Source organism: Zalophus californianus, chromosome 4 (genome assembly GCF_009762305.2).
Source record: "Zalophus californianus isolate mZalCal1 chromosome 4, mZalCal1.pri.v2, whole genome shotgun sequence".
Taxonomy (NCBI): Eukaryota; Metazoa; Chordata; class Mammalia; order Carnivora; family Otariidae; genus Zalophus; species Zalophus californianus.
Window position 1 is genome coordinate 139,031,637 of NC_045598.1, and position 288,358 is coordinate 139,319,994.

The 288,358-nt window shown below is 38.6% G+C and overlaps 6 protein-coding genes, 1 long non-coding RNA gene and 1 pseudogene across 16 annotated transcripts; 2 read left to right on the forward strand and 6 right to left on the reverse strand.

Moving 5' to 3' along the window:
* Positions 1-5,008: 5,008 nt before the first annotated feature.
* On the reverse strand, positions 5,009-5,323 carry LOC113925718 (annotated as a pseudogene).
* Positions 5,324-23,005: 17,682 nt separating this feature from the next.
* On the reverse strand, positions 23,006-30,865 carry FABP12 (fatty acid binding protein 12). Of its 8 annotated transcripts, none has more exons than XM_027567695.1 (6): positions 30,760-30,843; positions 29,201-29,366; positions 28,233-28,320; positions 25,960-26,132; positions 24,740-24,841; positions 23,006-23,143 (listed from the first exon to the last, which is right to left on the reverse strand). In XM_027567695.1, exons 3-6 carry the CDS (start codon positions 28,303-28,305, stop codon positions 23,033-23,035), a joined length of 459 nt encoding a protein of 152 aa, XP_027423496.1. In that variant the 5' UTR covers positions 28,306-28,320; positions 29,201-29,366; positions 30,760-30,843; the 3' UTR covers positions 23,006-23,032. The 8 variants fall into 8 exon arrangements, with proteins under 8 accessions (XP_027423496.1, XP_027423504.1, XP_027423486.1 ...); XM_027567703.1 differs by having other exon boundaries at positions 30,661-30,825; XM_027567685.1 differs by having other exon boundaries at positions 30,466-30,825.
* A 52,416-nt stretch (positions 30,866-83,281) lies between these two features.
* On the forward strand, positions 83,282-138,857 carry LOC113912923. The gene is made up of 3 exons (XR_003517038.1): positions 83,282-83,530; positions 83,631-83,773; positions 138,127-138,857. It is a non-coding gene; the product is annotated as an uncharacterized LOC113912923 (long non-coding RNA).
* On the reverse strand, positions 105,136-143,473 carry IMPA1 (inositol monophosphatase 1). The gene is made up of 9 exons (XM_027576784.1): positions 143,380-143,473; positions 140,091-140,153; positions 139,576-139,709; positions 137,495-137,599; positions 135,921-135,966; positions 133,567-133,675; positions 132,065-132,173; positions 107,498-107,649; positions 105,136-106,614 (listed from the first exon to the last, which is right to left on the reverse strand). The coding sequence occupies exons 2-9, from the start codon at positions 140,151-140,153 to the stop codon at positions 106,499-106,501; spliced, it is 834 nt and encodes a 277-aa protein (XP_027432585.1). The 5' UTR covers positions 143,380-143,473; the 3' UTR covers positions 105,136-106,498.
* A 5,495-nt stretch (positions 143,474-148,968) lies between these two features.
* Positions 148,969-151,401, reverse strand: SLC10A5 (solute carrier family 10 member 5). The gene is given in 14 exon segments (XM_027600297.2): positions 148,969-149,070; positions 149,072-149,360; positions 149,362-149,418; positions 149,420-149,509; positions 149,702-149,762; positions 149,765-149,803; positions 149,806-149,842; positions 149,845-149,919; positions 149,922-149,953; positions 149,956-150,003; positions 150,006-150,051; positions 150,054-150,157; positions 150,160-150,389; positions 151,298-151,401. Coding segments are annotated over 14 exon segments (1,314 nt in total).
* A 1,738-nt stretch (positions 151,402-153,139) lies between these two features.
* On the reverse strand, positions 153,140-179,239 carry ZFAND1 (zinc finger AN1-type containing 1). The gene is made up of 8 exons (XM_027574686.2): positions 179,156-179,239; positions 169,674-169,716; positions 168,530-168,569; positions 166,585-166,712; positions 166,406-166,497; positions 165,318-165,439; positions 154,335-154,490; positions 153,140-154,242 (listed from the first exon to the last, which is right to left on the reverse strand). Exons 1-8 carry the CDS (start codon positions 179,208-179,210, stop codon positions 154,072-154,074), a joined length of 807 nt encoding a protein of 268 aa, XP_027430487.1. The 5' UTR covers positions 179,211-179,239; the 3' UTR covers positions 153,140-154,071.
* Positions 179,240-190,254: 11,015 nt separating this feature from the next.
* CHMP4C (charged multivesicular body protein 4C) lies at positions 190,255-217,062 on the forward strand. Its single transcript, XM_027574699.2, has 5 exons — positions 190,255-190,703; positions 207,823-208,000; positions 210,817-210,931; positions 213,893-214,058; positions 214,234-217,062. Exons 1-5 carry the CDS (start codon positions 190,514-190,516, stop codon positions 214,293-214,295), a joined length of 711 nt encoding a protein of 236 aa, XP_027430500.1. The 5' UTR covers positions 190,255-190,513; the 3' UTR covers positions 214,296-217,062.
* Positions 217,063-230,738: 13,676 nt separating this feature from the next.
* On the reverse strand, positions 230,739-271,380 carry SNX16 (sorting nexin 16). 3 transcript variants are annotated; one of them, XM_027579691.2, is made up of 9 exons: positions 271,173-271,368; positions 269,196-269,443; positions 268,969-269,108; positions 260,606-260,692; positions 257,078-257,226; positions 244,750-244,819; positions 234,897-235,033; positions 234,257-234,376; positions 230,739-233,121 (listed from the first exon to the last, which is right to left on the reverse strand). In XM_027579691.2, the coding sequence occupies exons 2-9, from the start codon at positions 269,341-269,343 to the stop codon at positions 233,028-233,030; spliced, it is 945 nt and encodes a 314-aa protein (XP_027435492.1). In that variant the 5' UTR covers positions 269,344-269,443; positions 271,173-271,368; the 3' UTR covers positions 230,739-233,027. The 3 variants fall into 3 exon arrangements, with proteins under 3 accessions (XP_027435492.1, XP_027435501.1, XP_027435482.1); XM_027579681.2 differs by having other exon boundaries at positions 230,741-233,121; positions 268,969-269,443; positions 271,173-271,380; XM_027579700.2 differs by lacking the exon at positions 260,606-260,692 and having other exon boundaries at positions 268,969-269,443.
* Positions 271,381-288,358: the final 16,978 nt, after the last annotated feature.

Sequence of the window (288,358 nt, forward strand, 5' to 3'; positions counted from 1 at the left end):
ATTCATGAGAGACAGAGCGAGAGAGAGAGAGGCAGAGGGAGAAGCAGGCTCCCAAGGAGCAGGGAGCCCGATGCGGGACTCGATCCCAGGACTCTGGGATCATGACCTGAGCCGAAGGCAGTCGCTTAACCGTCTGAGCCACCCAGGCGCACAATCGCTACAATTTTACAATAACATCAAAAAGTAATTAGGAAAGTCATAGAATCCCGCTGCTATCGTGACCTCTAAGGCATCCGTTTTATCTTATGGATGAGGAAATAGGTCCCCAGTATGGTTTGTCCAAAATTATATAGATAACAGCTCAACCAGAAACAAAATGGGGTTCACTTTGTTTTATATGAATGCTCTTTTCCATATGGAAATTATATTTCCTCAGTGTTATTCTATTTCCCTAAATTATAGTCCAACATCTACCATGTTAGAAGTTACAATATTCACTGTCTGTATCGGACACCTTTAAGCAACTCCTTAGATTTTCTTGATGGGGTCATCTCTTGGATCCTCTGCCCCAGCCTTCCCAGCAACCAAGACAGTAAGTCATAAATAATACTGCATTCCCAGAAGGATTGTAGATACTAGCGTCAGCATCAAAGACTTGGAGGATAAAGAGGTTGCGTTCCCTATCGTATCCCTATTCAGTGTACCTACATGTGTAGCCCCTGCAAGGACTAGATGGATGGCAGCCATCCCTACGGAGCAGCATCTCCTTCAGCAGACGACCGCTCTGAGCCAAGCAGGCACGCCAGCTGTGGTATTTTGACTGCAGCCAACAAGCACATTCGGAGCTCCAGGCAAGCAGCTACTGTCAGCAGGTAGCAGGGTCCCAGGCACGTAGCACGGTCCTGAGGTCAGGCCATTACTCGGGACTTGACCAGGAGGCTGATTAGCAATAACTAAGCCCAGCCTTCCGGGTAAGACAGCAATCTGATCATCGGAACTAGTCGACAGAGTAGGCCTTGGGTCGCAGAAACAAGAAGGAAGCCTGATTGCCAGAACAAAGACACTGATGCTCTGGAGCCTGGGCTGCAAGATCAGAGGATGAGGTGAGGCTGTCTCTAAGTGAGCACCCAGAGGAAGCGGACAGCACAGCTGGGGAAAGGATCCAGGAAAGGATGCAGTGGCCTGAACCACAGGGAAGGGTATCATGACTGACCAGGGCCTAACAGGTCACAGATAACCATGAACTGCTCCCACCTTCCCTCCTCCAACTTGGCTTTTGAGATCTTCTTTTCCTTTTTTTTTTTTTCCCCCCATTTTATTTTAATGTCTGGCTTCTAGCTTCTTTTTGAGGCTTGCTATTGAAGAAGCAATTTTCAGAGAATAAAAGCCATTTCTGGTGCCTCCTTTTTGATCTCTCCTCAAATACAAATACTGTCCAAGAAATCCTTGCAGATCATTTTGTAATTAGCAACAAACAGCCATAACTTAGTAATCAGCAAACTTTCTGAAAAGTTGGCACATTTATTCATTCATTCATTTACCATCAATGATATGCTCATTTGACAAGTATTTGCTAAGTGCCTACTGAATGCAAAATGCCTACTCTCCAGGCAGACAGACCCGTGTTCTAACGCTAGCTTGCTGTTTCCTATAGGCAAGGCCTATTTCTTCAGGTGTTAAAAGGATTGAGTGAGATAATTCATAAAACATAAAGCACAGAACCTTTGCAATAGTAATTAATGTATAGTAGCTACTACTATTGCTTTTACTTTTATTAATATCAATGATAATAACATTAAAACACGGTTAGAGTCTACTGAAAGGACTAGACTTTAAAATAAACGTAATGCAGAGTAATAGGTGCTATGGTACAGGTATGTATAAGTTCTGGAGGGAATAATAATTCTACTTGGAAAGGTCAGAGAAGCGTTGACAGGATGAATCATGTTTCAGCCTAAGGCTGAAAGTTGAAGAGTTCACCACACAGCCATGGAAAGGATGTTACTGGCAGAGGAGTTTCTTCACACTGTGTGAATCGGGTGACAGGCAAAGATGGAAATGCACGAAGGGGCTACGCGACAAAGAGCGTTGGAGCCTTTGCAGCCAAGTCTGGATTTCGTACGGGTGAATTACCGAGAAGACTTTTAAGCCATGCAGAAGCAATTTACCTTTTACAAAGATCATTGTAGCAGCACTATGGAAGCTGGAGCTGGAATCATACTGGGGGAAAGGAGGCAGGCAGGACAGGGAGACCCCACAGGCAGGGAGGCCCGCGAGGAGCTGTTGAAATAGATCAGAAGGGAGGATATTAGCGTCTGTCTGGTTCCTGTTTTTAAACTGGGATTCTCCCCGCCTAATCCTAAGCAGGATACGGTAGGGATCCCAGCCCTGTCCCTGACCGTCATCCTCTCCGTCCTCACTCTCTCTCGCTGGCTGGCACTGGTGTGGTCCAAAGGCAGACAGACACAGCATTGGGAAGACCTTTGGAACTGACTCTATACAGGCAAATTCTGAGCCTCTCGAGTGTATCACAATCTATGCCCTTCTTCCTTTTTGCTAAACCCTGAACAGAGCAGTGTTTCCTCAAGTGAGGCACACTGGTCACATGTGTCAGAAGCACCCTGGGGGCTCGTTAAAAATGCCTATTTCTAGACCCCTCCCAGCAATCAGAATCCCTTGCAGTTGAAAATCAGATCTGTGCTTTTTGCCAGCTCCCCAAGGGATACTGGCTTTGAGAGCCCCTGCAAGAGACCACTAGACAAGTAGTTCTTGAACTTGACCAATCATGTAACTGGCTTGGGGAGCTTTTTAAAAAATAGTCTTCGAGACCCCATCCATCCAGAAATCTGAAGGTGTAGGGTTGAATAGGGACACTAATCCTACCTGGGACCCGTTGCCTAATATCACCTTCCTGGTAACTTAACCTTCTGCTGCTAGAATAAATGAAATAATTGGTCTCAAATCCTTCCTGGTGTAATTACAAAGGGATAGCTGAGTTGCCATTCTATTGAATTGAAATACCGCAGAAAGCTTTCGAAAACAGAGACTGAGATGAAAGAGGAACGGTCCCTCTCACAAGTTACTGCTAATAAGAGATGGCCTTGAGAAGGGGTGGCTAACGATGACCACAGCACTTCTTAACTTGATGCTTTACGAAGTGCATGCTATGCAGAAAGCTGCCTGATTCGGGACAAAGAATTACCTTTGATCTAATCACTCGCGTCAGAGCCTTTTCTAGCTCCTCTCTCATTTACCTCGGAAACCTAGGGAACTCCCTTTAACCATGTAATACTTGTGTTTCCAGTTCAGAAAGCAAGGATCATCATTTTTCCACTTGTTCAACGGCCAGGATGTGTGAGGTTTATCAGGCCTGAAAAAGACCTAACCCAATAAAGGATCTTTTGGGGGTGGGAGGAGATCTGGGGTGGAATAAGAACTTTGGAGTAATTAAATAATAAATAATAAATAGAAATTTTAAAATAGCAATGAGAAAATGGATCCTGGACCTTGTCCACCATACCAGAGCCAGGTCCAATGACTACAGTAGAGATAGTTTATGTGACTTAAAATGAGATTTAAAGAGGCAAAGGGGAAAGAAAGTCCTACAGAAACAGAACGTTGTGCCATTAATTATCGCTAAAAGTGAGTCCGGCTCCACCACTGATTTCTTCTCAGTTTAATGAATGCCCCCTGGGGTTACCTGTTAAAGCTCATTGTTCTGTCAGAAACTCTGTTGCACATTGGAGGGAGATTTTACTGGTTTCCACATGATGAAAGGATGCTCTTGGAGCATTTTTCAAAGGAGTAATGGTAGCCTCTGAAAAGTTTTGCTTTAATTTACCATGGTTGAACAATTGGGCAGTCTTCCAGCAAGAGATCTTTTAAGAACTTACAAGTACAAAAGAGAGTGACCTTTTTGCCTGTAGTAAAATGTAAGCCTTTTTATAATTCCTATTGTTTAAGCATTCATGCGAAGAGAATAGTCCAAGAACACACATGAACTATCCTTTCTACCTCCAGGAAGATAAAGAGGAGAATTCATTTTGAAGCATAAACCTGCCAATAATAGGGCTGCCAACCCACTTGGCCTGGAAATTCCAGAAAAGGCTTCAAATGAAAAATCTGCAATCTAGAAATATTTAGTCCATTATTAATAGGGAAGGACCAGTTCATCCAGAGAGTCAAGAAAGAATTCACTGAGAACATGTCACTCCAGCTGAGTATTGCAGGATAACACGGGTTTGCCAGCTAGAGGAAGAGGGAAAGAAAGAGCATTCTAGGGAGTGATACATGCAGCGATTTAAAATAAAATAAAATAAAATAAAATAAAATAAAATAAAATAAAACAAAAAGCACATGTTTTAGTGCCAAAAGTCGGGGTTGGGGGTGGAGATGAGTTCATAAGGTGTCTGTGTTGGCGGGGGGAGGTCAGCTGAGGGGAGATCTGGAGCCGAAGATCAGGTGAAGGCATTTGTCACCAAAAGGAAAGTCATAAACTCTCTCTTTCCAATAAGAGAGTTAGTTGTGAAATCAGATTCGAGTTTTAACGAGGTAATTCTAGTTGCAAAGTGACCTGGTTTAAGGAGTGACTGGCAATTGTGACTAGAAGACCATTAGAAGGCTAATGCAGTTAATACTAATTACAGAAGGATGAAGGGAAAGTGAAGTAAGATGGGGATAAAGGGCCCCCAGAAGTACGATTTGGCTAGGATCACATGGAGAGGTTTCTTGATCTGTAGTCTTGTGGTTTTCCACACCTCACTCTCTTTACTGCTGTATCATTGTTTTACTGTCATTTGCTTTTTCCAAAAGTACATGTCCTATTATCTTCTGTTCCCACATGGCTGACAGCAGTCTCCCTTCTCTGAAATACCATTGCACTAATCACATCCTGACTTATACTGTTTGTAAACTTGTTTTATTATTATTATATTATTATTATTATTATTATTTAGTTTGGATACCATTAGTTTGTTATAAAACAGAGACATGGAAATTATTTACATGATGAAAGATTTCACAACTTTAGTGGAATGGGCAGCTTCACGTGATGCCGTTTCAATAATGATTAATTCCACTCTACATACTTTCCAAGAATGTCACCATCCCTAAATAAGAAAGAATCCTTGTCATCTAGAACTACTTCGGTGCTTCCATATTCTGGGAGAAGAACTTTATCTCCAACTTTCACACTAACTGGTTGCCTCTCTCCACCCTTTCCTTTAGACCCCAATCCAACGGCTGCTACTGTTGCTTGCAATACTTTTCCTTGAGATTTTTCTGGAAACATAATGCCTCCTCTGGTTGCAGTTTCAGTTGCACTCCTTTCAACTAAAACTCAGTCAAAGAGGGGAAGAAACTTTCTAAACACCTGTCCTGTCATGACTTCAGCAGCCACAGCTCATTGTAAACTTGTTTTAGATAGGATTCCTTCATTGCTTCAAATCTAGCTTTGGATGTAGCTGTCTATCCCTCTGCTTAGGGTCCATATTAAGTGGAGCCAAACATACATTCTCCCGTCCACCACCACTATTATGATTTTAGCCCTAATGAGATAAGCCACAAAATGTAGAAACTTCAAAAAGACCCTTTACTTCTCCTAAAGAGCCTGATCTTAAAAGAGATATGCTAGCAACTCTGCTTTTCCTTTCCCAGGCCCCTACTATGGCCTTTTTAAAACTTTCCCAGTGTCGTATTTCCCAAGAATACACACAAGTCCCCAGACCTCTTCGGCCTACAGAGGAAGAGGAAAAAAAGAGGTAGCAAAAGGAATAAAACTTTTATAATTTTTTTCAACCTCCCATTAATTGTTCCATGTCTTAACCTTGGAGAAGGGGACAGTCAAGGCATTGCTTTCTGGTGGCTGCACACTCTGATCAATGTCAGGGACCACAAAATGATAGAAATAGCAAACTGGGAAGGGTATAACTCATCTATGGGATTTTGGCGGGCTTGAGAGCAGGGCTGAGGATTCTACTTCCCTGTAACTGCTACAATGGCTTACTCATGGTAGGAATATGATAGTAATTACATAAAGTAATTGATCCTTATTATAACTTTTCAAAAACTTGTGTTGGTCTTCATAGTTTTAGAGAATTGCCACACAATCTCCTTTTGTCCTTTCTGGAATCTTGGCACATAATCGGTGGAAGTCTTATTGGCCCAATTATATAGATGATGATCTAAAATATGGGTTAAGGGGCGCCTGGGTGGCTCAGTTGGTTAAGCGACTGCCTTTGGCTCAGGTCATGATCCCGGAGTCCCAGGATTGAGTCTCGCATCGGGCTCCCTGCTCAGCAGTGAGTCTGCTTCTCCCTCGGACCCTCCCCCCTCTCATGCTCTCTCTCTCTATTTCATTCTCTCTCTCAAATAAATAAATAAAATCTTTAAAAAAATAATAAAATAAAATAAAATATGGGTTAAAATACTTAAACAAGCACCAATAGCAGTAAGTGGCAAACCAGGACTCAAACCTAGGGTTTTAACCTAGTACTCTATTGTCTTCTACATTCTTGGGTCTTCCGCTGGACCCTTATCATGACAGTTGTATTGAGGAGCCTGGACCTACATATTTGTCCATCTTTTCAAATTCCTGAGCAGTGATGGCAGGCCTCCATCTTCTGGTTGTGAAAAAAATATTTGAGGACTAGGAAAATGGTTACGAATTCCAGTGATGGAATAAACCCTATTTGTCCATCTACCCAGAGTTAATGAAAACTTATTAGAATTAATCTTAAAATATGAATATGGCAAAGGGTTTTCCCTGAGTACCTATTATATCAAAGCACCATCTCCCAAGTAAGGTTCTCCCATCAGGAGACCATCTGAGGGTAACACAAAAAATGGACATCCCAGGTTCCACCCCCCAATTGAGCCAGACTCCTTAGTGTTTGAGCCCCAAAATCTACATTTAAATAAAAATCTCTTCTGAAAGTTTGGAAAAATCACTGGACTAAGGACTTAGTCCCCTTATTTGACCTCTCCAGATGTTTTGGCCTCAGATGTTTTATCTGTAAAATGGGATAATAAGACCTTACCTTCCTAAAGCTAGGAGGCTAGATCTGATTATCTCTTCCTGTCCTTTATGTTTGTAAAATTTGCCATTCAATTACTTACCTTTCTCATCAATCATTACTGATGATTCATTCCTGCTTCCTTGTGGTTACACCATCGCTTTCGCCCCTGTTCCCTCCTTCAACCCCTTCTCTCATTTACAATCCATCTCGTCCTTGAAACTGTTCCCATCGGCTCCCACCCTGGGTTTATTCCCTTCTCTTCTCGGAACTCTTGAAGGACTTGTGGTCCCAGCACTGATTGGGCCCGAGGAGGCCATTGCTTTGTGGTGACAACCTTTCCTAATTCTATGTTATGACTCCCAGCTGGGTCTCGATTGTCCTTGTCGATGATAGTGATGTTGACCAACACTATGTAAACTATCATTTTAAAACAGCTTTATAATCATGTTAGTAGGCATGTTCAATAATCGTGAAATAGATCCTCTGAAAAGTCTGCTAGGCACAGATTTCAAACTCTGTCTCTAATAGATAGGAACTCAGGAATTTGGCTTTTATTACCTAAATGCAGTTAACTCTCCTCCAGTGTCTAGAACTTTAGGCTCTTCAATTCAGAAAGAGTATAAAGCATTTCCTAAAAACAAGAAGTTTTAATTAAACTACAAAAGAATTTTTAAAAAGCTAGGCTGAAATAACCAGTCTCTGGCTTACAAGGGAAATCAACATGCTGGAAAGATAACTTGGAGCAGGAAAAGATGGATGTAATCAGCAAATCAGCTCTTGCCAAGCTGCCCAAAGACGGACAGGAATGTAGTAAGTTATATTTTTGACATTGAAGCAGGTAGTATTCAGCTCCCCGCCCCCTCAAAACCCTGCCTTCTATTTAAATCAGGTCTATCTGCTACATTATATCCAAAGCCCCTTGTCAAAACTCCTCCTAATGCAGAATTGCAATAATTAGCTCCTAGTCTTAAAGTTGGTACAAGATAATGCTTAATTATTATCTAATTGCCAGCTTCTAAGATCTTTGTTTTTTGTTTTTTTTTTTTAGTGTGTTCTTTTATTTTAACTCAAACTTTTCAACTTTGTGGCATTAAGGTTTGAAATTAGAAAGAGAAAACTAATCTTCTGAATAGGTAATTGCGTAAAGAAATTCACTGGAGATGGGTGATGTCCAGGGAGGGCCTAAACTTGAGCACTAGCACTTTCAGAATGAGTCCGGGTGTCTCTCCAGCATTCTCTACACATTGCTCTACTTCTCACTCAAGGTACACAGGTGTGACAGGCAGAAAGGAATCTCATAAATCTCCCTAAAAGATCATTGCTGTTAAACAGTGCACCATTAACTTCACTTTCGTCTTTTGAATGACTAAATATTAATGAAATTTGCAACTGCAAATTTTCATTATTTGATCCCATGACAGGTTTCCTTGGCCATCTATCTATTTGGTATTGTTTGAGTGTTCTAGAGTGCACTCTGTAGGAAAGAAAACCAGGAAAAGGTGGGGACTGGGGAACAAATCGGTAGCTAAGAGAGCAAGTGACATTAGAAATATTCCATTGGCCACAATTTAGCAAGTAACTAGAAAACCATCAAAAGTTTACATCCAGCAGCATTGTTCTTTAGGGAGTTTACTAGAATTCACCATCCTAAAAAAGTACTGGAACCAAAGTTTAGCAATGGATAAATCCATCAAGCAATGGCAAATATATTGAAAGTCAATGGATCAATGCAGGGCAGCATTATGACCTGAATGGGCTGCTTTTTGTTTTCATAGGTCCCTCCTACCATAATATTCATATTAATACTATTTTATATTATTTTAAATAATTCAATATTTAAGTTTTTCTGTTTTAGTCAAAATGTAATAGATTTTCATGGGGCCTAAAAATGGGTTTTTTTTGTAATATGAGAAACAAAACATATATATGACCCTAAAAGTTCTTCTTTTTCTAAAAAAAAAAAAGTTCTTCTTTCTCTTATAATTTTAAAAGAAATTAAAAGACTTTCATCGATCTCTAAAAGTATCATGGGCATGTACTCTGTGCTATTGTACCTAATAGATAATTTGGCCCTGAATCAATAAAGGCAATAATTGGTTGGAGGTGAAGCAGGTCTTTTCCATTCTCAACTTTCACTTGTCAGATTTTACGTGGTGCTAAAACCCCTTCCAGGGTAGATGCGTAATGGTATAGCTCTAGTCAAGAGAAGTCTGAGAAAATATCTTCTCAGTACATCTTGCTTCTCTTACAGGGTTAGTCCTACCTAGTAGAAAGTCTCAGATCCATTTGCTAACTTTTATATAATTGCCTGAACTGGGAAAGTGTATTTATGGCACTAGACTGAAGCTCTTTTCCAATGTCCTCTGACTCAACTAACTTGCATGTGTTCTTATGATATTTGATCAGCAATTGTATCTTTACAGGTCTTAGAAGACCTGCTAAAACTTTCAAGGATTGATATTACTTAATTAAATTTAATGACTGAACTGACCATCGGTGATAACGCTGATGATGGCCAAGACGATGATTATAATGATTGTGATGTTTTCTTATATATGTTTATTTATCCAAGAAAGGAACACAACTATGTGAATTTTAGTTCAGTTTCTTCCCCAGAATCAATACACTTAATTGGCTCTGCTTGTCACTCAACAGTGTTTTTCCTATCCCCCAAAGAGAGAAGAATCATAACACAAAGATATTAAATTTTTTTGCCAAATACATTGATTTAACAATAAAGAAATTAACCTCAAAATTAAATTGAAATTGCAAGAAGAATACAATGTATTGGAAAGAGCACAGGGAACCAAGAAGTTTTAACACTATTTCTGCCCTTTACACTGTGAGAATTTGAGAAATTGAGATGTCTTCTCTGGATTAGAGAAAGTGAGAACTAGAGATTTCCCAACACTTCTTCCAATGCTAAAATTCTGTGAAAACAACAAAAAGTTCATGATTCCTAATTCATAAAAGCATTTATTTCAATACTGTGCTTATTTATATCTACCTGAGTTGTAAACTCAAAAATGCAAGTTGCTAGACCCCTATACATGCCTTTACCCACTGCAGATGTTCTGATTTTTAACAGGCACCTGGAGTTGGGAAACTTTAATCTAGATAATAGAATTATAGAAGTTTCCATTTTGTGAAAGTTCTAGCCTATGTCCTAATTAACAAAGATCTATGTTGAAAGAATCTCATTAAGAGGTCAGGAGGAAACCAAGATATCTAATTATAGTAACATTGTAGGGGCTAAGGGAATGAATCAAGAGCAACACTAAAGAGAGGCAATATTTTTGGAATTCCAGCTCCTTGATAAAAATTACGGCCAATACTATTGTGCCCACAATGTGAAAAGCAACATTCTAAGAACTTTTTGTAGAATAAATAAGCTTAATCTTCACAACAACCCTATGTTTTGGGCGCAATCATTGTCCCATTTTTGCAGTTGAAGAGACTAAGGCATAGAAACTTGTGGTAACTTGATCATGGTAACTCATTAAGGTGGCATGATACCCCTTGCTAAACTCTATCAAATTCTTGATTCCCACCTTGCTAACTTTAAAATACTATGTAGTTCATTTTAAATAATTAGCTTTTCATGTAAACCCCACGCCTGCCAACACCACATGCCAGGCATTGAGAAAAGGGAGAATGCAAGAAGGGGGATAGAAAAGATAAATTAGAATGTATTTTCTGTGCTCATGTAGTTTATAAATATTGGCTTACATTTGTTACGATTAATTTAGATGTTTCCTATTTGCATTAATTTGCGCTTGGAATACATGTCTTGCATAAACACTGTGGAAGAAGTCACAACATCTATGCTAAGTCCGTAAATTCTCAGGAGTGGTGTAGGCATGGGGCACTTCTGTGCTCCCCAGAGCTCAGCCAGTGTTTGCACATATGAGAAACCTGAAATCTTTAAAGAGGATAAGACTCCCCTGCGGGTGCGAGGTAACTCGGTAGCTGCAGCCCCAGACAACTCTGCTCCCTCTCTGACCTGTACATTCCATCCCTACAGGACCTTGCAAAACTTGAACTCATCCAGTGTTAGGAGACAGCTAGGATTAAAAGTAGTCCTTTTCTGGGCGCCTCGGTGGCCCAGCTGGTTAAGCGACTGCCTTCAGCTCAGGTCATGATCCGGGAGTCCCTGGATCGAGTCCCGCATTGGGCTCCCTGCTGAGCAGGGAGTCTGCTTCTCCCTCTGACCCTCCTCCCTCTCATGCTCTCTCTCTATCATTCTCTCTCTCTCAATAAATAAATAAAAATCTTTAAAAAAAATAAAGTAGTCCTTTTCCAAGCAATATTTGGTCTTAAGACGGGGCTGTTGAAGTCAGAGAAACTTTGAAGAGCCAAACAGGGGAAATGTTATCATTTGAGGTCTCCTGAGAGAAGGAGATAGCAGAAGGTGGAAGGGGAATGAGGAAAGGGTTGCATGATACCTCTCGTATTATTTCTCCTAGATCTATACTAGTCCCTTATATATTCAAGGCTAATACTTAATACATGGGTCTTATTTTATCCAGGGTCAACCATTTTAAGAATAACTAACTCCTTCCATTTTTTAAAAAACACATTTTTTCTTCATTCATATATTTTGTCCTTTGTGTGTGATAATTCAGGTCAACATATATAAAATTCTATGGAAATCATGAAAAGCTGAATGTATCTAAACATAAGACACTGAAAATAAAAAGAGGCCAGTCACCACTATACACATCTATAGAACAGCCAAATGAAAACCATACCAACTGTTGGCAAGGATGTGAAGAAACTGAAACTCTCATACACTGTTGGTGGTAATGTTAAATAGTACATCCACTTGGGAAAGCAGTTTAACGGTTTCTTTAAAAGTTAAACATGCATTTACCATTAGATTGAGCCATTCCACCCCTAGATGTTTACCCAAGAGAAACAAAAGCATCCGTGCAAAAGTCTATGCACAAATGTTCATAGCAATTTTATTTGTAATAGCCAAAAACTCAGAAGAACCCCAGAGTCATCAATAAGTGAATAGATAAGCAAGTTGTGGTATATTCATGCAATGAAACACTAGACAGTAATAAAAAGAAATGAATGATTGATACACACAATTATGATGAGTGAAAGAAGCCAGAATAAAAAGAGTGAATAGTGTATGATCCCATTTACATAAAACTCTAGAAAATAAAAACTAATCTATAGTGACAGAAAGTGTATCAGGGGTTGGCTTCAGATGGTGGGGTAGGGAAAGGGAGGGATGGAGTGGGGGGGATTACTAAGGGAAATGAAGAAACTTTTTGAAAGTAAGGATATGCTCATTATCTTGATTATAGTGATAGTTTCAAAGGTAAATGCATATGTTAAACACTAAATTGTATAATTTAAATACCACTTTATTGGGGTACCTGGGTGGCTCAGTCAGTTAAGTGTCTGACTTTTGATTTTGGCTCAGGTCATAATCTCAGGGTTGTGAGATCAAGCCCCGCATGGGGCTCCACACCCTGCTTAAGAGTCTCTCTCCCGGGACGCCTGGGTGGCTCAGTCATTAAGCGTCTGCCTTGGGCTCAGGTCGTGATCCCGGGGTCCTGGGATCCAGTCCCACGTCGGGCTCCCTGCTCCTTGGGAGCCTGCTTCTCCCTCTGCTTCTCTCTCTCTCTCTCTCTCTCCCTGTCTCTCATGAATAAATAAATAAAATCTTTAAAAAAAAAAAAAAGAGTCTCTCTCCCTCTTGCTCTGCCTCTTCCCTCCTTCTCTCAAAAAATAAACAAATAAATGTCAGTTTATTTTATGCCAATATATCTGAATAAAGTTATTATTTTTTGGAAAAAAAAGACTAGTTGGTTTAAAATTCAAAGTTGGAAAAATACTAGACAAACATCTAGAAAAAATAAGAAACAGAAAAATGGAAAATTTAACATTAAATGTATCAAAGGCTGTCAGATAAATCCTGCTATAATAAATGATAGACATAGTAGGTGGAAATGAGACAATATATGTAATATCTTTCGAGAAGCATTCAAAGGAAGGTTTGCCTCTACAATTAGGTGGAGATAAATGGTGGGAGGAAAAGATAAGAAAGCCAACACCCCTGACAATCTTGTAAGCCTCTTCCCAGTATAGATCAGGAGGTCAGAAAGATGGAAGGTTAAACTAAAAAAAAAAAAAAAAAAAAAAGTATAATGAAAGGAAATTTATTAGATATCAAGGCTATATTAGGAAAAAAATGACATTGTTTAAGTGACCCTTTATACTGTACACAGCACCACCTTGAGGAAAACAATAGGAAATACTATTTCATGCGTAATAGAGCCCAATCCATTCAGAGTTGTTCATTCAGCATTTACTTAGGTATACACAGCACTCTTCTAGATACTTGCAATACAACAATGAACAACAACAACAAAAATTTCTACCTTCTTAGAGCTTATTTATCATGAAAAAAACCAACTTTGTTTCCAAGTAATGTATAGTTACATGTAAACTCACTTTATAAACTTTTTAAAAATATAGAAAGAATTTAGAGGAAGTCTATGTATCAAAAGTAAACGTAAAAGACCATTGTGAATTTTCCTTCTTAAATGGGTTTTTATGGAAGGATTTGCATAAATCAGGGTTTTGTTTTTGTAAAACTTCATAGTCAATTCTAGATTATTAAAAAAAAAAAGCAGTATAGTGATGCTGAGGTATAGTTTCTAATCCCTTTTTCAAGACTAAGCTATGCATCCCCACCCAACTGCCAGGAGTATAGGCTTCTGGAGGCTCCCAGCTGTGACCCCATCCTGGGATGATTGTACCCACATCAAACAGTCATTGGGTTGTGGCTGCCCCTCCCACCTGGGAGGTGTTTAAACGTGGAGGAGGGAGTTCTCTTAGCCAAAAGCAGTTTCCAGTCTTTGTTTCTGTCTGTGCTTCAGTGGAAATAGAGTCTATTGTTATGTCTTCAGGTTCACTAATCTTTTCTTCTGATTTCTAATCTGTTCTTAATCCTATCCAGCAGATGTTCATTTCAGATACTGTGTTCCTCATTTCTAGAAGTTTTCTCTTCCATTTATCTCTTGATTATGCTCAGATTTTCATTAAATCCTTGAGCATTTCAGCATACTTATATGTTTTAAGTAATCTTAAAGTCTATGTTTGCTAATTCCACCATCTGTCATTTCTCAGTCTGTTTATTGACAGATTTTTTTCTTAGTTATGGATTCCATTCTTGCTTCTTGTCATGTTTAATCATTTTTAATTGGCTGCGTGGACATTATGAATGTAATACTGTTGAGCACCTAAATTTTGTCTTCCTTTAAAGAGTATTGGTCCTAGTTCTTATAGAAATTTAAGTTACTGGCGGATCGGCTTGATCCTCCTAAAGACTTTTTTTTGAGCTTTGTTAAGATGCATCTCCCACCTCACCTTTATGCTAGGGATAGTATAGCCCTAGTTCCAAGATAGAACGCTTCTGGGGTCTCTTCTAAATGCCCTAGTTGAGGATCAAGGATCCCCACTCTGGCTGGCAAGAGCTAAACAACTCCCAGCCCTGTATAAACTCTGAATTGTTCAGCTTACAGCCCTCTGGCTATTCTTTCCCTGGCCTCTGAAGTTTCACTCCACACATGTGCAGCTAAGGACTTTGCCAAAATAAAAGGGACCCTTAGTACAGATTTCTAGAGCTCTTTTTTCTGTAGATCCTTCCTGTCTAGAACCCTGCCCCATATCCTCCAACTGTCTCAAACTCCCTGCCTCAACTCAGTGAGGCCACTGTGCCCTTCCTGTAATCCCTCCCTCTGCAAGTCAATGGGGGAAGTGGCCCTGGGTAGAAAATGGAAACAATGGTGGGAACTCACCTGAAGTGTTTCCCTTCTCTAAGGCATTACGGCATCATGTCTTTCTTGTACTCCAATACCTGGAAATAGCTACTTCATATACTTTGCCCGTTTTTTTAGCCATTTATTTTTCAAGGGCAAGTACAATTCTTGTCACCATATCATGGCTAGAAATGAGGTCCCCAAATTCCTTATTATCTCATCTGTACATATAGTGTGGATTCAAGTTCATTTCAATAATGCATACCCTCCATTTTTATAACATCACTCTTTAAGAATATTTATTTGGGGGGCGCCTGGGTGGCTCAGTCGTTAAGCGTCTGCCTTCGGTTCAGGTCATGATCCCAGGGTCTTGGGATCGAGCCCCGCATTGGGCTCCCTGCTCAGCGGGAAGCCTGCTTCTTCCTCTCCCACTCCCCCGCTTGTGTTCACTCTCTCGCTGTGTCTCTCTCTGTCAAATAAATAAATAAAATCTTTAAAAAAAAAAAGAATATTTATTTGGGGTCCTAATGTGGAAGAGGACATAGTTTTTCCCGTTTGCCAGTCCTTAGGTAGTGAGAATGGGGGTAGGTGCTGGGAATAGAGAATTGAGAAGAGATGTTGATACCTATCCATACCACAAAATGATAACTCTCTATATTTCTATGTTTGTACAGGAAATAGTAACGCTCTAGGAAACAAAGAAAAAACCCAACAACAAATGAAGTATACTATTGCAAGGGAAGAAAGAAGCTAGAACCAGAATTCAAAATTATGCCTACCTGAGCTGTTCTGAGTCCGCCAAGTGTTTGCAAGTTGGAGCCTACCAAGAATTTACTATTTTGAAACACGTTTTAGACTTTCCTCAAGGGACTAGGCAAAATAAAGATTGGCAAACCCCAGACGTTACAGCTCTCACGTAAGAGCTGCTGTGGTCCACATTTGATAAACTTGGGTACGGTATTCAAAGGTCACCACGAGCACCACTACCAAAAACCACAGGAAGTTCCAATATTTTATTATCGGCATTGAAATAATATTTATAAACTTCCTGAGATCAAATTATTCTCCTATCCCTTCTCTAGCCTTCTAGTCTTCAATATCTTTAAAAACAAAAAGTAACACATAAATAGAAATAATCCTGGCTTTAGCCATAATCCCAGGAGTAATGCTGAAAGCCTTTCTTTTCTTTCAAAAGCCCTTTATCCAACTATGGTGTTACTTCTTAACTGGGAGCAAAGCCTTTATGGTGAGATATACTTGGATCCTAGGTGTACCATTAGCATTTCCATAACCTCAGGGGAAATTACATAACTTCTCTAAGGCTTAAGTGGAAAGGACCTAGTACATGGCTTGACACATAGTAGGAACTTTATACCGGTCAGAAGGAGTAGAAACCGCACAGCAGAGAGAATTTAGCATAAGGAACTGTGAAGCTGGTATCAGAAAACTAAAAGAGTTGCACAGAGGTATTAGAGATAGGAAACTGCAGGATTCAGCTACTCTCCCTGCAGCTGCAGGAGCAAAGGGAAAGAGATGGGGCTTTAGCATTTAAAAGTTTGGTGGAGGCATCCCGTGAGGCTGGGACTCAGACTTCTGAAGAAGGGGCAGGCTGCTGAGCTGGTGTCAGTATTCCTCTGAGTACAATGGGGCAATGGCCAAGTTCACTTCATGTGTTTCATTCCGCTTATGGATCACTGTTCTTGTCCCTGAACTTCTGGGTCTTGAAAACCATTGTTTCATATAATTTGTCCTTTTGTTGTTGTTTCAGGGAGAGGTAAATCTGGCCCCTGCTACTCTGTGACTGCCAGAAAGGGAAGTCTCTAATGTTTTCTGAATAAATAAATTAGCCAATTTTTTTTGGATCACTTCTGTTGGTTCTGTCTCCCTCTCTTAAGTTTTTCAGTGAATTTATAAAATCAAACAATTACTTTGGCATAGTTTAGATGTAATGTCACTTAATGACTTGTATCTTTCTAATGTCTAAGACCAAAACGTTTTAAATCATCCTTAACTCTCTCCTTCTTTCAAATTCAGTCTATCAGTAAATTCTGTTAACCCTAAATAAGAAATATATCCTACTATTACTTGCCATCTACTGCTTCTTCCTATCCCTGGAGCCATCCCAGTGCAAGTCACCATCATCACATGCATGGAATATTGTTACAACTTCCTAATTGATCTGCTTATATACCTATCTCCTTCCCTAACTGCTTTCATATCTTTACTCAAGTGCCATATTTTTCGTGTCTATCAGCATGACCCCGGTAATATTTCTTCAGACTGCCAGTAGCAGTAGGTTCTAGTAGCTGAAGTTGATTTTGGTTTACAGTTTTCCAACCCTCTCAGAAGCAACCTCATGGTACCACATCAGAGAAACCAGCATCCATCTAGAGACTCTTTCTCAGAGATCTGGGTCCCAACTCCCCAACATCTCTCACAAACATAGCTCTCAGCAATAGGAAGTGAATTAAAGGTGTCCTCTAGAATATGGGTAAGGGAGACAAAATCATGGGTGGGGTTCTGGGACCTCCTACACAAACAGAAGAGTTCTGCATTCATCTGTTTTACACATCTGCATATCATTTATTTGGCAAAAAGTTCCATTAATTGAAAAAAAAAATGTTCAAAAACTGCTGGTAACCAAAGTTAAATCAGTAAGTTTTGCAGAATTTAGCAAAGTGCGCATTTCACGAACTAAGGAAGGTATAATTCTTTGCCATAAAGCTTAGATGAGCTTTTCTGTCAGCAATGTCTCCTCTGGCATTGGACTGGATCCAGTATATTCACTCAATTAAATGTTGTATCTCATCAACAATTCTGGTCAAAGTAGTTCTAGGATTGTGACTTCAGTCTTCCTTTGATTTTGTCTACAGGATTCCACATAGTCTATAGCAATTGCTAAGAGCAAACCCACATGACACACCAGTAGTCAGTTTGAACTGGGAAGACCACACACAAGACCTTGTCACCTTCCTCATTAATGGTGCCTCCATTCTCTAGTCTCTCAAATGAGAAATTCTATTTTATGATCCTCATAGCCCCACCTGGTACTAAATGCATATTTCCATGACATCTCCATACTGTATAAATATGAAAATTTCCCAAAATTCAAAATGTGTAACAGTATTCTCAACTTTAATTCTTAAACAGAATTCTCATCTATCAATGCTAAACTAAAACTTACTAGACCTTCTGTGTGTCTTAGTCCAACTTCTCTGGTCTCAGATTCTTAGTTTTTATTTCTTTTGTTTAGAACATTGAGCAAGAATTTCCTTGATTCTTGTAAATCTCTTTTATATGTAAAATCTAAAAAAAAATCTAAAAACAAACAAACAAAAAATCCACAAAAAAAATGAAGCTCATAGATATGAAGAATAGACTGGCAGTTGCCTGAGGTGAGGATAGAAGGTAGAAAAAATGGGTTAAAGGGGAGTCAAAGGTTTAAAAAAAAAATGCCTAGTGTCTTAGTCTGTTCTGACTGCTATAATAAACTACCATAGACTGAGTGACTTATAAACAACAGAAATTTATCTCTCATAGTTCTGAAGCCTGGGAAGTCCATGATCAAGCACCTGCAGATTTGGTGTCTGGTCACGGCCTCTAGCAGTTCTACGCTCTCCCCTTTCAGTGGCAAAGGGGTTGCAGCAGCTCTGATCCTTACTTCATCTCAGATTCAAGTTCACACAAAAACATCACCTGTACTAGTAGAAATATTTTTCTTTTAATAATTACTTAAGTTTAATTTGAAAAGAAAAAAGGGAAACAGAGAGAGGAAAAAGGAATTAATGAGTATATAGAAATATATAAATACACATATAAATATAAAATAAAATACAAATAAGGAAGAAAATATGTGTAATTGCCACAGGTCTTATTTCCGTAAGTTATGGCATGATAGCACATTGGGGCATTTAGATACCAATTTGGAAGGCATAATACATTAGATGTATACTTTATATTTACATCAAAATAAATTCCAGATGGATTAAAAATTTTAATGTAAAATATAAAACCATATGAGTAGTAGAAGAAGAGAGGCATGACTATTTGTATATCTTGGGGAGTGGGGGGATTATTGAGCATGACATCTGAAGTGGGCGTCCATTGACTTGTCTGCCCAGTCTCTTCTGAGGTCCATTGACTTGTCTGCCCAGCAGCCCGTCTCTTCTGAGGACCCTCCCTGACCCTCCCACTGCCCCCTCCCTTCCTTCCACTTCCCACATAAACCTGTGGTTTGAATAGGTGTCTTCTTCCCTGAAGCCATCTTCCTGGCCGCAGGGGCTTGTCTAGAGATGAGCTCCTCATCCAAGCTGAGCAAGTCACTTCCCTGGCCACCCATCTGGGTCACCTTGAGATTCTTTGAATTCCCTCTCTGTTCGTGAAACTGAGGAGATTGTCTGTTCTAGCACTGCCTTTGGAGGCATAATAAAAAATAAAGTAAAAAGAATCTCCTGATAAATCTGTCTCATATAGGTGATACATTAGTCGCGGTTTGGCTATTTTCTGCTTTGTAAATCTTCGGCTCCAAGAGGTAATCTTTCTAATCATTTAGGGAATGAGAGTTTAGGTTGGGGTCAGGTTAGTTGTATTAATTATGCATTTAGCATAGAAAGACTCTAAAAGAAACTTTCATAACTTCTTGATTTCCAGGGAAGCACTGTGGCTCAATGGTTAAAGAACATGGGCTTGGGGTCCCAAAGACCCACATTTGAACTCAAACTCTGGTATTGATCAGCTGAGGAAACTGAGCCTCCCTGACTCTTAGTTTATGCTTTTGTAAATACTTCACAGAAAATAAAACGAGGCATGCATCAAAAGAGCTAGACAGTGTCTGGCACTTAATAATGATTCAAAAACCAGTGCATCATGATTGTTGTTGTCCTATTTTTTTCATCTCGGATTTTTGTCAGCTGAATTATTCAAATAGAACATTATTTTTCCAAATTTGTCTACTTAGAAAATATTCAGCTATTCAACATTGTTAACTTTACTGTTTAAATAAAACCAAAATATCCTCCCTTTCTGTAGTAGGTTTTCTGATTTCTATTCTAATATTTTGGCCAAATCTAAATCAAAGAATATGATATTTAAGAACCCAAACTTGGGACACCTGAGTGGCTCAGTCAGTTAAGCATATGACTCTTGATTTCATTTCAGGTCATGATCTCAGGGTGGTGAGATCCAGCCCTGTGTCAGGCTCTGTGCTGGGCATGGAGCCTGCTTCAGATTCTCTTTCTCCTTTTCCCTCTGCCCCCCACCCCCCACTCATGTGCGCTCACTCTTTCTCTCTCTCTCTCTCTCAAAAAAAAAAAAAGAAAGAAAAAAATGCAAAAAACTTCTCCTGGCTTAGGATGAACAGGCTATGCCTCTCTAGGAATAAGTTCACACTCCCTATATATCCTGAATAGTGATTACTAACTTGAACTGAAAGGGTACAAAGTGCATGGAGGCTGCAGCATGGAGGGATGCACTCCCTAAGACAGGCGTCCTGATAAGGTGTGCACTAGAGCCCATGTGTGCCTCCCTCGCCAGGCTGTTGTCCTTACTCTTGCTGCTTCTGCCACCCTTGTTGCTGGTTTTCTTCTCACCTGGGCAAGGCAATTATCTATCCACCAAGAAAGTGGTATTAGATCTTTCTCTCTAGGTGAAAGCATTTGGTTTTTAATCTGTTATTTATAAATTCCTGAGATGAACGTCTAGTGTAATACTTTTTTAACAGATCTTTTCTCTTTTGAGTCAGTCAAGAGCAGGGAACACGACTTAGCTCTCCTTTGATCACCATTCTCATGCTGTGCCAGGTACACGGTGAATGTGCAGTAAATCCTGAATTACAACATCATACCAAAGCCAAGAGCACTGTGTGTGAAGCTCCCATATCCACTGACCCTTCAGGTATGAGAGGAGCGCTGGGTTCCATTTCAGGGGGGAGAATGCGTCTTTCCAATTTCTGTGCAACATGCTATCCCCGGGGCCCCTGCAGCAGGCTGCTCGGGTGCACAGCTATCCACTGGGTGGTGGGAAAATAGCACCCTCGGACTCAGCCTGTGATCCTCTCTATCCAGTCCAAGCAGCCAGAGGATGTTTTTCTATGCCTTCCATTGTCTTCTTCACCATTTCAGTAACTGAAAAATAAGCACTTCTCACACTTCTACTGGAGCTCCAAGATCCCCTAGTATATCAATTGAGACAAATAAGCAGTGAACGGGTCACGAATCCAAACAGTCAAACTCTATGTCATTGCCTGGACCAAGCTGGGCATCCTGCCACACGTTTTAACATAAAGGGTAGTGGCCCCTGGGTGGCTTAGTTGGTGAAGCGTCAGCCTTCGGCTCAGGGTCCTGGGTTCAAGCCCCCCTATCGGGTTCCCTGCTCCGCAGGGAATCTGCTTCTCCCCCTCTCTCTGTCCCTCCCCCCTGCTTGTGCTCTGTCTCTCTCTCTCTCTCTCAAATAAATAAATAAATGAAAGCTTTAAAAAAATAAATAAAAGGGGCGCCTGGGTGGCTCAGATGGTTAAGCGTCTGCCTTCGGCTCAGGTCATGATCCCAGGGTCCTGGGATCGAGTCCCGCATCGGGCTCCCTGCTCCTTGGGAGCCTGCTTCTCCCTCTGCCTCTCTCTCTCTCTCTCTCTGTCTCTCATGAATAAATAAATAAAATCTTTAAAAAAAAAAAAAAAAAATAAATAAATAAATAAATAAATAAAGGGAGGCTCATTTCTTCATTAGTTCAGTGTAGTGTTACATTGATCTGTAATTGTACACTGTGAACCTCTTTCTATCTTGATTCCCTTTGTTAACAGCTTTGAGGTGAATTATCCAGAAACATGGGTTCTGGTTCCAGGTCCTCCTAAAACCATCAGGGTGCTATGGAAATGTACAGTTTATCCCTCTGGGCCTGTCTCTCCATCTACACAATAAAGTGATCAGTCCACGCAGTTCCTGAAATTCCTCCCTGTCCTAAACTGCATAAGGTTCGGTGCTAATAAAACAGAATATTCTCCTTTGCATTGGCTTTTAGTGTGATGGTAGTGTATGTGTTTTCTATAAAAATAGCTTGCTAATATATTAGATTGTCAGTTATTGCTCTAGTTCCAGACCTGTGCATTATTCGTTCACGTACAGTGGAGGTATAATCTGTGAGACAAACAGTATCCCAGCTAGTTTATTAAAAAATTAATATTTTACCTTTTGACCCCCTTCACCCATTTCTCCCAGTGGATGAAGGGGGTTAAAAGGTAAAAAAGGAACTGCGAACTATGATCCAATGAAGCTTCTTTGTTAATTATAAGTTTGATCTAAGCATAAATTTTTATCAATAAGACAGAAAATAGTTTCTTACATACCAATTCTTTTAAGATGGGTAAGTGCTTAAGTTAGTACTTCCAATGGTCCTCATCCTATTAATTTTAAATTGTTGCACACTACTAATTTTAGATAATTGCCCTGGTGTGCAAGGAATTAAAAAACACTGAGAGGCTCACAAAATAAATGGTTATGTTAGAAAATGCTCAGTGAAATTAGCATAGAAGTTTATAACAAAGTTTTTCTTTATAGAGTTCTATTTATATCAGTGGGTGATGTAATAATTTCGACATTAAACTAAAAATTCTGAGCATTTAAGACAAAATTCTTTCTAAATACAAATCATCATATACTATAATAAGTTAAATCTGAAATATGAATCATTCCGAACAGCCTCCAATGCCATTTGATTGTAAACTCTCTCAGGGCATGGATTCTTCTGTTTTGTTTTCTGATGTATCTCCAGCACCTATAAAAAGATTTTTTTGTTGTTGTTTTTAAAGATTTATTTATTTATTTGAGAGAGAGAGCATGCACACGAGCATGGTGGGGAGGGGCAGAGGGAGAGAGAATCTCAAGCCGACTCCACGCTGAGCACAGAGCCCAACGTGGGGCTCAACTCCATGACCCAGAAATCACGAGCCCAAGATTACGACCTGAGCAGAAACCAAGAGTCAGATGCTCAACGAACTGCATCACCCAGGCACCCCAAAAAGATTTTTTTAATTAATACTATTTTCCCAACATAGTGCAGATCATGTTGAATATAAAGGATTGACATAATATGCCTAATGAGAAAAAAATCAACATGAAGTGCCTTTCTGAGTGAATTATAGCAGCCTTGAGTTGAACAGGATATATCACGTGGTTTCCCAGAGCTCCCAATACCAAGGTACTATATAATACAGCCATATAAAGTAAGCAAACCAAAATTCCCGATGCTTGTGCACAGGCTCTCTCATATTAACTGTTGTAACATTTTACTTTGGAGTTTTATTTAAACGACCTCAGCAGTTTGGATCACAGTTTGGGGGTGCTTAAGAGTTTCAGACTGAGTTTGTACTCTCTCGTACGTCCGAGTGCAGATAACATTGTTCACGGCACTTTCCTAGAAGACAAATGAAGGATGAGACAATTCAGTATTGTTGGTGAAACTGACTTTTAGAACAATGCAAACTAAGTACTATCCATACACACATTCTTTAAAAATCTCGAAAAGAGATCTATGTAGACAACTATAGATACCAACTATTTGTTAGCTGATTTTGCTAACAAAATGGCAAATCATGTTACATATGATATATGTGGGTATACATATATATGGTATATATGTAATGTGTGTGTATATACAAAAAAACAAGGCAAATAGTATAAAATTTGAAGTCTGTTAAAACATTTTAAATGCCTATGGTGAAGCATTTTTGCTCATTTATATAACTTACATTTTTCAAATAACATTAAGTTACATTGATGTAGTATTTTATGGTTTTTAGAGCACTAATATATACATGATGGTATTTAATTCTCTCAAAAAAACCATGAAGACAGTCCTACATTTTTGAAGGCAAGTAAACTCCATCTTGGAGAGGATAAATGACTCATCCAGAGTCACAGAAGTACTGAATGGCAGAGATGGAAATGCACATTTTGAATTCTGAATCTGTATTCTTCCTAGTGAATTAAAAACATATCTGTTTGGTGATTGATGTCATTATAAGTAGAAATAAAATCAAGTATCCTTAGTCTTCCACTTATTACTTTATAAGTAAATGTGCTCTTCATTGTTGAAAGAAAAAAAATTCTTACATTAAGAAATGAGGATAGGTTTTTTTATTTTTTACTTCCACATAATTCTTACATATTCCCTTAGAACTATTTGACATTATGTCCAAAATTGTCATTTTACTCATTTCAGTGGAACTGGGGGTTTGGGAAGAAGAAGAATCATTGGCATATTTCCCTCCATTGTGTAGAAGGGAGAAAGATGACCTGAGAAGCCATCCTCAAAGGGAGCAGAATGGACTCAAAAAAGTATACTTTGAAATTAAGCCAGCCTGGGTTTTAATCCCAGCAGCACCATGTTTTTCTTAGGTAATGTCCTTAGGTAAGTCAGTGGCTGAATCTCAGTTTTCTCAACTATTTAATAGGCTAATTAGTCTTGCCTCACAGAATTATTGTGAGGATTAGGTAAATAATATATGAAAACATGCAAACCCGGTAGCCACAGAAATGTTAGTTTTTAATTGTGTCAACTCATCCATACACCAAGGAGACACCACTTAAGCTTTGTATTAGTTTAAATTTCCTTTTCATGTGTTTGTTTGGTGTTAAGCTGGAAAACAGTGAGAAATTAATCTTTGTATAGAGCAAAGGATTAGCAACAACCCACAATCCCTGCTGAAATCTTCATTGCACAAATACGTGCTTGTTTTGGCTTATGTGCAAGTCAAAGAATTAGGCAACACAACTTTTTAATTTTCTTTAGCGTTTTAGTTCCTCAACCCATGTGCATTTTATAATATTTATGATCATGCATAAATATTATATCTATTATATTTATCCGCCAATGTCTTCCCCCATTCTTATAAAGCAAAGAAAAAAGAAAATTACATTGACTTCTATTATTTTATAACAAGCTATTTGAATGATTTTATATACAGGTGTTAGAGCAGGTGCAAAAAATAATGACAAACAGCTCACTTACCACCACCATTTTCCCATCCACCAACTTTCTCCTTATGGTGTTCTCTTTGCCATCCCAGTCTTGAACTTGAATCAAAGAGTCCTTATCGAAGGTTACCACACTCTGAAAACGGACAAAACGGAATTCAGCTCAGACTGTCACATTTGAATACTAACGTTTTATCAAGGACCAAATCCTTTTCAGCGGTTGTGATGTTCTCAGGTAGTTTTAGAATGGTGTTTACAGTTTTATTTATATTTTAAGACTTTGTCAACACTAAATTTGTTGGCTGATTCTTCTGAGGGAGGAAAAGTTTTATAAGAATAAAAATATAATATTATCTTGAAGAATAAATAAAACTCTCTTTTCCCTGAGAAATGAAGAGGGCTAGATATCCTATGCCCTCATTTCCTGCCCGCTCTCCTCCGCACGCACAGAAACTTCTCCAAACCCACCACAATGCTGAATATGTATCCTAAGTTAGAAAGCAACTCCCATTGTGTTAAGCCACTGGGGCCTGTGGTTAATGTGGTACTGAGGCACAACCTTACCTGTACTGGTTAATATAAGTTTTATTCATTGTAACTTTATCCATAGAAAACTACAAAGTAGGAAGGCAGAACTTTTGTTTCTGAGAGAAGAATCTAAGGAAATGATTCTCAAAATGCGTCTGCTAAGCATCTGCATCAGAAATATTAGAAATACATAAACCTGAAAATTAAGAGATGTTAAAAAAAAACTCTGCATATACATAGTCTAGTATTAGACTGGACTGGAAGACTTATCCTATTGCTGAGTGTCATCTCTTTTTTTTTTCACTCTAATCAGCTGTTAAAATAACCCTTAACCGGGAAGAAAGACTAATACCCCATTTATCTAGCATGTATGATGTAATTATGTATTCTTTTAAAATTTTACCTCGAGAATATGAAAAAAAATAAAAATAAAATTTTAACTAAAAAAAAAAGAAAAAAGAAATGTTAGAAACACATAGAAATACTTCGGGTGCCTACCCCAGACATCAGAGCCTGTGAGGATGGGACCTACAAATAGGCACTTTTCACAAGCATCACAGGAGATGTGTATGTATATTAAAATTTAAGATCCTCAGATTTAGGTTTTAGCCCAATGTTTATCTAATACAGACTTTAGATGTGTTTGCTATAATTGTTTACTTACTTAGAATGATTTCAAATTGACATTCTTATGAAATGTATCTGAAAGAGTTTTGAAGGCCTCACCTTGGTTTTATAGCCCCCTGGTGTGGTTTCCTCAAATTCTTCTCCGAGTTTAAAGGAGATCTCATTATTTTTAAAGATGCTTTTGGTTTTTATAGTGATCAGATCTTCCTGTGTACTGATGGTCACAGTGGGTCTTGCCAGACAGGCAAGTTTCCTGCTGGCTCGTCCCATTCCTGGAAGCCAGATGAAAGGACACCATAGTTAAATCTGTTGCTGGTTTTAGAAACCCATGTTCACTGCGTGATTCTTTACTAACTAACTAGGAGGTCTGTGAGTTAAGCAGATTTAATGCTGCATGAATTCAAATATCTGAAGCTAGTAGCACCACCATTATAAGTTAAAATAGGTTATATTTTGCAGAAAAAATAATTAATCTCTAGTTTTGGCTACTGGTTGTCGTGTTTCTTTAGCCCAGTAGTTATTGATCTTGTTGGTTCATGAACCTCTTTGAAAATTTTATTAAAGCTCCTATTTTGATAAAATATTTCCCTCTTTGCACATGTTGTGATGAGCACTGGGTGTTATATGCAACCAATGAATCGTTGAACACTACATCAAAAACTAATGATGTACTGTATGTTGGCCAACTGAACATAATAAAAAAAAATCTCTCTCTTTTAAAATGCACTCATTTATACAGATGAAATACTTTGACATGGATTATTTAAGATCTTTATCTCTTCACTTATATTCTTATATGTACATATATAGTTTGTTTTTTCCATCATGTATTTTTTTATTGTGCTAAAATATAGATAACATAAAATTTATCATTTTAACCATTTTAAAGCATACAATTAAGTGGCAATAGGTATGGGGTGCCTGGGTGGCTCAGTTGTTAAGCATCTGCCTTCGGCTCAGGTCATGATCCCATGGTCCTGGGATCGAGCCCCGCATCGAGCTCCCTGCTCGGCAGGAAGCCTGCTTCTCCCTCTCCCACTCCCCCTGCTTGTGCTCCTCTCTCACTGTGTCTCTCTCTGTCAAATAAATAAAATCTTAAAAAAAAAAGTGGCATTAGGTACATTCACAATATTATACAACCATCATCACTATATATAGAATTTTTAAAAATATAAATGTTCTATTATAACAATTGTTATTCAACTTACTTTTCCCCATCTCTGTATCTTAAAGATTTTCTGTGTCAGTACACATAGATATAAATTTTTGTCATTGCTACATAATATTTTATAGAGTGTATATATTAATATTTATTTCATCTCTCTCCCTGTTGATGGACATGTTGTTTCCATGTTTTCTAATTACAAGCAATGCTATAGTGAACATTATTACACACACAGCTTTATGCAGTATATGTAGGACTATTTTCTAAAGAAATAGCATCACATGTACAATACTTAAGTTAAATTTCTAAGAGAAGATAAGTGGGAGAAACCCTCTAATATGGTTCATGAATTCATATTGTGAAACATGATAACAAGTTGTGATGTATTAGATGATGATTCCCAAAGATATTTACACCCTAATCCCTAGAACCTGTGAATGTCACTCTATATGCCTAAGGGGATTTTGTAGATATGGTTAACTCAAGGATCTTGAAATAGGGAGCTAATCAGCCATGTGGACCCTAAATGTAATCACAATTTCATTATAAGAAACTTCCCTTATAAGAAAAGGAAGAGGGAGATTAGACTACAGAAGAGAAGGCAATGTGACAATAGGGGCAGAGATTGGAGTGTGGTGCCCAGACACCAAGGAAGGCCAGCAGCCATCTCAGCTGGAAAACAAGATCTATTCTGGGGCGCCTGGGTGGCTCAGTCGTTAAGCGTCTGCCTTCGGCTCAGGTCGTGATCCCAGCGTCTTGGGATCGAGTCCCATATCGGGCTCCCTGCTTGGCGGGAAGCCTGCTTCTCCCTCTCCCACTCCCCCTGCTTGTGTTCCCTCTCTCACTGTGTCTCTCTCTGTCAGATAAATAAAATCTTTAAAAAAATAAATAAATAAAAATAATTATGACTTTTTGCTTTAAATTATTTATGGAAATAATTTGCCATTTAGTATATGTTGCTTATGTGTTTTATCGATGTAAACCCATGGTAAATTACATGAGGGCAAGAATTCTGTCAATTACAAACTAATTTTGCATAGAACTATATCTAGGTCCTGAACCAATGTTGATCATTTCTATGTGATTGTTTCTATGTTTCTGTTGCAGGGAGAGGCCCAAGATTAATCTGAGATCATACAGACCAAGTTTCTGTGCTATCAAATCTCCCCTTTTTACTGGCTATGATATGCAGGTAAAAATGGCTCACCCAGCTCTTTCATATATTTTTCAAAATTTTCACAAGAAATGGATTTCCATGTTCCTTGGAGTCGATCAACCATTCTGTCTAAATTGATCTTAAAGAAAAATAGCATCATTAGGATGAGTATGTTATTGTTGCCTGAAATAGTGTTTTTAATACAATTTTTGTGGATAGTACAGAAAAGTCAGGGGGAAAAGTTAGGAACTCTAATCCTTGTCATCTTTTCTTAATACCATCTAGAGCAGGAAAACTCTCAAATGTAAGCTGGTCAAGATGAAAATGGAAACAGTTTTTGGGAGGACCAGATATAATTTTTCCATCTCTAGTTTAGGATCAAAACTAGGTTTATAAATTCTAGTTCCTTCCCTAAGAACGGCAACACACACACACACACACACACACACACACACACACACACACGCGCGCGCGCACACACACACAGAGCAATGTTTAAGGGGAACTAGGCAGCTATGTTTATGCCCTAGGACACCTATACTCCAGGTCTTTGTTTCTCTTTCTCTGACCAAGGGTGATCTAGAATAAGCCAATTTATCAGCTGTTTAGAGATCTTATCACACTCTCATTCTTGGTAATTTGAGCTAAAAACCAGAAAGATTTCGTAGATGGTATTTGGCATTTGAACTAAAAAGTTAAATTTAGTGAGGGCTAGAACAATCATTTTAAGCCAGGTACATATTGAGCAAGAGAATGAAACATAGAAAAAAAAAGGAAGGAAAGAGATTGTGTTCACACACACACACACACACACCCTTGTTTTTTTTTTAATTTTATTTATTTATTTGAGAGAGAGAATGAGAGATAGAAAGCACGAGAGGGAAGAGGGTCGGAGGGAGAGGCAGACTCCCTGCTGAGCAGGGAGCCCGATGTGGGACTCGATCCCGGGACTTCAGGATCATGACCTGAGCCGAAGGCAATCGCTTAACCAACTGAGCCACCCAGGTGCCCCCACACACAGCCTTGTTACTGATGCTTTTCCAGATGTCAGCTCAATTTCCCATAAGCTTAGAGAGTCATCACTGCCATGAGAACACCAAATATCTTCTTAGTAAATCCCCCTTAATTTAGGCTAGGTTCTGTTCCTTTCAATCTTGACCGAAACACTCTGATGTCCACTGATATCTGTAAGGAATCAGAACAGAGGATAAGGAGTATAATAGGAAATACACCAACTAGAGAAGAGGAGATTTCCAAGGTTAAAAGACAAGCACAGCCTTATACATGCCATCAGCTCTGAGAACATCACTGTTAATTTTAGGCAATGCTTGATGTCCATATGCTAACACAGAGTTACTAAGAAAAACTGAAATTATAAAATTATTTTAAGACAGAAAAGAATAGCATTTTATTAACAATTCCCATTAAAATGTTAAATTTCCAATATCTATAAATATCTATAAAAGCATTTATCCAAGCCAATGGTCCTACTGATAATTATTCAACTAACACATATGGAGGGAGCACTTAGTATTTTATGCCCAGTACGAGACTAAGCAATTTTGCATACACCATTGATTTAATGTTCCAACTATGGTTGAAAAAGATACCATAGCTTGTTTGATTCTTTCCTTTCATGTGTTAGGAGGTTTACCATTATGATTTTTTTTACATTAATGTGTACAATTTATAGTTATCCCCACTCAATTGAATAGCATGAGGCTGAAGCCAGTAAATGACTCATCACTGAAGGTACAAAGATACTAAAATTAGGCACTGAAGTTACTAAAATTCCTAGGATTTTTTTTAAGAAAATGTCAAATGTGTCAGATGTACACTGATCCTCCAACATAAGGAAATCAACTATTGGAAATCACCTCCTTGAAGAAGATGTCATATTGGGAGCTCAGTATTGGTCTCTATTGCTGGCAGGTCAGACTTTCAGAAAAGTATCAGTAAAATAGAGACCAGGCATAGCCTCTATCTCTGCCCCTGTGGTTCCTCCGTTCATGTGCTCATCATGTCAATTCAAAGACTGGCTGATGTGCACTGGCCTAGTCATGTGTCTGCTTAGTTGCTCACTGCCTATTCTGTGAGGGATGCTTTCTGGTGTCCGTTACTATGTGAGTCAAAAGTCTTCACACACATGCCCATTCCCTCGAGTACATCCACATTCCTCGATGCCAAACCTCCTTGTCTTCAATTTTTCAGTCCTTTTCCTTCCAGACCCCTGACCAGCCCATCAGAATATTCCCTCTACCCGTGTGTGTGTCTTCTTTCTCACCTCAGCCCACTGCTTCCTCCACACAAAATGAGTAACAGGTGCACCACTCTGAGCTTTGTCCATTGGGACGATTTTTCCACACCACTGTTTTCAAACCCCCTCCCACCCTGAGGGTAATTAAACCACTGCCTGTTTTTAACTTGCGTCCACACACTAAGCTGACCTGCCCATAAAACATGTTCAAGCTCTTCTTACTCCTTCAGCTGGTTACATGAGCCCCCCACAAAGTCGAAGAATGATCTGAGGGAGGGGTGCTGGTACACCCATGGTGGGTGACATGAGGAGCTGGGCTACCTGCTCATGCAGTTACTTCATATATTCTGGTCCTGCTTAGCTTTAATCCCAGATGCACAATTTTGATCTTATTTTGGAATGCTGGGCCTGCCTGAGTCTATGACTCTGTGGGTCTGACAGAACCCAGATCATAATGGACAGTTCCAGACACATGGTTACTTGGTGTCTTATAATCAAGAATTCTGTCTCTACTAGTCCCCAGTGACACACCAGGAGCTCTTTTCAAAAGCGTATAAGTTTCTGTTGCAGGTGTCATGGTCTTGCTCTGAAACCCCAGGAATCTGTGTTATGATGCTTCCACTGTGGCTTCATCTCTCCGCCACACTGCATATTTTCCCATCACTAATACCTCCGGTGGCTTAGGGTTTGCCAGATCATATGGCCCAAGAGGCAGGGCTGCTTGTACTGTAATTCTGACTTTCTGCTCCAGGCCTCATTCAAAGCAGGGAGCTATTCCTGTCACCCAGTATATGGGCTGGAGCACATTTCCTAGATGTGGAATATGTTGCCACCATAAACCAAAGGATCCTACCAGGAATTGTATTTCCTTCTTTCTGGTACAAAGGCAAGATGCAGCAATTTGTCTTTAGGAAGAGATGTCCTCACTTGCCCTTGACCCAGCTGGATCCCTAAATACAACAGTGGAAGTTCACTGAATTGCCACCAACTTAAACTCCCATACTCTGCAGTGCCTATGTCTTGCCAGTGCCTCCAGTATGCTAGCCATTCGTGCTCATCCTCCTGATCAACATGATATGTAGGATATCCAGACAGCTCAGATCTCATCTGATCATATTATAACAGCAGAAGCTAATGTAGGCCCCTAACCTGTAAATGTATATTGTACCATGTAAATGCAGTTTCTATTCCTTTTTCTGATCTTTTCTTATTGGGATAGACAAGAATGCCATAACATGTACTTGAAGCCATATTAATCTGCTCCAGCAAAGATAACATAACTGGCACAGCAGCCATGTTTGGGGTGATTATTTGAGTTTGTAGTAGCCTACATTCATTCTCCGAGATTCAGCTGGTTTCTGCAATGGTCAGACTGGTGAATTAAATGGAGCTGTGATGTGGACCACCCCCCTCCCGCCCCCACCATTCTTAAGATCCTTTAGAGTAGCATTCATTCCTCCCCATCATCACCACCAAATACAGTGGAGTTTGATGTACCATCTTAGCCAGGACTGGCAAAGGAATAGTGAATAGAGGGGATTGGGGTGTAGAGGTGCCATTTTAGAAGCTCTCACTTCACCTTCCCCACTGTGATAGCTCCCATTTGGTTTGAATGAGAAGAAGTCAAGGTGGGGTTCCCTCAACAGTCAAACATGTCAATTCCAATCATATATTTGGAGACCAGAGAGTTGACCACTGGATGGGTCCACAGACTTACTGGACCTTCTGAGAGCCAGACTTAGGCCGGGATTCTGTTTATTTCAGAGCCTGGCCCCTGGATGCCTCCACTCTACCATGATGATTTGAAATCCTATAAGTCAATATAGGATTTTGAGGGTATTTGGTATTTGGATATTCCAAATATCCAAATACCAAATATTTGGATATTCCTCTTTCCATAGTGTGTATTTTCTCAAGTAAGTATCATAAGTCTCTTTTGAGGAAACTTGGGGAAATTAACACAGTATATTTTGCCATGGTATTTCAAAATTCTTCCTCCTGTGGACCTAGCCACCGCTTCAGCCAGTGGTTTCTGGGTCTGAAAACTGGCTGAGTTCTGGTATGTGGGCGAAAGATCAAGACTTTCTATGGAGATTACCACCCTTAATCTGCTGTTCATATATATATATTCTTGCCTTCTTCTGGTTAATATATTAAGTAACACCTTCACTGGCTAGTCATCTAGGGATTTTTTTTTTTTTTTTTTTTTTTTTTTAGGGATATAATGTTCTCTTAATCATCTCCACATCTCCCTCCAGGTCAAGTCCACTTGGGTGCCCTTCAACTTTCCCTGGTGGTATGGCAATTGTAACCCCCTGGCTTCTGCCAATAAAATGCTGCTGTTTGGTCCCTGTTGCTTCAGCAATTGCCATTGCTATCAATGAGCCAGCTAATAGAGATAGAGATAGGTATGGATGATGCATATAGATCTCTATTCTGTATTCTCTTTCTACAGAAAGGTATTTTGGCTATATTGAGCCATAGCAGAAGTACAGATCTCATAAATTTCCTACAGAAAAAGACAGAGGAGAGCCCCACCATATAAGAGCTTCATACAGTGTTGTGGCATATTGGACTTGGGTTATTTTAACTAAAAATTTGAAGCGTACTGGAGCTGGACAAGGCATAGTGGGCACCCTGCAGAGGCTGGCATGCTAGGAAAACGCAAGCCTTACTCATTTGCTATTCATTCAATAAACTTTGAGTATCTACTAAACAAAAGACCCCCATGCTAGGCTCTGGTATCTAATGGGGAATGAAAGAGACTTCCAAAATGTTTCCAACATTATGAAAGAAAATCTGAAATTGTGCTAAATTCCCTAGTATTTCCATATGGTATCTATCGATCTATCGATAGATAGACCCCTGCCGGCACCTGTAGATGAAGTATTATTGGAACACAGCCACACTTATTTCTTTGAATATTCTCTAAGGCTGTTTTCACATTACAGTAGCAGAGCTGAGTAGTTGTGACAGATATCCCATGGCTCACAAAGCCTAAGATGTTCACTATTAGGCCCTTTACAGAAAAATGTTTGCTGGCCCCCATTTTAGAGTCTCATGTTTGATTATTTAAAACTCAGGATCCTAACAGCTACTGTGTTTGTAGGCTTTCTGTGTTGAGGATAGAAAAGTGGTGGATAGGGTGCCTGGGTGGCTCAGTTGGTTAAGCGACTGCCTTCGGCTCAGGTCATGATCCTGGAGTCCCGGGATCGAGTCCCGCATCAGGCTCCCTGCTCAGCGGGGAGTCTGCTTCTCCCTCTGACCCTCTTCCCTCTCATGTTGTCTATCTCTCATTCTCTCTCTCTCTCTCAAATAAATAAATAAAATCTTAAAAAAAAAAAGAAAAGTGGTGGATAACATTTTTTCTTCCATAGCTTTTTTATCAAGAAAAGACATTTTTATAATTATGTCATGGGCAAGGCCAACAGAAAATGTAATTTAAGAAGCTAAGCTCTGGCATTTCATAAAAGTTACATGACAGAGAGATGGCTATCAGTCAAATATAGATGAAATATTTTTAAAAATTGCTCTGAGTGCTGCAAGGCAGAAAGTCACAAGAATTAAATTGATTTAGGAAAGAAGCAGGGTAAAAAAAGCTGTCCTGCTGCCTGCCTCATCCTGAGTTTAATCTCCAGGGTCTAATGATCCTGTTAAACTCCAAAGCTTTCTTCAGAAGTGGCCCTGACTCTCCCACCCTTTTAGTCACCCTAGTGATGTTAAGCTCTCAGGGTTTTCATGCACTTCTAATGCACTTAGATTAAAACCATGCTGGGAGAAAAGTATCTTTAATGACTTTTTAAAGGAAAATGTCCTGGAAATAGGGGAAATCCACCACAAAACTTTCAGCGTGGTGGTAAATAGAACACAGTACTCCAGAGCAGCTTCTCTTTTTATATTGGTTGGGCTTTGTAGGGCATTAACAAGACTTGGGAAGAGTGCAGCCTTTCCTGGTCATCCCTCAGTAGGTGCTCGTTGAGGACAATGGGAAAAGGCTGCACCTTGGCCATCCGCGAGACTCAGGGTGTTTCTGCATCGCCCCCACTGTTCACAAGAGCAGCTGGAAGTGAGCAGCCAACAGGAAGCTGGGCCCAATGGCTGGATGAGACACGTGGCCACCCAAGCAAGCAACCACGTGGCATACGTTCCTTCCCAGTGTTCTTCACACATTTGTTTAATATTTTTTAGTAGGAAGGATAGCAGGTTGAGTTGTGTCCCCCAAAAAGATATATCCAAGTCCTAACGCCTGGTACTTATGAATGTGACCTTGTTTGGAACTAGGGTCTTTGCAGAAATAATGAAATTAAGGATCTCAAAATGAGATCATTCTGGATTTAAGGTGTTCCCTAAATCCAATGACACATGAAAGAATGTGAGAGAGATTTGAGACACAGAGACAGAGGCAAAGGCCAAGAGAAGACTGACCAAGACAGAAACTGGAGGGCAGCCATAAGCTAAGGAATAAATACCAAGTACAGCCAGCAGGCACCAAAAGCTAGGAGAGAGGAAAGGAGAGGCGCCTGGGTGGCTCAGTCGTTAAGTGTCTGCCCTCGGCTCAGGTCATGATCCCAGGGTCCTGGGATCGAGCCCCGCATCGGGCTCCCTGCTCGGTGGGAACCCTGAATCTCCCTCTCCTACTCCCCCTGCTTGTATTCCTGCTCTCGCTGTCTCTCTCTCTCTGTCAAAAAAAAAAAAAAAGAGAGGCATGGAAGAGAGTCCTCCTCAGAGCCTCCAGAAGGTTTCTAACACCTTAATTTCACACTCTGGCCTTCAAAACTATAAGACAATAAATCATAAAAATAAATCATAAATTTCTGTCATTTGAAACTACCAAGTTAACGATAATTTGTAATGGCAGCCCTGTGAAACTACTAAAGGGAGAAACTAATTTTTAAAAATCTTAGATCATTTTATGTTTAAAAGAAGGAGCTTATTTTATTATGTAAAATACCATTTAAACTTATGAAGAATTGTCTATTTCACTGGATTTTTTTTCTTAGTCAAAAATTGTCATATTTACCAAGGATAGAGGTAACTTTTATAGATAATAATAACAGTAATTATGATAATATAATAAAAGACTGAGTAATAATAGTAATAGTATAATTATATAATAAAATTATATAAATTAAATTTTTTTCTGAAATTCGTGTAAGAAAAACGCTTTCCCTATTTCTCTAGTTTCTCATCATCTCCTCTTTCCCTGCCGGTTTTCTTTTGAAATATTCAGAATCATACAACTTCTTTGGGGTGAATATTGAAGGATTTAAGATTTACATGACAAAATAAATTACTTGATAGTGGTAAATAGTACAGTGTTATGCTTTATTCTGTTTCAGAATTTCAGCAGATTGCTAACTTTAGGCTGTTCTTGGAGTTGAGTGCTGTCTGCTGCTGAGCGGTCATGTGATTCAGACCAATCAGAATAAGAGGAAGACTTCCTGGAGGGATGAGTAAGACTGCAAGGTCAGGGCCAGGCAGGTGGAGGGCCTGTGATTCAGATCCTGCTGGGTTCCCAGGCTCTCATGGCCTTCTCTTCCCACAGTTAGAGCTGTTTGAACCCCACCTGTTGCCTTAACATTGTCCTGAGGCCGCCAAAGTTACACATTCACCAGGTTATTATAAATCAGCACTAACTCCAGTGGTTCCCAAGCTTGACTTGCATTTGTAAAAATGCCAACTCATGTGTGCACCCTAGATTTCTCAATCAGAATTGCCAAGGACCAGACTTGGCAATATGAATTTTTAGAATGTCTCCCAGGTGATTCTTCATCTAAGGCTCAGTAACGAAGGGTAAATGCAGTGGACCAGTGGTTCTCAAAGTGTGATTCCTGGACCAGCAACATCACCATCATTTGGGAACTGATTAGAAATGCAGATTCTTCTTTTTTTTTAAGATTTGATTTATTTATTTGACAGAGAGAGACACAGTGAGAGAGGGAACACAAGCAGGGGGAGTGGGAGAGGGAGAAGCAGGCTTCCCGCTGAGCAGGGAGCCCAATGTGGGACTTGAAACCAGGACCCTGGGATCATGACCTGAGCCGAATGCAGACACTTAACGACTGAGCCACCCAGGCGCCCCAGAAATGCAAATTCTTGACTCCCTCCTCCGCGCTGGCAAAGCTTAGTGAATCAGAAACTCTGGGAAAGGAGCCTAATAACCTGTGTTTTAACAAGCCCTTCAAGTTTGAGAACCACAGCCCACGCTTAGATTCACTTCCAAAGAAGAGAGTATGGAACAGTAGAAATAGTAATTTTAGAAACTTGGTGGCCATCATCTTAATCAAGTGATCAAGTTTAAATCACCTGTGTTAAGTCATACTGATGTCATGTGCCCCTTGATATGATGCAGTCAGAAGGCACTTCATCTCTGTGGTTTTCTTCCTAAACACCCATAATCCAAATCTAGTCATGAGAAAGCATGAGACATGTGAAGACAAAATTGAGGGACATTCTTCAAAACTGTAAGGTCTTGAATAACAAGGAAAAACGGAAACTCTCACAGATTGAAGGAAACTAAGGAGATATGATGACTAAAAGCAATGTGGGATTCTGACTCGGATCCTAGAACAGGAAAGGACATTAGTGGAAAAACGGGAGGAGTTTGAATCGCCTATAGTTTAGTAGCTAGTATCATACCAACTTCCATTTCTTAATTTTGGCAAATGTACACCATAATGTAAGAACCTAACACTCACGGGAGTTAGAGGAATGGTATATAGCAACTCTCTGTACTATATTTGTAGCTTCTCTATAAATCTAAAATTATTCCTGGGATGCCTGGGTGGCTCACTTGGTTAAGTGACTTGCCTTCGGCTCAGGTCATGATCTCAAGGTCCTGGTATCGAGCCCTGCATTGGGCTCCTTGCTCGGCGGGAAGCCTGCTTCTCCCTCTCCCACTCCCCCTGCTTGTGTTCCCTCTCTCACTGTCTCTCTCTCTCTGTCAAATAAATAAATAAAATCTTAAATAAATAAATAAATAAATAAATAAATAAATAAATAAATAAAATTATTTCCAAAACTGTTAAATGTAAAAATAAATTTAAAAAATAAGACCAAAAATATTGTCCACGGATCAGTAGCATCTGACTCACCTGAAAGCTTGTTAGTAATGCAGGTTATTAGAACTCACTCCAAATCTGCTGAATCAGAATCTGCATTTTTCAAAAGATCCTTAGATGAATTGTTTAATGTACAATAACGTTTGAAAAATCCTTCTCTTTACCACAAGCCTGGGATTTAGCATCAGCTCAATGTTGTCCGGGCCGGAAACGTGAACTAGTTTTGTTTAAACATACCTTCTTCTTAAGACCTCAGGCTCCGTTTTCAACCTAATTCAGATGGCTAAGCTTCTGTGCCCCTCCTTAGGGCTCAGTCCTTATACAGTAACACCTTCAAAAAGGCTCAAAACCTATCTTGTATTTGTGAGACATTTTCTCCCTTAAAAGACAGGAGTCATGTCTTTGATCTCTAACTCTGGGATCCCTGCCTGGGTCCCGGCTACCTGCCACAAACTTCCCTCTTGCTGAAAGTCAACTTGCCTGCCATTTTAAGTGCTGCCTCCTAGGAGCCTCCTGTCACATCTTTCAAGGCACCTCCCAATGCTGTTGTCACTATAAACTCAGATGTTGTAGTCTATTTGCCAGATTCAACCATGCCTGGAAATATCTAGAGATAGGATGGCATGTGGTGAATTTGCTTTTCTATCAAACAACTCTACAAAAAGGACAGGACTTCCAGAGACCCCAGTGTTTATCAAAAAAGAAAAAAAATTCAGTAGGATGTATGATCAGAGGTAATAGGTAGGAGCCACTAAAGGCCTAGGAATAAAACTAGAAAGGTAAACAATTTCCTCTGCACCCAAGATTTTTACTTTTGTGTCATTGAAGTCTCCGAAACAAGAACTTAACTGATTCTATAAAGACAGTTTCTTGATGGGGTATTATTTATAAAATCCAGTTAGGATGGTGAAAATGGACCATTCCACAGATATATTGGCATTGACCTTCTCCTCTTGAGGAGAAGGATTAGAGTGAATTGCTGAAGGTATAAAGTCAGGAGAGAGGCGCGTGGGTGGCTCATTTGGTTAAGCATCTGACTCTTGATCTCAGCTCAGGTCTTGATCCCAGGGTAATGAGTTCAAGCCCCATGTTGGATTCCATGCTGGGTGTGGAGCCAACTTAAAAAAAAAAAAAAGTCAGGAGAAATTACTCTTTGAAAACCGGACTGGCTCAGTCTTCCAAGGGAGACCAGAGCTTCTTGCTTTTTGTAGGGAAACACTGGGCATCATGGCAAATGTCATCCTCGGGAAACATTGTCTGAATTGAACCATGGCACTTGGATTTGTCAGGGAAGAGTTGCACCAGCACCCAAATGATTTGAGAGCAGCTGAGATAAGCCCACAATGATTTAGAAGTTAGAACCAACCTGGTGAGTGGGGCGTGGGGAGAAGTTTATGGGATTCTATGCCTCACTGAGCCATAAGAGAGCTCTGGATGGGGCTGGATGTTCCCACAAGTCTACAGGTGGCAGGTAAGTTATGGATCACCAATACGCAACTCTCTGGGCATGCTGACCGTGCCCAAGTTGTGATAACCTGGAGACGTGCATTTGAACCAACACACCATACTCTACAAATGCACCCATTTCTAGCCTTTTTGTGTCTTATTTCTTTTAATCTTCACTTTTGAAAAACTCTAATCTTGTTGCTGATGAAGTAGAAAGTAGATCACATTATGATCAGGATAGACAGGATTACTATCTTTCACAACATCAGTGACTAAAGAAGTTGCACAACCAGGGGAGGGAGGGAGCAGGGCTACCTGAGAGCACTGACCCCTTGCTTGCAGTGGAGAAGCCCAATTGCACCCTAAGGTGGGCACAGTTGACTTTAGTATCAACTGTAGGAAGAAAGTTTACTATTCTATCAAAATAATTGATGGGATAATCTAATATCATCTCCAATTAAGATATTCACCTTCAAAATTTTGACACTTTAGAGTCTAAGATTGCAATGAAATATTCAGTAATAAAAAAAACATTGTCATAGAAGGCAGGACATTTATGTCTTTGGCTTTGCAATCCTAAGTGTGCATTATGAAACTAGCTCTAGGCTAGGCAGTATGTGAGTAATTTATTCTTCTTATATTAACATCAACTGTGAATTCTAAAGTGAGTGATGACATTCCAGGAACAATTGCATGTAATAATTTTTTAGCAGGTTTGGGCAATGTGGAGTAGCTGTCATAAGGGAAAATGTCAGCTCACGCTATTTTAATGACAATGATGCTCCATGGAAAAGGAACTTAGGGGAGAATGAGTTTAGTGTCTGGGTTCCGGTTCAAGTCAAAGTGAAAATGAAAAGCAAACACTCTTTTGAAATTAATTTAGGGGATTATTGGTAACAGATGAGAAATTATGTTTCAAGGTTGTCTAGAAACAAATACCAACAATTTTGAAAAGCGGTGAGATTTGTTCATTTATCTATGGGTATACAAAATTATTTACACTCTGATCAAAAATATGAAAAAATTGCATAATAAAATGAGTGGAATTAAATGCGATAAACTCGTGGTATGTCCAAATAACCACAATACAATATATAAACTCTTAATGCAGAGATAAAATTTTAAAAATAAAATATATTCATCAAGGGCTTGTGAGACTGACCAGATATGGGAGTTAAAGTCAGAAATTAGTCTCAAGTGCGCTCCTGGTGCACATCATGCAAAATATAGAGTATACAGGAGGGGAAGCAGTTTTGTAAAGAAAAAGGAGATATGGATTCAACTTAAATAGCCAGTGTCTGTAGGAAAGCCACTTTAAAGTGTGCATTGGCAAGTTGGATACAGAGTTGGAGCACAGGAAAGAAAGATGGGGATCGGGGGGGAAAAATGAGAGACTCAGTGATCTGATGAGGAAGAGGTCACTCAAGATTAGAGTGTAAAGTAAGAGGAACAGGTGCAGAGCTCTATGAAAAACTAACATACAAACACAACCAGTGGGGTGAGTAAGAAAGGGGGACTGTCTGAGTTTCCCAAGGCTGCTATCACAAATCACCACAAATTGGGTGACTTATAACCACGGAAATGTATTCTTTCACAGTTCTGGAGGCCAGAAGTCTGAAATCAAGGTGTCAGCAAGACCATCTCCCTCCACAGGCTCTAGCAGAGAATACTTCCTTGCCTCTTTAAGTTCCTGGTGGCTCTAGGCATTCCTAGGCTTGTGGCCGCAGCACTCCCATCTCTTACTCCATCTTCGCATGGCCTCTTCCCCTATGTGCATGTCTTTCCTCTTCTATCTCTTATAAGGAAATTTTTCACTGGATCTAGAGCTCACCTTGGTAATCTAGGGTGATATCTCAAAATCCCTAGCTACATCTGCAAAACCCTTTTCCCAATAAGATCACATTCCCAGGCTCCAGGGACTAGGATGTGAATGTATCTTTTGCGGGGGGCCACCATTCAACCTACTGTAGAGAGAAGGTCTGAAAATTGTAAGGACTGTGGGAGAAAGGATCTCTGTATGGGTCAGGCAATGAGAAGACATACGCTGGGGAAAAAAAAAAAAAAGACCTGCTTAATTCTGTGTAACATACCTTTCCCCAAATGCATTTGGCACTCTTTTTTAGTGTGAATACAAAGATGGATAAGATCCAATCCCAGGCTTCGTGAAGTCCAGTGGGGGGAGAAAAGCATATAATCAAAATAATTGTAATGCACTGTTTAAGTGCTACAACGGAAAAATGTTCAGAGTATTATAGAAGCCCAGTGAGAGGTAAAAGTAATTTTCTGCAGGATCAAAGAAGAGCTTACTAAGTGGAAACTGGCGCATGCGCGCGCGCACGTGCGCGCACACACACACACACACACACACACACACACATATAAGTGGTGGTGGGGGGGATTATTCTGGGAAAAGATTTCATGATCAATGGTTTAGAGGCCAGGAAATGTTTATGGATTATCTAGGGAAGAGTGGAAAGTTGGGTAAACCCTGGAGGGTAAGGTCTAGGGCAAAAGCGAGTAAGAGGTTATGTAGCAGCCCGAACTGTGGACAGAAAACCTTTAGCTTTACCTTTGTGCCCCGTTCTAATCAAGATCTGGAAAATGAAAGGGAGGCCCTGATGTGGGGAAAGAAAGAAGACTGCTAGTTACCATAGAGCTTACGGAGTCACTTGGGGCTCTATGAGTTGAGACTGATTCACTTCACAGTGAATCACAGCACAGACAGGCTGTCAAATGATGTCTGAAAGAACAGCTGGGCTCCAGTGGGCAGACTAGAAACAGGGAGCACCATCAGAGGGAAGGCTGGTGCAGTAAATCAGAGAGGAAGTGCTGAAGAGCCGGGTAAAGTCATGGAGATGAACTACACCTTGGATATAGGAAGGGGCCTCTAGCAGACAGAGGCAAGAGACAAAGATCGCCTCTGGACTGGACCGCTCAGGAGAATGGATGAAGAGAAAAACAACTGAGAGAGGAAATGGAGGAATGGAGTTCACAGTCCCTCACCCAAGATCTCAAATCTAAACAGCGCTGAAACGCTAACATTTAAGAAATAAGTCTGGTGTAGCTCACTTGTTGGTAAGCCTGACCTGAATTAACATGAGGCCATTTATAACCTTTACATATCTTCTTTAGAGTGAATATGCACAGTTTGCTAAAGAAATATTTCATTTAGCCCCGTAATATATGGCATATGCCTCATGTTGCCTTTCTCAGATCTGATAAATGTCTGAAACCAGATATTTTTTATTTCAAGGCCCAGGGGTTTTAGATAAGTAATTCTACACCTATAACGAGTCCAGTTTGAAAGCTGCATTTGAGGTGTTCAAAGTGAAAAGTCCTGTCAAGAGCAACTCTACATGAATGAATACAGGTGTGGGAAAACAAAACAAAACATTTTCCAGCAAACTAGAATAAGATTTCAACATAGTGGGAATTTTCAATAAAATGCCAAAATAATCTGGAAAAAAAGTTCTCCCAGAAGAGTTCTTAGTTAACTTTAACATATTGAAACAAATCCCACAGTAAGGCTAAAATTTAAAATCTAATGTCTGGGGATGCCTGGGTGGCTCAGTCGGCTAAGCGTCTGCCTTTGGCTCAGGTCATGATCCCAGGGTCCTGTCAAGCCCCGCATTGGGCTCCTCGCTCAGTGGGGAGCCTGCTTCTCCCTCTGCCCCTCCTTCCCCCTCCCTGCTTGTGCTCTCTCTCTCTCTTTCTGACAAATAAATAAAATCTTTAAAAATAAAATAAAATAAAATCTAATGTATGTACAACCAGCACTGCATACAGATTTTTCTGTATCATTCTTATCCGAGCCGACTTCTATGAGAGACTGTCAGTAGGTAAGCTACGTACTTTGTTATCTGTGCTTTCTCTTTCCGCTTCTTAGCTATTCTTGAATGGAATCAGCCTCACTCGGATGGCTACCTGTCTTCACACATCCTCCTGGCATCCCTGAACACTCAGGTTTCTTTTGAAGCCAGGCCCTTGGCGTACAACATTTTTCCTCAGGACGTTTTACTTATCCAAACACACTTACAAGGGTTACTCGCAAAAACTCCCTCGTTCCCTTTACGTTTATTTTCTGAGTAACGTGAAGGAGTAAGGAGAAAAAGAAATCAGAATTCCCAAGCTCAGTATCTAGAGAGAACAACAGTAGAAGCTGAGACACTGCCAAGTTTGAAGTAAAAACAGTCTTTGTCCAGCTCACAAACTCCTGACGCCTGGATCAGATTTAATTGCGTCCTGTGTGGAAGAATGTGGTTCCCAAGCACCTGTGTGTGTGTTTGTGTGTGTGTGTGTGTGTGTGTGTGTGTGTGTACATGCCACCGACAACTGAAGGGACCATTGGAAGTGTGTTTCTCCTGGTTTAGAGGCCAGGAAATGTTAATGGATTATCTCCCCCTCCCCCTGGCATTTCTTCCCTGCCCCATCCAGTCTTAGCACTACACAATGGCCAACAAGGTCTCTGGGATTCAGTGAAAATCAAACGTGTAAGCAAGTTTTGGGAGAAGATGAGCTCATCTGATCATATTCCAGTTTCTTAATTATTACGCATTCATTTTAATGAGAGAGAATGCACTTGAATTAAAACTGCCCTTCTCTTTCATTCAGCACATACTGGCGGAAATATTCTAAATAAATAATTGCAACACGTCCTGTGATTCACATTTACTGTTTTATCTCTGCACCAGAGTGCAGCAGTAGAATCTACAAAGCCAACAATTAAAATGAGACATCACTTTTTAGGCCTAGTTTAAATCACTCATTAACGTCTCCATAGTTTAATTCTCCATATGGCATTCATTCACTCAATACACACCTCACATACACTTCATTTTCGTGCTCACAGCATCCCTCCAGTGTCAGAAATAGGGTAAGAACACAAAATTTTGAAGGGAAGGGAGTTGATGTTTGATGAGCACCTACTATGTGCCAAAGAACTTACTTTATCATCTGACTTATTCTCCAAAGCCACCCCCATCAATATAGGTATTGTTAAACCAATCTTATAAATATGGGGAACAGGGTTAAAGAAGTGAAAGAAGTTTCACAGAGCTCATACAGCTCAAAAACAGTGAAAAGATTCATTCCCTCAAATATTTACTGACCACTTACCCTGTGTCTGACACTGCCCTGGGATACACCATGATACAGAGCAGACAGAGGTCCTTCCTTCTCATCTCTCTCTACCCTAACTGTGGTCCTCGACCCTGGTGATTCAACTAGAATCACCTAGAGAGCTTCTAAAACATGCTGGTGCCGATATTCGCTCCTGATAACTAAGTCAGAATCTCTAGAAGTGAAGCCTGTGCTTACGGATTTTTTTAAAAGTTCAACCAAGTGATTCTAAGGATTGAGAATCTTTTCATTTATTAGATTGTGCTATATACAAGGCTATCACCCTCAAAAAACTTACATTGTATAGAAGTTAGAGAGAAATGCATACAAATATAAGGTACTTGGAAAAAAATTTTGGGGTCATGCATCAGGGTCATGCATCAGGAAATTTGAAATTATGTAGTATACATTTAAAGTATTGGAATTCACAAAAGGAAAATTTACTTTTGGAATTGTAATGGTGCCATGGGCTAAACTCTGTCCCCCCAGAATTCACTCTAACCATCAGTATCTCAGGATATAACTGTATGTGGAGAGAGGGCCCTTTAAGAAGGTAATGAAATTAAAATGAAGCCATGAGGGTGGACCCTGAGTCCACCTGACTAGTGTCCTTATAGAAAGAGGAAACTTGGCACACAAAGCAACACCAGGGATGCATACACATGGAGGAGAGATCATGTGAGCACACAGCAAGATGGCAGCCACCTACAAACCACGAAGAGAGGCCTCAGGGGAAACCAACCCTGCTGACAGGGTTGATCTTGGACTTCTGGCCTCCGGTACTAGGGGAAAATGAATTTCTGCTGTTTAAGCCACCCAGCCTGTGGAATTTTTTATGGCAGTCCTAGCAAACTAATACAGGTGGGTTCATGGAAGCCTAATCTCACAAATGAAGATAATATAGGGAAACCACTTGAAGACAGGGCATACTTTTGACCAGAGTCATGATTCTCAAAGTTTGGTGTGTATCAGAATCATCTGCAGAATTTGGCAAAATGCAGATACCCAGGTCCTGTGCTACCTCCACAAGATTCTTTGCTTCTGGTGATTCTGATACCACAGTTTGGGAATCATTAGACTAGAGAGTGGAGGACATCATTAGCAGGTGAAAAAGTGCTTGTTACTGGGGACAAAGAGGGGCTAGAATGAGTGTGATTCCTATGGATGGGAGTGATGATGTTAAGGAAATCTGCATAATTAGGATAAAAGGCATGATGGTTAATTTTATGTGTCAGCATGGCTGGGTCTTGGTGCCCAGATATTTGGTCAAACATTCTGGATGTGTCTGAAGGTATTGTTTTGGTTGAGATTGACATTTCAATTGGACTTTGAGTAAAATAGACAATGTTGGTGACCTCATCCAATTGGTTGAAGGCCTGAATAGAACACTTTGACCTCCTCCAAGCATAAAGGAGTTCTGCCAGCAGGTGCCCTTTGGGATGATAGACAGATAGATAGATAGATATAGAAACATACACGCACACACCCACACACGCATCCTATTCATTCTTTCTCTTTGGAGAACCCTAATACAAGAGTTAGATGACAGAATACACTGACGGAAGGCCTTGATAAGCAAGCTAAAGAGTTTGGTTCTTATCTGATTGTGACTATAGAAGTTTTCAGATAAACCAGGTGTGCCTGCAGACTACAGGTTTTGCCTTTGACACTTGCCAAAAGGACAAACACCAGTATAGAGTGTGAGTCAATCCCTATTGTCCTTTCCTCTTTGACACCACAGAAAGGGTAGCAGCTATCCAGAAACATGAAACTTGCTACAGCAGGATTATAAAGGTTGCCAAACTGAATTTTTCTCATTGTTGTGACAAGGAATCACCAATATACCACAGGGATAAAGTGGAAGAAGACGTGCAACAGGGTGATGAAAAATGCAGCTGTGGGCTTCAAATCCTTGATGTAGGCGCCAAGGCCATGTTCTGCTGTCATTTGCTGAGGTTTGTTGAAACTGTTCTCGTTTGATGTCGTAACCATGAAAAATATCCCAGAATAAAACAAATCAGGTTAGATTTCAAAGGAGTCAAATGAAGAACCACTAGGAATTTTACATCCTGCAGTTCTAAGTTGGTTTTCAAAGACTTCTGCTGACATACATCTTGTGTCCTTATTGCTGTTGGAAGGAAGGGAATAGAGCTGCATGTATTTGCTTTTAAAAGTGTTGTTGAAGTCATCTATGCCTCTCATAACTTTGTTGTCGCTATGTAGTCTTCTCAGTTCTAGACCAGTCTAGATACTCTTCTTCTTAATTTGTCTAGACTCTGTCAATTCCCTCTCCAGTTTTTACACCAGTCTGTGTTGAGATGCCACATCATTCTTTCATATATTCTTTCGTTCCATTCAATATTGGTTAAATAAATATGTATTGAGTACCTACCCTAAGCTCCACACTGGATAGCTATTTCAAATTCAGTGTTCAACAAGACAAAAGACACAATCTTATTCTCATTATAATCTTTTGATAGCTTATAAAATTTATATCTTCAAAGGCAAAAAATAAGGAGAAATGTTCCAAAGGATAACTGATCCAGACATCTGATGGGACTGCATTGGCTTAGCAAATGTGTTGGGGGTTTTCCTTGTGCATGCTTGATTTCTAGAAAATTCATGGAGCAGAACGTTCATGAGTGGAGACTCCAAAAGACATAGAATACTTTTCCAGGAGACATGTAATGTGCAGCAGTTTAAAGCTTCCCTCCTTCCTCCCTCCCCACCCTCTCCTCTCTCTCATTGAACAAGTATGTTTGAATCTATACTATGGACACGGTTGGGTGAGGATATGATGAGTGAAAGCAGTCTTTGCACCCTTAGAGCTTACAGTGTAGTAGGGAGTAAAGCAGGAATAAAAACTCATACAGATCGGGGCGCCTGGGTGGCTCAGTTGTTGGGCGTCTTCCTTCGGCTCAGGTCATGATCTCAGGGTCCTGGGATCGAGCCCCGCATCGGGCTCCCTGCTCAGCGGGGAGCCTGCTTCTCCCTCTCCCACTCCCCCTGCTTGTGTTCCCTCTCTCGCTGTGTCTCTCTCTGTCAGATAAATAAATAAAATCTTTAAAAAAAAAAGTCATACAGATCAATGCAAACTCTAGCAATAAATACAATGAATGAAAGGCACACAGAAATGAAAGGGGACCTCACTTAGTCTGAAGACTAGAGAAGGCACCAAACGTAAGTACCTTTATTCTTATTTACAGGAAATTATCAAGTACCGTGCATGCAGTTGCTCAGTTCAGTCTCAACCATTGTTGGGAATGATTCCTTTCTCTGAAATGCTATATAAAATATCTGTATTAAAAACCCCTAAGAGGTACTTTTTTATTTATGTGGCCACACAACTCTATTATCTGATTATGAGGATGGATATCTTCCCTTTGAGTAGGTATATAGTGTCTGAGTTGAACATGGATCCCCCACTGGGCAAAAATAAACACAACCAAGACGTTCTCGGTTATCATAACATTAAATATCCCTTTCTGGGTGAAGTCCCAGCTAGCGCTGAACCCATTCCACACATTTATCACGTGGGCTATAGCAGTGGTTCGCATTAGAAGCACCTCAAATACTGCTGCCTAAGTCCCACCCCCCAGAGACTCATATTGGTCTGATATAACTGGGTTGCCAAAAGCTCTCCAACTGATGCTGTTGTGAAGCTATGATTAAGAACCACCAGGCAACTATGATCTCTAACCACAAATGACCGTTACTACAAAAATGGCCTACATTCTCTGATGTTTGAAAGGTCTTGCCTGCATTCTCAAAGTTTTGCACTCTCCAAGTATTGGACTCAAGGAAGAGAATTGCCAGCATTCTCAGAATTCAAGAAGCCTTTGATGACAGTCAAGTGCCAGTGATCATAGTTGCTTAAAACACTTCAGAGATGAAAAACTCGTTTTAGAAAAGGTCTTGAGGTGGAGAATATTTGGGGTACGCTGCAAAATACTGTGTTTGGGTTTGAAATTTCTTTAAAGACTGACCTTCTGACCGAAAGTCTATTGGGGACTTTAGACTTTCTAAGTATTCAAAATATTGAAGCTTATTTTGCTCAGGCACTTAGAGCAAAATAAAAATTTGCAATTATGGTGACTATAAATTTTGGACTAAAATGCTGAGAACTTACCTACCAGACGGGATGGGGGGGGGGGTGAGTTAAATAGGTGATGGGGATTATGCAGTGCACTTGTGATGGGCACCAGGTGTTGTATGGAAGTGTCAAATCACTATATTGTTCACCTGAAACTAATACTACACTGTTGGTTAACTAACTGGAATTGAAATAAAAACCCTAAAAAAAATAAAATTAAAAATGCCAAGAACTTAAATGAGCAATTCAAATTCTATAATGTATGGGAATTGATCTGAGAGAGACATGAATGCGACGATCAGGAAAGCTTCCTGGAGATGGAAGCCAGCTAGGCCTTAACTGGTATGTCAGGTAGAGAGGAGAGGAGGCAGGGAGTGTGGGAAATATTACATAAAGAGGCAAGAGCACGGAGGAATGGCGTGGAGTTGGAAATAAGCATCAGCTTCCAGAAACAGTGAGGAAACTGGCCAGCTGACGAGTAGGTGTGCAGTTATATAATCCTGGGAAAGAAAAATGCCTTAGTACAATGGGACCAGACCAGGGAGTTCTTTTAATTCCAGGTACAAGAGTTTATACTTTAATTTCTAACACTGAGGTGACACTGAAGTACCTCAGCAGGCACTGGTAAGAGAGCATTTTCTGAATACCCACTTGTTGGCAGTTGCAGAGTGGAAGGGAAAGATTAGAGAAAGGCAATGCCTTATCTGTAAGGTCAAGAGAGTTTGGGTTTTCCCGATGACTGTGCAAACAAAAACAATGGGATGTATGAAAGAGGCATTTTGGAATAAGACTCAGTAAAAATTAGTCATTGACTACATGTAGGTGGTAAAGAAAAAAAAAATGAGTCAAAATTATTCTGAGCTTTTAAGCCTGGAGGATTTTGAAAATCCTTAGGAAACTTTGTAGATGCTGGGATCTTTGGGCCCATGTTATAACAGGAACAGAATAACCAATCTTGGCAGTTGTCTCTGTGGGGGGATAAACACACACACAGTGTATTTCATCCATTGCAGAGTGAGTTTTTGTACACCTCCTTAGAACTAACACTGCAAATATTTTTATCAGGCCAAATATCTCATGGCAAGAATGGTGTGATGCTCCAATCCCATAGTCAAGGTGGAGAACTGAACTTATGGAGCAGGTTTTCCCTAAAACCTATAAATTAAGAGGTACTGTATTAGTTTGCTAAGGGCTTCCACAACAAAATGTCAGAATGAGTGGCTTAAACAACAGAAATTTATTTTGTCACGGTTCTGGGAGCTGGAAGTCCAAGATAAAGATGTGGACAGTTTGGTTTAGACTTCCCACCGTGTCTTCATGTAACCATCTCTCTGTGTGTAAGCATCTTCTTTGGTGTCACTTCCTCTTATAAGGATACCAGTCTATTCAATCAGGGCTCATCCATATGACTTCATTTAACTTTAACCACCTCTTCAAAGGCCCTATCTCTAAATGAAGTCATTCTGAGGTTTGCTGGGGGTAAGGATTTCAGCATATAAATGCTGGGGTGCAGGGAACAGAATTTAGTCCATAAAAGACAGCATCTTCTCTAACTAGTATTCTTTTGGAGATACCCAATATTCAGGACTCAGAAAGTTAGGTATTTCTGAGAGGGATGTTCAAAGTTAAGGGAACAGCTCACCTCTTCCAAAAAGCAGATGAAATTAATCTATCACTTAAATTTTAAGAATGTTACAAAATAAAAATAGAAAATGCATTATGCAACTAAATTATTCTTTTTTGTCTCCCTATGATTGTTCTAAATATTTTGGATAAGGCCAGGGGGAGCATTTCCCATCTCACCAAATCAGTTCTCTCTATGTCCATAAAGTTTTCCACCTGCTGTTCTTCGTATGGTCTCAGTATCTGGGTTGCTGCCCCTCTCCAAAAATCCATTCCATTCACTTATTTATATTTTTATTCATTCATTCGTGTAACAAATAAATATTTGAGCGTCTACTCTGGACCCCTCAGGTGCTAGATCCTAGGATACAAGAGAGAACAAGGCAATCAAGGGTCCTGGGATACCGCTCTTTGAAGGCAGTACGGAGCAGACAAGCAAAGAAACATTAGCAGTAATCTGTGGTAAATGCAAGGAGAGATCTGAAGTGGGTGCTAGGGAAGCTCAACACAGAGGCACTTAACCAATCCATGGGATTATTCAGAAGAGGCTTCCCTGAGAAAATGACTTCTAAGCAGCACCTGAAGGGTGAATAGCAAGAAGAGCAAGAACAAAAGAAAGCAAGGAGGCAGACTTCAGATAAAGAGAATGAGGAGAACAAAGGCGCTAGTGTGAGGAAGAGAGCAAGGCCCCTGAGGGGAGCTGGAAGAGGTTGATGACAGGAGCAGGGAGTGCCGCTCTTCCAGACCAGCAGAGAAGGGGTCTTTAAGAAGGGGTGGGGCACCTGGGTGGAGCCGTCGGTTAAGCGTCCGACTCTTGATTTCAGCTCGGGTCGTGATCTCAGGGTCTCAGGGTCATGAGTGAGATGGAGTCCCAAGTGGGCTCTGCGCTCCCTAGGGAGCTCTCCCTCTGAGGCCCAAGTGGGCCCTCCCTCTCCTTCTGCCCCTCCCTCACTGCATGTGCTCTGGCATGCACATGCACTCTCACTCTCTCTCCCTCCCTCTCTCTGTAATAAGTGAATCTTTAAAAAAAAAAAAAAAAGGTAACAAGGTGTGGTCTTAAGGGGATTAGGAGGTATCCTAGGGCAATTGGAAGCTGTGGAAGGGGTTTAAATTGAGGAGTGATTTGATCAGATTAGGATTTTAATGAATTCACTCAGGCTTCTACGTGGGGTGGAGTTGGAAGCAGGATGAAAGGAGATGTGTTGGAAGGCTGTTGAAGGAATTTAAAGTAGACAATGCTTGGAACTAGGAAAATGATCGTCTGGTAAAAAAAGAAACAAAAAACTGTGATTTGTGAAAAAATTAAGAATGTTTTCTTATGCTTTCTGATGCTTCATTTAAGTTCCATAGAGAACGGTGATTTTTTTTTTTTTTTTTTTTTTTTGTCTGTTTTATTCACTGATGTATCCCAAATGCATCCTTTAAGCTTCTGGAGAACAGCAAAGATAATGACCCGGGAATGTTGGGTTATCCAGACAGCGCTGATGGTATTCTCTGACTGGATGTTACAATAACAATAGAATCCATTTTGAAAGCTTAATGTGGGCAAAGTGCTGTACCGGATGCCTTGCATACACCGTGAACAATGTAAAGAAGAGAAGCCAAGAATCAGAGATTTGGGGCATATGTCCATAAATGGTAGAGTGAAGATTTGAACTCAAACCTGTCTGACCCCAAAGCCCATTCTCTTCCCCTATGCTCCACCGAAATCCAACCTTATGCTCCTCTCTCAACAATAGGATGGAACATCACTTTTTCTAAGGGGGTACTTCCTATTTGTTCAAGGGCTGGCAAAGTAATCCACTGGCCTTTCCTCCCTCCTGATTTGCCATCTTCAGGCACTGAGCCTCGCCAAGTCCCCAAAGGCTGAGGGGAAGAATGAGTCTTGAGCGAAGATCTCACGTAAAGTGCTCCTGGCCCACAGCCTATTTCTCCCACAGAGTTTGAGGCGGAACGAGATCAGGGCAAACACTTACATATTTTCTTTCTATGAATTGCTTGGGTAACAAATTTCTCTCTCAAAATATTTTAAAAGTAATGAGAAAAACTGGTTCTTGAGGCTTAATTCTGACTAAGAGAAAATTGTGGGCTAAAGAGGGAGTCACGTGTTCCGTGGGTAGCAAAAACCACGTGGTCTTCATTTTTTAAATACCCAGAGAATATAACTGTGACTTAGTTAGTTGAAATGTATTTATTTGTCCTGTTCTTTATCTGGACCCTGGGTGCACAGGACAAGACAGAAAAAGTGCCATCCCCTTAGAGAGCTGATATGGGGGACAAAAGACAATAAACATAAAAGCTGGGCAATTCTCGTAAGATTTAGAAAACCGAATTTTAATACCTTTGGGAAGTTTTTAAAATCCAAACTACTAATACCAGATAAATGGTCCCAAATTTTCTCATCTCTTCTTTTAATTAACAATATAATACTTGGAATTGGAAGCCTAGTTTTAAAGTGAAAATGTATTCAGTGACTGATAAAACTTCCATGGGAATGATGGAAAGAAGATAGTGGCATAGGGTAGTTCTCCATCTTTTAATGACTTTGTAAAGTCTTTCATATGCCTAGGGAATTTATCACCTTTTTATTTTTTTATTTCTGTAAGTATTATTTCCTAGTATCAATTAAATTCAAGCAACATCTTATACCATAGTTAAAATATAGCTCTTCTGTTAAATACAGCTTGGAAGAAATTTTTAAAGTATATTCTTAATAGAAATTTTTTAATAAAAGGACATGAATAAAATAAAAAATATTCAGGAAAAAGTATTCAGGAAATAATTCCATACGTAGAGACACTAAAGGAGAAAGTTAGCTTGGGTGACCAAAGACTCTAGATATTCTAATTAAAAAAAAAAAAATTCAGATTGTGGGAAGTTGCTGAATTCTTGAATATAGCTCGTGAACATGCAGAAAATGAAATGGTGACCTACAGAAGATCAAGGCATTTTGATAACAAAGCATAATTTTTTAATGACAGAACAAAATGTGCAAAAACACAGTGTTTTGGTATTTATGGCATTTCTCAAGATCTTTCACAATATCTATGTTAATAAGAGTTTTTTAATTGCATATGTAACTACAGTTAGCAAGTTGGATTCCCTTCTTTGAAAAGAAAGGTTAGATTAAAGACATACTGATTGGCTAGAACAGTGGGAAGGGCAGACTGTTGGGGTACTGATAGAAAACTCATTATCATTGCTGCCTTCCTCCTGGGTTTGCTAATTGAGCACCTGGGTTTTTGTTGTTGTTGTTGTTTTAAGATTTATTTATTTATTTGACAGAGAGAGAGAGCATGCACGAGTGAGGGGAGGGGCAGAGGGAGAGAACCTTCAAGCTGACTCCCCACTTAGCACGGAGCCTGGCTCGGGGCTTAATCTCAAGACCCTGAGATCATGACCTGAGCCAAAACCAAGAGTCTGGTGCTTAACCAACTGAGCCACCAAGGCACTCCCAGTACCAATTTTTATTCAATGAAAAGCAATTCATTAGCCCTGGGGAAAAATAAGAGACAATAATTACTGTCCTGAAAGGACTAATTTTAATGGTAAGTGATAAATAGGCTTAGTGTTGTTGTTTTCTTCAAATGAATGAATAGAAAAAAAATCCCATAGAAATAACATAATTTAGCTTTCCTCTTCAGATAAGAAGATCTCCTATCACATACCAGGCATATGGCTAACAGGCCTTTTCTGGAGTTTATTCATGACTACATCTCAGTGTTAAAAAGGGTGCCTGGAACTTAGTCACAAAAAATATTTGTTGATTGAATGACTTTAGGGTAGGGAAATTCACTCCTTTCTTTGACACTGCCTTTCTAGGGGTTACGAATTGCTGGAATGGTCTTCCTTATACTGAGTCAAACTCATTTCTCTATAACTCCCTATTTATTAGATATAATTATGCTTTCCTGATATGGACAAAATGAACCTAGTGTCTTTCAAATATTTTAAGATAACTAACATTTCCCTTTGAAGTACTTGTTACTTTTTCCAAGATGAAGGTAACTAATTCCTGAAACTTCTTTATATAACATGGCTTCCTATCCCTTAAATCATTCTTATCATTCTCTTCTGTATGTACCTCAGATCATCAGAGTTTCTTATAACATGGTGCCCTGGGTTAAATGTATCTCCATCAGGAAGTTGATCTGAACACGATACCACAGTACTGTCAGACTGGATTAGCTGTCTGAAAGAAAGCTATATAAGTAGCAATTATTTTCGTTCAATCTGAAATCACTTAAAATCTGTAAGTGTTTTCTCAAACTATAGGTAGGTCTGAGCTGACATCCGGGTTACACATCTTAATTTTTTTTTCAAGAGTTAAGATTCTATTTTCCCTTTTGTTTTCTGTAGCAAGTGTTTTTAATTAGCCAAAGGATAAAAAGAAGACATTGGTTATATGAAAGAGGGTGTATTCTACAATAATTTAAATTTTGTTTCAAAAATCTCAGATAGGTCTAATCAGATAAACACTTATTGTTCTCTGCACTCAGTCCTAAGACCTGAAAACAATACCTGGTGCTCATGCCTTAGCCTCTGCGTGGGCGGGAAGCACAGGGCCCTCAGTGAGAGGAGTCTGGGAAGCCATCTAGGTAAGAAGCTCCTGGAGTGCAGCACGATTGCCCGAGCTCCCCTCTAGGCCAAATGGACATGAGGATTGCATGAACAGTACTATTGGCAAATAGAGAAACAGTTCCTATGACATACTCTGTGCTACTCTACCCTGTGCTCTGAAAGGAGGGAGAATGCTAGAATTCTTCCTCAGCGGGGAGGAAGAGAGGAAATGGCCATAAAGGCAAACAAGGACACGGCCCTCTCAGCCCTTCTCACACACTGTGAATGGATGAGCTATGTGTCACAAGGGAGTCACTCCGGTGTCTACCAATACAGAGGGCACAGACGGATTCAAGTAAGAATTCTGGCAATTCATCATTCAGTAACTCGAATTTTGAGCCACTTGCAGCTCTATGAAGGGTAACAGAGGAAGTTGGGCAGATCCAGTCCACATTTCCCTAAGCCCCCCTTCCTTCATTTTTTCTACGGCATGGAGGGCCGGCCTGCCCACCTTCCCTTCCAGGCTGCCTCAGGCCGGGGGCTGCTCCCCACAGGAAGGCAACCAAGGCCAACCGAGATTCATCTGCCCACAGGGGGTCATGTGGCCAAGGTACTCTTGGCATTTAAGTGGATGGGTGAGTACTTCCAAGGGAAAGGGCAGAGAAGTAGGACGCCTGGTGGCGCAGGGAGCCTCTCTAATGTCCTCACGATTCTGTTCTGGCTCCAAACTAGCATACTCCACTCAGCAAAACACAGGCTTGGCTTAAGCAGAACCTCTCCTCTTGGAAGGTAGTTTAGTGACAATATTTTGTTCCTTGGGCTTTTACTTCCCTTTGGAATCTTATCTCAACCCACCACCCACCATGCCAAGCAACTTCTCAAAGTATTCCTCTCAATAGTTAACAATTTTCTCTCTGAAAGGAATTCCAGGGATGAGATTTTCTCCATCCTGAAACATTCTCAGTGATGTTTTATGCCCCCTATAGAGTGACATCCTGGGAAGTGCCCTTGCTAGCCTACTGACCCAAATATGGGATCAGCAAAGAGCAGACTTTGTCTTCTCTTCATTAATGGGTCTAGGACCCACTTCTCTTGTCTCAGCCAGGATGATAAGAGGTCTGGTTCCAATGCAGTCAATAGTAATGTAGTGAAAAGGAGTTCTTTCCACATCAGCCTCACTAGGTACCATCTCTCTTTGGCCACGTGCCTTCTCTCTGAAAGTATATATATATATATAAAGGTAGGATGGGAGGACTGTTGACCTACCCTTTTCTGAGGCCCTAAAAACATATGTCTTATATGGTAATATAGACTATACTCTTTATAGAAAATTCAGCATCTGATGCTCTGTTCCTGGAAGTTCAAGAAAGGCCTGGGTGAGCTTTGCAACACCACTGCTACCTGTTAGGGAGAAAAACTCTAAAAGGTTATAATTTGTCCGCATCATGAGGTGATCAACTTCTATAGTCTGGTCCAAGACAAAGCAATTTGATTTCTGAACTTGAACCATAATTCATGAGCAGAAAGGACTCCTGGGTGGTACAAACAATTCTTTGTAGGAACGTAAGTGTCAGCCATCATTACATGGAAAAACGATAAGCTCTGTTCATATATTTGTTCTTTCTCTCCCTCCATTCTCATCCCCAGCCAAGCCACAATCTTTTTTCTTGAATTCATTTTGAAAAAAAAAATCATGAAAAAATTTTACAACAAAATCCTTTCTCACCCTTGGCTATATTTATATACAGCTGCAGCAATGGTCTCGCAGCACAATGAGATAAAGACTTACAAGAAAGAATGCCAACCGAAGAAATAACTAATTTGGCACAAATGCCCCACTCTCTTCCCCTCTGGCAGACAATCACTCTTATTGTCTATCTCCCTCATACTTGTGCTAAGGATTTTCTTAGGAGCTGTCCACCATACCTCTAAACTTAAGAGAAGATGCTGGAATGAAGCCCCAAACTAACTAAGTTGAAAGAAAAAATTCAAATGCACATCACCTTTCAGTCACAGTCAGGGCATTCCTGGCCTTATTTTGTTTGCCTCAGAAAAGTTGTTTGACATCCTAGGTATTAGGTGGGCCATCCCTCTGTCAGCCAAACAGAACTCATCTGTGGGATTGTACTCAGACAAGGGGGATGCAAACTCAAACCATCAGCTGTATATGCAGAATGTTACAGATTCCTTCCATCCCATCTTGATGTTCCTCAAGATCTCTATGGCAGACCCTGTGCCAGGTTTTATTAATATCATTATCTCATTTAATCTTCTTGGCATTTTACAGAAACACACACTTTGAAAGATTAGGGGACTTTCCCCAGAGCATACAAGCTACTAGGCAATAGAGCAAGGGCAGGGACGCTGTGACATTAAAGTCCATGCTTTGAATCTTATGTTGTGCTGCTTTCCCCACAGTAAGTGGGGAAAGCAATGGTAATCCTCCTTGATGAGCTGACACTCAGCTGCTATGTCTTCAGGGTGCTATTGTGACCTGGAAGAGCCAAGGGAAGTGGGGAGTCCTGGTTACCTTTCCCAGCACAAGTCTTCTCTTCCCATCCATGAGTGGATCATGTGCCTTTTTTGAGAACTTGTCATTATCCTTCCCCAAACCCCAGAAGCAATGAAGTTTGATGGAAAATTGGCAGAATTTTTTCTTTCTAGTCCCAGTCTACCTTTAGTGGCTGTGAGATCTTAAGGAAGTAACACTTATTCTCAGTTCCAAATTTCTAAAATAGAGCAATCATCTCCCATTCTTCGTGAAAGAATCAAATGATAATAGTGTGTATGAAAGTACTTCATAAATGGAAAAATATTCTATGTGATATTCCAGATCAAGTTTAAATTCCAAAAGTTGGGTCAATGTATTCGTTAGCACACACCCTCTGGTGAAAAAAAAATTAAATTGCATAAACTAATTTTGTTCCTTTGCTAATATTGTAGCTAGTGTTCTAAAACGTATTGGTGGTTAAAATACTGATTTAAGAAAAGATGCGAGTTTTGGTAGAAGCTAAGATGTTGTCAAATGGGTTTTGACCATTGTGGTTTATTATGTGGTTCTGAATTGAAGCCAGATTAAATTGTGATGAGGTCAAGTGGAGATGCACAGCATTAAACCCTGAGGCTGCAAGAGCTGACATCTAGAATAAGAAACAGTTTGATTCCACAGTGTTCTGAAGGGAGCAGGTGACTTAGCAATTCTGTCTTCATTTCCTCTTGGTGTGGACTTAGCACTAAAAGAGAGCACAAGCTGGACCTCTGCCTCCTTTAATCTGGGTCTCCATCAGAATAAGGAGATTAAACTGGAGACTGCAGACACAGGGAAGGGCTTACTTCAACACCAAGTAAGCAATTGCAAGCTATCACAGCTCACTCAGAGCCCAATTTATCCCTAGGAGTTTTTAGAATGAAATATGTTCCTTTAACTCTTAACTTAAAAAAAAAAAAAAAAAAGGCAGCCCTTTACTAGTTACAGAAATCTTCCATCTGGGTGATAACCAGAATTTTCTTTACTGTTACCAAGTGCTTTCAAATATCGTATCTTACATGAGGAAGGATTATTCTCTTTTTATAGATGAAAATACTAAATTTCAGAGAGACTAAGCCACATAGATAGTAACTGGTCGAGGTCAAATGTGAACCCAAATCTTCTTTTTCAAAATATCTTAAGTGTTTTTCTATGTGTTAGTTCTTTTAAATTTCATCAGTGAAATTCTGGGGTCATTTAAAACCATGGATTTGAAATCGGTGAAACAACTAACAAACCCAAGGCAAATGCTCAATTTTCATAAACCACTTATTGTGGGTTTTACAGGATAAAACCAATGTGAAAGTTTATTTCCTGTTATTCTCCCAACAGTTATTGAACTTGTCACAGCACACATCCAAAACTTTTCTTATTGTTTTGTAAAAAAATTCCATATGACTCTAACATCGTCTTTTAAATGCTGAAGCTAACTTCCCTGTGTATGTGCTGTCTCTTGACTCAGAACATAAGGTTTTTTTAAGAACAGGGCTATTTTGCGTTGGTGCCAGAGTTGGGGAGTGGAAGGGATGGGAGGCAGAGGATTTGGGGCTGAGCTCTGGTCAGGTTAACTCAGGTATCCAGAAGAGGGCGCCGGAATGTCCATAGGAAACCTTTAATCTCAGATGTGCGGAATGTTTTTGATAATAATTAAAATTGTACCGTGTTTTAAACTTGCATATGCCTAGGATGATGTTTATAAAACATTAGGTGACTCCAATTATATTTTACCATTATCCACACCAGGCACTTACTTCTGAGAGGTAAGAAATATTCCCAAGTTACCATGTCAAACAAACAAGAAAAGGAGCAGGGAAGGTTTGATGAGGAATTATAGACAAACTAGCCAACTGTGCCTTGACCCACAAAACTGCACGTAGCCCGTTAGGAGCTGAATCTGGGAACTGTCTGATATTAATGAGCAGAGAATCAAGAACATGAACTTCCTGCCAAGTCAGGCAGGTGGGGCCATTACAATTATTATCTCCTGATCAGCCTGCTCACAAGTTCAGACCTGCCCCTGCTCTTCCAGGGAGGGGGTCCCCGGGACAGGCAATCACAGACTTGGTTCTCTGACCCCATCCAAACCCAAGATCTACTAGAGAAGACCTTTCATCTCTGCTGTGGATTTCCTCATTGAGAGACCTGAAGAGTCCTCGGTATAAGACATTCTACCCTAGACCAAGAGTTAGGTAAAAACCAGGAGGGCCACAATCTGTTTTCTAAATGAATACTTTCCCCTCGGTCAGTAGGTGTCTGCAGGAGTGGCTAAGATTCAGGTGCTCAAATTGATCAACCCCAAGGGGGTTCAGTTTAACTTTATTTTAAAATAATATCCTGATTTCTATTTCTATCTACTGGAGTGTACAGGAGGAGAAAGCACAGGCAAATACCAATAAAAAAAAACATTAAGTAAAACAAATCATATATCCAGAATAAGAAAACAAACAAGCCAATTAAAAAGTACGTATTGCAATGAGCACTGGATGTTATACACAATAATGAATCATGGAACACTACATCAAAAACTAATGAAATACTGTAATGTGACTAACATAACATAATAAAAATAAAACAAAATAAAAGCAAAAAAAAATAGTACACACACACACACACACAAAAAGGATATTTAACCAAGAAGTGTGAGGAGGTGCCTGGGTGACATAGTTAAGCATCCGACTCTTGATTTCAGCTCAGGTCATGATATTAGGTCGTGAGATCAAGCCCTGTGTCAGGCTCAGCTCAGCATGGAGTCTGCTTGAGATTCTTTCCCTCTGCCCCTCCCCCTGTTTGCATGTGGGCTCTCTCTCTCTCTCAAAATAAATAAATAAATCTTTAAAATATAAATAAATAAATAAAACCACAGTGAGATACCACTACATACCTGTTAGAATGGCTAAAACTAAAACAACTCACCATTCAGCAAATAGGCAAAATGTAGAACAATTGAACTTCTTAAGCATGCTGATGGTGATATAAAATGGTACAGCCACTTTGGAAAACACTTGGGCAATTTCTTTAAAAAGCAAAAAAATACCAAAAAGAAAAAATACACCTACTATGTAATCTAGCCATTCCATTCCTAAGTATTTCTAAGAAAAATGAAAGCATCATGTCCATATAAAAACTTGTTCATTAATATCTAGTATTCGTAATTGTCAAAAACTGAAAACAATCCTAATGGCCATCAATTAGGTGAATGAACAAACGATGATATATCTATACAATGGACTACTACTCAGCAATAAAAAAGGAATGGGGCACCTGGGTGGCTCAGTTGGTTAAGTGTCTGCCTTTGGTTCAGGTCATGATCCCAGGGTTTTGGGATCAAGTCCTGCATTGGGCTGCCTGCTCAGCGGGGAGTCTGCTTCTGCCTCTCCCTCTACCCTTTCCCCCTGCTAATGCTCTCTCTCCCTAATAAATAAATAAAATCTTAAAAAAAAGAATGAATATTAATATACACAACAACATAGATAAATCACAATGTAATTAACCTTAGTGAAATAAGCCAGACAAAGAAAGTGTATATACCACATGAGTCCATTTATATAACATTCTAGGAAATGAAAACTAATGTGACATGACAGAAAGTAGATTGGTGGCTGCCTGGGTATAGTTGGTAGGGATGGGAGGAGAAGGGAAGGATAACAAAGGGGCAGGAGGAAACTTTTGTAGATGATGGATATGTTCATTATCTTTATTAGAGTGATGGTTCCATGAGGGTATATAGAAGTCAACTTTTCAAATTGTATACTTTAAATATTTGCATTGTTTTTAAATATCAATGATACCTCAATAAAGCTGTTTTAAAAATACCATGAACAGTGAAATGTTTCCTTTTCTTCTTTATTTCATGCAACAAAGTAATATGTATGTGTGGAAAAACTAATACTAAAGGCCTCATAGTGAACAATAGCAATACATTATGTACAAATGTCTCTTCAATCTACTTTTTAAAGTAAACTGTTTTTCAGAGTATTTTTCTTTTTTCCAAATTTTTATTTAAGTTCTATTTAGTTAACATGCAGTGCAATATTGGTTTCAGGAGTAGAATTTAGTGATTCATCACTTACATACAACACCCAGTACCCATCACAAGTGCCCTCCTAATGCCCATCTAGCCCACCCTCCACCCTCCACCCACCTCCCTCAGTCAACCCTGTTTGTTCTCTATTGTTAAGAATCTCTTATGGCACGTACTGAATGGAGCACTGTGTGTTATATGCAAACAATGAATCATGGAACACTACATCAAAAACTAATGATGTAATGTATGGTGATTAACATAACATAATAAAATAAAATTAAAAAAAAAAAGAATCCTTATGGCTTGTTTCCCTCTCTCTTTTTTTTCTCTCCTTTCCCATATGTTCATCTCTTTTGTTTCCTAAATTCCACATATGAGTGAAATCATATGATAATTGTCTTTCTCTGACTGACTTATTTCACTTAGCATAATACAGTCTAGCTCCATCTATATCATTCCAAATGGCAAGATTTCATTCTTGTTGACAGCTGAGTAATATATATTATTATATATTATATATATTTTATATATATATATATTCCATTACATATATAAGATGTATGCCACATCTTCTTTATCTTTCCATAGTTTGGCTATTGTTGATAATGCTGCTATAAACATCAGAGTGCATGTACCCCCTTGAATCTGTATTTTTGTATCTTTCGGGTAAATACCTAATAGTACAATTGCTGGATCATAGGGTAGCTCTATTTTCAACTTTTTGAGGCATCTCCATACTGTTTTCCTGTATGGAAAGAGTGGCTGCCCGATTTGCCTTCCCACCAACAGTGTAGGAGGGTTCCCCTTTCTCCGCATCCTCACCAACATCTGTCGTTTCCTGACTTGTTAATTTTAGCCATTCTGACTGGTGTGAGGTGGTATCTCATTGTGGTTTTGATTTGTATTTCCCTGATGATGAGTGATATTGAGCATCTTTTCATGTGTCTGTCAGCCATCTGATGTCTTCTTTGGAAAAATGTCTGTTCACGTCTTCTGCCCATTTCTTAACTGGATTACTTGTTTTTTGGGTGTTGAGTTTGATAAGTTCTTTATAGATTTTGTATACTAATCCTTTATCAGATATGTCATCTGCAAATATCTTGTCCCATTCCATAGGCCACCCTCTAGTTTTGTTGATTGTTTCCTTCACTGTGCAGAAGATTTTTATATTGATGAAGTCCCAATAGTTCATTTTTACTTTTGTTTCCCTTGCCTCCAGCAACATATCTAGTAAGAAGTTGCTCTGGCCAAGGTCAAAGAGGTTGCTGCCTTTGTTCTTCTCCAGGACTGTCATCCATTTTTGAATTTCTTTTTGTGTATGCTCTAAGAAAGTGGTCCAGTTTCATTCTGCATGTTGCTGTTCACTTTTCCCAATACCATTCATTGAAGCGACTGTCCTCTTTCCATTGGATAGTCTTTCCTGCTTTGTCAAAGATTAGTTGACCATATAGTTGTGGGTCCATTTCTAGGTTTTCTATTCTGTTCCATTGGTCTATGTGTCTGTCTTTGTGCCAGTACCATACTGTCTTGACAACCACAGCGCTGTAAGATAGCTTGAAGTCTGGAATCATGATGCCTCCAGCCTTGTTTTTCTTTTTCAGAATTGCTTTGGCTATCAGGGTCTTTTGTGGTTCCATACAAATTTTAGGATTGTTTGCTCTAGCTCTGTGAAAAATGCTGTTGGTATTTGGATAGGTATTGCATTAAATGTGTCGATTGCTTTGGGTTGAATGGACATTTTTAAAATGTTTGTTCTTCCTATCCAGGAGCATGGAATTTCAGAGTCTTAACTATAGAGAACAAGCTGATGGTTACCAGAGGGGAGGTGGATGGAAGATGAGTGAAAAAGGTGATGGAGATTAAGGAGGGCACTTGTGATGAGTACCAGGTGTTGTATGGAAGTGTTGAATCACTATATTGTACACCTAAAACTAATATTATACGGTATGTTAAGTAACTGGAATTTAAATAAAAACTTAACAAATAAAATAAAACTTTTAATCTTTCCTCAGTAAAAAAATAAATAACATAAACTGGTTTTACTACCTTTGATTTTAATTCTTTGGTATTATTTTTCTAACTTTAAATAACAGACTTAAACTGTTACTCTTTTCAATTTTCCAACTTAAGATTCTCTAGGAGTCATATCACCTCTCCCTTTTCTCAACTTCCTTTTATTATGTTATTTCTTAGATTTCCTCAGTTTCTCAAAATCTTTTTTTTAAGATTTTTATTTTATTTACTCATGAAAGACAGAGAGAGAGGCAGAGGGAGAAGCAGGCTCCCAAGGAGCAGGGAGCCCGATGTGGGGCTCCATCCCAGGACTCTGGGATCATGACCTGAGCTGAAGGCAGATGCTTAACCATCTGAGCCACCCAGGCGCCCTGGTTTCTCAAAATCTTGACATATTTTATTTTTCTTCATGGTCAAACATATTTTTCCATACAGTTTTTTGTTTGTCTTCACCATGTCTTTACTACTGTCTTCCAATGTATAGTCACAATACCTAATGCTTGGAAACCACTTCTTTCTTCTTCTTAAGACAGTCTTCCTAGAGTCTACTTACTTGATTTACTGGCTTGCTATTCAATTATCATGCAAAGATTTCTCTTTGCCTCACTAACTACAGGGATAGTTCCCAATTCTTTCTAACCCATTTCTTTTTCATGGTTTCTACTACTATCTTGCTGGATTATGTCCTCAAGTAACTTATGAAAATGATGCCTGGCACCTAAAATTTCTGAGTCCTTCCATATTGAAAATGGCCTTTATGCTCTTCCTAGACTTAATTAAATTGACTAGAGGAGAGAATGCTAGGCTAAAATTATTTTTCTATGAACATTTTACTTTTGAGAAGTCTAATGCACCAGTCTGATTTCTTCTTCTATGCAGGTGATCTGTATTTTTTTTTTTAATCTTGGAAGAAGTTTCTATTTTATGCCTTATCTTTAAAAGTACTGAATTTTCATGAAGTTATATCTTGATGAGGGTCTTTTTTATTCAATCTGCTCATCAATTGGTGGATTTCTTCCATAGGAAGTTTCTTTAGCTCTGGGAAATTCTCTTAGTTCTTTCATTATTTCTTCTCCCTTGATTTTCCCCCCTTCCCCACCCTTTTAGTTTAGTTTTAATTTTTTTCTTTCTGGAATTCTTATTATACAACTTGTTGATATTTTGGCTTAAACTTCTGGGTTTTTTTAAGATTTTATTTATTTATTTGACAGAGAGAGAGAGAGCTCAAGCAGAGGGAGTGGCAGGCAAAAGGAGAGGGAAAAGCAGACTCCCCGCTGAGCAAGGAGCCCAACAGGGGGCTCCATCACAGGACCCCGGGATCATGACCCGAGCCAAAGGCAGACGCTTAACCAACTGAGGAACCCAGGTGCTCCCTTTTTTTGTTTTCTGATTGCTCAACTCTTATTTTATGAATACGACATCCATACTTCTCTTTTTTTTGACCATAAAAATTTAAAACTTAATTAAAAAATATATATCTTCTTACTTCTAATTTTCTTACTTTATTAAGTGGATTTTAGCCACCTGTAAATTTTATATGTAGTTTTCTTGATGTTCATCTTTTTTCTTAATGTTCAGTTAGGCACTGCATAGTACATAATTAAGTTTTTGATGTAGTGTTCAATGATTCATTAGTTAAGTATAACACCCAGTGCTCATTACAGCATATGCCCTCCTCAATACCCATCACCCTGTCACCGCCTCCCCCCACCCCCACCTCCTCTGAAACCCTGAGATTTTTTCCCCCGGGGTCCATAGTCTCTCATGGTTCATCTCCCTCTCTGATTTCACTTCTCTTTAAGGACAAGAAATAGAGTTCACAGATTCAAATTTTTCTTTTGTTCTCTAAATTACCAGTTACCTTCCAATTCTTTTTCTTGGTCTTTTAAACTGTGGATTTTCTTTATATATATATGTGTGTACATATATATATATATATATATATATATATATATATATATATAGTGATGTTTGGTTGTTCTTTTATATTTATATTTTATGTTAGTATACTATTTCAGCGTAACTGGTGTAGGTTTTCTTTTCTGCTGCATATGTATTTCACTTTCCCACTAGGGAAAGCTCCATGTTAGACTGAATAGGCAGAAGGCTCCTAAATGGAGAGAGTTTAATAATATCCACCATAGGAGCCTTGATTCACCCCAGACAGTTCTTTAATTCTTTCCTAGAGAAGAATTCTAAGGTCAGAGGAAGGTATGTAGGAGAAGAGTGTGGGAACCAATTGACAAAGTCATTTTGTAACCAGATTTTGAATTAACTCCTGGGTTTTTTTTTTTTCAACTTTTTATTTTGAAACAATTTTAGATTTACAAGAAATTTCAAAAAATAATACAGATAATTCCCATGTGCACTTCACCCAGATTTCCCCAATGATAACATCTTACATAACATTATAAAAGCCAAGAAACTGATATTGGTACAATACTATTGATAATCTAGACAGTCAGATTTTAACAATTTTGCACTATTCTTTTTCATGTGGCATAGTTCTGTGAAATTTTATGATATGTATAGATTAATGTAAACACACTAACAGGATATGGAGCTGTTCTGTCACCACCAGAAATATGCTTCATGCTACCCTTTTATAATTGCCTTCCCATCCCATCCCCAATCCTAATCCCTAGCAACTACTGCTTTATTCTTCACAATTATAACTTTGTCACTTCCAGAATGTTATATGAATGGAATCATACAGAATGTAGTTTTCTGAGATTGGCTTTTTTAACTCATTACAGTGCCCCTGAGACTCACCCAGTTATTTGCTTATTAATAATTTGTTCTTTTTTATTGCTAAATAGTGTTCTATTGTATGGATTACCACAGTTTGTTTATGCAGCCACCCACTGAAAGACATTTAGGTTGTTTCTATTTTGGGGCTCTTGCAAATAAAGATGCTATGAACATTTATCTACAGGTTTTCATATGAACATAAATTTTCATTTCTCTAGGATAAATATCCAGGAATGTGATTATACAGTCAGATGGTAACTCCATGTTTAACTTTTAAAGAAACTGCCAAACTTTTTCAGAGTGGGACTACCATCTACATTTTCACAAGTAGTGTATGAGAGATTCAGTTGTGCTGCATCTTGTCAGTACTTAGTATTATCAGCATTTTTTATTTTAATCATTCTGATAGGTATATGGTACTTTAATTTACATTTCCCTAATGCCTAATAATATAAAGCATCTTTTCTTGTGCGTATTCACCATACGTGTATCCTCTTTAGCAATATCTTTGGTCCAATCTGTGCTTGGATTGATTGCCTTTTTTCTATTGTTTAAATAGTTCTCTCTATATTCTGGATATATATCCTATTGTTTAAAAAACTGAGGACTCGTTTCTAAAAGGGGGAAAAAGAAATAATCTCTAGGAAGGATTTTCAAATTAAAAATGTGTTTTTCATTTGTTTCCTAATTTTCTCAGCCAAGACACAAAATATTTAGATTGACAAATATGCCCTGAGAAAATCATCAAATAAAAATCACTTTGAAAGCAAATGTCATTTATGATGCAATTAATTCTTGATTCTCATTTGTCTTGCAACTGTTAAGCATTTTTCAGGTGAAATATTATACTCTTATTGGCATGTTACTAATTATCTTTAAACACTTTAATATTATTAATGGCCATGTTCATAAATACATTTTGATTGAGTTATCTTCAATTAGGATAAAAATGAGACGACTTTGACAAATGAACGGAAGTGGAATTTCTTGAGAAATTTCTTTGATAATATGAAGTCAAAGCTTTGAATATATTTCAACAATAATCTAAAGATGGGCTTCTAACCCTAAAGAAAAATATAGAAATGCCTATTTTATTTCTATTTATTCTCTTTAATATGCTGAAAAATCTGGAATAACAGTTGTTTCCTAGAAGCTATTTCACAAAAGGAAATTGCCCTTCTGAAACAAGGCTGAGATATAAACACACTGATTTAAAATTTATTAAAAAAGAAGAAGAAGAAGAAGAAGAAGAAGAAGAAGAAGAGGAGGAGGAGGAGGAATGCAGGGCTCAGACTACAATTTCCTTCAGAAATTTCCCAGCTTTCAAAACAAGAGGCCAGCAACCCTAAGGTCCCAAGAAAACAAGTGCATCTTGCTTGGGTTCTGGTCAATAATTTGGACTCTATACATTCCCTCAAACACCCATCAACAGAATGACTAGGAGGAGGAGCCCCCAAAATAGAAAAGACTCAGAGATTATGACTTATGCTGCAGATTTACAAATGGATGCAGATATAACCAAGATGTCGGAGATGGAATTCAGGCTAGCAATTGTGAAGACAATGGCTAGAATGGAGAAATCAATTAATGGCAACATAGAGTCTCTAAGGGCAGAAATGAAAGCTGAATTGGCAGAACTTAAAAATGCTATCAATGAGATCCAATCCAATCTAGATAATCTAACAGCTAGGGTAAGTGAGGCAGAAGAACGAATAAGCGACCTGGAAGACAATATGATAGACAAAAAGGGAAAAGAGGAGGCCAGGGAAAAACAACTCAGAATCCATGAAAATAGAATCAGAGAAATAAGTGACACCATAAAGCGTTCCAATGTCAGAATAATTGGAATCCCAGAGGGAGCGGAGAGAGAGAGGACTAGAAGATGTATTTGAGCAAATCATAGCTGAGAACTTCCCTAATCTGGGGAATGAAACAAACATTCGCATCCTAGAGGCAGAGAGGACCCCTCCCAAGATCAAGGAAAACAGGCCAACACCCCAGCATGTAATAGTAAAACTTGCCAATCTTAGAACCAAGGAAACCATCTTTTTTATTGTTATGTTAATCACCACACATTACATCATTAGTTTTTGATGTAGTGTTCCATGATTCATTGTTTGTGCATAACACCCAGTGCTCCACGCAGAATGTGCCCTCTTTAATACCCATCAGCAGAACGTGCCCTCTTTAATACCCATCACCAGGCTAACCCATCCCCCCACCCCCCTTCCCTCTAGAACCCTCAGTTTGTTTTTCAGAGTCCATCATCTCTCATGGTTCGTCTCCCCTTCCGATTTACTCCCCTTCATTCTTCCCCTCCTGCTATCTCCTTCTTCTTTTTTTTTCTTAACATATATTGCATTATTTGTTTCAGAGGTACAGACCTGTGATTCAACAGTCTTGCACAATTCCCAAGGAAACCATCTTAAGGGGAGTTAGGGGGAAGAGATTCCTTACGTACAGAGGGAGGAACATCAGAATAACATCAGACCTATCCACAGAGACCTGGCAAGCCAGAAAGGCCTGGCAAGACATATTCAGGGTACTAAATGAGAAGAACATGCAGCCAAGAATACTTTATCCAGCAAGGCTTTCATTTAGAATGGATGGAGAGATGCAGAGCTTCCACGACCAGCAGAAACTGAAAGAATATGTGACCACTAAGCCAGCCCTGCAAGAAATATTAAGGGGGGTTCTATAAAAGGAGAAAGACCCCAAGAGTGATATACAACAGAAATTTACAGGGACAATCTATAAAAACAACATCTTCACAGGCAACATGACAGTTAATTCATATTTTTCAATAATCACTCTCAACGTGAATGGCCTAAATACTCCCATAAAACGGCACAGGGTTGCAGATTGGATAAAAAAACAGGACCCATCCATATGCTGCCTAAAAGAGACTCATTTTGAACCTAAAGATACATCCAGACTGAAAGTGAAGGGATGGAGATCCATCTTCCATGCCAGCGGACCTCAAAAGAAAGCTGGGGTAGCAATTCTTATATCAGACAAATTAGATTTTAAACTAAAGTCTGTAATTAGAGACACAGAAGGACACTATATCATTCTTAAAGGGTCTATCCAACAAGAAGATCTAACAATTGTAAATATCTATGCCCCCAACATGGGAGCAGCCATCTACATAAGCGAACTGTTAACCAAAATAAAAGAGTCCTATTGATAACAATACGTTAATTGTAGGAGACCACAATACTCCACTCTCAGCAATGGACAGATCATCTAAGAAGAAAATCAACAAGGAAACAAGAACTTTGAATGATACAGTGGATCAGACGGACCTCATAGATATTTACAGAACATTCCACCCTAAAACAACAGAATACTCATTCTTCTCGAGCGCACATGGAACTTTCTCCAGAACAGAACACATACTGGGTCACAAATCAGGTCTCAGCAGATACCAAAAGATTGAGATTATTCCCTGCATATTCTCAGACCACAATGCTTTAAACCTGGAACTTAATCACAAGAAAAAATTTGGCAGAAATTCAAACACTTGGAAGCTAAAGACCACTCTGCTCAAGAATGTTTGGGTCAACCAGGAAATCAAAGAAGAACTTAAACAATTCATGGAAATCAATGATAATGAAAACACATTGGTCCAAAACCTATGGCATACTGCAAAGGCGGTGCTAAGGGGGAAATACATAACCATCCAAGCCTCATTCAAAAAAATAGAAAAATCTAAAATTCACCAACTAACTCTACACCTTAAGAACTAGAGAAAAAGCAACAAACGATGCCCAAACCATGCATTAGAAGAGAAATAATTAAAATTAAAGCAGAGATCAATGAATTAGAAACCAGAAACACAGTAGATCAGATCAATGAAACTAGAAGTTGGTTCTTTGAAAGAATTAATAAGATCGATAAACCACTGGCCAGATTTATCCAAAACAAAAGAGAAAGGACGCAAATTAATAAAATTATGAATGAAAGGGGAGAGATCACGACTAACACCAAAGAAATAGAAACAATTATTAGAAATTATTATCAACAACTATATGCCAATAAACTGAGCAATCTGGATGAAATGGAGGCCTTCCTGGAAACCTATAAGCTGCCAAGACTGAAACAGGAAGAAATTGACAACCTGAATAGGCCAATAACCAGTAATGAGATTGAAGCAGTGATCAAAAACCTTCCAAAAAACAAGAGTCCAGGGCCTGATGGATTCCCTGGGGAATTCTACCAAACAGTCAAAGAAGAAATAATACCTATTCTACTGAAGCTGTTTAAAAAAATAGAAACAGAAGGAAAACTTCCAAACTCATTCTACGAGGCCAGCATTACCTTAATCCCCAAACCGGGCAAAGATCCCATCAAAAAGGAGAATTTCAGACTGATATCCCTGATGAATATGGATTCCAAAATCCTCAACAAAATCCTAGCTAATAAGATCCAACAATACATTAAAAGGATCACCCACCACGACCAAGTGGGATTTATCCCCGGGATGCAAGGGTGGTTCAACATTCCCAAATCAATCAATGTGATAGAACACATTAATAAGAGGAGGGAGAAGAACCATATGGTCCTCTCAATTGATGCAGAAAAAGCATTTGACAAAATACAACATCCTTTCCTGATTAAAACTCTTCAGAGTATAGGGATAGAGGGAACATTCCTCAAGTTCATAAAATCCATCTATGAAAAACCCACAGCGAATGTCATCCTCAATGGGGAAAAGCTGAGAGCCTTTCCCTTAAGATCAGGAACACATCAAGGATGCCCACTCTCGCCACTATCGTTCAACATAGTACTAGAAGTCCTAGCAACAACAATCAGACAACAAAAAGAAATAAAAGGTATTCAAATTGGCAAAGAAGAAGTCGAACTCTCTCTTTTCACAGACGACATGATACTTTATGTGGAAAACCCAAAAGACTCGACCCCCAAATTACTAGAACTCATACAGCAATTCAGTAATGTGGCAGGATACAGAATCAATGCACAGAAATCAGTTGCTTTCTTATACACTAACAACGCAACTGTAGAAAGAGAAATTAGAGAAACAGTTCCATTTACAATAGCACCAAAAACCATAAGATACCTCGGAATAAACCTAACCAAAGAGGTAACGGATCTATACTCTAGGAACTATAGAACACTCATGAAAGAAATTGAAGAAGACACAAAAAGATGGAAAAATATTCCATGCTCATGGATCGGAAGAATAAACATTATTAAAATGTCTATGCTACCCAGAGCAATCTATACCTTCAATGCCATCCCAATCAAAATTTCAATGACATTTTTCAAAGTGCTGGAACAAACAATCCTAAAATTTGTATGGAATCAGAAAAGACCCTGAATCGCCAAGGTAATTTTGAAAAAGAAAAACAAATCTGGGGGCATCACATTGCCCGATTTCAAGCTATATTACAAAGCTGTGATCACCAAGACAGCGTGGTATTGGCACAAAAACAGACATATAGACCAATGGAACAGAATAGAGAACCCAGATATGGACCCTCAACTCTATGGTCAAATAATCTTTGACAAAGCAGGAAAAAACATGCAATGGAAAAAAGACAGTCTCTTCAATAAATGGTGCTGGGAAAATTGGACAGCCACATGTAGAAGAATGAAACTCGACCATTCTCTAACACCATTCACAAAGAGAAACTCAAAGTGGATGAAAGACCTCAACGTGAGACAGGAATCCATCAAAATCCTAGAGGAGAACATAGGCAGTAACCTCTTTGACATCACCCACAGCAACTTCTTTCAAGATACATCTCTAAAAGCTAGTGAAACAGAAGCAAAAATTAACTTTTGGGACTTCATCAAGATAAAAATCTTCTGCACAGCAAAGGAAACAGTCAACAAAACAAAGAGGCAACCCACAGAATGGGAGAAGATATTTGCAAATGACACTATAGATAAAGGGCTGGTATCTAAGATCTATAAAGAACTTCTCAAACTAATACCCAAAAAACATATAATCAAGTCAAAAAGTGGGCAGAAGATATGAAAAGACACTTCTCTGAAGAAGACATACAAATGGCTAACAGACACATGAAAAATTGTTCATCATTAGCCATCAGGGAAATTCAAATCAAAACCACATTGAGATACCACCTTACACTGGTTAGAATGGCAAAAATGGACAGAGAAAGAAACAACAAATGTTGGAGAGGTTGTGGAGAAAAGGGAACCCTCTTACACTGTTGGTGGGAATGCAAGTTGGTACAGCCACTTTGGAAAAGTGTGGAGGTTCCTCAAAAATTTAAAAATAGAGCTACCCTATGACCCAGCAATTGCACTCCTGGGTATTTACCCCAAAGACACATATGTAGTGAAAAGAAGGGCCATGGGCACCCCAATGTTCATAGCAGCAATGTCCACAATAGCCAAACTGTGGAAAGAGCCGAGATGACCTTCAACAGATGAATGGATAAAGAAGATGTGGTCCATATATACAATGGAATATTACTCAGCCATCAGAAAGGATGAAGACCCAACTTTTACAGCAACATGGATGGGACTGGAGGGGATGATGCTAAGTGAAATAAGTCAAGCAGAGAAAGTCAATTATCATATGGTTTCACTTATTTGTGGAACATAAGGAATAACATGGAGGACATTACGAGAAGGAAGGGAAAAATGAGGGGCGGGGACTGGAGGGAGAGACGAACCATGAGAGACTCTGGACTCTGAGAAACAAACAGGGTTTTAGAGGGGAGTGGGGAGGGGGAATTAGTTAGCCCAGTGATGGGTATTAAGGAGGGCACGTACTGCATGGAGCACTGCGTGTTATACAAAAACAGTGCATCGTGGATCACTACATCAAAAACTAATGATGTACTGCATGGTGACTAACATAACATAATAAAAATTTAAAAAAAAGAAAGAAAAGAAATTTCCCAGCTTTCTCCCCAGGTGTTCTCAAAAGGCTATGACCATCTCACATTTCCATTCCTCCACCTGCAGTCCCTCCCATGTCCTCACATCAAGGCACTGAGGTCAGTTTTCTAGCCATAGAGGTGCTTCTGTTGGCATCTGCTGACATCAGTCTCCCTGGGGTTGTCATAGCCACACAAATGCTCTGTTCTGGCAACTGCTGTTTTAAAGTCAAGGAAATAAATTTGTCTGGCTTGGATCAAACCCTAGCATTGGTAAATACCAGGAGTTCTCAGCAACAGAGCTATTGACATTTGGGCAGGATAATTCTCTGTTGTGGGGGCTGTCTTGTACAGTCTTGGGAAAGAAGAAAATCCTGCCATTTGTGACAACAGGGATAGAACTTGAGGGCATTATGCTAAGTGAGATAAGTCAGACAGAGACAGACAAATATCATATGATATCACTTATATGTGGAGTCTAAAAAAGCCAAACTCACAGAAACAGAGCAAAATGGTGGCTGCCAAGGGCTAGGGGGTGGAGGAATTGAGGAGATGTTGCTCACAGGGTACAAACTTATAGTTAGGAGATAAGTAAGTTCTGGAGATCTAACACACAGCATTGTGATCATAATCAACAATACTGTATTATATACTCCAAAGTTGCCAAGAGACTAGATTGTAAACGTTCTCACCACAAAAAAAGAAACGCTAATTATGTGACATGATGGAGGTGTCAGATAATGTTACAGTGGTAATCATACTGCAATATATAAATGTATCAAATCAACACACCATACATCTTAAACCCACATATTATATGTTAATTAAACCTCAATTTTTTTAAAAAAAATAAAACATAAAAAAAGTGCCATACCCTGAAAAAAAAAGAAGTATATTTGAGCATAGCTTGATTGACCCAAATTCCCAGTTATACTCAAATTAAGTCCTAATTCTTAGAATTAATATATTTGCAAATTCTCAGATTCTGATTATAAGTCTGCTTAATTTTTTAAATTTAAATTCAATTAGCCAACACATAGTACATCATTAATTTCAGACGTAGTGTTCAACAATTCATCAGTTGTGTATAACACCCAGGGCTCCTAGCATGCTTAATTTTTAAAAGAAAAATTTTAAGAACCTGAATTTGGTGCCACTTTATTAGTTCAATGTATTAATGCTTAAAATTGAAACTAATACAATTATATATCTTTAGATAATTTCTAGTTTACTTTTTTAATTTATGGCAACTCCTAAACATTAGCCAAAATAGTAATGACTTGACTTTAAAACTTAACATCTTTGCTCTGAATATATTATCAACAAAATGAGCCCATTAAATAAAACTGTTCCTTGGATTCCAAGGGCACTGGTCTATTCAAGAACTGCTTTGTTGTGCCCTATATGAGTAGACAAACATTTAATGTTGGCCAAAATATAGGCTTATCACAAAAAAGACAAGAAAGACAAGAATCTAGTCTCCCTTCGTTGTTTTAGGACTCACCCCATGGAAGAAGTTCTATTTCCCCATTGAGAGTCCAGATATTGGTCACAGTCTAGTCCCTTGGAGGTTTCTATTGTCCCAGAAAAGCAAGATTCTGTCAACTGCCCCAGATGCACGCTGGATACGAATCCTGCTTATGCTGACCCTGCCCCACTGTCTCCTTGCAACGGGCCTTTGTGCCCAGATTTCTGAGTTTGGCTTGAAAGAGAATATGTAGTAAGGCAAGGGACTTTAGTAAAACACACAGCAGAATAATTTATAGAGATATTAGATTCGATCTTATTTTTCCTATTTGTGTAAGACTCAGGACAGAGTACGAATTCTTTTCTCTCTTCCTTATGCTTTTTATCTAAGCAGTTTCATCTCGGAGGCTTCTGGTGTTTACAGGGAAGAAACAGTAGGACCCTTTTTTGACAGCTTGGCCTGGAAGATGCCCTAGAGCAAACCTCTAGGACTAGAGCAAGAGGAGGTTGATGGGAGCAGACAGACTGAGAAGGGATAGGTTTTCAAGAGTGGTGGAGACCCAAAGTCTCTTCTTGAGTAGGAATGCTGAACTCTAATGGAGAAAGCCAACAAAAATACATGAAGGCTGGGTTGGACACCAGGAATGAGGGAGGTGCCAACTTAGATGGGCTCTTATGCCTCTACTCAGCCTAAGGGGGCTGGAGCTGCCCACCTGCAGAACTTGGATGGGGGGGAAGGGGAGCATTAACTGGGATCAAAAACACCTATTCCCTAATGCCCTTAATCGTGAAAATACCCTCCTGCTTGACCCTCAGGAAGGGGAAAGAATTCCCCAAACCTGACTAGGATCAAAAAAATAAAGCTCACAACCGGACCAGATATAACTTGATTTTGAACAAATAAGGGAATGTGACATTTCTTAGACCCAAGTATTATGCAGCAAATCCATTGTTACTACAATGCCTCACCCGCTCCAGTTGCTTAGGGGTTTCAACAAGATGCCTCCAGAGAACATTAAAAAAAAAAATCTCTTAGCAAATATTACTGCTTAAAGTGGGTAACCAGAAGGGCTTTCAAACTCATTTAACAGAATTACACAATTTATTATTTATTTATGTGATCAGTAGAATTAGACTCATGGGAGTTAAACCTTACAAATCCCATTTCACATGAGACAGAAACTGGGTCCTAAGAGAGCTTGGAGGTCATAACTGTTGAGTTCTAAGAACCGAAGTGCAGGACTGGTGTGGAACACTCCACACATTCTGCAGGAAGACATGATTTGGTGTAAGCCTCTCGGGGAGAATCAGCTCTGGTGTTGTGAGTGGTACAGGATGGGCTGACAGGCAATGTCTAGAGACCAAAGTACAAACAACAGATGAGTGAAGCCTGATTTAAGATTGAGCCTGAGGACAGCAAGAGGGAGAAATGATTCAAGTGTAGTCTTTTAAGGTGATATTTTCCCCTTTAAAATAGGGTTTTGCAATATACTGGATTTCTGATACTTCATTTGAAACTTCATAGGATTTTGTGCATAGATTTTCCAAATGCTTGAGATAATTCAATTCTACAAATGTTTACCAGGTATCTACCATGTATAATGCGTTATAGTAAACACATGGGAGAGAGAAAAAGGTGAAGAAGACACAGTCCCCTCTTACAACTTAGTGGGAGAGATGGAAACAAACTTAAATCAGTCTAACACAAGAAACAGTAGGTCATATATTAAAAGAAAGTAATATTAGTAGCTAAGATTTGTTGAGCGCTAAGATCCGAGCACTAATATGCACTGCAACATTCTAAGGGATGTACTATTATTATCCCCACTTTATAGATGAAGGAACTGAAGTCCAGAAGGGTTAAGAAACTTGCCCAAGGTCATATAACTGAGAAGAGTAGATCTGGAATTTGAACCCAGAGATACTGACCCCAGAACTCAAGCTGTTAAACTCTGCTGTGAAATACAAGTTATATGTGATAGTAGAATGGGGCAAGAAAAGGCTAAGTCATTCATAGAGAGGAAATCAGGAACCAATAAAGACTTCTCAATCCTTCTTTTAAAAAAATTTTATTTATTTTTGTCAGAGAGAGAGAGAGAGAGAGAACACACAAGCAGGGGGAGTGGCAGGCAGAGAGAGAAGCAGGCTTCCTGCTAAGCAGGGAGCCTGATGTAGGACCCGATCTCAGGACCGTGGGATCATGACCCAGTCTGAAAGCAGACGCTTAACTGACTGAGCCACCCAGGTGCCCCTTGATCCTTCTACTTGTTAGGAGAAGCAGCAAAACGGGCAAGCTCTGATTAATATCATTTTCAAAAGCAAATGCATTCTTTTTGCTTCTTTATACTCCCTATATAAGCCAAAATGTTATTAGATGTAAGAGTCCTTGAAAGCGAAAAAAATCTGTCATTTAATTATTTTGGAAACCCCAATATTTTTCACATATTTTTCCCCATAAATATACATTTTTCCTTATCCCTGCAGTGAAAGTATAATGTTCTTTTTACTGTTTTATTTTTTTCCAATATGCTTCTTTTTGTTTGTTTTTATTTAAATTACAGTTAGTTAACTACAGTTAGTTAACATTACAGTTAGTTAACAGGGTAATATTAGTTTCAGGTATAGAATTTAGAGATTCAGCACTTCCACACAACACGCAGTGCTCATCACAACAAGTGCCCTCCTTAATCCCCATCACCTATTTCTCCCATCACCCTTACTGGGTTTTATTTAGAATAATATAATTTTATTAGTCATTCTTTATGTCTACAATTAATATGATGTCTTTGAATACAAGTAATATCTTGCATTACATTGCTCTCAAACAATCTAAACCCTTCACGGAGCCCCGATCTCTTCCATTTTCCATTTTCAGGAAACCTGTATCAATAATTTACTATAATGTGTATTTAATGGAGGGAAGGACTAAACATAAAAGAGTCTGTGACTTTTCTAGCAGTGTAGATCACTCTCTAAAGGAGATTGGAATAGAACATGTAACTTCACTCCCAGTCTTGGGCTCAAGCAACCTGCCACACCAAGTGGCAAAGTAAATGAGGTTTGGCAGAGCTGATGGAATAAAACAGGAACAATGCAAACAGTCCCCCCCAAAAATCAGTGTACTCTCTCTGAAATCCTCCCTAAGAGATTTGTCATGTGGAGATTATTCACACCCACAGTAGCCACTTTGTAGGTTTTCTCATTATAAAACGTACACTTCTTCATCTTCAACTCAGTTGTACGTTACACCACAATGTTGTGTCATTTGTACCATGATAGACTTTGCTAGAATGTGAGCAAGCAAGGAAGGGAATGAAAAAAATGAAGACCTTTAGTAACAGAAGTCTGGGAAATCGATCTCAAAGTGTCTGTTTTAGTCAGATCAACTCTCATTTTGGAGCTGCAGAAGCTGGGCATGTCCAGGCTCACCAGAGAAAGACATGTTGGTGTAAGCTTGCCTTTTCTGATGGCAGGCCCAGATTGCTTATGATTGAACTCATTCCACAATTGTTTTCAATGAGGCTGAGCCTTTAGTCTCAATAATAATTCTGAAGCCAAGCAGCAGAGCTCCTGGCCACTGATTTTGCAGCCTTAATACAGCTGGGTGATTTTCCTAGGGCCTGGCAGATGAGCAGTCGTTTCCCTGAGTGGGGTCAGTGAATGTCCTGCCTGATAAGGGGCCATCCCAGTGTCTAAGATAAGAACGATTGTTTACCAGAGGAGCATGAGCAGCTCCGGGCCGGAGGCTCCTAAAATCCTGTCACCACAGACTTTCTGGCACCAGAGAGCCTCAGAGGTCAAGGGTCCAGCACCCAGAGAAAGCCACTCATCATATTAAGGGAGCCTTGGGGCTGGGCTCTGTGTTGCTGTGTACTTTGGGATTCGAGCAACTAAGAATTAGAGAAGTTTCCTGTTTGGAGAGTAGGGAGTGAGTGAGCTGTGACTTCTCAGGCCCCACCCAAGTGACGGCACCACAGGGCAGGAGACACGAGAAACAGGCCTGAGGTGCTGGGCTGAGGCACATAGAGGGACAGCGGGCATCAAACAGTAGTTAACAGCTGAGGGCCATGCTTCTCCACTTCTGAGAAGGACATCTAGACCCTTAAGGACAGTTAGCTGGACGCTAACTGACTAGCAAAAGATATTTATCTACATCCACACATGCACACACACACTTTGCAGATGTGATTTCAGGATCTTGAGATAGGAGGCTATTCTGGATTAACCGAGGGAGTGCTACATGCCATCACAAGTGTCCTTGTTCTAAGAGAGGCAATAGGAGATACTCACACACATACACGGGAGAAGGTGACGTGAAGACAGAGATTCAAGTGATGGGGCCACAAGGCCCTGAGCACCAGCAGAAGCTGCCAGAATTCCAGCAGAAGCTGGAAGAGGCAAGGAAGGGGTTCTCCCCTAGAGCCACCAGAAGGAGCATACACCTGCTGACACTGTGGTGTTGGTCCAGTGACACTGATTTCAGACTGTGGCCTCCAGAACTGAGAGAACAAATTCCTCTTGCTCTAAGTCACCCAGTTTGGGGGAGTTTGCTCTAGCAGCCACAGAAAAGGAATACAGATTATTATCTAATACAACTTTATTTATCTACACCTACAAAGCCCCCCACACAGTCAGGATTCAGATAGCAATAGCCCAATGATCCACAGCGGGGACTAGAATAACACTGACAGAGATGGTTCAGAGTATCTGAAAAACATGCTCCTCATGCTCTGAAATAAAGATGGACGTTCTGAAGGAGTGACAGTGAGTTGTGTGTCATGTAAATTCTGCTAATACAGCCCTCTCCATACACATGAAGGCATACTGTGCTTGCTGTTAGCTTGTTATCCCCAGCCCCCAGCCCCCAGGAAAACTCTGTTGGGTGTTTTCTATCAATGCCTTTGAAACACTTGGTGCTTACCCTAACAGAACTTCAGTGTGTGTGTGAGTTGTATGTTTTTAATTATTTCTCCTTGTCCTATGTATTGTATTTAAGATTACCAAGAGCTTTAGGAGAGGGAAGGAAAATTGTGTTTTGCAAGCTCAGCGTATCAGTTTTAACGTCCTCTTCATTGGACATATGAACCAAGTTTCGAGACCTGACCCCGACCTTGGCCTCTGACCCCTTCTTTGGGCCCCCTCTTTGGGTCTGTTGAAGGCAGTTTGAGGACCATATTAGAATGGTTTGTAATCCCTAAATTGCTATAGCAGTTGTTGATTTTATTGCGTTTCCAGCTGTTTTCAGGAGACCCTCTCTACTTGAATGCTAATCTTATCAAACCATGTGAATGCTCTTTCTGTCTCACTCCTAAACTATCAATCTCATTTTGCTACTTAGTTCCCAAGCTTGGAAACTATTTCTCTCTCTCCTGAGCCTCCCTGCCAGCTTTTTCTTCTCAGAGCTCAAAGGCATTGTTTTCTAATATAGTTATAAAATCTCAGATTGTAAAGCCCTTAGCCCCCATTACCTAATTGCCTTCCTACCCTTAACTTCATTACAACGTGTCTCTCCTCAAAAGGTCCTGAAACTTGCTCACTTCCAAACCAGATTTTTGCATATGCTTCTCTTCTCTTTCTATCTATATTACTCTTTACGCTCCCATCTGGTAGCCATGACTGTACTTAAACACATTTTGAACTTTTTTAAAATTCTACCTTGCTCTACATCTCAGGATAATGCGTCCTATAAAACTTTTCCTTACTAAGTAGAAGAGTCAAAAGGCTCTAGAGTCATCCCTGAATTTTGTCAATGAGAAAACGAGGTTACATCATTGGCCCAAGTGTTACAGCAAGTGGCTAAACACAGATCCAAACATCTGGATTTTAGATAGGTCATCTATCTGACTTGCGTTCGGAGAGAAAGATTTGAGAGAGCACGTTTATCGTATCGGTGAATAGACTAGAATGCAAAGGGAGGCTCACTCAGAGCTCTTAGCCTCCATGACGCCATAACTCATGGGAACCCAACAAAATGCAGTTGGCAAGGTAATAACGGGAGGCGCCAAGGTTGGGGGCACAAGAAGCCAGGTGTGTATCTTAGCATGCCAGTACTTGATTCCTAACTGAACCAGAGTTGAATGCCATCTTCTTTTGTTTTCCTAAAATGTGTTTAAAGTAGACAGTTTTAGGAAAAAATGTTGGGGTTTGAACATAAAGTGATTTTGATTTCTTCTAGTAGCTGCCTCCATACACATGGTATGTGTACTGGTTATTGGGTCCCTTCATGATTATGGGCCATAGTTTATAACTTCCAACAAATTTTGGTTATCACAGAAATCTTGTTTCATCTTCTAAAGACTCATTTCTAAAAATTAAATTACACATTTAAAAAAGCCTTCCCCCGTGACCCCAGCACTGGCTAGATCCAAATGCGCAGTTCCTGTGTTTTTCTTTGGGGGAGGGAGCATGGTCTGCTTTTTGGGAAGCTTTCCCTTTACCCTCATCTAGCTGCCGGCTCCCCCCAGGGTCCTGCGAAGACTAGCCATCTCCTTACTTAACTGGGAGGCTGCAGTTGTTCCCCTGGTCCGCCACAGCTGCTAAGCTGGACTGCGGTCATTAGGGGTGGACAGTGGCTCCAACCTGCCCTCCAAACTTTCCTGGGCATTGCTGGTTCATTCTTCAGTGTGGCCACCTCCGCTGCTGACCCCTAGCTGACACATTCACGTCCCCTTCCTCTGCCTATGCCTCTTTGCGGCTTTTGCTTGATTTCCTGGCAATTCGATAGCCCTGAATCCCCTCTTCTCTCAGCAGCCGTCTGCAGGCAGGACCTGTGGAACCCATCGTCCTCACCTCCCAGAAACCCCAACAGCCCTGACTCCCCTCCTTACCTGGCAACCCTGTGATGCCAAGTCACTCCAGTTAACTTTCCCCCTGCTTAAGGAGAATGGGACAAGTGAACAAGTCCCTGACTAAGCAGACATCCAATTAAGTGGGAAAGTGTCCATTTTCTTTCAGGCAAAGCCAAGCCTTATGAGGATTCTCTTGGCACCTCTGCTTCTCTGGGTTTGGAGGAGCAAAGCATCTGACTTTCTGCAAACTGCACTTCCTAAGATGGCTGCCTTCTCCCGTCTAAGCAGCATCGTACTCGATGAGAGAGCCAGATCCTACAGGTATGTCTCTAGTTAACCTTTGGGGAGGTAGCTGGCTCGCACACAGATGCCTCCTTGAGTTTGGAAGTTGAATCATAGAATGACTTCTGTTCATAGCTTTGAGTCACTGAAATTTTAACCAACAGGAAAAACTCCACACAACATTGTTGTTTATACATATATAATAAAATAAAGGCATTTCTAAAACTGTTCTTACTGTGATAAGGTAATTTTCATTTAAGTAGTACCGTGTCATACCTGAGAGTTCCAGGAAGACCCATAATTGCCACCTGAGGAAGGAACCTGGGATTCATCCGTGCAGCATGCATCGGCCACATTTACCAACAATCCCTCGAGTTTAGAGGATTACCGGGCTCTGTGGGAGATTACTGCTCTATTTATGCTTCTTGTCTCATCATTTCAACATACGTTCCACACTGGTTTAACAGTGACCATTTACACTTTACAAACTCCACCCATGAATATGAGGTAGAAGGAACTTTTAATGAAAAGCAAAATATTCCAGCAACCCTCAGTTTGTTTCCTGAGATTAAGAATTCCTCATATCAGTGAGGTCATATGATACATGTCTTTCTCTGATTGACTTATTTCGTGGAGTGGGGGGGTGGGGTGGGAGGGATGGAGTAGCTGGGTGATAGACATTGGGGGGGGTATGTGCTATGGTGAGCACTGTAAATTGTGTAAGACTGTTGAATCACCTGTACCTCTGAAACAAATAATACATTATATGTTAAAAAAAAAAGGAGATAGCAGGAGGGGAAGAATGAAGGGGGGGAAATTGGAGGGCGAGATGAACCATGAGACTATGGACTCTGAGAAACAAACTGAGGGTTCTAGAGGGGAGCACTGCACGGAGCACTGTGTGTTATATGCAAACAATGAATCATGGAACACTACATCAAAAACTAATGATCTATGATGATTAACATAATAATAAAAAAAGAAAAGCAAAATATTATAATTCACAAATTATCTGGATCAAGTATGCAAGAAAATGTGCAAAGGGGTGCCTGGCTAGCTCAGTCGGTAAAGCATGCAACTCTTGATCTTGGGGTTGTGCGTTCAAGCACCACATCGGGTGTAGAGATTATTCAAAAATAAAATCATAAAAAGTATATGCAAAAAAATGAATATTGGCAAACTTTGATTTCTAAACTAATCAAGGAATGATATATCCATAGTGATTTTTAGAGCATCATAATTTGAATACCCAAAGATTAAGAAATGAGCAGATACACACCCTTTCAAAGTTTAAAAGACTATCTGAATCACATTTTTTTAAATTTTATTTTATTACATTATGTTAATCACCATACATTACATCATTAGTTTTTGATGAGGTGTTCCATGATTCATTGTTTGCATATAACACCCAGTGCTCCTGAATCACATTTTGATCGTTCTGGCTACCACTTGATTTGGTCTGAGACTTTTTAACTATTTGCTTAAATTGAAACAGGCTGTGGCCTCAGGCTCTACTTGTTCCATTAACTCATTACCGTTTTAAAAGAGCTTCACATTCAGAGGGGTTAGAAAGGCTGACTTGTGTGGGTAGTATACTCCCCCTGGTGGACAAACAGAGAGAAGAAAGTATCTGATTCCTTCAGTTGAGGATTGCAATTTTTGAGCACTCTGTTTTGGGGCTTCGTTTCTCCCTAAAAAGCTCCATTTTGTTACATTCAAGTTACCAAGCCTCCATCAAGCAGTCTATGAATCTTTTTACTGTTTAATTTTATCTTCACTGGTGTCTTTTTTTCCCCATTATGATTCTCTTCCTCATTAAAGTTATTCAGCCGAAAAATATTATCAAATGCCTGCCATGCATCAGGCACAGCTCTAGGCACTGGGGATACAGCGGTGAGTGAACAAAATGATTCAAAATCCTGCCACTGGGGAGCTTAAAATAATATCAGATAGTGTTCATTGTGTTTCCTACACACCAGACTATGTACTTAGTGATTTGTGTTACTTAACTGAATCCTCCCAACAACTCTATGAGGAAACTGAGGAGCTAAGAAATTTGCCCAAGACCTCACATAGATAGGGAGAGGTACGCAACAGCTCTGACCCCACAAGAACTCTGAACCTCGTGGCCCTCCTTCGATTTTCATTGCAGCATTTTATTTTAATTGCCTGTCTCCTCCAGCTAACAGATAAGCTCCAGAGAGTAGAGACTGTGTCTGTTCACAATAACCCAGAGCCTAAAGCCTGCCACAGCTCTTCTCCAGAATACTGTGGGTAGATGGCTTCATGGTAATGGAATCAATGAGTTGAAAACTGAACTGGGGACTAATTGACTCCAAAGCCTTTCTCACCAAGGGACTCTACTACTTCCATGAGAATCCAGAATACAGACAGCAACTCCGTACTGGTTGGCTGATTTGAATTAGTTTGGAATTAGATGCCCTCTCCATTTCCTTAAAGAGTAGGTGAAGACGGAGTCTAAAATGAACAAGATCTGGTTCTTTAGAAGACTTAAAATCTTTAAGCAGATTTTCATTTGCCTCCCCTCCTGAATTTTACAGCTAGTGGAGACAGGAGGAAACCAAAGCAACATCCACCCTGGGCCCAGTGGATTCCCCTTTACAAGCCATGGATGCTTTGCGGTGAAGAGCAGAGGGTGGAGAGAGATGGTGGAGCAGCCCTTTCAGGAGCTACTGAACCTGTGGTGAGTACAACCTATGCCTGTAATAAACAGGTCAGTTTCCATGGTATTAGTTATTTATTTTATAGTAGTTATTCCCACAATGGCTGTATGTCCTACACCATTATTTGCCACTTTGCCAAGTGACTTAAGAGCATGATATCCATCATTCAAATCTATTAACCTTTCTTTCTGTGTTTGAAAATAATCAGCAGCGTTCTGGTCTCAGTTGCCCAGGGCAGAATGGTAAATATTGAAAGAGTAATCTTGCCATTTGAAGCGCTTCTGGCTTGAATAAATGTTTCCTCAGGTTGCAGCAATGCCCAGGTAATCCCTTGGTAATGAAGCAGGGATCACCTTCCAGCGCTAAGGAGAGCAAGAAAAATTACTAGATGCAGGAACAGCTTGTAGGGTGGATCTCTCGCTCAGCCTACACTTTAGGCTTGTATTTTAAAAGAGGAATTGCTGGTGTCTGCTCCTATTATACAAGAGCTAGTAAATAAACCAAAAGGAGAAAACTGAAAAGTTATTTCAGGCTGACAGTTAGTACACAACCACAAGAAACAATCCAAGGGAACCCCGAATATCACAAGTCAGGAGGCCTAGCTTGTCATCCAACCTTTATTAAGATCATAGGGATGGCTCGTCCCTGTTTAAGTCTTTTGTGTATGGGAAGTCAGTTCTGTAAAGGTAAGTTTGCCAGTGAATTCTATACAGCAGTTTCTTCATTGCACATCCTCCCCAGCCAGATTGTGTTTACAGTTGATGAACCACCATCTACTCTCTCCAATCTCTTCCTTCTGCCTTTCTGCAACCTCATCTTCTTGTATAGTGAAAAAATTCTCCTATAGACCTCATTGCAAAAATCTCTCACATTTTACTAAATCTCCCTTTCCTAACTTTAGGGGGCTATCCCAACTACCCTCCGGGCATCTCTACGTGAATTTCCTACCCTTGCTTGAAGCTCAACGTGTCCCAAACTGAACTTATTCCCAAATCTGCTCCTACTCTTTCTAATCATTGCCAAAGTCCTAAGTTGGGGTGTTGGATCTGTTCCCCTCCCATGAGTTCCTGCTGCCCACAGTCGAGCTGCCCTCACTCTTTCTCCGACTTCTTTGAAATTCTTTTAATTGGCCTCCATGCTTTTCAAATACCATTCCTGTACGCAATCCGCCCATTCCTCTTTTTAAGCACAACTGCTGTCAATCTCTCTGCTGCCCAATAACCGTGAGTAGTCCATTAGCAAATTAGAGATGCTCCCTGGCCCAGCTGCACCTCCAGAGCTCTCCACAGTGGGCCTTTGGACTTACCCTGAATGCCCACTAAACAGAACTCCCCCTCTCCTAAACCAGCCAGTCCTGTCCTGTCTCCAGGTGTTTTCTCACACAGTTCTTCTTCATGATATGCCAGTCTCAATTCCATCTTTCCCGATCCCACCCATTTCTTATGGCCTTCAACTCAATTCAAAAGCCAGTTTCCAATTCCTCCTGAGTCTTTCCCTCCGTCTCTTCATAGCGCCATGTTGGTGTTTCTCTCATCATACATCCCTTATTTTCTTCCTCTTGGTATTGTAGTTATTGATTTACATACCTTATTACACACGCACACACCACATGCTCCCCCCCACACACAACCACACGCCCCACAAACACACACCACACCCCCCACAAACACACACCACACATCCGCCCCCCCCCCCCCCACCCACACACCCACACACCATGCTGGAGGTGGTGCCTTCCATTAGGGGAAAATAGCAGCTTTGGATCCTATCTCTAACACTTACCTACATGGCTTTGGGCAAGTTTCTTATCCATTCTGGACTTAGTTCTCTTATGGTAAAAAGTGAGTAATGCTCAGCTTTTTCAAATTAAAGTATGTATTAATTGCCAGATACTCCCTAAATGCTGGCTAATGCTGGCTCTTGTTATTAACTCTATCAGCCTTCTTGTCTGCAGATCACCTTACTTAGCCCATACCTTATACAAAGTATATTCTCAGAATGTTGGTTGTATTGAAGGATATTGTCTTCAGGTGGACCTTTTGCTTATTACTTACCTCAAAATTTAGTAGCAGTTTGACAAACATTGTATTGGCCTACAGAGCACTGAAGAATATTTCCCAATTAGATTTATCAGACTCTAGGGTTTTCAGCTGGACCACACTGACTCAGTTCTTACCCAATTCTTATAAAGTTGATCTTGGTATGGTGAAGACTAGCCATCACTTATGTTTCAGAACAGATGGAGCTGTATGACAAATAGATATCCAAAAAGTGAAAAACCAGCAAATGCACTGGAGCCTAACAGCATCAAGCCTGGTTTCTAGGACAGAGAGCTGGTGTCAGGCTACATCAACCCAGTTTGATGTCTCAAACTGTGGTCTCACAGAGTCTCCTCCTGGAAATGACTGAGGAGAATAAAACAGGAGACAAAAATCTGGTTCTCCCAGCCACAGACACATGATCACTCAGATAAATAAAGCAAACAGTTACCCATATGTTACAATTTCCAGGCTTAGCCCCATTTACAGTGATTCTCAAAGACTGGTGGTTGTAATAAAGACAAGTTTGTACTAAAGACAGAAGGGCAGAGAGTGCATTTCACTCATTGAAACATATCAAAACAACCTACGGTCCCCCTCCCTTCCAGTAATTCTGAGAATCACTCTCTAAAGCTCCTATAAATGTATGCCTTCTTTGGGGATTCAGTAAAAGAAGACAAGGCAGGGATTAAGATGGAAAGGGTTGGGGGGCGCCTGGGTGGCTCAATCGTTAAGCATCTGCGTCTCCCTCTCCCACTCCCCCTGCTTGTGTTTCCTCTTTCGCTGTGTCTCTCTTTGTCAAATAAATAAACAAAATCTTAAAAAAAAAAAAAAAAGGAAAGGGTTGGGGCCAACCCAGAAAGGGCCCAACAGAGAGAAGGGCAGTCTCATCAAAACATCCATCCACATTACTGTTTCAGACGTGAGTTTTCTAGCTGGTACATGTACCACAAGTTTAATGAGGAGCAGCAAAGAAGTACAGTTGCTTTTTGATAGAAAAATTTAAAAATCATTCACTGAAAAGTAGAAGTACAATAGTTCTTTAATTCCCACGCATGGCCTCCTCTCCCCTTTCCCCCAGCATGAGCAAGCGTGTGTGTGCGCATGAGCACACACATGCACAGGGCTTTCTCCAGGTCAGCCAAGGAGGCTTACTCTGCACCAGTTGCCAAGAACATTTTTTTCTCTACAGAAATGAGTGTAATAATTATTTACATATTCGTCTGGCTCTCTGCCTATCTGCTTCTTGTCATGTTCCAAAAAGAATTTAAGATGGCTTATGTGGTTATGTACTATGACAAGAATTTAAATTGGAAGTGAGGTGAAAGAAGAAATAAATACAAACCAAAGATGCAAACACGGGGAGACAGGAAAATAATTAAGAAGTATAATAAAATGATCCATACACCTGCTACCAGTGAACTATAAATTTTCTAAGCTTTCCAGTGGCTGAATTTGAAGAGAAAACTTATCAATTACATAATTCTCATCTATAAGAGGGATTCCCAAACTTTTGTGTGCAACTAAATCACCTGATGAGCTTATAAAACTATAATCACTCAGGCCCCAACAATAGAACTTAAAATTTTGCATGTCTGGGGTGAGATCCTGAGGTTTATACTTTTAATGAATTCTTACTGATTTCTCAGATAAAAGGAAACCAGCTTCTCAGGACGAGAACAATTATTCTTGATATTAAGATCTACAGGACTTTTGGGACACCTGGGTGGCTCATTCGGTGGGGTTAAGCATCTGCCTTTGGCTCAGGTCATGATCTCAGGGTCCTGGATGGGGTCCCATGTTCGGCTCGGCACTCAGCAGGGAGTCTGCTTGTCTCTCTCCCTCTCCCCCTTTCCCTCCAACCCTAGGGCTTTCTCTGTCTCTCTCAAATAAGTAAATAAATAAGGTATTTAAAATAAAAAAAAGATCTACAGGACTTTCTTCTAGGGAGTGACAAACCTTGGGTTTTACAATGAGCATTCTTACAGAGATTCAGGATGAGTTTCGGAGGTCCACGGACTGCTGCCCATAGTAACTTTCAAAATGGGCTTTTACATAGCTATGCGAGAGTAATGATGTTGAGAGTTGGTAAAGAGGGACAAGAAACCTAATAATATTCTCCAAGAACTTAATTTTTGCTAGTTTTCCTTGGCCCAGAATAGGAACTGAAAGGATTTTAAATCTCCTCAATCCCATTTTCTTTATATGGAGTCAAAAATTAAGAACTCCTTAGTAAATATGGCAGTATGCAAGCTACAGGGCTATGTCAGCACTGAGGTCTCTCTACAAACTATAATATGAGTCTGAAGAAATGTAATCTAGTGAATCTTATCTTTTAAATTTATTCTTGAGGAACTGTTTTGTTTCCTGGCTTGAACTGTAGTAGAGGGGGAGGCAAACAGCAGCGTGGGGTGGGGGGGGGTGTAGGGGGTGGAAGGAAGTGAGCTCATCCTTAGTATGGAAATTCTTCTTTGTAAGACCTAAGTCTGTTTTTAGTGAACCCAAATCATTGAAAGTTCTCGATGTGGTGAAGTTCTTGATACACGTGAACTTTGCCTGATCTTGTAGAGTTTCCTTCATTTCAATTTTGTAGCAAAAATGACTTAAATTTTATTGTATTTTTCCTCACATCTTGTCATCTTGAATCTGAAATGATTCAAGATTTTGGGGTGTTTCATACATGTTCTGTTTTTTAAATGAATTCGTTGGGATGCTTTTGTTTTTCTAGGAAAGGGACAGTTTGGGCTGGTTTTAGACAATTTATTTGCAGGTGTGCATAAAGTTCCTGCTCTCAAACCTGAGACATAAGAAGGGGGCTATTAGATGTTGAGACCTCCCTCACTTGTTCAATAAATATCTATAGAGAACTTGGTATTTGCCAAGCACCGAGCTAGATGTTAAGAATACAAGAATAACTAAGAATGCCTCCATGGTGTTTGCAGACATGAAAAGAAGTGATTATAGCATAGTTTGGTAAATAGTCTGAAGGGGAAAATGCAGAATACTCAGGAAACAAAGCTATAATTCAGTGGTCAGGGAAGGCTTTCTGGAGAAAGTTACATGTAAGCTAAGACCTAGTGTGTAGGTAGAAATTAAATACGTGAAGGTGGGGTAAGCATGGGTTGGATGAAGTTCAAAATGGAAGGTAGGAGAGAAAAACCAAAAAAACCCTCCCAGCTCATTGTGAACATTCATGAGACAGAAGAAGGTATGTTGCTGAAGCTGAAATAAATCTAGTCTGACCTCTACATGGCATATGTGGAATTGGGGGTGAAAAGATTGGGGGATGAAAAGGGGGGGGCTAGATCTTGATAACCTTATAATCCATATTAAGGAATCCAGACCATATCCAAGAGAACTGGGGAGCCATTACGCTGGTGATCATTTATTTGTATTTAGGAAGATTGCTTGAATTAAATCTCTCCAGTCCTATCTTTCATCGTGTATAAATTCAGATGAAGGATATTAATTGTTTAACACTTGAAAACCTAAGGTAGTAGAATGGAGAACCCCACTGCACCTTGAAAAAGTCCAAGACAGGTGTACCCTGTCTTGGATGCCCTTGGGTATTCTAACTTGGAGGTGGCTGGGCCCCTTTGAATTCAGGAATGTGAAGGTATTTTGCTGGTTGTGAGATCCTAATAAATGATCGCGTTAATACACTCTTATATTGAGTCTCACATACCCCACCTCTGTAGCTCCATGAGCCAAGCAAACACAGTCTCTAAGGAGAAGGGAAAATGGGCATATAGAACTAAGCACCCTCTGCCTTGCAGGTTGGAGATGTGACAAGATCCCTAAGAAAGGTAAGCAGAATATTTGTAAATGTTTTTATAATGGGCCAATTATTTAGCAGGGACATTGAAATCTATTGGTGGAAAAGTGTTCTCAAGTATAATAAGAAAGGACAGATATTTCATTTTACATATGTTTATGATGAACAAAACCCTTTCTAAAGCTAAAGCTGAAGAGGACTAAAATCCAGGCCATATGCAGGGTATTCATGGCTCTGCTTAATGTAATACAAATTGACCCACAATACAGAGTAATTCAATTTATGAAAAAATAACCCCGGTTTTAATACTATATTGTTAAACTCGAATATTGGCTAGTGAGGTTATTTAAAGGAAAAAATGTTTCTGAAATGAAAATGCTTAATGGGATTCCCTATGTGTAGTCTGCCATCTAGTGTTGATTTGTGGAAATAAAAAAGGCTGGTACAGTAATTTTCAAATCAGGCTCACCAGGTGACAAAGGGATGACTCAAAACATTTCAATGTTAAGACATCAGATTGTACTATGAGACCCTCTGAGGTGTGTGGAAGGGAGGGAGTGGATGGGTGGTTGGGAGAGTTGGCTACTTGTAAGACCTGTTACTTCTGGGAAGCAGTAATGTGTAGCTAATGGCTCTCAAATCTGTCTGCCCAATAGAATCACCTGGGAAAGTTTTACAAAAATACAGATGGCTAAGCTACACTGCAGACCTAGAAAATCAGATTCACTCAAGTAGGACCCAGCAATGGCATAGTTTTAAAACTCCCAGGTTATTCTAGGGGCGCCTGGGTGGCTCAGTCATTAAGCGTCTGTCTTCGGTTCAGGTCATGATCTTAGGGTCCTGGGATCAAGCCCTACATCAGGCTCCCTGCTCAGTGGGGAGTCTGCTTCTCCCTCTCCCCCTACCACCCCCCGACCTGTGCTCTCTCACGCGTGCTCTCTCTCTCAAATAAATAAAATCTTAAAACAAAAAACAAAAAACAAAACACCCCTCTCAGATTCAATTCTGCTGTACAACCAGGGTAAGCAGCACAAGGTAATGGGTTAAGACTGTGGAATCTAGCTCTGTCTTTACATGAGTTTCACTGCTTAGTTGTGTAACTTTGAGCAGGGAAATTAGGCTAATTGATATCTATGTGCCTCAGTAAAATGATGACAATACCCTCTCCTTGGGTTATTCTGAGGATTAAATATAAATGTTAAGTGCTTAGCATAATGCCTGGTAAACTGTTCAATAAATGCTAATATTAATAGCAATTTTATCAAGGAAAATATTTTGAATTATTTAAGGGAATAAACAACCTAAGGGATATGAACACCTAACATGGAGCATATTAGAAATTAGAACATATTACATGTGGCATATTTCTATTCTTCTTAAACTGGAAGACTTGTGGGATTGAATGCTGATACCCAGCTCAGCCATCCCCTGAGAAGCACGTGACTTCTTTTGTGCCAACCTAAAGTGCTTTATGGCACAGTAAATTATTCTCAGTCATTCCCAGTCTTTATCACTGGGTCCAAGATGCCTGATTCCCTAGCACATTTCATTTGTCCTGCTTGGGTCAGATGTCCTTTCCTAAATTAACCAGGGGGCAGAACCACATCTCTACATACGTTGCAACAGTAGTCACAGTCCTAGGTGTTGGTGGTAGTTCCTAAGGAATGGGAAATCACTCTGACTTAGAGTATCTTTACAATCAAAAAAGTTCTATTATTACTATTTTTACTAAAAGATCTATTACTGTGGACAATTTGGGGCAGAAAGAACATCATCTGAAAAGACTTGGAGTCCAGTGAAGAACAAGAGTTTATTTGGCTGGGTATTTGATGGGAATATTAGGTGGGACCATATAAAAAAACTTTGGTTATGATAAATTGGATGTCAGGGACTAGGGTAAAGGAAACATCAAATGTAACTGGTTCTAAAAATAAATAAAATAAGTAACAAATATTACCAGTTCTAATTTGAGAGTGGCAGGACGTGGGGGTGGGGAGGAAATGCATACCTTACAGGAAAGTAGCAGAACATTCTGCACAGAAATTAATTAGTTTGGTTAGAGACATGCTGAGCTGATAAAAGGAGAAGACATTCAGAAGGGAATGTCCAACAAGGAGCTGGAGAACCGGGGTGAGGACTCAGAAGGGAAATGTGGGCCTTGCATCCAGATTTGGGCATCAGTGGAATAGGTGTGAGTTGAAGTCATGAGCATGCATGCGTTTCCTCAATGACTTGAGAGAAGAGTAGACACGTTAGAGAGCAATGTCATTACCACAGAAAGAGAAGGTAGCAAAGGGGCTGAGAAGCAGTGCACAGGGAGGAGAATTTTAAGTGTGATTTTTAAAAACAGAACAAGCAAAGGGAAAGAACTGCAGAGAGGTCAAGTTAAAGGCAGGAAAGATTTGGCTTCTGTCAATTAGGACCTCACTGCCAACTTCAAAAAGGGCGGGGCCACTGGAGTGGTAATAGGCAGCCAATTGCTTCACATCCTTATCAGTTCTTGGTATCACTGAGGGTTTATTTGGTTTGTTTTTGATGTTGCTGGGTTTGTTTTGTTTTAATCATTTTTTGGTGCAATTGTAAGTGGAATTGTTTTCTTAATTTCTCTTTCTGCTAGTTCATTATCAGTGTATCAAAATGAAACCAACTTCTATATGTTAATTTTGTATCCCGTGAGTTGACTGAATGCATTTATCAGTTCTAATAGTTTTTTTGGTGCAGTCTTTAGGGTGTTCTATGTTTAGTATCAGGGCAGCTGCAAGTAGTGACAGTTTTACTTCTTCCTTACTACTTTGGATGCCTTTTATTCCTTAATCTTGTGTGATTGCTGCAGCTAGGACTTCCAGTGTTATGTTGAAGAGAAGTGGTGGAAGTGGACATCCTTGTCTTGTTACTGCTCTTAGAGAAAAAGCTATCAGTCAGTATTTTACCTTTGAGTATAATGTTAGCTGTGGGTTTTTCATATATGGCCTTTATTAAGTTGAGGTATGTTCCCTATAAACCCCTTCATTGAGGATTTTTAGCAAAAATGGAAATTGAAATTTGTCATATATTTTTTCTGCATCTATTGGGATGATCATGAAATTTTTATCCTTCATTTTGTTGATGTGGTATGTCATGGTGATTGATTTGCAAATATTAAACCATCCTTGCATCCTAAGAATAAATCCCACTTGATCATGGTGAATGATTCTTTCAATGTACTATTGAACGCAGCTTGCTAATATTTGTTGAGGATTTTTGCATCTGTGTTCATCGGACATATTGGCCTATAGTTTTCTTTTTTTGTAGTCTTTGGTATCAGGGTAATGCTGGCCTCATAAAATGAATTTGGAAGCTCTCCTTCCTCTTCTATTTTTTTTTTTTTTTTGGAGTAGATTGAGAAGAGTAGGTATTAACTGGTATTAACTCTTCTTTAAATATTTGGTACACTTCACCTGTGAATCCATCTGGTCCTGTACTTTTTTTATTGTAATTCTTTTGGTTGTTGTTTTTAATTCCAGTATAGGTAACATACAGTGTTTTATTAGTTTCAGGTGTACAATATAGTGATTCAGCAATTGCACACAACACCCAGTGCTCATCACAAGTGCCCTCCTTAATCTCCATCACCTATTTCACCCATCTCCCCTCCTAACTCCCCTCTGGTAACCATCAGTATATCCTCTATAGTTAAGAGTCTGTTTCTTCATTTCTCTCTCCACCCCAACTCTCCTTTTTTCCCTTTATTTGTTTTGTTTCTTAAATTCTACATATGAGTGAAATCATATATTTGTCTTTCTCTGACTGACCTATTTCACTAGGCATTATACTCTAGCTCTGTCCATGGTGTTGCAAATGGCAACATTTCATTTTTTAATGGCTGAATAATATTCCATTGTGTGTGTGTGTGACACACTACATCTTTATCCATTTATCTATCAGTGAACATTTGGGCTGTTTCCATAACTTGGCTATTGTAAATAATTGCTATAAACATCAGGGTCTGTGTATCCCTTTGAATTAGTGTTTTTATATATTTCAGGTAGATATCAAGTAGTGTGATTACTGGATCATATGGTAATCACTATTTTTATCTATTTTATCTATTTAATCTATTTTTAACTTTTTGAGAAACGGCCCCCCCCCATACTATTTTCCACAGTGGCTGCACCACTTTGCATTCTCACCAACAGTGTCCAAGGATTCCTTTTTCTCCACATCCTCACCAACACTTGTTTCTTGTGTTTTTTTATTTTAGCCATTCTGACAGGTGTGAGGTGATATCTCATTGTAGTTTTGATGTGCATTTCCCTGATGATGAGTGATGTTGAGCATCTTTTCATGTGTCTGTTGGCCATCTGCATGTCTTCTTTGGAAAAATGTCTGTTCGTGTCTTCTGCCCATTTTTTAATTGGCTTATTTGTTTTTTGGGTGTGGAGTTGTATTCTTTATGTATTTTGGATACTAACCCCTTATTTGATATATCATTTGCAAATATCTTCTCCCATTCAGTAGGCTGTCTTTTATTTTTGTTGATTGTTCCCATTGCTGTGCAGAAGCTTTTTATTTTGATGTAGTCCCAATAGTTCATTTTTGCTTTTATGTCCCTTGCTTTAGGAGACCTTTCTAGAAAAATGTTGCTACTATCAGTGTCAGAGACATTGCTGCCTTTGTTCTTTTCCAGGATTTTTATGGTTTCAGGTCTCCCATTTAGGTCTTTAATCCATTTTGAGTTTGTTTTTGTGTATGGTTTAAGAAAGTGGTCCAGTTTCATTCTTTTGCATGTAGTTGACCAGTTTTGCCAGCACCATTTCCCATTGGATATTCTTTCCTGCTTCATCAAAGAGTAATTGACCATATAATTGTGGGCTTATTTCTGGGTTTTCTATTCTGTTCCATTGACCTATGTGTCTATTTTTGTGCCAGTACCACACTATTTTGATTACTATAGCTTTGTAATATAACTTGAAGTTTGGACTTGTGATACCTCCAGCTTTGCTTTTCTTCTTCAAAATTATGTTGGCTTATCCAGGTCTTTTATGGTTCCATAAAAATTTTAGGCTTGTTCATTCTAGTCTGTGAAAAAATGATGTTGGTATTTTGATAGGGATCGCATTAAATCTGTAGATTGCTTTGGGTAGTATAGACATTTTAACGATATGCTTCCAATCCATAAGAATGGAATGTCTTTCCATTTGTTTGTGTCATCTTCAATTTCTTTCATCAATGTTTTATAGTTTTCAGAGTACAGTTCTTTTACCTCGTTGGTTAAGTTTATTCCTAGGTATCTTAGTATTTTTGGTGTAGTTATAAAGGTATTGTTTTCTTGATTTCTCTTTCTGCTGCTTCATTATTAGTGTACAGAAATGCAACAGATTTCTGCACATTGATTGTATCCTGTGACTTTACTGAATTCATTTATCAGTTCTAGTATTTTATTTTTAGTGGCATATTTAGGGTTTTCTATATATAGTATCATGTCATCTGCAAATTGTGAAAGCCTTACTGCTTCCTTAGCAATTTGGATCACTTTTATTTCTTTTGTTGTCTGACTGCTGTGGCTAGGACTTCTAGTACTATGTTGAATAAAAGTGGTGAGTGGGAAGCCTGGGTGGCTCAGTTGGTTGAGCATCCGACTCTTGGTTTCAGGTCAGGTCATGATCTCAGGGTCAAGAGATCAAGCCCTGAATCTTGCTCTGCACTCAGCAGGGAGTCTGCTCGGGATTCTCTCCCTCTCCTTCCACCCCCCAACTTGTGTGTGCTCTCTCCCTCTAAAATAAATAAATCTTAAAAAAAAAAAAGATGGTGAGAGTAGACCTCTTTCTTGTTCCTGATCCTAAGGGAAAATCTGTTTTTCCCCATTGAGTATTATGTTCACTGTGGGTTTTTCATATATGGTCTTATTATGCTGAGCTATGTTCCCCCTAAACCTACTTTGTTGGGGGCTTTTATTTTGATGTTGTGCTTTGACAGATGCATTTTCTGCATCTATTGTAATGATCATATGGTTTTTATCCTTTCTCTTATTAATGTTATGTAATACATTGATTTGTGAATATTGACCATCTTTGCATCCTGGGAATAAATCCCACTTGATTGTGGTGAATGATTTTTTTAATGTATTGTTGGATTCAGTTTGCTAGTAGGTTGTTAAGGATTTTTGCATCTATGTTCATCAGAGATATTGGCCTGTAGTTCTCTTTTTTGGTGATGTCTGTGTCTGGTTTTGGTATCAGGCTGATACTGGCCTCAAGAATGATTTCAGAAGTTTTTGTTCCTTTTTTTTTTTTTTGTAATATTTTGAGAATAGGTATTAACTCTTCTTTAAATGCTTGGTAGTATTTGCTTGTGAAGCTGTTTGGTCCTGGACTTTTTTTTGATTACTGATTCAGTCTCCTTGCTGGTAATCAGTCTGCTCAAATTTTCTATTTCTTCCTGCTTCAGTTTTGGTAGGTTATATGTTTCTAGGAACTTATCCATTTCTTCTAGGTTGTCCAATTTGTTGGCATATAGTTTTTCATAACATTCTCTTACAATTGTTTATATTTCTGTGATGTTGGTTATTTCTTCTCTTTCAATTATGATTTTGAGTGCTTTCTGTGTCTCTATTTTTCTTTTCCCCTGATGAGTCTGGCTAAAGGTTTATCAGTTTTGTTGGTTTTACGAAGAACCAGCTCCTGGTTTCATTTATCTACTCTCTTGGGTTCTTTTTTTTTTAAGTTTCTATATCATTTATTTCTGTTTTAATCTTTATTATTTCATTTCTTCTGTTGGTTTTGGGTTTTGCTTGTTGTTCTTTTCCTGGCTCCTTTAGGTGTAAGCTTAGGTTGTTTGAGATTTTTCTTGCTTCTTGAGTTAGGCCTGTATTACTATAAATTTCCCTCTTAGAACAGCTTTTGCTGCATCCCATTGTGTTTTCATTTTTATTTGTTTCCATGTACTTTTTGATTCCTTCTGTGACTTCTTGGTTGATCCACTCATTGTTTGGTAGCATGTTATTTAACCTCCATATATTTGTGCTCTTTACAGATTTTTTTCTTGTGGTTGGTTCCTAGTTTCATAGCATTGTGGTTGGAAAAGATGCATGGTATCACTTCAGTCTTCTTGAATTTGTTGAAGCTTGTTTTGTGGCCTAATATGTGATCTATTCTGGAGAATGTTCCGTGTACCCTTGAAAAGAATGGGTATTCTGCTGTTTTAGGATGGAATGTTCTGAATATATCTGTTAAATCCATCTGATCCAGTGTGTCCATTCAAAGCCAGTTTCCTTGTTGATTTTCTGTTTGGATGATCTGTCCATCGATGTAAGTGGGGGGTTAAAGTCCCCTACTATTATTGTATTACTATTGATTAGTTCCTTTATGTTACTGTTTTATGTATTTGGGTGCGCCTATGTTGGGTTCATAAATATTTACAGTTGTTATATCTTCTTGTTAGACTATCCCCTTTATTATTTTATAATGTCCTTCTTTGTCTCTTTTTATAGACTTTGTTTTAAAGTCTATCTTGTCCAATATGAGTATTTCTACTCCTGTTCTCTTTTGACATTCATTTGTATGATAAATATTTCTCCATCCCCTCACTTTCAATCTGTAGGTATCTTTAGGTCTGAAATTAGTCTCTTGTAGACAGCATATGGATGGCTCTTGTGTTTTTTTGTTTTTGGTTTGTTTGTTTTTTATCCACTCTGTCATACTGTCTTTTGATTGGAGAATGTAGTCCATTGACATTCAAAGTAATTATTGGTAGATATGTATTTGCCATTTTTTTTAACTTGTTTTGTGGTGGTTTTGCAGTTTTTACCTTTTTTTTTTTTTTTTAAGTAGGCTCTATGCCCAATGTGGGGCTTGAACTCAAGACCCTGAGATCAAGACCTGAGTTGAGATCAAGAGTTGGATGCTTAACTGAGCCACCCAGGTGCTCCATTTGTATTTTTCCAGTCCTTTCTTCTCTCTCTCTTTTGTAGTTTGTTGATTTTCTCTAGTCATGTACTTGGATTCCTTACTCTTTATTTTTTGCATATTTATTACTCTTTCCAGATTTGTAGTCACCACTGGGTTTATATATAACATCATCTGTGTATAGCAGTTTATATTAAGCTGATGGTCATTTAGTTTTGAACTCATTCTTTATTCCTCTCCCCCACATTTCAGATATTTGGTATCCTTTTTACATCGTTTTATTTTTATGAATCCCTTGACTTATTTTTACAGAAATACTTATTTTTACTGTTTTTGTGTTTATTTTTTATACTCCTATTGTCTTTCCACTCAAAGAGCCCCCTCTAATATTTATTATAGGACTTGTTTAGTGGCCATAAATTCCTTTAGTTTTTGTTTGAGAAACTCTTTAACTCTCCTATTCTGAGTGATAGCCTTGCTGAATAGAGTATCCTTGGCTTCAGATTTTTTCCATTTCAGCACTTTAAATATAATGTGCCACTTTCTTCTGACATGCAAAGTTTCTGCTGAAATCAGCTAAGGGGATTTCCTTTGCATGTAACTGTCTTCACTTGCAATCTTTAAAATTCTTTATCACTATTTTTTGCGATTTTAGTTACTATGTGTCTTGGTGAGGACCTCCTTGGGTTTAATTTGTTGGGAAATCTCTGTGTCTTCTGAATCTGGATCTCTCTTTCCCTCCCCAGATTTGGGAAGTTTTCAGCTATTATTTCTTCAAATATATTTTCTGCCCCCCTTTCTCTCTCTTCTTTGGGGATCCCTATAATGTGAATGTTATTACACTTAATAGAGTCACTGGATTCTCTATTCTCATTATGCAGTATTTGTTTGTCTCTCATTTATTCAGCTTCTTTTCCATTACTCCATCCTCCAGGTCACTTGGCCTCTGTAGCCTACTGTTTAGTGCATCTGTGGTATTTTTAATTTCATTTATTGAGTTCTTCATCTCTCATATTTTTTAAAAAAGATTTTATTTATTTATTTGACAGAGAGAGACACAGCAAGAGAGGGAACACAAGCAGGGGGAGTGGGAGAGGGAGAAGCAGGCTCCCCACTGAGCAGGGAGCCCAGTGCAGGGCTCGATCCCAGGACCCTGGGATCATGACCTGAGCCGAAGGCAGACGCTCAGTGACTGAGCCACCCAGGTGCCCCCATCTCTCATATTTTTTTAATCCCTTTGTCCAGGGTCTCACTGGTGTCCTCCACCCTTTTCTGAGGTCCAGTGAGTATCTTTATGATCATCATTTTAAATTCTGTATCAGGCATACTACTTATTTCTGTTTTGCTCAGATCTCCTACTGTAATTTTGTCATGTTCTTTCATTTGGGACATATTTCTCTGTCTCATTTAGTATTCCCCTCTGTGTCTGTTTCTTTGGGTTAGGAAAGTTAGCTATGTCTTCTGCTCTTAAGAGTGGTGGCTTTATGAAGAAGAGGTTCTGTAGGGCCCTTCAGTGCAGTGTCCTCTGTTCACCAGAACCTGGCCCTTCAAGGGAGTCTCCTATGGGTGTTGCCTGCATTTTACTATTGAGTCTGAGTCCCTTCCATTCAGTCGAGACCTCTGCATTAACTCTCTGCCTATTGTGGGCTGTGCTTACACTCTGTGATGTTAGTGAGACCTAAGCAGGCTGGTGGGGTGAACCACAGAAGGGCTCAGGGGTGGGCTGGCTGTGTTAGCAAAATCTGTGCTGAGCCACTAGTCCTAGGCCAGATGCCCCAGATTTCAGTGGCCTCCAGGGGTGTAGAGCATGAAGGGAGTGGCAGGGTGATGTGCACTTGGTGTTAAAAAACTTTGCACTGAGCCCAAGGCCGAGGCCAGCAGGCTTGAAGTGGAGGAGTCCTCAAGAGAACTCATGGGTGGGGTGCACTACCAGCAGGTTAGGTAGAAAGTATTTGTGCATTGTCACCTCTCACAGTTGGCTCTGTGTTTATGCGAGGGGAGGGGGAAGGAAAATGGCACCTGCCAGCTCCTTGTTCTACAGAAGTCCCCCAACATGCTCTGAAATCCTTATAAACAGGTCTTTCTCCCATTTGCCCCCAAATGTTGATTCTATGTTGCCTCTCTGTGGGCTGTTGTCTCTTTAAGAGTAGTAACCCCGCTATCACTTGCCCTCCTAGCTCTCCCAGTGCTGAGTCAGCTGACTTTTAAAGCTCCAGGCTCTATGTCCTGCTGGTTATACAGACTCACAGAATTTAGCTTCTCTGGTTTTCAAGGTCAGATGTCATGGGGATTGATTTTCCCCACATGGGCTCCCTGGTGCTTTCCCCTCTCCATGCCCACAGCTTCTTCCCTCTTGCAGGCAGCTCCCAACTACCATTTCTTCCCTTCCTAACCTTTCCTCTTCTCTACATTTAGTTTGTTCTTCCAGTCTTTGGATTACTTTCTAGTTTATTGACTCAGATGTCAGCGATATCTAGTTGTAAATGTGGGACAGGGTGAGCTTAGGGTCCTCCTACTCTGCCATCTTCCCTCCATTCTGGTCCTGGACTTTTGTCTGTTGGGAGTTTTTTGATTACTGGTTCAATTTCATTACTAGTAATTGGCCTGTTCAGGTTTTGTTTATTCCCTGTTTTGGAAGATTGCATATTTCTAGGAATTTGTCCATTTCTTCTGGGTTGTCCAATTTGTTGGCACATAATTATTTATCAGTCTCATAATCCTTTGTATTTCTGTGATGTTGGTTGTTACTTCTCCTTCATTTTTGATTTTACTTGTCCTATCCCTTTATTTCTTAACGAGTCTGGCCAAAGGTTTATCAACTTTGTTTATCTTTTCAAAGAACCAACTCTTGGTTTTATTGATTTCTTCTGTTTTGGATTTTTTTTTTTAAGTCTCTATTTCATTTATTTCTGCTCTGATCCTTATTTCCTTTCTTCTGTTAACCTTGGGTTTTCTTTGTTCTTTTTCTAGTTCCTTTAGGTGTAAGATTAGATTGAGATTTTTGTTTCGTGAGGTAGGCCTGTATCACAATAAGTTTCCCTCTTACAACTGTTTCTCTGTATCCCAAAGATTTTGGACTATTTTTATTTTCATTTGTCTCCATGTATTTTATTTCCTGTAAGATTTCTTTGACCCATTTCCTGTTTGGTAGTATGTTGCTTAGCCTCCATCTGTGTGTTTTCTAGTTTTTTTGATTTCTAGTTGCATACCATCGTGGTCAGAAAAGATGCATAATATGATTTCACAATATGATTTCTGTATTCTTGAACTTATTGAGATTTGTTTTGTGGCCTAACATGTGATCTATTCTGGGGAATGTTCTATGTGCACTTGAGAAGAACTTGCATTATTGTTTTTGATGGAATGTTCTGTATGTTAATTCCATCAGTGTCATTCAAAGACACTGTTTCCTTTGATTTTCTGCCTGTTTTATGTATCCACTGATGTAAGTGGGGTGTTAGAGTCCCATACTATATTAATGTCTAATTCTCCCTTTGTTAATAACTACTTTGTGTATTTAGGTGTTCCAATATTGAGTGCATAGATACTTAAAACTTATCTTGTACAACTGACTGCTTTATCATTATGTAATGCCCTTCCTTTGTCTCTTTCTTTCAAATAAGTTTTCTGCCCCTTTCTCTCTCTCTCTCTCTCTCTCTCCTCCTTCTGGGACGCCCATAATGTAAATGTTTGTTCACTTGATGTTGTCCAAAACCTCCCCTATCATTTTTAAAAATTCTTTTTGCTCTTCAGCTTGGGTGCTTTCCATTACTCTGTCTTCCAAATGGCTGATCCATTCTTCTGCATCCACTAATACTGTTGATTCCCTCTAGTGTATTTTTCATTTCAGTTATTGTATTCTTCAACCCTGGTTCTTTTTTTATATTTATCTCCTTGTCAAAGCTCTCATTTTGTTCTTACATTCTTCTCCAGTCTGATGAGCATCTTTACAATCATTAAACTCTTTAGCAGGCTTATTGATTATCCCTGTTTCATTTAATTTTCTGGGTTTTATCTTGTTCTTTCATTTGAAGCATATTCTTCTGTCTCCCCATTTTGCTTGACTTTGTTTCTATGAATTAGGTAGAACAGCTGCTTCTCCTAATCTTGAAGGAATGGTCTTGTGTGTGGTCATCCCCTGTGCAGATTGTGTGCCTGGTAACTTTGGCTGGTTGCCTGGAGCTGTGACTGGCTTGGGGATCCCTGGACACTCTGCTGGGGCAATCCTGGGGCTCTCTGCACAGAGAGTGCCCTGGTCAGCTGAAGCTGAAGTGGGCATGGGCTGGGGCAGTCTCTGGGTTCTCTGTGTAGAAGCCATCTTGACAAGATAGCTGAAGCTGAAGTGGGTGCAGCTCAGGTTGTCACAGGGTTTTCCACACACCCGGCACCCTGGCAGGTGTGTTCTTCCTTCTACAAGGAAGAATCCTGGGAGTACAGCTGAAGCTGAAGTGGGTATAAGCCAGAGTGTGCTCAGCACAGGGGGGTGCCCTAGTAGAGTGACTGGAGCCAAGGCCGGTATCAAGCAGGGTGTCCCAAGACAAGGTGCATAGGGCGCACCTTAGTGGGGTGGCTGAAGCAGGTGTGAGCCAGGAGGCCACCTGGAACCAAAGTGGTATGGGCCTGGAAAGTTCTGGGGTGGCTTATACCTGTTGCACCTTGGTGCAACCACTGGGGCTATACATAGTGAGCACTTAACTAGGAGAGTCCCAGTGTTTGTCAAGCTGGGGCTACCTTGGTGAGACAGCTAGGGCTGGAATGGGCTAGGGATTGGGGGCTCACTGAGGGGGTAAGGCCAGCTATGGCACCTGAACATTGCTCCCATCCACACTATCAAGGTGGAAGGGGAATGTAAACCGTGGTGCTCACCAGCTCCTCTGACTTGGAGAGTTCCAGCAGCTCCCTTGCCATATGATAGGATTCTAGGGCTAGTTCCTTTATATCTATTTGCTCTTTTAAACCGTTGCTTTTTTTCTGTGCTCCAGAGCCCACAAATCTGCTCATAGTCCTTCAGTACTACCCCTCCCCACTCCAGTGTGTGTCCTGGGTGGGGGTTCCCTTCATTACTGTCTCTATCCTTCTTGCCATTCTTTATGTGGTCTTTTGTGCAGAAGCTGTTTAGTCCTCAGTTTTTCAGGAGGAATTGCTTTACAAATTAGTATAGATTTGGTGTGTGAAGATGAGTTCAGGATCTTCCTACATAGCCATCTTGGACCAGAGTCCCAATTATCTTTTTCATTGATAAGGAGTTATTTAAATAATCTGGATAGAATTTGTCAGTATTGCAAACTTTGGGGGTTGCCTTCTGACTCTCCTACTCATATATTTAGATGATAAAAGTAACCTGATCAATCAGTCTTCCTTTATGATTAGTGGGTTTTTGTTTTTTTGGTCCTATTTACCAAATCGTTGTTTACCACAAAGACAGGAAGCTATTTTCCTATGCTATCTTCTAGAAGCTTTATCTTCCATATTTAAGTTTATAATCCATCTGGAATTGATTTTGGTGCATGTGGATCAAGATTTTTCCCCCTTCGGATGTTCATATTGATTCCACACGTTTACTAAAAATAATTTTTCCTTATTGCATTAATTATCATAAACTAGATAGCTCTATGTTGGTCTATTTCTGAACACTATTCCATTGGTCTATTTGAATATCCTTGTGCTAGTAGTATCACTGTTTTAATTATGGTACCTCTATAACGAGTCTTGATAACTAGTGGTGTAGTCTTCTAACTTCACTATTGTGCTTTAAGATGGTCTTTGCTATTTTTGGCTCTCTGTATTTCCATGTAAGTTGTTAGCCCTCCCACCTTACGTCCTCACCCAAAGGTAGGATTTTGATGGATTGCATTCAATCTACATCAATTTGACAGGAATTAACATCTGAAAAAGTTCTAAACAATAAACATGTATATTACTATTCAGATCTTTTAAAAATTTCTCAGTAATGTTTTATGCTTTTTCTGTATAGAGCTCTTTAACATCTTTCATTAGACAAATTAATTCCTAGTTATCTGACAGCTTTTTAAATACTATATATATATATCTTCATTAAATGCTAACTTATGTGTTGGTAGCTTATACAAATGATTTTGTATATTGAGCTTACCTCTAGTACCACCACTAAAGACACTAATTAGAAAGAAAAGCCAAAAGGATCTGTAAAAACCCCAAGTGGGAAATCAGTGAATTAGTTTTATTTCTCCAATCAATCCTTGTACTATTTGGGTTTTTTGTTGTTTTTTACCTTGCATTTAAGGCTATAGATTTCCCTGTAAGCAGTGCTTGACCTGTACCCACAAATTTTAATATTTTCATACAAAAACCTTGAAAACTGAAGAACTTGCAAGGAATAATGCCAGGGATAGAATCAAGGGATAGCATAACATTAAAAAAGTGAATAAAAGGGTTGGAAGATAAAGTTAAGGAAGTCCCTTATGAACAAATGGGAAGAGATGTTAAGCAGAGGAAATAAGAGGATAAATCTAGGAAGTCCAACACCTGAATAAGAAAAATTCCAGAAAGAGGACAGAGAATGAGGAAGGGAGGAAACTATGAAAGAGGAAAAACACTAAAGGACTTGAACTTTCCAGAATGAAAGGATGAGAATTAGCACAATGGATTGGGGGGGGGGGGGGGACATCACCAGGAAATTTAGGATTTTCTTTTTATTTCTGGAGTTTTCTAAAATCTTCAAAAAAAAAAAAAAAGACTACTTGTTAATGGATTGAAAATTAAAAGACTTCTCATCCTAAATTCTGAGGGAAAACTGTTTTCAAGCTAGCATTCTAGAACTAGACAAACTATTAATGGAGGAATAGACATTTTCTTGTGAGATTTCAAAATTTTACCTCTAAGTACCTGGAAGATGGGCTCACCAAAATGAGGGAATGAGCAGGAAGATCAAGGACACAGATGACTGAACATAAGAGAAGCTCCAGGACTGCTATGCAGCACACTTAGCCAGTAACCAATTCACACTGGAAGAAAAGGAAAAGGGCACCAAAAAGTCTATCTATAGGAGGAAAAGAAAACAGTGCTATTAGAACAGGATACCTGATTAGGGCTAGACAAGTAGAAAATAAAGAGGTTTTATAATCTTGGGGAAAATGTGTTAATTTCAGGAAGAACAAAAGTTGCACAGGAAATATAATCATAACATACTAGTTAACCAGTGAATAAAAGTCCTAAGTTAAACACTGAATATAAATTTAACAAGAAAGATATTACTATACTAGGAGGATGAAAAGGAAGAGGTAAAGGTAACTCATGGGTGAGTTAAAAGTACAAAATTCTCATCTTCTATAACAGCAAGTTAACAGATAATGAATAAAGCCAATAAATATGTAACAATATATCCATCTTTAAAAAGATGGAGGTAAAGACTAGAAGAAACTGCTAACAGTTGGCGAGATGGACTTCTATTACTCAAATTTTCAAACTATTATTGGATAACTTACTTGTCAATCCTTTTTCAATGTCCAAAGAAATTTCGGCCACAAATTATCTACCTAATTGCATTTAGAATAAAAAAATCAAATCTTTTAGAAAAGCTGGGAAAACTGCAGGCAAAAAAACCCCCAAGAACATATATTCAATCACAACTGCAAATGTCGTATACAACTCAACACAAAATCTCTAGAAGTACTTTAAATTATAAACTTCAACAAGGTTCAATCATACTTATTTAAAATTTTATTCATCAGTCTTAATTAAAATAAATTTACCATAGAGGAATATAGTACAAGTTATTTTTACTGCACATGACCAACAGTACAAATACAATACTCAAATCTTAGTATATTTTTAAATATATTAGATGTGCACAACAATAAAATAACCTACTTTAGAGATGCACTTTTCATTCTATCAAATATAAGGCTCACATGAGACCATAACAAAACTTATTCTGTTCAAGTGCCCAGGGACAAGGCGAAGCAGTCAATTAACCTTTTAAAATATCTATGAACCAAAACAGTTTTCTTTGAGTTTCATAAGCCAAAGACTATTGAGGAATATTTTAAGACTGAGTAGAATCTGGTGGCAAAGAAATTAAGGAGTTTGGGGGAAAAAACATAGTTCAATATTAATAGTACAGTATATCTGCCAGGTTATAGGTTTCCTGTGCACAACCAGGTTAATATGAACATCTTTAAAACATGAATATTGAATTTAGTACAATTTTATAGTGTACCTAATTATAGTAGAAAAGTAGATACCTGATGAGAATGCTTTTTTGAAACAGCTTTTTTTAAATAAAATAGGGTCTTTAAAAGAATCCAAACAAATACTGTAATGCAGAGTCTTGGAAAATATATTAACTGCAGAAATGCCCACAATTAGAAATGGTATCTGGCAATATGGTAATTGAAATGGTATGGCAATGTGAAATGTTAAAAGGAATGATAATGTAAAATATGAAAACGATGATAAGATCATTTTTACATCAAAACCTAAAGTAAAAATAAAGGGTGGTGAGCTCATTACTTTATATATGTTATAACTAGGAATTGCTACCTACAAAATATTCTCTCAATGCTTGTTTTTGAATTGCCCATATTTGACACATGCTATGTGTAGAATAAAACTAGGTTCTCTGAAAAGAAAAAAACCTTGGTCTAGGAAGTACCCATTATCTACTTACGAATTTAATTAAATATGGCTTCGGAAACTAAAGAAATTTTTTTCCAAAAAGTTAATTAAGAATGCCTAAAGTACAATCAAAATTTCAGAGGCTCATATACACTTAGAAATTGCTAACTATTTCAGTTGATGTGATTGATACCTTGTCTCAACTACCTGTGTATTTTTCCACAAAGTATACTCTTACACACAGAATTTTTAAAACAATGAAATATTTCAGCTATTCTTTCATACCCTATCTTAGTAAAATATACAACAAATTTTTTAATCTGGATATCAAAGACAATTTAAACGAACCGTATTATACATCTGAAATAAATGTCCTAAATTTTATGACACCATCAGTGTGTCAGCAAATATGGGGAAATGCAGCTGTGAACTGAATATGTGGGGCGGTTGCGATTACTCTTCATCGTCTCTTTGAAGTGGTATCACCTGAATTTCTTTGGCTATCCTTTCTGCTAATGTTTTACTATTTGCAGCAATTATTCTTCGTGACATCAAGTCAAATGGCCCACCTAAAATCAAACCAAACATAATTCCTGTAAAACTAGTACAGCAATATGTACTATGTCAATCATAACATTTTAATACTTTCAGTTTTCTTTAAAAAAAAAACTGATAACCATAATGCTTAAGCTTTGGCAATACATGAATGAGTTTTAAGAATCTTTTAGAGAATACCAGGGTTTTTTGGGGGGTGGGGGGTGTCTCAATCATACCAGTCTGAAAAATGCCATCTTTTTAAATTTTTCTTTATATTCGTTAGTTAACATGCAGTGTAATATTAGCTTCATCTACTTCTTTCCTGTGTTCTTTTTCTAATCTTTTTGTTACTTTTATTACATCTTTCATGTTTGGGAATCTATGGACAGGAAATTTGACTCCACAGCACAGCATTTTCGTATCTCTCCTTCCCATTTCCTTATTTCTTCATTGCCTTTCTCCCAGATCACAGGTGAATACCTTTTGGCCCAGGTTCACTCTTCACTTTAAAAAATTTCACCATCAGTTCAGAGCAAGAAGTTAACCTCTCTAGGCCCAAGGCAGAAAGTGATGGTAGGGGACGTTCATTGTCAACCACCCCAGTCACCAAAAAGCTCTTGGTACAAACCTCAGATTCAGTGCCCTTCTCTAATTTTCCAAAAGCGTCTCAAGAGTTCCTGATACTCACAGGTTTGAAGAGGCTTAGTCATTTATCATTATTATTCCCACATTACAATTAGCTTCTTATCCTTGCCTCACTCAATTTGTTATTCTGATTTTGCAGAAAATTACATGGCTTGTTTTTGTTTGGCCTTTATAAGTTTAAGTGTAACATATATTAAACATTAAAAGAAAAAAGCCACATATAAAGGAAAGTACCAGAGAGAAAAATGCTTTACTGTCCCATAATTTTACCTGTCACATCCATTAGTACTCCACCAGCTTCAGTAACAATAATGCCAGCTCCTGCCATATCCCAGCAGTGAATTCCCATTTCATAATATGCATCTGCAACTCCAGTTGCCACAAGGCACATATTAACAGCTGCTGTCCCAACACCTCGGATCCTAACAAATAACATTTAAAAATAAGATTAAAAAAATCCTTCAAAAAGGCTCAAGTGTTGAGAGAATTTACAAGTAAAAACAAAAAAACTTACTTAATTTTAAAATAAAGATACATAAAATCTAATTATGATACACTATACAGATGACGAAATTAATCCCCACAGAGCAATCATTTAGTAAGATAAACACTAAAAGATATTTTCGGGGAAAAAAAAAGAAAATGCCATCATTCTTCTATATTGGCATGCATGTATATTCATATTTGTCTTAACTTGAACTACAGACCAATACAAGCAGTCTCTAGAAGTAAAATATGTTATTGGTCATTGCCACGTGTGTACACATCAGTATGTGTGACTAAAGGGTAACAGTACACCTGGGCTCTGGTGAGACAGAGGCCTACCTGAAAAGAGTATTTCAGGTTTGCACCTCTTCCCTGGAAATGTATCAAATTAAGGTAAGTATGGACACTACTCTGATGAGCCATTACAATAATAACTGATTCAAGAAAGAATCACCAATAAATGCCAAAATGAGCAAGAGCAAGATTGGTATTTACATAATGTCAAAGTATCTCTCCCTAAGATACATAATACATGCATATATCATTTTATTGTGCTTTGTTTTATCACACATCACAGATTTTTTTTTTTTTTTTTTTTTTTTTTTTTTTTACAAACTGAAGGTTTGTGGCAACCCTGCATCAAGCAAATCTACTGGTACTTTGTGTCTCTGTCACATTTTGGTAATTCTTGTAATATTTCAAATTTTTTCACTATTTGTCATGTTGATCAATAACTCACTGAAAGCTCAGATGATTAGCTTTTAGTAATAAAATGTTAAAGTATGTACATTGCTTTTTTAGACATAATCCTATTTTACATTTCATATATCGTGATATAATATAAACATAACTTATATGGACTAGAAAACCAAAAAATTCATTTTACTTGCTTTGAGATAGTTGCTTTATTGCTGTAGTCTAGAACCAAACCTGCCATATCACTGAGGTATGCCTGTACCTATAATGGGAAAGCATCCTTATAATGGTCTACCCCTATCAAGTGATCTAACTTATCATCACCAATAATGGGACAAAAAGGCATCAAGTGCCCCCTCCTCTGATGCACTGAGAAGACACAACATTGCTTCTCTGGCATTCCTGCCAAAAATGTGTAACTCTAATCTTGAGGAAACTAGACAAACCCGAATCAAGAGACTTACTATAAAATAATTAGCCTACATTTTTCAAAAAAAAAAAAAAAAAAAAAAGACCAAGACCAAGCAACTGTTCTAGATTAAAGAAAATTGATGAGAAATGATAATTAAATGCAATGTTTGATCCTGGATTGAATCTTGGATCTGATTTTTTTTTCAAAATTTGAATAAAGTCACTATATCACTGTTAACTTCCTGATTTTTACAACTGTATTATGTTAGGGAGCATCCCCTTTATTAAAGGAACACAAACTGAAATATTTAAGAAAAAGCATTCATCATGTCTGCAAGTAATTTTCCAATGATTTTTACTCAAACTCCTTTTGTAATTATTTAAACCGCTGCATATAAGACAGTGAGATCTGTTCACTGAAAAGGAAATAACATGAGTTGGGGGAGAGCAGGAAGATGGAGTGGTAGGAAGATCCTGCGCTCAACTCCTTCCACAGACACACCAAGATAACGGCTCTATTTGTGCAAATCACTCTGAAAAATGACCCAAAGTCTGGCAAAACAGACCTTCCAAAGTTAATTGTGGAGAGACCACATCAAAAAGGGCAGAAGGGGACAGAGATGCAGTTGGGAATCAAACCCTCCTGGTGAGACTAACCACAAACAGGAGGGACATCCAAGCGTGGAGAAGTGAGCTGATCAGACTCCATGCCAGGTACCCCAGACACTAGGGAAACACACTGGGAAGATGAGCTCCCATAATATTTGGCTCTGATAATCAGTGGGGCTTAACTTCAAAAGCTGTTAAAATTACGGTTTAACTCCAGGTACTTTAAAAAATTAGCAGGCTTAGCTCTGGAAGAGCTGGAGGGCAATGGGAAACCGTCCCTGCCCTAAAATAAGCCAAAATAACCTATAATAAATAGCCCATCCTAGACACAGCATAGAAGCAGCTATTTGAAAAGTGCCTGTGGTATACACAGAAAGAAATTTATTTACTAATCACCGAACAAGTGCTGGAGGGGCAGGAATCTTCAGGAAACTTCCCCAAGAACAAAAGTGTAGCCATGCACCACTTCGCTTCATATCCCCTGGCCTAAATAGCCTGACACATGTGGGAACCCATGTAAATCCTCTCCACCTATTTTGCTAGCACTGCATAACTCACCCTCACATTCACCTTCAGACCCACCCATACAACCCCCCACCCCACAACTTGGTAGGGGTTCCTGAAAAGGATCTCCTGCCAACCACATCCTGCAAGCAGCCCCAGCAAGGATCAGCGCCACTCTAAAGTGACTCTTCCTTGGGTAGAGGGGGGATAACCCCACAGACCAGCACACCCACAGTTCCAGCAGCCAAACCTTTTAGCTGGCCACCCAGGGAGAATGCCCCACACTTGGTGTGCCTACAGCTATAGCAGACAGACTGGGTATAGATATCTAGTCTGACTGCCCACTCCTCCCACCAAAGATAGCCTCCCAGGGAGACCTGCAGGGAAAGTGCCCTGATCTCTTGCCCTGCCATAGCTAGCGCAAACTAGATGCAGACACCTCCCACATACAAGCATGCAGTGGTTTCAAGCCCCTCAATGGTGCAGGACCAAACCTGGCATGTGCCTGCAGCAGGCAAATTAAGATAGGTCATTGTAGCCAACTGGACTGAAGGCAAATGTGACTGAGCCACAACAGTAGGGTGCCCAGAGCCCATAGAGAAGATACCCCTGGAATGCCTGGTTCTGATGACATTGGGCTACAGGGCACCAGAGAACCTTTTCTTCACAAGGCCACTACTTTTTTTTTTTTTTTAAGATTTTATTTATTTGACAGAGACAGAGACAGCAAGAGCAGGAACACAAGCAGGGGGAGTGGGAGTGGGAGAGGGAGAAGCAGGCCTCTCGTGGAGCAGGGAGTCTGATGTGGGACTCAATCCCAGAACCCTGAGACCATGACCTGAGCCGAAGGCAGATGCTTAATGACTGAGCCACCCAGGAGCCCAAGGCCACTACTTTCAAGACCAGGAGACAGAGTTGACCTTCCTAATATACAGAAACAGTGAGTTAGACAAAATGAGGAAAGAAAGGAATATGTTCCAAATGAAAGAACAAAAAAATCACAGCAAAAAAGCTAAATGATATGGAGATAAGCACTATGCCTGATAAAGAAATCAAAGTAATGGTAATAAAGATACTGACTTGGGGGCGGGGGGAGATCTCAGATCTTCAACAAAGAGACAAGAAATATAAAAAAGAACCAATCAGAGATGAAGAACTCAATAATGGGGGAAACAGACACACACATACACACACACACACACACACAAACACACACACACACACACTAGAGGGAATCAACAACAGAACAAAGGATGCACAAGAACAGATTGGTGATCTGGAAGACAGGATACTGTCCAGCAACCAAGCTTAAGAGCAAAAAAGAAAAAAAAGATAAGGAAACTCCATGATTTCATCAAGCATAACAACATTAGTGTTCTAGGGATCTCAGAAGGAGAAGAGAGAAAAGAGCAGAAAACTTATTTGAAGAAATGATAGCTGAAAACTTCCCTAACCTGGAGAAAGAAATAGACATCCATATCAAGGAGGCAGAGACACTCCAACAAGATGAACCCAAGGAGATCCATATCTCCCTACATTGTCATTACTTTCTGCCATGTTAATTATGAAAAATTTTAAAAGCAGCAAGAGCAAAAAGTTACATATAAGGGAAATCCCAAACAGCTACAAGCTGATTTCTTGGCAGAAACTTTGCAGGCCAGAAGACAATGTCATGATATATTCAAAGTGCTTAAAGGAAAAAACCTGCAACTGGAATACTCTATCCAGCAAGATAATCATTCAGAATAGGACAGACAGAGTTTCGCAGACAAACAAAAGTTGAAGGAGTTCATTACCACTAACCGATCCTTACACAAAATGTTGAAAGCAATTCTGAGTGCAAAGAAAAGGCCCTAACAGTAAGACAATTATGAAAGGAAGAAATTTCACAAATAAATGTAAACATGTAATAAAGGTAGGTAAATCTCTTATAAAACCAGTACAGAGATGAAAACACAAAAGCAGTAAAATGAAATCTATGTACAAAAATGAGTCAAGGATACACAAAATAAAACATATATACATTTATAGGGGGTGGAGCAAGATGGCGGAGGAGTAGGAGACCTGGATTTCGTCTGGTCTCAGGAATTCAGCTGAATAGGGATCAAACCATTCTGAACACCTACGAACTCCACAGATCAAAGAAGAGAGTAGCAACAACCCTCTGAACAGAGAAGCGACCACTTACTGGAAGGTAGGACGTGAGGAGAAGTGAATCCGAGGTGATATTCGGGAGGATAGACGGGGGGGAGGGGGCCTCCGTTGGCCGTTTCTGGCAAGTGATAGAGCCGCGGAGCACAAAATCGGAACTTATAGAAGTCGGCTCCACTGAGGGACGTCGCGCCAGTGGCTAAGTGGGGGGTGGAATCCTCGCGGGACAGTGTGGTCTCAGGACCCTTGGGGTCACAGAAAGACTGGGGGTGCCTGAGTGCAGCAGAGCTCCCAGGTATTGGAGTGGGGAAGCCGGCTGCAAGGATGGAGCCCAGGCGTGGTTCTCAGCTCGGGATTGCCATAAATTGTGATCCGCGGCCCAGTAGGGCCACTGCTCCTCCAGCAGAGACCCAACAAGCAGCAGAGCCGGGGAGACTCCCCTTCCTCCCCCCGGGAGGAGTGGCGCGGGAGCGCACTGCAGGAATCTGCTGGGTTTGGAGACTCCACACGGGGTCGGGTGCCAGAGATAGAAACGCTCGGTCACAGGCCGGGTGAGCACGGAGTGCGGCTGGAGACCGGGGACACGGGAGTGACTGCTTTTCTCTGGGGGCGCACTGAGGAGAGGGGCCCTGAGAACTCAGCTCCTCCGGGCGGAGATTGGGAGGCCACCATTTTCACCCTGGTCCTCCAAAGCTGTGCCGAGAGCTTGCAGGGAACAAAAGCTCCTGAGAGCAAACCCGAGCAGCTTGCTTAGCCCAGACCGACAAGGGCGGGGCAATTCCGCCTCGAGCAAAGACATTTGGGAACCACAGCAACAGGCCCCTCCCCCAGAAGATCAGCATGAAAAGCCAGCAAGCCAAGACCAAGTTTACCGATCAAGGAGAACGGGAGAACTCCAGTGCTAGGGGAATACTGCACATAGAATTCATGGCTTTTTTTACCATGATTCATTAGTTTTTCAAAGTTAATTTTTTTAACTGTTTTTTTTTAATTTTTTTCCCTTTTTCAACCAACATCAATCCCTTTTTTAAAAAAACATTTTTTATTTTTCATTTTTAGAGTCATATTTTATCCCTTCATAGTAGTTACCCTTATTTTTGGCACATATATATATATGTTGTTCTCTTTAAAATTTTGAGATACAGTTTCTTCTAACAGATCAAAATATACCCTAAATCACTAGTGTATGGCATTGTTCTAGTCTCCTGCCTGATCACATTTTTTCTTTTTTTAAAATCATCTTCTTTCTTTTTCCAAACATCTTATCAATTCCTTTTATAAAATCTTTTATAATTTTCATCTTTACAGTCATCTTCCATCCTTTCACTGTATCAACCCTCATTTTGTACATATATGTCTTTCTTTCTTTAAAATTTTAGGAGGCACGTTCTTCTAAAAGACCAAAATACACCCAAAATCTAATGTGTGGCACTGATCTATGCACTAGTCTGATCATATTTGATCATATTCTGTTTTTTTTTGTTTTGTTCCGTTTTTGTTTGTTTTTATCTTTTCTTTTTCTTTTTTTTCCCCCTCTTTCTTTTTTCTTTCTTTCCCTTTCTTTTCCCCTGGTTTCAGATCTTTTCTGATTTGTATAGAGTATATTTGCTGGGGATGTTGTTAACCTGTTAGCATTTTGTTCTCTCATTCATCTATTCTCCTCTGGACAAAAATGACAAGACGAAAAAAATCACCTCAGCAAAAAGAACGAGAGGTAGTACCGTCTGCCAGGGACCTACTCAATACGGACATTAGTACAATGTCAGACCTAGAGCTCAGAATCATGACTTTAAAGATACTAGCTGGGCTTGAAAAAAGCATGGAAGTTATTAGAGAAACCCTTTCTGGAGAAATAAAAGAACTAAAATCTAACCAAGTCAAAATCAAAAAGGCTATTAATGAGGTGCAATAAAAAATGGGGGCACTAACTGCTAGGATAAATGAGGCAGAAGAGAGAATCAGCGATATAGAAGAACAAATGATGGAAAATAAAGAGGCTGAGAAAAAGAGATAAACAACTACAGGATCACGAGGGCAGAATTCGAGAGATAAGCGATACGATGAGATGAAACAACATTAGAATAATTGGGATCCCAGAAGAAGAGGAAAGAGAGAGAGGGGCAGAAGGTATATTGGAGCAAATTATAGCAGAGAACTTCCCTAATGTAGGGAAGGAAACAGGCATCAAAATCTAGGAGGCACAGAGAACCACTCTCAAAATCAATAAAAATAGGTCAACACCCCGACATCTAATAGTAAAACTTATGAGTCTCAGAGACAAAGAGAAAATCCTGAAAGCAGCTCAGGAGAAGAGGTATGTAACCTACAATGGTAGAAACATTAGATTGGCAACAGACCTATCCACAGAGACCTGGCAGGCCAGAAAGGACTGGCATGATATCTTCAGAGCACTAAACGAGAAAAATATGCAGCCAAGAATACTATATCCAGCTAGGCTGTCATTGAAAATAGAAGGAGAGATAAAAAGCTTCCAGGACAAACAAAAACTAAAGGAATTTGCAAACATAAAACCAGCCCTACAAGAAATATTGAAAGGGCTCCTCTAAGCAAAGAGGAGCCTAAAAGCGGCATAGATCAGAAAGGAACACAGACAATATACAGTAACAGTCACCTTACAGGCAATACAATGGCACTAAATTCATACCTTTCAATAGTTACGCTAATGTAAATGCGCTCAATGCCCCAATCAAAAGACACAGGCTATCAGATTGGATTAAAAAGACAAGATCCATCGATATGCTGTCTGCAAGAGACTCATTTTAGACCCAAAGACACCCCCAGATTGAAAGTGAGGGGGTGGAAAACGATTTACCATGCTAATGGACACCAGAAGAAAGCTGGGGTGGCAATCGTTATATCAGACAAATTAGACTTTAAAACAAAGACTGTAATAAGAGATGAAGAAGGACACTATATCCTACGTAAAGGGTCTATCCAACAAGAAGAACTAACAATTGGGGGCGCCTGGGTGGCTCAATCGTTAAGCATCTGCCACCGGCTCAGGTCGTGATCCGACGGTCCTGGGATCGAGCCCTGCATCGGGCTCCTTGCTCCACGGGAAGCCTGCTTCTCCTTCTCCCACTCTCCCTGCTTGTGTTCCTGCTCTTGCTATCTCTCTGTCAAATAAATAAAAAAAATATTTAAAAAAGATCTAACAGTTGTAAGTATCTATGCCCCTAACACGGGAGCAGCCAATTATATAAGGCAATTAATAACAAAAGCAAAGAAACACATTGACAACAATACAATAATAGTGGGGGACTTTAACACCCCCCTCACTGAAATGGACAGATCATCTAAGCAAAAGATCAACAAGGAAATAAAGACTTTAAATGACACACTGGACCACATGGACTTCACAGACATATTCAGAACATTCCATCCCAAAGCAACAGAATACACATTCTTCTCTAGTGCCCATGGAACATTCTCCAGAACTGATCACATCCTAGGTCACAACTCAGGTCTCAACTGGTATCAAAAGATTGGGATTATTCCCTGCATATTTTCAGACCACAATGCTTTGAAACTAGAACTCAATCACAAGAGGAAAGTCACAAAGAACTCAAACACATGGAGCCTAAAGAGCATCCTACTAAAGAATGAATGGGTCAACCAGGAAATTAAAGAATTTAAAAAATTCATAGAAACCAATGAAAATGAAAACACAACTGTTCAAAATCTTTGGGATACAGCAAAGGCGGTCCTAAGAGGAAAGTATACAGCAATACAAGCCTTCCTCAAGAAACAAGAAAGGTCTCAAATACACAACCTAAGCCTACACCTAAAGGAACTAGAGAAAAAAACAGCAAATAAAGCCTAAACCCAGCAGGAGAAGAGAAATAATAAAGATCAGAGCAGAAATCAATGAAATAGAAACCAAAAAAACAGTAGAACAGATCAATGAAACTAGGAGCTGGTTCTTTGAAAGAATTAACAAGATTGATAAACCCCTGGCCAGACTTATCAAAAAGAAAAATGACCCAAATCAACAAAATCATGAATGAGAGAGGAGAGATCACAACCAACACCAAAGAAATACAATTATAAAAACATATTATGAGCAACTCTATGCCAGCAAATTAGATAACTTGGAAGAAATGGGTGCATTCCTAGAGATGTATCAACTACCAAAATTGAACCAGGAAGAAACAGAAAACCTGAACAGACCTATAACCACTAAGGAAATTGAAGCAGTCATCAAAAATCTCCCAACAAACAAAAGCCCAGGGCCAGATGGCTTCCCAGGGGAATTCTATCAAACATTTAAAGAAGAATTAATACCTATTCTCCTGAAACTGTTCCAAAAAATAGAAATGGAAGGAAAACTTCTAAACTCATTTTATGAGGCCACCATCACCTTGATCCCAAAACCAGACAAAGACCCCATCAAAAAGGAGAATTACAGACCAATATCTTGATGAACATGGATGCAAAAATTCCCACCAAAATATTAGCTAATAGGATCCAACAGCACATTAAAAGGATTATTCACCACGACCAAGTGGGATTTATCCCTGGGCTGCAAGGTTGGTTCAACATCCGCAAATCAATCAACGTGATACAATACATTAACAAAAGAAAGAACAATAATCATATGATCCTCTCAAGAGATGCAGAAAAAGCACTTGACAAAGTACAGCATCCTTTCTTGATCAAAACTCTTCAGAGTATAGGGATAGAGGGTACATACCTCAATATCATAAAAGCCATCTATGAAAAACCTACAGCGAATATCATTCTCAATGGGGAAAAGCTGAAAGCTTTCCCCCTAAGGTCAGGAACGCGGCAGGGATGTCCACTATCACCACTGCTATTCAACATAGTATTAGAAGTCCTAGCCACAGCAATCAGACAACAAAAAGAAATCAAAGGCACCCAAATCGGGAAAGAGGACGTCAAACTCTCACTCTTTGCAGATGATAGGATACTGTATGTGGAAAACCCAAAAGACTCCACCCCAAAACTGCTAGAACTCATACAGGAATTCAGTAAAGTGGCAGTAGATAAAATCAATGCACAGAAATCAGTGGCATTCCTATACACCAACAACAAGAAGGAAGAGAGACAAATCAAGGAGTCAATCCCATTTACAATTGCACCCAATACCGTAAGATACCTAGGAATAAATGTAACCAAAGAGACAAAGGATCTGTACTCAGAAAAGTATAAAATACTCATGAAAGAAATTGAGGAAGACACAAAGAAATGGAAAAACGTTCCATACTCATGGATTGGAAGAACAAACATTGTGAAGATGTCAATGCTACCTAGAGCAATCTACACATTCAATGCAATCCCCATCAAAATACCATCCACTTTTTTCAAAGAAATGGAACAAATAATCCTAAATTTGTATGGAACCAGAAGAGACCCCGAATAGCCAGAGGAATATTGAAAAAGAAAAGCAAAGCTGGCGGCATCACAATTCCGGACTTCCAGCTCTATTCCAAAGCTATAATCATCAAGACAGTATGGTACTGGCACAAAAACAGACACATAGATCAATGGAACAGAATAGAGACCCCAGAAATGGACCCTCAACTCTATGGTCAACTCATCTTCGACAAAGCAGGAAAGAATGTCCAATGGAAAAAAGACAGTCTCTTCAACAAATGGTGTTGGGAAAATTGGACAGCCACATGCAGAAGAATGAAACTGGACCATTTCCTTACACCACACACAAAAATAGACTCCAAATGGTTGAAAGACCTAAACGTGAGACAGGAGTCCATCAAAATCCTAAAGGAGAACATAGGCAGCAACCTCTTTGACCTCAGCCGCAGCAACTTCTTCCTAGAAACATCGCCAAAGGCAAGGGAAGCCAGGGTAAAAATGAACTCTTGGGATTTCGTCAAGATAAAAAGCTTTTGCATAGCAAAAGAAACAGTCCACAAAACCAAAAGACAACCGACAGAATGGGAGAAAATATTTGCAAATGACATCTCAGATAAAGGGCTAGTATCCAAAATCTATAAAGAACTTATCAAACTCAACACCCAAAGAACAAATAATCCAATCAAGAAATGGGCAAAAGACACAAACAGACATTTTTCCAAAGAAGACATCCAAATGGCCAACAGACACATGAAAAAGTGTTCAACATCGCTCGGCATCAGGGAAATCCAAATCAAAACCTCAATTAGATACCACCTCACACCAGTCAGAATGGCTAAAATGAATAAGTCAGGAAACCACAGATGTTGGCGGGGATGCAGAGAAAGGGGAACCCTCTTACACTGTTGGTGGGAATGCAAGCTGGTGCAACCACTCTGGAAAACAGTATGGAGGTTCCTCAAACAGTTGAAAATAGAGCTACCATAGGATCCAGCAATTGCACTACTGGGTATTTACCCCAAAGATACAAATGTAGGGATCCGAAGGGGTACGTGCACCCCAATGTTTATAGCAGCAATGTCCACAATAGCCAAACTGTGGAAAGAGTCAAGATGTCCATCGACTGATGAATGGATGAAGATGATGTGGTATATATATACAATGGAATATTATGCAGCCATCAAAAGGAATGAGATCTTGCCATTTGCAACGACATGGATGGAACTGGAGGGTGTTACACTGAGTGAAATAAGTCAATCAGAGAAAGACATGTATCATATGACCTCACTGATATGAGGAATTCGTAATCTCAGGAAACCAACTGAGGGCTGCTGGAGTGGTGGGGGGTGGGAGGGATGGGGTGGCTGGGTGATAGACATTGGGGAGGGTACGTGCTAGGGTGAGCACTGTGAATTGTGCAAGACTGTTGAATCACAGATCTGTACTTCTGAAACAAATAATGCAATATATGTCAAGGAAAAAAAAAAGAAGGTAGCAGGAGGGGAAGAATGAAGGGGAGTAAGTCAGAGGGGGAGACGAACCATGAGAGACGATGGACTCTGAAAAACAAACTGAGCATTCTAGAGGGGAGGGGGGGGTTGGGTTAGCCTGGTGATGTGTATTAAAGAGGGCACATTCTGCGTGAAGCACTGGGTGTCATGCACAAACAATGAATCATGGAACACTACATCATAAACTAATGATGTAATGTATGGTGATTAACATAATAAAAAATAAAAAAACATACATTTATATACATAAAATATGACATTCATAAAACGTGGGTAGGGGAGTAAATATTTAGTGCTTTTAGAATTTGTTTTAACTTAAGCAAACATCAACTTAATATAGACTGCTATACCCATAAGATGTTAAATATGAACCTAATGGTAACTGCAAATCAAAAACCTGTAATATACTTTTGATTCCTTTCTCTTTTTTTTGTGTTTAACACTAAAAAGCCATCAAACCACAAGAGAAGAGAACAAGAGAAGGAACAGAGAAAAACAACCAGAAAATAAGTCACAAAATGGAAGTAATACCTATGAATAATTACTTTAAAGGTTAAGAGGACAAAATGCTACAATCAAAAGCTATATGGTGACCAAAAAGATTTAAAAAAACAAAACCTATCCATTTGCTGCCTGTAAGAGGTTTACTTTAGACCTAAAGACATGTATATACTTAATGGATGGAAAAAGATTCCATGAAAACAGAAGTGAAACAAAAAGCCACACTAGCAATATTTAGATCACAAGAAATTGTCTTTTGTTACAGTCTTTGTTTTAAAGTCTAAGAAGGGCATTATATAATGATAAAGGGAACATTCTAAAAAGAGAGTATAACAATTGTAAATATCTATACACCCAACACTGGACAATCAAATATATAAAGCAACTACTAACAGACATAAAGGGAGAAACTGACAATAGTACAATAATGGTAGGTGACTTTAACACAACACTTACATCAATGTATAGACCATCTGGAGAGAAAAAACAGGAAACAGTATCTTTGAGCAACACATTAGACTAGTGGACCTAATAGATATATACAAAACATTTCATCTGAAAACAGCAGAATATACGTTCTTCTCAAGTGCACATAGAAAATTCTCCAGGAGAGATCACATGCTAAGCCACAAAACAAATCTCAATAAAATCAAGACTGAAATCCTATCAAGTATCTTTTCTGACCACAATCGTATAACACTAGAAATCAATTATAAGAGGAAATCCGGAAAGGAACACAAATACAGAGGCTAAACAACATGCTGCTAAACAACCAGTGGGTCAACCAAGAAATCAAAGGAGGAATAAAATCTATGAAGATAAAAGAAAATACCACTGTCCAAAATCTTTGAGATGCAGCAAAAAGCAGTCCTAAGAGGGAAGTTTATAGCAATACAAGCCTAACTCAAGAAACAAGAAAAATCTCAAACACCTAACCTTACATCTAGGAGATCTATAAAAAGAACAAAGTCCAAAGCTAATAGAAGGAAATATTAAGGCTAGAGCAGAAATAGAGACAAAAAAAAAAAAAAAGTCAATGAAACTAGGAGCTGGTTCTCTGAAAAGACAAAGCTGATCAACCTTTAGCCAGATTCATCAACAAAAACAAAGATTCAATCAGAATTGAAGGAGGATAAATAACTGATAGCACAGAAATGCAAAGGATTATAATATTATGAAAATTATATTGGGCAACCTAGAAGAAATGAATAAATTCCTAGAAACATATAAACATCCATACCTGAATCAGGAAGAAATAGAAAATTTGAACAAACTAATTGCTAGCAATGAAACTGAATCAGTAGTCAAACTCCCAACAAACAACAGTCTAGGACCAGATGGATTCACAGGTGAATTGTACCAAACATTTTAGGAAAAGTTAATACTAAAATTTTAAACAAAATTAAAGAATATTCTTCTCCAACTACTCCAAAAAGATAGAAGGAAAGCTTCCAAATTCATTCTATGAGGCCAGCATTACTCTGACACCAAAACCAAAGACACTACAAAAGAAGAGAACTACAGGTTAATATCGCTGATGAACACAGATGCAAAAATCCTCAACAAAATATTAACAAGCCACATTTAACAATGAATTAAAATGATCATTCACCATGATCAAGTGGGATTTATTCCGAAGATGCAGGGATGGTTCAATATTTACAAATCAATGTCCTACACCACATCAACAAAATGAAAAATAAAAATCACATGATCAACCCACTAGATGCAGAAAACGTGACAAATTTCAACACCTGTTTATGTTAAAAACCCTCAACATAATAAAGGCCATATATGAAAAACCCATAGCTAACATTATACACAATGGTAAAATACTGACTTACAGCTTTTCCTCTAAGAGCAGTAACAAGACAAGGATGTCCACTCCCATCACTTTTCTTCAACATACTACTGGGAGTCCTAGCTGCAGCAATCACACAAGATAAAGGAATAAAAGGCATCCAAAGTAGTAAGGAAGAAGTAAAACTGTCACTACTTGCAGCTGCCCTGATACCATACACAGAACACCCTAAAGACTCCACCAAAAAACTTAAAAATGATACACCTTTACATCAAAGCAATTAAAAAAAAAATAGATTAAAATTATGTGATGCCTTTGGTTTCAAATATGCTTTACTGCTTATTTCTTACTACATATCAAATTTAGGAGAGAACTGTTTAACAAATGTTAAACAGATGTTTGACTGCTTTCCAAATAGATAAAACCAAATTAAAGTAAGTGGCTTTTGATAGTCTACATAAAGAATAGCATACAAAATTTTCCCCTTTTCTCATGGGATATGCAATAGTTCATAGCTCATGTCCTAGAAAGCAAATATCAAGATCTTTCATGAATAACCTCTTGGTATTTCTATTCAGAGACAGAACTGTAGGCTGGAAGAACAATAATGATACTTACTGGCAATGCTTCTGTCCATTTCTAATAAATATCATGGGCTCTCAGGGAAGGAGACTTATAGTCAGAAAGTAAGATATTCTTTTATGAATAAATATTACCAGAGAGAATACTTAATCACCAAATGATCAAGGCTGTGGTCTAGATTTTACAGATGTCTTCTGAATCCTATTTTAGTCTGATCCTTCTACAGAATATGGCATAAAGTAAAAGACAATTTTTGGTATCACAGAGCTTTGAGTTTGCACCTCTACTTAGCTGCTTAAAACTGCAATCTTGAGAAAGTTTTCTCTTCAAGTTTTACTTTTCTTGTCATCAAAATGGGGAGACCAACTTATTTTGGACCACTGTTGTAATGGTTATAATAAATATCTGCAAAGCACCTAGGAGAGTGCCTGACATCTAAAAGGGCCTCAAAGATATGTTTAAGATGAAATTATTCCCTAAATCATGATGCCAGAAAACATCATAGAAGTAAATGGAGAGGAGCAAGATGGCAGTGGTGGAGTAGGAGATTTAAATTTCGTCTGGTCCCAGGAATTCAACTAGATAGGGATCAAACCATTCTGAACACCTACGAACTCAACAGGACATCGAAGAAAAGAAGAGCAGCAACCCTCTGAACAGAAAAGCGACCACCTTCTGGAAGGTAGGACCTGCAGAGAAGTGAATCCGAGGCAATATACGGGAAGATAGATGGCGGGGGAGGGGGCCTCCATCCCAGCCAGTGATTGAGCAGCTGAGCACAAAATTGGAACTTTTAGAAGTCTGCTCTGCTGAGGAACATTGCTCCAGTGGCTAAGCGGGGGTGGGGGGGTGGGGGTGGAACCCTCGCTGGGACAGTGTGGTCTCAGGACCCTCGGGGTCACAGAAAGACCGGGAGTGCCTGAGTGTGGCAGAGCTCCCAGGTAACGGAGCTCGGAAGCCGGCTGCAGAGACGGAGCCAAGGCATGGGCTCTCAGCTCGGGGTTGCCATAAAATGTGATCCACAGCACAGTCGGCCACTGCTTTTCCAGCAGGGACCCAACAAGCGGCAGATCTGGGGAGCTTCCCCTTCCTCCTCCTGGGAGGAGTGGCATGCGAGCGCACTGCAGGGATCTGCTGAGTTTGGAGGGTCCAAATGGGCTCGTGTGCCAGAGAAAAACGCTCGGTCACAGGCTGGTGAGCATGGAGTGCGGCTGGAGACAGGGGAGATGGGAGGGATTGACTGCTTTTCTCTGGGGGCTCACTGAGGAGTGTGGCCCCGAGTTCTTGGCTCCTCCAGGGCAGAGACTGGGAGGCTGCCACTTTCACTCTCATCCTCCAAAGCTGTAAGGAAAGCTTGCAGGGAACAAAAGCTGCCGAGAGCAAACCCAAGCACATTACTTAGCCCGGCCCCTGGCAAGGGCAGGGCAATTCCGCCTCGCAAAGACATTTGAGAATCACTGCAACAGGCCCCTCCCCCAGAAGATCAGCAAGGACAGCCAGCCAAGACCAAGTTTACCGATCAATGAGAATGGCAGAACGCGCAGCGCTAGGGGAATACTGCACATAGAATCCATGGCTTTTCCCCCCCTATTCTTTAGTCTTTCAAAGTTAATTTTTTTAACTTTCTTTTTCTATTTTTTGTTTGAATTTTTCTTTCTCCCTTTTTCAACCATCTTATCAATCCCTTCTTAAAAATATTTTTTATTTTTCATTTTTACAGTCATATTCTATCCCTTCATTGTAGTTAACCTTATTTTTGGTATATATATAAGTTGTACTCACTTTAAAATTTTGGGATACAGTTTTTTCTAACAGACCAAAATATACCCTAAATCTCTAGTGTATGGCTTTGTTTTAGTCTCCTGCCTGATTACATTATCTTTTAAAAATTTTTCTTCTTTTTTCAACAAACTTCTTATCAATTCCTTTTATGAAATCTTTTATAATTTTCATCTTTGCGGTCATATTGCATCCCTTCATTGTATTTACCCTTATTTTTGTACATATATAAGTTTTTCTATTTTGAGAGGCAGTTTCTTTTCTAACAGACCAAAATCCGCCCAAAATCTAGTGTGTGGCACTGATGTATTCACCAGCCTGATCATATTTGAATTTTTTTTTTCTTTCTTTCCCCCCAGTTTCTGGTCTCTTCTGATTTGTTTAATGATATTTTTCTGGGGTCGTTGTTACCCGTCTAGCATTTTGTTCTCTCATCTATTCTCCTCTAGAAAAAAATGACAAGATGGAAAAACTCACCTCAAAAAACAGAACAAGAGGCAGTACCAACTGCCAAGGACCTACTCGATACGGACATTAGAAAGATGTTGGAACTCGAGTTCAGAATGACAATTATAAAGATACTAGCTGGGCTTGAAAAAAAGCATGGAAGATACTAGAGAAACCCTTTCTGGAGAAATAAAAACTAAAATCTAACCAAGTTGAAATCAAAAAGGCTATTAATGAGGTGCAATCAAAAATGGAGGCTCTAACTGGTAGGATAGATGAGGCAGAAGAGAGAATCAGCGATATAGAAGACCAAATGATGGAGAATAAAGAAGCTGGGAAAAAGAGATAACTACTGGATCACGAGGGCAGAATTCAAGAGATAAGTGATACCATGAGACATAACAATATTAGAATAATTGGGATCCCAGAAGAAGAAAGAGAGAGGGGGCAGAAGGTATACTGGAGCAAATTATAGCAGAGAACTTCCCTAATGTAGGGAAGGAAACAGGCATCAAAATCCAGGAGGCACAGACAACTCCCCTCAAAATCAATAAAAATAGGTCAACACCCTGACATCTAATAGTAAAACTTACAAGTCTCAGAGACAAAGAGAAAATCCTGAAAGCAGCTTGGGACAAGCAGTCTGTATCCTACAATGGTAGAAACATTAGATTGGCAGCAGACCTATCCACAGAGACCTGGCAGGCCAGAAAGGACTGGCATGATATATTTAGAGTGCTAAATGAGAAAAATATGCAGCCAAGAATACTTTATCCATTTAGGATGTCATTTAAAATAGAAGGAGTAATAAAAAGCTTCTAGGACAAACAGAAACTAAAAGAATTTGTGATCACCACTCCAATCCTACCAGCAATATTAAAAGGGGTCCCCTAAGCAAAGAGAGAGCCTAAAAGTAACATAGACCAGAAAGGAACAAAGACAATATACAGTAACAGTCACCTTACAGGCAATACAATGGCACTAAATTCATATCTTTCAGTAGTTACTCTGAATGTAAATGGGCTAAATGTCCCAATCTAAAGACACAGGCTATCAGACTGGATAAAAAAACAAGACCCATCGATATGCTGTCTGCAAGAGACTCATTTTAGACCCAGACACCCCCAGCTTGGAAGTGACGGGGTAGAAAACGATTTACCATGCTAATGGACATCAAAAGAAAGCTGGGGTGGCAATCCTTATATGAGACATATTAGATTTTAAACCAAAGACTGTAATAAGAGATGAGGAAGGACACTATATCCTACTTAAAGGGTCTATCCAACAAGAAGATCTAACAATTGTAAATATGTGTGCCCCTAACATGGGAGCAGCCAATTATATAAGCCAATTAATAACAAAAGCAAAGAAACACATCGACAACAATACATTAATAGTAGGGGACTTTAACACCTCCCTCACTGAAATGGACAGATCATCTAAACAAAAGATCAGCAAGGAAATAGACTTTAAATGACACACTGGACCAAATGGACTTCACAGACATATTCAGGACATTCCATCCAATAGCAATAGAAAACACATTCTTCTCTAGTGCCCGTGGAACATTGTCCAGAATAAATCACATCCTAGGTCACAACTCAGGTCTCAAACGGTACCAAAAGATTGGGATCATTCCCTGCATATTTTCAGACCACAATTCTTTGAAACTAGAACTCAATCACAAGAGGAAAGTCGGAAAGAACTCAAATACATGTAAGCTAAAGAGCATCCTACTAAAGAACGGGTCAACCAGGAAATTAAAGAAGAATTTAAAAAATTCATGGAAACCAATGAAAATGAAAACACAACTGTTCAAAATCTTTGGGACGCAGCAAAGGCATCCCAAGAGGAAAGTATATAGCAATACAAGCCTTTCTCAAGAAACAAGAAAGGTCTCAAATACACAACCTAACCCTACACCTAAAGGAGCTGGAGAAAGAACAGCAAATAAAGCCTAAACGCAGCAGAAGAGAAATAATAAAGATCAGAGCAGAAATCAATGAAATAGAAACCAAAAGAACAGCAGAACTGATCAATGAAACTAGGAGCTGGTTCTTTGAAAGAATTAATAAGATTGATAAACCCCTGGCCAGACTTATCAAAAAGAAAAGAGAAATGACCCAAATAAATAAATTCATGAATGAAAGAGGAGAGATCACAACACCAAAGAAATACAAACAATTATAAGAACATATTACGAGCAACTATATGCCAGCAAATTAGGTAATCTGGGAGAAATGGATGCATTCCTAGAGATGTATCAACTACCAAAAATGAACCAGAAAGAAACAGAAAACCTGAGCAGACCTATAACCACTAAGGAAATTGAAGCAGTCATCAAAAATCTCCCAACAAACGCACGCCCAGGGCCAGATGGCTTCCCAGGGGACCTTACCAAACATTTCAACAAGAATGAACACCTATTCTTCTGAAACTGTTCCAAAAAAAAAAAAAAAAAAGAAATGGAAGGAAAATTTCCAAACTCATTTTATGAGGCCAGCATTACCCTGATCCCAAAATCAGACAAAGACCCCATCAAAAAGGAGAATTACAGACCAATATCCTTGATGAACACGGATGCAAAAATTCTCACCAAAATACTAGCCAGTAGGATCCAACAGTACATTAAAAGGATTATTCATCACTACCAAGTGGGATTTATTCCTGGGCTGCAAGGTTGGTTCAACATCTGCAAATCAATCAATGTGATACAATACATTAATAAAAGAAAGAATAATCATATGATCCTCTCAAGAGATGCAGAAAAAGCATTTGACAAAGTACAGCATCCTTTCTTGATCAAAACTCTTCCGAGTATAGAGAGAGAGGGTACATACCTCAATATCATAAAAGCCATCTATGAAAAACCTACAGCGAATATCATTCTCAATGGGGAAAAGCTGAAAGCTTTCCCCCTAAGGTCAGGAACGCAGCAGGGATGTCCACTATCACCACTGCTATTCAACATAGTATTAGAAGTCCTAGCCACAGCAATCAGACAACAAAAAGAAATCAAAGGCACCCAAATCGGGAAAGAGGACGTCAAACTCTCACTCTTTGCAGATGATAGGATACTGTATGTGGAAAACCCAAAAGACTCCACCCCAAAACTGCTAGAACTCACACAGGAATTCAGTAAAGTGGCAGTATATAAAATCAATGCACAGAAATCAGTGACATTCCTATACACCAACAACAAGACAGAAGAAAGAGAAATTAAGGAGTCAATCCCATTTACAATTGCACCCAAAACCCTAAGATACATAGTAATAAATCTAAACAAAGACACAAAGGATCTGTACTCAGAAAAGTATAAAATACTCATGAAAGAAATTGAGGAAGACACAAAGAAATGGAAAAACGTTCCATGCTCATGGATTGGAAGAACAAATACTGTGAAGATGTCAATGCTACCTAGAGCAATCTACACATTTAATGCAATCCCTATCAAAATACCATCAACTTTTCTCAAAGAAATGGAAATAATCCTAAAATTTGTATGGAACCAGAAAAGACCCCAAATAGCCAAAGGAATGTTGAAAAAGAAAAGCAAAGCTGGTGGCATCACAATTCCGGACTTCAGCTCTATTACAAAGCTGTAGTCAAGACAGTATGGTACTGACACAAAAACAGACACAGAGATCAATGGGACCGAACAGGAAGCCCAGAAATGGACCCTCAACTCTATGGTCAACTAACCTTCGACAAAGCAGGAAAGAATGTCCAATGAAAAAAGGACAGTCTCTTCAACAAATGGTGTTGGGAAAATTGGACAGCCACATGCAGAAGAATGAAACTGGACCTTTTCCTTACACCACACGCAAAAATAGACTCAAAATGGTTGAAAGACCTAAATGTGAGACAGGAGTCCATCAAAATCCTAAAGGAGAACACAGGCAGCAACCTCTTCGACCTCAGCCGTAGCAACTTCTTCCTAGAAATATCGCCAAAGGCAAGGGAAGCAAAGGCAAAAATGAACTATTGGGACATCATCAAGATAAAAAGTTTTTGCACAGCAAAGGAAACCGTCAACAAAACCAAAAGACAACCGACAGAATAGGAGAAGATATTTGCAAATAACATCTCAGATAAAGGGCTAGTATCCAAAATCTATAAAGAACTTACCAACTCAACACCCAAAGAACAAATAATCCAATCAAGAAATGGGCAGATGACATGAACAGACATTTTTCCAAAGACATCCAAATGGCCAACAGACACATGAAAAAGTGCTCAACATTGCTCGGCATCAGGGAAATCCAAATCAAAACCTCAATTAGATACCACCTCACACCAGTCAGAATGGCTAAAATGAACAAGTCAGGAAACGACAGATGTTGGTGAGGATGCGGAGAAAGGGGAACCCTCCTACACTGTTGGTGGGAATGCAAGCTGGTGCAACCACTCTGGAAAACAGTATGGAGGTTCCTCAAACAGTTGAAAATAGAGCTACCATAGGATCCAGCAATTGCACTACTGGGTATTTACCCCAAAAAAGATACAAATGTAGGGATCCAAAGGAGTACGTGCACCCCGATGTTTATAGCAGCAATGTCCACAATAGCCAAACTGTGGAAAGAGCCAAGATGTCCATCAATAGATGAATGGATAAAGAAGATGTGGTATATATATACAATGGAATATTATGCAGCCATCACAAGGAATGATATCTTGCCGTTTGCAACAATGTGGCTGGAACTGGAGGATGTTATGCTGAGCGAAATAAGTCAATCAAGAAAGACATGTATCATATGACCTCACTGATATGAGGAATTCTTAATCTCAGGAAACAAAGTGAGGGTTGCTGGAGTGGGGGGCGGGTAGGAGGGATGGGGTGGCTGGGTGATAGACATTGGGGAGGGTATGTGCTATGGTGAGTGCTGTGAATTGTGCAAGACTGTTGAATCACAGATTTGTACCTCTGAAACAAACAATGCAATACATGTTGAGAAAAAGAAAAGATAGCAGGAGGAGAAGAATGAAGGGGGAGAAATCGGAGGGGGAGACGAACCATGAGAGAAGATGGACTCCGAAAAACAAACTGAGGGTTCTAGAGGGGAGGGGGGTGGGGGGATGGGTTAGCCTGGTGATGGGTATTAAAGAGGGCACGTATTGCACGGAGCACTGGGTGTTATGCACAAGCAATGAATCATGGAACACTACATCAAAAACTAATCATGTAATGTATGTTGATTAACATAAGAAAAAATTTAAAAAAAAAACGTAATCAAAGGCAATGAGGAGGGGCGCCTGGGTGGCTCAGTTGTTTGAGTGACTGCCTTCGGCTCAGGTCATGATCCCAGGGGTCCTGGGATTGAGTCCCACATCGGGCTCCCTGCTCCTCAGGGAGCTTGCTTCTCCCGGAGCCTGCTTCTCCCTCTCCCTCTGCCTGCCACTCCCCATGCTTGTGCTCTCTCTGTCAAATAAATAAATAAAATCTTTAAAAAAAAAAAAAAAAGGCAATGAGGAAAAGCAATATAGGAAGGAAGTAAAAAGGGTCAGAGAGAAAGTGGCTGAAAAAGAAGACCCAAAGGAAACTGAACATTCCTACTAGTGTCCTGAAGAAAATGAAAAAAGAGAAAATGAAAATGAAAATTGAACTAGTATTTAAAACTCAAAAAAATTTTTCTGAATGAAGAAAGATCTGAGTATACATGTTAAAGGATAAAATTCTGCCAGAATGAGCAATTCCAAGATCTATCCTTGTAAAGCTATTAGCCGTGGAAGATTACAAGAAAAAAACAAAAATTCTCAGAGCCTCCAAGTAAGACATAATTTTTTTTTTTTTTTTTTTAAGATTTTGTCAGAGAGAGAGAGAGAGCACACGTGAGCACATGCAAGCAAGCATGCACAAGCAGGGGGAACAGCAGAAGTAGAGGGAAAAGCAGGCTCCCTGTTGAGCAAGGAGCACGATGGGGGACTTGATCCCAGGATCCTGGGATCATGACCTGAGCCAAAGGCAGATGCTTAACCAACTGAGCCACCCAGGCATCCCAAAACATGAATTTAAAAGCCAAGAAAATTAGAATGGTATCAGATTTCTCAAAAGCAATATACAAAGCAAGGCAACAGTAAAATAGCAGTTTCAAGACATTTAGTTTATACTGTTTCTTAAGGATATTATATCCAGCCAGGCTGTTCAACATTCAAGGTCATAGAAAAACAGTACAGAATGTGCTAGAAGTCATGGAGTCATACACATGTGCTCTTCTCAAGGAATCTGTAGAGGATGAGCTCATACAATCTAAGGGTGACCTGGAAAACTTTATAAAATGCTTGCCCCATCCTTTCCTAAAGTCAAGCAAAAAACTAAGACCAAAGGGTAGAATTGAGACTAAACAAAACAGTCATATTAATAAATGAAGAGGCCTGTTTTATTAAAAGAAAAAAATACTTAAATTCATTTGCATTCTTAAGCAAAACTCCATTCCACGCTGTATTCAAGAGATACACTTAAAAGGGCTAAAAGTTAGAGTGGACCAAAAGTTATCAGGCAAATAGCAATGAGGTAGAGTTTGCAATTTTGATATCAAAGCAGACTTTAAGTCTAAAAGCATGAAAGAAGGCAAAGGATACTATATAAAGTTAAAATTATACAAGAAGTTATAACAGTATGTATAGGCATCAAATAATGCATCTTCCACCTTACGTAAAATAAAAGCTCTAAGAGTTGCAAGGAGAAATATAGAGAAACATACCAATAATGGAAGAGTTTAACATATCACTCAGTATGAGACAGGTGAAGTAGACAAAAAACAAAACAAACAACATAATAAGGTTCATCTTTAGGCTATATATCAAAGATTATACCCTAATAACGGAGAATATACTTTTCAGTGTGTACAGAACCATCCCCCCAATTAATCACATACTAGGCACAAATATTAGTCACTCCATAGCAGATTCATTATGATGTAATTAAAAATGAAATTTAAAAAATTTCTTTATAGAAATTTAAGAACACAACTCTTAGGTGAAAGGGAAAATACAAATTACAGATTTTGTGAAAAATAATTATAATGAAAACCCTACATATTAGAATCTATGATATACGTTTAAAACAGTAAAATAAAAATTCATAACCTAACACATTAATAAAAAAATCAAAGAATAAAAATAAATTCAAGACAGGGAGGAAAAAAGCTGTAGATCAGAAAAATAAATCATAATCCTGGTTCTCGGGGGGGTGGGGGGTGGAGACAAACCACTAAGTAATTTAACCAAGATTTACAACAAGAAGCACAAATATAAAAAATAAAAAATGACACGGAAGAAGTAACTATTGATACAGAGAAACCAGAAATAAGTTATAAGAGTCTACTACCTTGTATTCCTTTATGCAAATAATTTGAAAACTAAGAGGAGGTGGGAATTTCTTAGGCTGTGGAAATATTCCAGATCAAAAGCGGCTGAAGAGACATGACAACTATATTCACGCTTGACCCTAGACTGACTCTTGCACTGGAGGAAGAAAATGCTACAAAGGACATTGTTAGGTCAACTGTCAAAATTATATACGGATGGTAGATTAGATAAAGCGTAAATTTATGAGGTCAACAATTGTACTGTGGTCATGGAAGAAAATATCCCTAATTTCTTAAAATAAATTGTAGTAGTTAGGAGTAAAGAGCCATAATATATGTAATTTACCCTTAAATAGTCCAGTGGGATAAAAGGTATGTATACACTTGTGTATGCACACATTCATTTATGTACACACAACACACACACACACAGAGGGAATGATAAAATGATAAAGCAAATGGGGTAAAATGTTAACAACAGGTGACTATAAGTAAAGGGTGTACTTTCCCCCTCATTATTTCTGCAAATTTTTTAAGTTTGAAATTGTTCTCAAAAAGTTTTTTTAATTACATTACAAAATTATAATTATGGTACTGATCCCAAGCCTATTAAAAAACTTCATTTTTATGGAAAATTCATTCTTGAAAATGTTAAATTCTCTGGAACTTCAGGGAAGAAAAGAAAAGAGCTTACCCATGAATAGGAATGCACAAAAGCTTTTCCAGATTAGAAAGAACAATTCTTACAGTCTCTGGTGTTCTGGAAGAGCCAAACTCTGTCACCAAAAGTGATTTGGTAATATCTAAAAGAGAATGTTTTAAATAATCACTAGAGTTTAACAATAAGAACTCTGATTTAAAAATGTGGTAACTTGTAATTCAGAATAAAATAGGACCATTTTTATCCCTCACCCTAGTTGTACTGTATTTCTTTCATTCTAAGCCTTGAAGTATTAAAATTCTGATAAATTTATTATCCTTAAGTGGTTGTTTTTATAATCAAGGAGTCTGCTTCTTAGATCATCCCCAAAAAGTGTAGAATATAACCAAGTTGCTTACATTCATGATACCTTTAGTGGGAAACAAGCAAATACCTCAAATATTTAAAAAGTAGAATTTAGAAATTAAATAATTTAAATATAGATTTGAAATAAAACAAGTTTGAGTGGTGGCTGACCTCCATTTACTAAATTGATGGATTACCCAATGCTTTCCATTCTGTCTTTGAAACAACATGACTGAAGCTCATGAAACACTCAACACTCTCGGCTAATAGGCTCCCTGTGTAGCATACCCTACACTTCATCTCCTCCCACCAGTGTATGCTTACCAGCTTGTTCTGAACATGTTTATAATTACTGTTTCTTCTAATAATCACATAATCTAATTTAAAAAGTATAAAAAGCAAAAAAATTATAAAAAGGGAAAGGTTTAGTTTCTACAAAAGCTACCACATTACTTTGATTATAAGATGACATGTTTTTTCACATTATCACCTTAAAAATGATGCATGTCCCAATCTTTGGGGCTCAGTTCTATAAAAAGAAAATGAACTAAAAATCTGCTCTCAAATTAAGTGTTCAAGGAGAAAAGTTATAAAAGTGTAGGCGGATTCTGAATTTAGATTGATTTGCAAGTATCTTTAAGTTCTTGATGCACTTAAAGGAATCTGAAATACAAACTGTGGGAAATGTTGGACACGGTTTATGGAAAAAAGGTGACTCAAAACTTCAATGAGCTGTCACATAGAAGACAAAATACCAATCATCAAGGTCATAAAAAATGTAGAGACCTCATTTTTAATGATTCCCGACATTAACAAACTTGCCCCCCCCTCAGATTTACAGTCTAACAACTGGTCCCAGCAACATCAGATTAGAGCAATTTGACAAAGAATTTGAGATGTAGTGGCTTAAATAAACCATGAACTCCATGGGGGCAGGAAGCCATTCTTATTCATCTTTCTATCCCCAGCACTTAGCAAGCTGCTGAGTCTGAAGTGGTGTTTGCTGGACTATACTTGCCTTCTTGGCTCCCACTACCACATTCAAAACTGTGGTGGAAATAAAAACATAAAGGGAAAATACACACAATTTATGAATCTTTTAACAACTGGGACAACTCCATTGGTTAACTCAAAAACAATAAAACACATGTATATAATATCGACCACACCAAAGAAGAGGATAAACCTACCTTCCTGTTGTGAAACCTGTAGTTTTTGACCATTACAAAAAGCTCCCTTTCCTTTCCTGCCAGTATACATCTTATCCTCCAGGCAACTGTATACAACTCCAAATTCCATCTGCAGAAGGAAAAGTTTCCTTTACCAAACCTGAGTATTTTCCACCATTAAATCAATACTTTTTTTAAAGGCAGTAACAAAAAAATCCACTATATTGAGAATGTTTTCAAAAAACTACTATGGGATACTTAAAAATGATAATTTCCAGCTTACACAGAGAAAGGAGGTCATCAGACTTGAATCCTTGACTCTTGTCCCATCCATTTCTCAACTTAAGAGCACCCACCTTGACCTCTCACGCTCCTGCCCCAGATAGGTAAATATTTCCTACTTCCTTCCGTATTATAATTCCTACCCTCTCAAATGTCTCTGAAAAACTCCTCTATCAACTGATCCTTCTTCTCTCAGATTTTCATTCTGGTACTTTCACACCAAATTTCTACCTCCCCCACAAAATTTTCAAGATGTTATCTTCTCCTTTTCCCTTCCCTGCCAAAGGGTAGTCTACACTTCACCTCTCCCATTCTCCTCTTAATAAAAATTACAATTTGACTTCTGCCCTGATCACACACACTTCTGAAACTTCCCCAAAAGAGATTACCCAGGAACTCCTACTAACCAAATGCCATCTCCAAAGCTTTGGAGACTGCTGACCATCACCCACACTTCATTACTTAATCCAGTACCCTCATGTTTCTGGCAGGACTTTTAGTCCTACCTCACTCACTAATCCATCTTTGTGTCACTTTTTCTAAAGACCTTGTTCTCTGTCCAACCCTTAAAAGTTGTGTAGGTCAGGATTTGTTCACTCTTCCGTATCTTCCATTCCCCTCTTGGATGTCTATATTCTTAGAGGTTTGTTCTTTCTAGTCCATAAATTCAACTACCACCTTTAACTGTGGCCTGTTCCACCTGTAATCCCATTGTCACAGGTAAGAACCTATGCTTCAGCTCATCTTGCAGAAACCTCAACCAAAGAGGTCAAAGATCATTCATTACCTCATCACACCTCATTCCTTCCCCACGTGTCGTCTTCAAATTTCATCTTGAAAGCACTTCTTGATTTTGGCATTTCCTCAGCCACCCTCACTGCCCCATCTTAGTTCAGAATCACCCAGCCTGCCCCTCTGGTATGATCTCTGTATTGCTAGAATTATCTGTCCCTGTACTTGAAAAACCTCTACTGGTTTTCTACAGCCTAAAAAAATCTAAATGTTCTGACACAGGCCACAGTGCCTCACAATAAAACCACAACTAACTCACCTCATCAATTCTGCTCCTGCCACTTTCAGAGTTTCACTCACAATGAACATCTCGTTCCCCACACACATCATGCTCTTCTCCAAGCTGTTCTGATTAAAATGCTTTCCTCCTTTTCTTCTTTAATCTGAAAAACTCCTACGTTTCTAAAACCCAACTCACATGACCAAATTCTAAAGACCCCTTCTGTATGAAGATTTCCCCAAACCACTCGGGCAGAATCGGATACACCCCTCTTCATGTTCCCACAGCATTTGTTTCATAGTTGCTCTATGTATTTACCTATTCGCACATCTAACTTGTGCCTGAACCACGAGTTAATTCAGTGGCAGGGACAGCACATAGCCCAAGGCTGATTATTTGCTAAAGGCTCCTTTAGCTTCTTTCAGATGTTCTCACTAATGAGCGCAACCCTGTGCCTAAGATGTTTTATTTTCATAGATTTTTTTTAACTCTCTTGTGTACATGCTGATCAAATATATCACAAGCTCCTTGAACACAGGTGTGTAAGATGTTAGTAAACATCATTCATTGTTTGATCGATCAAATAGCCAAACAGCAAGGAAATGCAATTGCTACAGATTGTATTCTACTGGGTTTTAGATATAGCAAGTATTTGGGCTCCTGAACATACTCAGCATTTCCCAACCATGTTCTGGCCCCTACCACTTTCTGGTCTTTCAAAGTCTCCCTTCACTGACCCCTATTAAGACATTCCTAGCTCAAATCCCACCTCTTTCATTTAGCATTTTAGATCACACATCAACTCCTATCACATCTGACTCTATCACATATATAATGGTGATTAAATACTGAATTGTATTTCAGTTACTTGCATGTATGTTTTCCTTTTAATTATTGCTTCTCAGACATTAAATTTTCTTTAATGGAAAAAGTATTATGCCAATTTTAACAGTTCTGCAGCTTACTCTGAAATAATGCAGCCATATAAATTGAATAGAGACAAACCTAAATTTATTACAGACACATGTACTTTCTCAGAAAATGAGAGCAAGGCATTTTACCATAAATTTAAACAGCATACCTTTTTATTTACAGTAAAGCCAATCGAAACAGCTACAAAAGGAAACCTTTAAAAAAACATACACACATATATACAAATTTACCAAGATAAAATTATTTTCAATAAACATGTTTTTTCATAATGTAATTGACTATATAACTTTTCATATAAATAGTCTCATCCCTCCTCCCACAGAACAGTGTGTATAGTATGCAGCCCTCTGTGTAAATAGGGGAAATATGGGGAGAGGTGGTGCATATACATACATACATACAGGATGCTTCTAGCTTCTACAGGCATGAAACATCTCTGAAAGAATTCACAAGAAACTGGTAACAGTGGCCACCTCCAGAGATAGGTCCTGAGAAACTGCAGTCAGAAGTGGGAAGGACACTTTGCACTGTATGACATTTTACATCTTTGGAATGTCAAATGCCACGAATATAGTAACTAATTTTTTTTTCAAAAAATAAAAAAATTAAAAAAAATTTTTAATTGTTCATGGTTAAAAAGTCTCTTTTCTTTGGTCATTTCTCCCATAGTCAGGACCTATAAACACAGATATCAAATTGTACAGAACAAACTGTTACTTGTCTTTAATACCAAACTTGGGAGTTTCACACGTGAAAAGTAAACTGTTAGCCACAGCTATTGCTATGGCTGCATGACAGTCTGAACACCCAGGTTGTAATTTCTGACTCCAGAGTCAAGATAAACAAAATAAGAAAATGTGTTCAACTACTGAAAATAAAACGTTTAATATTTAATAGTTTTCATTTTAACAAAAATGGGATCATAGTATACACTCTGTATTAGAATCTTCTCTATGTTATGTCATGAGCATCTTTCCACATTAACACTCCACATATAGATTCTAGATCTTAGCTTTACAGACTTTAACAATTCTGTACTAGTAAAGATATGTATAGCTACACGGCAACTTCAAATATAACATTTATGTGTAATCCCAACAAACTAGGCTACCCATTTTAAGTGTCACGGGCAATTCCCTCAGGCTTTCCTTTAGTGCTAATATACTGAGTTACATACTTTGTGCCAGGCACTACACTAAGTTCTTATATAAAAGTATTACTCACTGAATCCCATGAACAAACAGTTCTAGGAGGCAGGTACAAGTAAGATGCCCACTTTACACATTAAAAAACAACGGAGGCTTACAAAGATTAAGTAACTTGCCTAAGGTCACAAAGCCTATAAAAGCATCTGGAATCAAGCCCAAATCTGTTGATCCTAAACCCCATGCTCTTTTTGATAGTTTTTTCTCCCAGACTGAACCTACTCTATATAGACAACATTCTACGTGACCCCCAAAATTGACTCCATTAGTTCCTTAATCTCAAAGCAGCAATGTTGCTTGCTTACATTTTTGTATGGTTCCACCAGTCAGAAAAAAAATGAACAGGACCCCTTGCTGTACAAGTCCACAGCATGAATATTTCATCATCTCTTCCATATCTGATGAAAATTCTGCATGATACATTTCACTCTACAAATTATACAATTCTCTAAAGTATCTAGGTCCATTCAGTTAGTATACAAACAAGTTATTACAATATTAACATTTTAAAACATACCTATGTACAAAATTCGTTGTTCCATCAATAGGGTCAATGATCCATGTAGGGCTGTCAGTTAAGACACTTTTTTCCCCAGCTGCCACAGATTCCTCACCAATGAAACTAAAAGCAAGAAGGACAAATTCCAAATCTTCACACTGCTTTCAATAATTTTCAAACCTAAACATTTCCTTAGATTCAGAGTCTACTTTAATACATAACAAAAGTCCATATGCCCTTTCCTATTGTTGTTCCTTCTTCCTTCAGACTGATAAAGTGAGAAAACTTTATTTCCCCCAGAGCAAAGTTATGTGAAAAATAAAATTCAAAATTCTCAAATCCAATACCAGGGTAAATAAAGGCACTCACATGTGTGTATGTACACACATTTGTTGCAGATGAGAACTTACTAAAGAAATGTGGTTTTTAAAAATAACTCCACAAATTCTCTCATGCTCTTCTCTTTAAGAGGTAGAACCTAACACCCCTTGCCTTGAGTGTGAATTTGAACTGAGTGACTCTCTTCTAACCAAGAGTCAAAGCAGAAGTTACAATATGCAACTGTGAAGACTCGTTCACAAAAATGGTACTGTGGTTTCCATCTTATTTACTCTATTTCTCCCTCTGTCCCTTTCCTTCTCTTGCCCCAGGGGAAGCCAGCCACCATGTTAAGAGCTGCTCTATGGAGGCCCAAATGGCGAAGAAATGAGGGGAGCTACTAGCAGAAAACCCATGAGGAACTGAAGTCACCAACAATCACATAAGTGAACTTATCCTTCAGCTCTAAAATGCTACAGCCCTGACCAGCAGTTTGACTATAACTTTATGAGACCCCGACCAGAACCATGCAGCCAAGCTACTCTCATATTCCTGACCCTTGAAAACTCTGAGATAATAAATGTTTGTTGTCTAGAGCTGCAAAATTTTTAGGATAATTAGCTATGCAGCAAAGGACATCATAGAGAACATTAAATAAGTCGATGAGAAAGCAAATTACCCACCAAAATTACTGTGTCTACATGCCTTCCTAAAACATGCTATGTTTGAAATCTCAGGTGAATTTTGTAAATGGTGTCTGAGTTCATTGGTTTTCTTTTTATTTCTTTTATTCATTTTCTTTCTTTTATTCAATACTGAACTATCCTATAATCATTATGATTTTCTTTCATCCCCTTTTCACTTAGCTGTAAGCCTTTTTACTAAGAGGATGTATATTTAGCCACAGCTTTAAACATTTTTTCTTTTCAGTGGCTAAAATATCAGGAACAGATAATGGCATGACCAAGAAGGAGAAAATCAGGGGCACCTGGGTGGCTCAGTTGGTTAAGCATCCAACTCTTGATTTCAGCCCAGGTTATGATCTCAGGGTCGTGAGCTTGAGCCCTGTGTCAGGCTTTGTGCTTAGCGGGGAGTCTGCTTGAGATTCTCTCTCCCTCTCCCTCCGCCCACCCATACCGTGTACACTTGCTCTAAAATAAATAAATCTTCAAAAAAAAAAAAAAAGTAGAGAATGACAATGTTAAAACTTTAAAAGGATGACAATGTTTCTGCTACATGTCTCTGTAAGAGAGCCCTGATTTTAGTGTTTTCTCTCAAACTCGTTAAAGTCACCAACACTCTAATACATAAAAAAGTTTGCAATATAGAGAATAAAACTTCTAAATCATAACTGTGGCAGGTTTGTCATATTAGCTTCCCAGCATCCAAACACTCCTCTTACTACGAAGGAATCCAAATACCTCCTGTTTGCTCCTTCCTGGCAGCTTGAGCTTGGGCAAGCAACTGGAGTTCAGCAAGACATTCCTGCTCAGGATCTGTAATCTTGAGATAATGAGGCAAAGATATCCAAAGCCAGCAGTCATGAAGGTAACACCGGTGGCATCTGAAGCAATGGCTCCTGGGCACCTGTAGCACTGCCTTCCTGACTTCTGCCTATGCCCTGCTCTCAGGGCTCCTGAGCTGCCCAACACTCTCTAAATAAATTCCTTTTCAGCTTAAGTTAACTAAAGTCAATTTCTGTGTCTAGAATCAAAATCTGTCTAGTACATTGACTCTAACCTAAGTTTCAATTCATCATGTGAAACTAAAATAAAAAATACCTGTGAGATGGATACTTTTCCTTTATGGACGATATAAGCATTTTTTCAATTTTTTGGTCAGTAGCAGTTACCAAATCAGCTGGAGAACTTTTAATCATGACATTCATTTCATTTTTTATAGCTTCACGAACCACCTAAAAAGATTTTTTGATAAGCAAATAGAAAAGGCATGTATCATTTTAAATCAAACTAAAAGATGAAATATAGAAGCGGTTTAAACATTCAATCTGTCTGAAATGATGTTCTTAAAAATGTCTTACCACAATGTATATAAAATAAACTTTTAGTGGTTATGACATTCTAGGTACAAAATCATACAATTTTACATCCTATTTTAAATTCACATTTGTCATTAAAAAGGTTTAACGACATAAAATCAGAGTATTGACTCCATTGAAAATGTTTAGTAAAATGAAAACAAATACAAATTAATCAAAATGCATGTGTTATTTCACAGGACAACCACATGCTGTCCACATTCATCACATTATGGCTGACAAGATTTCAGTTCATACCTCTCCAGCTTGTCTTGCTAGGGTTACTGCATAATCCATGCATTCCTGCCAAGGATCAGCCATCTTCCGAATAGATTTAACACAAGTCAGGACAAAGCAATTAAAAATCTATAAGTCTTAATTACAGAATAGTTAGTTCAGAAAAACATCTCAATTAGCACAATACTTTCATTCAGGAAATGAATCACATGTACAAAATCACAAATGTAATTGCCCTCTTCCTGGTGTTAGAGTTCAATGGTTTTCAAGATTCACTCATAGGTCCATTAAAAAATATTCTTACCTAAACCACTTCTATTGTAGAAACATTAACATAAAAAAAACACTGTATAAAAGTGTTTCCCAAAGTGCCCATAACATAATGTTAAAAAAAAAAAAAAACCAACACACTTGGGGCACCTAGGTGGCTCAGCTGTTAAGCGTCTGCCTTCGGCTCAGGTCACGATCCCAGGGTCCTGGGATTCAGCCCCGCATCGGGCTCCCTGCTCAGCGGAAAGCCTGCTTCTCCCTCTCCCACTCCCCCTGCTTGTGTTCCCTCTCTTGCTGTGTCTCTGTCAAATAAAATCTTTAAAAACAACAACAACAACAACACTCGATTGGGGGATGGAGAAGAAAGGATACAGAAGTATTTTAAAAGATAGGTGCATGTTTGGGTAGAGAATAAAGTGAAAATAAAAGAACACTGGGAATGCTGAAATTAAAGAAGCTTTGAAAGGAAGGCACAGAAGGTATATACTCAATTCCGATGTTAAAATCCTCTGATCTTTCTATTACAACCTGTGAGGAAAAGAATATTCCAGGACAAAAAAAAAATAAATTTCCCAGAAAAAATAACATATTTTTGTCTTTTGAACTGTCCAGCTTTCCACTGACTTCTGAAGAGAATACCAAAAAAACTCACCATTGGCTTGACCACACTCTAAAATCGGAACCTAGGACAGTGAAGCTTTGCAAGTGGCCAGAAAAATGTGGCATCATTTATAAAGCAACCCGAAGGATGCCTGGGTGGCTCAGCTGGTTAAGTGTCTGCCCTCGGCTCAGGTCATGATCCCAGAGTCCTGGGATCCAGTATCGGGCTCCTTGCTCAGCAGGGAGCTTGCTTCTCCCTCTGCCTGCCACTTCTCTCTGTTAGTGCTCTCTCCCTCTCTGACAAATAAATAAAATCTTTAAAAAATAAAATATAAAGCAACCCCAATTTTGTCACTTTTATAATTGAGAATAACTGACACAGTTTCACCTTAAAGACTACTCAGAATTCCCTACCATGGTGCTCACAGTATAGGAAAGAGGAAAGGAGGGGAGGGCAAAGGGCAGAAACAGTGAGGTGTTTCTGCTGGCAGTTGCCTTTTTTTTTCTAAGGTTTTTTTTTTTTTTTTTAATGTAAAAGGGAAGCCACTTTTCAAGTTACAGAAGCCACTGCTTAGAGTGTCTCAAGAATTGTTTCCACATTCTTTTTTCTTTTTCCATTCTTACTCCATTCCTCTCTTCCAGGCTTAACAGAACAGTGCATCTGCTTTGTTGCCAGAAACTTTGCTCAAGCCTCTCATATCTCTGCCTTCTAACAGTACCCACACAGATATAACTCCTACCAATTCTTCAATGCCCATTTCAAAAGCTACCCCTTCTAGGGATTCTCCATTCAGAATTCATTATTTGTTTAATCATCTGACAGCTATCTACTGAATACCTATGATACACTGGGCACTGCATCATAGTGAGGAAAACAGGCCCAGTTCACTTACTTGCTAGTGGGGAGTCAGATATTAATAAAATCAGACTACATGCAAAATCGCAAGTGTAATAAAGCCTAAGTAGAAGTACAATGAGAGAACCATGTAACAGAAGAGCTTTAACCTGGCCTTAGGTATAAGATAAGGTTGCCTTGACAACATGATTAAACCAAGATCTGAAGGACAAGTGAATAGGCATTAACTAACTCAACTGCAGGATGTTAAGTGAAGAGTAACTAAAAGGCCTAAGTGTGACAGCTAGGAGATCAAGGGATGAGACTGGGGAGATAGTAGGCATCATCCCAGGCAGGGCCTTAAAGGTAAGATTCTGACAGAGCCATGAAGAATCATTTCACCACCGCTATAGAAGATAACGGATTGGAGGGTGGAGGGAGGAGTGGAGAGTGGGTGCTGGGTAGACTGGACTGGAGGTTTAGATTTAGGATGCAGTAGTCCAGAGGAGACCCGAACGTTGGCTTAGACATAGGAGAGTGGAGGGAGAGGTGTTTATAGAGAAGTTTAGAGAATGCAGAGATACTTGCTTTAGGAGGTAAAGTTGGGGGCATTTAGCAATAATTTGGATATGGATATGAAAGGAAGAGTTCAATGATGCCCAGATTTCCCACTTTCAGCAACTTAATGGATAATAGTGACATTCACTGAAACAGGCAGTAACAGAAAAGAGTCAGTTTGGAGATCTGGATAGGTGGTGGAGAGATCAAAAGTTTAGTTAGTAGAAGATGAGAAGCCTTTGTGAAACCAAAAGGAGATGTCAATTAGGCAGCTCAACTATGGATCCCGAGCTCACAGAAGAGATATGACCTGCAGATATAAATACTATGTAAGTCACCTGAGTAGGCAACGACTGAGTCCTGAGCCTGAATAACATTCCTAAGGAAGGTACACACAGTGAAAAGCTGGGAGGATGCCTTGACCTGGAAGAGCCCATAAAGCTCCTGCATCACACTTAGGGCACTCAGGAATGTCTTCCTTACGTTTTGATCATTTGCGTAGGTGCCTTATATTCACAACTACTTTGAGCATATTTCTTGATGGAAATGAGCATATTCCATTCACCTTCACTTTCCTAAAGACAAACGCCTGAAACATTCCCAACTGTTTCTGTCCCGGTCACAGCCTTCCTGACAGTGGGAACCATGCCACCTTCCTGTCACCTGTCCCCAGCAGGGCGACTGCAGACAGCATGACATGAGGGGCTCACACTGGGACTGCATGACCCTGGATATATGCCAGGTCTGAGCTTCCTTGGAATCAGTAAAAATGAAAAAGAACATTATTCTACGTCAGCTGCCACAAAGGTTCAGAGAGAACGCGTGGGCGAAACCGCTACACGACGTGGGGCCTGTTCCCGGTGTCACTCGGCGGCCGGGGCTAAGGATAACACCGCAGGGATAAAGGGGCCCCGGCTGCGGCCTCGGACCCTGCGCTCCCACCCACTCCGGCCGCGGGCGCGGAGGGCCGCCCGCAGCACCCAGGCCCGCACCTCCGACCCAGACGGCCCGACGGCCCATATGAAGTCGCAGGAATGCAGGACTTACCTTAACTTGGGGTCCGTCAGACTCACCAGGCTTCCAGCGGGATCTGTGGCTGGGTTCTTCCTGAGAGAGCGAGAAATCTCCCCGACAGGAAGTCCCACCCCTGCGGCCCCGCCCACGTGGGCGTGACTCCTTGGGGCCGACCGCCCTGAGCGCGCGGGTGTGAGGCTCCTGCCCCACCCGGCTCCGCTGGCCTGAGTAGGCATTGGAGATTTGGCCTCTCCTTAGTTCTGGTTCCAACTTCCTTTCTGCAGCCTGCGCAAAAACTTGAGAAATTAGCTTTTTGGTTTTTCATTGTCAGTTATCTTAAAATAATCTTGCCAGGGCGCCTGAGGGGCTCAGTCGGTTAAACATCTGCCTTCAGCTCCTGATCCCCAGAGTCCTGGGATCGAGTCCCGCCTCAGGCTCCCTACTCCTTGGGGAGCCTGCTTCTCCCTCTGCCTCCCTCCCTCTCTCTCATGAATAAAGAAAATCTTTAAAAAATAATCTTGCCAACTGTATAGCGACTAGTGTTGATCTAACCAAATAAAATTTTCCAGGCATTTGCAGAAATGTCACCAGAGTCCTCTTTAAGTCTCCTTTAAATGAACACGGTCCCACTACTTTGGCAAAGCTGCTATGACTAAAATCAACATAAGCAATGTTAAATCAGAAGATCAAATCTTATTCCTTATTCAAATTAAAATCACTTAACACTTCCCACCTCAAATGAGCAGGAAGTCCTTTTTCCATGGGCCTCAGCTGCTACCTCACAATTGTTCTCAAGTAACTGGAGGGTTTGCAGTCCAAAGAGACTGTTGGACTTCCAAATGCCTGAAAATGAAATGAGAAATCCTGTAGTGTACAGGAAAGTCTAGCGCGAAGATCCGGTTTTGGCAGTGTTGCAAACTGGTCCCACACAATCCAAAATATTTTTATTCAGTGCTGTGAGTTTAGAGGGCTGCAGAGGTCTCGGTACCTGGTATATTGCTCTTGGCTTCCCAAAGGGACAATTTTTAAAGCTACATCATATCTACAGCCATTGTTCCCAGTACCAAAGATTATCTGTTGTTCCAAGGTGATTAGGGGTTAGGGAGGGGTCAGATTCCAGCATCAGCCACATACCAAGCCAGGACAAAATCTGCTTCCTGATGTGGCATCCAGGTCACCATTCCAGACTTCCCTAAAGGAACACTCCTCTTCTGAGTCTGAGATATCCTTTCCTACCAGCTGACTTCCATCCGTGAGAAAGGTTCTAATTATGCTAAACTTCAAAATAGGAAAAGAGGTGAGATCCAATGCCCTTGATACTTTCCCAGACACCTGACTATACAAAGAGGGGCTGGTTTGGGGGAAGAAGGTCCCTTATCAAGCCACAAAGTGCTTAGGTCACATATCTGCAAGAGCAATAAGTGCCCAATTGTCCTGTATTTGAATAAAGAGGGACCACCGTGGTGATTCCTTTCCCAGGAATCTTGGGTATCTTGTTAACTCTACTTAAATGTCTGGAGCTGATTTCTTTTAGATGGCAACTCTTTTCACTGGAAAAAAAAATTCCACATACCAAGACTTTTTTAGTGGACTTTGATTTTAAAATAAAAATTTAACACAATGTGCGGGTCCTCAGGAATGGAGTCTCCAGGATACCTAACAAGATTTCATGTTTTGACATAACAGATTAGAATTGCAGATAGAATTTTTATTCTTGGAACAATGTATCAACCCCCCCTTCTTTTTTTAAAGATTTATTTGAGAGAGAGAGAACGAGAGATAGAGAACACGAGAGGGAAGAGGGTCAGAGGGAGAAGCAGACTCCCTGCCGAGCAGGGAGCCCGATGTGGGACTCAATCCCAGGACTCCAGGATCATGACCTGAGCCGAAGGCAGTTGCTTAACCAACTGAGCCACCCAGGTGCCCTGTATCAAACCCCTCTTGAGGGTTGGAAAGAAACTATTAAAAAGTGTCTTACCTCTTGTCTAACCAATCCTGGCTATATAAAATGATTGGTGTGAACTCAAGCAATCAGACAACATGCTTTATGCCTCATTCTTAAAAAAACAATAACTTGAGAGGCGCCTGGGTGGCTCCGTCGTTAAGCATCTGCCTTCGGCTCAGGTCATGATCCCAGGGTCCTGGGATCAAGCCTCGCATCGGGCCCCTTGCTTAGCGGGAAGCCTGCTTCTCCCTCTCCCACTCCCCCTGCTTGTGTTCCATCTCTCACTGTCTCTGTCAAATAAAATCTTTAAAACAAAACAAAACAAAACATAATGAGTAACTTCATCCCCAACCAAATTAGACAAATTTTACCATGTAAAAATCCGTCTTCCATGATACATCTATAAGAGAAAATATATTCCTACTTCCATCGTGCACATTCAGCTGCTCTTAAGGTTACAGATCATCCAAATATGTATAGAGTAAGAACAGAGTTTACTATGTGTTCAGCATTGCTCTGAGGGCCTTAATATTAGCTCATTTAACCTTCACAACTATCATCATACTATCATGATCCCCACTTTCCATATCAATTTAGGCCTAGAGAGGTTAGGTAACTTGACCAATGTACCCCAGCTGGTGACAGAACTAGAAGTGCAGACCCAAGCATTATCTGGTTCTAGAGTATATGATCTTGACCTTTACAGATATTGGTGATTAATCCAGTGTTTAGTAAGAACCAACTTTATTCAAGGCACTGAGGTAAACACTGTAGGGAACTAAAAATAGTATTTGGTCCCTCCTCTCAAGAAGCCCTTATTTTTTTTTTGTTGCAGCTGTGGGCTATTATTCCCCATCAACCTGAACCTTCTTCACTTTGTCCCATCACACTGCCTATGATGTTAGGTTCTAGCGTTTTATGCCAGAACCACACACTTAAAGAATGAGCAAGATCTTAAACCTCAGTTGAGTATCCTCATTTTACAGATTTGAAAAATGAAATGCAGAGAAAGGTCTTATTCGAAGTCACAAGGTTAATGATAAAATGTAACTAGAAAGGCAATTTGTCTCCTAATCAATAACGTTCAGGGGCACCTGGGTGGTTCTGTTGTTCAGCGTCTGCCTTCAGCTCAGGTCATGATCCCAGGGTCCTGGGATTGAGCCCCGCGTTGGGGTCCTTCCTCAGCGGGGAGCCTGCTTCTCCCTCTCCTCCCCACTTGTGCTCTCTCTCGCCATCTGACTCTCTTTCAAATAAATAAAATCTTAAAAAATAAAGTATGTTCATGAAAATGTATGTAAGTTACATTTGTATAAGCTTAACTATAAACTCTTAAGTGGAGATTTCTGTTTAAAGGAGTCAGTAAAATATTCCATGTAGGCAATTATTTTATAAAGTGAATAACAACCATTTACCACCATGCCGACCAGGTCTTTTATAAATCTTGACATTCATATACTGGGTTTGGTGAAATTAGAAAAAAAAAAAACTCTGGTTGTCCTATTAGCTGGAAAATTAAAAATTCCCTAATACTATGGGTAAGACAGTGAATATCACTAAGAGGAAAATGTTCAAAGTCTTAGGCTCCATACAGAGTTACCAGATTCATACTTCAATAGATATTTCAGGGTCAAAAGTTTAACCTATGATAAAATAGCAGCAGCTAACACTCAGTATGGACTATGTGCCAGGGACTGTTCTAAGTAAGTACACTGAAGTATGATCTCATTTAATTCTGTGGAATTCTGAACATGAGAGACTCCATTTTGAAGCTTCATTTTCCTTTCTAACTAGTGAATTCTTGAACTGGGCCAAAAGTGGCAACTTTTTTTTACAATGAGTTGCTAAACAGAACAACTGCATTAGGACCATAAAACTGTTGGTATGAGCTTTATGAAGACAGAATAGTTAACTAAAACATACTAAGATTAGTTTTGTTTGATAGCACCAATTAAAGTCAGAGTAATCAAAAGCAGCTCAACTAAAAGGGTTTTATTTTTCTCTATCAAAATAATGTTATTACCCCAATTCTTTCTCAGAATAACCTCTTGTCTTCCCCACATGAGTGGGACACTTTTCCAGTTGCTAACACAATCTGTGCTCTCTGAATTGCAATTCGGAGACCCCAAATAAAAGGCCTTTCTTATTCGTTTTCCGCCTACTTTTCTTGGTTGACAATTCCCACAACAATGTGACAGAGTTCACATTACCTCCATTTTTTTAGACAGGGAAACTGGACTATAGGAAGATTCATTTGCCTACAACTACAGGGTAAGAAAATGTCGGAAGCAGAATTAGAGAGATATTTCTCATTACTGATGCCCATACTATCTTTGGAGAAGAGTGCAAACTCAAACTAGATACTAAAATTGCCACTGATCATTCAAAAGTGGTATAAAACAAGCACACTATTCCTTTGGGGCCTAAGTTAGTGCTTTAGCCCTTTGAGTAAGCACGTAGGAAATGTGCTAGACATGGGGAGTATCAAAATGAATATTGTTTATACTAATATATTGTTTATATATTATAATTGTAGTTCTCATGTTCAAGGATTTAGAGCAAAACAGAATATGACAGGAACACGCATAGTTGTAAAACAAGCCAAGCTGGCTAAATATGAAATATAAAAAAATTGAGAATTTAGAGAAAATTTCACTTACAAGTTGCTAAGTGGGATTAGCAAAAGCTTCATGGCAAGGCTGACACTTGAGCCAGGCCTGCAGAAGTAGTCAGAATTTAGATGAGGTCCGCCCCTCAGGTTGTAAGAACAGTGTGAACAAAGGCATATTCACTCATGAATATGAATATACCAAGTCATCCGGCTTGAATGGAGCATGGGCTGTGTGTAAAGAAGTGGGAGTGGAGATACAACTGGAAAGTGAGAATGAAGTCAGAGAGTAATAAAGAAATGGCTCGCTAAGGAATACAGACTTTATTCAAAAGGCTAAAAAGCTTGTAGCAGGGAAGATACATAATCAAAGTTAGATTTTAGGAAGATTAATCTGACAGTGATTGGAGAGTGGACAGAGGGGACAAAAGCCAGTTAAAGGTTTAGGGAAGCAATGATACAGGGCAGAAAAAAGTGGCATTACTGGAAATGAAGAGGAGATTGATGAAAAGCTATTATAGGAAATTTTCTGTAGGAAATAACTGGACTATAAAGAAGAGAATGAAGGAAGAAAGGAGAAAAGGGGGAAAAGATGACCCTGTGTTTCAGTATAAATGGTAATGTCTTTAGTGACACATGTGCAAGACAAGTTATGAGAGCAGAGGCTACATTTAAGACCAAAAAAAAAAAAAGACATTCTGATGAGCCAGTGAGAGATCCAAGTAGGAATTTACATATTCATTCACTGTGTGAGCATTTACTGACTGCCTATTACATGGAGAGCCCTTCCATAAATACTTGGGATATATCACAGTCACTAAAGGATTATTTATTGCTCTTTCTTGTTTATGAAACCATAATAAAGTGTCATATTTAAATTCAACTCTATAAAACATTTCCAAACCAACACAGTTGAAAAGTGATTTCCTTCCTCTGAATGTCTGCACATTTAACTGTCTGTACTACTCATGGGGTGTTTTAGCACTCCCTGAGTATCAGGTTTTCAATCAGATCATAAGTATATTGAAAACAGGCATCATTTTAGATATTCTTTGAAATCTCCCACAGTACCTCATTCAGAGTAGGAATTCAGGAGTGCTTTAATTGTTAGGGATTTCTTTCTCCTTTTATCTTCTATGATAAGGATACATCTTTTCTTAGCCTTGTAGAACAGAAAGGAACAGTAACATTTCACAACAAAAACACATGACCACTGTAAAAGGAGCCACAGAAGCTAAGTCGGTCTTGGACCTTGAAAAAGAGCTGAATAATGGCAAGGGCTAAGAAACTAGCGTCCCATTTTTGGTAGCAACTTTACAAACAGAAAGAGACAGCACAGAAATGTTAGCAAAGGAGTACCCAAACAACAAACCCAGAGCAGGAACTAAGACACCCAATAAAGGCATCTCTAGGTTAACTATTTTTAGAAACACTCTGAAAGTCAAAGAAATCCCTACAGACATTAAAACTCAGAGTTCTAATTATTCTCTCCGAGTAGTTTGCTTTTTCAGGTATCAAATGATAAGTATAAAAAGGTATATATAGTTTTAGAAACAGGAATATGAAATGTGAAATGAAATGATAACCCTAACATTCTACTGTATATATAAGAACTGGCAAACATCGGGGCACCTGGGTGGCTCAGTTGGTTAAGCGTTTGCCTTCAGCTTGAGTCATGATCTCAGGGTCTGGGATTGAACCCCATTTTGGGTTCCCTGCTCAGCGGGGAGCCTGCTTCTCCCTCTCCCTCTGCCACTTCCCCCTGCTTGTATTCTCTGTCAAATAAAAATCTTAAAAAAAAAAAATTGGCAAACATCAATATCAAGGCCAATAACACTAACGTGCAAGTTACCTAAATGACCAAATGATATCTCTTTCTAGAAGCAGAACAAAGAAATAGACCTCACTCCTCCTGGGCATGTGCAGGTCATTACAAATCCAAAAGCCTATGTTGTGCCTCCTGTGATGCCAAAAGCTGTGTCAAAAGAAATCCATAAAATGGCATAAGAAAAAAATTGTGTAACTGCCCCCAAGAATTACTGGCAAAGGTCTCTTTCACACTGCAATTCAATATTGCAACCAAATGCACATCAGTAGAATAAGCATTTAGGACATTTGAATCAATATGCATTGACACCTTGAAAAGACAATCTTTTCTTCTTTAAGCACTTTAAGGTTATTTCTTGAGTCTTGCCTACCTTCAGAATCCCATAGTTGAATAGTCAAATTTGTCATTCCATCTTCATCTGTCGCAAGGTTTCTGATAAGGTTTTTGTCACATTCACCACTTGCAGCAGTTTAAGATCTTCTAATTGCAAGAAGAGATAGCTGGAGTTTGGCCAATTTTCTCCATAACTGGATCTTACAATGACAGTTTCTTCAGTCTTTATGAAAAATAGCATTTCAGTCTTTTATATATTCAGAACACTGAGAAATGACTTCCTTGCTTCTCCCAGAGTCACAAATGACAAAAGCAGGGCAATAACAAGTTTGCTAATCGTTTTGAAAGTTTAAATAAATCACATATGCAAAACCATTAAAAAAACTAAAGAACATTCTTCAGACAGGTTCAAGTGACAGTCTGAAGTTGTTAGGTTAAGTTGTTTTTAGCTGTACCAAAGTCTAGTAGGAGGGACCATCATGTTTTTCAAAATACGAAGCTATTTAGTGAGTAACAACTTATTTAACCCATAGTTATGAGAACGTAAAAGCCATAGCAGAAACCTCCACTCTTTCCTCTGGACTTCTCATTTCTGCTAATGAAGAAACAGCCTCCCGTTCACCAGAATTTAAAACCTTAGTGTCAGTTTTTAAATTCTCTTTCTTCCTAAGGAAAACCCACACTAAAAGCAGTCACATCCAAAAATCTAAAAGATATTGGGGAGGCCTATAAATAAGTATTACTATTTTATTCATTCAAGTCAAAATCAAAATATTTACTGAACATGTTTGCTGAGGCACTGAGCTAGGAGCTGGGTATACAATGGTAATCAATTCAGATGCGGTCTCTGCCCTCTTGGAGCTTAGTCAGTAACCGCTTATTGTCTCTTAGAAAACTACAGTGCTCAGGGGTACCTGGGTGGCTCAGTCAGTTAAGCAAGGGACCTCAGCTCAGGTCTTGATCTTGTGGTTGTGAGTTCGAGCCCCTACTTAGAACAAACAAACAAAAACTGCAGTTCTCAAAGATCAGCCTCGTAGCATCCTTAGGCTGATAAGTTTTCCTACAACTCTAAAGAGTGATTGTTACCAGGCAAAAACTGAAACTGTTTTTTGATGTCCTTAAGTAGTAAAAAAAAAAAAAAAAAAAAAAAAAAAAAAATTTCTGGATGATTACCGGATAAGCTTGGAAACCTAGGGAAAGGAGATGGCTGGATCCACGGCCAAAGGTACAACCTAGTTACAGGGCCAACACTCCTGGACATTTGGATGGCAACACAGTGGGGCATAGGAAGGCCACCGGCACTAATTCTAATCTCTTACTCCTTCCTGAAACACTATTCCCCATTCACGTTCAATTAACCCACCTTAGGTCATATGCCTGTGTATTATGAGAAGTAAGGAAAATATCAGGCTTTTTTGGATTTCAAGCCAGACTCACAAACCCTCTTGTATTTCCCAAACAAGATGCTAGGCCAAAAAAATAAAATTTTGAAAAGAAAAGAAAACTGAGCCTATACATCTAGTAGTCTCCAAACATACAACCATTTCAGCGGATCCTTCATGTAATCATGACACAATCTTCATCAAATGCAACTCTGATGGTTATGTATTAAGTATTTTAGATTATAAAATATTTGCCCCCTTTTTGACAAATTGTCAAACCAATTTCTATTGGACATTTTTATAGGTTTTTAAATATTCCATTTATATAGGCTAATCTTTCAAATGCAATAGATTCTGTATTTCGTACCTCTTGTTTCCTCGTACCACATTAGGAAAAACATGACACACTGTATCAATATTGATAACAGGGAATGGAACTAATGTTTCTGCAGTACCTCAGTTAAATTCCCAGGGAACTTGCCTCATTTACAATGACAAAACAAAACAGACATAAAACAAGAATTTTATGGACCCCAAACTATTTTTACACTTGATTGACTAAATATCTTAATTCGTAATTTTTGTTGCCCAGGTCAAGGGTATGAAGTATATAAATTTTGGCCCCTTTCTATCAACAACCTTTCCTTTTCCTCACGTTCTCCAAGCCTTCTCTCCTTACTTGAAAACAGCCAGGAATAAAACCTGACAAATCTAGGAAAAAGTTGATACTCCTATCACTTGCACGTATTTACTGGCTGATTACATTTAAACTGAGGTTTATATCATAGTGGTATTACAAATACTTACCTAAATGTAACACATCCTCCCCCCACCCTATTTTTTGGGTTTCTACTTAGAATTCTAATTGTCTGTAAGCAGGTGGAAAGATACTAGGGTTGGGTGGGGACAGTCAAACCCTAAAATTTCATCAAGCACCCTCAACTGAAAGCCCTAAAAGAAAGCCTGAGAAAACTGTCTGATTTCAAAGTAGTTTAGAAATGAGACGCTAGAGAGACTTTCTTACCCACGATCTTGTTCTGTAGGTGACCGCTCATGCTGGAACCCCTGGTCCCTGCAGTCTGAGGATGTTCGTACCTGTGTCTCTTCGAGACTAGTTTGCTACATTATCTGGGACCTGATCGAACTTACCATTGCTTTGCCTGTTGACATGAGTCTGTCCCTCCATGCTGCTTTGTCTTTTCTCTAACCACTGACAACCCCTCTTCTTCATTCTCCCTGGGTGTAACTCAATTTCTGCCTGTCTTATCTCCCCTCTTCTCAACCCTCATTGCAGTTTTTCCTGGTATATTTAACTTTAGTTCAATTCATGAGGCATGTGTTCATCACCTACTTTATGTAAGTATTTATGACAGATGCTAAGGTCTGTATTAAAACTTTCTGGCATCTAGGAATATATTTAAGGATTATTTCTACTTCCGGCCTTGTAGTTTCTAATAAAAGAACTACCGGAACATCTGTATTCACTGTCTGTCTACTCATTTGGCACTTCCTACACAGCTTTGTATTATAGTTATAAGTACGCATATATCTCATATCCACCATGGCAATTACAATCAAATTCTTATATTCAGTAGGTACTCAAATAATTACCTTAATAAATGAACATATAAGTAGCTGACAGAAGTCAGAAGTTACCTCCATTCCTTGAATGAAAATATGAAGAGATGAACATTCTGAGTTTAATTCCTTTATTTAATTATATGTAAAGCTACTATATATGTCTATGACAAATAAGAGAAAAGGGACAAAGCCTTCCCCAAAAGAACAAAAAGGGAAAAAGAACAAATTATTTCTATTTCTTCTATATGGTAGTACTTTGTTGAGTACTGATGGAATAGATCAATCAGAAGCATTCATTTTAATGTGTAGGTAAAATACAATTCCTTTCGGTACATATTTTGCTTTGATATATATACAAAGATACTGTAATGAAGTTGTGCTACCTCATCTTACTCTCATTTGTAATACATTTACATAAACAAAAAAAGGTAAGTCCTACTGGAGGAGGACCTTTATCAGAGACATGCCCCAATGCAGTTAGAGAACACCAAGAAAAATCATTTCCTCTTCCTAGGCCTGAGATTCCTCATCTAAAAACTTAGAAGAGTGAATGAGATGGTCTCCAAGTTTCTACGACTCATGTATACACATTAATTTAAGGCTATATATCCTGGCTTCATGATGCAAGGCTTGGCCAGGATACTTGCTTAAAGCAAAAGTAATACATGTATCTTCTAAAAGCCATCTTTCTTCCTCTGCCTAAAAGTGGCAATGTCCCAAACAGGAGCCATTCCTTCAGCTTAGATCCTAGAGTAAAGATGATATGCAGCAGAGTCACAACAGCTGACATTAACTAAATGAAATACACCTTTTCTGTTGTTACTAAGCACAACCTAATAAAAGCTAAAGGTAAGAATTTGCTAATAATTGAATGTCCATTCATAGTTTAACACACAAAATTTGAATTTAACAGAAAACTGATGAATTACGACATAATGGAAATAAGTTAAAAAGCAACTTTTAAAAAATAAATATATATAGTATTTGTAGTAAAAGAAATTGACTTTACATAAAATTTTCCTCATCATTTCTGGCTTGAATCCTTACAAGACTATTCCAAATAAGAATCAACATTTTTTAGAAATTGTTCTTCATCATTAAGATATTCCAAGATAATATTTCCACCATTATATAAAGGACAATCCTCCTTAGCAATCCAGGTTTCCAAAGTATGATCCAAGGGTAAGGCTTCTCCTGAAGTAATGTGACATAACCTTAATTTCTGTTAAGGGAAATAAATCATACTGTAATAAACAAACATGCAGGTATACAGTATCCTAAAGCTTTTAGAGAAAAATTATAACCGGTTGTTACCTTAGCTGTTAATTTGTTATTATCATTTTTAAGACTGGTTAAAGAAGCTGCAAAGTCTATGACCTTTCCAATGCTCCATCGGTGGCAAAAGAACATTGGTTTGCTCTTCTCTTTGCTCCCCTTAGGTAAGAAAACCCGAAAGTAAACTCTTTCTTTCTGTAAAGATAAAAAGTTAAAATACAGATTACACATTACATACATACCTATATATTTATTTATATATATAAAAATATAGAGAGAGCATCTGTTTTTGTTTGGTGACCTGTCTTCCTCTCTTCTCCTGGTTAGAGGATTACCCTCTAATGATGGATCTTTTAGTGGGAATACCAATCACAGTACCCAAGAATCCACCTAAATGCATTCGCATAGGACCTAAGGCCCTAGGCTAGGGTGGTCTGTGCAAAGACAAGCATGTGACATAAAATTAGGCCAATCAAGTCTTTTCCTGGAATTTTATGTTCAAGAACTAGGAGAAGGGAGGAGGTTTTTTTGTTTTGTTTTGTTTTTAAGAGTTTGGTTTTTTTGGGACACCTAGGTGGCTCAGTCAGTTAAGCATCTGCCTTCAACTCAGGTCATGATCCCAGGGTCCTGGGATTGAGCCCCACATCGGGCTCCAGGAAGCACGCTTCTCCCTCCCCCTCTGCCTGCCACTCCCCCTGCTTGTGTTCTGTCAAATAAATAAAATCTTAAAAAAAAAAAAAAGAAAAAATTTAAAAGCTATAGCCTCACCAAAAAAACAAAAAACAAGCACCTTGAGGATCAAAAATGAAGCAAACAAAGAAGTGAAAGGTAGGGAGACTGAGCCACAGACTTTCAAAGTCTGAGAAGAGGAAGTAGCAGTCAAGAGTTCAGCTGTGGGTTAGTGGGAAACAATATTACCACATGGAGATGAAGCACAGGGATCGGGCTCACTGCCTGGAAGCAGAGGCTAGAATGGGGCTTATGCTGCAGTAAAGGACGCTGAAGAAGGTACTGCTGAATGCTGACTTAAGCTACTGCTTACAAGAAATAATATTCAGGAAGGCAGAGAAGCACAGATAGAACCTCTTGACAGTGAGGAAGCCAAGGTCTTCCAACTCACTAAGTGGATCCACAATAATCTGAAAATCTCTGTTGAGCAAAAGCACAAACTGCCAATCTCAAACCTGAATTGTAATGGAAATCCTGAGCAAATGGGCCAGTGGAAGAAAATGCAAAATTGCCAGAGAGGGAGAGATGAGTGACCACAGTGAGCAATATAGTAAGAACCTCCTACTTAAGACAGACATGTGGAATCTATAAATGGAAATTCAAAACAAAGGTTAACTTTATGGGCAGATGAACTAACTGAACTTGAAAGATACTTTTATGGACATATCCATAAAAAAAGGAACAAGAAGGTACGAATCAAAAATAGGCAGAAATGAAACAAGGCAAGCTATGAAGATCCAGTGAGAAATTTAAAAATTTTTAAATACAGTTTCTGAAATATACTCAAACAGGAGAAATTTCAATAATATTCAATAAAAAGGTTTAACTGATTGGAAGACGTATTTGAGAAAGTCCTCTAGAATGCAGCACAAATAGACCAAGATAGAAATTATAAATCCCAAAAATATGTGTAACAAAAGTTAAGAGAAGGAAGCAATACAGAAATAATGACTAATTTTCCAAAAGTAAAAAAAATAAGTCAAATTAAAAATGTACTTCCAGGGCCAAGCTAAACAATCAAAACAAATCCATATGTAGAAACATTGTATTGAAATTGTAAAACATTACAGATAAACTCTTAACTACCAAAAAAAGACAGATTACCCATAAAGCAACAAGACTGACAGATGTTTCCTCAATAATAAACAGGGGCCAATGAATAGTATATTGAGAGTTGAGAGACTCTAATGGACAATCCAGTTCAAGTGAGGGCAAAATAAGGGCATTTTCAGAAGGCTGAAAGTTTACCAGTGAAGACTCTTAATGAATGAACTTAGCCAAAATAAAAGTGAGTCCTAAGGAAGGAGAAATTCAAAAAATATGTTGGTAAATTTGAACAGCTACTGACTTAAAAAGAATGTGTGAACAAAGATGGGATGGGACACACTCAACTGGAGAAAGCATGTTAAGCTCTGTCTTATTCAAGAGGATACAATACTAAGTAACTTTAGACTCTGAAAGAAAAAGTGGTAATTATATATTTTAAAAATTAACAATGTAAGCACATGCCTATTATCACATTATAAAACATTACAATGAAGATTCTAGATAATACAGTACAAAAAAACGAATTAGGTAGTATAATTATTGAAAAATTAAAATTAAAACTATCCTTATTTGTTAATGGGGTATGATTTACCTAGGAAATGAAGGTAAAGAAAAAAAAAATCAAAGAATTTGGTGATGTGACTGAATAAGATGAACAAACAGAAAACACCCTTTTTTCTCTATATTAGAAGTACCTGGATATAGAGGTAGGTGGAAATATTCTGTTCACAACAGAAACAAAACCCATGAGATAATTAGGGATGAAAATAAGGAATAAAATTTAAATGAAGAAAAACAAAATGTTACAGAAGACAAAACAGGAGCTAAATAAATGAAAAGACTTCTAGGATTCTTAGACAGGAAGACAATGTTTTGTATCATACAGTGCGAATCCAAAGGAATGATTTCAGTCAGAACTTGCTAATAGTCTGAACTTGCTGGGAAAGGGAGTTTTACTTTACCTAACTTCACAGAAATCACTAGATAACGTATTGATGGACCTTTTACATCAGTTGCTTACACCTAGTGAGCAGGGAGGAAGCCAGAATCTCCACTACAAAGAGGAAGAGTTCAAGAGGGTATGAAATCCTCCTGAGAATAGCAAAGGGGGCTTCTCAAGAATGGCCAAATTTTTACATCCTGTGGGCACTATTACTTACAGCTTATATTCTTGTAGGAAACTGGGGGACATGGGAAGCCACGTATCTAAGATCATGCTGTGTTCTCTCTTGCTATTTATGATTTCTGTCAGTTTCTCCATTTCTCCTTCAAAGAGCCTAAAATCTTTAAAGTTACCTACTGGAGTCTGTCACTCAAAAACCCTGTCCCATCAAGACAACCATGAAAATCCTAAGAGGTTTTGGTTTTGTTTGTTTTAGTATAGTTGACATACAACGTTACATTAGTGTAGGTGTACAGCATAGTGATTTGTCAAGTTTATACATTATGCTATGTTCACCACAAGTATAGCTCCCATCTGTCCCCATACAACGCTTTTACCATATCATTGACTATATTCCCTCTGCTGTGCCTTTCATTCCCATGACTTATTCATTCCATAACTGGAAGCCTTTATCTCTCACTCCCCTTTACGCATTTTGGCCAAACCCCCAAACAGAAAGTTTTTTAAATTTGAATATAATAAGGATGAATAATATGGGTGAATAAAGAATAAAACTGCTAAGAAAAAATATAGATGGGACTTACATTATCATTTTAGAACATTCTATAAAGCTATTGCATCAAATCAATTTGGCACAGAAAAATTAGTAAAAAATGAGTGGAATAAATAGGAAATCCAAAAAGAGATCCAATAAAAATAAACCTTAAACTTATTATGAATTGAAATACCAAATATCACCTTCAATAGGAGAAATGATTTAATAATTGGTGATGACAAAACTAGCTAAAAAACTGGAAGAAAATAAAACTGGGTCCTTAGCTCAAAGTATATGCTAAAAACAAATTCCAGATGGATTAAAGACAAACGCAAGATGCAAAAAAAGTAAAAATCCTAAAGAAAGCCAAAGCAGGTGAAAAAAAAAAAAAGCAGACCTTAGAAAAAAGGTTGAAAAGTCAATGAGATACATAAGTGAAATATATTTGATAGATTTTGAAAAAAAATTTCAGATTATAGATTTAAAAAAAATTAACATCTATTATATTCCAAGAATTTCCATAAGTTGACCAAACAAAATAAAGACATGAGACTGGGTAAACGGACAACCAAAGAGAAAAATGATCAAAGGATATGCATGGGTGATTAAAAGAAGAGCAATTATACATGGCCAACATATTAAAAGACGCTCAAGGGACGCCTGGGTGGCTCAGTCGGTTAAGCGTCCGCCTTCGGCTCACGTCATGATCCCGGGGTTCTGGGATGGAGCCCCGCATCAGGCTCCCTGCTCAGCGGGGAGTGTGCTTCTCCCTCTCCCTCTACCTGCTACTCGCCCTGCTTGTGCTCTCTAACAAATAGATAAAATCTTTTAAAAATAAAACCAAAACCAAAAAAAACCAAAAACGCTCAAACTGAACAGTAGTCAAGGACATGCAAATTAAAGCAATTAGATCTTTTTATAGCCATTAGACTGGAAAACATTCAAAAGGATGGTAACAGCTACTGCAAACCAGGGGAAGAGGAAAGGGTACTCTCATTCTGGCCACAAGAGGCAGCATATTAAACTGGGTAGGTCGGCAGCCTCATCCCTTGAGTGATCTTCAGATTATTCATCTGTGAAATGAGGATATAGGATATAGATTATTCCAATACTTCCAGTTATGGAATATACCAGGAGAGTTGTGAGTATTGAGAGATAAAAAATTTAAAGGTAAGGAAATTGGGCTTTATTGGATATGTAAAAGAAGATCTAAGAATTTTAAGCAGAGCAATAACATGACCTAATTTATACTTTTAAGACTTCTCTGGCTGCTGCATCAAAGCTAGATTGTGGGAAAGCAAATACGGACACAGGTAGAACAATTAGAAGATCATGTTAATCTAAGCATGCAAGAGATTGTATTGTGCCTATCTTTTTATTTTCTGTATTTATGATGCTTTGACATCTGAGACCTGCTGAGGAGGCCTCCACTGTCCCTCTCAGGATCAGCTCATTCCTAGAGGTAGCACCTGTGAGTGTTCCCTTCATATGCAATCAAACCAATCAGAAGTCCATACCCCCAACTGCCTCCAGGGCCACTATTTCCCTAACCTCATCAACCCAGAGCCAAATACCAGACAACGAGGCACTGCCCTACACCCGAGAGCCCACTGAAATCATTCAAACTAACCAATCCTAAACCTGTTTAGACTATCACATCCATTCCTTCCCACAGAACCACAATAAAGGCTCTTCCCCATGTTTTCTCTCTCTCCCTCTGCCTCCTAACTGATCCTGGTGCTTCCCTGTATAAGTCTTCCCTCACCTTCACCCGATCTTGCATGGCAGGCTTGCATCTCTTGGGATCTGTAAGTATAATAATTTATTTCACCATACCTAAATAATAAAACCTACATTTTTAAAAAGAGATGTGGTGAATTGGGAGTGGGACTAAAAGAAACAGAAAAGAACAAATTCAAGAGATATTTGGAAGGTATCTTATCAACAGAATTTGATAATGATATAGACTGGCAAGCTAGAAGGCAGTAAGCAAGTCTTCTTAAAAAAAAAAATTTAAAGCCACAAAACAATGCTTGGCATAGTGTATTCAGTCAATAAAGGCTGACTATAATAACTGCTGCTAGTAGAAATGTAAATTGTTGCAACTTTTTTATAAAGCAGTTTGGCAACAAAAAATTCAGATTTAAAATACACATACCCTTTGACCAAGCAAACACATTCCTGGGAATTTAGCTCACATAAATAAGAAACCAGATTGAGACTACTTAGCACAGTAGCCGAAACTGGAAACAAACTGAATGTTCATTAAGAGAAAAATGGCAAAATAAGACCTGTACATCTACACTGGAATTATTTACCCAGTTTTTAAAGAAGGATTTAAAGCCACACCAGCTCCTTTGAGGGAATTTCTGCTGGGCATGAATGAGAAGGATATATAGAGAGAAGGATATATAGAAAGAAGGATATATAGCCTACCTAAAACCTGCCTTATTTTTATTTATAGCCGTAATCACTATTGGACATGGTAGTATATATAATATTTAATAGCTATCTCGCCCCTTGGAATATAAACCCCATGTCGGCAAGGACTCTTATTTACTCTTGTATCTCCCTCCAGGGTCTGATATATAGTAGGTATTAAAAAAAAAAAAAAAAAGTGGTGACTAAATGATATGATGCCGTCTTTATAAAATAATGAAATAAGGACCAAAAGATACTTTGTGTTTGCATACATATACAAGTAAATATTTCCATTTATGTAAAATTATACTCATGTATACACACATATACACGGGTATATATTATATATGTAAGTACATATGTTTCTAAATACAAACACACATTAATGCAAGGGGAAAAGTTATAGCTACAGACCTGTGGCATGCCCCATAATAAACTATTACCTGTGTTAAGGACATGGTTTCTGAAGCCAGCCCACCTGGTTTCAATTGGTAGTTCTCCACTTAGTAGCTATGGTACTAGCAAATTACTTGATCTTTTTGGTGCCTGAATTTTCTCCCTGTTAGGCAGAAATAATAGTGCCTATCTCACAAGCTTCTTGTGAGGATTAAATGTGTTAGAAGAGGGCCTGGAACAAAGTAAGTGCTATACAAGTTTTTACTATTATGTTTAAGTAATGAAACAACTGCAAAGTAATTTGAACAATGTATTATTGGATACCTTAGGGCAGCCCTTCTCAACCTTGTCACTATTGACATTTTGGACTTTTTTTTAAGCTGTTATTTATTTGAGAGAGAGAGAGAGAGAGAGAGAGAGAGAGAGAGAGAGAGAGAGAGAGAGAGAGAGAGAGGCAGCGAGAGAGGGAACACAAGCAGGGGGAGGGGGAGAGGGAGAAGCAGGCTTCCCGCTGAGCAGGGAGCCCGATGTGGGGCTGGATCCTGGGATCATGATCTGAGCCGAAGGCAGTCGCTTAATCAACTGAGCTACCCAGGAGCCCCTGGACCAGAAAATTCTTTACTGTGGGCATTGTCCTATGCATAGTAGGAGGTTTAGCAGCATCTCTGGCCATACCCACTAAATACCATAGGATCCCCATGTCCAATTGTGACAAAGCAATCCTAGGAGACAAAAATCACCCTCAGTTGAGAACCACTGCTTTAGTGGGAAGGACATGGGCAGAGGAGAGTGTGTTGGTTTTTCCCTTTATACAATCTTTTAAAAGTTACACTTGTGAAAGCATGTACTACGCTTGTAATTTTAAAACCATCAAATCAAGATTTCAAAAAAAGGAAAATAATCACTAAAAAATGACTAATCAATGGTTTTAAACCAGCAGAATAAAAGGGAATATAGAAAATGTAATCAAAAGACGTGAGGAGAGAGGAAATAATCAAAGGAAAAGGTTGATGAGCAAAAAGCATAAGGTGGAGGAAATATGTTCAAATGTATCAGTGATCACAATATAAATGGATTCAACTCACCTATAAAAGAGATACTATCAAACGGGATTAAAGAAAACAAAGTCCAGCTATATGCTGCTTACAAAAGAAACCCTAAAACAAAACAGAGAAGTTAAATATAAAGGGATTTTAAAAAGCAAGTTAAGCAGTCACTAAAAGAAAGCTAGTGAAACAGTATTAGCATTCAAAATAGGATTTAAGGCAATTCATAAAGATAAGAAATCCATGTACCTGATAATATGTTTAGAAAAACCATTAGAATTATAAGAAAGAAATCTGACAAAACCAGTTATAGTGGGAGATTTTAAAACCCTCAGTCTCAAACTGATAGATCAAGCAGACCAAAAATTAGTATGCACACACACACAGACATGCATATGGATACATATAAATGGAGAGGTGATGGCAGGAGAAAGACTGCAAATGACAAAGCAAAAAGTGCAAAATGTAAATAATTGGTACATCTGGATAAAGAATATGGAAAAAATTTTAAAACTACCAAGTTACCAAATAAAAAAACCCACACCCAAACAAGTACGTTGAAAATAAATTCACTGCAAGAAAATGGAAAAAGATCAGAAAATCTAAGCAAAGCAGGTAAGAGGAAATTTTAAAAGCAGAATTTAGTGACACATAAAGCTAAAGAAAAAAAAAGGCAAAAACAAAACAGTAGAGGTCAATAAAACCAAAATATGGTTCTCTAAAACAACTAAAATATAAATTAAAACACATACACAAACCTCTAGCAAGATTGTTCAAGGAGTAAACAAAATACAAATGAAAAATATTAACAATGAAATGGAATGACTACTAAAGACAATAGAGATTTTGGAACATAAGAATAACTTGAACAACTTTATAACAATAAACTGGAAAATCTACATCAAATGGTAAATTTTAAGACAAATTAATATTTACTAAAATTTGGGGTGCCTGGGTGGCTCAGTTGGTTAAGTGTCTAACTCTTGACTTCACCTCAGGTCATGATCTCAAGGTCATGAGATCCGAGCCCGTCTGGCTCTGCGCTCAGTAAGGAGTCTGCTTGAGATTCTCTCTCCCTCAGCCTCTCCCCCTGCTCGGGTGCTCCAATTCTCGCTTTAATAAAATCCTTAAAAAAAATTTACCAAAATTTAAGAAAGGACTATCCAAATAAACCAAGAACTTTTAACACATTGAAATAGTATTCAAAATATTCCCCTCAAAAAAGGCAACAGATTCAAAGGTTGTAACACCCTTTAAAACAACACTTCAGGAACAAATAATCCCCACTCACGACAAAAACTTCAAAGAATAAAAAAAGTAAGCTACTCAATTTTAGGTGTATAATATTGGTGCTAATATCAAACACTAAATACATTAGCTAATCACTTAGCAGTGCATTTTAAAAGAATTACATACTGGCATCAAGGAGTATATTCTGGAATATGTGGGTGATTCAACAAAAAAATTGATTAATGTAATTTAAAACATTTGTAAGGAAAGAAAAGACACCTGTTATCCTGCTGGATGTAGGGAAAAAAACTTACAGTAAGAATTCATAGCTATTCATGATATAGATTCCTAGCAAACTAGGAATAGAGAAAAATACTGCTAACCTGAAAAAGCTACTACCAAAGATTTACAGCAAATATAGTATTTAATGATGAAACTTTAAAGTCATTTGCATTAAAGTCAGAAAAATGATGACGATGCTTACCATCACCCACATTATTCAAGACTGTTCTGGAGATCTCAGCCAATGCACTAAGATAAATAAGGAGAAGAAAAGAAAATTGGGGAGAAAAAACCCCACAAAACTGTCATTCACAGAAGATATGGCTGCACAGAAAACATCCCAGAAAATCTACAAACTATGGGAAGTATTAGATTACTTGCTAGATAGAAGGACAACATACAACAACGAGAAATAACCAGTTAGGAAAATATAATTTTTTTTTAAAAAGCTATCCCTTACAATGGCAAAAAAAAAATGACCAGGAGCCTAAGATATATAAATATGTATAAGCATTATAAAATGTTAAAGACCTAAAAAAAAAAAAAAAAAGACCTAAAGAAAAATTGGAAATCATAGATGTGGATGGGAAGATTCAAAACTCTAAAGATGTCAACTACCTCTAATCTAAAATTTAACAATTTCTATCAAAATTGCAATTTCAAAGAACAGGACAAAGTGATCCTAAAATTTTTACAAATGAATAAATTGCCAAGAATAGATGTGGTTGAAAGCAAAGAATAAGGTGGAATGACTTATCCTACTTATTATAAAGCTATGATAATTAAGACAGTTTGCTATTAATGCAAAGATAGACAAACAGACCAAAGGAACTGAATTGAGATCCATAAATTTGTCAGATTGTTCTATACATGTAGGACTAAGTTTGAACAAAGTATGACAAAGGTTTCATTATAAGGATGAACTTGTCAATATCTTATGTTACGACAATAGGAAATCCCTGGGGGGGGGGGGTGCTAATCTCTACTTCACTTACAACTAAATTCCAAATGGAACAAAGAGTTAATTTTTTTTTAACTTTTAAAGGAAAGTATAAGAAAATAACTTATTTCAAAAAGTACAAATCTTAAGGAAATTAAATTTGGGTACATTAGAATTCTAAAGTCTGAACCACTAAAGAGATCAAAAACAAAGTGAAGACAAGCCAGACTAAGAAGATATGTGAAATCCATTTACTCAAGAAAGCATTAGAATTCAGAATATATAAAAAATTCTATAACTTTTTTTAAAGTGCAAAAAAAAAAAAAAAGGAAAACAAAACCCAACACCCAACAGAAAAAATGTGCAAAGCACATGAATAGTTCACAGACAAAATGGTTAATAAATCAATGTAAAAGTAGCTGAACCTTATCAGTCACAAAAGAAATTCAACTTTAAACTTCAGTAAGTTTAGAAACAAAAAACCACAAACTCTCAGACACTACAGGAAGGAGATAAATCAGTACAACCACTGACAATAGAAAGTTGATATCTAGTAAAGCTGAAAGATGAGCAAACCCCATGACCCAGCTTTTCTATTTCTAGATATATTGCCTAAAGTAGCATTTTTCAATCTGATTGATGGTCTCAATCCTTTAAGGGTTATAAAATCAACAATCTTTAAAATAAAACAGAACAAAAAACATCAGAGTATGTAACACATAAGGCTAATATATAACAAAACTAGGTATTACTTACTAAAACTGTGTTAAGGTATGTATATATATATGTATGCATGAATGTACATACGTACTGGGAGATTATATATAATTGATATTATGGAGTCTTAAAGGGACCACCCTAGAAAAATGTTCCCATACATACACAAGGATTTTCACTATTAGAACAGTTTATAATAGCAAAAAAATTGGAAAAAATCTGAATCTTGTTCATTAGGAAAATGGATAAAACTGTGGTATATTCATACTATGGAATAATGTGCACCTACCAAAATGAATGAACTAGACTAAATGTATCAGCATGGATAAGTGTTAAGAACATGATGCCGACTGAAAAGTTGAAAAAGAATACATACGGTTCACTGACACCTCTGTAAAGTGAAAAAAAAAAAAAACCCTTAAAACTATATACCATGTAATACTAGTAACAATACATATCATGTTCAGATTAGTTGTTACTTGATGGGTGGGAAGAGTAAAAAGGGAGCTTCAACCATATTTGGAACATTTGTTTTTCAAAAATCTTTGAAACCAACCTGTGGCAATGACTTATCTCCATCAGCATGCATTTTTAATTTCATCAATGCTACCTTTGCAGCCGTTTCACTATTTTTTGCACCTTTACGTCGTTTACTTGCTGTCTCTCTGGTCTTAGAATCTAAGAAGTAAGTATAAGCATATAATCACATAGAATTTTTACATTACATTTTCTAGAGTTCTATTACTATTTATTAGTTATGGCCTTGAAATGTACACAAATTACACACCATGGAGCTATATAGAGACCACATTCATTTTTGCTGGTATTATATTTATATGACCATTATAAAAATACCATTGAGGTTGATGATCTAAGCCATCTCCATATCAAAAATTCACTGTTATGTGCTTTCTAATTTAAGCCTATTTAATCCAAAACAATCACTAACACTTCTGCAGAAAACTAAGAGTTGGTTACAGAAAATTTTAAATAAAGGTACTATCCTTAATACAGAATGAAAATTCTGAACATATTGGCAAAGAGACTGGTCTAAGTCACAGATACATTCTTCCTGGCAGCTCAGATTATCAGCAGCATTCGCAGGACAGCTGATGAGACTTAAGATTAGTATTTAGGGGTGCCTGGGTGGCTCAGTTGGTTAAGCGACTGCCTTTGGCTCAGGTCATGATCCTGGAGTCCCGGGATCGAGTCCCACATCGGGCTCCCTGCTCAGCGGGGAGTCTGCTTCTCCCTCTGGCCCTCCCCCCCCTCGTGTGCTCTCTCTCTCATTCTCTCTCTCAAATAAAATCTTAAAAAAAAAAAAAATTAGTATTTAAAGAAAGCAAACCACTACATTGGCTTTATGAATACCATGTCTAGCCATGATAGTTAACCAGGTGATCTGGCCCAGTAAAAGAACATCTGGTAGGGTACTTCCATAGAATTTCCAATTTTTCACTGGTCAGGTAGGCCTTGTGAGAAATACGGTCACAAAAATGTCATCAAGATCTATACCAAGTTACAAACATTGAGGCCATGAAAAACACCTTCCATAACGTGCAAGCTGAAATAAGAAGCAGGACTCCGTAACTAACAGATATACAGCAGTAATGAAACAACAAAACAAGTTTTCTAGATACTTGCCAATAATGTCTTTAACAAGTTTCTGAGTGGCAGCCATACGAGGCTTAGGAATTTCCAGTTTTTCACATTCATGATCCGACTGATGACGGTGCCTATGAGCAACAGAAGAGTGACACTAGTTCATGTATTTGCATAGGACTTACACAAATACACAGAATTTGAATGGTCTCAGTGATCACCTCAGGCAAAAATTCTTCTCACAATAAGGACATTTAACTGGCACAAGCTCTCTTTCAGCACAGTCCTTGAATGAGCATGGGTAAGAGGTAGGCTTATCTGACTTCAGGCTCTCATTGATTACAGTCACCTGAAAATGTACAAAGAGGGAAATGGCATTATATCTTTCACATTTAAAGAAAATCAACATCTATTTTGGAAGGCAACATTCATACCATTTTTGCTTAAACTTGTCAGAACAACCTACATACTCTCACATAACAGATTATAATAAGTGTGTAAGAAATGATTACTCTGCTGACTGTTCTACATTTTCATAACTTTCTTCCTGTGGTATATTTATCTTCTAAGTCAAGTTAAAATTACTATTCAGTTACTCTTCATAATTTTAGTCTTCTATTCTGTATCAGTCCTAAACAAAGATGCCCACATAATAATATGCTTAGGTGATCATTTCATCAACCCTCAAATGGCAAGTCATAACTACTTTCTATGCTGATTTTAGCAAGTTAAAATATATATATATTTGAGAGAACTTAGAAGTATGTTTATCCATGATATAGATGGTTAAAGATGGTTTTTACAACGATACATTCTCTATTCTGCATTTATTCTTATATTGAGGAAGAGATTTTACAAGATTAAAAAAAAAAAATCCAAGTCAGGCTAGTTTAAGTAACTAGGTTTCTAGAGTTGAATGTATTTAGTGAAATAATTTCTTAAAAATCTACAACTAAAGGGCATTCCTCTATATATATGGTAGTTATATCCTGTTGGAATTGACTATTTTTCCAGATTTGGTCTAATGGTAAAATTGTTTTCATTTCATTATTTAAGGAGATCTAATTGACATTCTATGAGACATTCATAGAACTCAAATGATATCATAAGAAAAAGGAAAGCACAGAGAAGATTTACAAGCTGTAGAACATTAATATGTTTACTATATGACTATTTCTCTCCAATTAATCCTGCATAATACCAAAATATTAATTCTTATTTTCCTCACATAAATCACCTAAACCTTAAAGGACCAGATTTAGACTGACGTTCATTTAACCTTAATTTTCTACAGTTGAGAAAACAGATATAAAAATCCTTAGTAAAGTGCTTGGTAAATGCTGGGCAGGAATATCAACTGAAAAATGTGAGGCACATGCTTTCTGCCAAATCGAGTGGATTCAGTTTAACTTCCTGCCGTTCTCTGACCAAAGGCGATTAAGCAACTTATAAATTTGCTAAAATTACATTTGACATGGTGGGCCCAGCCTTCTCTTCTTCCCTCTTGGAACTGAGCTGCCCTCAAGGAGGAGGCCTAACCTGGGGAAGCACGGCTGTGAATAGTGGGAAAATCCACGTATTTCTGGATTTCCTTTGCAGCCTACACTACACTACACTAAGCTTCATCACTCAGTTATCCTTTTTGAGTAGTAACAATGATATTTTTGCTTCTATCTAACAGCTCTTATTAATCTCTCAATTTGATCGGAATTGGGGTGAGGATTTTATTGGACTACAGGTTTGTTCCTGGTGATCTAAGGTCGACCGAGTCAGAAGAATTTGTAACCACCAAATCCTAACACTAGGAAGTAGGGAAAATGAACAAAACAGTGAAGGAAAACTTGAAGGAATATATGATGAGAATGTTAACTCCACTGTATATTTATAAATATAGAGCCTAAAGCTGTAAGTGGGCTACCTAAACATAACTGCAATGTACAGGATTTATAGCAATTTATAAATACCAAGAAGACCAATTTTTCTTTAAAACTGAGAAAAATAACAGAAAATGAACCTCTTTTGAGGTTCATGAACAGAAAAGAGCCTCTTTACATAATTAGTATGTCAAATTTTAATCTGTGGTACCTTGACTAGTTTTAAATTCAATCAAATTCTGAATGAAAGTACATAAATACAAACATTTTATTAGGACAACTAATAACATACCTCAGGACAGCTGTGTGACTCCCTGGTTCTGTGTTCAAGGCTTAATTAAAAAAAAAGTTTAAATGCAATCAAATAATGGACTTAAAGATAACTGCAGTAATTAGAGATATTTTAATGGTTAGTATCCTTAAGATTACTCACACTACATTAACTCTGCATATAAGAATAAACTGAAATGCCAGATAAATTAAAGATAGAACATCTATAGTCTCAAAAGTTTCAAAACCCAACTGTTCAACTTCATTATGAATAAAAACAATTCACCACTCTAAACTACCTCTGACAGTCGGTTAAGCGTCTGCCTTGGGCTCAGGTCATGATCTCAGGGGTCCTGGGATCTAGTCCCACATGGGGCTCCCTGCTCAGCAGGGAGTCTGCTTCTCCCTCTCCTCCTGCCCCTCCCCTTGCTCATGCTTTCTCTCAAATAAAATCTTAAAAAAAAAAAGCCTAAAACGCAAAAGTTTAATTACAAAGAAAAGACATTTTCCAAAATCTTTGCTTAGTTCCCAGGTTTTACTTCGCATGTGATGTGTGTGCAAAGGACATGTGATATCCAATTTAAGAAATGTATAGGTTGGGCTCTTCATTTTAATTAATAAAGTACCTGGATTGTTTTCTGCCCCCCCCTTTTTTTTTTTTTTTTAAGATTTTATTTGTCAGAGAGAGAGAGAGAGAACATAAGCACAAGCGGCGGGGTGGGGGGGGGGGGGGAGGGAGGAGAGTGGCAGGCAAAGGGAGAAGCAGGCTCCCCGCTGAGCAAGAAGCCAGATGCCAGACTGAATCCCAGGACCCTGGGATCATGACCTGAGCCAAAGGCAGATGTTCAACTGACTGAGCCACCCAGGCATCTCTTCTATCATATTCTTTATACTGTGGATATGTTCTCTTCTTGTGATTTCAAGACACAAATGTTAAATTTTAGGTAAAAAAATCACACACAAATTCATTTCTGAAAGTTTAAAGTTTACCCACATAGATACACAAGTAATTAGAGCCTAGGACTATATTTTCTAAGTAATTACTATAATATAAAATATTAATGGCCTAAGTAAAAACTATTTTAAATCATTCTGCTTTTCAGAAATAAATTTCTTATTAAAAACACTAAAATTACTTCCAAATCCTGTATAAAAATTTAACTTACCAAAATACTCCTGAACAACCATCACATACAAATGGAAGAAAATCTAAAATCGAGGGGAAAATGTTATATGCACTGGTCAGTATCTGATTTTGATTTAGTTTTCTTAAAAAGATTCTTAAAGTACTGAACTACATCTATAGGAGAACTCTTCTTTTTGACCAATATCCTAGTGTAGGAATTCGTGGTTAAACCAAAGCTATCACAACCTCAAGCACTCTGGGAATGACTGGATTATCAGGAGAAATGTTCCTTGTAGTAGTGTGCTAGATCAGGAAAAAAAAGTACTGGGATTTTTTGGATGCCCAGATTTATTATGTGTTGTTTCTGAGTACTGTATGCTGCAAAAATCTTGTATTTGAAGTGAAAATCCTGGGTTTCAATTCTGATTCCACAGTTACTAATCTAGCAATGCTAAGCAAACTGTTTAATAGTAAAGTTTTGTGGGGGATAAGAGGAAGATATCAGCATAGGAGGATCCTGAGCTCATCTCCTCCCACAGACACACTAAGATAACAGCTACATCTGAAAAACACCTGAAAACATGAAACAGACCTTCCAACGCTTAATCCTACAGAGGGAGAACACACTGGAAGAGCAGGAGGGGTGGAGACACAGTTGGGAACCAAGCCTGTGGTAAGACTAACCACAAACAGGAGGAACACAAGCACAGAAAACCTAGAGAGGATCAGAGCCCAAACCAGGCACCCCAGCTACTGGGAACCTGCACTGGGAAGAGGAGTCCTCATAATATCGGGCTGTGAAAATCAGTGAGGCTAAACTTCAAACTTTTAAAATCAGTGGGGCTCACCTCCAGGTATTTTAAAAATCTGAGAGCTGGAGGCAATAGTAAACTGAGTCCCCACCCTTACAAAGCTAGAATAAATAACTGCTGGCAACCAGCACAGAAACAGCAGTTTGAAAAACACCTGGGATATTCATGAAGGCAATTTATTTACTAATCTCAGAATGTGCGCCAGAGGGACAGGATCTTCAGACTTCTCCAAGAACAGAAGTGCTAAAGGGCACCATTTTTCTTTTCCTCTCCCAGGTTAGATAGCTGGACACTTGGAGAAACCAGCACTAACACTTGCCAACTACCTTGCTAGCATGGTGTGTCTGCCTATGCATTCACCTGCATTCCCACCCCATCCAATCTGCTCACCTCAGCAGACTCCCTCCAAAGTGGCTCCACTCCTGCCATACCTGCAAGCAGTCCCAGCAGGGACCAGTGCCACTCCAAAGTGACTCCTGCCGTGGGGAGAGGGGGATAACCCCACACACCAGCACACCCAAAGTTCCAGCAACTTTTAGCAGGCCACACAGGGAGAAAGCCCTGCCATTCAGAGGCTGACTGCACATACCTAGTCTGATTGCTTGCTCACCCACTTACAAGCCCGCCAAGGCCTCTCAACAGTGCAGGAGCCAAACTCTGCCCAGTGTGCCCATAGCAAGCAAAGTAGGTCACTGCAGCCAATGGGGCTGAAGGCAAATGGGGCTCAGCAACAACAGTAGTGTGCATGCAGCCCATAGAGAAGACACCCCTGGAGCACCTGGCTCTGGTGACCAAGTGGCATTGTACTACAAGGCACCACAGGACCTCTTCAACACAAGAACACTAACTTTCAAGACCAAGATAGATAACTGATCTCCCAAATTCATGGAAGCAGAGTTACACAATATGAGACAGAGGAATATGTCCCAAATTAAAGAAGAGGACAAAAATCATAGCAAAAGAGTTAAAAGAAACTGCGATAAGCAATATGCTCAATAAAGAAAACAAGTAATAGTCACAAAGATACTCACTGGACCTGAGAAAAGAGTGGATGAATTCAGTGAGAACTTCAACGTTGATAGAGAAAATGTAAAACAGAACCAGTCAGAGATGAAGAATTCAATAGATGAAATAACACACTAAAGAGAACAGATAAGGGGAGGCAGAGGAACAGACTAACACTCTAGAAGACAGGATAATGAAAAGCAACCAAGATGAAGAGTAAAAAAAAAAAAAAAAATAGGATAAGGGAACTCAGCATCATCAAGTGTACTAACATTCATATTACAGGGATCCCAGAAGGGAGAAGGGGGCAGAAAACTTATCTCAGGAAGGAAACAGACATCCATATCCAAGAAGCAAAGAGAACCTCCAACAAGATGAGCCCAAGGAGGTCCATACCAAGACACATAATAATAAACATGACAAAAAGTAATAATAGAGAGATAATTTTAGGGGCACCTGGGTGGCTCAGTTAAGCATCTGACTCTTGATTTCTGCTCAGATCATGATCTCAGGGTTGTGAGATCGAGCTCTGCATCAGGATCTGTGCTGGGCATGGAGGCTGCTTAATATTCTCTCTCTTCTTCTCCCTTTCCCCCTTCCACCCGTCCCCTCTAAAAAGGGTAATTTTAAAAGCAGAAAAAACAAACAAAAAAAACGGGTGTATACAAGGAAAACCCCATAAGGCTATTAGCTGACTTTTCAGGAGAAACTTTATAGGCCACAAGATAGTGGCATGATGGGGCGTCTGGGTGGCTCAGTCATTAAGTGTCTGCCTTCAGCTCAGGTCATGATCCCAGGGTCCTGGGATCAAGCCCCACATCGAGCTCTCTGCTTGGCGGGAAGCCTGCTTCTCCCTCTCCCACTCCCCCTGCTTGTGTTCCCTTTCTCGCTGTTTCTCTGTCAAATAAATAAATAAAATCTTAAAAAAAAAAAAAAAGATAGTGGCATGATATATTCGAAGTACTGAAAAGAAAAAACCTGCACCCAAAAATACTCTACCCAGCAAGGTTATCAGAGTAGAAGGAGGGATCAAGTCTCCCAGATAAATAAAACTTAAAGGAGTTCATCACCACTACATGAGCTTTACACAAAACACTGACGAGAATTGTGAGTAGAAAGAAAAGGCCCTAACTAGAAGAAACTTAGGAAAATATTTCACAGGTAAGAGTAAACATATAATAAAGTAGTAGATAAATCACTTACAAAACCAGCATGGAGGTTAAAAAGCAGTAAAATGAATTATATCTACAAAAGTCAAGATACACACAAAATGATGTAAGATAGGAAATATACATAAAATGTGGGTGGGGGAGTAAAAATATAATGCTTTTAGAATGTGTTCAAGCGTAAGCAACCACATCAACTTAATATAAACTGTCATATGTATGTTATATATGAACCTCATATTAACCACGAATCAAAAACCTATTAAGAGATACACAAATACATAATAAAGAGAAAGGAATCCAAGCCTAACACTAAAGAAAGTCATCAAACCACAAGAGGGCAAGAGAAGAGGAAAAGAACAGGAGAACTACAAAAACAACCATAAAATAAGTAACAAAATGGCAATAAGTACATACTTATCAACAATTACTTTAAATGTAAATGGACTACATGCTCCAATCAAAAGATATAGGGTGACCAAATGGATTAAAAACAAGACCCACCTATATGCTGCCTACAAGGGACTCTCTTCAGACCTAAGAGACACACATACAAACTGAGAGTGAAGGCTGGAAAAACATACCATGCAAATGGAAGCCAAAATACTTAGAACAAACAAAATAGACTTCAAAACAAGCACTGTAACAAGAGATAAAGAATGGCACTACATAATGATAAAAGGAACAATCCAACAAGAGGATATAACAAGTATCTATATACCCAACATAGGAGCACTCAAATACATAAAGCAGTTACTAACAAAGGGGGAAATTGACAGCAATACAATACCAGTGGGGCATCTTAACAACTCACTTGTATCAATGGGTAGAACATCCAAACAGAAAATCAATATAGAAACAGTGACTTTGAACAAAGCATTAGACCAGAGGATAGATAGATAGAATATTCTATCCAAAAACAGCAGATACATTCTTTTCAAGTGCACATGCATCTATATATCTCTAAGATAGATAACCTCTTAGGCCACAAGACTAGTCTCAATAAATTTAGGAAGACTGAAATCATTATCAAGAATCTTTTTTAACCACAAAGGTATGAAACTAGAAATCAATTACAAGAAAAAATCTGGAAAGAACATAAATACCTGGAGGCTACATAACATGCTACCAACAATGAATAGGTAACCAAGAAATCAAGAAGGAAATAAAAAAATACATGGAGACAAATGAAAATGAAAACACAGTGGTCTAAAATCTTATATGGTCAAGTAACCTACAACAAAGGAGGCAAGAATATACAATGGAAAAAGACAGTCTCTTCAACAAATGGTGTTGGGGAAAACTAGACAACTACCTGTAAAATAATGAAACCAAAAAAATTTCTTATGCCAGACACAAAAATAAACTGAAAATGTATTAAGACCTACATGTGAGACCTAAAACCATAAAACTCCTAGGAGAAAATATTGGCAGTAATTTCTTTGACTTCCATCAGCATTAGCAACATTTTCTAGGTAGGTCTCCTAAGGCAAGGGTAACAAAAAATAAACTTGGAATTATAACAAAAAGTTTTTGTGAATTGAAGGAAACCATTAGCAAAACAAAAAGGCAACCTACTGAATGGGAGAAGATATTTGCAAATGATACATCTGATAAGGAGTTAATATCCAAGATATATAGAGCTTATACAACTCAAAAAAACAAACAAACAAACTGATTTTAAAAAAATGGGCAGAGGCCCTGAACAGACCTTTCTCCAAAGAAGACACAGAAATGGCCAACAGACACATGAAAAGATGCTTAAGTCACTAAGCCTCAGGAAAACGCAAATGAGATATCACCTTATACTCGTTACAAAGGCTCTTTAAAAAATTTGAAGTAGAAATACTACATGATCCAATCATTCCACTACTGGCTATGGACCTAAAAAAAGATAAAAACACTAATTAGAATAGATATATGCACCCCTATGTTTACTGCAGCATTATTTTCGATAGCCAAGATATGGAAGCAGCCCAAATGTCCAATGACAGATGAATGGATAAAGAAGATGCGGTCAAAATACCATCCACTTTTTTCAAAGAAATGGAACAAATAATCCTAAAATTTGTATGGAACCAGAAGAGACCCCGAATAGCCAGAGGAATATTGAAAAAGAAAAGCAAAGCTGGTGGCATCACAATTCCGGACTTCCAGCTCTATTACAAAGCTGTCATCATCAAGACAGTATGGTACTGGCACAAAAACAGACACATAGATCAATGGAACAGAATAGAGACCCCAGAAATGGACCCTCAACTCTATGGTCAACTCATCTTCAACAAAGCAGGAAAGAATGTCCAGTGGAAAAAAGACAGTCTCTTCAACAAATGGTGTTGGGAAAATTGGACAGCCACATGCAGAAGAATGAAACTGGACCATTTCCTTACACCACACGCAAAAATAGACTCCAAATGGTTGAAAGACCTAAATGTGAGACAGGAGTCCATCAACATCCTAAAGGAGAACATAGGCAGCAACCTCTTCGACCTCAGCCGCAGCAACTTCTTCCTAGAAACATCACCAAAGGCAAGGGAAGCCAGGGCAAAAATGAACTATTGGGATTTCATCAAGATCAAAAGCTTTTGCACAGCAAAAGAAACAGTCCACAAAACCAAAAGACAACCGACAGAATGGGAGAAAATATTTGCAAATGACATCTCAGATAAAGGGCTAGTATCCAAAATCTATAAAGAACTTATCAAACAACACCCAAAGAATAATCCAATCAAGAAATGGGCAAAAGACACGAACAGACATTTTTCCAAAGAAGACATCCAAATGGCCAAACAGACACATGAAAAAGTGTTCAACATCACTCGGCATCAGGGAAATCCAAATCAAAACCTCAATGAGATACCACCTCACACCAGTCAGAATGGCTAAAATGAACAAGTCAGGAAACGAGAGATGTTGGCAGGGATGCAGAGAAAGGGGAACCCTCCTACACTGTTGGTGGGAATGCAAGCTGGTGCAACCACTCTGGAAAACAGTAGGGAGGTTTCTCAAACAGTTGAAAATAGAGCTACCCTACGATCCAGCAATTGCACTACTGGGTATTTACCCCAAAGATACAAATGTAGGGATCCGAAGGGGTACGTGCACCCCAATGTTTATAGCAGCAATGTCCACCATAGCCAAACTGTGGAAAGAGCCAAGATGTCCATCGACAGATGAATGGATAAAGAAGATGTGGTATATATACAGAATGGAATATTATGCAGCCGTCAAAAGGAATGAGATCTTGCCATTTGCAACGACATGGATGGAACTGGAGGGTGTTATGCTGAGTGAAATAAGTCAGAGAAAAACATGTATCATATGACCTCACTGATATGAGGAATTCTTAATCTCAGGAAACTGAGGGTTGCTGGAGTGGTGGGGGTGGGAGGGATGGGGTGGCTGGGTGATAGGCACTGGGGAGGGTATGTGCTATGGTGAGCGCTGTGAATTGTGCAAGACTGTTGAATCACAGATCTGTACCTCTGAGACAAATAATGCAACATTTTAAGAAAAAAAAAAAGAAGACAGCAGGAGGGGAAGAATGAAGGGGAGTAAGTTGGAGGGGGAGCAGAACCATGAGAGACTATGGACTCTGAAAAACAAACTGAGGGTTCTAGAGGGGAGGGGTGTGGGGGGATGGGTTAGCCTGGTGATGGGTATTAAAGAGGGCACGTGCTGCATGGAGCACTGGGTGTTATGCACAAACAATGAATCATGGACCACTACATCGAAAACTAATGATGGAATGTATGGTGATGAACATAACAATAAAAAATTAAAAAAAGAAGATGCGGTATGTAAATATACTATGGAATAGCAGTCAACCATAAAAACAGATCTTGCCATTTGTGACAACATGCATGGACTAGAGGGTATCATGCTAAATGAAGTAAGACAGAACAGACCATATGATTTCACTTACACGTGGAACTTAACAAACAAATCAAAAAACTGATTCTTAAATACACAAACTGCTGGTTACCACAGGAATTCCCCAGTGGGTTGGGGAATTGGGCGAAATGGATAAAGGGGATTAAGAGGTACAAACTTCTAGTTATAAAATAATTAAGTCACAGAAATGAAAAGCATAGGGAATATAGTCAGTAATATAATAACATTGGATGACGACAACGGTGAATTGCTGAATCTATAGATTATGCACCTGAAACTAATATAACATTGTATGTTAATTATGTCAATTAAAAAGTTACAGAAAAATAAGATGAATCATCTATATTACTCAGTAAAAAATTTAGTAGAGCTTTGGGTATATATATATTTGATATAGAATGTAGTGTAGTATGTTATGTCTGTGTATGCATACAAAACCAAAGCTCTATTAGGTAATAGATATAGATATAAGCATATCAGGTCTGTGTGTACATATATATGTGTGTATATATATTTCTAGACTGTATGTCACACCTACTTCATAGAGTCACTGCAAAAACCAAACGAGATATATGTAAAAGATAAGAATAGTAAGTAACTAATTAATAAGAATCATTGCAACAATTAACTTGTTTTGAATACAGTGAACTCTGAGAAAAATCCTGTGGTGACTTGGGGGAAATGTGTTGAAAGAATTTCAGAAATTCAATAGATAAATTGATTGATACTGCCAAATTTAATCCTGAGTTGTTTCCTTCCTCTCTGTTGAGGAACAGCAGGTAGTTGTTAGGAAATGGATTTTTGAAAAGCACACCAAAAGTATCCACTCTTCCACTAGATATAATCACTCTCTAAATTGTTTTGCTTGTACCTCATACTACAGTATACAGTCAAGTGAAGCTGGATGTGTCCAATTGTGCAACTTTTACAAAGTGAAAACAAAAGGCACTGCACTTTAAAGAGTACAATTGCCCCCCAAAAGGTCTCATGCTACAGGGGACCTTAACCAAAACAGAAAGAAGTCCTATCATAACCCAAAGGGATCCCTGGATAATTGTGCTTGTGGGACAAGGGGGGCTAAATACAGTTCTTCCTCTACTGCAGAAGGAGGCCAAGTGAATTGACACTGTTGTTCTGAAGGTATGATACTGTGAGCATGTTTCATACCAAAAAACTATGTATTCATTTGTAAGCAGGAGGAAACTGAAGCATATAATGCTCTTTTATGTCTCTTTCAAATTAGAAAAAATGTACATGCTTGCTATTTTGAGACTTCTGGTGATTAGATATTAAATACAAACCAAGAGGACCTAGAGGGAAGAGTTAAGATCAAGATAGTCTTCTATCTTTGTAACCATCCAGAAGATAAACGAAATTTAGGATACTCAATACCCCCTAAATCCTAACCCCCCTCTCCACTACTCCAAAAGAGCTAAGCCCTGGCCTCATTTCATATGTATTTGTATTTTAAGAGATCCCTGAAGTTGGCAGATACCATGGATGTAGTAATCAGGTATACCAGAGATAAACATTACAGTCAAAACCCAATTGGCTAAGCTTCTCTATGAAAGATCTACAAGGAAATATGGGTTTCCTGAACGGCTAGCCATGACAGCGGGTGGTAAAATATACACATACAGACTGTAAGTGACAAGAACCTAGAAGGGATTGTGCCCTTTTGCCCACAGCAGATATCACTAATCAGTTGTGGCATTTTCACTAAAACTGGGCTAAATCTCGAGAGTTCTCCTTTCACCGGGTACCTACAACCAATAACTGAAGCTGCAGTGAGAGATGAAACCTATTTGCCACCCTATGTAGTAACAGTCAACTGTGACAGCACACATTTGGAGCAAAACCCAGGTACCAAAGACAGCATTCTGTATCGCTCTAATGCTTTGGAAACTTGCCTGTCCAGATGTAGGACATCCTAAAGCTTGTGCCACACTACCACTGGCTATTAGATTGGGCAAGGTGTATCACAGTCTCTCAGTTCACTGTAGAGAGAAGATCGCCTTATTAATGCTCCAAAATACAGATTATTCTCAAAGCTCTTCTATGGAAAAGACTGTATTTTATACCCTCCTATGTAGTTCCAGCACCAAAATTGATGCTTGGTAAATATTTGTTGAGTCAGTAATATTCAAAGAATGACAGTACTGAGTGAGCATAATGATCATCTAGCAGAATAGTCTGAGGATGAGAATCTGCTAAAAGCTAAGGGCATTCGCACGAGAAGCCGCGAAGACCAGGTGAAAAAGTAATCTCGCCCAACTCCATCTGACAGGTAACAGAAAGTTTGGAAAGAAAAGTGGCTTGCCCAAGGTCGTAGTGGCGGGATCAGAGGGGAACACGTCTCCTGACATCAGAAAGGAGTGGGAGGGACAAAAGTTCTTAGCCAGGCATGCAAGGCATGTTTTCGGAAATTGCATGGTTCGCTTCTAAAGAGACCAAACTCTCTTCCAAAGACCCAGGGGCAAGAAAAAATACCAACACATCTCACTGCAGACCCAGGAGGGACGAACCCACCCTGCCTCCTCAGACTTCACCGCGCCCCACCACCTCCCCTCACCCGCCACCACTCTCCATGAAGGCATAGTGGGATCCAAGTCTACCATGCCCGTGGCTAAGGACTGCTAGATCACCTCGCTGCCGGCAATGCTCCACCTGACAGTGCTGACCTACGTCCAACTCCGCCATCACAGCGCCGCAAGAGGCGGGGCTACGGCGCACGCGCGGCGCTTCCTGGGAGTGTGGCCGACCTCTGGGCGGAGCCTGCCGCCTAGCTGACGCGTCCACCGGAAGAAGTCAAGCTATTGTGAGTGCGGTGAGTTGTGAGTGTATATGCGATTTAGGCGTCTAGCTAGGCGGCGTGAAGAAAAGGGAGTTGGTCTGTTTGTCTTTTTCCTGGGCGGAAGTCTTCGCGGCCAGTCCTTAAGGAAATACCCAGTTACCCTTCTGGAAGGCTGCGTGCTGAAGTTCCCTCCGTGCTGCAACCCAAACTGGGGACGACTTCACAAAGATGGTCTTTTTTTAATTGATGTAAATCTCCGATCCGGCACAGTGCTTGGCACAAGCATTTGCAATAATCAAGTGAAGGACCTTATTCAATTCCGTATTTGTCCTGCACCAGTGTTAGTTACTTAATATGGTTTACAGTAGATCCCTCTTGCAAGGGATTCATTAGGCTTGTTGAAAAGTAAAGGTTTTTTATTTGTTTTTTTAATGGGGGAGGGGGGAGTCTGTAGCTCTTGAGGTCCCAAGTGTGTACTGAACCGCATTGAGTTCCTCAGTTTAGAGAGCCCCGTCTCATTTAACACAACTGAAGAAAGCTTTTGATTCCATTGGGAAGAAGGGCAATCTCATGTATTTGATGAGCCACTTCAAAGGCACCAAGGAAGTAAAGGCTCTTCTAGGTGGGGTACAAATGGATGCCATTCCATTGATGTGACACCAGACATGACTCAGAGTGGGATGAGCGGCAATCAAAAATGTACTCATGACAGGAACTGGAAAAAATATTCAATGCCTTGTATATAACAGGGTCTATCCAAATCAATATTCATTGAGAAGGGGAAAGGGTGAGATTGGGAAATAGTTATTACTTCAAGATTTGCTCTTGCATAAATCTGTTTAAGATTTCCATCAAAGACTTGCTTGGGTCTCTGGAGAAACTAGATTTTAGAACTAGAAGCAACCGATCATTTAGTTATCCCAGCATCAGTTTTGTTTTTGTTTTAAGATGAGAAAACATGTTCATAGCATTCAAATGATTTGCCCAAATTAGTGGAAAAGCCAGGACTAAAATTCAAGTATCAAAGACTTCTGGTATTCTTGAATTTAAGAATCAGCAGCTTACCTGATTTTTATGTTTCTTTTAGCTGGTTGGGTCAACCAATAGCAGGTTTTCTAGAGTTTTACTAAGTGTTTAGAATGTCCTAAATAGGTGGCAAATATTTTATCAGTCCAATCATAAAATTAAAATACTCTTATTTTTTCAGTTCACTTACCCTGGGAGTATAAGGAGCATCAGATAGAGTAGCCAAGGTTGCAGTTGCTAGCTCTTTCATCTCTAGTCTCCTTTGCCAGTGTCTCCTCTAGGTGCTACTTCAACATGTGTTTCCCCTTAATTTTGTGCTTGGTCCATTTATCAATTTACATACTCATAAAAGTGAAATTCCTCTGGTTCCAAATGACTCCCATAACCATATTCTTTATCTTGAGAACTTTCTCCCAGACTGAAAGGTCTCTATTTCTGTCTGTAGGCATATTCACTTAGTGTTGTCTGTCATATAAAACTTAAACCAGGGCCTCCTGGGTGGCTCAGCGGTTAAGCGTCTACCATCCGGCTCAGGTCATGATCCCAGGGTCCCGGGATAGAGTCCTGCATCGGGCTCCCTGCTCAGCGGGAAGCCTGCTTCTCCCTCTCCCACTCCCCCTGCTTGTGTTCCCTCTCCCACTCCCCCTGCTTGTGTTCCCTGTCTCTGTCAAATAAATAAAATCTTTAAGCAAAAACAAACAAAACTTAAAATGGGATGCTTTCTCACCCCTCCCTAACAAAGGCAGTCTACCACATTGGAAACCCTGAATTTATTCTTCGCCACTCTGTTCTTATTTCTCTCATGGAAGTAGCCATTAAACTCTATCAATTATGCCTTAGAAAGTTCTCAAATGTATACTCTTCAACTGTTCAGGTTATTTCCTCCCCAAAAAACTCACTCCCTTACCTAAGATCTTCTGATGGTTCTCCATTATTCACAAGAGATTAATTTAGTAAGGAAAAGCTTTATTGGTAAAGCTTTTCACAATCTCAGCCTCAGCAATAACTACTTCCCCTCAAGCGCCCTACTCTCCAATAATTTCCTAAATGTATCTTCTGCTTCTTTCATATGTACATGCCTTTCCTTGTCCCTTGAATGTACTCTATACCAGTCTTCCAAACTTTGAGAATAAGAATCAGGTGGGGTGCTTGTTAGTAAGTACAGCTGTCCATACCCCTCCCTGGGTCTAATTTAGAGGGTCTGGGTTGGGTCTTGGGAAGCTAGATCTTTAACAAGTGCTCTCACATTCATTCTTATCAGTTTAAAAAAAAAAAGGTTTCTCTTTTACTCCACCTTCAGAATATAATTGTTATCCTTTCAACTGGGAAAGCTTTGAGTGCTCAAACAAAATTCAGCCCTCCAACACCTGCTATGGTAGCAATCGCTATGTACTAGCCAGCAATATTGTAATTCACCTGACCAAAAACAAAAACAAAAACCTTCAGTGGATTCTATTAGCTAGCAAATAAAATCGGCACTCAATTTAGCAAACCTATCCTAGATTTGATACAAAATTGAATAAGACATGGTCTCTGACCTCAAGGAGCTCACAAAGTCTAGGGAAGAATATCTCTGCTTGGCATTTAAAGTCTTTCAAATTTTTTGCCCAACCTACCTTTCTAATTATCGCTCAAAGGCCTCTCCATAGTCTGTGCTCACCATAGCCTCAGACCCCTAAAGGTGCTGTTCCTTCTATTTGGAATGCTCTTTCACTTTCCCATTTGAGCTGGTTTGTTTCTACTTTTCCTTTAGCGGTTACCTCAAGTATCTTTTCCTTAGGAAATTCTTTGTTCTCCTGACTAGGACAAATCCTGCTGTTACTACATTCTGTATCTCCTTCAAAGCATTTGTCCCAGATTTGATTTTGTATTTGTATGATTATTTGATTAGCATTTGTCTCCCCATCTAAGCTGTAAGCTCCATGAGGAGAGGGGCCTGGTTTTGTGATTATATATTCACTGTAGCACTCTTTGTTACTCTGTCTCCCTATGTTTATGCAGTCTTCTGCAGATTTCTTATATCTCTGAATAAGTTTATTTTGCATACCATATTCTACATTAAATCTTTGAACATCCTAAGTTCAAACCTTAACAGTTATAACAGCTAAAATTCTTTGAGTACTTTATTATGTACCAGGCACTTAAATTGATCATTTAATCTTAACACTTTCAGATATTATTGTTCCCATTTCATAGAATTTCCTTATAAAAATTATTCACCTCCTGCCTCCTTGTCTCCAGCATCAGAAACTACTCTCCCTCTTCATCTCCTCACTGACTTAATCGATTATATTTACCAGCTATCTTCCTGGTGAACCTCATAAACTAATCTCTTAGTCTGGAATTCTTTCTCCTTTCCCCAATTTACCTGGTTATCTCCTCCTCATCTTTCAGCTCTCAAAAGAGGCTTTTAAGACCTGCCCCCTGCCCCCCGCCGGTTTCCTATTGTTGCTGTAACAAATTACCACAAATTTAGTAGCTTTAAACACTAAATTTTTTACCTTACCTTACTGGAGGTCAGAAGTCATAAAACCCGTGTGTTGGCACGGCTGTGTTCCTTATGAAAGTTCAAAGGGAGGATCCAATTTCTTGTCTTTTTCAGCTTCTAAAAACTACCTGTGTTCCTTGGCTCATAACAATCCCTTCCTCTATCTTCGAGGACAAAATGGCATCCTTGAATGTCTCTCTTCCTGCCCTTCATGCTTCCCCACTTCCATCAGTCTCCTCTCGCTCTGACCCTTCTGCCTTCCTCTCTTAAGAAGCCTTGTGGTTACATTGGGCCCACCTGGATATTTCAGGCTACTCTCCCCATCTCAAGAGCCTTAACTCAATCACATCTGCAAAGTCCTTTTTGATATATAAAGAAACAGTTACAGGTTTCAGGCAATGATGTTGGCTAATTGAATTTAAATAAAAAAATAAATAAAATAAAATGCTTTTGGAGGGGTTGTATGTCCATGTTGACTTGTTCATTCACTGATTCAGTAGACATTTTTTGAGGCCTTACCATGTTTCAATTCTGGGAAGTATGAGAACGTATATTGGAGTAGGTAAAATAATGGTCCCATAAAGTTGTCCACACTCTAATCCCTGAAATCTGTAACTGTTTTTTCACCCTGCTCACTTGTTCTCTCTCTCTTACTCTCAAATAAATAGGTAAATCTTTTTTTTTTTTTTAAAAAAAGGAAGGCAAAAAGATAGTGAAGAATGAGAAACAGTATTATGTAAAAGGGCTAACGCTTAGGGCTTAATCAGCAGAATTGAGGAAAGATGTGAAGCAAAGAAAACCACCCCCATCATCAAGACTACCATGACCACTATTATTATAGCAGCCAATGTGCATGTGTGTTTTGGAAAGCATCATCTTTTTTAGCAACAGTTTGTTCCAGAAGGAAACTTTGTAACATTTTCATAAGTGATTACTTTTTAGAGGGGTAATTTAGTTGTCCTGATAAACATACATAAAATTATTTTGAAATGATGACTTAAATTGTGTTTGGGCACAAATTGGATATTCACATTAATTAACTGTAAAGTTTTCTTTGTTTTTTTACATTCATGAAGCTTTATTTTTCCCCCAAAACAAGTCTGGGCTTCCAAGACTGGCACATCAACATCTTTCCCCCTCAGACCCAGATGGGGAGTCATTTCTTTTTTTTTTTTACCCTTTATTTTTTATTTATTTATTTTTTTCCCATAGGCTCCACGCCCAGCATGGAGCCCAACATGGGGCTTGAACTCACAACCCTGAGATCAAGACCTGAGCTGAGACCAAGAGTCAGACTACCACCCAGGCACTGAACCACCCAGGCACCCCAGGAATCATTTCTTACTAAACACCTGTACCCCTCAGGCAGAGATAGTGGGGAAGGGAAAAGCCCCTCTACATTGGCCTGCAGGGTGCTAACTATAAGATTTTTTTTGATGTGTAGGGGCACCTGGGTGGCTCAATTAGTTAAGTGTCCGCCTTCGGCTAAGGTCATGATCTCAGGGTCCTGGAAGCAAGCCCCCGAACCCAGCTCCACGCTTAGTGGGGAGTTTGCTTTTCCCTCTTCCTCTGCCCTTCCCCCCACTCGTGCTCTCTCTCTCTTTCAAATAAATAAATAATCTTTAAAATCTTTAAAAAAAAGATTTTTTGATGTGTAATAACAGCTATTATTAACTTTACTCCTTGAAATTCTCACCAATAAATAGGAATCAAATATTTTAAGATGTGAATTAGTTTCTAGAGTGTACATTTTTAAAATATGAGAAAGTGATTACCTCCTTCTCAAGTGCTAGGTGCGACATCTGTCCAGAGTTTTTTCCATTGCCCCAATTAATATGGCCAGAAATTTTGTGAGAACCTTTGCATACTGGCCTCAGAGATTTAAAGCAAAATATAGGTTTCTCTTCTGCATCAGAATGATAACACAGATTACTGGATCTAGAGAATATGCTTCCCGATATTTTCATATTTTATACCACCATTTGAATATTTTCTCACTTATGTTGTATTTCTTCATTCACTTATTAAACAAATATTGATAGAGAGCCTTTGATGTGCCGAGATCTGTTCTAGAAACTGGGAATACACTGGTAAACAAAACAAAGATCCCTGCTCTCATGGGGAGGGGCATGGAAAATAAACAGAATAACAAAACCAAAACAGCATATCATGGATGGTGGTAAGTGCTATGAGAAAAATAAAGCTGGGAAAGTGAGTAAGAGTTCTGTAGGAGTAGGAGGGTGAGGGGAGAGGCCTGCAATTTTAAATAGGGTGGAGCGAGAAGGTGAGACATAAATCAAGACCTACAGAACATGAAGGAGTGAACAACATGGGTGTCTGGGACAGATTTCAAGGCAGAAGAGCCGTGCAAAGGCTCTGCAGTGAGAATGTGCGTGGTGAATTCCAGTCAGACTGGGGAGGCCAGTGTGACTGGAGCAGAGTGGACAGGGTTGGGGTTGGGGGGGTGTAGAATGGCTGGATATGTGGGCAGGGAGGTCCTGGTGATGTGACAGTGATGTGACAGTAGCACTCCCTATAGGGACTTGAAGATAATTGTGAAGGGCTTGTCTTTTTACTGAAGTGAGATGGGAAGTCAATTGGGGGTGGGGAGGTCTGACCCAGGCTCACTCTGGCTGCTTTATAGGGAAATAGCAGTAAGGTCAAGATCATCACAGGGAGGTCAGTTAGAAGTCTGTGATATCTAGCTGAGAGATGAGAGTGGCTGGGAGCAGGTTATTAGCAGGGTTAGTGGTGGTGGAGTGATCAGGTTTCTCTAGGAGTTACAGCACATGGGGCTTGCTGATGGATTAGATGGAGTGAGAGAAAGAGAGGTGTGAAGGATGACTCCAGGGCTTTTGGCCTGAGCAAAAGGAAGGCATCATTATTTGAGAAGGGAAGGAGCTGAATTAGAAACAATTTGTGTGTTCCTCGATGAGATACAAAATCTCATGTGATTGCACTCAGGTATAAGGAAATTCTGGAGGTAAAGGAAGGCGTAAGAATCAACTTTGGGTAGATTATGCAATAAGGGTGATACTGAGGTAAGAGGGCTACATCTCATTTTATATTCATTAAGCAGTTGGTATAGAAAACATTCTACAGCCAAATCTGGTAACTCTTAGATTCTGTAACTTCTTTCTGATCAGGGATAGGCAGAGATATGGGAAAACATGGATAAGGAGCTATGCAGGCAAAACTGAGTCACAGGCACCATATATCTTCATTATGAATGAGGGCAATAAAAGTTATTTTTGCAAAATTTTTATTTTTTCACAAGGGCTACTTTTGTACTCATTATTGTGATTATTATATACAATGAATATTTGGTTCTAAGAAACAGAAGGAACTGCTGATGAAAAGAATGTGTACATGCTTGTTGAGCTGCTTAAATAACTATTTGATGATGATTCTGCAGTCTGTTTAAAGGGTAATTCTTCTTCTGTTGCTTTAGAGAATTCATTTGGCATTCTAAAAATGGATGTAATTTCAAGCAGTGGCCAAAATGTATCAATTAGCCTGACATCTAGGTCTTTTTAACAGATCTATAAATTTCCAATTTCCTTTGTCATCTTAACCATGGTAAATCATCCTGAACAAGATCATTCATTTGAACAGCAGCCTCCTTATTGACTTAGATCAATTGAGATTAGAAAATGAAAAATACACTAGATGCTGAGAACTCTTTATGAAACCACAGTTGTAGGATGAGTATTGAATGAAGATAAATGTGTTATTTTCAGCTTCCACATCATTGATTTAAAAATTTATTCTCTATATCCCATTGCTGGATTAAACACTAATCTATATTTGGATGGTTTACTTGCTTACAAGTACTATCTTTTCCCTATTGAGGTTATGTATTAATGGAAGGGAATAATTTTTAGTTTAAATGTATCTTGCTTTGCACACCACATGCATTTCTACACATTAAATTGGTTAAAACTGATTTTTTATTGAATTATAAATTAATGACTAAATCCTTTGTTTTAATTTCTGATTGATTTTCATTTGCTCTTTGGATAAAATACATGATGCTTAGTCCATCATGTGGACCCTATGTGATCAGGACTCTGCCTACCTTTAAAGGCAGTCTTACAGTACTGTCCTCTTCTGTCTCCAAACCCCAGCTACCCTGGCCTTCTTTCAAATCCTAATATTTCACATTCAAGATATTTGCACATATTGTCTAAAATTTTAGTTCTTTAGCCCTGCCTGCTTTATTACTTTCTTAATTAATTAATTGCCTGTCTTCTCCTAACTCAAAAGTAGACTCCAAAAAATACATGGATTTTAGTCTTTCTTTTTCACTGCTGAATTTCTAGCATCTAGAATTGTGTTGGGTATATAGTATGTACTCAGGAAAAATAATGAATGGATGAATGATTCTTTATCCTGGAATACCAACTTTCCTTCTCTACATCTAGGAAACTTCTATTCATCATCCAAATTCCAGCTTAAATGTCACTTTTTCAGGCCACCTTTTTAAAAAATTTATTTTATCATGTTTAGTTAGCCAAAACATAGTGCATCATTAGTTTAGAACTAACAATTCATTAGTTGCGTGTAACACTCAGTGCTCGTCACAGCACGTGCCCTCCTTAATACTCATCACCTGGTTACCCCATCCTCCCACCCCACCTCCCTTCTGTAACCCTTAGTTTGTTTCACAGAGTCCAGAGTCTCTCATGGTTTGTCTACCTCTCTGATTTCTCCCCCTTTGGATTTCCCTCCCTTCCCTTATGGTCCTCCGTGCTATTGCTTATGTTCCACATATGAGTGAAACCATATGATAATTGTCTTTCTCTGCTTGACTTATTTCACTTAGCATAATTCCCTCCATTTCCATCCATGTCAATGCAAATGGTAGGTATTCATCCTTTCTGATGGCTGAGTAATATTCCATTGTATATATGGACCACATCTTCTTTATCCATTCGTCTGTTGAAGGACATCATGACTCCGCAGTTTGGCTCTTGTGGATCCCTAAGACAAGCTCAGCTTTCTTTACTTTTTGTTCTTACAGTTCTCTGTATGTCTAAGTTCTCCTTAGAACTTATTAGAATTTTAGCTTATAAAGTCTACTTTTTGTGAGATAATTTGCTTAACTCTTATCTTCTCCCCTAAACTATAAAATATCTTTTTCTTTAAAAAGATTTTATTTATTTATTTGAGAGAGAAAGCACAAGAGCATGGTGAGGGTTAGAGGGAGAAGCAGACTCCCTGCTTAGCAGGGAGCCTGATGCCGGACTCAATCCCAGGATTCTGGGATCATGACCTGAGCTGAAGGCAGCCGCTTAACCGAATGAGCCACCCAGGTGCCCCTCTATCTTGTTCTTAATAGTCTTTCCAACATCTAACATAATGCCTGGAACAAAAGGATGCTCAATGCTCAATAAATATCTGTTAAATGAAAACATGGAGGGAAGGATGAGTAAGCAACTCCTCATTATAACTTTCAGTCCTCTGTTCCTCTTGTTCAATGTTCTCCCAACAAGAAGTAGTTGTTAGTGAACTACAAAAGAAAGTTTTGCTATACTGGAGAAGTTCTTTTCAAATATACCCCTCAGTGAATTCAGTAATGCTTGGAGGATCCCTTAATGTTAATGCATCATACCAGCCTCTTCATCCCTCATTTTATTTAATTAAGTAAGTACTTAATGTGTTTCTCCTCTGGACCAAGCCACATAGAGGGAAAGAAGATCATGTAAATAATGAGAAGACCATAAGCTTAAAATAGAAAGATCTCTTACCCTCTAACTGCCTGTGTGAGCTTAGCAAAGTTACCAGTTGAGCCTTTGGTTCCTTATCTGTTGAATAGAAATAGCAATATCTATTTCTTGTGGCTTATATAGGGGTTATTAATGATGCATGTAGTGTGCCTGCCACAAAGTAAGTGCTCAAAAGATGGCAGTTGTTACTACTCTCTAGAAGGTAAGCTCCTAGAAGGCAGATTATACTTACCTTTCTAGTACCTTATATATAGAATACTTTTAATAAAGAGTGGTTTAACTAACCAGCAATGGGAACCATAGCAAAATATGTGCTCCTTCTGAACTCTCATGGGACTTAAAAGCTAAGCAGGAAAATAAGTTGCGAGACAGATTCATGAAATATTTAGATAATAATGAAATACAATACTATATTTTATGATACATATGAGATTATAGTAACATATGTGTCACAGACCATAAGCGCTTTAGAAGGCCAGGCAGGAAATGATCAGAGGTGGCTGGCTAGAGTTATTGGGAAATGATAAGTTCACATGTTTGTGTGTGTAAGATCTATACCAGTGAGCCTCCTGTGAAAATGTTCTATTTCTTTGTCAAAATTTGATGCTGGCTACACCAATGTTGGATAAAATGGATCAACCTGCTGCTTCTGTGTTACTATAATGGCAGACAAAATTGGGTTATTGATCGTGGGTATCACGGTGTCTTTGTTATAGTAATGGATGCTTTTTTCCCCTTTAACAATCAGTGGCTGGCTAACATCACAAATAGGTTCTGATGATGTTGGGTAATGTTGCTCAAATAGGGGTGTATTATGTGGGAGTATATACTAGCCCTTCAAAACTAGAACATAGGCTCAATTCCATATTCCATGTCTTTGTAGCATGCTCAGCACAGGTTTTCAGTTGTATTACATCATCCATAATCATTATCTACTGCTGTCCTTTCATCTTACCAAACTCTTTGCTTGCAGCTCTAATAAACAGGACTGAGACAGTGAGCATGAACAGAATGTTTCTTTTTTCTAGGATGCTCTCTCCTTTTTGTTCTTAGGTGTCTTTGTGAAGATATTTACAAACACAAGGGCATTTCATTAAAGGTTTTTGATACACCAACATCCACACTGAAAGCTTCAGATGCTTAATTACAGAATTGAATGCAGCAATCACACTCAGTCCTGACATTAGGAAAAGAGGAATACCATCTTTCACCCACTTCAAGCCATGTGAGGATGATCTAGAATCGATCCATGCCAACTGGCAGCCAGGCACACATCAATCTGCCCAGAGTCTATATCTGCAGAGACAAGCCCAGTCAGACCAGTTGCTCCTAGAGTAAACCACTTGCCCACAGACCTGCTTCAAAGTGTCAGATAAATGGCCTGGAAGCCCTTGCCTCACACATAATATACAGCTACACGAACACACTCGCAAGCAAAAACACATGTGTGGAATCAAGTTTTGTTTGTTTGTTTAATTTAATCTGGGTCGGTAAAGCACACTTTCAGGACTCAGAGGAGACCCCTAGGAAATTGGTTCGCTTTTCTGTGAGCCATTTGCCAACTAGTCAATCCTTCAACCCTGTGTGTGTCCTCAGTGTGGATCAAGGGGCAACTTAGTTGCACTCTTGTCAATCTGTTCAACTTTCTTTCCCCCTGCTCTCCTTTAACTCCCAGAGGGCCGGGTGGCGCCGGCCGGGACAGGCACCTCCGACTCCACTGCCCTCCCCGCCCCAGTCGCGCCGAGGGGCGGGGCCCAGCCGGCCGCCAGGAAATGCCCAGGAGTCTGTGTCACCTGCCCCCGAAGACTTGTTGATTCCCAGGAGCGCTGCCTTTTAGTTCTGCCTCCACCCGCCCCCCGCCCCCCGCGCCGAGACCAGAGGACGATCTCGCTTACCTGCTACCCCGACGCGGCCCGGGGAGCTCCTGAGACACTCCCGGGACCGCTCACCCCTCAAATCCACAGCCATGAGCAAGTTGGGCAAGTTCTTTAAAGGGGGAGGCTCTTCTAAAAGCCGAGCTGCTCCAAGCCCCCAGGAGGCCCTGGCCCGACTTCGGGAGACCGAGGAGATGCTGAGCAAGAAACAAGAGTACCTGGAAAATCGAATCCAGAGGGAACTCACTCTGGCCAAGAAGCACGGCACGCAGAATAAGCGAGGTAGGCTTGGGGTCTGGCCGCAGGAGTGAGCTCTCACCCTTCGCCTCCAGCGCTTTCCTTGGGGACAATCCGGCCCACAGCACCTGTTCCCCAGGTGGCCAGATTTACTCCCACAGCCTTTCTAGGAACTGGTATTGACCCCCAGGGCCAAAACTTGAGTCAGCTGAACAAGGCGTAATACTGGATGGCAAAATGTTTGGGAGTTCCAATGAGGCCGAACAACAAAAAAGCTCAGAATTAATTCAAAAAACGATAATGAACAAAATATCAAAATTTTAAATAAAGACAGAATCGGTATTATTGTTTTTTTTTCTTTTTACCTCTGGCTCTTATGTCGTTCTACAAGGCACGTTTTTGCTTAACTTTCTTTTTAAAAAATGTGATATTTTGTCCATCGTGAATTCTGTTGCATTATTTTTGAATTTTAAAAACATTAAAATATTATTTATCTTGATTACTGACTTTTTTGCCCCTCCCCCTTAAATTTGACTCCTGTATTGACTTACCCTAGTCCAGCCCCGCTGACCTCAAATATCAAGTTTTCTGTTGTGTGTTTATATGTATTGAATCACACATTTTAACGTGCCTGGAAATCTCCAGTGAAGTATATTCTAGTATGTTCTGGTTTGCCTTGCTCCCAAGCCATTGACGAGTTTAGTTGGCTGTTCTGCAGTTGAGATATTATTAAAAAAAAAAAAAGTCAGGGACCTAAGTATTATATTTCGTATCATTGGTTTTTACTGCGCAAGGGACTTTGAACCAGTAAGAATTCTTGGTGCTCCTGTCACACCTTGAACCCTTTGTTATTTTCCAGAGTTAATTGGTTTTTTCAGTGTACTGCTCTCTTTATAGAGAATAGATGTAACAGCACAGTGACACGTATAAAAACCCAGGGAAAGGTTGAAATGATTTGGTCTTGTAACACTAGAAAAAAAAAGTGGTTTTGTAATGGCAGACTCAAATAGAAGCTGCAGTCCAGGACTCTGCCCACCACCTAACCCTGAACTTGCATCCACAAGTCAGGCTTCTTTAGTCATAACAAAGCCCTGGGAAGATTTACTTAGCCCTAAATGACGCTGCCATTGTTTAATGCAGGAAAGGAATAACGTCTTCTGGAGCTGACCTTGAAAACCCTGCTGTTTCCCATAAAAAATGTGCCTGATACATTTGTGTCCACTTACCACCAACGATAAAAAGGCCAAGTTTCATTTTTCTCTGACGCTGCTCTGCTCCGACATTCTAGCCTGTTTTACAGTTAAATGCTGGTTTCTATTTTTACTTTCTGTCTGAAAATGTTTTGGGGAGCTATTTAATGGCAATTTCTAAAGAGATACCATGCCATTATGGCCTGCTAAAAAGTCATGGGCAGCTCTGCTTCTCTGTTCTTCCTCTTCAGTTTGATATGCACTCTGAAATTTGCATAATGTCTGTCAAGGGATGTCTCTCTGTCATCCTTTCGGGTCTGTATATCGCTTTATCTACAGTAAATACTGGTTTTTAAAAAATCTTAAAAATTGAACATCTGCTTCTAGGAAGTGGTGAAAATGTAGATTTGCTTTTGGAAGACAAAAATATAAGGTAATATACATTTTACTGATTTTTTTCGGAAATGTTCTCCAATTGGCAGTGCACTAAAGTATATATTACAAATTGGCTTTATTAAGACCCCCCAAAATTAAAGAGAACATTAATTTAAGAGCATCAATCTAACTTCCTTAAATCAGAGAAGTAACAGATGCATGTATCATGTGCAAATAACCAATTGAGGTTAGAAAAGCCACTTATTCTTTATCCTTTATCCTTGGGAACTTCACTGCTATTAGCCCAGGCCTGGTTCTACAGTGGTTCTGGGAGTAGAAAGAGGCTACTTAGCATGAGTTCATCTGTATTCTAAGCTATGGAAAGAACTCATTTACAGGCCCATGTATTAGAAACCCTGTCAATATCAGCATTTTCCAAATAAATCAGATAACTTCAATATACACATAGTTTCTGTTTTCCACTAGCTACCAAGAAATATTTTCTTTCACATTCATAGTGTTATCAGGCCCAATATAGTTAGTACAAAATGGGCCTTGTGTTATACAAGGCTATATATTATACAGGACTGTATATTGTGCTATAAGGGCTGTAATTTATAATCTGAGTGACATAATATATATGCAGTTAAAGTTTTACTTCTAGACATGGTTGGTCAGCTAGCATGCTGCCAAGAATAGTAGGTTGAATGGTCAAGTAGCATTGTATCAGAAAGGGCCACAGTCCTGGCCACTACAAATTCTTCAGTGACCTATTTTTCTACAGCAGAAGTTTTGACAGCATTCTGAATGTCAAAAATGGGTTTTATTGGTAAAGCAAGTAACTTCTAAGTTAGCATAATAAATGTTAGAAATGAAATCTCATTGGTGAAATTACAGATATTCTAAATATGTTGATTGACTAAAATAGTTTAGAGACACCTCCTTGCTTCCCATTGTAAGAACAGGTGATAAAAATCTACTAGGTGTATAACTAACCTAACATTAGAAGGGAAGGGTACCTGAAGCTTGATCTTAGATCAGTGCCATGTCCAGTTCTTGGTTCAAGTGTATTTTTGACAGAGTGCACCTCCCACAGGGCTCAACACCCTATCAGGGAATGTTGCTGCCTTCAATGAGCCTTTCATATGGGGTGTATTGGAGCTCCTGAAAGGATGTCCAGTCAGGACTTCATTGAGCTAATGGGACAAGCTAACAAACTGTTTTTGCTTGCCAGTGTATGTTTGTTTATGCAGAATTTAGTCTGAAACTTGCTGTTATTGTATCTCATACCAAGTTGGGCAGGCATGGCTAATTCTTACCTTAAACTTCTTTGGTAGTTACCGTAATCTACCAAAAAGAACCTGAGTGTGCACGACCAAATTGGCTTTGCAACACGCATGATATTTAAGGCCCTGTTGATCTAAAAGATTAACACTTGGAATGAGATTTATAATTTGGTTAACAATTTTGGAGGTGGGGGGATGGGGTGACTGGGTGATGGGCATTAAGGAAGGCACTTGATGGAATGAGCACGGGGTATTATATGCAACTGATGAATCACTACATTCTACTTTGAAACTAATAAAAAAATTTTCTAGTAGCCATATTAGAAAAAGAAGAAAGAAAAAAAAATTGGAGTTCAGAGATTCTTTAAATGCAGTTTACGTAGATTACCCTTTGTTTATAACTGGTCATCTGCTTTGTGGAAAAGCAAACTTTTTGCAAACCACTTAATCTTTTTCTTTTGAGCACTGTCATCAAGAGCAGTTTTCAATCCTGGCTGTATATTAAGTCACCCTGATGCCCAGGTCCCAACCCCATAGATTCTGATATAATTGACTGGGGTGGGGCTCAGGCACCAGTCTTTTTTTTTTTTTTATAGAGATTATTTATTTATTTATTTGAGAGAGAGAATGAGAGATAGAGAGCATGAGAGGGGAGAGGGTCAGAGGGAGAAGCAGACTCCCTGCTGAGCAGGGAGTCCGATGCGGGACTTGATCCCGAGACTCCAGGATCATGACCTGAGCCGAAGGCAGTCGCTTAACCAACTGAGCCACTCAGGCACCCAGGCACCAGTCTTTTTTAAAAAGTGCCCCCAGGGAGTGCCTGGGTGGCTCACTCAGTTAAGCGTCTGACTTGGGTTTCCATTCAGGTCAAGATATTAGGGTCGTGGGATCCAGCCCTTTCTTGGGCTCCATGCTCAGTGTGGAGTTGGCTTCAGATTCTTTCTCCCTCTCCCTCCCCCTCTGCTCCTCCCTGCTCACTCACACACTCTCTCTCTCAATCAATCAATCTTAAAAAAGAAAAAAATGCCCCCAGGCGATTCTTCCCTGTGGCCAGGGTTAAGGATGGGGAACTTAAATCCATAGTAATGTTAACAAGCTAGGAATACATGGTCCTTTCGTCTTGAAATGCTTCCTGACTTTTTTTCACATGGCATCTATGGTGCTGATACTTGTGTACTTCACTGGGATAACCAGGGACTAGCAGCCATTGTAATCACAGTAATTTTTTTTCAGCTGAAATTGGCTTCCTACTAAGTTCCACTTACTGGTGGTCTAAATTTTGTTGTCTTCTGGAATAACATAGAATAAATGCACTCCATCTGTCATGTGAAGACCCTTCACATATTTGAGGACAGCAGTCATTTCTCTGTATCTCCTGTTCTGTGACCTCAACTCCCTCAGGCACTTCTCAGTTACCCCTTACTGTGCTGAGGTTTGCCTCCCAGGGCCCGGTCTAGGGGGAGGTGAGAGAGACCCCTAGCACACACCTGTGTGACCCTGAGAGTGATTGGCCTCTTAAATTTCCATCCTAGGTGCCTCTGTTCCTTACCTTGTCCTAGGCTGAGCAGGAATGTCAAATATGTAATTATATGGAGGGGCTGGATCCAGTCTGGGTTACCCATAGGCCTCAGGCTGTAGGAAGTGGGCTGAGCGAGATGAAAGGTTGAGACTAGGAAGGAGTGAATTTGGCCACAACCCTCCTCAGTATCATTATACATGATTCTGGTGAAACCTGGCAGCTGAGGCCCTTCCAACTCTTCATCAGGTAGCTGATGAATGAGACCCTAAGGCAGAGAGGCTTTTATTTGAGTAAGCCAGCTCACTTCAAAGCCTGGGATCTTTTATTTCCATTTTTATTTTTATTTTTTTGGCAAGTCTGAATTTGTTTTCAGAGTCATGATGCAGACTTGGTCTTCCTTGGAGTTGGGGGTGTGAGCATGATCGCATTGTTTTAACCTAGTGTACAAACCTCCTTGTGCTCTTAAGTTTGCTTTTTATTATAGTCATCATGGAGTTGAATTCTTCAGTCTCAGACACAGGATCAGAAGGACTTCTGTATAAAAAGAATCACATCTGTGTCAGCTGGGTATCAGCTTTGTTGCCAAAGTACTCGGGGCAAAGCACGCATGGCTCAGGTAATAAGAGACTGATGCAGAATGCAGAAGGCCCTGATGGAGGGAAGCTCCCTTGGGAGATATCACTTACCTGGTGACCTTCTTAAGAGAGTTTCTCAAAATGTGGCCCTCAGATCACCTGCATCAGAATTCCTTGAGGGTGTTTGTTAAAATGTGCACTCACAAGGACCCCCTCAAAGTTCTAACATAGTAGGTTGAGTGTAGGGTCCAGAAATCTGAACTTTGAACAGATAACACTGTGATTCTGATGCCCACTAAAGCTTGGGAACTGAGGAGGCATTTAGTATTCGGTGAGCTGCTAACCTGGAAACATCAACCCTCTACTGTTTTCTTCCCTCACCGTGCTTGGTGTTGCTTCCTTCCTCCTCCATTTCTCAGGGACCCAGATGAGAAATATCTACCCACCTCCCTTCTGTTTACTGCTGAAGACACATTTCTGAAGCTTCTGACATCCTCATTAGCCAGCCTGAATTAGTTTTCTTGAGGGAAGTTCACGTGGTACTGTGACTCCGTAGTCCTTTTGAAGAGTCTCAGAGTTCTCCAGTATTCAAATTACAACCAAGCATCATCTTAGAGTGTTTGCTTGCCTCTGATTATCTGATTTTTTAAAAGATTTTATTTATTTATTTGAGAAAGAGAGAGAGAATGTGTGTGTGTGAGAGAGAGAGAGCGCGCGAGAGAGAGCACGTGAGCACGAGCAGGGGGGAGGGGCAAAGGGAGAGGGAGAAGCAGACTGCCCGCCGAGCAGGGAGCCTGACATGGGTCTGGATCCAGGGACTCTGGGATCATGACCTGATCCAAAGGCAAACGCTTAACAAACTGAGGCACCCAGGTGCCCCTGATTATCTGATTCTTTTGTACCATACTCCGTGTATTCTGGGGCCAGAGAAAAGAAAGAGTTTTTTTGTTGTTAAAGATTTTATTTATTTGTCAGAGAGAAAGGGCACAAGCAGGGGGAGCGGCAGGCAGAGAGAGAAGCAGGCTCCCTGCAAGGAGGCCGATGTGGGACTCAATCCCAGGATCCTGGGATCATGACCTGAGCCGAAGGTAACTGCTTTACTGACTGAGCCTCCCAGGCATCCCGAAAAGAAAGTTTTATTCCTGGGGCATTAAGAACCCATATGCGAGTCAGGTCTTATTCTCCAGTCAACTGCTCTTCCCTCTTCTGGAAAACATAGATCGATGGAAATGTGACACTTCCTCAGTTTTCACCCCCAGTTTCTTTCCCCCAACCTCAGGAACTCCCATGGGGTTTTTACCCCATGGTGGGGAAACCTAAAATATCTGAATGGGCCCTGGGAGTCTATTCACTTAATCTGTAGTATTAAAACTTCTCACTTTCCTACTACCTCCCTTCCCCCTCTGAGCCCTGGCAGGGATCCTAGTAGACTTACATCCTCATGCATCCACTTAGATACCACCAGCAGAATGTCCTGGGCTTCTTATCTCTTTTGCTCTGTTAATACAGCCTCAGTTTGCCTGTGCTTTTTCAGATGAGGATCAGTTGCTTTTCCCCAGTGGATTTGGAAAGAGTGAAAAATCCCAGCCGGATTTACCCTCTCCCCATTTAAATCAATATGTTAAGCTTGCATTCAGTATTTTACATTTATTTCTGTTAAATATCTCCTTATTTTCAGTTAAGTCTTAAAATTCTAATTTTACTGTCTTATGTATGAGCTATTTCTTTTTGTTGAACCAGTCACAAATTGGATCAACAGCTTTTTTTTTTTTTTCCTGTCAAGGTCTTTGTTAAAATATATTGAATAAGACAGAACCCAAGGACAGACCCTCATGGTATGCTTCTAGGGACTTCATTCCAGGATAACCTCTACATTATAGTAACATTTTATCTAGGATTCAAGTAAGGCATGATTACCAATTTGATAGATCAGCACTCAGTGAGTTAAGTTATTCATCTAGCTATGAAGATACCTGATCTACATTTCTAGCTAGTATCATCTTATTTCTCCAACTTTTTCTCTTTTCCCTTATAATGCTTCAGTATACCTTGTGGATTATATTCCTAAAACCAAACTATATTCACACACCTCTGCTTCACAAATGCTGATTTATGAACTGAGAGTATATTAGCTTCACCAGATTCACCTGGAGAGCTTTTTAAAATGCCACGCCAGGAGATTTTATTTTGAGAAATCTGGGATAAGTTCAGGATTGTGATACTCAAGCCTTTCTGGTTGATTTCAATGTGCATAATGTTAGAAGGCTAGCAGGTGGTCTATGGTTTTTTCCTTGAGTCAGCATCTAGTAATCCAAAGAAAACAGGCCGATGAGATTAGTTTGATATTTTTCATCTTTGTGAGCTTATATTGGCTTCTAGTTATCATTGTCTTCTTTTCTAATTTCTCAGAAACTAGAGTGTAGGGTGTTTCTGTTCTAGAAGCGTTCTTTCAAGTATCTGTGGCACAGATTTTGACAGTTTGCTGATGTGTTGTTGTAGCTACTTTTAGAAGGGTAATTGGTACTGTTTCTTGTGTTATGTAACTACATCAAGTTTTGTTGTTGTTTTTTTTTTCCTCTTCATGAATTTGGAGCAGCATTATATATTCTGGAGTAGTCAATATTATTGTTCTTCATTTAAGTTTCACAAAGCTGGATAATAGAGCTTTTCACAAAATACTTACATTATACAAAGAATACAATTTTCCTTGATATATGTTATTTTGCAGTTAATTGAATTACCCACAACAAGGTAGAAAATTTATTATTAACACCATGATTATGCCAAAGTCATATGATTTATACATTTTGAGAAACCATAGCAGGAGATCATTGTAAGCTTGCCCTCAGATGTACTTAGAATTACTTGTGTGTTTCTCAGTACTTAGAACTACTAATTTCAGATCAGATTTCATTTTCAAGAAAATGGGACAAATGCATGATAGTCTAATTAATGAGACATAAGGCAAGGTCTAATACTGAATTTTTTAAGTTTTCAGTGCTTTGCTTGGCAATCAGGTTTGGAAAAGGCGAGAGTGACTTATTTTGGGATTCATTTTTTGTAATATGTTTAAGTACATGTGAATCTATTTGTACTTTTTTTTTAAGATTTTTTTTTTTTTTAAGAAAGAGAGAGAGAGCACACAGCAGGGGGAGGGGCAGAGGGAGAGAATCTCAAACAGATTCCCCACTGAGCACAGAGCCTGACACAGGCTCCATCCCATGACCCAGAGATCATGACCTGAGCCAAAATCAAGAGTCCAATGCTCAACCGACTGAGTCAGGTGCCCCTCTATTTGTACTTTTAAGGAACAAAATTATCACAGGTACTTAAAGTATAAAGGTAATATCGAGGATTTATTTTTTAAAACTCCATTCTCAATCTTTTGTCTTAGTAAACTATAACCAGAACTTTTAGTACAAACTGGTAATTTTAGTTTCTCCTATTTTCTTTTGACTATTGTTTGATAGAAGTTCAAAAAACACACAATTGGCTTAAAAGTGTGCAGAAGGAGAAGGAACAAAAAAGCAAGAGTCTGGAATAAATATAAAGCAAATAGTAATCTATTTCCTGAATAACTGACTTTTCTATACCAGAGATCTTGATTTCTTACCTCAAACAAATGGTTCTAATAGGGAATTGCTTATTGGAAATATTTAGGACTTAGTCCAAAGTTTATGCTTTGGACTAAGCAGTGAGAGCTCCTAAACCCAAACCAATGAATCTTTGAGCCCATTGCTAAGCCCTTCTCCCAGGTGTCTCTAACTTGTGGGTATTTCCAGTGAGAGGATGGGGTCTCGCTAAAGCCCCACTGTCACCTGCTCCGGGCAGCCTCTATCAACTCTCCCTCAATCTAGTGACCTAGTAACTTAAATGCCAATGCTGTGATTACTACCCTCAAAACAAAACCACCCCCCAAAAGCAAGGAAACAAGAATGGTGGTATAAAAATGACAGGAAAGGAGAAGATGATTATCCTCTGTTAAGAGTTGGGGATATTTGCAGTAGAAGTTAAAATATTTGAAAATTAAAATTTAATGTCAACCATCCAGGTTAAATGAAATAAAAGGTATACTTTTACATTTGGCTCACATATAAATTTAGAGGAATAAAATCCTGCAACCAAATATTCGACAAACACTTTTGACATTTTATTCTCTAAATATGAATTTCTGGTGAATCTTTTTGGTTCTTTCATATAGTGTTATATGCTACATATCCATAATGGGTGTGTCTTATTTGCTTTAGCAGTAAAAACATTGTTGAATAGGCCTTTCTCAGTGAGCAGTGCAAATTCCATGACCGATTCTTGCCATATACTTAGTACGTGTAAGTGAAAGTCAATATAACCTTGGAGTTTGAACAAAGATATTATCCTAACTCAAAACTTATACTCTGTTAACTACAGCAAGAAAAGATATTATAATTATATTAAACCAGTTTATACATATTTTAAAGATCACATATATAAGAGCCTTTGGTTTATCTTTTTGTGAGCAGTTTGAAAAATTTTATTTATATAAACTACCTTCATTTGTTGAGTATTGTTCAGCCACTTAAACTTGCAAAGTTAAAGAATAATGTAGTTCATCACCCATTGCAAGGTAAACCTATTCTTAAAGAATTTCAAATAGGAATAGTGATCTTGAGGGTAGGAGCTATATATTTTTAATGATTTGTTGATCATAGGATCTCAAGGCAATAATCATAGAATCATAGGCGGTGAGAGTTGAAGGGCGCTGTAGGGATATAGTTTGTTGGTTCTCAGGAGCACCTGTAAGCCACGGATACAGTAGTAGGAGATATTGGTGCATCATATGAACAAGGAATACTTCCTATAAGTAGAAAATAGAACTCTGTTACACGTACATATGTATATACGCATTCATACATATGTGCATATTCATACACACATATACACACATATAAATACACACAGGTACATATACACATGTATATATGTACCCACACAATATAGAATTACATTTATAGGTGCATATGTCTACCCTCTAGAATTAAGCATAATTGCTATTTTGGACTTTTTCTATTTAACATTCGCTAGTTTCATACTCATACTATTTTCCCTACATTTTAGGCAGTAGCAGGCCCTGGAGGTTACCAATGTGTGAGATTACTAATAATACCAGTAGCCAGTAAAAAAACTCATCCATTGAGTCAGTTATATATTCTGCATGGTCAAACATTTAATTGGGTTTTTACAAAGAATATCAAGTATATTTTAATTACTACATTGGTATGTTGTTCCAATAGCAGGTTAATTCAACTTGCCTGGCAATCGACCTTAGAAGCAATTAATTATAAGAAATAAGAATTCCAGTGGATATATAAAATGAGTCTTATGCAAGCATTCCTCCTTTTTTGACAACTCAAGGCTGATAGCACTTTTTGGTCATGACTTTTCACTCTCAGATTTAATAATCTCTTGTGCAACATCCTGGTGGTAAGAACTGCTTCATCTCCAAAAGTAGCTGTGAGCTTTTTAGAAAAAAGAATTGTGTCATTTCTGTTGGAAAGTCATTTAACTTCCTTTGTCCTTTCCTATCTTTCTGGAGATGGGAGAGGGTGCTAATTATCCTCTTTCTAATCTTTTATACTTTAGAATATTAATCAATCACCATTTCTCTTTTTTTCTACAGATTTCAGTCCAACATTACTGGCTTGCTTACAGCACTATTCCGCTTCCTAATGTCCTTTTCCTCAAAATATCTCTTATTTACTTTCTCCAATCTCCTTCCTTTCTACTGTTTTCTCAGGCCTCTGCTGTGCCACTGTATAATACGCCACATCACTGCTGTGTTCTAGTCTTTTAGCTTGCTCTTTACCCTTTTTATGACATTTAATATTGGTGAGACCTCTGAAAATATGGAGGTTACTTATAAGATCCAGTCAGTGTGGCAAGCTGGTGTGAATTGCTCTATTTTGGGGTTTAAGGTTTCTGGCTTCTTCTATATCCTATATCCAGGAGGAATCCATCCTATGACACCTTTTATCATTTGTGCTCCTTCCTGAGCGTCATGTTTGCTGTTTGCATCTACGTGTAGACCATCACCCAGGCTTCATCCATTTTGCCTCCTCTGTGGCACCTTCCCTTACCCTCCAGAGAGAGCTTGTCCATTCCCTCTGTGCACCCACCTACCTTCTACATGGCCCCTTTTATTCTCCCTCTGTGTCTCCTCAGCTACTGAGATGTAACTTACACACGTTACTATCTGCAGTCACAGTTTCTGGAAGATAATGGATGCTTACTAAATGCTTCTTCAATGATGAGTAAGTGGTTGAACACCCACTTTGTATTTGACCCTCTGAGATTATAGCCTTATTTCTTTGTCCCTGCAGTACCTAACATAGTACTGGCCGCATGGTAGATCTTCAGTATATATTCCTGGGCTGGCTGACATGAATGGATGAGAATATTTTCTTAAACTGAAGAAGGCCAGGGAAATTCATGATGGGGTGGTCTGGGCCAAATGAACCTTACAATTTTCTAGTATTCTCCCAGCTGTTTTCAATCTAGCCTGTGACTTTGAACAGAGACACTTTGTTTTCATTCCATTTGTAGAATGCTTACCATGAATGATGCTTATTCAGATTGTGTTTTTCAAGAACTAAAGCAAGGTGCCATAAATAGAAGGTATTCTTTAATTAATGAAGTAATTTGTATGTGAGTAAGAACAGGGCTCACCTTAAAGGGTCTCAAATAAAACGACATGATTATGACACTTTGCAGTTAAAAGCAGAAGACGAGGTGACCAATTATGTGTGACATATGTCTCTCAAGCACTCTCTGGGATTTTTCTTCTAGGCCCCATCTTTTAGGACTTCTCTAAAGATCATCCATTCCTGGTAGAGAGAAGAGCTGTCATAATGCAGTTTCATATTTCACACATGGGTTTGTCCATCGTCACTAGAGATGATGGTTTCTAAAAGGTTCTTCTTTTTTTGCCAACTAATGGATTAACAATGCACACATGTATATGCTGTCAAGGAGTGAAGAACAGACTGACCTTTAAAACCAAGATGCCCTATATATTACATGAACAATGAAACTAACTTTTTTCTGCCATTTCTAGTCATTTTTCATAGGTGACTGAAAGCCTTCCTCCTCTGGCCATGTAGTAGTGGAGTAAAGTGACCTAAGGCTGGTGGAATTTTGGTTCAAGTGAGTAATTCTTAAGTTTCAGCCGCCATGCTCACTGGGCAGTAGTAAGGACTCTTCATGTATCCTTAACAGCAGTCCGTACAGGGCATTGTTCTGCGATTCCATTGCTGAAGGAACGTCACTGTGAAGCGAAGTGACAAAACCCCTGGCTGTTTCTCCACCACAAAAGAATACAGTAGATTCCTTTGTTTTAGAAAGAATGCTGTCCAGGTCTCACCCGCTGCTTAAAAGCACATACAGGAGTTTGAACATTGAATTGCACCTCCTACACAGGTTAAATTACATGGCTCTGAAAACGTCCTTCTTTGCCAAATCAGGAGCACTGCTAAATTTGCAATATTTTTTCCTTGTCTTTGAAAATAGGCAGCTGTTTTCTTTTCCCAAATTGTGTATTAGAAAACAAAATCAAAGCCCGTCTAACTCCTGGTGGGCCTGAGGTATCATCATTTCATGTGAGAACCAGCTCACGAGGAGACTCTTCACGTATATTTCTTGGTTCTTTGGAACATACGGCTCTTGTCTTTGTGTTTGGGAGAAGCATCCTGTGCCAGGCAGAAGTCACAGGAGGTGTCCGGTGTCCTGGGGCCAGATCCAGCTCTGCAGAAATCACTGGGTTTGCTCACCCAAGGTGATTTGAAACATGGAAGTCAGATTTTAAATTTGGAGGACTTTGCATGCAAATCCAGATTTCTTGCTTCTTTTGAGCTGTGGGAGATGGGGCAGGGTGACCATGGACCCGAGCCTACGGGGTTGCTTCCGGTAGATCAGGTTTAATGCTTGCCTTGTTGCTAGAGTTCCTGCTTCTTCCTGTTGACAGAAGTCACACTCTGGCCTTGAAGGCCATACTTTTTCTATTATACCATGCTGTCATTTCTTTCTTTTTTTAGATTTTATTTATTTATTTGATAGAGAGAGAGAGAGAGAGCACAAGCAGGGGGAACAGTAGAGGGAGAGGGAGAAGCAGGTTCCCCGCCAAGCAGAGAGCCCAATGCGGGGCTCGATCCCAGGCCCTGGGATCATGACCTGAGCTGAAGGTAGACGCTTAACCATCTGAGCCACCCAGGCGCCCCTACCATGCTGTCATTTCTATTTTTACAAAATTATCAGATTTATTTATTTAATATTCATTCATTTCATCTTCTGGAAAGTAGACCAATAATAGCATCTACTCTTGGAGTTTTTGTGAGAGTTAATGACAGTTCACATAAAGTACTTAGCACTAGTTTGGCATATCACAAATACTCAATGTTAATTTTTGTTATGTATTTTATTGGCTGTGTGCCAGGACCTGGGCCAGGTACTGGGGAAATAGAATAGGATACTACATTTTTCTTCAAAGGGCTTATAACTGGTGTAGTAGAGATGGGGTACAATAGGTTTTACAAATAATTATAATACAGTGTGATAAATGCAGCAGTAGATATGGATCCACAGGTAGGGTGTTAGCATGGGGGGGTCAACTGACTATTCTTCCCATGTCGGGGGGAAAGCCCTTGCACAGCTCTGGTCATTAATGTGATGAGCCTCTCTACAGGGGATATTGTGTGATATCATAGAAAGGCCTTTACGCAGATAATTTTTTAAAAATTGTTTTAGGGGTTCCTGGGTGGCTCAGTTGGTTAAGCGACTGCCTTCGGCTCAGGTCATGATCCTGGAGTCCCAGGATCGAGTCCCGCATCGGGCTCCCTGCTCAGCGGGGAGTCTGCTTCTCCCTCTGACCCTCTTCCCTCTCGTGCTCTCTGTCTCTCATTCTCTCTCTCTCAAATAAATAAATAAAATCTTTAAAAAAAAATAAAATAAAAATTGTTTTAGTTCTTTCCTAAAGGACAGGTTAAACAAATAAAAACTGTTTTCTAAATAAGTGTCAGTGCTATTTAGCAGGGACTTCAATTGTGATTTTTGCACCTGGAGAGGGAAGCCAAGCAGAACCTGATAACCCTGGACTTCCACAGTGGGCAGGGAGAGATGGGAAGATAGTTACCACTCACCAGGGAGATAGAGAACAATGTTCCACACCTAAAAAAAAAGCCTTTCTTTGTCAAGTCCATCTGCTTGCTCCCTCCTTTGGAATACCACACCCACTTCTTCTACAGAGCTTCCGGGCAACCTTGCCTTTCAAGACCTCATGGGAAAACACACTTATGTAACTGCAAGAAGCCCAGCTACTTACACTAACTATTCTAGTCTTTCATTTATGAATGAAAGCTTTTAACACAGACTCAAAAGAATTTTGATGAAAGGTAATTGCAAGAAAGGGTTAAGATAAGCAAAGCAAACAACCAAACCCAAGAGAAGAGAGATAATGTAGGAAATAAAAAATGTTAGAGACAAAACTTGTGTTGGTACCTTCAGGGAGATTCAAGAGGCTATTGAATTATAAGACAAGAATGGGCTGCCATAAAAATGAGCCACTAGAAGAAAAAGGTCTTACAAATTGAAAAACATAATTAAAAATAAGTGAGGGTAAAAAAGTAGAATAAATGTAGTTGAAGACTAATTAGTAATTCAGAATATAAAGTTAAGGAATTATCCCAGAACATAGAACAAAAAATTATTAGATTGGAGGATAGAGCCAAGGAATCCAACATCCATCATATAAGGATTTCAAAAAAAAAATAACAAAAATAAATAGGGATTTCAGAAGAAAGTAGGCAGGGGCACCTGGGTGGCTCAGTCTGTTAAGCATCTAGGTTTGGTTCAGGCTCTGCGGGGAGCCTGCTTCTCCCTCTCCCTCTTCCCCTGCTCATGTTCTCTTGTGTTCTCTTTCTCTCTCTCCCTCTTTCTCAAATAAATAAAATCTTAAGAAAAAAATAAGAAGAAAATAGTGAGAAATAATGGAGGGGGAAGAAGTAATAAAACACATTAAAGAATACAGTTTCCCCAAGCTGAAGGAAGACTTAATTTTTCAGAATTAAAAAAAAAAAAACAACTCACCGAATATTTAGTTGGGAGAAGCAAAAAATAAAAGGCACACACTTAGCCCTATGCTGGTGAAATTTCATAACTCTAAGGTAAAAAAGAAAATCTTAAACATTTCCAAAGAGGAAATAGGCTAACAAATTTTCTACAAAGGGATAAAAATAATATTATTATCAAACTTTGGAATATTGATTACCCAATGACAATAGAACAGTTAAAATTTTTGGAATATTTTAAACCTAGAGTTCTGTAAAAACAATTCCAAACTATTATTCAAGTTTGAAACAAGATGACATCTTTGGACCTATAGGTATTTAGAGAACTTATATCTATGCACCTTTTCTGGAAAAAAAAAAACCCACTTTAATATTTATTCCAGCGAAGTAAAAATATTCATGAAAGGATGATGTAGGATACAAGAATCATTAGTAAGAAAATCTGTCGAACTTAATGCAATTGTTAAGAAAAGTTTCCTTAAAAGTTGAAAGGATAGTGAAAACAGCTAGTAATCATCTAGAACTAATAAAATTGCAGTTATTTCAGTCAAACATTGGAAGGTCTGGGGTGAGAAAGGAATCTTATTTGGGAACAGTAAATTATCAATACTGATTAATTTTCAACGTGGATAGAAAACTCAATTGTATGTGTCTTTTTAAAATATAAGAGTATTCCCAGGAGAATAAATTTAGTATATATAACTGTCCAACAAATTAAAGGGGGGAAAATGAACAAATTTGATCAATATATATAAAGATAAGACAGCAGAAGTAAACAAAAAATACAACAGAAAACACAAAAAGATGATAATAAAAAGACGATATTAGGTAACGTATCAGTTATCACAATAAATAAACATGAGTTAAAATCTTACATTAAAAGATAGAGACTATCTGAATGGGTTGAAAATAGTCACACAAACTACATATTCAAGTCTATGCTATCTGTAATAGGTGCAATAGAGCAAATGGAAAACAATTTTGAAATAGAGGTCCCCATAATTATTATAGGCAAATTGTAACAAAAAGCCAAAACATTAATATAAAACAAAATGGAATTTAAGGCAAAGAGGATTAAATGGGACGTAGAGTAATATTTCATATTGATGCCAGTAAAATCTGACAAGAAACTGTAATGGCTATGAGTCTTTGTGCACCAAACAAAAAGCATTAGAATAAGTAAACCAAATCTCTTGGAATTATAAGAATAAATCGATCAAAACAGAGTTCAAAGAGAGCCTTCTCTCAGATCTCTGTTGCAGTAACTTACGTGCTTCACTCTGAAACCTTAAAGCTATTTGGAGTTCTTTTGCCAATTCCATTTAATTATGTTTATATTAACATTCTTCTGCTGCTGTTTTCCTGCACTCTCCTTAAATACCCTATCAAAACTCCTATTTTAAGGTCTTTTTTGGCGGGAGTGCCAGAGTCAAAAAGACTCAGTTTTGTGATTTTCAAATGAAGCAGGTAAAGAGCTAAACAGGAGGGTATTTGGATATTTCGCTGAAAGCAACTCTCTTTTCTATTACCAGCATGCCATCTAATCCTTGAGTATGACTCTAACAGTGTTGATTTTATGGATGCTCATGGTTAGATGTAAACTTGCTGACCATCTCATAATCATTTTAGACCAAGACATGAACCTCATCATCCTAGGTTTGGTTCCAGCTGCCAGTCACTGTCTACCTTCAAGAAAGTCACATAACTTAGCTTGTCTCTGAAATAAAGAAATTGGGCTAGAATAGACAGTTACTATGATTTTTTTCTTCCTCTAAAGTTTTATTTTTCTACTGCATGATTTTTACTCATATTTTTGTCTATTCATTTTCTAAAATCCTATACTGACAGAAATACTTCTGAGATATATTTTAATGGAATATGAAAACTGACACTTTCATCCTCTTGCCAGATCTTTGGAAGAAAAGAATAGCAAAATGTTTGAGGGAGTGGTAGTTGGTGCAGGTGATTGAAAGGACAAATGTTAGTGTAGTTTGTCAGCTGTATTTGGCATCCTCGGTGTCTGTAGGGATCAAGAATGCTGAGTCTATGGTTGGTGTTGAGCAAATGTCTCTTGAGTAAGTGGCTTGGGCTTTCTCCTTATAAATGTGGCTTCTCCCTTATTTAGCTGCATTGCAGGCACTAAAGAGAAAGAAGAGGTTTGAGAAGCAGCTCACTCAGATTGATGGCACACTTTCCACGATTGAGTTCCAGAGAGAAGCCCTGGAAAATTCACACACCAACACTGAGGTGTTAAGAAACATGGGCTTTGCGTCAAAAGTGATGAAAGCGGTTCATGAAAACATGTGAGTGACTTTGACTTTGGTCTCCCTCCAAGTCATAAATTCCCTCAATGTTGAGAAGAGCCTTTGGAGCTATATGATGATTTTGGCAGGAATGGAGTTACTCATTTGATGTTTTTTGACATGTTGGAATGGAATGCCCCATCAAAGAAAGATTAGAAGTTAGACTAGGAAAAAAAAAAGACCATGAGAAAATGAAGACATTCATTTTGCCCTTATGTTTCCCAGTTGTCTCAATAGTGTCTGATACTCCACCTGTCTCCACCACTTTCATGCTATAGGCTTTAAAAAAATTTTTTTTAAAGATTTTATTTGAGAGCAAGAGAGAGAATGAGAGTGAGAGATCGAGAGAGAGAGCATGAGAGGGGGGAGGGTCAGAGGGAGAAGCAGACTCCCCGCTGGGCAGGGAGCCTGATGTGGGCCTCGATCCCAGAACTCCAGGATCATGACTTGAGCCGAAGGCAGTCGCTTAACCACTGAGCCATCCAGGCACCCTAAAAATTTTTTTAAAGATTTTATTTATTTATTTCAGACAGAAAGAGAGAGAGCATGAGCAGGGGAAGGGGCAGAGGGAGAGAGACAGGCAGACTCCTCACTGAGCAGGGAGCCCAATGCAGGGCTCAATCCCAAGACTCGAGATCACGACCTAAGCTGAAGTCAGATGCTTAACCAACTGAGCTACCCGGGTGCCCATCACACTATATATTTTTTTTAAATTTTTTTTATTGTTGTGTTAATCACCATACATTACATCATTAGTTTTTGATGTAGTGTTCCATGAATCACACTATATTTTTAAAAAGGCCTAAATGTCAACATGTGCGAGAGTGTTAGAATTATCAAATAATGGTTGTCAAACTTTGGTTATCAAACCTGGAAAACTACAAAAGAAAACACAGATGCCCAGGCTCCTTGAAGAAAGGTAGGGATTGGGCCTTTTTGTTTTTAATCACCAAGTTCCCCAGGTGATTCTGATACTAACAGGTGTTTGGGAAACACTGACCTAGAATAATAGCAATGAGATGGATTTGAGGTCAGATTTTCTGAGTTATAATTCCAGTTTCATTACCAGCTGTCCTTGAGCAAATTACTTTGCCTTTCCCTGATTCAATTTCCTTAGCTGTAAATTGGAGATAATAATAGTACTTACCTTGTGTAGTCATTGTGAAAGTCAGTGAGATACTAGATACAATACACCTAGCATAGTTTCTGACACAGAGTAAGCCCTCAGTGTCAATATTCATAGTGGTAGTGGGGCTGGTGATAATTTGCTTTACATCTACACTAGGAAATCTATGCCTGGGACCTGATCCTTTCCTGAGATTGGATATGAGAGTGACATCTGGGTCAAAGATGCACAAGAACAATGAGTGCCTGAGGGATATAGACAAGGGTCCGTGGATGGGAAAAGTGGGAAAGTGGGAGGCTGGGGCCAGTGAAGACATCTTTGCTGACTTTTTCTTGCCTTGATAATTCATTGACAATCAGATGTCATTTTGACAGCTTCAGAAAGATCATTAGAGTCATTATCAGAGTCAAAATCCTCTCTCACTGCTATAAGCGGGGTGCTAACTGCATCACAGAATCACAGCCTTTCACCCCAGGTAGTTGAGCAGCCCCATTCCACTGTATGCCTTTTGAGAAAAATTCAATCTCAGGCCCAGACTTTATTCCTTGTCATAAATAAGTTCCTTGTGTATTTGTTATAAATGTAGTTATAATAATTGGAAATAAGGGATGATAGGAGGATGCTAAAAGAAAACTTTTTATGTAAAACTTCTTGGCTTTTCCCATATATAGAGTCTGGGAAACTTGCAAAGTATTCCACTGGGAGTCACAGTTTCAGTGTTTAGGTTGCTTAATAATAAGGGAAGTTGTCACTTCTCTGGTATTCCGTCAGTTTGGCCAAGTTTCAGAGCTGGAGGAATGATTCAGAGACAGGGTGGTAGAGAAGCAGTCCAGATCCTGGCCTTCAGACCCTGACAGCTTAGGCTGGTGGTTAGGGTCCAGGGGGCTGGCCGGGGTGGGGGTTGGCGCTCAGGTGCTAGAAACTTCCTAGGCCTCACCCTGTTCTCATTAGTGTTCTCCCTCTGGCATCAGCAGCTATGGGAAAGCCCTCAGGGAGTCAGGATCTCAGAGCCATGAGGCATTCTAGAAAAATCTCTGGTTCCAGAGTCCAGCTTCTCTAAAAGGCTGCTGTCAGTGACTGTTCAATGTTGCCACAGCTTATCTTGGTCATGGTGATCCTTGGTGGTCCATGGCACCATTTCCTGCTGACTTGATACACAGCAGCATATATTATTAAATTCTACATATGCCCTACCTACCAGTCAAAATTTCAAAATACACCTACAAATATTGTTAGTTTTAGTCTCTATTGACTCCTAAATGTAATGGCTATTTATCAGATATTTAAAATACATGTGCAAATATAGGATTATTAATTTTCTTGAAATGCAAGTTATTTTTATTTTTTTTAAAGACTTATTTATTTGAGAGAGAGAGAGCATGAGGGGGGAAGGTCAGAGGGAGAAGCAGACTCCCTGCTGAGCAGGGAGCCCGATGTGGGACTTGGATCCTGGGACTCCAGGATCATGACCTGAGCTGAAGGCAGTTGCTTAACCCAACTGAACCACCCAGGCACCCGAAATGCAAGTTATTTTTAAAGTTGATAAATCTTATCACCAGAAAATTTTGTTATCCTACTGAAATAACTAAGAGTTTACATTAAATTGACTCATTTTTCATATGGGATTATATCTAAACTCATAATTTTAAAGTAAACTTCTAAAAGATTTCAATAGTATATTATCTCCCAGGGATCTGAACAAAATAGATGATTTGATGCAAGAGATCACAGAGCAGCAGGATATTGCCCAAGAAATCTCAGAAGCCTTTTCTCAGCGGGTTGGATTTGGTGATGACTTTGATGAGGTAGGTAACACAGTGTAAAGAACAGAGTGTTGTGGTTGCTGAAAAGGATAACTTCCTCCCATATATAGCTGGCGGTGTTTCTTAAATATTTTCTTAAATTTCATTAAAGAATAAGTGATATTTGTTAGTGATGTACTTGTCTTAAGGGGGAAATGAAGTGCTGGTAACCCTGTTTTAAAAGAAAGATTAATATGGTTTAGCAAACCACCCCCTAATTAAGTTTTCAGCTATTAAAGCAAGGCAGCATGTGATTATGTAGAGTTAATGACTTTTAATGGTTGAAACCTAAATGGCACCATTACAAGGAATCAAGTGCTCACACATCTGGGCAAAACAAAGCAGATTGTGTCACTCTGCAAGGAACAGACATATCATGTAGTTGTTAAATTAGAGGTTAGTCTGCCTCTGTTTATTACCCAGGCTATGAGACAAAATAAATGTAGAGTGGCATTATTAACACACACATTCCATTTAGATTAATCAATCCAATAATAAAGACTATAATTATAATGGTAGTGTCTGTACTGTGAATTTCAATTGTTCTACTCAAAGCACACGTAAGTAAGTAGGACTACTATATGTTTTGAAATGTTTCCAGTTCTCTGACTAGTATGGGAAAGAATCTGACTTCCTACATCTATGTGGTATTAAAAATGATGTATCTACTAAGTAAGATGTGGTTCCATGGAAACCTGAAACATTTGGAACGAGTGTCAACAACTTTTAAAAATGGTGTAGACCATCACATGTGGGACTTAAGAAACAAAACAAAGAAAAAAAAGAGACCAAAAAAAAAAAAAAACCCACCACCAACAAAAAACCAGGCTCTTATAGAGAACAAACTGGTGGTTGCCAGGGGGCAGGTGGATGGGGGCAGGGGTTGAGACAGGTGAAGGGGATTAAGAGTGCATTTATCATTAGGAGCTCTGAGTAATGCCTACAATTATTGAATCGCTATACTACACACCTGATATTAATAAAACACTGTATGTTAATTATACTGGAATTGAAATAAAAAATATATATCCCCCCCTCCCCAAATGGTGTAGACCAGGGGTTAGAAAATTTGGCTTTTAGACCAAATCCTTCCCGTGGTCTTTTTGTATGGTGTCTGAGCTAAGGATGTTACATGTTTAAAGGACTGCAGAAAATAAGAGCAATAACAATAGAAACAAAGAAGGCTGTGCAACAGAGACTGTATGTGACCAGCAAGCCTAAAATATCACTATCTGGTGCTTTACAGAAAATGTTGCCTAGCCCTGGTTAGACTAATAAGCATCTAATGAGTGCATTTCGATGCGGTGGAAAGGGCTCTGGGCTCACAAGGACATCTGGGTTCTGCCATTTGTTACTCAACTTTGTGTAAGTCTCTTCACTTTTCTGACCCTTAGTTTTCTCATCTGTAAAAGAAAAATTGCTGTATTGCTAGATTATCTCTGAAGTTTCTTAAATTCTAAAATTATTTTATTAGTGAACAAGTGTTCGGTACTCAAAGTCTATAATTGATGGAAGAGATGATTATTCTGTCATATTTGCTGAAGAGAAAATATCAATATCTTCTCGGTGCTGTTGATAACTATCAAGTGCTATCGGCAGTTCTGGGCACCCATTCAGTGTAGATGGTGTGTGCTGCCATTACTGTATTTACTATATTTGTTCCCATTTATTTTGTGAGCAGAAGTAGGCATCAGAGTATTCATTCTGAGGGCACTTTATTCATATTGCCTGTGGAAAACCTAAAGCACACAAGTACACTGGCCATATTATTTCACATGGCCTGTGAAAGTGATGACATATACTTTCAGGATTTATTTCCTTTTCATGAGGTAGATTTAACAGTGGTCAGACAATCGTTAAGCTTGCTGCACATCTGGTATAAATTGACTTGATCAGATGTTGTGGTTGACTTCAGTATCTCCTGTCTTGGCCCAGGGTATTGTTACTCTCACTTTAATATAAGATAATGATTTATTACCTTTCTCCCCCATTCGATAATGAGTTCCTTAAGTGTAGAGACTGTTGATTCAACTTTTCATCCCCAGCATTGAACTCAGCACCTGACCACGAATGAGCTTTCAATAAATTTGTTCAATGATGAATGAATGAATAAACAAAGAATCTCCTTGGTTGAGTATAAGAGCGCCTTAGGTCATTTCTAATAGTGACAGTGTTAGAATCCTCATAATGACAAGTTTAGTTTCGACTCCCAACCTCTCTCAGAGTTGGGGGGGGGTTGGACTCTACCTGAGTACTCATGGAGCCAGTTAGATCTGAACTACTGCAGTTATCTCATATCTGACATAAGGTGACTTATGCCTTTAAAGTCTCAAACTGGTCTTGTCTAAGTTTCTTCAGGCAGAGAACAGTTTAGAATTAAACCAGACTCTCTGAGACTATAGCTAAAAGAAGGAAGTTCAGTGTACCTAGGTTGACTTGGAAGTTTTCTAAACCCAAACAACACAGCATGATTTATATTGGCTTTGGTAATTTTACAGAGAAACCGTAGTATCTTTGATTCTTTTTACTTTCTGTACATTATGGTTTTGCTATACCTATTGTTTTATTTTCAAAAGCATTAGCCAAGATGAAAATATTTGCTCCAATTAAAGTTTTACAGATTCTTAATTTGTTACAGTAGAAAGGAAAAGATAGGTTGGAAAGACAGGCAAGGTGTAAATTTCCTAGAAACTGTGGAGGTTATATATTCAGCTAGCACAAATTAGTTGAATAACTGTTTACTGAAGTATTATAAGATTAACTACGACAAATTTGCACAACCCAAAATATTCATTTTTTTAATCATTGCTCAGTGTTGCAAAAAAGACTTAGTCTTAAAATAAATATTCCATTTCACTGGGTTCTCACATATCAATTGGGTAGCAGATGTTCTTATTATCGTGTTTGAGGAAACCCACTTCTTGAAACGTTAATTCCATAATTCTTTCTTTCTCGTATGTTCAGGATGAGTTGATGGCAGAACTTGAAGAATTGGAGCAGGAAGAATTAAATAAGAAGATGACAAATATCCGGCTTCCAAATGTGCCTTCTTCCTCCCTCCCAGCACAGCCGGATAGAATGCCAGGGAGAATGTCAGGCGCGTCCTCCGCTGCACATCGATCCCGAGCAGGTCTGTCGCCCACCTCAACTGCCTGTGGTCAGATAGTTCCCTGAAATAAGTAGCCAGGTCGATCCCTTTTAGCACTTATTTTTTGTTTCATAAATATATACCTTTTAATATCCATATGCAAACCTGCAGGTGTGAATGTCACCAATTGCTAATTTTTATCCATTTTATGTTCCAGCGTCTTCCAGGAGGGCAGAAGAGGATGATGATATCAAACAATTGGCAGCTTGGGCTACTTAAACTGAAATGGAATTCGTTGACACCCAAATCAGTGAGCTGTACATAAGACATAAAAAAATGTTTTTGCCATGTTCAGAAGTTAACAAAGACCCTGTTTTATATTTTCACTGGATGAGTAATTGTCTTTTAAGCCTTATAAATAAAAGTTATAAAGAATCATGTGTAGACATCCAGTCAGGGATGGAAAGGGACTTTCTGCTAGCATCTTGGAGGATCTCCCCATGCTGATGGGATGGGGCATTCTATCTTGTTACATGCTACTGTATTTCCAGTCCCGGCACATAGTAGTGCTCTCTATACATTTGTTGAAAGAAAATGGATTTCTATTAACATATAAAACATGTAACAGTTTATAAGCCATGTAAAAGGGTTGTGTTGATAGCTAGAGAAAATAACTTTCTTTTCTAAGTGAATGCAAGTTGGTTGTGTGTATCTGTTGGAACATATCTATCCCATGGTAAATGCAAATATACCATGGCTCTTGTAGGAGAGACTTCATTTAGGGAAGTCTTGTGTGAGTCTATACACAAGTAGTTTCACTTGAGTTTTGCAGTTTAAAATCTTACAGGAGCTTTAATTGACATTTATTATGGCAATGAAGCTTGGAATGGGGCAATGGATGCATTTCCCAAAATGTTTGAGAGCACTAACAGCTTACACTGCTGAGCGAGGATCTCCTGGGTATAATTTAGCCACTTAGGAAGCCATGTTAACACTCCCAGGCCATCATGATGCTGTTGTGGCTTCAGCATGCTGAAAATGTGAATGTTCATGTTTTTTCTATTCTGTGCTTTCTTGTACATTTAGTTACCCTTTATGGCATATTCCTTGTAAATACATAAAAATAGAGGCAATTAAAAGTATATCATGAATAAAATTTTGGTCATAATTATTTTTAAGTGAAAATAAATGACAAAATTATGTATTGCCCATAATATGTCATGGACCATAAAAATGACAAATGTCATCATATAAAATGTTCTAGTATTCCCTACATCTGCTGGGCTACATACTGGAATGGATAGAACACGACAGCTGGGGGTAAGAGTCCTGGATCCCAGCCCCTGCTCTGCTGCTAATGCAGTATGATCAGCCATGTCATAAACTCTGAGCCTCTGTTTCTTCATTGGGAACTCTAAGGGTTGGACTTGATCTCTAATGGGTCCATCCTGCCGCAGGCCTTTTGCATATGCTGTTCTTAGCAGTCTTCCCATTGTCCACACACACATACCAAAACTTATTCCTTAAATCTTAGTTAAAATGTTCTTTATTTTTGGGAAGCTTTTCTTGATTGCACAGATTAAATCAAGTCTCCCTATTATATGCTTTCACAGTACTCTGCTCTCTCTCTAATCACCTATCAGGGTTTATATTGCTTGAATGCTTACTTGTTTTTGTTCTTCCCTTCATGCCCCATGAGGGCATGAACTGTGCCTCTTCCAGTTCGATAGTGCATCCCAGGACTCTGCACAGTTCCTAATATATAGTAGGTATTCAATAAATATTTACTGAATGAATGACTATGAACTTTTTACATCTTTTGGGCCATGATAGAAATCCAGGAACTGGATTTACTTCCCACTCTCAAAGAACTAGACAACTGGACAAAATACACGAAACAATAGTTTACAGACATTGGACAATAGGCAGCACTAGACTGAGATTCCTGAGAGGGAGACAAATGACAAATGAAGTGAGCACTTCTGGTGCCACCCCCCCACCTGCGAACCTCTGCTTGCTGCCTTTGCAGGGATAGCTTGGTGGTCTTACTGAGTAGAGGAAATTTGTGGGGAAGGTACCTGCACGTGTATGTGCGTGCGCGCGCGTGCACACACACACACACACACACACAGTTTAATAAACCATGGTCCTGTCATCATGTGTATTTCTCGCCATGAGCTCTATCCCAAGCTCCAGTCAAGTACAAGTTAGAGGTTTCCTCTGGTTTTCCTGCCATCCCTTCAGTATCAACATCTTTGTGTCACAGCCTACTTTCTTTGATATTAGTATAGCCACTCCAGGTCTCTCTTGGTTACAGTTTGCATGGAATATCTTCTTCCATCTTTTTATTCTCAGTCTGTACCTGGGCTTCAGTCTAAAGTGAGTCCTTTGTAGACAGCATATAATTGGATATTGCTCTTAAAAATCCGTTCACCAATCTCTGCCTTTTAACTGGAGAGTTTAATCATTTCCTTTAGTTCTTTAGAAATTGTTTTAGCTCTTTGAACATATTTAAAATAGCCAATTTAAAGTCTTCATCTAGTAAGTTTAACATCTGGGCTTTTTAAAGCACAGTTTCTATTCTATACCACTGTGGGTTTTTGTTTTTGTTTTTTTCCTCTGTGTGTTGACCGTACGTTTTTGTTCCTTTGTGTGTTTCACAATTTTTTGTTGAAAACAGGACATTTTGAATATTATATATTTGAATAGTATAACCCACTTTTAGTGTTTGTTGTTGATTCTTGTACTTGTTTGTTTAGTTACTTTTCTGAACTAATTTTATGAAGTCTGTATTCTTTGTTGTATGTGTCCATTGAAGTCTCTATTCCAATAATGGTCAGCTAATAATTGGCCACAGACTTCATGAAACACTTGGAACCAAAATATATTGTATAAACCAACAGATTCAGCATAAGGTCATGAGTAACACTCTGTACCTTTTATGAATCCCTAATAATGATCTACATGATTCTTAATATTTCAGTAAGACTTGTTTCCTTGAATGTGACATATGTAAAGTCTGCACTACCTGGAAAATAAAGCTTATATTTCATTTATATGTTGCCCAATTCATTCATTCATTTGTTCATGTGTTCATTCACCAAAGACTACTCCATGATAGATGGTGGGAATTTAAACAAGACACAGATCCTGCTCTTAGGTAGGTCACAGTCTAGCAGTGTGACCTTGGGAAACTTTCCTAATCTTTCTGAGGCTGAAATTCTTTAATGAAATAATAGGAATACTATCATTAATCTCATCAGATTGTCATAAGAATTGGAATATGTATGTAAAGCTAGTGCAGTACTTGGTACAAAGTTAATGCTTAACAAATGTTTTCTTCATGCTCTTGTCAATTCTCAGAGCAACAGAGGTATCTTAAATAACAGTTATCACCATCTGTCTATGCTATCTACATGCCACTAAGTGCAAAGGGTCTTATTTAATATTTCATTTAGTTTGTAAAACATGGTTATGGAATAGGTTTTAATATAGTAGGTAATAAAATGAATAGCCATTAATAGTAAGCTTGAAAGCGGCTCAAAGACATTAAGCAACTTCCTGAGGCCACATAATTGCTAAATTAAAATTAAGAATTTGAATTCAGGTCTCCTTTCATTTAATACCTATCTCCTTAAACTCTTCCCTACATCTCTGCTGATACTAGTGCTTCCCTCACAAGGTGACACACACAGGCATAAAATACTTGAGGAAATAGTCCCAGGCCAGTAGTAGGACCTAAGAAAGGACCATTCCTTGCCTTTCCTTGGCTGTAGAGGGCAGCAGAGAGCCAGACTGTGAAAAGGGTGAACACTTCATAGTTTAACCTTAGACTCTTATTGGTATTTCTCCCAGGTTATTTTAATTTAGATAATGAAAAGTTGCAGAAGCCTAAAACTTTGTAATGAGCTCCTAGGAAACTGAGCCACATAGCATTCTTAAAACTTATTTATCTATCTATCTAATCTTTTTATCTGATAGTTTTTTTTTAAAGGACGTTTCCTCCTCTTTGCAGAGAAAGAGAGCAAACTTCAGCCAAAAAGGAAGGGAAAAATGAAGGGGGGGGGGGGAATCGGAGGGTGAGATGAACCATGAGAGACTATGGACTCTGAAAAACAAACTGAGGGCTCTAGAGGGGATGGGGGTGGGGGATGGGTTAGCCTGGTGATGGGTATTAAGGAGGGCACGTACAGCATGGAGCCCTGGGTGTTATACGCAAACAATGAATCATGGAACACTACATCAAAAACTAATGATGTAATGTATGGTGATTAACATAACATAAAAAAAAAAAGATTAAGCCAATAACAGTTCAAACACTTGTAAAGAATGCTCCCCAAGTCCCTATTTGAAAAGTTAGCCCTACTGTAGCTTAGGTCTTAGTCAAGATCGAAGCGTTCAAGATCATATCTTAAAACTAAAGTTAAAAGGAATTTGAGCTGTTTTACCCAAAAATGTTTGTTGGCAGCACCTAGAGCTCTGTCGTAGCCAAAGGCTTCAGATGGCTGTGGTGCTTGAAGTCACCCCCTGCAGATTTTAAAGGGCAGGGAGGCTAAATGTGTGACATGGACACTCCCTGTACACCCAGGATCCCTTTTTTTTGTTTAAGTTTGTTTATTTTTTTTAGTCATCTCTACACCCAGCGTGGGGCTCGAACTCATGACCCTGAGATCAAGAGTCACATGCTCTTCTGAATAAGCCAGACTTTTAAAACATTTTGCTTTTTAATAGCCTTAAAGGTATTTAGTAAAATAACATAAATACGACTTGGATTGGGCTTGTATTTGAGGAGTAGAAGTATAATTGCTAAAATTTTGAGTTTCCTAAAGTATCGATAAATTTTAAAAAAGTCTGAAATTAGGGAATGTTTTTGTACTGTTTGAAGTAATTACATTTACCATCGATTGACTTGATCCTAGAATCATGAACTTTAGAATTTTGCCTGCTTCTTCACGGCAACAGACTAGATTGTGAAGTTTGTGGTCAAGAACTATAAACAGATGGCTCCAAAGTCAGATGGAAAAGTGAATTGGCAAATATTTACTGAGTACCTATGCTTAATTCCAAGGATACAAAAATAAGCAAGGCTTATTTATCAGAGGAGGCAGGTGGTCTAGCGGGCCTAGAGCACAGCTGCTGATTATCCGGTCCAGCTGCTGGCTCCATCATTTACTAGCTGTGTGGCTGGTACCAGCCAGGGTCCCTGGGAAGCTGACTGGGAGATGGAGAGTAGACAGGTTGGTTTAGGAATGCTTGTGGCATCGACACCCAGGGAAGGATAGAGGGGAAGGACGATTGACTAGAAGTTGAGGTGCAATGCAGTCTCAAGGAGGCTTTAGCTGACCCCATGAGATGATCTGAAGGGAGACTGAGTGGACGTGCTCCCCCCATTGAATGTGGTTGCCTTGGAGAGAGGGCATAGTCCTGGTTGAGCAGTGCAGTAGATGAACTCGTCAACAGATGAGGGGTAAGTCCTTTCTTAAAAGGGGATTTGGAACTGCAGCTTCCACCACAGTTACCTCAGATATTTTGTTTAACTTTGTTGACTCTCATTTTCTTCATTTGTAAAATAAATATTTAAAAAATATCTTTATAGAGTCAAGAAGAAGATTAAATATACCAATACATCCATGTAACATCCATGTCATGCCTGGCACACGGTAAGAAGTCACGGAGGTTCTCCATTATCGTCTCGGTCACAACTTCTCCGACAAATATAACAATCACTCTGTAGGGCATTAGGTTTTCAAAAAGGGCTAACAACAGTCCCTGCCCTAGAAGTCTAGCTGGGGGAGGGCCAGCGCCTAAAAAGGCAGTGCGATGCAATGTGGAAAGTGTTTCAATGTTGCATGGATGCCTGAGGCTGGCTTTGTGGACAACCTGTTCCCTGAGTTGAGTCCAGAAGGAACTCGTCTGAGAAGGCAGTGGGCAGTGGCTAAGGCAAGGGGATAGGAAAGTGGAGGCTGGCATCTGGGACAGCTGGAACACGGGGTGGAGGGCAGTGATTGGGAAGACAAGGAGCCAGATGATGAAGGCTTCAAATACCCTGGTGTAGGAGTGTGGATTTATGCTGAAAGTGTTTGGGATTCAATGGAGGACTCTTAAGTGTTGATCAATTTGCATTTTACAAAGTTTAATCTATCACAAAAATAGAGAAAAGATTGGAGAGGGGCAAATTGAACACAGGGACAACAACTGAGAGGCTGGCATGAGTTGAGAGCATGGCAATGGGGTTTCGAGATAGAGGAAGGTCAAAGGGGACTAAGGAGTCACAGATATTCCTTGATTTCTTGTTTGAGTGACTTGGCATATAGTTGGGCCATTTTCTATGAGATAAGGGATATCAGGAGAGGAGCAGTCCTGGGGTGACGGCTGGGGAAGAAAAGGGTCAGTCTGGCTCTGGACATCAAAGTTGAGGTGTTCAGAGCCACTTGATCATTAGAGGGCTGTAGAGCGAAGGATAGCCTGTAGAAGAGTCGGAGTTTGGAGTGAAAAATTGCAGCTGTGGCGAGAAGAGGAAGGCGAACATCCCGTGAGTGGAAATTCAACTGAGGAAGGAGCAGGAGAATAGTAGAAAATCCAGGAGGCTTTCTAGCTTCTGTGACAGGTTTTGACAGTATGGGAAAATGTCCCATTTCTATCTAGTAAAATAGCAGCTTTCCATCTTTTAATTATTCGAACAAAGCTACTGCTCTCGGATTATCAAACTCCTCCTCAAAAGGAAGATATGGAGTAAGAGAAAAAAATTTATTTTTTCAAAATAAGGCATTTCAAAATGCCACTTTTAGAAAACTAGCTGAAGTAAAAAAAATAAAGAACAAGAAAAAGGTTCTGTAAAGGAATAAAGAGCACGTGAGAAAATGAAAATGTAGGGAAGAGTTCTGATACAGAACAATTAAGAACCTAAAGAGGGGCACCTGGGTGGCTCAGTCGTTAAGCGTCTGCCTTCAGCTCAGGTCATGATCCCAGGGTCCTGGGATCCAGCCCTGCGTTGGGCTCCCCGCTCGGCGGGAGCCTGCTTCTCCCTCTCCTGCTGTCTGCCGCTCCGCCTGCTTGTGCTCTCTCTCTCTGTCAAATAAATAAACAAAATCTAAAAAAAAAAAAAAGAACTTAAACAGGCACCTGTCAATGTTGTGTACCTATTAAATAGGTAAAATAACAATTGAATAAATAGAAAAGCTTATTAAAACTTGATAATGACTTATTTTTAATTTTTATTTTTTAAAAGATTTTATTTATTTATTTGTCAGAGAGAGAGAGAGCACAAGCAGGGGGAGCAGCAGGTAGAGGGAGAAGGAGGGTCCCCTGCCGAGCAGGGAGCCTGATGCAGGACTCCATCCCAGGACCCTGGGATCATGCCTGAGCCGGAGGCAGATGCTTAACTGACTGAGCCACCCAGGAGCCCTGATAATGACTTTTTAGCTGATAATGACTGATAATGACTTTTAAGCATTTCAGATTTAAAAAAATGGGTAAGACGTGGGTCAATTTCATGTTCCTACCTTATGAAGTTAAACACACAAATTTACCAAAATATTCTATGGTAAATGAAATAGAATCCCATTTAGGCTAGTTGAGATCTGGTGAGATGAATACCCTCATTCAGGTAGTACACTTTCTTAAGTGAGATAGTCGAGATAAATCTTGGAATATATCTCCTTTAGGTCTGACAAACCCGTAAAACAGCAGTGGAGTACTGAGACTGTTGGGATTTTCAATTTGTCGTGTTCCTGACTTCTCCCCTCCCCTGGTGATGTTTTCTTCTACGGAGTATGTTATCAAGCGCTACTACACATCCTTCCCACTAGGCGGCACTCTAAGCTCATCGGAATGGCGACGACTGGCGTCTGCTGAAATCCGCCGTAGGAGGCTCCGTTTGTGGGAAATTGATAGCAGTTTGGATTTTATTAATTGAAACTTTAGAATTGAAAATGGGTCTTTATAAACTAGGCAACTAGACAGGCCATATGGTTTAACTGAAAGTAAGTAGTCTTTGGAATCCTTGCTTTTGCTTCATCTCGCACTGCAGGGCGTCTGGCAGACCTGTGCGGCGACGCTGCCAGGGGCAACAAATGGATCAGGGTTGCAGTGAGGCCTGGGGTGGCCCTCAGGAGATGCCCTGGTCTACTCACAGAATTTATAGGACCCAACAACCTTGCTCAGCCACAAGTTACACAACAGAGGTAACTTCTCTAACAAGCAGCCTCAGAGGGAAGAGCTCGTTGGCAGAAAGACTGCAGTATTGTGGCAGTGACTCCCATTTCCATTACTTCAGAGGAACAGTTCTCCTTACTTATGAGGTTCCAGGCATTGGAAGGGGCAGCGATTTTCAAAGACTTCAGAGAAGTGGGTATGATGCATGCAGCTAGGTTCATGTCAGAAGTCCTTCATCCTTGCTGTTGGTATTAAAGTGTGACGCATGACCCTTCTTCTCTAACATCCTTTGTCAGCCTCAACCCAGGAGGGAGAACTGGAACCTGGGCTCAGGGACAAAATTGAGAACTCTCCCTTCACTGGCTGTGGAGAAGAAGAATTCACAGATAATGGCTATGAAACATCATTCATGAAGTCTTTAGAGCTATAACCAAACATAGGAAAGAGAAGCCCTAGACTGGGAGCCACAGAGACTTTTTTCCATGATGCTCCACCACTTGCTTACTGCATTCCTGTGATTTTTTTCTGGTTTGAGGTTTCATCTGCAAAATGAGAGGTTTGGAGCAGAAGACTTGATGGGCTTTCAGGCATACAAGTTCTAGGATTCGTGTCTAGGGAGGTAGAGTCTGTCTGCAAACGGCCACATTACAACCACTGCAGGAGAGCTTTCCTGGTCACTGTTGCTTCTGTGGGCATAGCGGACTTTCTACAGAGGGGCTTTGTGCTTGAGGCTGTTTGGACCAGCTAATTTCTGAAGTGCTCCTAGTTAGAATAGACCCTCTGGGTCCATATTACTTGTGAGTAGTTTATAAAGTATTAATTGACTGGGGGTTAGGAGTTCCAAATACCTTATCTTAAAATGTTATTTCCAAGGGTGGTCACAATCCATTCATGTGCAACAAATATATTGAGCCCCTGGCATGTGTATCCCAGCACTATGGCATAAGCAGTCAAGGGCTGCTTAGAGTCTGTGTGGTGGATGGACCGAAAACAAAGGAGTACAATGCAAAGTAGTAAGTACTCTGCTGGAGGAATGTACCAGGCACTATGGGTCTAACTTCCTGGGCATCCCAGAAAGAAGGTCACACAAAGAGCTGGGTCATAAAGGGCCTTGTTCATTGCAGCAAGTGCCAAGCACGTGCCCTACCATGCAGTAGATGGCTGGTAATGTTTGCTGATTAAATGACTGCATGTATACAGGTGACAAAGTGTTGGGTAATTGAGGACAATGCCTAAAATGTTTCTGAGCACTTGACACCTGCTTTCATAGGTCCTCCTTTTAGCATACCAAACCAGTGAGCACTATTATCTTCATTTTATATGAGCACCGAGGCTCGGAGAAGCAAAATAATCCGCTCCACTTGGTAAGAAGCAGAACCAAAACTCAAACACAGGTCTGTTCAATTTTAAGGTGTATTCTTTTTTTTTAGAGGTTTTTTTTTTTTTTAAGATTTCATTTATTTATTTGACAGAGAGACAGAGCGAGAGAGGGAACACAAGCGGGGGAGTGGAAGAGGGAGAAGGAGGCCTCCTGCGGAGTAGGGAGCCCGGACTCTGGGATCATGACCTGAGCCTAAAGCAGACGCTTAACGACTGAGCCACTCAGGTGCCCCTTAAGGTATATTCTTAAATGGAGTAAGAGGCAAGTGAACTTGCAAAGTTCTGGGGCTCTAAGAACTGGAGAAAATTAGGAAATATTTTGTAGATATGAAATGCTTAGAAAAGTAAAACCCAAAAGATTTTTAAAAAACTATTTTGAGGAAGGCATTGTAAATATGTATCAATGTAAACTACATCAACTTTTATTGAGGAATTCATGTATTATCTGGCTAAAAAAATTAAAGATGTTCCTAAATATATTTCTGTTTCAGTACCTACAGTTAAAGTATTTTGAACATACAGTTGTTCACATATTATAAAACCAACTTCTCCAAGAGCCAATTAAATTAACCATTGACTGAGTATCTGAAGGGTCTACCGCGTACCACATTATGGATGTCCCAGACGGAGTGCCCGGCTGCTTTTGTCTGCCTGGTGCATCCAGCATACTCCTCTGCTCAGCTTTCTGTACCCATGGGGGCTTGAGCCCATGAGCTGTGGTTGCTTTGTCTTCTTTTACATGTAGACTTGAATTAATCCAACTGTGGGCCAACTGTCACTCCTTCCATGCTGTCTTCTAATTCCTGTCTAGTTACCACGGTAAAAATATTATTCTGTTTTAAGCAAAAACAGACCTTATTTTGATTAATAAGCATAATATTAGAGCTGATGATTGATAGACTTAGGCTAAACAAAGAAATTCCATGCCAGCCACCTTCTTATGAGCCAGGGGCGGGCAGGCCAGGACTTGGCCCGCTGCATGCAAGAAGACACTTAAAAAACAGCACTGTCAGGTATTTTGGAACTGCGAGGAATTTCCTTATATGGCATGAGTTAGACTTTTACGGCTTGACGTGGTCCTACTGCAGGCTGATGGCACGGAAGGCACGGAAGGCACGGAAGGCACAGAAGGCCAGTGCTTTCTTTACTCCTGTGACCTGGTGCACTCAGTCACCCCACGTGTGCTGCAGGAACCACTAAGGAGGAGGTGCGCCTTCATGAGGAGCCGGGGAGGACAAGGAGAGCCATCTCCTTGCTCACTTGTATCCTTATGCAAATCTTTTGCACTGCTCATTGGCTTATTTAGTTGAAGTGGTCAGAGTTGTCCCTTTTTAAGCAGACTTCAAAACTGCATCATCTCTTTGTGTTTGGCCTGGCTCACTTTGCAATCTCCCATTAGATTCTTTACAGAAATTTCTACTTACTTTTCATCACTAATTAAACTGCTTCCCTCAAGCCCCGTGTGTCTAGATAAGTATGTCATTACATTATGATTTAATTACCAGTTCAAAACCATTCTGTCCCATTGCAAACATTATACAAATTTCCAGGATAGTATAGATTAATCTAAATGTCATTTTAAGTTTAGTTTGATAAGCTGCCATTTATCGAATGCAGCACTTGGAAATGTGGTTAGAACATAAACCATTTGTAAACCAGATAAAGCCTATTCGAGTCTTCCAAATTTAAAAATATAGGGTATAGGGCCCCTGGGTGGCTCAGTTGGTGGAGCGTCCGACTCTTGGTTTTGGTTCAGGTCATGATCTCATGGGTTGTGAGACTGAGCCCTGTGTTGGGCTCTGCACTCAGTGGGGAGTCTGCTGGAGATTCTCTCTCCCTCTCTCTCTGCCCCTCCCCCCTCGCACTCTCTCTAAAATAAATCAATAAATCTTTAAAAAATAAATAAAATATAGGGTAGGGCGCCTGGGTGGCTCAGTCATTAAGCGTCTGCCTTCGGCTCAGGTCATGATCCCAGGGTCCTGGGATCGAGTCCCACATCGGGCTCCCTGCTCGGCGGGAAGCCTGCTTCTCTCTCTCTCCTTCTCCCCATGCTTGTGTTCTCTCTCTTCCTGTGTCTCTCTCTGTCAAATAAATAAATAAATAAATCTAAAAAAGAATTACTAAATATTAAACAAAAAAAGACAAACTCTGTGATATTGTGCTATTATTGCATCTCCTCTACAGGAAGAAGAAAAGCATAATCTTCTCTGATAACAAATTACTTATGGAATGAAAAACAAATTAACTGAATGAGACACCTGGGCCCATCAGACATATCTCCATGACACTTGTCACCATAGTACACATGAAGTCATGCACTGTGGGTCTTCTTCATTTCAGTACTGCTAATGTAGGAGTCCCTAATAGGTTTTATACCACTGTATTATGGACAAGGGAGATGAAGAACAAAACGGGTAATATCTCCTAATTAATCTGATTTGAGTTCTATAAGGCCTTCCCCAATTTCTGGATGGTTGTATCCAACTGCCTTGGATTGCCTATAGTATTTCAAATCCAGCATGTCCCAATCTACCACCTGCCTCCCTAAATCTCACTGTTGTCTTTCTCTTCCTCAGTTAGTAGCATATCAATCTACCCACAGAGTATCAATCCCCAAGACTCAATTTTATTTCAAATACCTCTATTTTCTCTAATATTTCCGTAATTTAGCCCTCTATCTTAATCATTCAATAAGTACTTTTTAAAAAAAATTTTTTATTAAAGATTTCATTTATTTGAGAGAGAATGAGAGAGAGAGAGCATATGAGAGGGGGGAGGGTCAGAGGGGGAAGCAGACTCCCTGCTGAGCAGGGAGCCCGATGCGGGAGTCGATCCCGGGACTCCAGGATCATGACCTGAGCCGAAGGCAGTCGCCCAACCGACTGAGCCACCCAGGTGCCCTCATTCAGAGTACTTTTGAGCGCTTACTATGTGCCAGATCTTCCCCTAAGCTTGGTGGTGATGGAGGAGAGCAAGGATTAGAGGAGAAAGGGAGCCTGATGTGGAGCTCGATCCCAGGACCCTGGGGTCATGACCCCAAAAGACAAAGCCTTGCTTTTTGGGATGCACTGGGGAGGTAGGTAAAAAAGTAAGAAATCTAAGGGGCGAGTGGGTTGCTTAGTTGGTTAAGTGACCAACTCTTGGTTTTGACTCAGGTCATGACCTCAGGGCTGTGAGATGGAGCCCCACCTGGGGCTCTGCACTCAGTACAGAGTCTGCTTGAGCTTCTTTCCCCGCCTCCGTCTCCCTTCCCCTCTCCTCCTCTCCCTGCTCGTGCTCTCTTTCTAAAATAAATAACATCTTAAAAAAAAAGAAATCTAAGATGGAGGTGATTGCTTTGAACTATTTTAGGTTGCCTACAGAGGTAATATTTAATCTGACTTAAGAGAAGAGCCTGCCAGGATTCTGGGAGGAGCACTGTAGACAGGAGATATGGCCAGGTTAGGAGGAAGAAGACCTTAATAGACTCAAGGAACAGAAAAGGGGCCGTGTGCACTGCCATTAAGGAGAGTAATTGGCAGAGTGAAATCATGTTTGAAGGCCATGTAAGTCTGAATGCTGTAATATTAAATATGATGAGAAACCTTTGAAAGTTTTTAAATAGAGAAAAAAATGCTGTGATTTATGTTTTTCAAAAAGAAAACCATGGCTGCCATAGGAGACGATTATAGTGGGGGGAAGGTGGATGCAGGGAAGGGAGATCCTGGTGATCAATTCATAACTGACCTGCCGAAGTTCGGCATCTTCTATATAAAATGTGCTGACACCCAGGACACCCTGAATGCTTGTGGCTAGTTGGTTTCTTCTTAGAACACCTGCACACTCCTCTTTCTTCCCAGGAGAACTGTGTGATTTCCAAGCACCTGTTGGCTTCCAAATTTGTGCATGCTAGCTATATTTAAAATTAAATTTTAGCTTATTTTATTTTTAAGATTTTATTATTTGAGACAGAGAGACAGAGAGAGAGAAAGAGGGCACACAAGCAGGGAGAGAGGCAGGAGAGGGAGAAGCAGACTCCCCGCTGAGCAGGGAGCCTGATGCAAGACTCTATCCCAGGACCCTGAGATCATGACCTGAGCCGAAGGCAGACGCTTAACTGACTGATCCACTCAGGTGCCCCTAAAATTAAATTTTAAATAAGGTTATTAATATTATATAAAACAATGAAATATGAGAACAAATGATCAATTCTAGGGAAAACTAGGTCAGTTTGGAAAGACTTGGTAAAAGTGTAGGCAAGATAGCAGTAGAGGATTGAGGAAAAAAACGGTAAAAATTGTGCCTTCTGCCATAGATTCCTTCATACACATCTTATGCCTTCACTGTACAGAAACTAAAGCTAGGAATCAGAAAATGAATTAGGGATATGGCTTAGCAAGAGAGAAAATCAGAAGCACTCATCAGTAAAACCATGCCAAAGAAGGGCTTTGTATCTCCATTTGAGCTTTGGCAAATGAATATATGTGCATTAAGTTAAAATAAAATGTTTAAGGTATGCAGTGTGGTTCCTGCCTCCCTCTTCAGCCTATCACAGCCGGGAAGCGGGCTTCTACTTTGGAGCTAGAATTGATATATCGGACTGGGGAAAAAGAATTAGGGAGAATAATGGTCCTTGCCACTTGCACAGGCTGAAGCGGACTCTTCTGCTTGGCATGCCTTTCTACTTTTAAGCAGCAGCTGAAGCTCTACACTTCTACTGCTGACCAATATCTGCCCTTCTTTCCAGCCTTCTCATTCCCGTAATTCATCACAAATACCACAATTACCACCACACTTGCCACAATGCTGCACAATGTACAGACCAGCCTGTATAAAAAGCTGTATTGGTCTGAAGTCCTTGAAGGGCTCATGTGCTTAACAATTTTTATAACCCAGAGCTGACACATGGTAGATGGTCAACGTTTGTTCAATGGACAAATGAAAGAACAGGATATCTACTTTAATCTTTTGAACTGAGAAATATCTTTGTAAGCATTTAAATGATCTATCCTATACTGTTATGTGAATGTTTATGCCTCCCTCAAATTCATGTGTTGAAGCCCTAACCCCCTCGTGTGAATGTATTTGGAAATGGGGCCTCCAAGGAAGTGATTAAGGTTAAATGACTTCTAAAGGTGGGGTCCTGATCCAACAGGACTAATGTCCTTATGAGAGATACCAGAGAGCTTGTTCTCTGTAACCCAGAGTGTCCTCACCAGACACCAGCTCTGCTGGTACCTTGATCTTGGCACTCAGCCTCAAGAGCTGTGAGAAAATAAATTTCTGTTGGTAAGCGATCTTTGATAGGTCTAATAGATGGTTCTCTTTTAGCTTTCAAGAAAAAAAGTGTTTCTCCTTTGATCATTTTTCTTTACTAACAAAATATACAATATCATCACAGGTAGAAGTCTTTGTTTGAAAAGCATTTTACCCCTAAGGTTAAACCTATAATTCAAATTAAAAATTATCTTTATTTTTAATTTATCTTGGTACAATTAACAAAAAAAAAATTTTTTTAGTGGTTTCACAGGTGGCTAGTCTCTGATTCCCTTGCTCTTCCCTCATACTTGTCACACATCCTATTTGCAAGATGGTTTCCAGAGTACCCCTGCACATTACCTGAGATCAAAACAAGAGGAAGGGGGAGAGGCTGTAAGAGCAGCAAACTTACCCTCTTACAGGAAAAGCGAGTGATTTCCCAGAAGCTATCAGCATACTTCTATCCATCTCACTGGCCATAATCGTGTCACAGGCTCAGACCTAGTTGCAAGGGGAGCTGAGAAAAATGACTTATTTGGTTTATCACATTCCTATTCTGGAGGGGGTAAAGAAACTTTTGGGTTAGTCAATGAATGGTGGTATTTGCTATAGAGGGTTACTGGAAAACTGGACTGGCAGACGAGCTAATACTAATAATCCTCCAGATATGGGCTTAATCACCCCAACGTGGGCTTTTCATTTCACGTTAGCAAAGAACTTGAGCCAGCATTTCACTAATACTTCTTTGATTACAATTAGCTAGGTTGCAAACATTTCATTAGAGCAAAGTCTATACCAAGTCTTATCTGTATCTATTACAATAAAACACTAACTTTAGCTATTGAGTATACATTAGCCGTATTGTTTATTATTGTTTTGTGTGGAGCTAATGACATTATTGTACTTTTCTGTAAGTGATACACAGGGAAGTGGTAAGTGGGGTCTTCTAATTTGAGGCTATGGTTAAAACCATAAACAGAGTTTATCAATATTGTGTTTTGACCAAGAACATAGCTTACCACTAGCTAGCATTTCTAAGTTTGCGTTCCATATTCATTGGTCCTACTTAAGAACATCTTTTAAAGGGAAGAATAATTTAGCTTTGTGTTATTACTGCCATCCTTAATGGTGCAGTAATTGTGTTAGTACAGGCCTTGACAAGTTCTTACCTAATGTAGTCTAAAATATCATTCAATTCTGAGACTTTAATCAGAACAAAAATACATCTGTTCTAATTGAAGATCTTAAATAGGGAGGAAAATTGGGGTTGAGAAAATAAGAAAAATAAAGTCATGTTTACTACACAAAAGTACAACTCCTAAGGTTCTATATGGAAGCTACAGGCAAACTACAATTTGGCTTAAGGCTGCCCAAAAAAACAAAAAAAAAACAAATCAAAAAAGAGAAAGACAGTAATAGAGTCTTTAAGATAAAAACAAATCAATTCTTTAAGAAAAGCACTGGTTTTCCTGCTGCTGAAACCTAAGAGAATTTTCTCTCATGAGTCCTCATAAAGGGCAGAGTGTGGTATAGCAGCTTAAAAACCCACGTGTTGAAAATCCAAGTTCTGATGATTGTTTTGCTAGTAGAAGCCAGCCGCACAGAAGCAAAGTGCAATGCAGTAAACATAATTCTATTATCTTTTGGAAGAACTAAAATGTGGATCAAATATGTAGCTCTTTGAAAATCTCCCAGAGGATACAATTTAGACGCCTCTCTTTACTGGTTGAGAATACAGACTTGTTTTTAACATAATCCTCAAACTCCTCTATTCCTGTAAGAAAACCCATTTCAAAACTACACAAATTATTTTTAGACCTAAGACCACTATTCCCTTCTAATACCACAAATAGTTGAAGTAGACTACATAGACTGTTTATCTGAGGAACAGGGTTTTCTAAATAAATGTGCTTTAAATGTCTACTCTCAGAATAGTAGACAAATAAAGCACATTTTAAAATGCTGGTTTATGGTTTTACTACCTACACATGAACTTAATTTTTAAAAGGTTAAGTTAAAAGATTATTCACAAAAGTGTTTCCTGTTTGAATTATGTTCAATTTTTTTTATTAATTTTGGTTACATTTGAAGTACACTGCACCTATTCACAAAGACTTAAAATGATCAGTAATATAAAATGTAAACCTAAAAAAAATCACAGTCATTCCACATCTGTGAAATGCAGTTAAGTACAATGAAATTTACAAATAATTACAAGGGATAGAGAGAACACTGAAATTGAAGGGAAAAATGATATTCAAGATCTAAACAGCACAGCTACTGCTACACTGAAAAAATAATTTATTAAATGAATATAGTACTGGGAATAAAATCTCATAAAAGTAAAAAAAGTAAATTCTAAATATAAATAGTGTTTTATTTAATTAAAAGAGGTTTTCTTCACCCATCCCAAACTTTACATACAATCTTCTGAAAGGCCAGATTTTGAAAGTGTATGGTTCACTTTAAAACAGACATGTACGTAGCACTATAATATCTGGAATTTAGCAAATATCATCTTGTCATTAGACTAAAAATTATATTAATTTAAATGATTGTTCTTTGTAAGCCTTTTTAAGTCTAGAATATTTTGAAATGAACAAAGAGAATAGTTTATTATATTCTTCCTATCTCCCAGGATAGTAAACACACTTCTTGTATACTTTGTGGAAAATACTCTGAGAACATGTGCATTTTGACAAAGGCTTTTAAAATTTTTGGTACTTTGGTAAGAAGCAGTTTCCTTTTTAGATCAAAAGTTGACAACAGCCACTTGATCTTCTAATCTACATAAATAGAATTTTAACATTTTAATATGTACATCAAGATACTGATAAACTTTTAGATAGTGAAGAAAACAAAACTGGAGATTGTTATTCTATTTTCCCAGTAAGTTTCCCTCAGCTTTTAGAAAGCACATGCAGTTCAATATACCAACCAGGATTTCAAAATGCTAGTAGGATAACAACACTTATTAACAGCAATATGCAAAGCAGTGGAAATAGAAAATAAATGAGTAACTTCATATAGTAAAAATGAAACAAGGCACTTTCAACAAATATAAGCAAATCTGAAATAAACACTTTTTCATAAAGCTGACTCACAGACCCTAGCAGACTGGTATAAAAGTGAAATAGTGAAGGCACTACATAATTCTTTTTCTTAACTCCACTTACTAAAGAAATTCACCAATTAAACTTGGCACAAAGGAGTTTAATTATCATAAAGTGCATCACTTGGCTAAATATATTAAAAGGAAAATCAGCCTTAATACATTATAGCAACATATTCACATATACAGAAATAAAAATGCAATCCCAGGAGTCAATGTAGTTAAGGAACTTTATAGTATATATGGCTTTTTATTTTGTATTTTTTTGTATAACTCCCTATTTGCTTAGAATCTTTATTTTCAAAAGAGTATACCTTGATTAGCAAAAAGAGGTAGTATTCCAAAAGAGGACAACTCACTGATTCTACAGGTAGAGATTTGAGATAAAGATATGTGGAAAATAAACAAGTACAACATATTACAATAAACTAGACACTTACTATAGCACTCTGATAATGAATCAGCTTTTAAAAACAAGGCTATTTTATCACTTTAGCTACATTATTATATGTTACTATAGCTCTCTGTAATAGTTTTCCTTTGGTATTAGAAAGTTTTCTTTTTTTTAAATAGCAATAACATTGCAAACAGGCAATTTTTATTTACAAATGGTAAACGTGTCAATATTTAAAACTTAATTCATCTTTACCACTGATTTAAACCACTAATGAAAATACATTATGTCAGAGATAAAAAGAAGTATATATCAACCAGATAGTAACATGCATTTAATGTCCATTTAACTGATAAAATTGGCATTTTAAACACAAACACAAACACGCACACCACACACAAGAGGGCTCACACACATATTCGTTTGGAGCAATATATGGCAAAATACCAAAATAACTTATGCACATTATTTAAGAATTGAGTCTTGGTAACAGAACTCTAATTAGATTTTTTTTTTAGTGTATCAAATACAAAGGTTGGATAAAAGGCAATTTAAAGCAGCAGTGAATACATTTCTATCCCAAAAACTTAAAAAAACTTTTCTTTATGTAAACTTTAATACATGTGCAATCTTTGTTTTCTGTAAATGCTTCAGTCTTTTTTCTTTTTAAATATTTGCCACTCTATTCTAAATTTGCTTAAACATATACATGGAAGGAACTGCTTGTCATGTATTAGTCTTCTGCATTGTATGCCACTTCTGCAACTTCTATGTCCGATACAGAATTTTCAGGTTCACTAAAACTTAAGCATGGCTTATCATCAGTTCTGCAAGAAAAGAGAAAGATGTCAACGAAGAGATAAGATACATGCTATTTCACTTCGCTATTACCTTTAAAATTTTTTAATCTAATGTAGAGATTATTTAAATATTAATGGGAAAATATTTAATGGAAAAGAATATTTAAATATTTGATCAGAAATTTTGTATATTTTTATTTTTATTTATTTTTTTATTTATTTGACAGAGAGATAGAGAGATAGCACAAGTAGGCAGAGTGGCAGGCAGAGGGAGAGGGAGAAGCAGGCTCTCCGCTGAGCAGGGAGCCAGACGTGGGGCTCGATCCCAGGACCCCAGGATCATGACCTGAGCCGAAGGCAGCCGCTTAACCAACTGAGCCACCCAGGTGCCCCTATATAGATATTTTTAACGATTTTATTTATTTATTTGACAGAGAGAGAGAGACCACAAGTAGGGGGAGCGGGAGAGGGAGAAGCAGGCTCCCCACTGAGAAGGGAGCCCAACACGGGGCTTGATCCCAGGACCCCGGGATCATGACCCAAGCCAAAAGCAGCCGCTTAACCGACTGAGCCACCCAGGCGCTCCAAGAAATTTTATATTTTTAAGTTGTCATTACCCGACAACACCTTTGGAGATATATTTTTAACTCTTTCAGCTCTCCCAACTACCATTTATCACTAAAAATCCAGTTTATAATGACCTTTACCAACATAAATCTGTTCTCATAATTATAGCTTAGCTGCTACCACTAAAGTATTAATAATGACTCTGGATTTATAGGTAATAAATATTCTATGTGCTTTCAAATATACTATCTTTTCATCATTCCTGTTAGGTAGGCAGGCTTGTTGCTATTACACTATCCTACTTTTTGAATGGAAAAAGACTGAGGGAGATTAATTTGTCAAGCTTTACAAAATTAAGGAATTAACTGAATGGTTAATTTAGACATATCTTCAAAGTAAGTAATAATGTTTACAGCCTAGATGACAAAGACTCATTTTTAGGGAGAGCCTACAATATCTATAGTCTTTATTTGCTCAGCAGATTCCCGATAGAATGACACTGAGTTCACACAAAAAAACACTCTCTAGAGTGTTATTGACTATTTCCCTCTAATTATTCAGATGATTAGGCTATAATAAACCAAATATTATTTACCTAGATTCTTCATGCAAAACATCTTGATCAACCTCAAGTGTGGAGGACTCCACCTTTGGGATGTGTCCACCTTCTGTTTCTGACATGTGCAGTGATTCTTCAGGTTCTAAAGACAATGTTCTAAAACCAAATTAGAGCAACAAGTTATTTTCTACAAATAAAGTATGTATTGGTTTATTTTTGTGAATACATGTAACTGTAGTAGTCTAGCTATTCTTAATATGGCTACTAGATTGCTGACTCTGGGAGTCAGCAGAGAAATTAGTACTTATGATTAATGTAAAATGATTTTAATATCAATTCAATGTATGCTGACAAGAACGTAAACTACAACTTTCATATGTGAAAAGTTGGCAGAAATGCCTAGAAACAAAGATACCATTTAAACAGGTTAAAATGAATAATGTTTATCTTGAACAGCTAGAGGCTTATATTTCTGATGTTTCCTATCCTTCAAATGTTCAACCTTCTAAATAAATCATCAAAAGGCAATTTTCCTAATCTACAAAAAAGGTACACCAAGAGTCTAAGACTTTTGGAATTGGAAATTTCCTAAGTCATATTAAAATGCAAAGGGCATTTAGCCCAGAGTAGTAACAGTTTAATGAGTAAGTCTAAAAATGCAAGTATCACAATACACCTGATTCTGCTCTCTAGAGTTTCTATACGAAGTTGCTTTTCATTTAGCAGTTTCTTCAGTGATTCCACCTCTTTCTGTTTTTCAAGTAGTTCTTTTTGAAAACGGTAGTTTGTCTCTTCTAAAGTTTCACAGAAAGCCTTAAAAACAAACAAAAAATGCAAAAAAAAATTAACTACTTATGCAGTATCGTCCTCAAGAGCATTTATTTGAAGAGTTAAGGAACATAATCAAAATAGTATGTATGCAGCCTCAACAATTTGTTCTTTGCATGTGGGCATTCATCAAAGTTTTGCCCTTGGTTATATATTCTCTTGCTCTATATGTCATCCCTGGGCAATTGCACTTACTGTTAACACTTCAGCTCTCATCTCTACTATATGCGATCATCCTCCAATGTGTTTGTTGTGGTTGTTGTTGTTAATCTCCAGCCCTCAACCTTTCCTGAGTGCATAGACATCATTCATATATCTACTGTTCCTCTTCAATTAGATGTACCAATGGCAAGTCAAATAGTGTTCACAAGGGAATATCTATTCTACTACCTCATCATCAAAGCCACCAGGCAGGCATCTTAGATCAGTCCATTTCCTTAATTTCTATGGCCCAAGGATAACTAAGACTTTCCACCTTTCCCTTCCCCTCATCCCCTACTGCCTCATCAATACCTCTTGGGTTTTTGTCATTTGTTCTCATTTCTACAGTCTTCAGTTCTTAACCAAACTACATCACCAGTAAACTAACTGGCTTACCCATGTTTACTTTGGCAATCTAAGTTGGCTTTCTTACAAATAGATCTGATCATGTTACCTATGATTTAATACTGCCTAAATAATAAGGCCAAATATCTTACCTTGGCAAATGAAGTACCTTATGATGTGACATATGCCTTTTACCCCAACTTCATAGCTTGCTGTATTTACCTTTCCTTTCCTCTGGTCCTCTGCATAACCCCATGTTCCACCCAACTGAATTACTTTCAGTTTCTCAAATATTTGTCTTTATATAGATGGAAGTATATAATACATATCATTCTGCAGCTTGCTTTTTACCTAATGACATAAGATGAACCTTATAAACATTTCCAAATATAAAAATCTGGGTATATTCACATTATGAAAAAAACTGAACAGTGTTCAACTATCATGCAAATAGAACCTAGGAACACAGAAAAACAAAATAAATGAACCACACATAACTTCCATTGAGAACAGTATGGGTGACCAGACAAACTAAGGCCTCTGGCTATAAAACACCTAGCTAAAAAACCCAACTTTTAAAACAGCTATGTGGGCAAGAAATAGAGGTAAGTCTCAGGGAACAAAAATGAAGAGAAATGAAAACAAGTGCCACCAGCATGTGTACTGACAGCTTTGGGTAGGGGGCAAAGGAGGAGTGATGAGAGGTTTCTTTTTGGTAACTTTGAACTTTAAAACACCAAGAGGGAACAAGAGATGAGTCAGGCACATTTTAAAGGCTAGTGACAAGAAAAATGAGATACCCAGGAATAAAGTAAGGACTCTAAAGAGCTAAGCCATTAATAAAAGTCACTCATCAACATAGGAATACATCAAGGAAGAATGTTTGTCTCATCCTGGCCTCTACATGGGAGAGGTAAAGTCTTCCCGGAAGAATCTCTAACCATGGGCTAATGCCTCATGTGGACTTTGGATTGAATTTATACTATCACAATTAGTCAGAAATACCCAAGCTTAGAAAATAGTATAAAAATGGTCCAGGATCAATGATACTAAAGGTATCTCTGCAGAAGCAAACAAACTTCTATGGAAGGATGTACCCTCAACTTTGGCTGTTCAGTGTTCCTGGAGACAAAGTTATAATCAAAGTAAATTTATAATTCAAAATTACAAAACACATTAGGATATCGTCCACTGAAAAGAAGGATTAGAATTCCATAAACTTCAAATAGCATATTACTAGAGAAAGATTATAAAATATGAACATGTAGAACGACGTGAAAATATATTTTTAAAGCCACTATTAAAAAATATCAAGTATACTGGGTGCCTGGGTGGCTCAGTTGGTTAAGCGACTGCCTTCAGCTCAGGTCATGATCCTGGAGTCCCGGGATCGAGTCCCGCATCGGGCTCCCTGCTCAGCAGGGAGTCTGCCTCTCCCTCTACCTTCTTCCCTCTCTCTCTCAATAAATAAATAAAAAATCTTAAAAAAAAATCAACTATATCTGAGATAAAATAAAAGAATGTCGACATGAAAAGTACAGTCAATATTATTAAGATCCCCCCCCATTTTTTTTAAAGATTTTACTTACTTATTTGACAGAGAAAGTGAGAGAGCACAAGCAGGGGGAATGTCAGGCAGATGGAGAGGGAGAAGCAGGCTCCCAGCTGAGAAGCGAGACCGATGCAGGGCTCGGTCCCAGGACCCTGAGATCACGACCTGAGCTGAAGGCAGATGCTTAACCGATTGAGCCACCCAGGTGTCCCAATATTATTACGATCTTAATGGAAGTATCAAATAGAATAATCTTGTCTGAAGACAACGGAGTGAACTGGAAGCTAGAACTAAGAAAATTACAGAATTTATTCACTGAAGAATAAAACATAGGGAGATGGAGACAGATAACATGAAAGAAAGGTTAAGACAGATGGAAAAGGAAAATAACTAACACATAATATTTATAAATTGAGTTCCTAAAATAGAGAATGGAGAGAATGAGGAGAAGCAATACTCAGTGAGAAAACAGCAGAAAATTTTCAGAACTGATTAAATACTAGCATTTTCAGATTTGGGAAGAATAATGCATCCCAACGAAGACAAACAAAACAAAACAAAACAAAACACCACCCACACAAAAAATAGTAAAACTGCAAATGGTAAAATCAAAGAGAAGGTCTCTAAAATACTAGGAAGCAAAAACAGTTTACTAGAAGGGGACAACAATGAACTGAGAATAGATGTTTCACAGCAGCAGTCTACAGCAAAGGCAGCGGGAAAGACCTCAAAGCACTGAGAAGAAGGACTATCCAGGTGGAATTCTAGACCCAGTTAAACCATACTTCAAGAATGAGAGCAAGATTAAAAAATCTCAGACATTAAAGACCTAAACATTACCAACACACATTCACTGAAACAACTATTAAACGATGTACTTTAAGAGCAGTTAACTGAGCCCCAATGGGAGGAGTAAGATGAAAGAACTAGGAATGGTGACGAAAGGAAGTGACAAGTGTGCAGGTAATTAAAGGAAGCAATGGCTCACTTTCGGGAGGCTGTAAATAACTTGGTTCTAAATTATTTGATGAGAACAATATATGGCCATTAAATAAAAGACAGTGAATATAGAGCTTAGAAGCCAAGAGTAGAGGGGGAAAAGGGAAGAAAGGAAACTCATTAAGTATATAAAAGGAAGGAAAGGAGAAAAAGCAAGGTAAATAAAAGGTACAAAATAAAATGGCAGAAATAAATACACATATATTGGTAATTACTGGACACATCACAATAAACTCACCACTTAAAAAACAGATTTTTCTGTTTGTATCAAAAACCAAAAACTTACTTCTCTGTTGCTGACAAGAAACACACTTTTTTTTTTAAGATTATTTATTTATTTGAGAGAGAGAGAGAGAGGGAGAGCACAAGGAGAAGCAGACTCCCCGCTGAGCAGAGAGCCCAACTTGGGGCTCGATTCCAGCACCCTGAGATCATGACCTGAGCCGAAGGCGGACTCAACTGACTGAGCCACCCAGGCTCCCCAAGAAACACACTTTATTATTATTATTATTTTAAAAGATTTTATTTATTCATTTGAGACAGAGAGATACAGAGAAAGAAAGAGCAGGAGCAGGGGGGAGAGGCAAAGGGAGAGGGAGAAGTAGACTCCCCAATGAGCCGGGAGCTCGATGCTGGGCTTGACGTGGGGCTCAATCCCAGGACCTGGAGATCATGACCCAAGCTGAAGGCAGATGCCCAACCATCTGAGCCACCCAGGTGCCCCAAGAAACACACTTTAAATATAAAGATAGAAAAATATTTCTCAGGCAACAGGCAAATCTGCTTTCTCCCTCACAGAAGGCATAGTTTTATTAATCTCAGAGCAATGCATTTCAAGTGGAAAACTTGAGGCACAAAAAGAGTCACTACCTAATAATAAAAGGAATGATTCACTAGGGATATTTCAACTAGCAAATTCCAAAAAAAAAAAAAAAAGAATTAACAACCAACCATTATGAGTGAATTCAATATACCTACTTTTGGTAATTAAAGATATGTTAAGAGATTTTTAAAAATCATGAGAAAACAGCCTTACATCAATGTATTTTAAAATCTGTATAAATTGGGGCGCCTGGGTGGCTCAGTTGGTTAAGCGACTGCCTTCAGCTCAGGTCATGATCCTGGAGACCCAGGATTGAGTCCCGCATCGGGCTCCCCGCTCAGCAGGGAGTCTGTTTCTCCCTCTGACCCTCCCCCCTCTCATGTGCTCTCTCTCTCAAATAAATAAATCTTAAAAAAAAATAAAATCTGTACAAATTGGCCAATTTTCTTTTTTTTTTTTAAAGATTTTATTTATTTATTCATGAGAGACAGAGGGAGAGAGAGAGAGAGAGAGAGAAGCAGAGGGAGAAGCAGGCTCCCAAGGAGCAGGGAGCCCGATGCGGGACTCGATCCCAGGACCCTGGGATCATGACCTGAGCCGAAGGCAGACGCTTAAGCATCTGAGCCACCCAGGCGCCCACAAATTGGCCAATTTTCTAAAAAAAAAAATACATCAAAATTGAGCCCTAAAGAAACAGACAATCTGAATAAACTCTATTCATTAAAGAAACTTAATCAGCTGTAATCTACCCATAAAACTACTGAACAAACTAAAGAAAATATCAGACTCAGGTTGTTTTACAGGTGAGTTCTAATGAATACTCAAGGACCGAACAATACTGATCTTACTCAAATGGTTCTGGAGAAAAGAAAAAGAGACTATTCCTCAACTTGTAAGACTAGTATAATCCTGATGCCAGATCCAATGACAATAACAGAGAGGAAAATTATATTGTAAAAATTCAAATAAAATCATTATAATCCAAATCCAGCAATTTAAAAAAATGCTGAATTAATGAGTTAATCCCAGAAGTGAATGTTTTATCATTTGAGAATCTATCAGTGTGATTTATGACATATCATATTAAAAAAACCCATATGATCATCTTTATAGACAGCAGCAAAAGTATTAATAACATACACATACCACAACCTCTAGCAAAGTAGAAATAGAACTTCTTTAACCTAAAAACAAAGATATAAACAAACACAACCCACAACTTCCAGCTGCTTGTAGGAAACATCATATCCAATGGTGAAAAACAGAGTAATTTCCTTTAAAGTCAGAACAGAGGAAAAGGATGTTTGCCATAACTGCTTCTATTTAACTCTAAAGATCCCAGGTAGCACAAAAAAATATGAAAATGAATGAAAAGTATTAAGGATTAAAAAGGAAAACCACAATTGTTAGTATTTCAAGGGAAAGGATTATATATATAGAAAACCTAAAAGGATCTACAAACTAATGAGAGATTTCACCGAAGATGCAACATATAAAATATATATAAAACAATAATGGAACAGTAATAAATTAAAATATAATAGGGGCACCTGGGTGGCTCAGTCACTGAGTGTCTGCCTTTGGCTCAGGTCATGATCTCAGGGTCCTGGGACTGAGCCCCACATTGGGCTCCCTGATCAGTGGGGAGCCTGTTTCTCTCTCTGCCTGCCACTCCCCCTATTTGTTCTCTCTCTCGGTCAAATAAATAATAAAATCTTAAAAAAAAGAATATCATAAAAATACCAATTATGATTAAAAAACCCCAACATAATAAATTCTACAGGTTTCCCTAAAAGTTTCAGGAAAAAATTTAACCTTTACTGAAGACTTTTAAAAAAGACCTAAATAAAGCAAAGATCTTCTTGATAGGAAGATTCAATTCTATAATGACTCTCCTCTTCAAAATTAATCAATAAATGTACTATAATTCCAAACAAAATGCCACCAGGATCTTTCACGAAACTCACAAGTTGATTCTAAAATTCATATGGAAAAACAAATAGTCAATTTTGAAGACGAACAAGGAAGGGAAACCTTGTCTTGCCAGATTCAAAAATTATAAAGCCACAGTAATTAACACAGTATGGACTCAATAAAGAAATAGAATAATTATCATAATAATAAAAGCAAATAGAAATTCTGAAATTGAAAAGCACAATAGCTGAAGTGAAAAATTAACATGAGGGGCTGAACAGCAGAATTGAAATGACAGAAAAATGAGTCAGTGAGCTTGAACATAGATCAATAGAAATTATTCAGTCTGAAGAACAGAGGAAAAATGATTGAAAAGAAAATGAACAGTACTTCAGAAACATGTACTACAATGTGAAGTATACAAACATATGGATAATGGGAATCCCAGAAGGAGAAGGGTAAGAGAAAAGGACTGAAAAATTATTTGAAGAAATAATGGCCAACAACTTCCTAAGTCTGACGTAGAGCATTAATCTGCAAAATCCAAGAAGCTCAATGAAGCCAAATTTTGATAAACACCTTGATATATCATAATCAAACTGCTGAAAGTCAAAGAAAAAAGTCTTGAAAGTAGCAAGGGCAGAATGGCTCATCATGTCCATGGAAGCAATATAATTAAAGGCTGACTTTTCATCAGAAACAATGGAAGCCAGAAGACAGAGGAATGACACAAAGCAGTGAAAGAAAAAAAACTATCAATAAAACTATCCTTCATAAATGAACATTCTCAGTAAACAAAGACTGAGAATTTGTTGCCATCAGACCTGCCTTACAAAAAATACTAATGGAAGGAAGGCCTTGAAGCTGAAAGAATGTGATACCAGATGATAATATCAATCCACAGCAAGGAATGAAGAGGGCTGGAAATAGTAAATATATGGATAAATATAAAAGAGTTTATAACATATTTTTCTCATTTCTTCTCTTAATTTCTTTATAAGAGAAAAGACTGTATAAAGAAATAACTATTACACTGTATTACTGGGTTTATGACATAGATTTAAAATATGTTATAAATAATAGGGGTGTCTGACTGGTTCAGTCAGTGGAGCATGTGACTCTTCATCTCAGGACCGTGCTGGGGCTAGAGCTTACTTAAAAAAAATATGTAATTATAGCAACACCAAGTGGGGGGACGCAAAAGATGTATTGGAGCTAAGTTTATAATTCCCTGGAATTAAGCATTACTCTGAAGTAGACTGTTAAGATGCATACTGTAATACCTAGAGCAACCATTAAAAAATAAAAAAGTAAAAATTGCTATAGAGGAATCAAACTGGCATACAAAAAATATTTATTTCACACAATAGTAGGCAGTAAAGGAGTACGAGGACCAAAACAGATGAGACAGATAGAAATAAACTGCAAAATGGCAGATGTAAAAGGTAAAGATGTCAGACTGAACAAAAGACCAAGACCCAACTATGTGCTATATACAAGAGACAGACCTTAGATTGAAAGACACAAGCTGAAAGCAAAAAAAAAAAAAAACGGGGGGGAGATATACTATGTAAAGAGTAACCATAAGAAAGCTATAATAAACAAGACTGTGTGGTACTGGCATAAGGACAGGTAACTAGATCAATGGAAGAGAATTAAGAGTCCAGAAACAAACCCATTCCTTTGTTTATTTGATTTTTGATAAAGGTGCCAACACAGTAAAGGGTATTGGTACAATTAGGTATCTACAGGAACTTAAGACCCTTACCTCATATCTTATAAATATCTATCAGGTCAGGATAGATTACAGACTAAATGTAAGAGCTGAAACTATAAAACTTCTAGAATAAAAATGAAGGAGAAAACTTTTGTGATCCTGTGTTAGGTAAAGAGTTCTTTTTTTTTTTTAACGTAGGTTCCACGCCCAGCATGGAACTTGAACTCATGAGCCCGAGTTCAAGAGTTGGATGCTCTACCGACTGAGACAGCCAGGTGCCCCTGGATAAAGAGCTCATAATGATACAACACCATAAGCCATAAAAAAAATGATAAAATGAACTTCATTAAAATTAAAGTCATTAGTACTTTAAAAGACATCATTAAGAAGATGAAAAGACACATACAGATCAGGAGAACATATTTGCAAATCAGATATCTGATAAAGGACTTCTATTCAAAATAAAGAAGTCTTACAACTCAATAAAACAGCCAAACCAAAAAAAAGGGGGGGGCAAAAGACTTAAACGGACAATTCATCAAACATATAAATGGCTAAAAGACACATGAAAAAGTGATCAAATTAAAAAAAAGTGACCAACATAAAAAATTAGGGAAATGCAAATTAAAACTATAGTACAATACCACTACACACCCACAAGAATGACTACACTCCAAAGACAGATAAATCACATTTACGAGGACACGGATAAACTGCAACTCTCAAATACTAGTGGTGGGAATGTAAAATGGTGTAGCTACTTCAAAAACAGTTTGTAAGTGTCTTTAAAAAGTTAAACATAATTTGCCATATAAGCAAATCTTCCATTTCTAGGGATCAATCCAAGAGGAATGAAGACAAATGTCAACACAAAGCCTCTATGAGATTGTTCACAGCAGCATTATTCAAAATAGCACAAAACTGGAAACTATTCAAATGCCCAACTGGTGACTAGATAACCAAAATGTGGTGTATGCATACAATGAAAAACCATGCAGCAACAGAAAGTATTGCTATATATTCTATATATTCATAGAAGCTATATCATGGTTGACCCTCAAAAACATGATGCTAAGTGAAAGAATGTAGATGTAAAGATTATATATTGTATATGTTATGCATACTGCATTTGTAAAATATGTATATTGAACACTGATCACACACACACACACACACACACACACACACACACACACACACACTCACTCACACACGACTCTATTTACATAAAATGTCCAGAAAAGGCACATTTGTAGAAACTGAAAGCAGATCAGTAGTTGTCTGGAGCTGGGAGTGTTGGACTGATTACAAAACGGCTTGCAGGAATTTTTTTCAAGGGAATTTCTAAAACTGAATTATGGTGATGGTGGCATAGTTCTATAAATTTACTAAAAATTATTAAATTGTACATTTACAATGGAATAGCAAATAGCTAATTTTATGGATGAAATTTTTACTTCAATAAAGCTATTTCCAAAAAGCTATGGCATTCACTCTAATAGAACAGATTCAGTTTAACTGAAAACATTACAAATCTACCAATTAAATCTGTTCCATTTAAATGCCATTGAACATTTGGGGAAAAAAACTTGCATAAAATCCTTCCTAATCTATTATTACCAAATCTGTTTTGTGAATCTAGCCAATTGCTTCAAGAAATAGGCCACTCTAACACGTCAATTAACGTAATTTGAGGAGCATCGAGCTTGAGTTGAACTGATAACAAGACAATAAGTTCTACTTCTGAAGGTACATTTTAATTGATTTTAATTGTAGGTTCTTTACTTTGATATTTAGATGGAAGAAAACTCAGCATACAAATAGCATTTTTCAATGCAGTAAAATAAATTTCTGTATGATTTTTTCTTTTTTTTCAAATAGTAAAAATAAGGAGAAAAAAATGCAAGATTTAATTTTAGAGCTTCATCGATGGCATGACATGTATGAACTTTTATTTTTTTCACTGCACTAGGTTTCATGTATTTCAATGAAAGACACCTTTGACTCAAACATTAAAAGCTTTCTGTGTAAAACTATGATGGTGTGAAATTATAATATTTTGCTGTTTGCTATCCCATTCAAGAAACAATGTAGTTATTGTACTGTGTTATTTGTTCCCCTTTCCATGTGATATATAATACAGCACTTACCCTGCTTTCTTCTAGGCTATCAAATGGGCCTGGTGGATCATCCAGACAAAGAAATTCTCTCACTGCAAGGCTTTTCAAAGGGGGAAAAAAAAAAAAAAAAGATAAGCTGGGGTACAAATAAGTTTACCAAAGACAGAAAGTGAAAGTTACTTTGAAGATATACAGTGTTTTAAGCAAGTCGGTTTTGGGGATATACCAAAAGCAGCAAGTTGGTTTATGTGTTTTCACACAACCAACCAAATACAAATATAAAATCTATAGAAGATACAAAGATTTTAAGCCATTTTCTAAGATCTTATGAACATAGAGACTGTAAATTCATACTGCAGGAGATAAAATATAAGTCAGAATAATGGTATAGGAAACCAACCTAAATGATGAATAGAAACAGTATTACTTCCAAAATTATTAATTTAAACTAATCTAAAAATGTTATTATCTTGTTATGAAGAAATACAATTTCTAATTTATACTTTATTTGTTTCATTGTCAGGCGATGCTTCTAAAGTAACTGAAAAGTATTTACTCTGAAACGAGTTAAAGATTTTTCTTGCAATCATGTTTATTACAGTAATTTACATAAATATTTTCCCTGAAGAGTTTAAGAGAAAAAAGTACTGAATAACTCATTTCTGAATTACCATAAATTTAAAAATAATGAAATACAGTTGACCCTTCAACCACACAGGGTTTAGGGGTGCTGACCCCCTGTGTAGCTGAAAATCTGCATATAACTTTTGACTCTTCAAAAAGTTAACTACTAATAGCCTACTGTTGACTGGAAGCCTTCTCCTTAACATAAATGGTCAATTAACCCATATATTGTATATTATATACTGCATTTTTACAATAAAGTAAGCTAGAGAAAGGAAAATGTTATTTAGAAAATCATAAGGAAAATACATTTATAGCATTATGCTGTAAAAAAATTGGTGTATGAGAGGATCTGTGCAGTTCAAAGCTGTGTTATTCAAGGGAGCAACTGTAATATGGTATTGTCTTTGGCAATTATCAGAAATAGGTTAAAACAGTAGAAAACTTATTAACTTCCTTGTTACAAAAATACTCACCTTTCTAAAAGCAATTTTGGACTGAGAGGCAACTCTGTGTGCATGTTAGAACAAATATGGAGACTTAAAAGGATAAAAATATATTTTGATGTACTGTATAGATGTCAACCTATGCTGAAAAGGGGATGTATGTTGGGGTTCATACTGGGTCAGATGGGTCGATGATGACAGGGGATGGTCTTGAAGAGACAAATGGGTGGAATATACAGTGAAGCCTTTCAAAAGTAAAAATAATGTGAATTAGTATAGAGAGTGGTGTTAAGAAATTAATCCAGAAGATCACAAAGACAGAACAAAGAGGAGTAAATCTGTGGATGATAACATCTTGACAATACAAGTAATAAAGGACACAGATTTAGGGAAACCAAGAAAAAACCTGAGTATTCATAATCATGAAATAATAGATATGGCAAGGATCTTAAATGTGATCCAGCTGCTTTTTAAAAAATGTGATCCATAGTATGCTTTTTATCCTTTTCATGTGTTCAGCCAAGAGTATACCTAAACACCTCCAGGAATAGGGAATGTTCCACCTCTTAGAATAAACCATCTTATGTTTGAAAAACACTAAAAATTAGAGAATTATTTCTTCTACTGAGCTAAAATTTTTCTCCCTGCAGCTTCTACTTATGAATCTTAGTTCTGCTTTTGAGTCATTCAGGGCAAATCTAAGTCCTTTTTCACCTGATAACCCTAAAAGCATGTTGAGAATGTTACAGTTCCTCTAACCTTATATTCCCCCAAAGCAATACTAATACACTAATATTTTCTTTTTTTTTTATCCTGTAACGAAATTTACTGTGTACTTACAGCCTGTATGGTCTCTGCACTTATGGAACCAACATTTTTTCCCCAGTTTTACTGAGGTGTAACTGACAATTAAAAATTGTATATTATTTAAGGTGTACAACTTGATTTAAGTATACACTGTGAAATGTGAACTACAATCAAGTTAATTAACATTTCTATCACCCCACAAAGTTATCATTTCTAATTTAAAGTACATTTCACACACAGGGCTTTCATATATCCTATTTCATTTAATTTTCACAATAATCATGTGAGGTGAAGACAGGCATTACATTTCCATTTTACAAATGACACCAAAGTTCAGAGAGTTAAAATGATCCATACAAGTGCAAGTGGTAGAGCAAGACCTTAAATCTGTCTTCCGAGCAAAAATATGTGCCTTTCATCTTTAAATTCTTTTCTGTTATATTATGGTTCACTTGGATCCTTTCCCCTTGCTGGTCACTTCCCTCAGAAAACATTGAACTTGTCTGTATCCTTTAACCACGGCCTCTAGAACACTGCAATTGGTCTAAAAGCACAGAGAAGAACAGGACCACCACACATTCTTTTGGTTTAGCTATTTATACTCCTATCCTCCCATTATTAGAGAACCAACTATTAGGCAAAAAATGAGTCACAGGAAATAAACTGATCTTGGGACTGAGAGGTCAAAAGTCTAGACGAAACCCTGAGAACAGCCTTTAAGATTGATAAGGAAAGTGCACAGAAGTTTACATAAGGGTCTTTTTTTCTTTTTAATACTTTCAGTATATGATAACTCAATGTGAGACATTGTTTTCTTATAGCTTTATACCCAGACTTCCTCATTCTTTAGGAACATTTTTATGTTTGCAAATTACTCTAATTATTGAAATGCTGCTGCTATGAGACAAAGTAGTTAAGGGAATATATGTATCTCTTTTTATACCTTTGACTTGTAGTAGAAATTTAGCCCAAGATCCACAGTGATGTTGACAATGTACCCAGCTGTATATCTTTTTTGGAGTGGCTTTTCTATTTCATTCTCCTTCCCTAAACATCTTTATGATCTATATTACCTCCCCATGACTTATTTATTTTACAACTGGAAGTCTGTAGCTCTTAATCCCCTTCACCTAATATATAGCATAGGGAAAATAGTCAGTAACTTGGCAATAACTCTGTAGTGACAGATGGCAACTAGACTTTCTGTGGGAATCATTTTATAATGTATAAAAATACTGAATCACTATGATGTACACTTGAAACTAATGGGATATTATATATCAATTAATACTTCAGTAAAAAGAGAAAAATCTTTATGATCTATATAGCTCACTAGAGTGCTACTCAAACAAAATCCAATGGATTCCCTAAGTTTTTTTCCAATATAGCTCAAGGTCATATTCCATGCCCCACCTTCTTTAATCTGTAACATAAGAATGAAATTTAAAACTGGCCATACAACTCTGACTTATAAAATACTTTCTCAGGGTTTCACTACATTTCCTCAGTTTCAACAGGACTCAGGTGGCAGAGGAAGACAGTCAATATGCTCAAACTCTATTTCTATAGGAGAGGGACACACAAGAATCTCTGGGAGATGGTAATGTTTGAGAAAACAATTTCTTTCACAGACATTCTGATACCTTTTTATCCCCCCTAGAAAAGGAAACCTTTACCTCTGCATGAGAATCACTGACTAGAGAACTTTATTTAGATTTGATAAATATTTGACTGCTTATGTGTGCCATGGTTCTGCTCAATGATTTCCTACATATTATCAATGTATAATTTATAAGCAAAATAACTGATTCAAACAAAATGTAAACACCAGCCTATTATTATTAAATGGTCTATAAATTAAATAGAAGTTAATTTTTTTCCAGAGAATTGAAGTTTTTATTTTATTTTTTTTATTATGTTCAGTTAGCCACTGTATAGTACATCATTAGTTTTTGATGTAGTGTTCAAAGATGCCTTAGTTACGTATAACTCCCAGTGCACATCACAACCTGTGCCCCCCTTAATACCCATCACCCTGTTACCCCTAGAAGTCAATTTTTAAGAAGAAAGTCTTTCTTTTTTTCCTCCTTGTTCACTGAAAGGTTCAGTATAGCCCCCCATCTCTCCTCCATATTCAATCTTTAATACTTTTGCTTCCATTTGGCTATGATAATAAAAGTAAGAAAAACAGGATAAAAGAGAAACTAAGAGAAAAATCCAATAATCTGGAATTAAAAGGTAAGGAAACACTTTGTATCTTTCTATACCCTTTATTACCTAGAGTAGCTTTTTAGTGTGTTTGGGAAAACTCTATTTTAAAATTGAGATCAGTTGTTGACTTAGCTTGCCTGAAGATAAGAAGACCACAGATGGTATCCCTCAGCATTTTTTTATCCGAGCAAATTTGCCCTATAACTTTATCTCTTCCTCTGATTCTCTAAAAAAGTTTTCTTTCAGAGTTTTACTACATTTCTGAACTTCTTAAAAAACTATTTCATCCAGGGAATTTCATCTTCTATTTACTATTATATTTTACTTTTTTTCTTTCATAGATATGTATCTGTTTACATTTCAATTTTTAAAAAAAAAACCCAGTAATTTAATAGCTAAATGTACTTTCATCTTGAAATGTATATTTTAAAAGAAAAAAACCCTTAAAACTAATGCCTACAATTCATTAAAAGGTCAATCAAGAACTAAGTAAAAAGTGCACTAAAAATACTAGATGCCAATTCTATCAAAATCAGATTAAGCACAAAAAGGCTACTGCATGAAAATATTCCTCAAGGATTTCAGACAGAAATGTTATATCGGTTAGTATTTCTCTTCAGTTTTCTCTGCCAGCTAAAAGAAAATAATTGACAAAAAATTGACATTAAACACAGCCTGGAGAATAAGGACTCAGAGATCAAGGCTGGTGACAGTGAGGGTCACAATGGAGATGGACTGGTTGGGTGTGAGGCTGAAGGGCTCACATTTAGAATCCTGTGGTAGAATATGGAGGCAGTGGGGAACCAGTTTAGACCTTGATTATCTCTTGCCTAATTACTAGCCCACTTTTGTCCCCATGTTGTTTTATTCCTTCTAATCCAGAGTACTTAAAAAACAAACGTTTTATGTCAAACCCAGCTTAAAACCCATCTATGCCTCCTCTAGCAAGAGGGAACAAAGCCAAGATCTTTGTGTTGGCATAAAACACCTGCCTACATTTCAGTTTTAACTGTCTTTCCTAACTGACACTTCAAAAATAGTATATCATGTCCATTTCATGCCTCCATACCTCTACTCATGCTTGCTGCTATTTTCCTGGCCCATCCTTCCCACCTTATCTGGCTAACTTGTATTTATTCTTTGTGACTCAAGCTCATCTATTATCTCCTCATGGAGTCTTTTCTGACTAGATCCCCTTTCCTACCCATGTTAGGTTCAGTATTCTTTTTTAAAGTTTTTTTTCAGAGAGAGACTGAGAGAGAGAACACACGTGTGCGTGTGCGTGCAAGGGAGCCAGGTGCGTGAGCAGGCAGGTGCATGAATGGGTGTGTGAACTGGTGGGGGGAGCAGAGGGAGAGGGAGAGAGAGAGAGAATCTCAAGCAGGGTCCATGCCCAGCTCAAAGCCCCATGTGGGGCTCGATCTCACGACTCTGAGATCATGACCTGAGCTGGAATCAGTCTCTTAAGCGACTGAGTCACCCAGGAGCCCCTAGGTTCAATATTCTTATATGTATTACCATAGCACCTTGAAGAGATCCCTTTCACAGCACTTATGACACTGTATTATTAGTATTGTCTGTTTACCAAGCCAAGTATTGTCTGTTTATCAGTATCAAGTATTGTCTGCTTCACCAAAAGGTAGATGAAGTTTCTGGACTGTAGAGACCATATTCAAACCAATTAGCACATCACAGAATAAGTATTCCACAAATAATGACTTTATTTGTAAGAGTTATACAATTAGAAAAAAAATTAATGCAACTGTTAAGAGCATCAGAACAAATTTCTATCCACTGTTGCAGACAAACACTCTACTACAATTCTCAAATTTGAGATGGATTTTAGGTTTTAACAGATACTCCTACTTTCACAAGAAGGTAAACTCTGGATAGCAACAAGATCAAAAGTCTTAAGAGTTAAAAGGTCAAAATCTGGTTGTTTCTGATGGTGTGACCTTAAGATTCATGAGGAGTACAATAAAAAGAATAGGATATGAGAAATTTAGAATTGAAAGGGAACTTTTAGAAGCTACTTAGCTCAATTACCTCATTTTCCAATTGAAGACACTGATTAAAATCAGGTAAGTAATTGACTAAAATTATTTCACTACTAAGCCCCAAAAAACGAATTTTGCATAAGGCCTCTGCACCCAATTTAATTAGATAGGAGTTTAGAGGTATCTGAATACAAAATATTTAGCTTTATTGCATTTTTAAAAACTGTCCATAATTGAATGTCTACCAAACTAACATTAGTGGTGAAAATCACTTGACCAATCTTAGCAATAATGTGGTGGTTCTCATGAGTTGGCATTATATGAGCTATTGCATATATAACTGAATTCTTCGTTCGTTATAAAAATACTAAGACTAACCTCTCTTGATAATATCTTTATATATAAAAACAACTTACATATGTTAAAAAAATTTCCCGTGAGAACATAGTTCAGGTTGAAAATGCTTAAAAATAGTTTAAGTATTCTTGTTCAAGGATTATAGAATTACTGAATTTTACCATTAGAAGAGACCTAAGAAGTCATCTAATCCAATATATCCCATTTAATAATCCCCCTTCAATACAACTAATGGTTATTTAGCCTTTTTAAATACTTAAGGTAAAGAGAAACTCACTTTCTCAAAAAAAAAAGCAGAATATTTTTATATTCAATAGCCTGAAATATGTAATTCTTTCTTATCTGAACTGATAGGGTCTTCCTCTAATTTCTCACTATTATTCCTAGTTTTACATGTTAGTCTTGCTATTAAAAATGAGGTCCTTGGATCAGCATCACCTAGAAACCTGTTAGAAATGCAGACTCTTCGCTCCAGACCTGCTGATTCAGGGCTTCACCTTAACAAGATACACTCCAGTTGGAGATACACTGTTTTAAAGCGAAGTATCGTCTGATTAATCTTCCTCCCCATCACAATCTTTCAAATTTGTGAAGATGGCTATTTTATCCCCCAAGTACTTTTGCTTTTTAAAGGGTAAATATTATCATTTTTTTCAACTGCTCCTCATGTAAATTCTTCTATACTATTTTTTTTTTTTTTTTACTATGAACTGCTGTTAATGCAAATCCATCCTGAACTTTTTTTTTTTTTAAACACATATAGAATTTAGAACATGAATTTTTGGCACTGAAGTCCTTATAGATGGATGGTAATATGAAAAAATTATATAATTTAACCCCTCTATTTTAAAGAATTAAAAAGAAGAAAAAAATTTGGTAAATCAGGATATTTGTATAGTGCTTCTGAAAACAGAGAATAGTAAAATATTTGCTGTGCTGATTAAATGATGCAACAATTTCAAAGTAGCATAAGATAGTATAAACCAGTAAATAACTATACTTATATAAAATATGTCATTTATAATATATAATTTGTAAATAACTATATATAGCAAATAACTATAACCAAATTGTGCAGTATAAGACTTTTCCCCTCCATCCATCTTTAGATATCCTTCACCTTGACAGTCACATGCTGCTGGCTCAGGACCTGTGCCTTCTTGTTTCTGCATTTTGATAGCATACTCCCTCTCATTTCCTTCTCATTTGTAAGGTCCTTATTCACCTTCTCCTTGTCGGTCCAAATGTCATTAATTCTTTAAAATCCAGCTCAAATGTCACCCTCTAGGAAGCCTCCTGTAATTGTCCCAGTCAACAGTTCTCTCTCTCTTCCCCCTCAGAAAGAGATCTAACTCTACTCATGATCGTTTTTTTGCGGTGACTATTCCTCCTATTCAATTTTCTTGAGTAAAGGATCAGTATCTAATACACCTTTGTGTACTACACTACCTTATATAGAGTAAGACCTAAATAAATATTTATGGAACAGACAAAATTAATAATAAATCCTTTGATTTATTGAAATCTTAAAAATATTAAGTTTTTAATCTGTTTTCTTACTTTGTATTTTCTAAATGCATCTGAAAATAATATTATCTTAAAACTTTCAGACCAACAATCCTTAGTATCCCTTCAGTTCTTATTTCTTCTGCTTTGTTACAGTTAGAGAGGTTATCATATTAAGAGCTGCCAGTTGTGTAATGGCAAGCTCTTAGCCAACATGAATGTTAAGAAGTGTTTGAAGTGTTAAGGATATAAAAAAAGGAAAGTGAAAGGACTACAATTATAAATCTATAAAGAATATCAAATAATTACTTGGCCATGGAAAGATAGTAATTTTTCTATGCTGCCATTACAAACTCTAAAAGGATGCTAATAGGTATATCAACAGGTAATTTACAACTAATTGATGTTTTAAGTAGTGACTCTTTTTTTTCTTAAGATTTATTTATTTATTTGAGAGAGAGAGAGAGAGGGCACGAGCGTGCATGTGGCAAGGAGGGGCAGAGGAAGAGGGTGAGAGAGAGCGTCAAGCACACTCTGTGCTGAGCATGGAGCCCACAGAGGGGGGCGTGATTTCACAACCCTGAGCTAAAACCAAGAGGTGGACGCTTAACCGAATGAGCCACTCAGGCCCCCTAAATACTGATTATTCTTAAATGTTATTTTAGGTTTTCATACAGATGTGTTGAGATTTTTTCTTTTTTCCTTTTCTCCCTTAGGGGAAATTCATAAATGCCTTTTGGCAATCCTAGACTTCCTAGATATCTTCTAGTTATTTGTTTATGGTTCATATTTATCTTCCTACCCAGAATTTTAATTTAGCCTTCAATGTTCTCAAATCCTACTTCCTACTTCCAGTATTGCTTGAACCGAACAAAGGACCGATCTTCCCCTTCTCTGAGTTCCTACTACTTTTATAATCCATATCATACAAAGTAGCCTTTCATAAACTTCCTTTATTTTGTTCATACAGAAGCCTAATTTCTTCCAGTGAATTTTAAGACCAATGAGTACACCCTCAGCTTCTTTCATATCCTTCTTGGGTCGACACAGAGCAAATGCTTAAGATACAGATAAATAACTCTTCTTCTCCTCCCTTTACTCAAGCTTTAAACAGAAGCTTTTTAAACTGTGAAATAAATAATGGTACCCATAACCCACAAAAAAAGATAGTGGTTACTCTAGAATAAACAAGGCATAAATACTTCATCTTGAGTTCAATTTATCTAACAGTAATCCCTAAATGTTTGATGATGCAACATGACAAAGGCAAGTAGGCAAATGTGGGGCACACTACATTCTTTCATGTAAGACTTCTTAGAACTTTCAATACTCTAGGAATGTCAAATAAAACCTTTTCTAATTTATTTGGCCAAGAAAATTTGTTTCTCTGAGACACCTATTTATGAGTTGAGCAAGACCACTACCACTGTTCTTCAGTCTTACGGGTGCCTGGGTGACTCAGCTAGCTGAGTGTACCATTCCTGGTTTTGGCTCAGGTCATGATCTCATGGGTGGTAAGATCAAGCCCCACGTCTGGCTCCGCACTCAGCAAGGGAGTCTGTTTGAAGATTCTCTCCCTCTGCCCCTCTCAGCCTCAAATAAATAAATAAATCTTTAAAAAAAAGTGTACAGTTTTAGTAACAACAGGATCTCAAATGTCCCTCGTATGCCTATCTTAGAGACAGAGATCTACTACCCATAATTTTTTAAAAAATGAGACAACACTAAGATATGCCTTCACTATTTAAAAAATCAAGATATCACAAAATCAGTTTATTAATGTGGTTTATATTACTTAATATTTCACTATATAAAAATAGAGCATAGTCATTTATAGAATAAATTTGATTTTAAGTCACCACAATATTTTTAATACTAAGACATAAAGGTTTACTGAATAAAAGAGAAGATAAAGGGGATAAGATATATATGTTGACTTTTTAGCTGTAAAAGTCTTCTTTTGGTACGGTCTAAGATATGTTCTTCAAAAGGCTCTCGCTATGATTTTAGAGTTTGTTGGTTTTTATTCCTGCTTTGTGTGTCTGAATTAACACTAGCCTTTTTTTTCTTTTTTTCTTTTGAGATGTAAAAATTTTGAAAAGTAGGGAGCACCCACGTTCCCCCACCTAGAACACACAATCACTAATATTTTGTCATATTTGCTTCAAACTTGTTTCTTGTAAATAATACAATAGCAAATATCCAGCCATTTGTTTAACAGGTACTCTTATTGAGCACAGACCTTGTATTAGCACTGTGTTAAGTGCTGCACACTGAATCGTGAGCTAAACAGCCAAATGACCTACAATTACATATGTACCTTACAACCCGGTAGGAGAAACACAATCAAATAATCAGAGAAATACTTACAAACTGAAATGCTGAGATTAAAGTACCAACCAGCCTTTCTCAGCTGGGATTCCATGAGAGAATCAGATGCTAAGGACAATGATTTGAGGGACTATTTTCTCAATTCCCTTAAGACTGGCACATAGCTAGTACCATCCTGGAAGTACAGGTGAGAAGTTAATTCATACATATAATGGGTGTTTCACTTAAGGCACCAGGATTTGTCTCTCAGAACCAGCTGAGAAGGACTGGTACAGATTCTATGAGAAAGAACTGAACTTTGGTGGTGGTGGTGGTAAGTGAGGGAATGGTTAGAAAAGCCCAAGGAAGTGAAGTCTTTAACTGAAATATGAAGGATATATAGGTATTAATTATCTAGGCCAGGGCTGGGCGGGGTGGTAGTGTGAAACATTGTCTTTCCAGGGAACAAACACTGTCTTTCCTTTGAAGGCCCTAAGGGACAAAGGAACAAGGTGATTTTGAAGAATTAAAAGACCAATACAGCTAAGTACAGAGAACAAGGTCAGGGAGGAATAATAAAACATGAAGTTGGAAAGACAGGCAGGTAGGCAGGGACCAGAAAAAATGACTTCAACTGCATTAAAAAAGATCACTGTGGCTCCAACGGGCTACAGAAATAAGAGCAGATGAGGAAGACCAGAGGAAAACCTTCTGCAGTGATTCAGGTAAGAGATAACGGCTTAGACTAGGGTGGTGATGGCAGGAGTGGAGAAAAGTAGATTTGAGTGGAATTTAAAATATAAAGGAAGGGATAAGGGTAGAGAGGGTTGTGTGAAGGATGACTCCCAGGTTCTGGGTAAATGCTGCTGCTGAACACTGGGAAAAGTCTGGAGAGTAAGCTTTTACCTGGGTTTGATGCCACTTTGAGATATCTGAAGGAGATGTCAAGGAGGCAAATGCAGATACGAATCTGGAGTTGAGAGAAGGGGTCTAGCTTGTAGTTCCTTTCATAGAGGAAAATGAGGGGGACTGGCAGAGATCTCAAGCAGTAGCCATCAAGCTTGGGCAGCACACATTAGAAAAACAAGATGTATATGCATGGCATTTGTGTTATGTGTAACACAAGGTGATATACATTAAAATAAAAAGACTGAGAAAAAAGGGGAGAAAAAGTGAGACAGGATGGTTGCCTTGATTGTTTTCCATCTTATGTGAAAAACTGCTAAAGACAGTTATAGATATAGGTAGTTAAACAATATGCTATTGCTGCCTTGTAAATGCTGCTTGTAACTATCAAGAGTTCAAATTTATCTGATAATGTAAATTCCAAAATCACTCAGCTGATATTAAATCATAAAGCAATTTTCTTATAAATATTTTCAGAAGCAAAAAACCGTATAGATCTTTTCTCTCCCTCTTTAATGGTTTTTATTTTCACACTTTACCCTCTATATACATTAACCCAACTTCACAATCTTCATATTTTTGCATTACTTTGGAGAAATGTAAAAATATTACCTTCACAATTATATAATGTTATATTAACCAAAAATCTAATATGTGGGCCACTTTGTTTAAATGATTGCTAAAATACTAAATACTAAAATCAAGTTTATTCTTGGGTGGTTTGAGTATATGGTACACTGAATTTTTAACTTAAAGATTTTTTTAAAGACTTTATTTATTTATTTGAGAGAGAGAGAGAGAGAGTGCACACACAAGCAGGGGGTGGGGAGGGGAAGAGGGAGAGGGAGAAACAGACTCCCCACTGAGCAGGGAGCCAACATGGGGCTTGATCCCAAGACTGGGAGATCATGACCTGAGCCGAAGGCAGACAGACACTTAACCAACTGAGCCATCCAGGCGCCCCTTAATTTTTTTTTACATTGAAAAATTTTTAACTTTGCTGACTTTTTAAAAGGGTTAATACAAATCAAATGCCAAATAAAATTCTTATTGATAAAAAGCAAGAAAAGTCCAAGTACTACCTTATTAGAGAGGACATGTAATTATATTCCTACTTTGTATTTTTGTGCTTGAATAACTATGGTCCTATATTTGTTCTTTAGTTTAAACAAGTTGTTTCAGTTTGTTACATACCAGTTAGCAATGTCTTTGTGAGCCACTAAATTTTGAAGAAATGCTTGTAATCCTAGTTGTCTATCTTCTAAAAAGTCAGCATTGTAATTATCTTTGAACCAGCGTTTTGGTGGAAGTGCTAATCGAAAGCCTGGAAACATCTCTTTTAACTGAAAAAGAAGAAAAAAGAAAATACAATGTTCAACTCAACATATCAATTCTATAAAATCTATTCTCTACATGGACTTGTTCATGAAATAAACTTAAAGTAATGAAATTCAGCTAAACTTTTTTTTTTTAAAAGATTTTATTTATTTATTTGACAGAGACAGACACAGCAAGAGCGGGAACACAAGCAGGGGGAGTGGGAGAAGGAGAAGCAGGCTCCCTGCAGAGCAGGGAGCCCGATGCGGGGCTCGATCCCAGGACCCTGGGATCATGACCTGAGCCGAAGGCAGATGCTTAACAACTGAGCCACTCAGGCGCCCCTCATCTAAACTTTTTATATCTGAATTGTTTACTTGTTGATTTCTACCAGTTGTATATACACAGGCGTTACAGTTGCTCCATATCCTTGCCAACACCTGGCATTGTCCATCTTTGTAACGTCAGCCATTCTGGTGGGTATGTAGTAGTATTTCACTGTGGCTTTAATATGCATTTCTCTGTTGACAAATGATGTTAACTATTTCCTTATGGGCTTTTTTGGATTTGCATATCTTTGGTGAATTATCTATTCAACTCTTCTAACCCCTCCGTTTAAAAAAATTGGGTTATTTATCTTTTTATTATTAAGTTGCAAGAGTTCTTTATATATTCTGGATACAAGTCCTCTGTAAGATGTAAGTATGACAAATATTTTCCCCCAGACTGTGGTCTTTTACACACATTTTTTTGATTCTTGCCAGTAAAAGCAGGTGATGGGTAGAGCTCTTTCTGGTACCTAGAACACTGACATAGATACTTACTAATTTTGAGTGCCCAACTTGGAATATGTAGGAGATATTTACTAACTTAAATTCCTATGAACATCCTTCTTTAAAAGCTTTAGAGTTATCTAAATCTCAACTTGCCTAAGGTAAGAACTATTATAGCAATATAAAGATGAATCCAGAGAGGTAAAGAGAAGTAAACATTGAATAATAATTGAGCCCTCAAAAGAAAAGTAGCAAGTCATAAAGGATTAAATAGCTCTAAATTGAAACTGTTAGAAATTAGTCTTCATGAACAAAAATTGTAACAATTTCAAAAGTTAAGAATTCCACCTAAGTATCTGGTAACTTAATGAATTACTGTGATCTTCTTATTTAATTATTAATTATTATTTAATTTTAAGTACAGAATTATAGGTTTTTAATTCATCAGTGTAATAATAAGAAATCAGGAAAAGTAAGTAAAATTCATATTTAATGATGGAAATACATTACAAATAATATTTTATTTTGGCATACTACAAAAAGTCATCTTGATAAATACCTAAATAAAGGATAAAATAGCTTAGCATTTTATATTTTACCTTTCATTCAAATTGAGGTTTTTAGAATGGCAGAAACTTTTTGGCAGCCAGGCAACTGCAAAATCACATAAATAGGTTTCCTACCACCAAAAATGATAAGGATATACTAACTTTAGAAGTTTTGAGAGTGAAGGTGGCAGATGGCAGAAAATAGGACCAGTAAAGTTTCCTCTACTAAACACCTGTCAAAATTAGTGGGTGATTTCTGATCCAAAGACAAAATCCAAGGTTACTTAGCCTTTTAGAAACATCATAAACCACTTTCTTCTTTTGGAGAAATGCTCCTGGTTTCTAAAATACTACCACCCTCACCTGCCTCAACTGATTTCCCTCTAGCTCTGTGGATATCTCAGCTCTTTCTTTACTATATTCGTACTGCAATTTACTCAATCAATTCCCTATCAATTCCCCAAATTTAGGTTGGTTCTAATTTTTAACTATTAAAAACAAATTAAAACACAAAGAAAAGAACAGTGAATAAAACAGTGAAAAGTATCCTTAGAGCTAAATATTGTCCATATCCATGATTTCTTATATTGGATAAATCCCAGAAATGTGATTATTGTATCAAAATTATGCACAACTTTAGGAAGTTGTGTCCCCTAGGAAGATTCATATTTCCAACAATGGATAATACCACTTAAATGTCTGTTAACATGATGGGTGAAAAATAGTTTCTTAATTTTCCTTTGAGTCCTTGTGATATCAAATGTTTTCCAAATTTATTGGTCACTTATATTTCTTCTGTGGTTTGCCTTGTTCACATAATTTGTAGTATTTTCTACTTTTGGGTTTACTCTAATTTACTTTTAAGAGTTTTTAATATATTGAGGGTTTTTATTATTTTCTTTGTTTCATATGTGCAGTAAGCAGATTTCCAGATGGCCCCATGATCTTTGTCTCTGGTGTTGCTTCTGTGATTCTGTTATGTCACACATTAAAAGAGATTATGCAGACGTAATTAGGGTTACTTTTCAAATGGCCTTAAAATAGAGAGATTATCTCGGTAAGCCTGATCTTATCATGAGCCCTTTAAAAGTCTAGTTTTCCCCCTGGCTGATGGCAGAAGAGAAAGTCAGAGAGATTCAAAACACAAAAAGGACTTGACCTGCTACTGCTGACTTTGAAGGTGCAGGGGCCATGTGCAAAGACTGGACAGCACTCTATGAACTAAGAACAACCTCTGGCTGACAACCAGCAAGGAAATGGGGACCCTGGTCTTAGAACTACAAGAAACTGAACTCTGCCAACAACCTGAATGAACCCAAAAGCTGAACTTTCTCAGAGCCTCCAGAGAAGAGCCCAGTCTAGCCAACAGCTTGACTTTGACTTTAACCCTAAGTGGCAAACCCAGCTGAGCGCACCTAAATCACTAGATAAAAAACAGGTATGTTTTAGGTCACAAAGTTTGTGGTAATTTGTTAACAGCAATAGAAAACTAATACACTATGTTAGAAATATTTTTTGTTGTTGTTCATTCCCTTATAGTCATATGATTTGGGGAATCATATACACCTTTATCAAATTCACAAGATTATATAATCATTTTATTTATTTATTTATTTTTAAAGATTTTATTTATTTATTTGACAGAGACAGAGATAGCGAGAGCAGGAACACAAGCAGGGGGAGTGGGAGAGGGAGAAGCAGGCTTCCCGCCGAGCAGGGAGCCCGATGCGGGGCTCGATCCCAGGACCCTGGGATCATGACCTGAGATGAAGGCAGACACTTAACGACTGAGCCACCCAGGTGCCCCCATATAATCATTTATATTTCTGTTAGCAGTTTTAAGATTTTCATACTTTTATACTAAAAATAATTTTTTGTTTCTAAAAAAAGGAAGTTATGTGTAAAGATGGGTCTTTAGGCTATTAAAATGAAATAAAATAGTTAATTTTCTTAGGAACTAGCAAAATTTGACTTCACTCAGATAGCTAACAAGGAGAACCCACAAATATTTAACAGTAGAACTGTCAGGAACAGATAATAATTTGAAACTGAAAAGTCCGTTTTAGATTTATTAAAGTACTTACTTTATCATTAAGTCTAGAGAAGTCAGTGTATCTTCTGAAAACTACCCAACTTTCTTCTGGGGTTTTCTTTACTAGTATTTTATATACCTATGCAGAGAGAGAGAGAGAGAGAGAAAGAGAGAGAGGTGAAAAAAAATGTATATAAAGATATTTAAAATTTCAAACCAAACCAAATATTTTTAAAACTTTTACTTGACAACCCAGGTCATAACAATTAGTATGTAAAAAATATCAGAAATCATTTGGGGCACCTGGGTGGCTCAGTCATTTAGCATCTGCCTTCAGCTCAGGTCATGATCCCAGGGTCCTGGGATTGAGCCCCACATCGGGCTCCTTGCTCAGCAGGGAAGTCTGCTTCTCCCTCTCCCACTCCCCCTGCTTGTGTTCCCTCTCTTGCTGTCTCTCTCTCTCTGTCAAAAAATAAATAAAAATCTTAAAAAAAAAAAGAAATCATTTGGAACATCAAATGTACAAATAATCAATGTAGGCACCAAAAGCAAGATTTGTTTCTTTTTCTTTTCTTTTTTAAAATATTTTATTTATTTATTTGACAGAGAGAGACACAGTTGCCCTGTGGAGTTGCTCTCTAGCCACAAGTTGGCTACTGAAAACTTGAAATGTGACAAATCCTAACTGACATGTGCTGTGAGTGTAAATACACACCAGATTTAAAAGACTGAGAACAAAAAAAAAAAAGATGTAAAAATACTTCATTAAAATGGCTTTGGATTAAATAAAATATATTATTAAATATAATTTCATTTGTTCTTTTCACTTTTTTAAACATGGCTACAAGGAAATTTTAAATTACAAAGATGACTCACATTTGTGGCTCACCTAGTCTTACTGGATGCTGTAGAGAAGACTCATTGTTTAGGTACTAGATCATCCTTATTTTTCTTCCTTACAGACCTCTCTTTCAGCTTTTTTTTAAAAAAATATTTTATTTATTTATTTGACAGAGAGAGAGAGAGCGCAAGCAGGGGGAGCAGCAGAGGGAGAGGGAGAAGCAGGTTCCCCGCTGAGCAGGGATCCTGACATGGGGCTCGATCCCAGGACCCTGGGATCATGACCTGAGCCGAAGGCAGCCGCCTAACCAACTGAGCCACCCAGGACCACTCTCTTTCAGCTTTTAAGGGGGAGAATCAGCAAGGGTTAAGGATGACTCCTTTAGCTTTGAAGTAAATATAAATAATTCATTTTGTAACATATAAAGATGAGGAAGATTATTTGGATATCCTTTAAAGTCTGCAGAAAGTCCTTATCTAAGATAATTGTAAAGGGGATACTAATGAAACATTCTTTTTAGGAGTTACTAATAGAAACAAAAGGAATAACCTGACTTCAAAACGTTTGAGTATGAATAACTGATGCATAATAAAAGTCAACTTCATATGATAATAAGGTTTATCTACACATAATCCATATTGACTTTATTTTCCTGTTTTAAAAAATGAATCCTCCTTTCAAGTTTTTCTCCAGTGGCCCCTGAGCACTCCTATTTCTCTAGTAAAGACAAAGTACAGATTTTTGTGTTTTATCTTCTCTAGAAAGCTCTCCTATGTTTCTACTTGTGTAAGTAGTACTTTCAATGAAAAGTTTATGGACACTACTGATCATTCCCTCTTCTATGTTCTAACAGTAGTTATGGTTTCTACTCTTTACTGGAAACTTAGTATACACTACTTTGTGCTTTTTATATAGCCCTTATTATAGGATTTTTAAGTAAATTATGCAGGAGCACACACCTAATTACAGAATACATACAGAAAAGCACAAAAATCATTAGTATACAACTTGATGAATTTTCATAAAACAAACACACTCATGTAACTAGTACCAAGTACAAGAAACAAAACATTACCACTTGAAGAAGCCCACCTCATGGCTCCTTCCCAAACTGACTTATCACCCCTCCTAGTCACTTTTGTTCTTAAACACTTTTCAAAGGCTTGACACGCTAATGACAAGAACTTACCAGTCATTCCTAATATTTTATTCAGTTAAGAGCTCAATTCAAAGAAATATACCTAGAAAAAAATTATCTTACAAACCTAAGACTCCCTAACGTGTATATTCAGCTCAGACCTCTCCCCTAAACTCAACTTATATTTACATACATATACATAATACATAAGCTTGGGACACACATGCACATATATACACACACCTGACATCTCCATTTTGATGTCTACTAGACATCTCAAGCCTAGCATGTCCAAAAACAAATCCTGATCTTGCCCTCAAAACCTGCCACCGAATTAAACAGCAACCCTACTGTTCACCCAAAAACTTTGGGATCATCGTTGATTTCTCTTTATCCCACATCTAAAGGTTTTACCTTCAAAATATCCCCAGAATCTGATCACTTCTTAGGACTTCTTCCACCACCCTGTCCACACCACCATCATGTCTTCCGTGGATTACTGGAAGAACTTAATACTTCCTGTTTCCATTCCTTCCTCCACAAAATCTAGTCTTAACTCAGCAGCCAGATGAGTCTTTAAACCTTAAGTCAGATCATGTAACACTTCCTTTAAAACCTTTTCAAAGATTGCCATCTTGTGCAGAGTAAAATCTAATGGCCTTACAATGGCCTACATGTTCTACCTGATCTGTGTGTCATACTCCCTTGTCTTTACCTGTTATTTCAGTTCTTACACCTTTCCCCATGGCTGCTTCTGCTGTCAGCCACAAGGGCCTCTGCGTTGTCTCACCTGTCAGGAAGGTTCTTCCCCCAGATATTCTCGTGGCTCATTGCCTCTTAGTGCTAACATCTTTTCTGTGAGGCCATGACTGACAATGTTATTTAAATTGCAACTCCAGTTGCGGGGAAACTATCTCCCTTCACTCTTTTTTTTTTTTTTTTTTAAGATTTTATTTATTTGAGAGAGAGACAGAATGAGAGATAGAAAGCACGAGAGGGAAGAGGGTCAGAGGGAGAAGCAGACTCCCTGCCGAGCAGGAAGCCCGATGTGGGACTCGATCCCGGGACTCCAGGATCATGACCTGAGCCGAAGGCAGTCGCTTAACCAACTGAGCCACCCAGGCGCCCTCCCTTCACTCTTTTATTTCTCTTTATACCACTTACCACCTATGACATACCAGCATTTTAAAATGCTTACTCATCTATCATTCATTCATTCGAGTTGCTGTACCACTATTACCTAAAAGAGTGCATGACACACAATAGGTACCCCCAACATGAATTAAATGAATAAATGAATAGTAATAACTTCATACCCGTTATTTACTTCTTCCTCTAAAGTGTTTTTATTTTTTTTTCATGATTTTATTTATTTATTTGAGAGAGAGAGAATGAGAGATAGAGAGCACGAGTGGGAAGAGGGTCAGAGGGAGAAGCAGACTCCCTGCTGAGCAGGGAGCCCAATGTGGGACTCGATCCCGGGACTCCAGGATCATGACCTGAGCCAAGGCAGTTGCTTAACCAAATGAGCCACCCAGGCGCCCCCTCTAAAGTGTTTTTAAAGACTTTATGTATAGCTGCCTTAAATTTGCCTATGAACTTGTATTTTCACACACATCATTTCAATGAATGCTCATCCAGCATAAGGTAGGTCAATGTAAGAAAATGGGCCACCAGTTTATCATAATTTCCAAAAAAAGTCAGGTCCATGCAAATTTCCCATCACATCATCAGTCTTATGATAATTTAACTCTAAAGATGTCTCTCTTCATAAATTATCTCAGTTGTACATAGATGCTAAAAATCATCAACAAAATATTAACAAATTGCATTAAACTACACATTGTAAGGATCATTCACTATAATCAAGTGAGATTTATTCTGGGGATGCAAGAATGGTTCAACATTTGCAAATCAGTGTGATATAGCACATCAACAACATGAAGGATAAAAATCATATGATCACTTCAATAGATGCAGAAAAAGCATCTGACAAAATTCAACATCTATTCATGATAAAAATTCTCAACAGAAAAGGTTTAGAAAAAAACATGCCTCAACATAATAAAGCCCATATCTGAAAAACCCAGAGCTAACATCATACTCAATGGTGAAAAACAGAGCTTTTCCTCTAAGATCAGGAACAAGACAAGAATGTCCACTCTTGTCACTTTAATTCAACAAAGTACTAGAAGTGCTAGCCACAGCAATCAGAGAAAAAGAAACAATGGTAAGGAAGAAGTTAAATTGTCACTATTTGCAGATGAAATGATACAGTATGCAGAAAACCTTAAAGATTCCACCAAAAAACTACTAGAAGTAATAAATCCTGTAAAGTTGCAGGATACAATATTAAATACACAGAAATTGGTTGGGTTTTTTTTTTGGTTGTGTTTCTATATACTAATAACAAAGTAGCAGAAAGAGAAATTAAGAAAACAATTCTATTTACAATTGTGCCGAACAGAATAAAATACCTAGAAATAAGAAGTTAAAGACTTGAATTTTGAAAACTATAAAACACTGATGAAAGAAATTAAAGACAACACAAATAAATGGAAAGATATTCCATGCTCATGAATTGAAAGAATTAATGGTGTTAAAATGTCCATACTACCTAAAGCTATCTACAGATTCAGTGCAATCCCTATCAAAATACCAATAGCATTTTCCACAGAACTAGACCAAATAATCCTAAAATTTGTTTAGAATCACAAAAGACTCTGCATGGTCAAAGCACTTTGAGAAAGAACAAAACTGGAGGTATCACAATTCCAGATTTCAAGATATACTACAAAGCTGTACTAATCAAAACAAATAGTACTGGCACAAAAATAGACACATAAACCAATAGAACAGAATAGAGAGCCCAGAAATAAACCCATGCTTATACAGTCAATTAATCTATGACAAAGTAGGCAAGAATATACAATGGGAAAAAGATAGTCTCTTCAATAAATGGTGCTTGGAAAACTGGACAGCAACATGTCAAAGAAAGAAACTGTATCACTCTCTAAGACCTTACACAAAAATAAACTCAGAACGGATTAAAGCCCTAAATGTGAGACCTGAACCCATAAAAAAAGAGAACACATGCAGTAATTTTTCTGACATCAGCCTTAGCAACATTTTTCTAGATATGTCTCTTGAGGCAGGGGAAATAAAAGCTAAAACAAACTATTGGGACTACATAAAAATAAGAAACTTTTGCAAAGCAAAGGAAACCATGAAAAAAAAACCTAAAAAACAACCTACTGAATGAGAGAAGATATTTGCAAATGATGTATCTGATAAGGGGTTAATATCCAAAATATATAAAGATCCACACCAAGAAAACCCACAAATAATCCAATTAAAAATGGGCAGAGGACCTGAATAGACATTTTTTCCAAAGCAGACACACAGATGGCCAACAGACAAAAGAAAAGATGATCAACATCACTAATCATCAGGGAGATGCAAATCAAAACCAGAATGAGATAGCATTTTATATCTGTCAGAGTGGCTAAAATAAAAAAAGATAAGGAATAACAAGTGTTACCAAAGATGTGGAGAAAAAGCAAGCCTATACACTGTTGGTGGGAATGTAAATTTGATGCATCCACTGAGGAAAACAGTATGAAGTTTCCTCAAAAAATTAAAAATAGAAAAAAATAGAAAAAAAATAAAAAAATTAAAAATAGAATTACCATATGATCCAGTCATTCCACTTCTGGGTATTTACCCAAAGAAAATGAACACACTAATTCAAAAAGGTATTTGCACCCCTAGGTTTCCTGCAGCATTATTTACAATAGCCAAGATATGGATGTAACCTAAGTGTCCACTGATAGATGAATGGATAAAGAAAATGTGGTGTGTGTACACACATACACACACATACACACTGGAGTATCATGCAGCCACAAAAAAGGATGAGATCTTGCCATCTGCAACAACATGAATAAACCTAGAGGGTATAATGTAAGTGAAATAAGTCAGAGTGAGAAAGACAAATACCGTATGATTTTACTCATATGTGGAATCTAAAAAACAAAACAAATAAACAAAAAGCAGAATCAGATCTGTAAATACAGAGAACAAACTGGTGACTGTCAGAGGAAGGGGGTAGGGGAAAGTGCAAAATGGGTGAAGGGGAGTGGGAGATACAGGACTTCAGTTATGGATGAATAAGTCATAGGGAAAAAAGGTACAGCAGAGCAAAAATAGTCAGTGATACTGCAATAGCGTTATGTGGTGACAAAGGGTAGCGACATCTACAGTGAGCATAGCATAATGTATAGAGAAGGGGAATCACTATGTTGTATACCTGTAACATTGTGTGTCAAATATACTCAGATAAAAAACTTTTTAAAAATTAAACATTTCCCTAAAGACAACAAAAATTATCTCAACAATTGTTTTCTCAGAGGTCCTTCTATACTGCTTGTAGGCTTACAGCATGAAATATTGAACTAAACATAAAAACTTTACATCAAGAAAATCCAAGAGGAAGAACAAACTATTTCAATTATAAGTGTATTTAGCAAGGTCTCTGGATACATAAACACACATTGATACATAAGACCAAAATATATAAACTAGCAATGAATAAACAGAAAACAGAACAAAGTATCAAGAACATCAAACAACATACACACTTGGAAATAAATCTAAACTAGAGGGCGCCTGGCTGGCTCAGTTAGTAGAGTATGTGACTCTTAATCTCAGGGTCATGAGTTCAAGCCCCACATTGGGTATAGAGATTACTTAACAAAAAACAAAAAACAAAAAACCTCTAACGAAAAAACCTAAGACCTCCGCTCTGAAAACTACAAAAGGACGTTAAAGACTTCAGTAAATGGATTAGGTTTAGATTCAGAGACTCAGTATTGTAAAAATGTCAGATCTCTTTAGATCAGTCTATAGAGTCAATATAATCCCAGAACAAAGAGTCAAGGATAGCCAAGACAATTCTGAAGCAACAACAAAGCTAGATTACTTAAGCTAGCAGGTATCAAGGCCTCTCATAATGCATTAGTAATTAAAGACAATGGGGAATTGGCAAATGAGGGAAAAATGGAACACAGAAACAAACCCATATATTTAAATGGTTGCCTGATTTATGACATAGGCAACAGTGCAAATGTAGAGAGTGTTTTTTTTCAATAAAAGCCTGATTACTTGATCCCATATGGAGGGAAAAAAAGTATCTTGACCCTTGTTTCACACCATGGACAAAAATCAATTCCAGTGAGTTTACAGATCTAAATGTGGAAGGTCCAACAAGAAAGCTTTTAGAAGAAAACATAGGACAACATCTTTGTAAGCTGGGAGTAATTTTAAAAAGTGCTGACCATAAAAGAAAAATTAATAAATTGGACTATATTAAAACTATAAATTTTTGTTTATCTTATGCATCATTAAGTGAAAAGGCAAGCCACAGGGATTATCATACATTGTGACTATTATCAAAGAGATAATGTTAGAGTCACAATGTATGCTCTAACAAAGAATTTGTCCAAAATGCATAGAAAATTATAAATCAAAGTGGGAAAAACTCTTCCAAAGAAAAATGAATAAAGGTCTTGAACAGACACTTCACAAAAGAGAATATCCAATGGCCCAAAAAGTCTTCAATTTAATTAGTCAATAAAAATGCAAATGAAGACCACAATGTGATATGACTCTCCCCACCGGGATAGAAAATAATAGTGAAAAAGATGAAAAAATACCACATGTTGGGCAGGTGTGGAGTGACTGGAACACTCATACACTGCTTAAAGGAGTATAAACTAGTACAACTACTCTGACACATTGTTCGTATCTTTTAAAGCTAGGTATATGATCCAGCAATTTTACTCCTAGGCAGATGTAAAACAGAAATGTGTTAATGTGTTTAATGAGTGATAAAGACTAAAAAGTTCATAGCAGTAGCATTTGTAAGAGCCCAAACTAGAAGTTATCCATATGTTCTTCAACAGTACAATAGATAAATTGTAGTATATTCACATAGAGGAATACTATCAGTAATAAAAATGAGCTACCTACAATCACATGCAAGATTAAGGATGGATCTTACAAACACAATGCTGGAGACCATAACCAAGAGTACATATTCTGTAATTCCATTTGCATAAAGTAGAAAAATAGGCAAAATTAATGCAGGCTATCAGGAGAGTGGGTATTGACTGACAGAGAGCATGGTGGGGGGGCTGCTGTTTGGATGCTGGTAATGTTCTGTTTCTTGATCTGTGTGCTAGTTTCACAGATGTGTCTGGTTTGTGAAAATTCTAAAATAAAGTTTACTATAGCATGACAGAATTTACAGGTGTAAAAACGACTCGAATTTTATGTTCAAGAAATTATAAGACAGGTAACAATTTAACTCATATATAGAACACAGGTTAGTCAATTTTTCACTTTCTACTGATGTACAGCAGAAGTCAATACTCACAGTAAATTTAGCTCTTTCTTCCATCACTTCATAACCTAGTATAGTAGGTGTAGAAGGTCTATCTTCCAAATATACTGTTTCAGGACTTTGTTCTTCACTTTCTCTTGGTCTAGCAGAATACTCAATGGAAGAATCTGCACCTGTAAATTTAGTCCTAATAAGGGGACTGCTACAGACAGATGAAGTACTATCCATTTGATCGGGTACACTTGTCTGTTTAAAATTACCCATATTTGAGTCCTCTAACTGGCCTCTGGAAGAGTTTGAGCTTGTTGAGATACTCCCAAAAGAAGAGCTTCTTTGGTTTCTGTTGGTTGCAAAACTGGAAGCAGAGTTCCCTATGGGCATAGGAACTGGGACATAAGGAGTTGCCATCTTCTTTTGGCCTTTGCAAAAAACCTGCACAATGCTGAGTCCAAACACTCAGAGAACAACTAATATGAAATCCATTATTTTCTTCTTAGGAATTCACTATCTAAAAACGAGAAGAACATATTGAAAGGTTAGTCTTTAATTTGGAGTATTATCCAAAAAAACCTCAGAATGTTCACATCCATTTCTTTTGATTTTGTGACACTCCATTACTTCATTTGGAATGAAAACACACCTCAAACCTCTTCATTTAATCCCAAGATATCATCTCTAAGGATTCCCATTTGCAAGGTAAAGAGAGCAGAATTACTCCACACTCTTTTTCTTGACCTTCATATTACATGTCATCCTTTTTAATCTTCACTTTCTTTCCTTGTGATAGATTTCTGTAATGTTCATTTTAATCTGATATCATCTATACATTAGAGTTGGGAACAGGAAGAGTGGTAAAGACTTTCTGAAGCTTTATTGTCTACTTAGGGTCCTGACAGCTCCCCATACAGTACAAGGAGGGAAGGAGGGGAGAAAAGAAAGGGAGAATTATTCACATTTCCTTTTAATTAGTGAAACTCTAAAGAATTACCCAGAGTAGTAACAGTGAACCACAAGCTTAGATGCTACAAGGTAAATATCAATTGTTCTTAAGGTAAGTTTATTAAACCCAGGATCAAATGTATTTGAAAAAAAGTGGTCAAATTAAATTAATCAAGTAAGACCCAAACTTACATCCAACAAGATGAAATGATTGAAAGTTAAAATGTTCTTCATAGTTTCCAGATCATCAGTAATGCTACTATGCCAGAAACTGAGGGAACTTAACAAATCCTTATCACTCATACCCAGTAATCCCTGTTGTCAAAAGGACTGGTTTATCTTGTCTCAGAATCTCATAGTTACACAATGAAGAAAAGGTTTACCACCAAGTTGTTAAATAATAAACTAAGAAATTGTAATAACTACAGAGTTGTGAAATGGCACATAACAAGGGGGGCCTGCCTATCTTAACTACATCTAGGCAACTCTGCTGGTGAGAAAGGTAGGCACAGAGCCGCCCGGACTTGGAAAGATGCTGAAGTAAGATTTTTTTAATCCAGCACGTGGCTCTGGGCAACCTTCCTCATCATCAAAGATTCAAGAAACTTGAACTGCTGATTCACTGCTCCTCGGCTCTGCTTGATGGCCTCCCCCCAAAAGAAGTAAATAAAAGTCTGAAATCTTATCCTTTTCAAGGCCTGTGGGATAGCCCTGCCCTTGCCACCCAATTACCTGAGGCCCCAGGGCTGGGGAGAGAGGACGCGTATCAATACAATCACTGACGTGCAAAGCAGTGAGCGCTACCCAAACTTTTAAGAAAATGTATTGGGATCATTAATAGCGTCTTCACTTTTGCCTTAGCATGGAGATGCTCCAAGGACTAACATCTTCGTCCTACACTGGAAAAGCTCGGTCAGGTGAGGTGGCCCGAGCCTGAGCAACGCGGTAGGAGAGAGAAGTGGGTGGGCGAGAGAAAAGTGGAGAAACCCAGGCGCAGCTCGACCCTAGGAGCGCCTGGTCGGTGTCAGAGCAGTCCACGGGTCTTCGGCTCAGTGGACGGGGAGACCCTCAGCTCCCGGGGCTCCCAGGAGCCCCAAGACGGAGCCACCTCCGCCGCCCGGTGCGAGGCCAGCGCCTCCCACACGCTCGGCGGAGTCTGCGGTGGCCTGAGGATGGCCCGGAGGCTCCCGCGGGGCCCCTCCACCCTCCGGTGGAGTCCGCCCGCCGCCCGCCAGCCACGGGGGTGCAGGTGTCACTCGCATGAGCGCCCAGAACAGCGCCCGCTGCCTTGTCCCTACCTCAGCCCACTCCGCGATTCCGTTTGAGCGCACTTCCCTGTGACGGTTAAATCCGACCCTCCTTAACTGCAGCTTTTCCTCTCCACCCACAGGACCAAGAAGTCTCACGTGACTTTCCGCCCCCAAAGCAGCGGCTCCCAGCCTCAGCCGGGTTCAACCCTGGCGGTCCGGCCCCGGATCCTAGCGAGGTGGAGGGTGGGGCCAAGCCCGGCCGCCTCTCCCGGAAGTGACGTCACGCAAGGGCGATTTTTTTTTTTTTTTTTTTTTTTTTTTTTTTATCTTCCCTCCCCGTTCGATAACCCCCCAACCCCAGAGGCGCGGACTGGAGTTGTCCCGACAGGGCTCTTTGGCAGCCGGGTTGGGCCTTGTTTTGTGGTGAGAATTCTACCTTCTCTGCCCTAGCTTTATTTTTATAAACTAACTGAGAAATGGGGGTTAAAACTCCCAGTTTGTCGCACAGGTGATCAGAAGATTACAGTTCCTAGGAAGAACTACGGCCAGCACTGGTCCAGGCTCTGCTTTGCATCATGGGACTTGTCATCACTAGCTTGGGCTGGTTCTAGTAGATTATAGATTGTTTTCTAGAATTAGCGCTTTAAGGGATGACAATAGATTCTAAGATTGGGAAGACAGAACACTGCACTTAAGCTTATTCGCCCTATCATTGGCAGATAATTGAAATTGCTGAGTGGTATTGTTTGTTTTTTTACAGCCCAGGGAGCAGTTTTATCTCAAATGATACAATATTAGGCTTGTTAGACTTGCACATCTGAAGACCTGTAAAGTTACCGGGAAAGCTGTTTTTTGATAGTCAAATACCAAAATTTAGACAGTTTACAGGGTTGTTTATCATTAGAATTGTGCATTTTGATTTAAAGATCATCCCATGATTTCTAAGGCTTTGGAACATTCCCAAGACTGGGAAAAATTGATAGTTGTAATTTCAAAATGAGCATAGGAAGATAATCTGGTTTGTGGCATAATAATGATTTTGGTTGATGATATTGCCCTTCTTGTGTGAGTGAGACATAAAAAGAGAATTTTGTGGAAACAGTGGACTAAAACATGAGGTAGTTTTCAGTTCAGAGTTGGCAATCTTGGTCTTGAAGTGGCAAGGATATAGAGAGAAAAGAAAGAAAAAAATGAGCCTTGGAGTATTTCCTTCACTTGTGGACAGAGCTGCAGGTGGTAGCAAAAGATAGTTATAATGAGGAAAACGTGATAGTCCAATATCAAGGAAGCCAAGGCAAATTAAACTTTCGAGAGACAGAAGTGTACAAATACCACAGTTAGGAGGAGGAAGGATCTAGAAAAGTTGAAATTGTCCAAGAAGAACTTCCTTTACAAATTATTGAAAGGAGCATACAGGGTATAGATAGTATATATATTCTTTATCTTGCAGACTACTTGGTATAGATAAATGTCTAGATTTTACTTACAGAAAATGAACTGAACATCTTTTTTTTAGAAAATAAAAGTTTTTAAAGTTGGGGTATAATTTACATATCACATTACATTAGCTTTAGGTGTGAAAAATAATTATTTGACATTTGTATATATTGAGAAAATGCTCATCACGATAAATCTAGTTAACATCTGTCACCATACATAGTTCCAGAAGTTTTTTCATGTGATGAGGACTGTAAGATTTACTTTCTTAGCAATTTTCAGATATTCAGTCAATACAGTAGTATTAACTGTAGTTGCCATGCTCTACATTATATCCTCATAACTTACATAGTTTATAACTAGAAGTTTGTACCTTTTGACCCCTTTATTCATTTTGCTCACCTCCACTTCTGGCAACCACCAATCTGTTCTCTGTATCAATGAGCTTGTTTTGTTTTTGTTTTTTTAAATTCCATATATAAGTGAAATCATATGATATTTGTCTTTCTTTTTTTTATTTCCTAGGCAAAGAACTTTATTAACCTTGTTTCAAACTTTATTCCCAGGCTTCTTCAGCTTAATTAGCTGCAAAGAATGAATTGTGTATAAGCAAAAACTGAAAAGAGCTGCAGTGTCCAAGGGGCTTGGGCTTAAAAATATTAGAGATCTAGATTTTATCAGATCCATGAACAAAATTTTAAAAAGCAGTCATAATATAAAATAGCAGCTCCCAGTAACTTCTTCAAGTTTTATGTTCTTCAGAAGTTGACTCAATTCAGTTTGCTTCATTCTTGGAAGCTTCATCAAAATTCTCCACAAGATCTGGAACTTCATCATCATCATCCTCTCTGGTGGCAAGTGGTGCTTTTCCATCCACAGATTGTTTGGGCAGAGCTTCAGCCAGTCTTCTTAAACTAGTCAGACTGTCTGCACCAAGTTGGTTTAAGATACTGGGTAGCATTTCTGTCAGCTGCTTTGTCTCAGCATGGCCTGTAATGGTGAAAGTGTTCGCTGCCAGTGATGCCTGAACTTTGGGGTTGTTAAAATGGATCACTGTTCCTTGGTTTGTGAACATATTCACTTCTTCAATACCAGAGATATTGTTTACCCCTAACTTCTTTAAGGAGAACTGAAGTTTTTTATCATCTGCTCTAGCCGTTCTACGAACCACCTTCTTTCGGCAAGCAGTTCCTTTCCCACCAATGCGCACTTGTGCTTGCAGTTTGGCGAGTTTCTCCTGGTTTATGATAGTTTCTTTCATCTTGTTGGAGCAGAAATGGGATCGCGCGGGGGAATGGGGTTGGTGCTCAGGGGGTTTCGGACGGACCAGCTGAGATTAGGTGCACACACGCGGGGACGCAGGATGGCAGCTAAAGCGATATTTGTCTTTCTGTGACTTATTTCACTTAGTGTAATGCCTTCTAGGTCCATCCATGTTTTCACAAGTGACAAGATTTCATTCTTTTTTATGGCTGTGTAGTATTGTGTGTGTGTGTGTGTGTGTGTGTGTGTATGTGTATATGTATATGTATATATAAACATCTTCTTTATCCATTTGTCTATTGATAGACATTTAGGTTGTTTCCAAATCTTGGCTATTGTAAATAATGGTGCAGTGAACATGGGAGTACATATATCTTTTTGAATTAGTGTTTTTGGTTTTCTTTGGATAAATACCCAGAAGTGGAATTTTTGGGTTATATGGTAATTCTATTTTTAATTTTTCTAGGAACCTCCGTACTGTTTTCCACAGCGGCTGCACCGATTTACATTCCCACCAACAGTGCATGAAAGTTCGCTTTTCTCCACATCCTCACCAACACTTGTTATTTCTTATCTTTTTTTTAAAATGATGAATGAGTTAGTTTAATTTATTTTTTTTAAGTAATCTCTATACCCAGTGTGTGGCTCGAACTCACAACCGCAAGATCAAGAGTTGCATGCTGTATTGACTGAGCCAGCCAGGCGTCCCTATTTCTTGTCTTTTTGATAATAGTCATTCTGACAAGTGTGCGGTGGGTGATATTTCATTGTGGGTTTTTTTTAATTTTTTAGAAAAATTTTAAGTTTTTATTTAAATTCCAGTTAGTTAACATGTAGTGTAATATTAGTTTCAGTTATACAATACAGTGATTCAACACTTCCATGTAACACCTAGTGCTCATCACAAGTGTACACCTTAATCCCCATTACTATTTAACCCATCTCCCCAATCCCCTGCACTCATTGTGGTTCCCCAATCCCCTGCACGCATTGTGGTTTTGATTTGCATTTCTCTGAAGATTAGTGACAGTTGAATATTTTTGCATAAGCCTATTGGCCATCCATATGTCTTCTTTGGAAAAATGTCTATTTAGATCCTCTGCCCGATTTTTAATTGGATTTTTGTTGTTATTGAATTGTATGAGTTCTTTGTATATTTTGGATATTAACCCCTTATCAGGTCCCACATGATTTACAAATATTTTCTCCCATTCAGGAGGTTGCCTTTCATTTTATTGATGATTTCCTTTGCTCTTTAGAAGGTTTTTCGTTTGATATAGTCCCACTTGCTTATTCTTGCTTTTGTTGCCTTTGCTTTTGAGGCTGGATCCAAAAAAAATCATTGCCAAGACCCAGGTCAGGGAGCTTACCACCTTTGTTTTCTTTGAGGAGTTTTATGGTTTCAGGTTTTACATTCAAGTCTCTAATCCATTTTGAGTTATTTTTTGTGTATGGTGTAAAGATAGTTAGTCTAGTTTTATTCTTGTACATGTGGCTGTCCAGTTTTTCCAACACCATTTATTGAAGAGACTCTCCTTGCCCCATCTTATATTCTTGGTTTCTTTGTTATAAATTAATTGACTGTGTATTTATGGGTTTATTTTTGGGCTCCTGAACAACTTTAATAAACAAGAAAGAATGACCTGTGGTTGTCAGAGTGAAAGTTACATTTTGACGGAGAATATGTAATGGCTAGTCTCTATGGAATATTTTAGTTAATTTTGGATGACTCTGTATAGTGTACACAATCAAATGGCACTGTATACATTTTAATTTGTAGAGTAACAGTAGACCATTTTTATGTCCTTTATTTTAATTTTATGTAAAATATATACATTTAGCAGGATATTTTGAGCCAACTCTAGGAACAGTTTTATACAATGATATATAGATACTGGTAATGGTGGGGGGAAGGGTTTGGGGAGAGAGGGAAGAATGGTAAAACAAAAAACAAAAAAACAAAACAAAAAAAATAGAAGAAAAGTATGTGCAACATACTTAGGCAGACATCTCTTGAGGTGGCTTCCTAGAGTCCCGCATTTGCCCCTTCCCTGGAACTGGTGGTCTGTCTTCTATAAGGCTGGGCCCCTGGTGGCCATGTTTGTAATGCATTAGTCTTAAAACAAATGTTTTTTGTCACAGTTAATTGTACCTGAGGAGGATATTTGACCTAAATTGTGTCCAAAGGATGCTCTCTCCTAGGAATTAAAAGGGGTGGGAGAAAGATACAGACTGGCAGTCACAGGAGGTAAAGGCAGATAAAGAAAATTTTGTGATAAGAAGGTCAATAAAGTCCCACTGCTGAGGTCACTGGAGTTGATCTGGTCCTTCCCCATTCTTGACTTTTACCTGGAGTTATGAGATACCCTAGTGTACTTTCAGTAGATTTGCTTTTTGCTTAAACCTAGCCAGAGTTTGTTCTCCTTATAACCAAAAGTACAACTACTACAGCAGGTTGGAAGGGGGCAAACTGAATATGAATTTTAAAAGCCGATAAAATGTAAACATTCCTTCTCAGTGACTTATAATAACTAAAATAATATAAAAAGCAACTCCTTTTCAGTTATTGTTTTGTTACACTCTCATGGCTTCCCTAATTCGTGTGTGTTGTTTTCCACAGGTGGTGTTTCTGTGATTTCATGTTCAACTACCTTCTTCCACTCCCCGTTCTGTATTCCCTTTGCCTTCATGTTCAGGATCTGTAATCTACCGGCCTTCTCTTTTTCTCACTGCCATGAAATTGGAAGGGTCCAAAGAAAGAACCACAAGTGACCTATTCTTAAAGTAACAGGTGGTGACCAAAGCAGTGACAGGGGAACACTGACAGCCAACTTTATTGCAATTAACCTGTGACCTTTGCAGTTTCCTAAATCCATGGTAGGAATAATATGGCGTTTGTAATGGTATAGAGAAGACACTGTTCAGTACTCCTACCATTGATTCGTGACTTCCACCCATCAAATTACATAAGGAAAATTTTGAAAGCATATGTGGAAATTATACTGGAAATACAAAAAAGAGATCAAATTCTTTCACAAAATCACATTACAATTTTAGAATTGAAAGAGAGCAAGAAGATCATGGAGATAAGCCTCTATTTTAGAGCTAAGACTGCTGAGGAGAACAGAGGCTCAAAGATCTGCCTATAATCACGGAGCCAGTGAATCCTTGAGTCCCAAACTAGTAAGCTTCTCACCACACATAATAATAAGACACCCTTTCCTGAGCACCTCTATACTTTTATGTCCTAATGTCTTCCAGCCTCTCAATAGTGTCTTGCCTCTGGTATATTCTCAAGTAACATTTGATATCTGGGAAGTCTTCTTGGATTTTATGCATGAGAAGGCCTGCATTGGGCCTTTAAGAGTTGGTAGGAATTGGATAAGTAGAGAAGGGTTACAGGGCACACCAGGCAGAATCAAAGACTTGAGAGAAAACATAACAGAGTGTAGGGTGTTGTGGGTCAGTGAGGAGACCAGCCTGATTGGGTTGAAGGGTGTGTAGCTGGAAGTAGAAAGATGAGCTCCTATTCATTCCTCAAATTGTCTCACATACAATCTCATCAGTAATGTCTATCTGATAGAATTAGGTAAAGTACCTCCTCAATGATCCTATTGTATTTGGTATGTGAATGGAGGCAATTATCACATTATACAGTGGGTACTGATTTATGTGTGCAACATAAGGGCCAGGATCATAAATTAGACATCTGTGTGCTGACAGTACCTTATATTGTACCCGAATAAGGCAAGTACTTCATGTATAGTCCCCGTGATTACTATTTTTTTTTAACCTGGCCCACTTTACTTATTCACATTTCCTATAAAATCCCTTTAGACATTTGTTTTTTCAACTCCTAGTTTAGAAAATAAAATTGAATTCTTTGAGTCAGCCTGTGAGCCCCTTCATGAACTGACTTCTGTTTCCTCCAGTTTAATTAATTAATCCACTAACCGGCTCTTTATTGAGTGCCTCTGACATGCAGTGCCTCTCACAGTCCAGCCATATCCGTTATTTCCCATTCTGAGCTCTTCGTTTTCTCTCTTGCTGGCATTTGTTGTTGCTTTTGCCTGGGAACCGTCCACTTCTCTCATCCCATTCCTGAGTCCCAGCTCTAGGTGACCTCCATTCTTGTCTTCATCCCTCTCAACCATGTCCTCACAGATGCCCTACAGGCATCTGCTGAGCCGTCCTCGTATTGGATGTGGTTGTCCTCGTGTGTCTGTCTTCCTGACTAGAACGCACGTTTCTTGCAGAGATCATGTCCTTCTTCTTCGCTGGTTGGCAGAAACTCTGGCATATGTGGGGTCACACTGAATGAATCAATGAATGAAAAGGTGTGAATAAAGGTTTCTTACTGGATCAGCTTGGTTTAATTTGAACAGACAAATGCATACATATTCTCAGTGGCATTTGGTTTCAAAGAAATACCACCTGCTCTGTGAAACAAAGTGAAGCAGCTCTGGTTAAGAGAAAGGGTTCCTTTGTTTGTTCAGAGTAATTTGTAAAACTGCTGGACTAGATAGATAATTTCTAAGGTCACTGAGGATCTAATGTCATATAAATGTATGTGTATCATTTGAAATCTGAAGCAGATAACTGAATGGATATCACAGCCTTAGCAATGCTAAGATCTATAAGAGGCATTAGGCTGAGCAAAAATAAAATGGAAAAAAAAAAGAAAAAGCTAAACTCCTGAAATTCAACAGACCAATGAATCGATATTATTGTCCATTTAAGTCTTTATCTCAATTAAATTTGAGATATGTTCCAACTCCTGGTATAAACATGGGGGAAAGAATTCTGTTTTCTGAAGTCCTAGAGCCAGGTCCCAACATCTCAGTATGTAAGAGATCCTTCTAAAAAAGATAAAAATGTTTTCAGGTGAAAAGTAAAGATTTGGGAGAAGTAGTAAGTCTCTAATACATCAGCACCAGGATTCCTGCTCATCTTGTAGGTGAGCTTCATTACCTCTTCATACCTCCAATTCCATCTGGGTTACCTCTGGTCTTTTGTTTGGATTACTTCCAACTTTTTTTCATCTGTAATGTGCAACAATAATAGTTTTTCCTCAGAGGGTTGTTGTGAAAAGTAAAGAATCATCATGCTTTTATTAAACATTTTATTTTATTGTTATGTTAATCACCGTACATTACATCATTAGTTCTTTTTAAATTTTATTGTTATGTTAATCACCATACATTACATCATTAGTTTTTGATGGAGTGTTCCATGATTCAATGTTTGCATATAACACCAGCGCTCCATTCAATACGTGCCCTCTTTAATACCCAGCACCAGGCTAACCCATCCCCCCACACCCCTCCCTCTAGAACCCTCAGTTTGTTTCTCAGAGTCCATAGTCTCTCATGGTTCATCTCCCCCTCCGATTTCCCCCCCTTCATTTTACCCTTCCTACTATCTTCTTTTTCTTTTTAACATATAATGTATTATTTGTTTCAGAGGTACACGTCTGTGATTCAACAGTCTTGCACAATTCACAGTGCTCACCATAGCACATACCCTCCCCAGTGTCTATCTCCCAGCCACCCCATCCCTCCCACCCCCCACCACTCCAGCAACCCTCAGTTTGTTTCCTGAGATTAAGAATTCCTCATATCAGTGAGATCATATGATAGATGTCTTTCTCTGACTGACTTATTTCGCTCAGCATACTACCCTCCAGTTCTATCCACATCATTGCAAATGGCAAGATTTCATTCCTTTTGATGGCTGAATAATATTCCTGTGTGTGTGTGTGTGTGTGTGTGTGTGTGTATACATACCACATATATATACATATACATATATATATATATATATATATACACATACACATACCACATCTTCATTATCCATTCATCTGTCGATGGACATCTTGGCTCTTTCCATAGTTTGGCTGTTGTGGACATTGCTGCTATAAACATCGGGGTGCACGTACCCCTTCAGATCACTACATTTGTATCTTTGGGGTAAGTACCCAATAGTGCAATTACTGGGTCATAGGGTAGCTCTATTTTCAACTGTTTGAGGAACCTCCATACTGTTTTCCAGAGTGGCCGCACCAGCTTGCATTCCCACCAACAGTGTAGGAGGGTTCCCCTTTCTCCACAGCCCCACCAACATCTGTCGTTTCCTGACTTGTTCATTTTAGCCATTCTGATGGGTGTGAGGTGGTATCTCATTGAGGTTTTGATTTGGATTTCCCTGATGCCAAGCAATGTTGAGCATGTTTTCATGTGTCTGTTGGCCATTTGGATGTCTTCTTTGGAAAAATGTCTGTTCATGTCTTCTGCCTATTTCTTGATTGGATTATTTGTTCTTTGGGTGTTGAGTCTGATAAGTTTTTTATAGATTTTGGATACTAGCCCTTTATCTGATATGTCATTTGCAAATATCTTCTCCTATTCTGTCGGTTGTCTTTTCATTTTGTGGACTGTTTCCTTTGCTGTGCAAAAGCTTTTGATCTTGATGAAATCCCAATAGTTCATTTTTGCCCTTGCTTCCCTTGCCTTTGGCGATGTTTCTAGGGAGAGGTTGCTGCGGCTGAGGTCGAAGAGGTTGCTGCCTGTGTTCTCCTTTAGGATGTTGATGGACTCCTGTCTCACATTTAGGTCTTTCAACCATTTGGAGTCTATTTTTGCGTGTGGTGTAAGGAAATGGTCCAGTTTCATTCTTCTGCATGTGGCTGTCCAATTTTCCCAACACCATTTGTTGAAGAGACTGTCTTTTTTCCATTGGACATTCTTTCCTGCTTTATTGAAGATTAGTTGACCATAGAGTTGAGGGTCCATTTCTGGGCTCTCTGTTCTGTTCCATTGATCTATGTGTCTGTTTTTGTGCCAGTACCATACTGTCTTGATGATTACAGCTTTGGAATAGAGCTGGAAGTCCAGAACTGTGATGCCACCAGCTTTGCTTTTCTTTTTCAACATTCCTCTGGCTATTCGGGGTCTCTTCTGGTTCCATACAAATTTTAGGATTATTTGTTCCATTTCTTTGAAAAAAGTGGATGGTATTTTGATGGGGATTGCATTGAATGTGTAGATTGCTCTAGGTAGCATTGACATCTTCACAGTATTTGTTCTTCCAATCCATGAGCATGGAACGTTTTTCTATTTCTTTGTGTCTTCCTCAATTTCTTTCATGGGTATTTTATAGTTTTCTGAGTATAGATCCTTTGCCTCTGGTTAGATTTATTCCTAGGTATCTTATGGTTTTGGGTGCAATTGTAAATGGGATCGACTCCTTAATTTCTCTCTCTTCTGTCTTGTTGTTGGTGTATAGGAATGCCACTGATTTCTGTGCATTGATTTTATATCCTGCCACTTTGCTGAATTCCTGTACAGTCATCATGCTTCTTAGGTGCTTAGTACGATGCCTGGCAAAATGAATAATAGCTATTATTATCTTGAGTCAATAGATAGCTTAAAACGATAGACAATATTAATAATAATGTATGTCGGTATTTGCTGAATAAATGAATACAGTTAAGTATGGGTAGAGAACTGCACTATTGATTTTGTTTGCATTAATTTATTTAATCCTCATATGATCCCATGAAACGGGTACTATGATTATAATTGATACTTTACAGATTACATCTCTGAGAGGCTGATTAGCTTGTCCTTTTTATATGGGAAGTTAACCTCTGAGAGGTTATCTTGGTTGGCAAGGTTGGGACTCAGGCTCAGTTCTATCTGTCTCCAAAGCCCATGGTCAGATTCCTACTATACCATACATTCTCTGTCATTGTGGTGGGTAGAGCCTTGACCCTCAAAGAACCATGCTTGGCAAGACATTGGTTGAAAACAAGGTCTTTGGGTTTAGTTTCAGAAACTCCTACTCCTGGGTTCTTCATCCCATTTAACACTATGGTAGCTAGCTTGGTTTCATTTCTTTTTTCTTTCTCTTTGTTCATTACCTAGTTCTAGTATAATTTATGCATCCTAGCATCGGCTCCTAAAATAATTGATCTTGATAAACTGATGTTCTGTGCCTGTTCAGTCCTTAGCTTCTCTGTTGTCATTCTGATTTGCTCTCTGGTATTGATCTGGTGTTTCACTTCTTTCCTCTTCCTTGTTGAAAAACTGGGTAAACCAGAGGGATTGGGAAGGAGTTAATCGATGAAGTATGTGTCTGGGGGGAGTGAGAAGTGTAGTTGGTAAAGGAGTGCCCCAGACAGAAAAGGTGTGGAGGATTTTAGGTAGAGATTGCTTAATAATGAGAGAGAAAGTTGTTTGAATTGAAATAAAGATTTATGGACATAAAGTTTTAATTTTTTGTGGTGTCAGATAGCCTCAACTCTGAGAGGAGTCGGATACTCATACTCATTCAACAAATATTTGTTGAGTGCCTACCGTATGTGCCAATTACTGTCATAAGGCTACAGGAATTTATCAGTAACAATATATGCAAAGCCAGTCTCCTCCTGGAGTTCACATTCTGGTGAATGTTTATGTGGGGACAGACAGTAAACATAACAAGAAATAAGGTTTAAGAATTTAGCTAGACTTATATTCTTTGAAGAAAATAAAAGAGAATTAATATCATCAGAGCGATTGGGCCAGGGGGAAGTGCAGCAGTTATACACTGAGGCATCAAATCAGACTTCTCTGAGAATGTGTCTTAATTGCTGAGATTTGAATGTCTAGAAGAAAACAACCTTGAAAAAATCGCGTGGCAGAGGATTCCAGGAAACCTGCCTCACATGTTCAGTATAGGAAAAAGGAAACTAATTAGCCAAAGTGCTCCCTTTTCCTCCTCCTAAGAGCTCCAATTCCAGGAAATAAGATGTCAGATGTTTCTTTAAGCACATGTGTGATCCACATGTCTCTGAGACATTGGGTTTTAACGTTAACACCCAAATCTTGCTCATTTCAAATTCCCTCTTCATTTTAAGGAAATGTAGTCTCTTGTAAATTTTCCCTTTCCTACATATCCTTAAGAGTCCTCCAGGGGTATCTTCTATGCTCCAGGGAATCTGTTCTGATTATTGTTCCCTATCACCGTTGCTGGATGAGTTGCTGTCACTGCTTTTGCCGCTGGCTGCGTCATGCTTGCCTTGACAGCTCTACACCATCCTTTCCACTAACAGGGATTCATTCAGTGTCTCGTGAGTCAAAGTCTTTCCACCATGAATGCAAACTGGAGGTCTTCCAGTAAGGCTGTCTGCCTCCTGCTGGACTGGGGACCCACAGTGCACCAGTCTGCTGCCAAGTGAAATGGGGAATTTTCTTTCACTTTTGCTTGAATCCCGAAGTGTTACAGATTTTGGTGAGCAAGCCTTTTCAGTTTTGTTCATGAAGTCTCTTTTCCCCAGGGAAAGCCACCGTGTGGGTGGCCAAGTTGGCAGAAGCTCCTATAGTAGCTCTGTCTGCAGTGGACCTCAGTGGTTGCCAACTATCTGAATCTCCTTCTGTGTCTAGGGGATTCCTGCTTTATGCAGCTAGGTCAGAGTTCAGAGCAGACTTCCCACTATAAAATTCGAAATTGCCAGATAATCTGTTTTCTCAGCCTCCCTTGCCGCTAAGGTATAGATACATGCTCTAGGCATTACTAATATGAATCCTTTCCCCTGCCTTCCATGTTGGTGGTTCAGGGTACAGGATCTAATGCTCAGTGGTCATAGCTTCCTCACAAGACTAGTGTTAGGCTTTGGTCTTGGGCTTTTTTCTTAGCTGCATTGTTCCCATACTTCCCAGATGTTCTGTGAGCTGTCAGTCCCTTTAAAATTTCTTTATTCTGAGCTGCTTCTGGCTGCTTGCCACATAGGCAAGTGAAGAGAAGGGCCAAAAGAAGGGCCAAGAAGAAAGAAAGACTTAATTCCTGGGCTTAGGGAGAAATATTCTCTTCTCTTCAATTGGGTATGAACAAGGAAGCACAGAATCCTGATTGCCATCTGCAATCATCCTGTAACTGCAAGGGAATCAGTTTGGAATGAACCCAGTATGAGGATGGCAGAGTGAAGAGGGGGAAAGCATCTTGACCATATCCCTGAACCTTTAATTTTACTCTACCTAGAGTCTCTTTTACTTCTGGTATTTTAATTATCTGAGATAATACATTTCCTTATTGATAAGCAAGCTTAAGTTGGGATTCTCAGTTGTTGCTACTTTTACTAACAATAAATACAAATAATAATGCCTAGCCTTTATTGAGAATTAAAATGTCACAGGCACCTTTCATTCACTCAGTTAATATTCACTGAGCACCTACATATGTTAAGTCATTTAACTTCTGTAACAACCCAAGTGTTACGACATCATAGTTTGTGTGCAGGTGGATGTACAGACTAAAACACAGACATGTGCATGGGTAGAGGTTTGTATCGGTAAATTGATAAAGTCGTAAGCATGGGTGTGGTGTAGATGTAGGTAGAAGTATAGGTATGGCTATGGTTATGGCGTTGGGTGTAGATGCATATGTGCATAGAGACATGCAACTGGATGATAAATGAAATTTCTCACCTATGGCAGCTAAGTCCCAAAGCTGAGGATGCAAGTTGCTAAGTACTCTGTGTTCTAAGGGTACACTGCACAAGTAGTTGGAGCCAACAGTCTTTAAAATTTTCATTGAGGGGTGCCAGTTCAAAGAATTGGTCCAACCATCAAATTCACCCAGGTGATATTAGAGGAAGCCTAACGAGAGAGGATGGTGTGCCCTTTTGGAGAATGCAGTGTTTACGAAGAGAGGCTGTTCCTTTCCCATCACAAGAGCTAACAGATTGGCCAACAATTTTTCAACCTTATTATCAGGAGGGCCAACTCCTCAGCCTGGGATGTGCCCTGCACCATGCTTCTCTCATTCAGCTGATTTCACATTTTAATACCAGGTTCAGAAATAGTATGACTGGGGGGAAGAAATAATAGAAAATATGGCTCACACTTGCTGAGACCTTAATAAGAAAAGGTATTGACACAATTACCAGAAAATCTAGAAGCAGGACAGATTTTAGGTTTGGGTGATCTGATGACTTAACGATTCTGTTTTGTTTTCTGTGGTGTTAGGCTCATTAACCTCACAATGTAGGACGGCTGGCAGTAGTCATCAAATATGTATGTTTCCTTGTTTATTCTTGTGGGAAAAAGAACTTCCATCTGAATATTCTAAGCAAGAGTCCTGAGATTTATCCTCATTGGACTGTTGAAGTCACATGATCAACAATACACTAGTGACTGTGGCCAGGGGAATAGACCTGTTTGCTAGCTTAAGTCAACCAAGGTCCATCTGAGGTAGACCTTGAATCAGCTTTACCCAAGGTACATGGGTTGCATGGGGGTTGGGGTATATATCTGAAAAGTCTGGAGGTGGTTAGGAAGGGAGAATGGAACAGGGATGCTAAAAAACAGTAATATTTTCTACAAGGAGAGTTAATGATGTAATGAGGGGTGATCAATGATGGGAATATATTGCAAATCCTGGATAAGAGGCAGAAGAGCTTGGATTGTGTCACTTGCCTAGATAAAGCTGTGTATAGCTTTTGGAGAAAGGTTGGAATGGTTTTGAAGGATTCTTTATCAATAAAGATCAGCTTATATTTCCACTGGCATCTGTATTCATTTGCGGAAAGTCCGGTTAGGTGGTGCCTAGTATAGACTGAGGAAGTGTGTCTGCCTCTCTAGCCATCCAGAGGGAGAGGCACCAACTTCATTGTGGCTGCTTAGTGATGACAACAGTCCAGCTGGAGATGTGGTAAAGTTGGTTTTCCCTTCCTTAGGAGTGAAGAAATACCCTCTGTGGAACAGAAAAAGAAGGAGCACAGCACTTAGGTTTATTTCTAAAAGCTGGTTGAGTATTTCTACTTGACTGTCCCATCGGCACTTCAAAGCTGTCATTTCTTTAATGTCTCCCTCCTCTCTACCTTGATGTTTCTTCCCCTCGCTACTTCGGTTGGTGATGATATTCTTACCTACCAGATCAGCCGAAGCAGGAAATTTGAGAGTTGTCCGAGATTTCCACTTTTCCATTCTTTACACCCTGTCAGAGGCAGTCATTTTTTTTTTCTAAATTTACCTTTCAAAACTGGTTTCTCTTCCCTCATCACTACAAATACCTTCCTTCAGGGATGCGCATATATTGCCTTGGACCAATGCAATGAGCCCCAGATTGGTATCCTTGATACCAGACATTCATTCTCTACTTTTGCTGCTAGAGTGAGCATTCTGTAACACAAAGCTAGATGCATTATAATTCACCTGCTCAGAATCCTTTATTTTTGCTGAGTCACTTATGAGATAAAATGCAAAACTTTTTAGACTTGCAGCCAGCACTCAAGAACCTTTATGATCTGGTCCCTGCCTACCAGTCTAGCTGTATAATTCCTTATTTCATTTTTCTCTCTCTTTAGTCCACATACTGGATGAATCGCTTGTCATAAATGGGAAATGCCTCCTTTCCTTGGTCCATGCTGTTTCTCTTCTCTCTTTTGAAAGATTTTGTTCATAAACCTCACATTTCAAATCCTTCATGTGATTTTTCATAACTTTCCCAAGCTTAGTTGGCATTTCTGCTTCCCTGCTATTTGTTCTCTGTATAGATTTTTGCCTTTATCACACTGTATCAAAATTGTTTCCATATTTGTCTCCCTATATCATTCATTCAGCCCACTTTCCTTGAGTACCTTGTTTGTGGGAAGCATAATTCCAAATGCTGGCCATTTAAAAATAAATACTTTATACTTACTGAATTCAGTCAGCAGTTTAGTGGAGTAAGCATTTATTTTTTTTAAAGATTTATTTATATATTTGACAGAGAGAGACACAGTGAGAGAGGGAACACAAGCAGGGGGAGTGGGAGAGGGAGAAGTAGACTTCCCACGGAGCAGGGAGCCTGATGTAGGGTTCGATCCCAGGACCCCGGGATCATGACCTGAACTGAAGGCAGATGCTTAACGACTGAGCCACACAGGCGCCCCTGGAGTAAGCATTTAAATCAATAAATATTAACATGTTCTTGATGCTAGGATGGATTTCTCAACAGGGTACCTGATCAGCATAAAGAAGAGAGAAGCAATTTTAATTGGAATTGGGGATTAAGTGTCAGGTTCTGTGCTAGCCGCTTTACATAGGTCATTTCAGGTATTTATTGAGCACTTATGGTTGCCATCCTCTGAACCAAGAGATATAGTGGTCAAATCAAAACAGTTATTACTGTGGTGCCTGGGTGCCTTGGTCCGTTGAGTGTCTGACTCTTGGTTTTGGCTCAGGTCATGAATTCAGGGTTGTGAGATCCAGACCCGAGTCAGGATCCCCACCCCAAACGAAAATAAATAAATAAATAAATACATACATACATACATAAAATCTTCAAAAAATATATCAAAACAGAATTCTTATTCCCCCCATGGTGTTTACAGTATAGCTGGGAGGAGACAGGCCAAATGGGCAATTATAGCACAGTACATTAAGCACCATAATTGGGTAAACTGGAGGGTGTTCAAAAAAGGAGGTATGCTGAATTTACACAAAGGTGGGGTGCCAACCTAGGCTGTGGGGTGGGCCGTCAGTGATGAGCTCTTGGAGGAAGTAACTTCTAAGTTCAGAACTGAAGGATGATTAAAAGTTAAGCAGGTGAAGGGAACGGGGATAAGAAGTGGTGGTGAGGGGATAGTGTTCCAGGCAAGACAGCATTTCCTAAGGTCTGAAGGTGAAAAACAGAATGATAGAGTCCAGTGTATTAGGGGCAAAATATTAAGAATATGTGGATATGTACAATTTCTCATACACCGTTGACTTTAAGGTTAGAGGGGGATTGATCTTGCTTTTTAGGGTTTTTGCATAATCTAGTGATGTGCTATGTTTTTATTGATGTATAATTAACATACATTGTTATTTTAGTTTCAGGTGTATAGTATAATGATTCAGCAGTTCTGTATATTACTCGGTGCTCATCAAGATACTTGTATTCTTAATTCCCTTTATTTTACCCCTCCCTCCCTCACCTGCCCTCTGGCAACCACTAGTTCTCTGTATTTAAGAGTCTGGGTTTTTTGTTTGTTTCTGTCTTTGTTCCTTTGTTTCTTAAATTCTACATGTGAGTGAAATTATATGGTATTTGTCTTTCTCTGTCTGACTTCTATCACTTAGCATTATACCCTGTAGGTCCATTCATGTTGTTTCAAATGGCAAGATCTCATTCTTTTTAATGGCTGAGTAATATTCTATTATATATATATACTGCATCTTCTTTATCCATTCATCTATGGATGGGTACTTGGGTTGTTTCCAGATCTTGGCTATTGTAAATAATGCTGCAGTGAACATAGAGGTACATATATCTTTTGGAATTAGTGTTTTCGTTTTCTTTGGGTAAATATCCAGTAGTGGAATGACTGGATCATATGGTAATTCTGTTTTTAATTTTTTGAGGAACCTCCATACTGCTTACTACAGTTTGGCTCCAGTTTGTATTCCCACCAACAGTGCACACGGGTTCCTTTTTATTTACATCCTCACCAATACTTGCTATTTCTTGTGTTTTTGATTTTAGCCATTCTGACAAGTGTAAGGTTATATCTCATTGTAGTTGTGTGG

Bases quoted from the DNA above. Each gene is read 5' to 3' on its own strand.
- FABP12 (XM_027567695.1), bottom strand. From the start codon at position 28,305: ATGGTTGATCGACTCCAAGGAACATGGAAATCCATTTCTTGTGAAAAT. The intron at 26,133-28,232 runs GTGAGCCATTTT...TCTGGCTTCCAG, and splicing joins AAAATATATGAAAGAGCTGG to GAATGGGACGAGCCAGCAGG. The intron at 23,144-24,739 runs GTAAGTGAGCTG...TTTGTCTTCTAG, and splicing joins TGGATGGGAAAATGGTGGTG to GAAAGTGCCGTGAACAATGT.
- IMPA1 (XM_027576784.1), bottom strand. From the start codon at position 140,153: ATGGCTGATCCTTGGCAGGAATGCATGGATTATGCAGTAACCCTAGCA. The intron at 135,967-137,494 runs GTATGTTTTAAA...GTTTTTTTAAAG, and splicing joins ACAACGAATTTTGTACATAG to GTTTCCTTTTGTAGCTGTTT. The intron at 133,676-135,920 runs GTATGCTGTTTA...TTCCTTCTGCAG, and splicing joins GCTTTACTGTAAATAAAAAG to ATGGAATTTGGAGTTGTATA.
- ZFAND1 (XM_027574686.2), bottom strand. From the start codon at position 179,210: ATGGCGGAGTTGGACGTAGGTCAGCACTGTCAGGTGGAGCATTGCCGG. The intron at 165,440-166,405 runs GCAAGTATCTAG...CTTACTTCTTAG, and splicing joins ACTTGTTAAAGACATTATTG to ATTCTAAGACCAGAGAGACA. The intron at 154,243-154,334 runs GTAACAACCGGT...TTCCCTTAACAG, and splicing joins ATAACAAATTAACAGCTAAG to AAATTAAGGTTATGTCACAT.
- CHMP4C (XM_027574699.2), top strand. From the start codon at position 190,514: ATGAGCAAGTTGGGCAAGTTCTTTAAAGGGGGAGGCTCTTCTAAAAGC. The intron at 190,704-207,822 runs GTAGGCTTGGGG...TCCCTTATTTAG, and splicing joins CGGCACGCAGAATAAGCGAG to CTGCATTGCAGGCACTAAAG. The intron at 208,001-210,816 runs GTGAGTGACTTT...ATTATCTCCCAG, and splicing joins AAAGCGGTTCATGAAAACAT to GGATCTGAACAAAATAGATG.
- SNX16 (XM_027579681.2), bottom strand. From the start codon at position 269,343: ATGGCAACTCCTTATGTCCCAGTTCCTATGCCCATAGGGAACTCTGCT. The intron at 244,820-257,077 runs GTATGTAACAAA...CCCTTTGAAAAG, and splicing joins CACAAAGACATTGCTAACTG to CCTTGCAGTGAGAGAATTTC. The intron at 233,122-234,256 runs GTAAATAATATT...CTTTTCTTGCAG, and splicing joins GTTTTGCATGAAGAATCTAG to AACTGATGATAAGCCATGCT.